Source organism: Neolamprologus multifasciatus, chromosome 15, assembly GCF_963576455.1.
Source record: "Neolamprologus multifasciatus chromosome 15, fNeoMul1.2, whole genome shotgun sequence".
Classification (NCBI taxonomy): Eukaryota; Metazoa; Chordata; class Actinopteri; order Cichliformes; family Cichlidae; genus Neolamprologus; species Neolamprologus multifasciatus.
In genome coordinates this window covers 18,747,037-18,987,036 of record NC_140453.1, presented here as the reverse complement: position 1 = coordinate 18,987,036, position 240,000 = coordinate 18,747,037, and the positions used below count along the sequence as shown (strand labels likewise).

The 240,000-nt window shown below is 39.5% G+C and overlaps 7 protein-coding genes and 1 long non-coding RNA gene across 13 annotated transcripts in view; 5 read left to right on the top strand and 3 right to left on the bottom strand.

Annotated features, from left to right (window-relative positions):
- Nucleotides 1–21,591, bottom strand: part of LOC146501934 (exostosin-1) — a 331,006-nt gene extending 309,415 nt beyond the window's left edge. The window contains exons 1-3 of the mRNA XM_085132477.1: nucleotides 20,842–21,591; nucleotides 19,587–20,189; nucleotides 17,788–18,539 (exon numbers count right to left, since the gene is read on the bottom strand). Of these exons, the coding sequence (XP_084988603.1) occupies nucleotides 17,788–18,539; nucleotides 19,587–19,883 (1,049 nt within the window). The 5' untranslated portion in view covers nucleotides 19,884–20,189; nucleotides 20,842–21,591. The remainder of the gene's footprint in view (nucleotides 1–17,787; nucleotides 18,540–19,586; nucleotides 20,190–20,841) is intronic.
- Nucleotides 21,592–46,893: 25,302 nt separating this feature from the next.
- Nucleotides 46,894–53,209, bottom strand: LOC146501933 (sterile alpha motif domain-containing protein 12-like). Of its 2 annotated transcripts, XM_085131798.1 has the most exons (5): nucleotides 53,096–53,157; nucleotides 49,036–49,110; nucleotides 48,378–48,504; nucleotides 48,101–48,241; nucleotides 46,894–47,835 (listed from the first exon to the last, which is right to left on the bottom strand). In XM_085131798.1, exons 3-5 carry the CDS (start codon nucleotides 48,496–48,498, stop codon nucleotides 47,819–47,821), a joined length of 279 nt encoding a protein of 92 aa, XP_084987924.1. In that variant the 5' UTR covers nucleotides 48,499–48,504; nucleotides 49,036–49,110; nucleotides 53,096–53,157; the 3' UTR covers nucleotides 46,894–47,818. The 2 variants fall into 2 exon arrangements, with proteins under 2 accessions (XP_084987924.1, XP_084987923.1); XM_085131797.1 differs by lacking the exon at nucleotides 49,036–49,110 and having other exon boundaries at nucleotides 53,096–53,209.
- A 5,676-nt stretch (nucleotides 53,210–58,885) lies between these two features.
- On the top strand, nucleotides 58,886–61,138 carry LOC146501932 (uncharacterized). The gene is made up of 4 exons (XR_014869298.1): nucleotides 58,886–58,937; nucleotides 59,983–60,157; nucleotides 60,279–60,431; nucleotides 60,509–61,138. It is a non-coding gene; the product is annotated as an uncharacterized LOC146501932 (long non-coding RNA).
- A 5,637-nt stretch (nucleotides 61,139–66,775) lies between these two features.
- On the top strand, nucleotides 66,776–196,710 carry scara5 (scavenger receptor class A, member 5 (putative)). Of its 2 annotated transcripts, none has more exons than XM_085132553.1 (12): nucleotides 66,776–67,033; nucleotides 72,277–72,394; nucleotides 83,367–83,495; nucleotides 113,421–113,620; nucleotides 114,331–114,509; nucleotides 114,592–114,718; nucleotides 114,806–114,974; nucleotides 136,930–137,010; nucleotides 144,343–144,450; nucleotides 153,269–153,334; nucleotides 162,420–162,608; nucleotides 191,316–196,710. In XM_085132553.1, exons 2-12 carry the CDS (start codon nucleotides 72,283–72,285, stop codon nucleotides 191,447–191,449), a joined length of 1,494 nt encoding a protein of 497 aa, XP_084988679.1. In that variant the 5' UTR covers nucleotides 66,776–67,033; nucleotides 72,277–72,282; the 3' UTR covers nucleotides 191,450–196,710. The 2 variants fall into 2 exon arrangements, with proteins under 2 accessions (XP_084988679.1, XP_084988680.1); XM_085132554.1 differs by lacking the exon at nucleotides 66,776–67,033 and adding an exon at nucleotides 67,040–68,109.
- A 13,213-nt stretch (nucleotides 196,711–209,923) lies between these two features.
- Nucleotides 209,924–218,372, top strand: LOC146501930 (uncharacterized). Its single transcript, XM_085133171.1, has 4 exons — nucleotides 209,924–210,852; nucleotides 212,536–213,782; nucleotides 213,872–214,038; nucleotides 214,248–218,372. Exons 1-2 carry the CDS (start codon nucleotides 210,810–210,812, stop codon nucleotides 213,387–213,389), a joined length of 897 nt encoding a protein of 298 aa, XP_084989297.1. The 5' UTR covers nucleotides 209,924–210,809; the 3' UTR covers nucleotides 213,390–213,782; nucleotides 213,872–214,038; nucleotides 214,248–218,372.
- A 116-nt stretch (nucleotides 218,373–218,488) lies between these two features.
- On the top strand, nucleotides 218,489–226,400 carry pbk (PDZ binding kinase). The gene is made up of 7 exons (XM_085133170.1): nucleotides 218,489–218,600; nucleotides 219,732–219,899; nucleotides 220,848–220,987; nucleotides 221,373–221,542; nucleotides 222,384–222,513; nucleotides 223,568–223,744; nucleotides 225,378–226,400. The coding sequence occupies exons 2-7, from the start codon at nucleotides 219,733–219,735 to the stop codon at nucleotides 225,614–225,616; spliced, it is 1,023 nt and encodes a 340-aa protein (XP_084989296.1). The 5' UTR covers nucleotides 218,489–218,600; nucleotide 219,732; the 3' UTR covers nucleotides 225,617–226,400.
- Nucleotides 226,401–227,289: 889 nt separating this feature from the next.
- esco2 (establishment of sister chromatid cohesion N-acetyltransferase 2) lies at nucleotides 227,290–236,261 on the bottom strand. Of its 4 annotated transcripts, none has more exons than XM_085133168.1 (15): nucleotides 236,177–236,261; nucleotides 235,086–235,138; nucleotides 234,376–234,518; nucleotides 233,893–234,214; nucleotides 233,501–233,795; nucleotides 232,948–233,069; nucleotides 232,635–232,749; nucleotides 231,813–231,900; nucleotides 231,641–231,683; nucleotides 231,356–231,500; nucleotides 230,977–231,108; nucleotides 229,190–229,279; nucleotides 228,865–229,008; nucleotides 228,441–228,625; nucleotides 227,290–228,101 (listed from the first exon to the last, which is right to left on the bottom strand). In XM_085133168.1, the coding sequence occupies exons 2-15, from the start codon at nucleotides 235,136–235,138 to the stop codon at nucleotides 227,969–227,971; spliced, it is 2,010 nt and encodes a 669-aa protein (XP_084989294.1). In that variant the 5' UTR covers nucleotides 236,177–236,261; the 3' UTR covers nucleotides 227,290–227,968. The 4 variants fall into 4 exon arrangements, with proteins under 4 accessions (XP_084989294.1, XP_084989295.1, XP_084989291.1 ...); XM_085133169.1 differs by lacking the exon at nucleotides 236,177–236,261 and adding an exon at nucleotides 236,090–236,126; XM_085133165.1 differs by lacking the exon at nucleotides 236,177–236,261 and having other exon boundaries at nucleotides 235,086–235,144.
- Nucleotides 236,262–236,525: 264 nt separating this feature from the next.
- Nucleotides 236,526–240,000, top strand: part of ccdc25 (coiled-coil domain containing 25) — a 5,781-nt gene continuing 2,306 nt past the window's right edge. Inside the window, exons 1-6 of the mRNA XM_085133172.1 lie at nucleotides 236,526–236,721; nucleotides 236,858–236,905; nucleotides 237,069–237,108; nucleotides 239,312–239,363; nucleotides 239,599–239,674; nucleotides 239,816–239,919. Of these exons, the coding sequence (XP_084989298.1) occupies nucleotides 236,697–236,721; nucleotides 236,858–236,905; nucleotides 237,069–237,108; nucleotides 239,312–239,363; nucleotides 239,599–239,674; nucleotides 239,816–239,919 (345 nt within the window). The 5' untranslated portion in view covers nucleotides 236,526–236,696. The remainder of the gene's footprint in view (nucleotides 236,722–236,857; nucleotides 236,906–237,068; nucleotides 237,109–239,311; nucleotides 239,364–239,598; nucleotides 239,675–239,815; nucleotides 239,920–240,000) is intronic.

Below are 240,000 nucleotides of genomic sequence, written 5' to 3'. Positions count from 1 at the left end.
AAGGCCGGCAACAATCCCATCCAAGGCCTTCTCGCTGTGTGGCACTGAACCAGCATCCTTTCTGTAATCTTTAAAAACAATTAAAAATACGTAACATGTGTAAGAACTTAAAAGATGAAAATATGAAACTGTGCAGGTACATTGTTTTGCCAAAAATACAGTACATTACTGTTATGGTTAGGTTATTATTCATTTAAATCTAAAAGATCTTCTTTATTATCTGGCAATAGAATTTTTTTTTTTTTTATGTATTGGATTTTTAAGAGCTCTTATTAAAGAAGAAAATAGAGAGACAGAAGGAGAATGAGAAGGCCGGTGTTGAAGGGCATCTGCTTAAAGATGTTCCACAAAGCAGCAGTCGTTTTTGTTTGACCTCCTTCCATGTATTTTCGATAATTTTTTCCTGCTACCTCATACTAGTTCATAAAATAAAAATTGACACTGAAAACAAAAGCTGTGGAAGTAAATTTGTGAGAAGTCAAAATAATGGTTATTAATCGATCCTTGAATTCACCACAGTGCTGACAGAGATCAAAAGCTTTTTATTCAAGGACACTCCAACTTTTGCTCTGGGAAAAATATTTTTTCTCTATGTTGTCTTGCCTGCAGAAGAGTGTAAATGTAAATAAATGCAAATGCTTAAAACAAATTAATTGCAAAGTTTTTGCTGGTTACGCCTACAGTAGGATGTACTGTTGTGTCTGGCTCCCTCATGCTTATGAGAACTGGCAGAGTGTAGTGTATGTGCTGGAAGGCACTCGTGCTTGTTTTTACAAATACTCAATTTTTCTTTTTACATCTCTTTTTTCATATCTCAAACAAATAAGCAAACCCTTCTGACACTGGATCAAGACAGCATTTGCTGTGGCATGGGTCATTATCCTGTTGGAGGTAGCCATTAGAAGATTGGGGCATAAAGGGGGGCATATGGTCAGTAACAACATTCAGAACTGATTGGTACCGAGTAGTGATGGGATTTACGGCTCTTTTTAGAGATTCGGCTCCGAACCGGCTCTTCAGGTTGTTTTGTTGCTTTAATTATTTAATCATTAACAATAATATAAAATTATGCAGAAAAGGAATTACTAACGTAAAAAAAGTGGTTTTATTTATATATGTTTATATATGGCCCCTAGAGACAAAGCACGTACAAACTCTAAAGCATATACAAACTCCAAAAAGCACGCACAAACTCCAAAACACATTTCTAGCGTTTACCGAACTTCCAAAACAGAGCTACCCCAGATCACTTAAATTACACAATTGAAAGCATATGTGTATTGTTTGTGTATTTATAGACAAGCACTCATATTTATTCAAATAATTAAAAAAAAAAATTTCATTTATATGTTACTACCACACACCAAATCCGGTTGTTGATACTTCCTGGCTTGTGTAGCCACTAGGTAACAAAAGCTCAACACTGCGCCCTAGCATCCTGGAGCACTTCTGTTGTCTTTTGTACGTGATTCTGAGTTTTTACGTGTTTTGGAGTTTGTACATGCTTTGTTTCTAAGGGCCACCATAAGTATACTTTATTTATTCACTCCACATAAAATGTAACAAATAAATCATATAATACAAAAAACAACTATTTACATTTTAAACTTTTAACTATTTAAATTTTCATCTTTTTCCTTTTAAACAAATTTAACGTGAAACAACACAAAACACTGCAAACCACAACACAATTAAATATAAATTAAAATATTAAAACAAAAAGAAGATGCACATTCTCTGTCATATGGGCCTGCATGATTTCTGAATCCTTTATCATCTGCAACTGAAAATAGTGGATGATTACTATACCTTTCTAATGTGACGTTGTTGTCCCTCGCTCTCTTTCTCTCTGGCTCTGTTCTTGTGCTACTGCGAGTGTAACTAACGCCCCTCCCCCCTCTGCCCAGCGCAAAGTACAGGCCGCGCATGCGGAGTTTAGCAGAAAAAAGGGCGAGAGAGAGGGTGAGAGAAAGAAAGAAAAAAAAACCTCACGGCTCCCAATAAGGAACCGGCTTGCGTCGTTCACTTCAAAGAGCCGGCTCTAAGAGCCATTTCGTTCGCAAACGACCCATCACTAGTACTGAGGGCCCAAAGTGTGCCAAGAAACCATTACACCACCAGCAGCAGTCTGCACTACAAACCAGTATAAAGGGCATGCTGATAGCAACAAATTCTAGACTGAGAGAAGACAAAAATCCAGATTCTATGTGCTGGGACAAATTTTTCCAGTGTTCAACCATGTCTGCTGCTACCAAACATGCTGATATCTGATACAAACTTAAGTAAAACTCCTGGCCTTAATATGTAGGATGATTAGCTGATTATTGCAGAAATAATCAAGGTGCATCTATTCGATGTGTAGTAACAGCAAAATCAAACTCCAAAAGATACAACTGGAGCAAAAGCAAGGATGTGCATGTGCCCATGTTCCATGCAAGACAACTCATATTCCTGTTTAGTATCCACGTCTCACTTTGTAATAAATCATAAAGGCTGCTGATATGAATTGTTAATAAAGAGATTTTCATCCAGTTTGCCTGCAGAGTATCCAGTTGCGAAGTATCCAGTCCAATCTTCCCCTCATGTAAGAAATCGGAGCAGTTTTCACTGAGCTGGAGAATCAACAATACAGCAGAAAATGCTTTAGGGAGTCATAATACAAAAAATACTTGATACTAAATCAACAACAGCTAAAATTGTCCCACAGTATATGGATTTCGGGAAGTAGAAAAGAGAAAAAGATGGACACTTCTGCTGTAATATGTGTGTGTTCAGGGATCTGTGGCTGCAAATGTTTGTGAAACCAAGCAGTAGAGAAACCTGTTCGGCTTTTTGGACCATTTGTTTCCGCTCAGAAAAAACAAATACACAGGGTGACATGCAGCAAATGAAAAATCATACAAGAGCAACACTTTCTTGTTTCCTCTCTGATAAAGTTTCCTCTCTTTCCTGTTGCTGTGCACGTGTGTGTGTTTGAAACGTGATGGATTCACACTGCAATCCATCCTGCCAGGCAGTGTTTCCACTATTTTACCACCTCTCTAATTCCGTCCTCCTGGTCTTTCTCGGAGAGGATGGATGGCAAACATCCTGTTAAGCTCCCACACACCTTTACTTCAACTCAACTGATTGTCACTGCTCACCACACTAATGCACAGAGAGAAAGAGAAGACGAAATAAAGACAGCAAACTTTGGCAAAGAAATCAGAGTTAGGAAGAAAGGTCAAATGGAGATGGGGAAAAAAAAATACTGTGATTGAGTCGAATTGTGTTCCTGGCTCATTTTCTGGGTACACAAGGAAAGAAAGTGATGTGCAGTCGAGTGAGAGGGCTGGCAACATTTCATGCTGCTGAAAATGACACCCTTTCTGCAGACAGACAGCATAGCATCACATATACCCAGACAAAGACGTTTTTTCAGCATGTGTTGTTACTGTCAAACTGACGTGACGAAGAGTGCGCACTCACCGTTTGTTCGAGAAAAGCGAGACATAAAATGAGTTTTATTCTGGTATAAAGTGTAAAGTTCAAGCATATTTACAGAAAACCTGCGTTCCGAAGGTTTACCGTTTTCCAAGTTTACTTTTGAGGAAACTTAGGAGACGTCCTGACAATTCCGAGTGCAGCCATCAAACCGGTCTCCTTAAAAGTTTAAGGTAGAAATTTCTTTACCCAACTACATCCTAAAGAAGAACAAAACTGCCTTGCTCATGAGCAGCTGCAATGTTTATACCATAAAAGTTGTAGCAGCAGAGAAGTTGATGCACATTGTGAGTCATAGTACATTAAGGCAAAAGCACAGTTGTTGCTACAGTTAGTTGGAGAATGTGATTTCATTTACGTTAATGGAGTGCATGCTGTCAAGTGTTTTCCAGGCACAAAGGGAAAAGTATGTTATTTTCCAGAGTTGTTGTGTTTGAAAACAATAGATAAATAAATAAAATCAATTTTAAGAATTTATAATAGACAGTTTAGTAGCATAACATTTTGTTATTTTAATTTATTGTATGTTTCCTGTTTTAAATGATCAAAATATACAGTTATTATATTTTACCATTTTATTCATTTTAAACTATATTATATTAGGCAGTAGAAATTAAGGCACTGCTGATTTCACACCTAACTCGTTTGGTCCAGTAAACAATGGGAAATGCAAATAGGTGAAGCCAACAAAGCACATGTGAGTTATTTTATGTTATTTCTTACAGCGAACACTAGTAAATTTGTAAGTTTACTCACTTCCAAAGAAATGAACAGCCTCTTATTTTCATGGTAGTTTCCTAGAAAGAATATTAACCGAAAAATCCAGAAACACACACACACACACACACACACACGTTACATAATTATTTGCATGTAGCATGTTTGTCAGTAGGTTAGGAAGTGCAGTCACAAGTTGGAGAATCGATGGGAGGCACCGATTCGTCTTCTCTCAACTTTCTTACACTTTACACAAGTAATAATGTCTTTTTTCGTGATTGTGGCTCAAGAGTTGGGAGTGTGCCTTGTAATCGGAAGGTTGCTGGTTCCATTCCCGGCTTGGACAGTCTCGGTCGTTGTGTCCTTGGGCAAGACACTTCACCTACCACCTACTGGTGTTGGCCAGAAGGGCCGATGGCGCGATATGGCAGCCTCGCTTCTGTCAGTCTGCCCCAGGGCAGCTGTGGCTACAACTGTAGCTTGCCTCCACCAGTGTGTGAATGTGTGTGTGAATGGGTGGATGACTGGGTGTGTAAAGCGCTTTGGGGTCCCTAGGGGGGACTAGTAAAAGCGCTATACAAATACAGGCCATTTACCATTTTTGCTTTGGAAGGAATTCCAGGAGGCGGAGACATTAATTCTCAAGTCATTCACTTTAGATTTTTTTTTTTTATCCGAGACGAGACATTGAAAAAACAGCTAACAGCCATTCAGCGTGACAAAGTTTGCCAGGAAAGGTCAGGTGCAAATTTAATGCTGATTGCAGTTTACTTTAAACTTGCAAATTCAGTGCTATTTCAAGAGCTCAGACAAAAACTTAAGTCAATCAATTAGACAAATGTTTAAACTCACACAGTTTGCTGGCTTGTGTTCCTCACAGTGACCATTTGGCCTCTGATACTTGTTCTTCCCAATAAGACTGACAGTGGGTCAAGTAAAATAAATGCCGAGGCCCCGTTGCACTAAATGCCAATCTATATTTGGATTTCACACAGCAAGAACCTCTATTCGTCTTCTGATTGGCTGCAGTAGTGAAGTCAAAGCTGATCAATAGAGTTTCCTTTTACCCTCCAACCAGCCTTGGCAGAAGCCTTCAATGCATTGACAAGTTCAGCTGTTCTTGTCTGCTGGCTGAGAAATCTGCAGCCATTTAATGGCCCCGAGAAACTCTCAAAGAGCCTGTAAAGAATCGTGTCTCCACAACTTTTATTAGTCTGAGTTAGGAGGAAATAAGAAGAGGATATTGTTTGTCAAAATGAATTATTTTTCATCTGTATTTACGGTTTGTTATGATTGTTTTTCAGAAGTTCTAATAAGATTTTATATTGATTTCTTATTACTGTATTCATCGGCCAGCTGTGGCCAAAGGAGGTCATTATTTACGCAACACATTTGCAGCCAATTTTCTTTCCTCTATCGGAAGAGAAGAAACGTACAGAAAGAAAAACACCTGTTTAGAAATAATAAATAAACTACCTAAGGCGTCACCAAAAAAGGAAACTGTCAGTTATCCATCAGACTCTGAATAAACAAGATGAAATCATTTATTTCACTATATACTTTCACACGCCTGTTGCCAAAAAGTGTAAAAAAGTCAGAATTTATATATTGAACATATCAAAATTCACACAATCCATCAGACAGGCTGGATGACAGAGGCGTTATCAAAAAGATTAGGGACCTTTTGAGTTTATATTTAGTGTGACTTGAAGGTTTTATTTGATTCTTTGGACACATTTAAGAGAGAAAACAGTTGTGGTTTGAGTTAAAATAGACCGTTTAAAGACACCAACCACATTAGAAACTCTTAGTCCCATGGCTTGTTGCATGGATGTTGATGTTGAACTGCAAATCAAAATGCAATTTAGTTGAACAGGGATGCGATTTTCAAGAGACAGGGCTCAGATTGTGTTGCTCAGGATCACCAGGTTTCTTTGACTTTATTCTAACAGTTTTAATCTTTTCTGTCATTCTTGTTGGGTAACTGTACCTCATTTTGATAGATATTAAAGATTTATTTGGTTTATTTTCATGTACTTTACTGCAGCGACTGTTATTGAAAGAGTTTATTTTCTGAATGTTTGCAAGTGCATTGTTACAAACGGGCCGGTTTAGCCACCTTTTTGTTGCTTTAATTAGGTTTCTAATGTGGTCACACATGAAGTGTCTTAGAAGTCCTTAACTTGTCTCTCTCCTTCACTGAAACTGACAGAGTTTGTTGTTATTCTTCACAGAGCTCTTCATCATGACTTGAATCAAAGATGCACTAAGACAGCAGTAAAACCTTTTCCATGGGTTACTTTAGCTCAGCAGTCGAAACAGGAAGATGTGAGGAAAAGAGCAAGAGGCAGAGGAGTGAGGAAGAGTACAGATAAGGGGAATAAAAGAGAGAACAGGAGAGGAATGGAAAATGGAGAAGATGAGAAGAATGAAAGGGATGACGGTGAAGAGACAGGATGGTGAGGAGTAAGGAAGATAAGCAGCAACAAGGAAAGAGGGCTTTACCTTTTGATGTGTTTTAACAGAACAACTCACAACTAAAAAAAAAACGCAGTGACAGCAGGCCACCCACATGACCACTGCTGACATTTCAATTAATACAGTCAGACACTTTTCTCCCATCATACATATTGGATTCTGCAGCTGCCAGAGATTCACAGATGTGACAGCAGCTGTGTTTCCATCTGAATATATTTATGCATACTTGGACGCATCAAATTAAAAACACTGAACAGTGAGAGCCCATTATAACTAATTCATTTAGAATCTTTACTTTCTTTTGATGAAATAATTAGTGATGAAAGCACATTTGGTGAATGATGACAGAGTAGCATGCAAACGCTTGGGGTCAAATATTTGTCCATTACCAGCTTTTAGAGATGCTGCTTGTGTGTCTTTATCAGCTTGTCAGGATATGTCATTTCACTTCTTTAGTACATGCAAATTCTGCAGAAAAGGGACATTTTCATGACATGTGATCTCTTCAGACCTTGACTACTACCTACTGTGCAAAAGTCTCATTTCTCAATAGTTTCCCAGCAAATTAGGAAGAACTTACAGCAATTTATTGAAATAAACATGCAAACATGAATGGAAATCAATGCATACTTGTATACAAGTTTGCATTTATTAAGGTCAAAAGCAGAGTTTGTACATTTAAGTTTTAAAGTCAGCAATTTCTATGACCGCCTTTGTTCTTCAACATAGCTCTCTTAGGCAAGGTTTATTGGGAATTCTTTAAGTACTTTTCAGGACTTGTCCTTCAGGCTTCTTGAAGGACATTTAAAGCTCTTCCTCTTCTTTTGCCCCCTTTTCTCTGTCAAGATGATCCTTCTCTGCTTCAAATATTATTGAAGTCCTGAAAAATAAAGCTATTGCCAGTCAGACTTTCCAAATGGCATTGCATTGTGGAAAAAAATCTGATGGCTTTTCTTCGTTCATAAATTCATCAGTTTTGACAAGATCCCCAAGCTGAAAGCCCCAAACCATGACAGAGGTTCCACTATGTCTTACAGATTCAATTCAAATCAACTCAATTTATATAGTGCCAAATCACAATGGCAGTTGCCTCAAGATACTACATTTTGTAAGGTAAAGGTAAAAATCTCCTGACCCCCTTGGTTTAAATTTGGATTCATCGCTTCATAAGACCTGCTCCCACTGATTTTCAGTCCAGTTATTGTGTAATTTGGCTTACCACGTAGATATACCTGACACTTCTTTTTTTGTCGTCCTGTTCCAGTTTCCTGAAATATTTTAAGTACACTGCACACCATAAGAAGACAAGCCAGGTTTTTGGCTAATAGCTGTTTGAGAATCACCTCGTTGGTACAAAAATACTATTTCATGCCTGTCAAACTGTCTTAATTAGAACAAACAGTGTTTTTGCAACAGGCTGCCAGTACCACAGTGCGTAAAGACACCATTTAAAATTGTTCAATTAAATTAAATAAAATTGCTAAATTGTCTCGTATGTGTAGAAACAAAACTGGTTTATCCCTCGAGTTAAGTGCCTTCTTTATGCTTGAATGATTTATAGATCTGTGTGAAGTAGATTAACAAACACCTTTCCTCTTAAAATGATTAGGTACATGGACTGGACTGAAAACGTGAAAAAAAATTATGTGATGTATTAAAAATACAAGGGTGTTACACCAAACTTAGCCAATCAATTCACATCAGCGCATGCCTGGTTGGTGGTTTAACTTTTCTTTGCTGAATCTTTTGTGAGAGTTCATGCCAAAGCTCTTACATTTCTCCTCCATTCAGACTACACATTATCAGCACAATAATAGCTTGATTCAAACAACCTAAGGGGGTCAGAACTAAAAGTGATGCTGCACTTTGGACACTTTGTGACATCTAGACCATAGCCTGTCAGAGTGGCCTGCTCTGGCAAATATGGAAATGTGTGGTATAAGCACTATGAGCTTAGAAAAGGAAAAACGAGGCTAATGGATGACAACACACTCTTTTCTTTGTGAGACCAACAAATTAATCAGCTGTCAGTTATTATTTTTTAATTTTCCATGTTTTTGTGAATACAAAACAGAGTCGCTCACACCACTTTGGTCAGTACATCTGTTTATACAACAAAGTGTACAACACAGGTCATGAAAAATGTCAAACTATGACAACAACAGGTCTCCCAGGTCTGTTGGCTAAATTTCTTTAATAACACATGACTCTACATTCACTCATAATCTGGTGCAACCATAAAGAATTCCTTCAGTCTTAACATGGCATTACACATTTTATTCTAGATAGTGTAAATAAAATATTTAGTCTGTTAAAAAACATTGTTGAATGGAACTTATGTGTTTTCTACCCTCACCACAAGTGTAGGTGTACAGCTATAAAGCAAGCAGAGGATATCTCCAAAAAAGCTAAAGACCTGAGTTGGCCTATGAAATCTTTACTGAAAGATTTACTGAAGCTGTAAAATGATGCATTTGGTGAAACCTTCAGGAGGGTAATTACAGTTCAATTCCAAAGAGAGACGAAGCATGGTGACAAAAACCTGAATTCACAAGCATGCAGGCTACTAGCTAAACCAATTACATTGTGCAAAAAGTGGAAAACTTGTATATCCAATTCATTTATGGCACATTTAGCTCAGAGCTGCGTGCCAGCTGCTGTTTCACGTTATTGCCAGTTTAGCACCATGAAACAGGTCTTAACTAGCTTCACACCTTTTCTGTTGTTGCCTCACTTATTATGACTTGATCAATCTTTGCTATTAGCTGAAAATGAAGGATACTGACAGCTTACAACATGCTGGTAAAAACTCACGTTGCCTGCTTAAGCTGCGCTAATTTACTGTCTTTATATCCAATTCAAATTCTAATTATACTGTTCTGACCAAATTTATTAGAACACCTGTCATTAAAACAAGAAGAAATATTTTAAAGATCTGTCAAAAAGTTATTTATAACTAGAATTTATATTGGCATTTAACAGAAAAAAAAACTATTTGGCATCAATTTTTATACACAAATTATTTTTCTGTTTAGGACTAGCAAATAATTGTAAATTGGCATCTTAATTTTAAAAAAAAAAGATTTTTTTTAAAAAACTGTAAATTTGTGCATAACAACAATTAGATTTTTATTTTAGCAATAAAAACATAATTTTGATAAAATAACTTATTGGTGGATTAAACATTATGGAAACATTAATCATTTAGGGCAGCTGTGGCATAAACCTTGACCTGAGTGGTTTATGAGTCTAATAAATTTGTTAAGCACTGTAAATACACTCTCCTATAAATAATCTCTTTATTTACAGCAAAGATGGGATATTTTATGTGTGTGTGTGTGTGTGCGTGTGTGTGTGTGTGTGTGTGTGTGTGTGTGTGTGTGTGTGTGTGTGTGTGTGTGTAAAAATGCATCCGTTGGCATTTAAAGGCCATCGATAACTGAACTGCCACAGAAAGCTGAGATGGGGCCAGAAAGAAAAACGGAGCTTATCCTTGTCAATGTGTTGTCAGTCTAAAATGCATTGACAGCACATACTGTGATTTAAAACAGATCCTGGTTAGTTATACAAAAACACAATTGCTGGCAAGTTATGCAAATATTTAAAAGTGCAGAAGTAAATGATAAAGAAAAAACTATTCAGGTAGGGGGGAAAACAATTAACTTAATTTAGAAGAAAAAAAGTTTCATTGGCCTCATTTTTTATATTTTCTTGTAAAATAACTCTCCAATTCCTTTAGAGAAACATGGGATCCCACAGTTTCAGCACTTTTAATTAATGAGAAAATAAAACGTAACTGGCAGTTTAACACTTCAGCATATACTGTGTATTTTTTTGTGTGCTCCAGCCCGGCATTTGTCTCGGCCAGTGCAATCCTCATACTCAACAAATCATACAAAAATGCCAGCCCACAGTCTCTCCCCCAAACTCAACATTTTCCAAATCTCATCCATTCTTCACTGTGTTAATCTGCACAGATGATAAATTTGTGGCTGCAGTAGGCCAATTCTCACCAAACACACACACTTACACACACACACAACCTGTTTAATGTGCAGCTTGGCCACTGATTTAGCTAGGTGTATTTGAGAGTTTAAAAATATGTTACCACAATGTCTGATTTCTTCATTCAAAGATGAAAAATGACGGAGTAGACAGAAGCAGAGGAAATGTGATAATTCTGTTCACAAACTGAAACGCAGACTTGAAGAAATTCAACAAACTGTGAATTTGTACGTGATATTTTTGACAGTAAGTTAACCATTTATGATTTTTTTAAGCTTGTGTGAGATTACTAGACAGTTAAAACATGTGCACGTTGCATAGTTTGCAGTGTTGTGATAAAATTTGGAATAATGGACTAATGTAGCCTGATGGAGAGAGCCTATGCTGTCCTTGTTCACTGAAAGGTTAAAGTATCACTTATCAATTTGAATTAAAGATAAAATATTCCCAAGTGTCTCTTAGCAAGTTCCACTTTCATGCTATAGGTAGGCATAGAAAAAACACCCATGCTAGCATGGTAGATGTAACAGTTAAATGTGCAAGAGCAGTAAACCAGCATTTGAACAGGTCATGTGATAACTTAGTCTGTCCTCAATGAAAACAAGCCCACTGGAGCTCACAATACAATCAATTTTGGAGTTACTTTTAAGGTGAGTCATTCTTTCTTTTTTCAGCACTACGCTGGATTTCAAGGTTTCCCAAACTGCCAATTTCAACTTTTACCACCGCCAATCGAGACAAAACAAGAGAGGAGGTTAATGAGCAGGAAAAAATATGAAACAACATATTTATGGCTTGAACAGGACACCTCGCATCACATCTGGCTAGCCTCCACACTACTCTTTCTTCTTTCCTTTCCTGTTTTGATCCTGTAAGCTATCATCAAAGATGTGACAGTGATCTGGATTAAACATTTAATCTGCTTTTCTGTAAATTAAGCCCTGAGCCTATGATATCAAATTGTCTTTGGGGAGACTCTTCTGTATAGCAAAGCTCTAATTGGTTCAGCTGGCTGTTATCTATGTACAGTAAAACAGCGTGAGTTCAATCTGGTGCCGCTCAGAGGGAGGTGAGATTTCTATCTATCCCCTTCATTCACAGCTTAATTCAATTGGAGGACAATTATCGACCACCCCAAGGCTTCAAGATCCTCATTGGTTTCTGTTCCCATCAGGGAGTCTCGCAGTGTAGGATCCCCCCTGACTGCACTGGGTGATGTCTGTATCGATGTGCTGTGTGTAAGACACCAGAGGAAGCAGCAGCAAACAGGCAGGAACGCGCTCTCAGTCACAACCTCGAGAATCAAAAGATTCTTAAGCTGGATTCATCTGACTTGTTTAACAGCATGAAGCTTTTAACAGCAAACTTTTATCCTTTTAGAATAAGAATCGTCAAACTTACCACATGACAGATTTTGCCACAGACACCCAGAAAATAAAAACAAGCCAACTACTGGCTCAAAAATTCATTAAAAAAATCTAAATATCAACAAAACCAACTAGCCTACAGTTAATTTTTTCGTTCCCATTTTGTTTTCTTCAGTGAGCCAGAAATCGGAGCCATGTTTTTAGTTAACATGATCTGGAATGACACCTGTAACAATGAAAAGTGATTTAATTTGGCCCATCTACCCTCTGAGTTCATGTTTTTGTGCATCCCTGGACTAGTTTCAGCACTGCTGCTGTTGACTCATTGCTCAAGACCACAAACAACCACAAACATAAACATCTGTGTCAAACTGACCTGCCTTATCAAATTAGTCCCCTGGGTCAGACTGTCACTAAATGCAGAGTTCAACATCCTCTCAAAAATAAAACTGAGCAAAAACATTGAAGTGGCACTGGTGATTTACTTTTTGGACAAAATATTCTTAATGCAAACTTTGCACACCTTAGGTCTGACTCGGACAGGCACAGAGACCTGCTGCAAACCCCATGGAAACCTATGGTTCCAAGGGACAAATGTTGGCGAGTACTTTGAGAAGAATTGGGAAATAAAACCTAATTCCAAACCTGCATATTGATTGCAATAGAAGGTCCCAGCTTCTGTAAAAATCTGCTAGTTAACTATGAAAATTTAAAAAGTGTGATGCAAACTACAAACCAAGGGCTCTTTTCTTTTTTTCCTTTACTTTTTTGGAGTTTCTCAAGTGATTTGTAAGTAGTCCTGCAGTTTGTATTAATGAGACAGTACAGCAAGCCCTCACCAACGAGTCAGGCAATTCACATTTTTACCAAGGAACCAGTAGTTACCACCGGTCCAGAAGTCCAAAAGACGACCACATTGAAGGGTGGATTTTCCAAATTTTAGTCAGACATATTTATTCTTATGGGTGTAGTCCTACACTCTTTGATCACACCTTGCATTTTTTAATATTTTGGCTAACTGGATCCATTTAAAAAGAGAACCATGTGAATATGGTCATTTTCATATACAAGAGAAATTGTGTTATTAACACAGAATCTAATGTTCACATTAGGGCTGTGCTATATGACCAAAATCTCATATGGTAAATGGCCTGCATTTGTATAGCGCTTTTCTAGTCCTTAAGGACCCCAAAGCGCTTTACACTACATTCAGTCATTCACCCATTCACACTCACATTCACACACTGGCGATGGCAAGCTACATTGTAGCCACAGCTGCCCTGGGGCGCACTGACAGAGGCGAGGCTGCCGGACACAGGCGCCACCGGGCCCTCTGACCACCACCAGTATCTTTTTTTCTATCGTCTATCATCTATCGTCCGATAACGATATAAATCACAAAAATTTAACATTTTCTGTAAATTCTGTGAATCTCGTGCAGCTCGACTTGCGTGAAGTGTTTCCAGTTGCGCGTCATGTAGCTGGAGTCGAGTGTTTTAACCCATGCATGAAACGATACATTTTTAGACATAAGTTGTAACAGCCGCCGTTTTCTTTGTGAGTATTTATTACACAGAGTGCTGCGGGCAAAAAGCCTGTTCTAACGACTGAGTCTAAGGTTTATTTTTTTAGCACCTGGCGGCTCTTTTTTGTTTTCATCCGTAAATACTTTGCATCTTTCACGTGATTCTGTTTATTTTGAAAAGTCTCAACAAGATCTTGAGCTTTATTGTGAAAGGTTTATGTGGAAAATAAACAAGCGGACAAGCCATGGTTTTACCGTTGTTGTTGCTAACGACAACGCATAAAAATAAGCGCTTGTCCGTCCGTAGTGTGGTTATATAAAATATAAGAGAAAGAGAGAACTTTAAGAAATTAATATAGCCACTACAGTGACCATCAAAACGATGAAAAAATATTGCCGTTAACAGTTTATTTTGCGACACCACGAAACAAACGATAGCGTAAAAGGAAACGATAGACGTTTTTATATCATCAACCCATATATATCGTTATATCGAACAGCCCTGGTTCACATCCTTGTATTCAGATCTCAGTCTACAAAGAGTATGGACACATTTCTTTACTAAAGTTTGAGTTTCTCCAGCTTTAAATAAAAATCGAAGTATTTAGAATTTTTGCATGATCAAAATAATTATCAGTTCTGTAATATTTGCTGGATTAAGCCAATTTAGGCTACGTAACACACCTTTATTCAAACCCTTTGTTTGTTGTATTTATTGTATTTAAGTCTGTGCTCCATATGTTTTTCACTAATGAGACAAAAGTCTCTAAATGCCTTGTTGTCAATTATTAGTCCAAGTGCTCAGTCTGGATAGTCTTAAATAATTTCTGCACAGAAAAAAAACAAAAAACAACGGTGACTAAACAGACTGTACAAGCTGCATACTTGTAGTTTTCCCACAGCGTGCTAGAATATACCATCAACCATCAATTTCTTAGTATACATGAAGCAGAGCTCTACAAACCATCTCATGTGTCTCATCTGACAAAGTTAGTTCCCCTTCACACTTAATCACTTTTATTATTAGTAAGACAGACACCAAGCTTTAAAGTTCCTTAAAATGTCTTGTTAAGTCAAATTACGAGAAAGAAGAACAAAAGAGCACCTTAGAGCAGAACATTTGGTATTTAATAACAGCCTGATATCACACTGAGACTGAGAAAATGATTAATGTACTATTTAATTAGTGAGGCAGGCTTATAAGCACTTTCTGTTCAGGAGCATATGGATTATTGCCTTATGTGCTTTATTCAGCATTGAGTACATGGTGGATTTCTTTTCGAGTACCTTTAACATGCATTATGTGGTTTGTTTTTCTTCCCTAAAAGCTGCTCATAAAGCCACTAGTTTTACCAGCCAGCTTCATTAAATCAACACATTTTCATGAACAAGTTCAAGTTAAATAAAAGTCTTAATGTACTCTTGTATTGTATTGTCTAGATTCCTCTGAAGCAACAATCCTCCTACCACACAACACACCTACAGGAAAATGTTCCAATACATAATAAATGAAGTGACTATTAAAGACAAACGGGGCTTTCAGCTAACACAGTGGTCACGTATACCATTTCCAATTTGTTATTCTTATTTTCTGAGATAGTTTTATATTTTGTCTGCATTCTAGAGACATGTGTTCTCAGCATGCCGTCAGCTGCTGATAAAGTATTGGTACAGGCCTGTGAAGCAACAAGAAATGTGATCCTGTACCACTGATTACAGTCATTGCACCTTCAGAAACACACCGCAGTCCATTAGCAGTGGGACACTGACAGATTTTTCTTTTGCTGTGCTGGCTTTGTACTGCAGCACATTCGATTTGAAATGAAAGAGAAACCGAGGGGTTCATCTATTGACTTTTCATATACAACCTCCAACTTCAGATAGTGAAATGTTTCCAGTAAATAAAATATACCAAGCGATGTCAACAGTGAATGTTTTAGAGGATTTTTATGCTGGATCAGAGGACCACACACACACTCCATGGAGAAAAGGACTGAGCCACCTAAACATTACATCTGCAGGAGCTGCTCAGCAATAGAAACTCATGACATGAAGGTCCCAGCTTTTTTATTATATGTTATATGATATATGTTAATGGCAGTTAATCTGAAGTTTATTCTATTGCGGCACCTTGCTTGTATTCAGTGAGCTCTTTCGACTCACTCTTTCACAAATGTTTGTGAAAGCAGACTGCATGGAGAGATGCTTGGTTTTATATATCTGTAGCAACGGGATTAAGAACACCTGAGTTCAGAGATTAAGAGGTGTGGCCTAATAATTTTGCCCAATATAATATATATAGGGTCAGTGGTGGTGACAAAGACACATCAAATTATTGCCCTCTTTCTCCATTTGTGTTTTAGCATCTTTCACCGTGTTGTTTTGATTTTAAACAGCAAACAGCTTAACAGGTTTGCTACAGAAGATGTCCATTTTCCAGCAAAGTTAGTAGTCACCTTTGTAGCATTAAACTCCAATTAGATGTTTGAAAGTAGCTCCTGAACATAGGAGAGCATGTCGCTGCTAAAGACACTTATTATTTTGAGAGTCCCAGCAGCAAACCCCTCTAAATTAACCTGTGTTACAACCTGATTGGCACCTGTCTGGAAATGTAACTTGTGATTGGCCTGTTCAATACCTCTGATTGCTCCTGTGCATTTCCCGATAATGTTTCGGTGTCGTTTTGGAAGATCAGTGAGAAAACAACAATCATTGCTTCAATATAAGGACTCACTGATGTCAGCATTTTATTCGTTTCCCTCTTAGCTGGGACTGCATAAAAAGCACCAAGAGACAATTACAAGTTAATTAACACATAAAACACCATGCATGAATGCTGGCAAGCGTGTCAGCCACTTACGTCGATTACAGAGTAGGCTCTGCGAACACTCACAACAGAAGTCTAAATCAGCCGTTAGGCCACAGTGAAACCACATCTAAAAACAATTCAGTTGTTAGACTTCTCGCTGTGACTGTGAAACTTGTTTCTGTTCTCACTAAGTGGCCAAAACATATCAGCAATGTATTGATGGTCTTACAAGCGAAGTATTAGCAGATTTCCCAGAAGTGGATTCAGAGTAGTCCTAATGAAGGCCGCTGAATAAAGTTTATAATCTGCAAGAAACCCTGAATTCACTATGAGTGAAATCAGATTTTCAGACCAAGTTTCAACATTAAACCCATTACAACCTTAACTGTATGTTAGGGACCATTGGAACATTTTATTTAAGAAAAGAAAAAGTCCAAACTACTGTTCTTGATTTAACAATGTCTCAGATGCAATATTTGCTGACTCCTCTGTATGCAGATTCTTACTGTAAAATTTAAGCTGCTGTTTGACAGCACTGAGCTTTCCTTCGGACCTCGACAATTTCTAAACCTAAAATATGCAACAGATGACTCGGACTAACAAAATGAGACGAGTCAAGAATGGTGCCTCTGTTTCACTCTAAGTGCAATGGAGTCTCTTCTTTCAGCTGTCAGCTCAAGCTAAAACTTTCAAAAGGTGAACTTCTCAGCTCAGATCACTTTTCTCTCGACCAACTGCTGAGCTGACAAAAACTTTCCATCTTTCAGCCGATGCTTCTCTGCTCTCCTGCTCCTCTCTCTCTCCTTCACAAACGCACATTACACAAACCTGCACAAATACCCTCACTTTTCTGTATCATTTTGTCTCATGAGCACAGCGACACTGAAGCTCAACTCCCATGGCAATTGTGCAAGTATGTACATGAAAGCATCCAACCTGTTTAATTTAAATAAAGAAGAAGTGCTTCAGGCACAGCAGCCCCCAATGCTCAACATTGTGAAGAAGGAGAGTTGGCAGCCAGTAAACCAAATTTGTAAAGATTGACAGTACTAACATGCAAACTCCAACACAACAAGCACTTGTGAGGAGTTGTAATGATCCACAAACTCGCTGCATTTGAAATAACCAGCAGCAAGAAGCAGCTGATAATGAGATAGCATCACAACTTACTTCTTCTAAAGTGTGTGCTAGCTGATCTGTTTCAAAACACAATAAGCACTGCATTAACAGATGAAAATATCCAAGTCTGCAAGGACATTACAGTTTAAAGGTGAGAACCTCTTTGCGTGGAATGCTAATGCATGGAGCACGAAAAGCATTCAGACCAAGAAATTGACTTTTAAAGATTTCAAAGCCACTTAAAACTACAAAAAGGTTAAAGAAAAGTCACAAATCAATCTTACTTTGAGTAGTCTTCATTATCTCTGTCACAGCGTGAGTCCTTATGTTTCTCCCAGTCTTTGCCATGTTTACATGTCGTCAGCAGAATAATATCTTCCCCATTGTGGATGTGATACAAAGCATTCCTGGTCTCCGAACCTATACCAGTTAAGTACCTTTTCCCTTTGAAAACCAGCTGGTACTTCCTGGGAGGTGGTGCATCGTTAAGTGTCAGATAACCTATGCCCCCTCCTTTTAGCAGATGATCCTTTGAGAATAGAGGGATGGAAATATCATAGTTAGGTCGGAAGTTGACAACATCTGCACTGGCCTTGGCCAGCATGGCCTGTCCCACCTCAAAGCCCAACTCCTCAGTGTAGTCCGGCCAAGTTCCAGAGTAAAGGTTGAATATGAGGTGATTCCTGCCATCGTTCCACGTGGGCAGGTTCTGGATACGCAATCTAATGTTTTGGACGTACTGCACTGAGAGCTGGTCCCTGTCCAATGTGTCCACAGCTAAAATAAAGAGACAGGCCCTCAAAGGGTCTGTGGTGTGGAACCGGGACTCTTCGATGGAGGTCAAGATTTTCTTGTAGGTCTCTGAGATCTCACTGCCTCTCTGTTGAGGGTAGATGTAAACCTTGAATCCCGACTGGCAGCGAGCAAAGTCAAAGCAGGTTTCCATGCGGCAGCGCTTGTTCTTGTAGATGTTGTCACGGATCGCCCGTCGTTCACGAGGGGAGGTGTGCTGATGATGGAGCTGAGGGGTGTCCTCCTGTATCCACAGAAACAAATGTATCTGTTAACATCACACCAATGTTTGTGCAGTACAGTCAACTCTCCATTAAAACAAACTCAAAAAAAAAAACAGAAACAAATAAATAGTTTGCACTCAAAACTGCATCTCTGACCTGATGGGATTTCTAGGTAGTGACGCTTTTAAAAGTTGTCTCCTGCTGAAAACTGTTTTGAAAATTCATGGCTGCAAACTGCTCCCTCATCAGTACTGACTGGCCTGTTGCATTACTTGCAATCCTGAATTCTTCAGCTGGTAATTTGTGCTTGATTTCCCCAAAGCAATGGTGCTTAGCCATCTATGCTTGTAATCCCTTAAAGCAAACTAATGTCTATGCACAAGAACTTGCATATCTGCTTAGACAGCAGTGTGTGAAAAGAAACAAAGTAAAGCAGTGTAGGTGGAAATGCAGAAAAGCCACAACGTGACACGCTGCATTGATACCATGAATTGGTACTCACTTTGCAATATCCACAGCATTTTCCCCTTAATTCTGAATATCGCTGTAACTTCCTTGAATTTAAAATTCTTTTTAAAGTGTTTTTGCCTTCCTAAAAGTTTCCTCTCTCTTCACTTCTTTCTATAACACCTACCACCGCCAACGCTTAACACTAGGCTATTTTCAGCATGAATGCCTGGTAAGAGCTCAGCCAAAAAGAGATGTTTCGTTTTCAGATATTTTGATTTGAATGAAATAATCTTTTTTCATTGGTAGAGAAAATACTGAAAAAAAAAGAACATAATCTGTGTTATCATCATCATCATTACATGATACCCCAAAGGGATCAATAAAGTATTGTGATTCTGATCTTGTGACCCCCCCCCCCCCCCCCCCCCCCCCCCCCTTACAGCTTAAAATCACAAAAGCTTTGAAACCATCCTCCTTAACTCAGTTTTACTGTTCTGTCCTGTTGTTGGACTTTCATTTTGATCACTAAATGCTTATAAATTGGACTTTTTCACTTCTTTTTGTTTTTACTTAAAGAGCTTTCATTGTTTCTTTTCTTATAAATCGTTCCAGTCTACCTCCTGCTCTCCTCCCTCCAAATACGGCTCCAGCAGCTTGGTCGACTCCGGCCAGTGTCTGGGTGGTCTGGATGGATTTCTCTGGGGCAATGGCTGGGGCTGGTAGTACACTTCCTTACTTTGGCGGTAGTACTGGTATTCTTGTTGGTGGTACTGATGATACATTGGGTACTGGGGAAACTGATGATACTGGTATGGCTGCTGTTGGAACTCCCCAATTTGCAGACCCCACAGATATATGAGGAAGAGAAGACCGGCCCCCACAGACACGAGCAGGTACCTCTTCTTGGCCTGCATGTGTGCTGTAGGGGGAGGAAAAGGAGGAGGTGGTGGGTCTGGGGAGGGAAGAGAGGAGAATAGGGTGGAGGTTCACAATAAAACGAGGTGGGCAGCGGGTGTGAGAATAGTGATGGAGCTGAAAAAGGATCAACTTAGAGATTAAAATAAAATAAGTATTAATAAAAGGGAGTAAAAGCGTTGACAAAAGGATGCCAAAAGAAAGCAGGGAAACGGGGACGAGGAAATGACGAGGAAAGGGGTTGCAGGGAGGTAGATGAAGGTCAGCTCTCTACCCACAACTCGGCATTTTGGGTTTTGGCGTCACTAAAAGAAAACATAAATAGAAAATTATCAATGAAATAAGATATCGGAGTTTCTGAGACAAATAAACATTTTTTTTAATAAATAATTGATACAATATTGCACGGAAAAAAATCAGAATAACAGCATAGAAGCTCTGTGAAAAATGTTAAATCATATCTGAGCACCTTTACTCAACACAATATATGTCATAAATACACAAAATCTGCCTAAAGACGTGGCATTAAAATAATAAAAGCCCTAGCTGATTTGTACACGTTAAGTTTGACGATCTGTTTTGATATTTAACTTTTTCAAAAAGTTTTTGTTTTTTGCTAAATGTTACATGGACGGCTCAGTAGCGCTTCTGACTTTCTTAAACAGTATGCAGAGCCCGGTGTTCGCTTAAAAACTGAATTGACTGATAACGGTGGCTGTTTCGACATCATCGTCACAGCGCAGTGTCTCGTTAGGGGCGAAAGAGTGCCGCTTGATGACAGGTTCGCTACTAAAATGCAGCATTTCTGAAGGGAGTTTGCAGCGAGCTACGCGTTCAACACATGGGCTGTTTTTGCCAGGAAAACCACCTCTATTACTAACTCTTTAGGAATTTCGACCTTACAAATTATATTTCATAACTCTTTAGTAAGCGTAATTCCTAATTGAGTCCTCTCACCTGTTTCTATAGAACACCTGTGGTTCCAGGAAGAGTCCGCTGCTCTCCCCTCCAGCCCGTGGAGGAATATCCACTTCGGAAACACATTCTTCATGAACCCTCGAACTGTAAATCCATTAGCAAATGACACGCTATGTTGAAACCACGTGCGGAAGGAAATTCACAGAGCTCACAGAGATCCACGGTGCGCTGCCTTCATGTTCCGCCGCGTCCCAGTCACAAACTTTCCGCGAGACAGGACCACAGTCCCGGCGGAAAACACAACACAGCGAGCTGTGAACGCGATAGGTTCCCACGGTGAGAATTCAAATGCACACTCATCTGCCAGAAGAGCCGCGATCACAGCGACAGCATCCATCCAGAATTAAGTCGGTTAAACAAGGCGCGTGCATCTCCAATCAGCATAAGCCATGCCCCCCTCTCTCAGAAACCCACAGCCAGAGAAGACCCAAACTTTGAAATTGAAATCCACATCCCCCCCTCTGTGCGCTGCCGCTCACAGTCAGAAATGAGCAGAAATCATCATCATCCCAGGTAAGTTAAGGAGACGTCGGCGCACCTGATCTGGAGAGATGGTTATCAATAAAATCCTTTCAGGAGCGTCTTCGACCGGCGGGAGCGTTTCTCTATGGAGTAAAGCAAATGGATCAAATAAGCATCACAAGAGAACACTGATGTTCTTCTGGGCTATAAAACGAGAATACGGGGTTCCAGTAGCATTTCCATCCTCATGTTTCCATCCTGAAATCCTCAACTGGATCCGAGCTGCGGCACCGTACAGCATCCAGCAGCAGCAGCAGCAGCGCTGATAAGCCAGACAGTAGCAGGCTGGCAGACTTGGGGGGGATCGGAGTATGCACGGGGAGTCTGTTTGCTCCGATAAGGTGCAGGAGCCCGCCATAATTCAGGATCTCCCAGTTTGCATTTGTAAATGTGTTTGTATCTGGTTAATAGAGCGTGCAACAAAAACACAACACGTCCCAAGAAATTACTGAAATCACAGATCACGGGGAAGTCCCAGAGGTGCACTCACAGGACCTCTGGGTCATTCCTGCTTTCATTTTACAAATCAAACTCCATTCAGAAAACTGCAAATGTTGGACTTTAAAAGGTTGTAAAACACGACTTGTTGCAATAGTACAGTTTAACCATGTGGGATGCATGTCTTTTACATCTTGTAGTTGTTTCAGTCAACGTCACTGAGTTCTGTTTAGCGCTCATTTATTATATTTTGAGGACACGCTGAAATTGCAGGCAGTAATTTGAGGAGTCTGTGCGAGTTTACGCTATACCTGTGCATCCTAAGGTTAAGATAGCGTATAAAAATCGTGCAGGGATTAGTTACGTCTCGGTGTTTTGCAAACCTGAGAACTTTTAATTAACTCGTGGAATCGCTCAGTGAGTCCAATATTGGGCCCAATTATTCAACTTTGACCATCTGGACCACTAATCTATGTGTCTGGCGCTTAATTCATGTTGCTGCTTAAATTTGTATTGATGCAGCTGATGGAATAAAATTAATTTGCAAAGGATCTAAATAGATGTCATTATCTCATAAATTAGGGTTATACAGATGTTGTGAGGCCGCAACGCCACAAATGGTTGGTGCAGCAAACAGCGCCATCTTGTGGCAATTCTTTTCAGCCTACATTTTTAAAAGCAGGTCCAGGTCTGTGTTATTCATATAAATCTGGCACAAATGTAGAACTTTGTAATGATAAAAACCAAATAACTGGATCTTCTCGGGACCAAACAGTACTGGAAGGGAAGTGAGCATTTTACAGTGAGGCATGTCAAACAGGTTTTTCAAAATAATAGCTCAAACTATTGCCGTTTTGGAACATAAATGGACCGTGTTGAAAGGAGCATCCACACGCTACAGAGGCTCTGCATACCGATTTTCAAAGCTGTGCCAGACTCCTTCAGGCAGGAAGAGGCACATGTCTGACAAATAATTTAGCTATAACTGCATATGGCACTTTAATATTAATCCACACTCCCTCTGATGCTGAGCAGTGATAGAGACATTTATGTAGAAGTCGTGGAAGAACAGAGAGAGCATAATGCAGTAAACATCTCTCTCTTGCATCTTCTGCTGTGCATGCTGCAATATGCATCAGGTATTCAGACTTTTTTCTTTTCATTTCTTTGGTAAATTTATATTTCTTAGCTCTTTCATTTTCTTAAAGTCCTCAAAGTTTAGTGGTCAGAGTGGTTTGCGGATTTTACTCTTAGATTTGATAAGTTCTTTTTTTTCCCCCTTCTTCATTTACCCCATTAATTGAAGTTTATAGAAAAATTCAGATGAGCCCCTCTTTTCTCTCAACAGCCTCTAAAGCCGTCACTAAACGCCTTGTCATTGATGCACCTTTATGGGATTTTCTTGCTCTGTGGACCCTTCCCATGACTTGTGAGCTGTATGAATCCTGGATCTCAAATGTGCAGAGAATGGGAAACCCTTTCAGGTGGAAACTTATTTGAGAACTTGAAAAATAATACGAAAGAATTTCTAACCTCTAATATGCAAACTGTAAATCTTTGGATGTTCGTGTAAAACACCGCCAGATGCACCAGCCTCTTTCTGAATGACAGAGTTTGCCTCTAATTTACTGGAAATGCGATAACTCTGAAGCAGTCGCTGGTGCTGATGGCTTCACGGTCCATTAGGGGATGATAAATCTGAAGAGGTCCTGCTGGTGTTCGCAGAGAGAGCCAACTTTGATTTCTTTCCAGTCTCAGTCCATCGCTTCACTTCCTTCACTTCTTCATTTTTAGTATTAATCCTGGGATGGTTCAGCTGTACTGAAGTCTCTTTACTCACCTGTGCCAACAGTTGGAGAAGAGACTGTGATCCAGCTTTTGAATAAATCTGTTTTGGTTATTTACATGAAGCTTCTCTTTGGCTACCACGCACACAGCATGTCTTCTCTAAATATTCCGTTTTTGCACAGTTTTGATGAAGTAAATCTGACTTTTTCTGTCTGTATTTGTATTTTGGTTCATCTGTTTCATGTGGATTTTCTCACACATATACAGAGGCTTTGTTCTTATTGTATTGTATTATCATATACACACCATATTGCCAGTAAGTATTCACTTGTCTGACTTCACATGCGTATACATTTGAGTGATGTCCCATTCTTAATCCATAGGTTTTAAGATTGTTATTCCTACCTTTGCAGCTATATTAGCTTCAACTCTTCTGCGAAGGCTTTCCACAAAGTTTAGGAGAATGTTTATGGGAATTTCTGAACATTGTTCCAGAAGTACATTTGTGAGGTGAGACACTGATATTGGTTGAGGTCTGGTGTGCAGTCTCCAGTCTAATTCATCCCAAAGTTCTTCTATCAGGTCAGGATTCTGCAGACCAGTCAAGTTCTTCCACACCAAACTAACACATCCATGTCTCTGTTATTTACATTAAAAGATCTTCATACTGTTCTTCTGTGTCTATGATATTAAATTGCAACACTTTTAAATAAGAGATTCAGCTTCAGAAAAGACCAAAAAATCTAAATGAAATTTGCAGCAGTAACATTTATAATATTTTTAATCTTGGCATATTAAAATGGCAGCAGAAGGAAGATGTCGTTCCAGCTTTGTCTGATGTTTCTGACCGATATTCAGCTTTGAAAATGGTAGTAATAGGTTTACCCCAGAATGTTTTTTTAGATCCCTTTCTGATGAACTCGTATCTGCATGACAAAGAGGTCCAGCAATGTGGTCAATGTGTGTTTCTGCTTCATTTTACATTTCTGATGGGAGGAATCCTTTTTATTTCCTTTGACTGTGATAGTTTACTAAATATGTTTTTTAAGTGTTTTATTGTATTATTTACTTTTTGGTCTTTTATATTGTCCTATAAATTACTTTCAATTGAAAGTTTGTAAAAAAGATGATGTACAAAAGTATTAATAAAATACGTTAATGATGACGGTTCAGCATGTTAAGCAGACTTCTTTCATTCGTTCTTAGGTGTTTTATGTTTGGTTTCATTGTCTTAATGGACTTTCTCTTTGTTACTATTGTCCTTACTGCTTTTCTTTATCCTTTCTGTGCTTGTTTGTATTCCAGTAAAAAAAAAAAATTGTGTGGTTTTTTTTTTTCTACTTTTAGTGAATATATTTAGCTTTGAGTTTCTGTTGCAGTATTTCGAATTTGAATTTCTGCTTTGTATTCCTGTTATTGTGACCAGAGATGACCAGAGTAATCTGATTACCTTTTTCAAGTAACGAGTAAAGTAAAGGATTACTATTGCAAAAACGGTAATTAGATTACCGTTACTTTCCCGTAGGAACGCTGCGTTACTAAAACCATGATTTTCTTGCGAGAGTGTCTCATGACAGTGACGTAAGCGAGTGTGACGTTTGTGGCAACAGCTGTGTGCAGATCAACAATGGATCATATATCGAGTGGGGAGAGAGTATGAGCATGCCGCGTTTAAAGCGTGGAAGTACTGACCTTACTTTGACTTTGATTCCATAAAAAGTGACAAAAACATTACTGTCCGCTGTGCGTCGGAAGAAAACTTCTTTTTACAGCAAAAAAAAACCCTAAACAAGCACCGAGTGCGCAACAATGTAATGGGAAATTCACAGAGAAACTCACGGATTCTTCCACTGACCTCTGCGGCACACCTGCACCAGGGCACACCTCCGCCACTCCTGCTTTACAGGTGAAAATAGAGCAACAGGACCGCTAGTCTTTGATTTTATTTATTTTCTGTGTTTTACTTGCATCTATTTGAAAGACTGAGTGTAAACAGAAAAAATATTTTATTTTATGTGCTGGAATGTGCAGAAAATAGGTTTAAATGTTAAACTAATTTCTTCAAGTCAGAGAATGTTGCATATAATTTAATGTTTGCTTGATGCATAAAGTTAAAAGATTAAAACTGATAAAACAAGTTTTAAAAAGAGACTTTTCCATTTGATTACATTTTGTATGATGGATTATGCAGAAAAAGCAGAATTGGGCTGAAAGATCTATCGCTTTATCACCTATTCAGGTTGTAAATCGTGTTTTTAAAAAGTAACTAAGTAACTAAGTAATTAATTACTTTTGAAATTAAGTAATCAGTAAAGTAACGGGATTGCTTTTTTGGGGAAGTAATCAGTAATTAGCTACTGATTACTTTTTTCAAGTAACTTGACCAACACTGATTGTGACCTTGTTTTGTTATTGTTTATTTAATGTTTAGCTGGAGATTTGGTTAGTTCGTTGTGCTTTCCGGTGTTTAGTATTTGTAGCTTTGCTGTGATCCTCCTCCCACTGCCTCGCTTCTTTTGTGTTTCCTTGTATGTCATGCATTTATATCGAGGCCCATCTTAAATCCTTTGCTTGTTTCCTGTTTTACTTTGTGTTTTGTTTTCTGCATGTCCTGTTTCAGGGTTACTTCCCATCTTCCCTTGATTCCCTGAGTGTGTTAACCTGCTCTTTACTGAGTTCAGTCGCGTCTTCTTTCTGCATTCAGTCCCCTATCAGTATGTGTTTGTATAAACATTCCTGTCATCTCTTTGTTCAGTGGCTGTGTAGTCCCTGTGTTCCTGGTTTCATGCTTGGATTTTAAGATTTCCAGGCTTTTAAATACTCATCTTTGTGTGGATTCAAAGATTTTGGACGGAGTTTTTTTTTTCTCAGACAATGAGGAATAAACACTCACTTTATGATTATGTGTCTCTGTATCACTTGGCTCCTCAAAAACACAGAGGTTTGCAATATACTGAATGTTATTGAATAAAAGCATAAAAATTGATTTCTTACTTTCTACTCACATTAATTCCAGGAAGATAAACTTAGCAGTTGTATGTATTTTAGGTACCTTATCAATGATCTGTCTAGGTTTTCAATCATCCAGCTCATGGAGGTCTTGCATACTTAAAGAGAAGGCAACTGGACTTCTTTAGGTTCTAAGGAAGTCCAGTTGCCTTCTGTTTAGGAAATCCAGAATTTGTGTGCAGATTAATATTGAGTTTAGATTAATTATTTTATGCAGCCTGCCTGCCACTGAGAGACAAGAAGCTGTTTAAAGTTTTAAATCTCACTGCGGTGGCTCTACTGGAAATCCAGAAGTTTGTTCCTGAAGACCCAAGAGAAGTCATTCCTGAGTGTGTGCAAAAATGCTTTAAGAATGTAGACTGAGTCACACCATCGTCTGAGAGCACATGTAGACCATCCCCACGCACAAAATTTTAAAATCCAGTGGGTCTGTCCTGCCACGTGAGTGTTTTTTTTTTTATTTAATGGCTAAAGCGAACTCATAATGTAACAAACAAACACACACACACAAAGCCAGCTGTGCTGCTTCAACGTAGTCCCGTTCTGTTCACTTGACACTTGAGCTCATGATTTGAAGCTGCAACGCAATTTACAAACAATCCACATTTTCAGACCATCTGGTGCCACACAAAACACAAAGCGAGGCTGAGCTGCTGTAATTATTCTCCATATGAGAATCATAACAAACCAACAGAACAACTGGAGCTTTCTACACCCAGAGAAGTGGGTGAAAAAACACTGCTGCCTTCCTGTCGTGAAACCAAACATAGTGCTTTCAACTCAATTACATTTTGATGGGAGTTATTTTGGAGTGACAGACTGCTTCATGTTTAAGAAGTTTTAATACTGAAATTAGAGTGAAACATTTTTTTTATTTTAATTAATATCAATAACATGACGAGGGCAAGAACATAAAGCATATCAGTGTCTGAAATCAGAAGTTTATTTTAGTTGTTTTTCTTGGAGTAAATAGAAACAACAATGTTTCGTTTGTTTTTTAACTGCAACTTGTATTATTTTTGTGACAGTAAATCAAGGCTGCTTCTTGAGCTGTCAAAGTGAGCAACTCCGGCCAACTTTGAATTGGAATTTGTGATTCATCACAAAGCCAGAACGTTTCTGTCAACATTTGTTGGAGATTCCTGTGTTGAAAAAAAATCAATGAGTTGTTACTTTATTCCTTGTAGTGCAAAATGTCAGAATAACTTACATGAAATAAACTTTTCTTTTATTATTGAATCAATTGAAATATATGGTGGTGGTTAGGGAAAGAGGGGCGTCTGGGCATCTCTGCCTCAAATGCTGCCCTTGCAACATCAAACAAGTGGATGGACAGACAGATGGACACATGGATGGACGGATGGGATATCTTAATTTTAAATACATAAATGTCAAGCCATATTTTATATACATAAATGGCTGACTGGGAGTTGGCATTTGCTCACATTCAATGTCATTAATAACGGCCAGTTCATCGTGAAGCTGTTAAAAAAAAAAAGAGGGTTACGCTTTTAGCCATGTAATGGAATTTGGGTGTAAACCTCTTGTCAGGGTCATCGCCCTCCATCTCTGTCTATCGCTCTCACACACATGGCTGAGACACATCCACACACAATAGCCTCTAATCCCATTAAAAGAGGAAATAAAGTCTTATTTTGTGGTGTAGATGATAAACTACCATACATCCATCTGTGTTTACTAAAAAACTGAAACAAAATAGTCAAAATAGAAATTCTATCCACTCAACAAAGAAAGAACAAATGACAGAAACCAAGTAAAAGACATATAAAACGTAATGTGGAAGAAAAAAGCAGAGTTATATACACATGCAGCTCTGATACTCATTCCTGAAGAAATATCCGACAGCTATTCCTGCACTTTTTTTTTTTCTAGGGAAAGCAACAGACTTGCTGTTATCAGTGGTATGACATATATCCCATCTCCACAGTGCACCGTCTAAAAAAGGAAAGACATAGAGCAGTGGGTGAGGGAATAAATCCCCACAGGGGCAACTCCTCAGTCTGTTACATGTCATATTATCCCAGTGGTCAAATAGGATTTCCGTTATGTGAAGGAACATATTAAGAACTTCAATTTGAGATAAGCTACAGAAGCTTTGTCGAAGGAGCAGTGCCATGAACATTTCCTAACAATGATACTTAATCATGTCAGTCAGGATTACAGCTCAAATCTCACACAATCAAAGCAAAGTTCTTGACAAGGTTTTTATTATTTATTTAACACAGAGGTTCCTAACCCTTTAAATTACATCTTTTTATAGGGTTTTCTTGTAACATAGACATCAATCAATCAATTTATTTATAAGCACATTTTAAAAAACGCAGGTTGACCAAAGTGCTGTACAAAGTAAAAAGTAAAATGTGTTTTTGCCATAACACAGTGACACATTATGCATTGTTTCTTGTTTTTCATTTAGACCAAAAGCTCTAGATATTGTGGAAGTGGTTAAAGTCTAAAAAACACTCTTTCCAGCACTCTCTTCGGTCACAACTGCAACTTGGGGAAGGTTAAATAAAATAAACTGTTGTAGCCCAGGAAATGTGTAGCCTGACAGGACACAATTATTGGGGCTCTTAATCTGCAGTCTTTTATTGTCAGTGAAGACAGAATAAACAAAAATGTCTTTTTTCTCTTTACTTTTGTCCAACAACAGGAATATGGACTTGTACCTGACTTTGGCAACAAGAGAAAACATGTTGCAAATGAACAGAATAAAAAATCAATTAAACAAAAAATGCACCAGAGGAATACAAAAGATAAAAGAAATATGGCAATTTACTTTGGATTCCCCAACAATATTTTATCAACTTACAACTTATCCTCTACACGCAGGAAAGGGCCACCATGTGCTGCACATGCAGGTCTTCAATTTCTTGCCAAAAATATCACCTCGTGATAACGTTTCACATCCAAGTATCCAAGCATAGACAACAGGAAGATGCATTTGTGCGAAGTGTCGTGAAACTGCAGTCAAACAACGCAATGAACATATTGACATGCACAAAACACGCAGATAACAAACAAAACAGCACAAACAATCAGATGAAAATTACTCAATAACTTGCAGTAACATACACAGTAATCAACATTTTAAGAACTCTTTTTAGAAATTAAAGTGATATTTATTTCACTAAAGTGGAAAATGTCATTATAAATTTACCACTCGGCTACACTATGATGGTCAGTGTTTCTCACTCAGCTAGAAAATTCTCACCAAACCTGTGAGCGTGATGCAGTCTCTATAACAACAGCCTGTTCTTTCCTGATGAGCTGACATTATTAGTATCCTCTGACATTTTGCTGTTCGGGCAAAAGGTCATGAGTCCCGGACTAGAGAAGAAAACAAAGAAGTGCAGAAGGAGAAGAAACAGATGGACAAGGAGGTACAGTAAGAGAGTCTGGAAGTCTTGGAAGTCATTCTGAGTCCGGGTGACTCTGCGTTTTATTGATTGACCCTAATATGTTTGCTAGTTCTTCTACATACACTGTCACTGCACACACAAACCTACAGAGTAACACACACACACACACACACTGACAGTGAGCAGCAGTGACATGAAAAATCAATTTGCACTGCAGATGCACGGAGGCAGAGCACAGAGTTCACCTCGCAGCTTTCTGTGACACTAAAACTGACTGATCCAAGAATACACCATAAAGACAGTAAAGACATCATAAGTCAAGACTCATTTGGGATAGCTAGTAAAACCTGTATTGACGGCTATATTATTAGGAAACACGCTGGGATTTAAAATAGCAGCCAAGTATGACAAATTTATAATGAAATAATACTGAAACTCTTACATGAATAGGAAAAATGGCTAAAAAATGGACACCGACCACTTTCAACAAAAACAGAACTTTATACACCAGCCACTTCTTTAGGTACACCTGTTCAACTGCTCAAGCTAGTAAAATGGTCAAGATCACCTGAAGTTCAAACCAAACATTAGAATGAGAAATAAGGTGATTTAACTGACGGAATATGGCATGGTTGCTCAATATTTCAGAAACTGCTGATCTACTGAGATTTACCCCACAACCATCGCTATGGTTTACAGAAAACAGTTTGAAAAACTATGACTATAAAAGAAATCTGCGAGCTACAAACTGCCATATACTGATGCACTGACAACGAGCAGAAAAAATGATTTTGTTGTTGGTGAAGAGACTCTTTAATTCGTCATGGCTGATAGTTTTGCATAATTCAGAAGAATGAAATTCTTCCCACAGCTGTGTTATTGTCTTTGCGAGAAGTACGGTTCACGTCATGTGACATTTTGTTCCTTTTTTGTTGTTTTTGTGACAAAGCTCAGTGCTAGAATGAAGTGTTGATTTGCTGCTGTCTTCTGAGTGTTAGACTATTTGACAAGATGTAATTATTCTGTCTCTCTGCCAGTTTTTGTCTGATATGGCCATTGTAACCCAAATGCAGCTTTAACCTTGTGCACATGCCACTATTGTCAGTGAAGATTTTGCGTCTGAAACATGTTTTACTGCCACGCAGCAGCTTACAAAATTAATGTAACCACAGGCTCAGCAGAGCGGCTGACATCTGACATGGGTGACTCTGGTTCCAGACAAAGGATTTTCTAATTTGTTAAGAAACATTTCAGCAGAGTCCTACATAAAGCCTTTTCACCCTGAACTGCAGTAACTAGCAACAGATATATAATAATAGAAAAAAAATGCTAGGATAAAAATGTGAGAAATTAACACTAGGTTTACTAACCTGCGCAAATTTGCGTAACTTTCCTAAACCCAACACCCCCTAGAATTACTGGCTTTTTTATTTTCTGGTGCAAGTCCCGAGGTGTTAATCAACCCTGCTGAGATTTTCACAGGTCGTCAGCTTGTTTCTCCTCCAGCTTTTGTTGTGCAAACCACCCATTATCCTTGAGGCCTGGCACATTTGCATTTGCTCACTCCAAGTCAGGCCAAACCTCTGTGTTACAACTTTCAGAAATGCCTGCCGTATCTATACAAAATATCCCACACATTGACTGACCTGCAAATATAAAAGACACACATTCACACCTCATGATATTTATATAAACCCATTTAGAGTGAGGTTCATGTAAATTTACCATTCTCTATTTGTTTATCTTCTGACAACGTAAGATTACAAGTGTGCTCCAAAGCTTCCTTTGCCTGTTAGACCTGGGAATGCTGCACACCATCAGAGAGTGCACGGTACATCAAGCCCGCAGAACAGAGCCGGACTGGAATTTGTCAGTTCATGAACTGATGGCATTCATTTCAATCCTGTTTGTAAGAGCAATCATGTGTCCTGTTGGTGCCATTGTGGATTGCTGGTCAGAAGGATTTCTGGTGCCAGTAATCAAAGAGACAATGCCCCGAGATAGATTCATTTCAATTATGCAACACCTTCGATTTGATGACAAGGACACGCGGGCAGAACGGGTGAAAACAGACAAATTTGCGGCGATCTCCAACATCTGGACATGCTTCAACAAGAACTGTGCTAAGAGTTTCACTCCAGGAGAACACATGACCATAGATCAACAGCTGTTCCCTACCAAGGTTTGTTGTCCATTCACACAGTATATTGCAACCAAGCCAGACAAATTTGGGATCAAGTTCTGGATGGCCACGGATTTGGACACCAAATATGTCTGCAGTGCATCTCCTTACTTGGGAAAGGACCCCAGTCGTCAGAAGGGAGAGAGGCTGGCAGAGAACGTGGTCATGAAACTGATGGAGCCGTTTTTGGATGATGGGAGAAACGTCACACGGACAATTTCTTTACTTCACTGTCACTGTCGCACAGACTGCTGCAGCGCAAAACAACGTTACTGGGCACGGTGAATAAAGTCCGGCGTGAACTTCCTCAACTTGCAAAAGATACTGCAAAGCGAGAGGTATTCTCCACTTCAGTGCTTAGAAGTGGCAGTGTCTCCTTGACAATTTATGCACCTAAAAAAAACAAGACTGTGTGTGTTCTAAGTTCCATGCACCAAGACGTGATGATCGGTGATGACAGAAAGAGGAAACCCAACACAATAACAGACTATAACCACATGAAGGTATGTGAATGTGTGTACAATTTCATACCAGTGCTACAATGTTTTCTGATGTGTGCTATACAGGCCTATAGAAAAAACATATACTTATGACTCTCTCTCTCTCTCTGCTTTTACAGTGTGTAGACATGTTGGACCAAATGGCGCGGATGTATTCCGTAAGAGCAGCAACATGCAGGTGGCCAGTAGCGGTTTTCTACAATATGCTGGACCTGGCGGCGGTGAATGCCTCCATTTTGTACAAGGCATGTACAGGGTGGACAGGCAAAAGAAGATTGTTTCTGAGTCTTCTAGCTCAGCAACTTTGTTGCCGATTCATGCAGCTCAAGGAAATATTAGCACAGAGGCAGGCTGCTGAAGCTGCTGAAGCTGCTGTGCCAGGGACTGTAAAGACAACGCAGTGCCAGGTGCAAGAGAGCTGCAACAGGAATCGCAGCAGGTTTACCTGTGCAACATGTCAGAAATTCACCTGTGCCAAATGCAGCGATGATGGACACTGGGTCTGCAAACACTGTAAAGTCTGAAACACTTTGAAATAAAACAGACTTGTGTACCCATATATTGTGAATGTGTGTCTTTTGTATGTAGGTTGTAACACAGAGATTTGGCCTGCCTTGGATCTGAGTAAACAAATGCCAATGTTGCGCACGCACACACACACACACACACACACACACACACACACACACACACACACACACACACAGCAAATCTGTATTTATTTGTCCCACAAGTGGAAAATCTGCATTGTCATTGCAAAAAAGTGGACAGTGCAAAACAAAAGCAGCTAAATAAAAACTGTACAAAGAGCACGGTATAGAAAGTGCACTATACAAACAATCTGGAAACATAAATATGGACACGTGTATTCAAAAATATTGGTGTGTGCATACACACACATACATCTATATCTATCTATCTATCTATCTATCTATCTATATACACACACACACACACACACACACACATATATATATATATATATATATATATATAGATATATATAGATATAGATTTGTGTGTGTGTATAACTAGACTTTATGCATATTATGTAAGGTGTGGCTATATAAATATATGTACAACTCTGTGTATATGTGTTTATGGACAGGCATGCAATGTAGTGACAAGGATTGACAAGAACTACCATGGTGTATTGTACGCTGCAGGTAAGGAAGGAAAGTAGCCTTGCAGGGAAGGAAAGACCTGAATCTCTCATGGTTGGGGGTTGGGGAAGGGTGTCTTTGCACAACAAAAGCAGGAGAACAATGGAGCTGAAGACCTGTGAAAATCTCAGCGGGGTGCCAAGAGGTGTTAGGGTCGGGGGGGAATTTACGCAAATCTGCGCAGGCTAGTAAATCTAGTAGTAGGGACTTGCACCAGGGAAAAAAGGCTCAGTAATTCTAGTGTTAACCCATGACATCTGGAAAAGTTCATTCTGACTGAAACTTTTGGATCTTCATCATGATTTTTCTGTGCCTGCAGTGAACTGTGCTGTCTTTTTAAATGGACTCTTAGGAAAGTCTAGGTAGGAAAAAAAACTTTAATACGTGTGTCTTTATACTAACCTTGAACAGTATTTCCCGTGTGTATTGCAGTAAAAAAAAACAGTACGAGAAACTATTAATTTTCTTGCTCTTAGTTCCTGTGAAAACTGAAGCTATAGGTGTACATCAATCTGATACTAAGATGGCAGCAGCAAAAAACAGTTTTTTTTTCTTACAGAGGTTGACGCAAACAGGGGACTGAAGAAGCTCACAAAATGCACCTAGCGGCACATCTATACCTACACTGATATGTCATGCCCTATTTGTTGAAGTGTAAAACTCTACTGTTTTTTTGAGTCCAAGCTGACTGACCTCGGAAGATGTCATTGATCTTCCTCGCTTGTTCTAGACCTTGCCAACTAGAGTGTCTTCAGCTACATTATAGTCAACATCAGCAGATACTTTTTAAAGGCAAAATGTTTGTGACTATTGTGACTATCCAGAGTTGGGACAGGAAGCATAGTTGTAATCTTACATGCCTTACTGCAGCTTTTCTCCTCCTGTTCTCCTCCCCAAACCCCATCCCCCTTAGAGACCGTGTCAGCTCCCAAACAGACAAAAAAACAAAGTGAAAATCAACAAAAAATGACTTTGACATAAAAATAACAAAGAAGGAACAATACAGCATCCACATCTGCACCAAAGAGTAAAACAGTGAAATGCAGATTATAAAACTTTAGGTCTCTCTTTTCCAAGTCTCTGTTAGTTCATTACTTAAAAATTGACTAACAAATTGATTTACTCTGCCTTACAGAAACCTGGTTACAGCAGGATGATTATGTTAGTTTGAATGAATCAACACCCCCGAGTCATACTATCAGAATCCTCGAAGCACAGGCCGAGGGGGCGCTGTTGCAACAATTTTCCACATCACCAGTTTTAATTCATTTGAAAGCCTGATGCTTAACCTTTAATGAATTACACAACAGTGGAGAGTATATTTCATCACAGTAGATGTTTTTCTGAAATTGCTGTAACTAAGTTTAACAACATTATTCACCTATTGTTATCATCTCCAATGTCTCATACTCACAACTACCTGAACACTATTCCAACAGAGGTTGACTATCTTATTGTCTTACTGTAGCTCCTGTACAAAAGAGAGCCTCAAATCAGAGGTACTTGACTTCCTGGTATAACTTTGAAATGCACACCTTAAAGCAGATGACTCGTAAACTGGAAAGGAAATGGCATGTCAAAAAATTTAGAAGATCATCATTTAAGAAGAAGAAGAAGAAGAAGAAGAAGAATCCTTTAATTGTCCCACAAGGGGAAATTTGGGTGTAACAGCAGCAAGAAAGACACATATACAAACAAACAGTACACAAGACAGAACAGAAACATACACAATTTTTACATATTTACATCAAGGAAAATTTAGCCTAGAAAAATAGTTTGCTGCAGTGGTTTGTATAATATCTGTCTAATAGACTCCAAATTATTCATGTAAATGGACAGTCCTCTTCAAATACTACTGTTAATTATGGAGTTCCACCTGGTTCAGTATTAGGGCCAATTCTGTTTACATTATACATGCTTCTCTTAGGTAATATCATCAATATATTGATGAGGGATTTTTTTGAGACTTGTTAACACCATAATCTTATTTAGATTTTAGGATGTACTAAAATTGTCTAATTGTGGAAGTTTGGCTGCTTTAGTTACATTTCTTGCAGTCTTTTGTGTCTTGCCACACATCTTACGCTTTGAATTCGTGTGGCTTTAGTCCCATTGCCACAGGCATGTTTGTGAAAGAAACTTTAGAATGACACATTCTTTAGAATCTAAAGCATTTAGGAACCACAGCAACTCAGCCATAAAGCTGAAAACCAGGTAAAGTTACATAGCAGTGTCGCAGAGGGTAATAGTGAGTAAACGTTGCCAACACACTGACTCAACTGAAGAGTTCCAACTCTGCCAATAAAATCAGCACAAACACTTCGCAAGAGCAGCCCAAATGTTATGTAAAAGCTTATTCAGCTTTATTTATGAACCACCAAAACACCAAAACATGGCAGATCAACAGGATCAACTACTCTCTTCAGCTCTTTTGAAAGTGAAAGCAGGGAACTAACATTAAGCCAGTAAATGTATAAACATGACCAGTGTCACTCTCATGCTTATGAACTCCATTTTATAATTATTCCTTCATAAACAACTATTTAAACTATTCAATTTAGTTCAAGGATCATAAGAATATATGCATATCCAATTAACATTTTGAAGTATACATCATGCTGATGTCTGCTAAATAATGCTCCCACTGCTTTGCCTATGTCATATTTATGTGGTAACTGCAGGTGATGTTGTATCTCTATTGTATAGACTCATGGGAAATTAGGCAAGTTGCGCAAGAACATACCATATTCTGAAATTTATCTTAGATGACTCTGTAACATAAAATGGACACTGACACCAGACTTCAGGGATTTACTTCAGTTAATGCATGTGGTAAGATAGGAACTAGGGGGATGTGTCACACCTTTTTAGGCATGAAAAGGCAATTAAGCCCTTACCCCATCCATATACTCTAGCTACTCTTACACTATAGGAGTTGTCAAGACCATGTTCTGCTTTTAGAGAAAATCTTTGTTTAAACAGAGCTACGGGTACAAGTGACACAGATCCTCAGCCTTTTTCTGCCATGTCTGAGTGAATGCACTGAGACCTCGTTTCTTTCGACTTTGAGGTGACTGTTAAGTTGAATATTTTCTCAGATAAATGAATCCCCTCACTGCTTCCTCATAAAATATTTTCAACATTAATGGCTTGTGATGGAAGTTGTAAATTCAAGTTAAAATGAAGCAGCCATCTTGAGGTTTTGGCATTTCAATTATCCACAACACCCTGCGCAGTACACTCTGTCATTCTGTCAACTTTAATGTTTTAATATTCTGTTTTAAAGCCTGCTCACAAACACGCACACAAGCACCAATGCAATACATACATATAGTGCACGTACTGCACCAACACAAATATTGATTTATACTCACAGCTATGCCTCAGCGACTAACCAGACTAAAATATTTATGTGAAGTCAAATGAGTGACGGTCTCATACATTTTCAAGTGAGTCTGAGAAGAGGGATAATTTAGTAGGTAATCCATTTGAGGAGCAAGCAGGCATTTGGAAGCCATGCATCACAATACTGATGTTAACTATAATGTTGGATCAGCTTGATCAACACAAGAGCTACAATTACACTACTTTCATTTCACACTATTATTAGTTATTGTTTTTTTGTTTTTTTTTACATTTTCTTTATCCAAACTATGACAAAAAAAAGAGTATTAACAGTAACCAGAGCATTTGGCTTCCACATGATGATTAAAAGCATAAGCATTAAGTTTAGACAGCTGGATAGTGTAGTGGTAACACTAGCACCTTTAGGCTTAATAGGCTGGGGGTTCAAATCCTAAACTTAAATTTATGTAGCGGTTACTTATGCCTTCACTCATGATATTTGAACCATTTCAAGTATCATTGGTTAAGTGATACAGTGAACACTCTTGAAGTCGTGGTTCAGAGTTCGGATTTTTAATTCTAGCACTGCTTGACACATAGCATTTCAGTACAGTACATATATGTTTTTACCTTTACATTTTTTAATATATTTTTTGAGCTGACTGAAATGAAATTAAAGTGTTTGGGGGCATATTTAGGGTTTAAACTATATAAATAGACATTTAAAGACATTTTTTAACCACATTCGAAAATCAAGGTTTTTCGCAATTTGCAGGTGCTCTAGGAAACTTTTGGGGCAGTACTGGGGGACCCTAGTCCTTTCTGAAATTAATATAAACTACATAATAAAAAAACCTAACTGCTTCTGTGTTCGTCACATAGGAAGAAAATATGCAATTATGCGAGAGAATCCATCACATATGATGGCATTCATTCCTGAAATCTAATTCAAATAAGAAAAGCAAAAAAAGTATCGACCAGTGAGCAAAACATAATAACTGGAGCCACAGGAGGTAACCAGAAATAAATGAGCATAAACACAATACATCTCCACTCTCAGCCCCCTCCAACCATAAATTAGTCTTAAAAACAAATGAGCATCGGTTCCAGCCAAGAAACACTTATTTAACTTCCACTCACCATAATTAGCTTACTCCTCATGTTCTCTTTCATTTCCTTTCTCAGTGTTTTCTCAGTTTTCTCACCAGCATCAAACTTTGCAGTATGTTGTTTGAAAGCTAAGGGCTGATTGATTGCTAGCCAAAGCTATCACTTTAGCTACTATACAGTCAGGCAACTTTAACAAAAACACTGATCACAAGTGAAAAGACTATAAGATACTGTTACCTGACAACAGGCAGGTAACAGTATCTGTGGTGGGTGTGGAAACCTTTTTGTGTGGAGTCTGCATGCTCATCCTGTGCCCAGTCCACAGTATAAAACCATGCAGGGATTGATTTGTGAATATAAATTGTAAATTTGAGCTTAACTTGTTGTAGGTATCTTTGAGATGGTCTTGTGATAGACTGATCACCTGATCATTCTCGCACTGTGACAGATGGGATAGACTTTCTCAACCCTTAATGAAGAAATTGGCTTGATGCTTTATATTCATTACTGTTTTTGTCAGCCTTCTCTCCTTAATAACTGTCTTCACCGCTCTCATCACTATAACCTTTGTTTAATCTGCTACACCTCTACATAATCAGTTATTTGCCTACCCCAGTGTGTGTCACCAGCTGCCAACCTCCCACTTGCCTGAATGTGTCGTGCTTTTTGCAGTCAAGCAACTAGCAATTGTAAACTGCACAGTAGTTTCTTACTCTCCCATTGTTCTTGTTTTTCCCCTTGTGATTTAATTTGATTGGTTTGTGGACTTGCACTTCACCTGGTGTGTTTGCCAATATCAAAATAAAACAGGATGCAATTACACAGAGAATCACTAACAGGGACACAGACATGGCAGAAGTACAAAATGTGCGAGGAAAGAATGAACTAAACACAAGTAATCAAATATTAATGACCCCAAGAACATGAAGTTCAAAATGTCAGAAACCACAGGCCAAGACATTAAGTTTCTAGCTCAAACTTATGGAAATTTGAAATTTTGAGATAATAATCCCAAATTTTGACTCATGGATAGCAAAAATTTTGTTTTTCCGGGGCAGAAACAAGCATCCCTACTGAACTTAATGTACTTGTTTTTAAATCAGAAATTATGCTGTTGGTAGCATAGCTGTTGGAATAATTTTGGTTTTAGATTCCTGTTAAAAAACACCCAGGACAGGCCCCTTCAGAGGATGAAAAGATAAATGTTTGTACTAAAACGCACCCCAGATGATGGAGAGCCACCATCTGCCATTCTGAGAACAGATTTTTGCATTTACTGTTTGATTTTTTTTTTTTCTGATCAGAATCGTCCCTATGTAAGGTTCATTTGGTGAAACATTTAAGCTCTTTCTGTGGTTATTCGCACAAAACATAAAGGCAGCAGGAGTCCATCCTCCCCACTTTCATTGCCCTCCCTCCCTTTTTCACTCCATTGCTTCCAATACAGAGAAGATAAATCAAATGCCACGAGTCCATTGATGTGAGGGGAAATAGATGGGCCATTTGTTGACAAAACTCATTTTCCCACTTCCAGGTAATAAAGTACACTGTGTTACTTTTTTTTCTGGCTCTAGCTGGAGGTTTGCCACCCCATCCGCCTTTCTTCCTGTGTCACTCGTTTGTCTTGACAAATGAGTGTGTTCGGTAGCAAGCGGTCATGCTGACTGAACTAGTGCACACACACAAACACACACACACACATCCAAACATTTATGTTCTGTCTGGCCATGTCTGAGGCACCTGGTGTAGCTGGTGAACAGGTGCGCTCTGCTAATAAACTCCAACACACCAGTGAATCTGCTTTTATTTTGCTGTCTCTATTATCCTACTACCTATTTCTCTCCCTCTTTGTTTATTCTTAACCAGAGGCATTCAAACTCTAAGCCAAAGATTTGATTCCCATTCCTCCATAATTAACTCCGGAGTTTCCAAAATCACATCTGAATCACAACATGATGAGCACATTTAGCTATTACAAATACCAGTGTAATTAGAACAAACATTAGCATCCATCAGTGTCAGTACATTTCAACAGTGTATACGAGGCATACATAGGAAATGTCATCCTCCTCCTCCTGCCTTAACACTATTCTTTGTTTTGTTGTTGTTGTTTGTTTGTTTTTTGTCCATGCATATCCATTGTCACCTGGAGGGGTGGTTTGAATGAATGTGTAGACAGTGTTCTGGTTACAAGCCATTGATCACTGCTGAAATACAAAAAGTCTCAGGAGGGGGAAGCTTGGAGGGGGATTTCTCTCTTTCTGCTGTAATTCGATTGCTAAGAACACAAGTTTGAATCCAGAGGAAAACAAATCACTGTGAGGGCCACAGCAGAATAAAATTAAAGTTGTTTATGTATGTGCATGCGTATCAATAATAAACATCAAGCGCTACGAGAGTGCAAACCTCCACCAAGGCAGCTCTCTCTCTGGGCAGTAGTTCTATATTAATTCATATATTAACTATATATGTTAATTTTTAAAGTACTTTAGAAAATTTGCAGTAAAAATCAAATAAAGGTAGGATGACAGATGTTTACTCTAATTATATAAACATTATGTAGGAGTAGGAAATGGATAATAGGTACCGATTTGTAAATATCGACATGAATAACTTGAGCTTATTATATAAAATTATACTGTAGTATATTTCTAACTAGCTAGAAAGCTCATTCTGTTTAACCTGACAATACTTTAACAGTGTAACACATTCTTGGGTTAACTTGTAAAATGTAAACATGAAGTCAGAGCTCAAATATTACATCATATTTGGATGCCATCGATAATGTGATATCCCATATACATGATTTCCTAAATGTTGTTAATACAAATAAAGACAGCAAAATTTTATGCATAGTTTAACAAATAAAAGACATTTTATGAATGTTTGACCTCATTTGAACATGAAGATGAGGTCAGAGGTCCAAAGCAACGTGACATTTAACATTCCCATATATCATTCCCCACATGCCTGCATGTTGTCAGTGCAAACAATGGCAGTACGAAACATATAGCCTAATAGCCTATAGCCTAATTATAATTTGACCTTCAGATCAATATAATGACCTGAAGAAGAAGAGGTCAGAGGTCAAATGTGACATGATCTTTTAAATCTTTATAATGATGCAATCATATCAATTTTGGACCAACAAATCATGAAGTTAAGACCTCAGTGGATGTAAGCCAGGTTTTAATAGACTATTAATATGACCCCGCTCTACACCCCTGTAAAGTTTTATCAGAATTAATTCAAAATATTTTAGTTATTTTCTTTACTAACAGAATGATGACATACAAGCAACTACTACCAAAAACATAACTTCCTTGGTGGAGGTAAAAAGGGTAGAGGTACAGGGTCAAATGTTTCTAATCCAATCTCTGATGAGAGTGTATACTTATTAGAAATGTTCTTTTGCTTTGATATCTGGGGAACCACACTGGGCTTTCAAGTCCACAGTTTGCTGAGAAGATTGATACCAGTTCCATGTCTGTGTTCTAAATATGAAGCTGGAGCCAGAAGGGGATTAACTGGAGACTGGAATCAAGGGGAAGGAGGTTACCAGCCATAGTTTTGGCAGTGCAGCACCAACCAAGGGGATTGTCCAGATACGGTTTGCATTGAATAGCTCCAGTTTTTGTGCTATAGTTCAGTTTGAATAAACAATTAAGAAAGATGTAAAAATCTCGGCTTCAATAGTGCAACTTTAGTAATTATAATGTTACAATTCAGGCAGAAAATAGGCTAATAGGTTAATTCCTTGTTTTTTTAAGCAGATAGGCTGAGCTGACCTTCATATGGCTCTGGCTCCATTTCTCTCCTAAAGGAAAATCAAATCAAATGCATAATCAAAATTCCCTAAATGTCAAACTGTTGCTTTAACAAAAATAACTTTTGGGTCTTCCTAATGTTATTATCTTCTCCAGGGTAGGGTCAGCTCTGCTGCAACCTCCCCCTTATAGCTGGTAGAAATAGTTGTGCTTAACAACTTTGTATCAGGATTTGACACCTCTGGGAGCTAAAGCCTCACTTTCCAAAGTTACTCCACCACCTACGCATTCTGCACTCTCACTGGAGAGAGGCAACAAATAAATGTATATTTGAAAGCAGATATTTGTCAGGCATCATGTTTCACTTTTTGTAGCTCTACGGTTGTTTTCCTGGAGGCTGTTGTGGCCAAGTAGTAACCTTATAGGCAAATACAAACTGAGGGAATATTTAACAAATGTGATGTGGTGTTTTGTTGCTGTCAAATGATAGTTTCACTTTTATTGTAGAAAAAAGCTGCATGAGCATGAAGCAGTCCTACACACACCAGGCAAGATGTTTGGATATATGCACACTTACTGCTCAGATGCATATTTTCATTTACATATGCCAGAGTGTGTAAACAGAAAGCAAAAGGTGGTGTTTTTGTGCAAAATTTCAGAAGAGCAGCCGTTCTGGTTTTTACTCTCAGGTAACCATGCAGTCCTTTATGTTCTTGATCATTCAGAAAGTTTTTTTTTCATATGAGAGTACAGTTTCTCCACAATATTTGTACAATATTATTCACAGTCAAGCATAACTAATAACACTAGCCAGATAGTATGGAAATGATGTCTTAATTTGCACAAGTTAAAAGCAAAATTCAGAAAAGCAAAGTCAGTATTTTACACAGGGAATATATAACGTATGTTCCCAAAGTCCTGCACTGATCAAACCACCCATACATGTACCCTGCATATACACAATGTGACAGGGTTTGGTGGCTGCAATGACAGCTTGAGCGTTTGTCAAAGCCAGAGTTTTAACCCACAGTTGGTTTACCCTGGAAGGATAACAAACATCATTCTAGGCCAACACTGCCTATGCCACTGAGGGGTTGTAGGTTCATGAGTGGGAGTGGCAACATGTAGGTTGGCAACAATGTTGAGATGAGTCAAACATTCACATAAATATCAGAGAATTCCCATCAGAACTTTGCAACTGCATATAAAATAACCGTAAACTGACACAGTTATAATCTGCATAGATTGCAGCGGGAGTTACCTCTAGGAATAAATGAGTTAAAGCTGATCATAACACCATTGTTTTATGACTTTTCTACTGAGCAAACATGTTGTATATTGTCTCTTTGAATTGTATGAGTTTAATGTCAATTATGTTAGCTTTTGCTAGTAGCTAACAGCTCCATTCCACTACCGTTGACTGTTTTGGCTGATAGCTAAAATGAAAGAATAAATAACTCTATTATCCATACATTTTTCACAAAAAAGTAGGCTGATGTTTAAAGATATGTTGAATGCCAGTTTTCATAGTATAAGACAAACATAATATGACAAATCACTTATCTCAGGGCGTCATACTTAGAGCTGGTAATGCTAGCTTCTGAATTATTGCTGTTTGTATCTCAGCACTGCTTTGAAGTGAGCAGCAGATTTCTGTCATGACCCTCTGAACTTACAGTGAACTTCTCTCTTTTTCTTCCTGTCCGAGTGGCCTGCTGCTAACTCATTTTTCTCTCACAAAGTATTGATCTTTCTCTAGCTGCAGCTATGAATAAATCACACAAACGTGACAAAGGGACTGCTGCGGCTGGCAGACGCTGAAGGACTGAAGAGTAGGAGGAGGCTCTCAGCTATAGTAAGTTTAAACTGGGCTGTTTGAAGCAAGAGACACCCGGTCGCCATAACAGCTGCAGTGTTGGCTTGGTTAGATGGAACAATTGGGGAAAAAATGAGACATTTTTTAATATAACAGCTGTGCTTGAATGAGGGTTAATTTCTTGTGGTGCTTCTCTGTAAAAGAAACTATCACCAAGTGCTAGTAAATCAATTCAAGCAGGCGTTTTCACAGTTTTACTTTTCTCAGCATGTTTCATGGGAATAAAATCCAATTCGAACTGGATTTATCTATAGATGAGGTGGGATGACTTTGACATCAGTGACTTTATTCCTGCCTGAAACACATAGAAGGGTAATCTTTCGTGCATATTATTACAGCTGCAACTTCTCTACTTTTTCTCTATGATTATTTTATATTTTGACACCATAACTCATTTTCAAAAGCAAATGTCTAAGTAATAAAATAGGGGGGGGGGGGGGGGGGGGGAAGCCACCCGGACAGCAAGATCTCATAGTTTTTATGCCATAGGCCTGGGAGCTTGACAGCAGTATCTTTGCTGTTCCTAGAGCTTCTGGGCAGACACCTTGGATATCATTCCGGAATTCCTCTTCTTTTTTCTCGGGTTTCTGCTGTCTGAGATATTCACTAAGCGCATAATCAGTGGTGCCCATCTTCCTGATATACTAATGGATCTTTGCCATTTCATCCTGAACAGTGGTTCTGACACTCACTAGTCCTTGACCTCCTTCTTTCTGCCCAGCATACAGTCTCACGGTGCTGGACTTAGGGTGAAACCCTCCGTGTATGGTGAGGAGCTGTCTCATTTTGATGATGATTTCTTGATTGCCCAGATCTTGTTCTTCCCATTCAGCTGACTCCTCGGGACTTGTCTTACTCTCTGCAGGTATTTGATGGTTGCGGCTTTCCTAGCGTCCTCTTCATGGTTCCTATTTGCCTGTGGGATTCCCAGGTGCTTGGAGCTGTCTGCAATGTCTGCAATGTTGCGTTCTGGTAGTTCAATCCCTTCAGTTCTGACTACCTTCCTTCCACTTATCATCAATATCTGGAGCATCATCTGAAGCTTCAACAAGACTGGCTATGGGTACTGATATATATCAGTATCCATATGTTCTATTACCCACAACAAAAAAACATGATGATAAATACGTGTAAACACGAACATTGCAATTTAATTTGAAAAAGGTATACAAATCAGATTATTTTACCTGCTTTATCAAACATATATAAGAATATAAGTAGATTCTTTAAAAAAAAAAGAAAAGATTTTGCATTTTGATATTTTCCACCAGACTTCTCATTTTGGTGGCCCTGTCACCAGGGTCAGCTGTGTTGTTTATCATTTGCTTCAGTCTAGCAGAGAGGTGGATTTATGTTTGTGCTGAGTAAGCACTTCCACAGCCACGCCCTGCCAAATCAAATGTCACACCATCTCCTGGGGTATTAATCACACTCCGACACACAAACACACACTGTCGGGCCCAGAAACATAAAGAAAGAGAGAGGAAAGGTCACACGAGCCCTCAAGTTTTCATAAGCATTTCATGCCTTTAAGAGTAGTATTCAGTCTTTGCATTCCAGTGTATGAGTGTATCATACATGCTGTGATGCTGAAGTCTATACAATGCTATCATCTTTTTGACTTTTAACTGATTTTTTTTATTTTTACTTTTTTTAACTAAGATTTTTACTTTCAGTTAATTAAAAAAAATGCATAATTGTGTTTAAAACAAGTGTGTGCTTTGCCTTACTGCTCTTTCAAGTCCAGCATATACAATTTCAAAGCCTATATTATATCTTTCTTCAGGTGAGAAACAATCCTACCTCCAAAATGATGTTTTTATTCTGGAATTTTGATTGACATTTTTTTCTTTCCATTAAAATTAAACTACCATAAAAATGTTAGACTGTTCATTTCTTTGTAGCTCCCCTTCCTGGCAGTGTGGTATCTGCTTTAATCAACTCAGTAGGTTATAATATTATATAATAATAATAATATAATGCATAATATTAGCATCTAGGATTTGAGCTTAGATCAGGTCATAGTTTCGTTAAAACACACAGCTGCTGAAGGAATCATAAGATATTAAACAGGACTGATTTAAAGTCTTGGCTGCCTTCATCCCCTCCATTTCTATGTGAAAAACTATATATAGCCTAGCTGCAAGCAGTAGCCTATTACTATCAATGCACTTTCAGATGCTCAAGGAAAATGCGCAACTGCCAAGCAGTGAGAGGTACAACCACACTGCTGCGATATGTAGAGAGGAGCCTGCTTGCAACAATTATTTTCAAATGTGTTAATGCGTGACTGCAATTACAGATCAATAGATTCCAGCTAATCATAATATATCCAGGTTATACCCATGAAGGTGACACACCTATGATTATAGCCTTTAGTTTTAACAGTCCTGGGTCTTTCACAGCGATCTGTCAGAGGGATTTTCCACACAGTAAAAAGAAGATTTTTAGCTGCAGCTGTAAAAACAGAAATATGACAGAGAAATTCCTTACTATGTTTACATCATAGTAGTCTTTACCAAAAAGAGAAATGATTAACAAAAACACTTTAAATTCAGTGCACCAAACACTGAGATGGTCAGAAGTAGGAAACTTGTGCAGTCTTAGCGATACGGGCGATCGTGGCTCAAGAGTTGGGAGTTCGCCTTGTAATCGGAAGGTTGCTGGTTCGAGCCCCAGCTTGGACAGTCTCGGTCGTTGTGTCCTTGGGCAAGACACTTCACCCATTGCCTACTGGTGGTGGTCAGAGGGCCCGGTGGCACCAGTGTCCAGCAGCCTCAGCCTCTGTCAGTGTGCCCCAGGGTGGCTGTGGCTACAATGTAGCTTGCATCACAGTGTGTGAATGGGTGGATGACTGGATGCTTTGGGGTCCTTAGGGACTAGTAAAGTGCTATACAAATACAGGCCATTTACAATACACATTTAAAGGAGGCAATCTCAAAGTGGCAGTCGCTTGAAACAAATTTAATGAAACTGCATCATCACAATCAAATCCAGACAAACTGACAGTTCACTTCAAAAAACAATGTTTTTTTTCTCACACGAGTTAAAAGCAGGAACTTGAAAGGGAACAGCAGCACACCAACATCTGGTTTGTGAAAAGCAATTTTAGTCAGAGAGAAAAGCAAACAACATGACAAAGTTTTACAGCTTTGACTCAGCTCTTCTGATCAGACGTGTGAAATGTTTAACCTTTCCACCCTGGAAATACTGAGGATAAGCAGTTGTTAAAATACAATCTGTTCCTATTTTGAGAGCAAGCTACCTATTACAATACTAGTAGGATGAAAATGTGTGTAGGATTTGATATTTGTCGTGGGGTCAAGAAGGTAAGTAAAAAAAATCTCTCCTAAATCCACTTAAATTTCCTGAAAAACTGCAGTCATAAACACAAATTTAAACCAACAAACTCAGCAGAATGCATCCCCTGGGAAAATCGGTGAGCAGATTATTTCATTTTGGCTTTAAATGATCTGCTGATTGGCCTATATCCTAAACCTCTACACATAGTGCGACTGCATATTTGGTCCATAAAAACTTTTGTTCGTATCTTTTATAATGCCATGGTTGACAAACCCAGTGCAGAGACAGAAAAAACACAGAGATTAATGGACAGTAGGATCAGAAAAAGCCACTCAGACAGAAACTAATCTCATCCATCTGCACAGGTCAGATTTCACACCGGAAATGGGTTTCCTTCTCTCTTCATTCCTCATCGATCCTTCTTTCTATTCACTTCTTGTTATTTCCATCAATTCCACCTTTCTGTCTCCTTCACGTGGATGAATGGATGGTTGGGAAATTCAAAAAAATAACAAAAAGTCAGCCATGGTTCTGTTTTTTCTTTGGCTTTCTGAAGATTTTCACTGTGATTCATGGAGAAAGAAACTCTGGAGAGTATATAAGAAAGCAAATAAAACAAAAATTAGGAACTACTTTCAGGAATTAAAATGGTAATACTCTGAATTCTTTTTTTTTCTTTGAACAAACTTAAATTTATGACTTAGTTTTAATTAAAATGAAACCTGCACCATTGTTTCTATGCATAATTGTTGCATTCCAACAAATATGCCCTTATCAAAGCAACTTTATGACTTTTTTATTACATAAATAGTTCAGCCGTGAACTGAAGATCAAGTCATTTGGCAGGCTCACCAGAGCAGATGTCACTAAGTTCACTGATTTCTTCCTGAACTTTGAGAAGAAGGAGGTCCTGCAAAATTTCCTGCTGCTGCTTCTCATCTTCCACCCCAAGAAGCTTCAGCTGATAGTCCTTTAGTCTCAGCAACACACGGCCTGCAGATTTAAACAGGATCCCAGTGATTTGTTCCAGTATATAAAAAGAGATTAAAAATAATGCGAGGAAAGCTAATAATGACTTAGCCTGTAAAATTCCTGCCACTGAAGCAGGAATTCCATGCATGTGTTGTACCTGTTATGTCATGTTTGATTACGGCTTTGTGGAGTAGGGTCATCTTAGTCGGATACTGTTCCTGAATCCACTCCAGCACTTCTTCCACTGACCATGATGATGGCCCCTTTGATAGTCCCATCGCCCTCTGATCAATAAAACATAAGAAGAGAAATTAAGAGAAGTGCAGAAAAAGTAGATGTTTAGCTTTTTGTCTTACAGTACAAAATAATTCACTGTACCAAATGCAGTTAAATTCAGGCTTCACACTGAAGAAAGAGACAAATACATGCTCGATATTATAGCAACATCTCTGTCTGGCACTAACCTTTACCAATTTGTGAGGCAACATTTGGGCTCCATTACATTACAGATTGGATTTTATATTTGTATTTTATATTTATTTACATTTATATACACTACCCAGTTCTCAAGTTATCTTGTTCTCAAGATTTTCAGAAAACTGGACACCTGACCTTGTGATCCAGATCACTGACATTCAGCTTGTCCAGAATTTTAGTAGATGCACTTGTGGTATCAATTTGAAAATCTTACATCACCTCATTCTCGAGTTCACAAACTTGGGTGTCCACACCGCCCACCTGCTTGGCAGGGCAATGACAATACCCTATCAACCTTTTATGGCTGAGTGGCAAAAAATCTTAAAAACAGAGTTTACCTTAAAATATGATGTGGTGAGGGCTCGTGTACGTGGATTTGTTTGTCACAACAGGCTGCAAATGTTCACACACGACTGAGAATGAAAAGAAATGAGGGGATTTTCTTAAAATTGTGTGGGCCCCTAGACACACTGGTGACACATAATTACTCTAAAAAAATGAAAATGGATTTGACATGTCTCCTTTAAAAGCAGAAAATAAGCTCAGCAAGTCAGCTGCCATCACTGAGGACATGCAGACAACCCTTAACAACAGCTCAATGAAGTTTTGCTCCTGGCACATTAGCTGAGGACATTTTTGTCTGCAGTAGACCTTCAAATGTGAGAAAATGTTATTTTCTCTTGATATTTGACGCTCTGGATCACCTACTGGCTTCACATAAGCCTATTTTCCGGTGATTAATTCAACAACCCCCTGAACATGATGACAAATAGTTTTGAATGGCCGTTGGATTCTTGTACTGCAAGGTGAAATCAACAGAGTATGACACTCGGAGGTCAAAAAAAGTTGTGCACTTTTCAAAAAGCTGCCTTCTGTTCATTTGGCTTTTTTCCTAGCCATATCCTCCTGGGCTGCAATGTAATAGGGCAAAAATTGCTAAACAGTTGATGTGACCTTTTCAGCAGGCCAGTCTAGTTATTAGGTTGTAAATATAGGAATGTAATTTCCTGAGTTAATTAAGGGGGATGCGTGATTGGCTGAGGCGGTAACGAGATCCCAGTGGAGTAATTGACATACAGAGAGTGACCGAGGTAAAAAGACAGCAAAGTTCCCTTCAGCGCCAGAGTGAGCTGAGAGTAAAGAAATCTAACTGAGGACAATAATGTGGGTTTTATGCCTGAAGACAGCAGTTCTTAAGCCACACAGCTCCTGAATTGGGCCCCAGTGGTTAGATTTTATAGTGGCATAAAATGACTGTATATACAGCTTGTCTTATTTGCTCTGAACCATTTCATTTAGTTTCATACCGCCAAGTTACAGCTAAACCAGGACCTGTAAACAAAAGCAATATACAGTGACAAGCAAGGTGGAAAATTGGATTTTTGTAAATTACTGATTGTGTGCAAGACTTTTTTTCTCTCTCTCTAGCTGACCAGATATTTTTTATTATTCAGCTCCCGGGTTTTGCATCTAGTATCACCATTTCATTGAGCTTCAGTTTAACATTGTTAAACAATGTGGACCGTATGGCTCGATCCAAGGTCCAGATCAACATCTCATGCGCTGTGTCAGGTGTTTGCTGTTTTAAGAATATAAGGTTCATATACGGATTATCTACTATAAATACTTTATAGACCTGTCATGTCTTCTTTTGTCCTGTACTTGTTCAGTTTTCACAAGGTTTTTGCAAGATTTTTTAAGGATTGCACACCATGCTGAGACATGCCAAGTTTTTGGAAATTACATAATGATGAGGGAGACTTTTTATACGGACTCACTGTTCATCCTTTGATTTAGGTGTCTGAATTATTCATAGGTCAGAGTTCAGCGGCTTAACAAAGGGTACAAAAGCAGCCAATGTCCAAAGAAAACTTTGAAAGACTTGAGAACTGTATCCTGGAGAACTGCTGCACAATATTACAAGAATGTCTGGCTCCTTTAAAAAAAAACTGTAAAAAAATGAGCGACAAGTCAGGACTTTTGCACAATCGTGTATAGCCAGAATTTAAAGGCGCACTTGTATTTATATCAACAAACAACAGCCTCTATGCCATCTGACATATTATCAGTCAAGTGTCACCTTATCAAACACTTTCACACAAGCTAACATATACTCCTGCTGCCTCTGGTTCAGACTTTTTAAAAGTATGTCAAGCTTCTCTCCAAAGGATTTGTTTGATTTCCAAGTGCCTCTTTAGCTCACTATGCCCCATATTAGCAATACCCAACTTCTCCCAACAGACAGTTTACTCAGACGCAGCGCTGATGGTAGGTCATGTGCACTGGTAGTTAATTATAGTTTGCTCCAGACAAAAAAACTGAATCATTTTCACCCTTATTAACCTTCTCGGTTTCATTTGAGGCCTTTGATGTGTCATTCTGTCATAATTCCCATTGTTGAGGAACTTCACAGATGGACTGAAGTTTCCTTTGACCATCTGAGGTTTTTTAGTATTTCTTAGGGGAAATGAGTGTGTATGAAATACGGAACGACTAAATATTAGATTAAAAATTACAAATTGCAATCATAATGTAACATCACTGGACTCACAGATTTACCTGTTTAACTAACACCCATGAAAATCCTAAACTCTGTAAAACTCCCATTAGTACCCTGCTATGTGACAGCTTAGCTTTGAGCAGTGCAAGTGAGGTTTGCTCTCTAGCTGTATGCCCTCACTGATCTGCGAACACAAGCCCGTGTGCCGAACTCAGCTCAGGTGAAGCCAGTTCTCATGTAGCCTCAGTTTGTTACTGTTTGTACTGTTTCAGACAGTACTGAATAGTCTTGTTACTCAGTAAGTTGGTCAGCACTTTGGTCAACCTGTGTTGTTTTGAAATGTCCTTATAAATAAATAGATTGAATTGATTGATAGATCATTGCCTATTTGATGTCCATAGTCCATATTAGTGTTAATAGTTGTTTTACATTTTGTTATGGTGTAACATGTACAGGAGTCCTAGACATTTTGTTTGTTTTATACTGTAATAGTCATACTGCAATAATTACACTGACATTATTAAAGCGAAACAATTTTAATTGCATGAGTTTACAGCTAATGTAGTCTACAGCATAACATGTGGGGAGAATAATCAAGCATATTGTTTTGTGTTGTACTATTTCACGTGTATCATGTTAACTGAGTCCTTGGCTCTTATTCCCAAATAGGTGTGCATCACACAAAACTTAAACTCAGCGTACACTTATAAATCCTCCAAAGAAAATATTTTTCCAGCCTAATTCTATAGCTTTAACTCATTGCAATTAGTGCATGTTTAATTTCCTCACTCTGTCTTGAGTGTTGATATCTTCCCAACCCACAATGGCATGCAGGAGATCTTGAACTATAAATTGATGGACGACTATTTTCTATATCTTTAGTTATTTTTTGGTGTCTGGAAATTGGTATAATATATAACAGGATTTCATAATATATCAGAGTTGATCTTAAATTTTAGACAGACAATCAAAACCACTTTACATTCAACATACGAATGGTCAGAAAACGATTGCCTATTAGTATCTATATGCATACATTATGTTTCTCTGTATTTCTTCTTGGAAAGAGAGCCTGCAGATTTATGCCAGACCTATGATATTATGATCAAATACAGCAAGGAATAAAGAAAACGTCAATGGTCAAACACACATACACAAGCTGCAGGCTGCAGCATCCTTCATGCATTGTAAATATAATCCTACCACCTTGTGGTGTCTAGCAGAAGTACATCTTCTCCTGAACAAGCTTTAAAGTTTGTTTTAGGAAGAAATAAGTGGTCCAACTTTTCCATAACCTAGTTCACAGAGATTTCAGCTCTCTAATCCGCAGCTTTGCTCCATTTAAATTATGCAATGCAGCCGTTTCGGTTCTTTATTCAAACAGTTGGCGCTTTATTGTGTGTTTTCTTTCAGCAAATGGTAAAGCATGCCCTAAAAACGCACTGAGAGTTTTGTACAGCATTGCAGAGATTCATCATGCACCAACTTGCCAAAAAATATTTACCGCTGCAGTTTTTCTCAGCTGTGTTAAAGCTAATCAGAATAAGCAGACTGGTTACAGTGGTTAAATTTTTTTTTACTTGTTTTAGGCGCCTTTTCTTGTTGACAGACTGATGCCGAATTAAAGCAGTGTATCTAAAGGTTATCTGCTACTTTGTACCAGCTGTGTATGTATGTCTGAAATTAAGAGACCCTAGCGTATATGAATATTTTGAGTAGAATTTGGGCTGCTGTCCTATGTACAGGACTGAGCCCAACCCAGTTGTTGTTGAAAGACAACAACTGTCTTTAGACAACGTCAAATAGCTACAACAATACTGTAGGTAAGCAGCCAAAATACTTGGATATCTACACATATTTTATGTAGGTGTTTAGTTCAGTAGGAAGTTGATATTTACCTTCTGTCCGCTCCCGTTCGTAACGTTTAAATGGCGGCCCTATTCGTACCTTTACTGAAGCGTTACAGTAGGTAAGTTCATTTCAGAGGCCCCGCCCATTACCCCTGCCACGTGATGCATTCAGGTGCCGTGGTAACATGTGTTTGGTACATAATGCTACATACTATTAATGAATTCTGTAGTATTTCTAGGTACACTGGTATCTGTGTATTAAAAAGGAAACATGTATACCTAGCATTTATTTATATTATGTACCGGCATGGAGTTAATATGGTTCACAGACAATTAGCTGTGAGGCCACCTGTCCTGCAAATCCATATTTGTTGACTTAATCCATTGCACAGAAGTGTATTCATCTATTTGCAGAATATAATTTAATAGTGATAGTATTAAAACTACATTGCGGTGGAGGAAAGGACAAAAGAGGGCCTCATAAGCAGTCAGGTGAGATCTGAGATCCAGGTTTTACATTTTTGAGTGTACAAGGTGCTCCAAATTTTCGCAAATTACCGCACAGTAACTGTCATTAAAATTCATCTTAATCTAGAAATAAAGATGTATACAGCTGCAGTTTGTGGTTGCACATTTTGGTATGTAAAATGTGCTTAACGTGACATTCTTTACCTAACTTCCCCCGACCTTCCCCTATTTGTCCAAATACTCCTTTTTTATTTATAGAACTATTATTATTATTTTTTTGTTTTTTATACATAATTAAGCTTGTTATATTATACTCTAAGAAATTACAAAAAATAATTATGTTTTATTACCTGCTTCCAACAGATGGCGCTCGTCTACAGGAGGTGGGAGTCATTTTCAGCTCGGAGCTTCTGTCCCAACTTTAGGTGGAGCAGCCTGGTGGCCACGTGACGTTGTTACGGGTATATTACTCATTTGAGTGTATGTTATTTTATTAGTTTTCTCTCCACTACATATCTGCTAACTCTTTTCATATCACTGGCAGAGGCTGGGCAATTTCGCCATTTTTTGTAGTTTTAATGATACTCTAAATGAGAGAAGAAAATTTCACTTGTATCTGCATCTGGCTCATTTGTCATTCCCTTGAAAAGGGACGTTATGTAACATGTATATACGGAGGATCCCTAGTATGACGCACATGATTGTATAATTAGTGTAATAATAAGTTAATGCCATTTCTCCCTTACCTGTAGAACTAACTAACTATGACTTTTCGACGTTGCATGTGTTTAATCTTATTGCTATTAGGTTGAATGACAGTTTAATTGCTGCATACAATTGATTAGAGTGCAGTGCCACAAAGGAACTCATCCATCAGAAAATCGTTGCTTTGTGTTTCTGCTGTTATGGAAGTATCTCTGCTTTTAATTTGCCCACAAAAATTGGCAAATTAGTTGGCTGAACAATGGCATGGGATGTTTGCCTACTATAATGCTTTCAAGGGCTCCAAGTTCAGACTTTATCAAATAAAATGAGCTGTGAGCTTTTATTTCCATTAATAAATACCACTGGGGATGTTTCTGTTCATAGTGTTTTGTGTTTAATTGTAAAATGAGTGGAAGGATATGAAAAATAAATTATGTTTCAGTCAAAAACTTCGGGAGAGCTTTTGTATTTAAGTAACAAACAAAGTATTTCTTTGTTGCACAACTTGCATATGTACTCACTGTACTCTCTCTCCAGTCACTTGGCTATAGATTCTTATCTCCTGGATTTGAACAGGTGTACATAGTGAGGTGGTCACTGCACGCACAATACATTGCATCTTGATGATGAAATCTATTGCTGATTGCACCAACAAACCTGGATTCACTTGATGAGTTTTTTAATCATAAGAGGATTTTTATTGGGATGTTAGGTTTACTATATATCACTGACTGGTGACATTTTTTTTAAATAAATTATGAATTATTATAATTCAAGGTTTTTTCTGAACAAACCACAAGATTTCTGGAAGAAAGTCGCTTTGACAGATAAGAACAAAGTAAAGATGTTTGGCCATAATCCACAGCGCCATGTTTTGGTGAAAACCAAACACAGCATATCAGCATAACTCAAGCACAGTGATGGAGGGACGATGTTTAGGCTTGTTTTGCAACAACAGCACCTTGGTACCTTTCAGACATTGAGTTAACCATGAACTCAAAGCTTGGCTGAAAATGGTTCATGCAACAGGAGAATGACTTATTATTTTAGCATCTTCTGATAATGCTTGGAATTCGGAATTCTATGTCAATGAAAAAAAAAAAAATCCAAGAATTGCAGTCAAACATTTGGAGAGTAACCCCACCAAAACAGCTTTGGGAAATATATGAATAATCCTAAGACCAAAACTGTCATTCATTGAGCTTCTTTCTTTATTGAAAGCACCACTGAGTTGTTAGTGATGTACATTGCACCCCTTACAGGACTGCTGTATAAGAATTTAAACAATATAATTTGTGCTGCATGTTATAGCACCATAGCCAGCCAACCGAACATCTGAAAATACTGTTGAGCAATCAACACGCATAACAGGAAATCTCCTGAGCCCTATCCTATATATAGAGAGAAACTATGCCTCCCTATTTTTCCATACAAAAACATTCTGAACTCATTACTAATTGTGTCAAACTTTTTTTGCATGACAGCATTATCATTTTTTGTTTTTATAAAAGTCATGCTCACAAACAACCAAAGAAAATGTGAGTTACAAAGATGTTATTGCACTTGTGTAATATCCAACATCATCATTGCTAAACATAAAAAAAGTCCCATATTTGGATACTCATGTTTGTACAGAGCAGAGTTTTGCAACTCAGTCAACATCAAAGGTTACAGTACCACAACACAACAGGTTGCACTCCACTAAATAGTACGAAGTAAACACAACACCCCATGTTATTACTTCAGTAAATGAGACATCCCATGATTATTCTGAAAATAAATAAATATGGATATTAGTTTGCACTTAGTCTTGGGATATGGTATCAGACTTTTTAATGACGTCCCAAATCCCAATAAAATGTATTGACCTTTTTAATGCATTACGGGATTCCAGTATTGCATTTTCCAACATGACTCAATTTTGGGAGGAGAATGCTGAAGAGGATGAGGAGGGAAGTATTATAATATTGTCCAGCTCCTAGTTGGCTCAGAGACTCCTCACAGGGCAGTTTGTAAATTATTTGTAGAGATACCTGGCTGTCTCAAGCAAACATCTCAGTCACTGTGTGGAAAGATTTTACAGGGAAGCTGGTATCTGCAATTGTAAATGCATGTAATGCATCAGTAAATCTTGACATACATGGTGGAGACAACCCACATGAATTTTTCAGCTTTGCAAGTTTAAAGAGTAAGAACCAGCTGTCGGGTCCGTGGCTGTCTTTTTTTCCCTTTTCTCCCCGTGTCACTCTAATTAGTCAGAGGCATGTGAAATTTAGGAATCAATTAGGAATTGCTTCCTAAATATATGCCTGTTTTTTACGTTATGGATGAAGGTGAGAATTTGCTCTTTAGTACACATCCACATGTAATTAATCAATAATTGAATAATGTCGTAATGGTGGCAACAGTCTGTTGGAGCTCTTTACAAAACATTTACAGGGAAGGGGCATTAGACCAACATTCAACATAATGTTTAAATAATCTGACAACAGTAAAAAAAAAAAAAGAAAGATGTAAAATGCAAACATAACCTAGGTCAATTTCAAATTCAGATTTTATTTGTCACATATACCATCATACACAGTATGACATGCAGTAAAATTGATTTTTAACTTAAGGAGTAAGTTGTAGCCACACTAAAATTTAATTCCTTGAACTGAATAGAACCTCATATATTAATAAATGTATTTGTTTATTCAAACAATGTGAAACATTATTACAGCCTACTTTGTATCAAACAACCAGTCTCACTCTTACCAAAAAGAATATTTAAGTATAAGTATACTTTAAAAACTAGAAAACAAGCAAGTATACCTTTAGTTTACTTTGTATGTATTTTCTTCCTTTTTTTTAGACCAAATTACATTTAAACATACTTTACGTACAGTTAGAAGTATACAGAAAAGTATAAGTACATTTAGTCTATACTTGTAGTATAGTAGTGCTTGTAGCATACTATGTAGTATGTAATTTATTTGAAGTATACCTGAGGTTTACTAAGAAGTAAAAAGAAATACCCAGCATGCATTGCAGTGCTTTAACTGTGAAATTAAAACAACTATGAAACAAATGATTGATGTTTTAAAACAAGAATCTGTCAAAAATTCTTGTGCAATGTCATTTACCTTTTGAACAGAGTAAGTGGGGTAAATTATTAATTTATAAAATGAAATTGTTCAAACCGTGAGTGAAAAGGGTCAATAGTTAATAAACCTCAACTCTCAAAACCTTTTCTCACCTGTTCACAATATAATTCTGGTACTTGAACTATGGGTGCAGTTCTCTACAAATGAAGCCTTTGGTAGTTAGATATGATATCTGGGGAATGAAGAGATTTGTTACATGTGAAAAATATGTTTCAATTGCATTTTAATTACTGTTTTTCAATCAGAAGTAACTCAAATATAAACTAAAAAGTAAATTAATAGTATACTTGTAAGGTTAGTATTGTGATAGTTGAGTATATTTTAATTATACTCTTGTAGATATTATGACATTATGCTAGTACATTTATAGTGAACAAAAAGTACATCTAAAAGTTAATTTCAAGAATACTCTTATGTACTAAAACAGGGGCCAATATAGTCCCAAGAAGCATTATTAGTATATGTACTAGGTAAGGTATACTTGGGAAATATAATTGAAGTATACTTATTTTTTGTATGGCCAGCAACAAAAACTAATGGCTACATTTAGAGTAATGTTTAAAAATGACTTCATTTAGCAGGGTGTTCCTTTTTTCTCTTCTTATTCTTTCTTATACTGGACCTTCATTTGTTTTGTATAAGGTGGTACTTTTTAAGACACCTCTGCCTAACTACAGTGAACTAACCTAATAATATGCTCTGGTCGTCATTTTACACAAGTTAAGGTGTGACATCCATGAAACCTACACCACTAACCAGCATCAGTCCTACTACTTCACTCTCAAAATTAATAAATTCTGGGACAAGCAGAAACTGTATTTTTAGCAGTGCATTATGTTGCAGGCCAGACTGCTATTAAATGCACTCTCCTAAAGAAATAATTCCTTTGTAGCAACACTTCGTCTTGGTTCAGAAGAGATGTCCTGGATATACGTAATAATGTAACACGGGTGTTTATGTTTGTTCATGTTTAGCACGTTGGGTTGTGTTTTTAAAGCGATTGTTACGTTTTTAAAGCTTTTTAATGCGACAGGTGCGATAGCCGACACCACACCTTCACCTGACGTACAACGTGACGTATGACGCACACGTCGGGTATTCACTTTCAAAACAACAATGGGGATAGAAAATATTGCTCGAGGTGGTTAATGCTCCTTTCGCTGGTTGCCAACCACCATTAAATAACAACAAGAAGAAAATATTGATCTGCTTTTCTTAGTTTTGCACGTTTAAGACGCAATTCAGACTCAAACAAAGCTGCAAAGCAGGAGAACAACATGACCATCAACTATTCTGTGCCACAGATCCAGTTCGCTGCAGCACAGAGTGATGATGAGACCGTTAACATGTGCAACTTAGAAGTAGTCAGAGGTAACTGGATGTTCAGTCGGGTTAAATGCAAGGTTGATTGGATTATATCTGAAGATCGTATGCTATTCGTGATAACTCTGCTAGACTCCAAATTGCTCGTCCATGCGGGAGTATTTCAAAATTAAATGAAACCACTTAACATGGTTTAACTGACATGGGACACATTAAAGTTGGATTGACACCAGTTAATCAGTCTCAAGGTAAGTGTTTTTTTCACTTATTCGAGAGAAGTCCGAAATGCGTTCTTATTACTGTTTGTTTTGACTTTTAAGCTACCCTACCAGGATATTTTCATTCAAATGCTAAGATAAAATGTAAATATCTATGAATGTGGAGACTCAAAAGACTAGTTAGGTAATAGTTGCCGATGGATTTATGAGACTTGATAGAAACTTGGACGTTTGCAACAGGTGAATCGGTGAACTACCGAGGTTGCGCCCAAATGCTTAAAGCTGTTAGCTGGTCAGTGTTTTCAGGTGTGCTTGTACTACCTGTACGGTGCGGAGTGCTGACTAACTCATGTTAAACCCATTAAAGCGTCGAGCTCAAATATCTTGTCATTTTTGTGCACTGCTCTCTTGTCGGCACACATTTTCTGTTTATTGAAGCCTTTTGTGAATAATTTTGATCATGTAAAAACTGGGAATTGGTCCCTATTGACAATACTCTTATTTTTTGCATTGCATATGTCATTTAGGAAAGGTAATTGGTCACTGAACTTTTTGCAACTATGTGTATTGTAATTTCTGTTTGGCACAGGAGCTTTTTGTGGACACAGGTATCCAGTCTCTGTTTTGTTATCTCAAATTTCTGTAATTTCCTTTATAAACCAAGGTTGTTGGACATGTGTCTCAGTGAATCCAGCAAAGTAACAATATCAAATTTCACATTACATATTACTGATCAACATGGTAGCCTAGCTACACCAACAGCAGAAATACTGAAGTCAATACTGTAAAGTTTAACAGCAGCACAAACTATAAACTCCAAAATAACCATACAGTTGATTCATCTCCGGTAATTTAATTGGGCTGACTCTTTGTTAAGTGTGTTTAATGTGCAGAATAATTCCCAATTATGTACAATTATAATATGTTAAGACGGACTTATGTACATAAGGCCATTAATAATTAACTGTACGTAGCTATTTGCTTTATGACTATCTAGACAGTGTGAAGAAGTGAAGTATTGAAATTATTTTATGTTGTATAATGACAATGACAATGTTGCCCCTATATATTTAAGGACAAAGTTCAATGACCGCCACCTGCTGGATGGTGAGTACAGAGGGGCATGTAATTGTTGAGCTGGACAAAGAGAACACCTTTGATGATGCGATGTCAGTCTTCTTTGGTTCATTCTATGTATTGAACCTGGAATACCAGGAGTCAGCGTGTGCAACATTGGAACTAATTCAGAGGTATGTTTGAACAGTTAGATAATAGTGATAGATGATGAATAAATTATAACTAAATAACTCATTATTTCAAATCACAACTCAATGTTACTGTATGTTACTATTTATTATGGCATGTTTTAAGGTTCTTTGTAAGGATAAAACCTGAAGAGGGAACAAAATGTACATCCAAGGTTGGGACAAGCAGAAAGACTGGGACTGCTGTGAAGTGATTAACCCTCATGTCACAACTTTCCTCCAGCGGCTTACTGAATTTGAGTGGAGAACTTCAAAATAGGTAACTGTTTTTGCCATTTTTAGTGAATTTCTTGTATAATTTAAGTGACCAATGTGTTGTTACCTGTGTCTCCACAGATGATCCATGGCCCATGTTTCTGGACATTTACACAAGATGAACAACAATGAAGACAAGTTCTCTTGCCATCTTGCAAGACACTGTCTCTGTCCAATAGGTTTTTTTGAGTGCAACAGTTTTGATTTTTTTTCCCTTCTTTTACCCGTTTGTTAAAAATTATTTCAGCTACTTACACTTTAATTGTTACATGTATTGGCTCACCCTACAAATCAATGAACTCAGTCCACAAAGCAAGATCAGGGTTCAGTGCAGGTCAGTCAAGTCAGGTCAGGTCACACGCTCATCCATGTCCTTGTGGGCCCTGTTTTGTGCATTGACTTGGTGGTGTGAGCCAGTATTTTGGACAAAGTGTATATAAAGGCAGACGTGTGGGGCTTGATATTATATTCATTACAATTCAGTTTATTTGTATGGTGCCAACAAAATGAATGCCAAGGCACTTCACATTGTAGGTTTAAGACCCTACAAAATATAACTAAGAAAACCCAACACTTGAGCATATGTTGTCTGCCATGATATGGATATGACATATTATTGTTATTGTTTGTACAACCATCTGAGAAAATAATGGATTACATAGTTTAGTAAAAACAAGTGCTTCCTGGCGTCACTGTCGCCAGTGAGATACTGTAAAAAAGGCTACGGTGCGTTACCATAATTTGTCCAAGAGTATTATACCACACCAGCAAAAAACGGTATCATCCTGCAGAACGGTAAGCTACCGTAACACGGCGTCATGGTATGACGCTGGCAACATTGACGCCAGTATGTTACCGTTAAGTGGCGATGAAAAGTCTAACAGTGTGGAAATGCGTAGCTTGTGTCCCAAGATGGATATATATTGTGTATGGTCATATTCGACTGATGCAGACGTTATTGTTTTGTCTGAAACACAATAAAATTTTATCTGGTGATAGTACTGGCTTTCTTGGCTCTTGGCGAAGGCGGTCGCACTTTTTCTCCTCTCCTCCTTCCCCTTATCTTCCCTGCTTAGCCTCTTGTGTCCTTGTCTTGTCTCGTGTGTATTACTTTCCCTCGAACAGTCTCTCACTGTCGTTCTCTAAAACCTAAAAGAGAATTATGGATTTGATCAACTGGTCTCTGAATGCTATTGACACCCTCTTCTCAACGAGAAGTCTGGGCTTGGGTGAGCCAGAGTGCCCTGAAGGGACTTTCCCTGCCGGATACACGATGGATGGGTGGCAGAACTGGAGGGTCATGTGCCTGGTGAGACTGTCGATCGAGGACGATGAAGATATCTACCTATTCGGAACCATGATAGCAGGGTTCTTGCTGATCGGAGCTGGCTTGGCCCTGGCTTATCGGAGAAATAAGAGAGCGGAACCAGCTGTTCAAACCCCCCCAAGGCTGCCCGCTGGAATCGAAGCGATGGGACGAGGCGCGACCTCTCACAACGAACGCAGCATGGTTAACACCTTGGAGACGCTTACAGCTGCCGTGAAGGCTCAAAACAACACCATTGAGCGTATGGTGGGATACATGAGAGAGAGGCCTGCTCAAAATGAGACCCTTGAGTGAAAGTTGGATCACATCGCAGAACGGCTCACTGCAGTTGTGGGGTCTCAGAATCAAAAGAATGATAACACCACGGAACAGAAGTTTGATACCATCATGGGGAGGCTCGCGGCTCTCCAACGGGAGATTGAGAGACCAGTGTCAGAGTGTTAAAGAACAGCTTTAAATTCTCCTGAGCTGCTCGCATAAAAGAAAAATCAACAAATTCAACATGCGGAAACCACGGCGCCAGCTGCGGGCCCAAGGCTGGTGCCAAACAACAACAACTCCCTGATAACGACTGTGTGATGACTATTCTTCCCATCCCATGCAAGGCCACCTGGGATGGCTAGCAGCTTGTTTACTTAGCCTGATAGGGCGAAGGACACTGTCTCAGCTGAACTCTGGACACGCACACACATACACTTACACTGATAAGCACGCACTCATCCCCCTCCCTTTCCAAACGCCTTCGATGCTTGTTTCCTGTGGGGGAAGATGGCGGGTCTGGGTGCCGCGCTGGAATGGTAGCGCTGTGCAGGATGACAGCTGTGTTTGCTTCAGATTACTCCTCACCCCCTACCCAACCCTGTGGCTTGTCACATGCTCCAATGTTGTAATGTGGACATTTATGTGCTGTCTGTGCAGAGGAGTTTTTTTTGTTTCCTGTTCTCATGCTGTCCTCCCATAGGTGCCCAGCATGAGTAGAGGTCTCTTTTTTTCCTCTTGTACTTTTCCCATTGTTGTGTATTTTTTCAGTGTTTCCTCTGTAACGCTGCCGATCTCCGACTGTATTCCCATGTGATGTCTTTGTTGTGTGTGTAAGTCGGGGGGGGGGGGGGGGGGGGGGGGGGGGGGCAACCTGCATATGGCCAATAAAGCATTCATTCAATTCAGTTCAATGGTTCCCCCACGAAATGACAAGGCTGACTTGCTCAGTTGCTTTACTGAGCATTTTATAATGTCTGGTACACAAATTGAAAGTCTTTCTTATGAGCACTCCTGAGCTGCATTCTCTGATAATTTTATGGCCAGCCACTCCTTTAATTTTAACCCAAGCCCTAAAACATTTAGAAAACCAACAGGCCCTGACAATTTGGAGATTTCCTTTTTAAAGCTAGCTGCTGATTTTATTGCCCACCAGTTACTTATCTTTTTAATCTTTCTTTGGATACAAATAAAATTCCAACCATATGAATATATGTATCATCCACAAATAAAAATGAACTTCGATATATCTGCTGCTCTGCATATATCATTTGCATATAAGATGAAGAGTCTGAATGTTGAGGAGTCCCTGCTCTCTAAATACTTTTCACCCAGTCTAGTGCCACGAGGTCTTTCCATTGTGTCACTTAACATCTTGTCATCAAATGTGTCAGAGGTTGTTTTCAAGTTAAAAACTCCTGCTGCTTTGTTTTATTGACACAATTTGTAACTTCTTTAAATAATTCAGTTAATGCCATGGATGTTGATCTGTTTGATCTAAATCCACAAATCCTGGTAATATTTTGTTTAGTTATAAATGTATACAGTCTATTAAGTATTTTTGAATAATTGTGGGAGTAGAGAAATGGGTCTGTAATTTGTGAACAACAACATATATGTGCTGTTACTGAATATTTACTTATTACCTAAAATGACTTATGAAAGTTTTGACTCTCACAGGCTGCCAGAGATTCCTGCAGGCTTCCGTGCCCTTCCCTTAACCACCAGTATGGCCTTGAGAGGTGCAGGTGCTATTAGTCTTCCACCATCCTCACGCCAAAAATAAGAAAAATCTCAGTCATATCTCAGTGAACAGAACATACATAGACTGAAACATACACAGATTGAAAGCCAGAATGTGTGTCTCTGGCATTGGAGCTGAATGCTTTTTATGTCCAGCATCCACACCAACTAGCTGACTCTGATGCAGTTCATCAATACAAGATTTAATTCATTTCAAAGGTTTAATTAATATTGCAAAAACAATTTAGCTACACAGAAATGTAACTTATGTAAAAGAAAAACAATATTATGGACAATGGAAAATCCTATAATCTATGATTATATACTTCACATATATTAGAAAACAAGAGAGAAAGAAAATACATTGTTTTAGTCCTCCGAGTGTTAGCAAGGGATACAAATTGTGTTTATTGGAGAATTGTTCAATATTAACATTTCTCAGAAAACTATGCATGTCTTTATAAAACTATTTAAACTAATTCAGCACTTACAGACCCTCTAACTCTTAAACAGAAACTGAATTTGGTTTGGATTCCAAAATTGACCGACATAGATGGAAGTGAGGCAGAAAATAAAATACCAAACTGGAGAAACTTTAAAAAAGCTTGTTCTCACCTAAAATTACACAGTTTTTTGTTTTGTCTATATCATGTTAGTATAAATGCAGTCACTTTTTAATATCTATAACACTTTAAGACACAAACTCAAATGGTAATTGTGTGTATAACACTGTTGTTCATCTGTTAAAAACTGAGAAAGACCTAACAATGTAACAATGTAATGTATGAATAATATTCTTAAGTTCAGCTAAGGAAACTCTATGTTGCAATTTAAAAAATTTTAATGCATGTGAGTCAAACCCCAGAGAAGAATCCAATATTACTCTGATTTTGAATGCTTGATGTAGCAGTTGAAGAAAAAGAAGCCAGTCCCTGACAGATTTTAGGATATAGTTCAGTCTTATCGGCATTTAAAACAAGGAGTCTCAAATGCAGTTTTCTCTGTCCTTTCTTAAAGTTCTCTTCCATTATATGACCAGTTCAGCTTATGGTTAAAAGAACCCCCAGGCACTTCTCAGAATTCATCTCAGTGTCTCTTCATTGGATGTTCACTGGTAAAAGAGAAGGTTTGTACCTGCAGCAGTCGTCCAATTTTTCCCAGCACTGATCTGGAGATGGTACTTCTGGCACCAGTTCACAAACTCAGTTTCAGTACTGAAAGCAAAGAGAATACAGGTAAACACAATGCAGTTTCTAAAAAAAGTGAGTGTCCCCTAAACTTAGTAACTGGTTGGACCACCTTTAGCAATAACAACTGCAATCAGGCATTTGTGATGACTGGCAATGAGTCTTTTACAGTGCTGTGGAAGAATTTTGGCCCACTCATGCAACCATATTCAAGGGTTTTCGAGCATGAATCAGCTTTTTAAGGTCATGCCACAGCATCTCAATCTGATTCAGGTCAGGAGTTTTACTAGACTTCAAAGTCTTCATTTTGTTTTTCTTAAGTCATTGTGAGGTGTACTTTCTGGTGTTTTTTGGATCAGTTGGATCAGAGGCCAAGTGCGCTTCAGCTTGAGGTCACAAGCAGATGGCTGGACATTCTCCTTCAGGATGTTTTGGTAGACAGAAGACTGTTGTTACCCTTATGCCAGATGTAATGACACACACGCCTTCCAAAAAGCTCAACTTTGTCTCGTCAGTCAGCTTTTTCCCAAAATCTTAAGGAACATCAAGATTTTTTCAGCAAACCTAAGATTAACCTTTCTGTTTCTTTTACTCAGCAATGGTTTTTGTATTGCAACTCTGCCACGCAGGCCATTTTTCCCCCAGTCTCTTTCTTATGGTGGAGTCATGAACAATAACCTTAACTGAGGCAAGTGACGCCTGCAGTTCTTTGGATGTTATTTGGAGGTCTTTGTGACTTCTTTGGTTAATTTTGGTCTGCCAGCCAATCCTGGGAAGGTTCACCACTGTTCCATGTTTTTGCCATTTATGAATAATGACTCTTGCTGTGGTTCGCTGGAGTCCCGCAACTTTAGAAATAGCTTTATAACCTTTTTCAAACTCAGAGATGTCACTTACTTTGGTTCTCATTTCTTCCTAAATTTCCTTGGATTGCAGCATGATGTCTGACTTGCAGGTTCTATTTAAGTGATTTCTTGATTGACAGCAGGTGTGCCAGTAATCAGGCCTGGGTGTTGCTAGAGAAATTGAATTCAGATTTCCAAAGATGGGATACGCCATAGTTAATTTATGCTAAATTTATGGGTGTTGGGGTGGGGGGTCACTTTTCCACACAGGGCCATGTAGGTTTGGATTTTTTTCCCCTACTACTACTTTTAGAAACTGCATTTTATGTTTACTTGTGTTATATTTCTTTAATATTTAAATTGTTTTGATGATCTGAAACATTTAAGTGTGACAAACGTACAAAAAATGGGAAGTCAGGAAGTGAGCAAACACTTTTATTATCACTTCATTTGTTCATTCAGACATAAAATGTTTTATGTATTTAGTGTTGAAACAAGGCAACTCATCCATGGTGCTAACTTCTGTCTCCAAACCACTCAACATGAGTGGCTTGAGTTGTTTACAAAGTTATAGGGGCATGACAGCAATGGTTTGGACATGTACAGAGGAGGTATAGTGAATAGCAGCTCCATATTCAGCATACAAAAAATGCTGAATATGGAGCTGCTAGTCAGGAGAAAAAGAGGTAGACTGCAGATATGAACGATTATGTAGTGAAGGGGGACATACAGAAGGCTGGTGTGCCAGATGAGGATGCAGGAGATGGAAGACAGAGGAGATGAAAGCAGGTGATTTGCTGTGGCGACCCCTAAAGGAAGCAATCAAAAGTGGAAGAAGATGGGACACAACTCACTTTGTTTTATTACCTCCATCCAACAGAGGGCGCTCGTGTACAACAGGTGAGTGTCATCATCTTCACCTCGCAGCCTCTGTCCCAGCTGCTCGGCAACTTCAGCTGGAGTTTAGTGATGGTCACATGACGTTGTTATGGGTATATTACCCCAAAATGTCACAGTTTGCGCTCCACTACAGAGCTGCTGCCTGTCTCCGCAGCACTGACAGAGGCTGTGCATTTTCAGTACTATTAGAAACTTTACCGATTACTTTTTGTTTTGTAGTTTTTATTATTTTTTGAGAGCTGAGCCACTGAAAAAAAGGAAGCGAGAGCGTCAGGACGCAGAATTTTGAGGGCAATTATGAAAAACGCGGAGCAGTGAAATCTATTTCCCGTTGACAGCTGAAAAGGTGAGACAGGAGGACTCATGCTGCTTCTCTCCTTCAGGATGTCGCACAGGCTTAGCATTATCTGAGAAAATATGTAACGAATTTTGACTTAAATATGCATCTGTCTGGTCTGTCATTCATTTGAAAAAGGGTATCATGCAATGTGTACATGCAGAGGATCCCTACTATAAATCACTTAAGTAGGCTCTCGGGAAATCTGCGTAAGAGTAACAGATTTACCAAGGCTTGGTAAGTTATATGTGCGTTCATAGGTTAATGACGTTTGTCCCTCATCTGTAAAACCACCAACTGGGCTGTTTCGACCTTTGTAGAGTTGCTGATTTATTGACATGTGTTCCACTTTTATTGCTATTAGACTATTAGGCTGAATTGCTGCATACAATTTATTGGAGCTCAGCGCTACACAAGGACAGGAAACCCACACTTAATGGAACTCATCCTCAGAAAATTGTTGCTTTGTGTTTCCGCGGTCATGGATGAAGTATCTCTGCTAATTAACCGAGAAAAATGGGTTAATATTGCACACGGATGACTGCACAATGGCGTGGTGTGTTTGCCTTACTGTGACGCTTTCAAGGGATCCTCAGATTTTATGGAACAAACTGAGCTGTGAGCTTTTGTTTTGATCACAGGGAATGTTTTTGATTGTAGTGATTTTTTTTTATTGCGTATTGAAAAGCAGTTTGACATTGGGTGTTATGTAATGTTTTGAAAATATATATTTATTCCAATTACACATGCACTCATTTATCTCTGTCGATGTACTTAGATTGTCAGGAGAGACCACACGCGTTGTGTCCCTCTGACCTTGCAGATGATCAGATTCTCTGCTGAGGGCAAATCTCACAGAGCAACAGTGCATGACAAGATAATTGCTTCCTCTTATGCTACTAGAATTGAGAGCGGTCCGCCTGCTGTGTTGAGTGAATTTCCATTCACTCTTTGTGTATTCATCTTCTGTGAAGTTGACCAGAGCAGAGATTTTATAAGAGACACACAGAGAATCCTGTATTGAAATCTATGGAAAATCAGCAAAAATAAAGATGGTGGAAGAAATATAACTTCCACGGGTTCAAGTAAGTAAATGCTTTAAGTGGTGCTTATCATGTTATTTCAATGGTGATTCAATACAAATCACAAAACACTTGAAAAAAAGGTAATTAATTAAACAGTAAAGGTAATTTATGTGTTGTTTCAAAATAAATGTCCAAATAAATCCCCTGGCTGTTGCGGAGACAGTCATGATGGTAACTAGATTTGTTTCTATTACTTTTATCAGACCCAACAATTTGCTATTAACAGCAAAGCTTCTCTTTTTCTTTTCATTCAAACTGTGGCCAGTAGGCATGTAATTAGTGGTCTCTTTACATTTTGTTGCCAGGTGCATTATAGACCAAGAGCCAAAATATTAGACATACTATAGTGATTATGACAAACCAAATGTGCTTTGGAATCTGCCCTGCAACCAATCACTTAAGCAGGTACTGGTCACTGTTATGACACTACAAAGACAGTTTTTTTGTATTGGTTGAAAGAACTTGCTGGATTTGAGATTTTTTTTTAATGCAAAAGTGCTTGTCTAAAGTGGATTTACAAGGTCTTTGTAGTTCAAAATGAAAAGCAGTATGATTATCCTGTGGGAGCTAACATCTTTTTCCCCAATATATATCTACTTAAATGTAAGATGACTCCCAAAACAAGTTAGCCTTTTCACTCATAATTGTGGATGGTGTTAGGAGGATCAAGTCTGTGTATTGACTAGATGTGCCCCTGATCCCAATCTCATGGAGCAACAACATGGTTACTACTTGAATTTTCTCCTTTTGGGTTAGATCTGTGCCCTGCCTCAGCAGAATGTGCAACAGGAAGTAGACAGGACACCAATGTGCTTTGCTACTGTATTAATTCGCCAACAAGTACCCGCACTGTTCTCACATGGACTAAGTCAGACATCAAACAGACTTTGCAATTTGGAGCTAACAACAGGAGGGCCGCGACAATGGCCATTTTTGACGTTAGGAAATTCTCACATAAATCTCTATTTGGGATTCTTTGATTGCTGTTTCTCTGCTCTAATTTCTCTGTAATTACCTTGTTTGTGTACCACAGAACTCTGAAAAATTTGTCTTTTATATTACTATAATACACAAAATCTTTGTTGGTTTGTCTATACAAGAATGTCAGGAATCAACCAATCAAAACTGGCAAACAAGCATGTTTTAGGCCATTGAAGGTTCTCATCTATATCAGATATGATGTCATCACACTGTCTAGCAACCACCTATAAATGAACACCTTATGAAAGCATTGTAGCCTTTTAATTTCACAACACTAACATCTAATTTGTATACACTGCAATGTGCATGTTTATATTATAGCATCATTTTGTTGCCTAGCAACCACATAATCGGCGATTAAAACACACACAGTAAACAAAACTGTAGTATGGGCATGTGTGTAGCTATCTCATTCATTTCATGCTTAAAATTCTCTAATATTCATGTGGTGTTTATTTTAATTTATTTTTTATGATCAAGTCCAGAAAAAACAACGGTCCGTAGTTGCAGAGCTGGAGAGGTAAAACACTAACTGCTTGGCTTTCCCACCATCCTCTGTTGGCACTGAGCGATTAAAAGTGTTATATCCCACCAGACGCAGTGTAATTAGAAGATAACTCTCCCCACACGCACAAACACATGTATAGGAGTGTGGAGTTTTTAGTGGAGTCACCTAGCAACCCTAATGGCTTCTGCCTAGTCTTAGTCTAAATGTCAACCTGACCCCCTATCCTATCTTTAATGAGAGACTTGACTGAACACTTTTTAATGACTTTCTCAAACACTCACAGATCTGCCACTAGGGTTTGTGGAAGTTTAAAACCCACAACTCCTTACTATAGCAGATTTCATTTTATCCCTCCGAGGTGTCTGACATAACCTCTCTATCCCTGTCTTATTTGTCCTGTGTTTCCTTTTATATTATTCATATTTGGTTTGCATTATGTATACTGTGGGAAACCCTGCCCAAGCTAGAAAAGTAAACATGCTCGACGTAAAGTAAACAGTCTGGTGAACGAGTTCATGCTATTAGAACTTAAACGTGCATGCTAATAAGTTCCTCGTTTTATTTAAGTCCTTAAGACTTAAATAAAATGTAAACCTCTGTGTGCTTTTATTAAAACTGAGTTACACAAGAGGTCATGTAACTCAGCTGCTTGATGACACTGTCAACCTGGTGCTCAAGGTGGGATTACTACTTCCAAGAGAAGGATCTACTGGAATCCATAAATAAATCTGTTAAAATGCTCTGCATTCCTCACCTTGGGTATTTGAGAGAAAATATAAAGTCAAACAAAATGCGGTGATGAATTTTGCTAATATAATTTTTTACATTTCACAGTGTTAGAATTTTTTTCTTTGCATTTTCTTCTTTTTTTCCACCAATATGTTTGGAAATATTGAGCAGTCTGTCAGATTCTAGTTGTTCATTAGCTCAAAGATACACTTGAGCTAATGATTAATTAAATCATTTATTTTTAATGTTATCATAAGTTATTACTCTTCAAATTATGACTGGAATTTCAAATTAGAAATGGTACTGTTCATATGATGTTAAACTGGCTGTAATCCCCAGCTTAGTTACTGGTAATTAAGTCGTGTTTTTAATCAAGGGTTAAGTTGGAATTACAACATGGATCCTTCTCATTCCAAGTACTTGTGTTTACCTAGGTGTGTCTGGAAAAAATGCGTAATTAAACAGTGATTATTTACTGGTTACAGTATTAACATGTAAGTAAAAACTTAATTGTCTAATACAATCAAACACAGTACATTCCCATGTTTAAAACTTGCGTTATCACATGTTTAAAGATATGAAAACTGCATATGTGTAAACTGGAAATCTCTCAACAGTAGTATCCCATCTAACCAAAAATCCAACATCCAGAAAGTACAGAGCAAAAACTGCTTTTTATTTTTGTGGGCAAAATTTCTTATTCTGCTGCCACTGCAGACTCAATATATTTCAGAAAGTGGTTGTTAATTAGATACACTGTTCATCAGATAATTTATAAAACTGAGTATGGCTACCAGCTCTATATTTGCTCACTTACCATTTCCACTTGGGCTGACATTCAAATACTCCACCATGTTTTGGAAAACTGGCACAGAAGTTAAACCAAATTGCTTGAGGAGCAGAAGCCACTTCCACACACTGCTCACTGCCAGTTGGTATGAAAGGTGAATAACTCCTTTTCTCATGGCCTATGACTGACCTTTCATAATGTTTTATGTGTTTTCATTCATACCTTTTCTAAATGAAACAAATCACATAACACTGGCTTAAAGACTGCCATATCATAAGCATTTCCGTCTGTTTAGCTTGGAAATGTGTGTTTATTGTTGTTTAAAGCCGATCAGCGCTCCCACAGCTGCTCTACCTCATTTGCAGTAATAGAAGGCAGTAGATCACACTTACTTTTTAAGGACCACCTGTACTTGTGAGACGCTGACAGTGTGGACTGTGTAGAAAGAAAGATGTAGCTTGAGGAAGAAAGATGGAAGTTGAAGTCAGATTGTGGAAGTCTATGGGGGAAAAAAACATCGACTCCTTTGATTCATGCCCTCAGTAGACAGTTTGCTGTTTACTTGTAGTCAAAAGGTATGATAAAGAATGGTCTGGTTTTGTGATTGCCTACCTTGTGATTGACAAGTCAATCCTGTATGAGCATGACTCTTTTAGTTTTCTACTAGCAGAAATGCACTCTGGTTTCAACACACAAAGGTGGCAACAGAAAAAGCTTCCCACTGGGACTTCATTAACCAAAATGTGACTCTAAGGTGGCTGTGCCCATATTTTGCATATAGACAGTGGTTGACAGTCACTGAAAAAGTACATTCAATAACTGCAACCATTGCAGTCACAATGTAACTAGTGAAAACTGTACATTTAATCTTCAGTTAACATCGCACACTGGTTTTAGGATGAAGAAGAAGCTGTGTCTCTGTTTGAACATTGTATAACAGCATGGTTTCTGAGCAGATCATTTTAAATATTAGCATTTGAGGCTAACCAAAATAAAATACTGAAATGTAGCTAATATACAGGAAGCGGACTGATCCAGATTTTGGTTTCCATGTGCGTGTAAACTCACTCAACATTAGATTAAACTTTCAAATATTTATTTTTGTTTTAGAGAGATTACAATCCTAAAATAAGCATATGTATTTTCTCTGTTCTCTCAGGAGGAGATGGAGAACAAGGCCATGTATCTGAGCACAAATGAAGAGAGAGAGAACGTCTCGATTTATGAAGAGGCCTATGATGGACACAACTTGTCCAAACTCAACCTGTGTGATGAAGGTAGGAGGAATAACTGAGCTGTGAAAGTGCTGAGTTGAACACAAGGCTTGCTGCTTTAGTTCTTTTAACTAAAATGCAGGCTTTTTCCAAAGGAACAACCTCGATTTAACCTCCCAGCGCACCCACTGCATGTCCTGCTGCAATAAGTAGGTGATCACAGATGTTTGTAGTGAAGGTTGTTCTCTAATGACAAGGACAGCTCTGAAAACTTACCGGAATAACCAGGAAACAAAATTGAAAAATAACTGATTTTCAGGATCTTTTATTCATATATACAAAAACCACCCACACGCTGATAACAAAGACAGGATCTGTCAAGTGCGTGTCAAATATCCAGGAGCAACATCTGTATATGTGTGTAAATGCAGGTGCAGCTGAATGAATCCGCAGTTGACCCTGTGGTGGTCTCAGGTTTCAGTGCAGGAACGGCCAGTTTGTTGGGAAAGACTTATTAAATGTTAACTTAAGAATTTGTTGACATTTTAATGGAAAGTGGACAATGGCCGTACAGATCAGAAACTGTCCTCGTCCACTTTTACTAATCCAAGAACACTTTCACACCTCATTCAATTAAAGAGAGCATTTCTACCAAACAGTTTTAAAGCACAAGACTCTGACAGAATTTTAAAAACAGAGGTTAAATTAACCAGGCGGATTGCCCAAAACTCTAGTTTCTCAAATGACAGCTTGAGACTAACTGCTACACACTTACATGTTAAGATGCCAACCTTTTACTGAAACATGCTCTTTGGCTGCTACTCTTGATCTTTGTTACAACTGAACAGGGGGTGATTAGTTTATAACACACCTATTTAAGTTTCAAGTTTGGCTTACAGTTAACATTAGTAAGGTGTTGTTACTTTTGTAGTGAAAACCAAAACGGGCAGTTGTAGTTGTTAGCTGTGTGGTAAGCTTCACCTCAGCTTATTTATTTAAGTCACACAGACCTAGAGATGGTTTGGTGACTCCTGGCAACCACCAGTGACTAGGGGAAAATGTCTATTTCCTAACTGGCTAGCGAGTGGTTGCTTTAGGTTGCTGGCTGACTCCAGATAAAATTAGTCACAAAAGCTATACAGTCTTTTGGCTTCTCTCTTTAGGGGTCACCACAGCAGATCTGCCTCCATCTCACATTATTTAAAATATCCTCCTCTGTCACAATAAACATTTTCCTTTTCTGTTAAAACTACATTCATGAACTCTGTGGTCTTCCTCTTTTTCTCCTCCCCTCCCATGACATATTTTGTTTGGGATAACCACCATCCCTGCTCTGTACATGTCCAAATCATCACAGCATTGTGTCTCTCTCTCTCTTGATCTGAGCTAATCTCGTCCCTCATGCTCACTCCCAATTAGCAGATTGCTGCAATCACCCATAGTTAGACACTGACTGGTCTGCAAACACTTGCCAACTGCTCACTAAGTGCTAACAAAACTGTGAAGAGTGTGAAGCCACTCAGAAACAGGGAATGTTCACTTGCAGTTAACATATATCAAAAGTTACATCCTCTTTGTGACCAATTTCACCCACTGACAACAACCTCCAGCAGCCATGGAAATGCAAGTGGTTGCTGGAGGTTGGTGATTGCCAGAGATACACTAACCGGTCTCTATCCCTGTGTGACTGAAGCCTTACAAAGCTGGATAGAATGTACTCATGTTTATTGCGACAGAGGAGGATATTTTAGATAGTGTGAGGTGGAGGCAGATGATCTGCTGTGGTGACCCCTAAAGAGAGAAGGCAAAAGAAGAAAACAAACGTAAAGCTTTTGTGACTGATTTTATCTGGATTCAGCCAGTAACCTACAGCAACCACTCGCCAACCACTCAGGAAATACACATTTTTCCCAATTTTTCTCTGTGGAAGGCATTTGAAACATTTGTTAATGTAGTTATGTGATAAATAATATATCTTGTTCTATCATTAATTCCACTAACAGCAGAGCTGATTCTATCCTGTCCTCCAACCCCTGGGTCAAAGTGTTCCTGGGTTATCAATATCTGTGATAATTATCTGGGCACAGAATGCCAGAGCGTCCTCAAACATAACTTATTTATTTCCTATCAATTGTTTAATTTCTATTACTTACCTTGGTCATATCACACTGTGTTGGTTTTTTTTAATTATTGTGGTTTAACAGTGATGCACATAGACAAATAGTCACTTGTAGCACATAAACTATTGGTTTTAAAGGGACCATAATGATAACGCTGTGGAGATAACGCTGTGGGTTATCGCCACAGGCTAAAGATGGAAAAGTCATCAGCATCACTAATGGAGCAAATTTTGCTGACTGACTGGCCAGGTTACATCCACAGATGACTGGTGTACTGGACAAGAATTTGAGGCTAAATTATGCTCGGGTTATTTGCTGTTTATGTATCAGAATAACTATTTACTACATTTTAATACTTTTGAGAGATATTCCCAGATCACAAAGGTAAGATAACAGAGGCTGCAAGTATTGGAAAGTCTGAGTGCTCTTAATTATGTCATAGTTTGGCTGTTTTTGTGCACAGCTGGGATTCTAGGTTTTTGTCTTTGGCTGGCCTTATCTGTGGTTCGTCATATATAAGAGAAGCCAGTGTGTCACTGCTTCCCCAGTTAATCAACAAAATCATCATCAGAAAGCTGAGATGCTGGGGTAAAGTGAAGATTACTAGGGCTTTAATCACTAAGAGCACCGTAAGCACAAGCCAGCAGGGCAGTGAGGAGGGGACACATCAGGCTCGAGACCAGAATAAGGAGGCAACTGAGCCTAGTGCGAGTACACCCTAAAACTCTCTACAAATTCTCTACAAAAAATACATAATGCAAATATGATTTACAGAGAAGGGTCAAAGTTAACACAGTTTACCCAAGCAAATGGAAAATGCTCATTTTAAATGATGTTGTCATTCATTGAGGGAAAAGGTTATCCAAAGCTACCTGGCTCTTTGTGAAAAAAGTGTTCGCCTAGAGGGAAATAGCAAAGACCCAGCAAGAACCGCAGTCAAGCAGGAATAACTGGAAACGCATCTTTTCACATCACTGTTTTGGCCCACTCTTATATGCAGAATTGTTTTAATGAGTCCAGCGTTATTGGAAGGTTTTCAAGGATGAACGACCTGTTTAAGGTTACACCAAAAAGCATCTCAACCTGGACTTTGACTAAGCCACTCCAGAACTGTCATTTTGTTTTTTGGAGCCATTTGTTTTATTATTGTTGAATCATGAACCTTAACTGAGGCAAGTGAGGCCTGCGATTCTTTAGATGTCATTCTGCTTTTTTTGGGACCTCCTAGATGGGTTGTCGATGTGGTCTTGGGGTAATTTTGGCAGGCCCGTCACTCCTTGGAAGATTTGACACTGTTAGAAGTTTTCTCCCTGTGTATAATGGCTCTCACCAATGTTTCACTGAAGTCCCAAAGCCTTAGAAATGGCTTTGCAATCATTTCCAGACCGATAAATGTCAGTGACTTTGTTTCTCAGCTGCTTCTTTAGATGTTTCTTTAGATGATGTGATGCTTTTTGAGGTCTTTTAGCCTGCCTCATTTCATCAGACAGGATCTAGTTCACTGATGTTTTGATTCAACAGCTCTGCCAGTAATCAGGCCTGGGTGCAGCCAGTGAAATTGAGCTTAGCTTTCCAAAATTGTGGTTAATTATTTAATTCATGATTCAACAATGAGGACAAACCCTTTTTCACAGCACTGTAGCTGCATTTTCTTTTCAAAATTTGCTCATAATCTATAAGCACAACCTAATCTACTTTTATCCAGTCATAGAACAGTTATAACACCTCCACCAGATCGACTCAGGAGACATTATGTATTTGTGTTGGAGAGTCTCTTTTATTTTGGAAGAAAAATCCTTGCTTGGTGGTCTTGTAATTTAAAGTGTCATTAAGTCCCCCCCCCCCCCCCCCCCCCCCCACACACACACAGTCTCATGGATGATTAGGAATTATAATAGCACGCTATAATTAATTTGACGTTCACATGTTAATGGTTAAACGTGCAAGCTTAGAATGGGGTCTTTAAAAAAATCACCTGTCAATTACAGAGACCTACAGAGTGCCAAATGTTTATGGAATCTGTTATACTTGCCAGACAGCATGTGTATTTGATCTGGAAAGTTACATTTAAAAGAACAGGAAAATTCAGCCATTTTACCCAAGCGCATGTACATACCCAGACTCACACTGACTCAGCTGGAAACAAACAGATTCTGTAGATTTGTCAAAATCAGTAGGATTTTTTTTTTTGTTGCTTCTCCAAGTTTACTAATAAAGGAAAGCTCAAAGTTTGCTAATTCCAGTCTAATCTGTTTATTAAACAGTGCTGTGTGCTGACAGCATATCGCATAAAACAGCCAGTGCAATGTTATCATGCTGAAGAAAATCCTAAATGTAGGAGTTTTTGAAAGACAGTGTGGTAAATAAGCTTAGCTGTCTTTTTTTCGTCTCCACTACCTGTGCTTACAGTAGCCTGTGAAGCTTGTGAAAGGGGGCAACTAGTCTAGCTTAGTATAAAGACTGCGGAAAGAAAATCTGGCTGTCCAGTTTAATTATATGCCTCCTACTATCTCTAAACTGTTTATTTAAGTCATACAAGCCCAGTTAAAGGAGTTACAACTCATTTCTTGCGGGGAAGAAAATGTCACATATTCAATTTCCAGTGTTTATGCTAAGTTAATCACCTCTCTCGCTCCATACTTGCATAATATGCACACATACACACATGTATGACATGGAAATGATTTTCTCATCTCGTATACATCCCAAACTGTTAAAGGTCCAGTAACGCATGTCTCACAGTCACGCTGAAATGTTTGATAATGTTTCCCTTGTGATACATGTTGTTATGAAAATGTTTGCTGAGATTAAAGAGTGTTACGTGTCATTGTTTTCAGTTTAGTATTCCAACATCACTTAAAGAGGCAGACTGGCTTAGAGGACCATTTTGGTTTCTATACATTCCAACTATGTGACACGTACATACATCTAAGCCAGCTGTGTTTGTCTAATCCTGGAGGTGTGTGTGTTCTTCATCATAAAGCGTGTGTGTGTGCATGTGTGTGTGCATGTGTGTGTGCGTGTGCGTGATGGATTGTCACGGTCCAAATGAAACCCTGCTGCTGGGAGGCTGCAGAATCAGTGTTTTTATTTAAAAGTCAAATTCAAGCCAACATCATGACTGTTAACAGGAAGATGGACTCTCATTATAAACTCGTGTGAGATTTTTATCACAGCATTCATGTTTTCCCTCAGATACCTACGGCCTTTTCCCAAGACATTTCGGATCAAGCAAGATCGGTGGAAAGCATGCCTCTGTACCCTTTGGAGACTGACTGATCCATGTATTTGGTACAGTTATGTGGTCAAATGTATTTAGGTAATCAGATTCTGAGAAATGAAAGCAAATTAATCCCATTAAAGAGATCAAGATAATGTTAACATTTCACATTTTCCATGTGGTTTATCTTAATAAGAATGTTTAATATTTAGCTGTAGTTTTCCACTTTCCTCTTGATATGTAAAACAGCTTTCCACAAATAGCTTTTCCCTCTTGATAAGAGTTGGAAACTTAAGTGCATTTGTAAAATGAAAGATAGGCTTTATTATACTAGGCTTAACTATTTTTTTTTTACTAATGGAAATTGCTTATGTTTTAAATAAGGCAATGTAAGCATTGTATTGTTTATTTGTCCATACTAGTTGTATTTTAGAACCTTTCTAATTTACCAAACAACTTTGTGTAATATTAAAATTAATTATTCAGACAGTGAACAGAAATTAAGAGTAGCTGGCTAGTTTAATTTAATCAGTTCAGTGCTGGCCCTCAGTGGCTTTAATTCTTCTTTAGGAAATCAAGAACTTCTTTTCCAACAAAAAACAAAAACCTTACATTTCAAATCAGAAATCTTGCTTCTGTATTCTGTTCAGAAAGCTACTTACAATCATAGCCACTTCACTGGTTGCATCTTTCTAGTACTGTGTTGGACAATCTATTGCATAAATGCGTGCTAACATCACACAGTAGCTGCAGATTTGTCAGATGCACATCATGATATGAATCAGCTGCTCCAAAACCTCCCAAAGGTTCTCTAATAGACTGAGAATTGTTGACTGTGAAGGAGTGTGCATGATAGCCTCCTGGAAACTACTATTAGAAGTAGTGCTCATAAGCATTAGCAACAAAAAGTCACGTATGCTGTGACATTTAAACAATGCTAAATTGGTACTAAGGGACCCAAAGTATGGGACAATATCACCCAAATTACTAAATCACCATCAGCCTATAATGTCAGATGTTGCTATAAGGCAGGATGAATCAGTGTGTTTCCACTTTTCTGACCCCACTATCTGAATGTTGCAGCACAAATTAAGATACACAAACCAGGGAATGTTTTTTCCAATCTTCAGGTGTTCAACATTGGTGATTCTTTGTGAACTGTAGCCCCAGTTTCAAGTTAGTTAACAGGGGTCACTTTAACCCTGTGTACATGTTTAAATACAGTGAGTTACTGCCAAGCATTCGCTGAACAGATATTCACATTAACAAGCAGTTAAAATTAGTGGTGCAACGGATCACGGTTGATCCGAAATCCGAACCAATCCCACTCCACGGTTCGTATGTATGTGTATGGTGCGCGTGGTGGGTCTGTCAAGTGATAGTTATGGCCAGCGCTAGCGGTCCAAGTGGCGGAGCAGAGGAGTTTGCGGCATTTAAGTAGCCCTTTGCTGCCCAATCCGACCGGGCTAAAGCTATTACAAAAGCCATTGGGGTGTTTAGTTGCAGACAGGAGGCCGTATTCCGTTGTGCAAAACAAGGGGTTTAAACTGTGATGAACGTGCTTGAGCCACGCTATGATATCTCGTTGCGCGTCCACTTCAGTGTGACAAGATCATTCCAAGCACGTATGAGCAGGAGAAGTATAGGCCCTGTCTCAATATGCGTACTTGTGCGTACTTGCGTTCTCGCGTACTCGTGATACATCATCAGTCGGAGACCAAGTACTGTTCCAATTCAAAGTACGCATCAAGCCGAGAACGCGAAAAAGTTCTGGATGTGTTCTCGCTCCGCCTGTTTTATCGAGCATGCATTGGTGGTGACTTGTGTGGACTTGGTACAGCTAAATATCCCAGAATGCATTTCGTCCAAAACTCAAACGTGGCAATGGCGGACGAGCAGGGCTGAAAACTTTTAAATATTACTCTTTCTGGGTCACAAAATAAACTTTTAAGTTATTTTCAAGCGAGAATGTAGCTGTGTAAACTTCAAATATCTGCTCGATTTATCAAGATGTCATATATTTCCAAACGCGCTCCGACGTTTTCGGAGACGTCTGTGACCCGCCAGCTCCATAGCAGACAGCGAGGTCGAGGATCACTAGAGCCAGCGAGAACAGCGGACTCCCGGTACATCGTTTTCAACCCCCCCACGGTCTTTTCACTACTCAGGTTAAACAAACTCCAAACCCCAGCAGCTGTTTTATTGTACTAAAATAAAAATAAAGGCGTTCTAACATCTCATCTGCTTGTTTTTAAAAGTTATGGCTGAACTGTCCCAGGCATCTTCTGTTGCCCTAACTACAAATGGGTGGACCTCCAGGGCAACGGAAAGCCATGTGACCGTGACCGCTCATTATATCACAGCGGAGTGGTAGATACAAAGCCCTGCACTGCCCTATAGATTACATTAGATTAGATGAAACTTTATTTAACCCTTGGGTGGGTTCCTCCAGGAAATTCAGTTTCCAGTAGCACAGCACCGACAGAAGTTGCAGAATGTGAGCAGAAATATACCATATATACACATATATAAATACAGAGTATACAAAAGGGATAAATAGAATAAATAGGAATAAGAATACAAGGGAATGGCACATTTCAAGTATTGTCAGTCTATTACACCGTTGGATATTAACAAAAACTATTGCACAGTGAAAAGGCACTACAGCTTACTTGTTCCCCCCTCCTTTGTCCCCGTTTCCCCTCCCTCTCCCCTCCAGCGAGGAGTTAAACAGTTTGATGGCATGTGGGACAAAGGACTTTTTAAGTCTGCTGGCCCTTGACTTTGGGAGAAGCAACCTGTCACTGAACAGACTCCTCTGGTTGTTTATGGCCGTGTGCAGAGGATGCCCAGCATGGTCCATAATGTCCATATTGCACCTTAATTTGTTTTTATATAAGTGTGTGGAATGAGTCTTCAGTTGAATGTTTTTAATAGGCAAAAAATACTTAAATAAGTAAATGGCGAGTCGAATTATTGTCTTTTTTTCTATTTTTGCTGATCTGAAAATTGATCCGATCCGTGACTTAAAACCGTGATCCGATCCGAACCGTGAGATTTTTGATCCGTTGCACCACTAGTTAAAATGGTGTAGGGGAGACCGGGGATAGTTGTAACATTTTTGACATTTCTAGTAGTGGATTCAAAATGTAATGCAAAGTATTTACATGTCTCGGCTATTAAATAGTGCAGCTATTTTCTCTGCAGCACAATTACCCATTGCATGGTATGGTCTCAAACACAAAGAGTGAAATGTTACAATTAACCCCATAGTCTGGGTTAGTTGTAACATATCCTGGGGTGAAATGTAACACAATGAAATAAGGGTACTGACAAAACATTAACATGTAATCTTTGTTTATTCAACACATGAATGCACTTAGAGCCATTTATGTAACTATGTGTGTGTGTGACAGAATGCAGAAATCTAGCTTTTGAACATATTCCAACCCCCCAAAAAAGACAAATTATGGAATTTTTTGCAACTGAATATTTCATTAATTTTGGTTGGTCTTCCTTGAGTTTGGCCTCATTGGCTCAGTGGGCATTATAACCTACAACTCTAGCACCAATTTTGAACATAACAATGAAACTGAAAAAATGTAGTTGTGCACCAGCATCGCAATTCCATTACTTTTTATTATGGCTTACCTTGGTGTGGCAAAGTGCTTCAGAAAGATGAGGAAATCTGTTTCTTGCACCCATCCTGATTTATTTTCACTACCAATACTTCCTACTGGTCCATCTCTTACACAGTGGTCTGCATAATGTATGTGTGGGAACACAAACAGTGGAGGAATTGTGTTGCCAATGGCATTCACCACATATACAAATGTGACCAGTGAACCTTTCTTTGCTGATGTCATATCCCCAACTTGTTTAATATAAGTTAAAGTAATAGTGTGGTAAGTTTTAACATCTGCATTATTGTTACAACTAACCCAGACTGTTGCTGTTACAACTGATCCAGACTCCTATAGCCATGAACTAGCTAACATTACAGCCAACGGCTAAAACATTAGCACTAAAGACCTACACAGAATATATCCCCATAGACATACAAATAACATAATTTAAGTTTGATGAGTTTAACTGCAAAGCAGATAATGCTATTAGAAATTGAAATAAAGTAGAAAAACTTACTTTTTGGCATACAAATTACTTTTTTTGTGTGTTAAATTGTCTGTGTTTGACAAAATGTGCTGATTTTTCACATGTGATAGCAGAACTGAATTGGGCATACACAGGATGAGTCACATCCTTTGAAACTTAGCCCTGATTGGAGAAATTGGAAGTGTTACAACTGACCCACGTTACAACCACGTTACCCTACTTAATTAAAGTGCCCAGTGAGTGTATATTAATATCAGCTGTGCTTCAAATCTCATAATTACGTCTTGTTGTTTCCTTGAGACAAAAATGACTTTATCTGTGTGTAACACAATAATCTTTGAATTATACGTTTAATGTCTGAAGAAAACACATAATTCTCTTTTCTATTCCAATATGTGATGAAGAATGTGACTCCTTAGAAAATCTCTTCCCATCCTCTTGACCTAAAAGGAATGTTCCCATCAGCAACATCAACTGCCTCATTGCTGCCTCCTGCCAAGCTGTCTGACACACACACAGATGTAGAAGGGGGAAAAAAGTTCATTACTCATAAACGGTGCTATGTCAGTTTTATTAAGACTAATTCTCAAACATCTGTTTGACCTTGAGAGCAGTGCTAAGTGCTGACATGCATTACAGCAAGAGCTCCTTAGTGAGACCATTTGTGCAGTTCATGCTGTGTAACATAGTCCACTCAGATGAATTCCCTTATAGGAAACTTTGTGATGTATGTGTGTTATGATGTACTATAAGTTTAAATTTATTAACTCTTTCCTTTGTAATAACCCTGTTTCCAGATATGATATGAGGAATATACAAGTAATTTCCATCAGCGTAACTTTGTGCTGAACATTGGGGTGGGGGGTGGGGGCAAGATCTCTGTCTAAATAAATAAGAAAATCTGGATAAATTCCCAGATGATTAAACATGCAACTATTTTGCTGGTAATAACTGAGATGAGTAAAGAAAATCAACTGCCTATTTATGCAAGATAATTCATAATTTTATGGGGGGGTATATTGGTTGGGTCTGATTATTGGGGGGGGTCGTAACCCCCCTAACCCCCCTGAAAATTACACCCCTGGTAATTTCCAACCAAACTTAAACTTGTCATCATACAATTAAATTGTTTTGTAACCAACTTTTTTTAATTGTTACTTAATACTACTAAATATCACTATTTTCACAATTTTTTTGGCAACTTTTTGCTTGGTTGAACCTTGAATGAAATAGAGAGCAGCTTTGTTTTTCTGTTTTTGCACAGGCAATATTATTATGGAATATTATGCAAACGTGATCAAATACCTCTTGGGTTCAAAATGAACTTTCAGTTAGCGTGCTTGCTGAGTTTTGGGCGTCATTCAGAAGTTCAAAGAGGGAAAATATGGATGTTGGATTTTCTTTTACAATTATTATTCAGCAATAAATCTGATTTCCATTATGTTCGCTGACTTTTACCTCTGTTCTTTCACAACGTAAGAGACATTTAGCCGAATTGTTGTTCTTACTAGGAACAACTCATGATTAATGATTTCGTTCAGAATGCCATTTGCTGGTATTTATAGTAAATCCTTCTTTTCAGTTTCTACAAAGCGTCGCAGGAAGCAGGACCAGTGTTGCAGCCATCTGAACTCCCTCTCATCTATCAAGTACGCCATTGTTTTCCTCTACATCCTGGTTCTTCTCACCATATTTGGACTTTGCCTTGCAGGTAAGGTGTGTGTGTCAGTGGATGACTTTGACAACCATAAAATGTTTTTGATTTCCACTGGAGATTTAGGTGGTTTTGGAGGAATGAATGTTATCTTAGAGCTTAGTCATAAATTGTAATTTATGATGTTTAAGAAGCTCTTAGGAGCCTCAAAACAGACACTGAACAGTGATCTAAGAGAAATCTTTAAGTCAAAGGTTCAACTTTATCTCTTATGAAATCAGTTCAAAGCTATTAACTTCAGTTCAAGCCACTAACACTACATATTTTGATAATCTCCTTATATTTTTGATGAAAAATATAACAAAAAGAATGACATAACGTGAGAAGAAGAGCATCATAAAAAGGAGCTATGTCCATATTTCACACATTCTTCTGCCTCCGTCTCACCCTACCCTTTATATCCTGTTCCTTCACAGCAATCCTCTGAATGTCCTCTCTAACAACATCCAAACATCTTCTCTGGTGTATGTAGTTTTCCTCTTCTCCTCGAGCCTGGCAACCCCACATTCATTATTCTTTGCCCAATTTATCCAATATCCCTCCTCTGCATGTGGTGCCCTATTCTACAGATACTCAAGATATTGTGTTTATTTGGAAACTCTGTTCAGTTGGAAAAACTGAGAGTTTTTCCTGTGGAAGTTGAGCAAATCTGCACTCCTATAACTCCTGCTGTGCTTTTGTTCTTCTGTTTTGCTTGTGTGCATGAAACGAGGTGTTTATTTAAAGTGAAAACCGTTTAAATAACACAGAGAAGGCAGTTTTGTTTGTTCAGCTCGCATGAACAAGGTTTGTGACTGACTGGATATCAAATGATCTTTCAGCTGTTCTGGATCAGTTTTTCCAAATGCCTTTGCCAGCTGAATTCAACTACACTTTTGCACCAACCATTATGTTTCAAATGCAATACATCCTCATAAATGGCAAAACAGTTTGTTTGTTTGTTTGATTGCCTTCACATTTGCAAAAACAGGATCTCTGCTCTGTATAAAAACCTGCAAAAGTCAGTTTTGATAAGTTTTTACATGTAAAAAAAACTTGCTTTCTTTAGTCACCGAGTAATTTGTTAATTTGGGTAAAAATAGGCCATCTTATAACTTTGATGACTTAAGAAGACCAACCTTTACTATGTTTAGCTGTTCTTCTGTTTTCTTTGTCACGTGGAGTACACATCTGCTTCAGAACTTTCTGTAAAGTCAGATTTTCTTTGCATATTTTCATTATCATTATCATCATGCAGCATCAAAGTCATAGTAATACTGGGCTTTTAATCATTTCTTGAACAGTTATTTTTCCAAGAGACATAGAATGACTGTACACCATACATCTTTATATATTTAAAAAAAACACGGATTGGGTGCACAGGAATTTATTTTGGAAATCCACAGAGGTTTAAAAGTAAACATACAGGGTCAAGCATATATTGCCTACTAACTTTTTGTTAAATTTGCCTTAGAAAACTGCTCGACCGGATGTTTTGCTAGTCATCAGTACACTTCTGGCATTATTTTTGGGGGATATTCTGACCACTCTTCTTGGCAAAATTGTTAGTTAATTAAAATTAGTCTGTGTGCTAGTAGACCTGGCTTTTGCATAGTCTACAAAATCTTCAACAGCTGTGAGGATTTGGGAAGCCCATTCCAGAAGCTTAATGGGCTATTTATTAAAAGGAAAAAAAAAAAAGGAAATTCAAGCATCATCACCACTTTGCCAGGGTCATAAAAAGACCCAATCAGTTACACTCAGATCAAAGAAAATTTCTTAGGATGCTCAGAAACAATGCAAGAACCATCAAGGCTAAACCTGCCATGAACTGTAAACTGCTGGAACACCAAACTAACTAGAATGAGTCTTTTATCACCGTAGCCGACCACGAAAGAAGCCCCTGCCGTAAAATCAACATCTTAAAGCTTGACTGAAACACAATTGGCTGCTCCAACAGGACAATGAACTGACAGGACACCTATTAACAATGGTTTTGGAAACAAATAGCTTGTAAAAGTTGGGTCCATGCCAACAAAGATCAAGTATTCAGTCAGAATTATGCCAGAAGCTTGGTGATAGCTCACAAAAGCATTTGGTCAAGTTGTAACTGGTTAAATCACATTTAAATAAATATGAATATAGAAGTTTTTGTATTTAAAATGTTAGTACCAATGGCAAGGTTGCATTGGTGTTTACTTGGTGTAGCAGAGGTGGACATTTCAACAGATATGCTGTTTGCATTGAATTTTTTGCTTATAGATAATCATTTACCCATTAAATTTGAACACTAAACACACTAAACACACTAAATTGGTATTACATAGTGAGTCACTATTTCCATTGCTTTGTTTGCTTGTTTTGTTTTTTCATATTAGATGAGCCACTCCACAATCTTCCCTTTGTCATCTGGTAACTGAAAAAGTCCTGCAGGTTGGGAACGGCTGCTGTAGATGAGACACATTTATCCTCAGTTTGTAGAAAATCTGACAGAGAGGAAGAGAAAAGTCGAGCGTAACAAAATGTGGCTGTAATGTCTTGGACACATGAAGGAAGTGATTTTATTGTCCGTCATTTACTCTCTGTCATGTAGATTTAAGGTTGAATTATAATGTAGGACACACACACACACTTACATTATAGAAACCCATTTAGTTAGCTTTAAGTAACACTTCGGGATGCAGTCTGAAACTACTCCCTCTTAAACTGTCTGATCTCGTTAAGAACTGATAACATGCATGCACAATATGAATGAGCAGTCATTTGAAGTACAGTCAATGTCCAACAAAGTCATGATGCTGATTTTATTGCCTTAGTTCATTTGACAAAATTAGATTTTTATTTCACTGTTGCCAAGTTTGTACAAATGTTTTTCTGCCAAATATAGTACCAGTTTCTATAACATTAATGCAACTTTTTCTGTCATCTTCTAACCAGAGTTGTGAAGTAATCTTTTCAAATGCAATATAAAGTTGACCTTTTGCCCTCTCTGTCATCTCTGTTCCTACTGCAGAACTCGACATATGTGCGACAGGTTTAAACCTAATTCCCACATGTGACAGCTCTTCTAAAGAGATAAAGCAAGACAGTGATTTCCTTTGACCTGTGCGTTTGCACAGGACTCCACTATATATATATTCTGGGTGATGATAAACAGCACCACCTTTGAACTGGAGTTTCAGCTTTTCTGAGAGAACAAGAGTTTGTTGTTTTATTTATGACATTGTATCCTGTTCTTAGCTGGCAACTGATGTGGTCTTCTGTGGTAAAATGTAATCTTACAGCAAACAAGGGAAGTTTAATTTTACCTCAGATGTTGCTGGATCTCATTTTCTTGAAACTGTAGGTTATTGTGCTTTTCATGGAAAAGGAACTCATGCACAAGCTCGGTGCTGTTCTGTAGCACACCGATTATCAAATTTACTTAAAACGAAGAAGTTGAAACTCTGTGTAGTCACTTCCCAAACGTTTCTCTGGCAAAAGGCTCTTTCATGTTTCTTCTGATGAACAGCCAGTGACCATCATTGGTACAACATGTAGCGATGAGGAGAGATTAGTCATTCCCTTACTCACCAAAACATCCTCCAAGCTTACAAAGCTAGAATTGTCTTAAAAGCATAACATGTTTTGATGATCGGCACAACATAAGCGAAACAGAACAGTGGGAATTTGAACGTGTGAATTATGGGGGAAATTAGCATGAGCTGTTGTGACTTCATATCAGGCAGTCCTGTAATAAATTCCAGTATCTTCTGAGCTGTAGTTCCGCCTCCTCCTGGTTAATTTGCAGGTGGAAAAAAAAACCCACTGGCATTGTGCCACAGCGGTCACATGGCCAATTCATTTGTATGTGTCCGTGAATGAGACAGCCTTTAGAGGTGTGTCTAACTTTATGACTGTTACCTTCTGTGAACCCTGCTGTGGCCTCCTTGTAAATGTCAGCTCAGCCATAACCGGAGAGGAAGATACAGACAAACAGAGACTGAAAGAAGTTGTGAGTGCAGAGAAATAAGGGGAGATAAAGTAGATAAAGAAGAAGAAGCAACAGATCAAGAAGCTTGCTGGCGGATCCTGGATTCCGCCAGGATCCAAGTCAGCAGGATCCTGGCGGAATCGAATTGCTCACACTAATCCTAATTTCATTTCAAGGCACTGCTCTCTCTGAGCCCACCCACTCATGCCGTAACCACACAACTGATGCCATTTAATGGATGTGGCTCTGTGTGTATTCCCAGGCACAGAGATGTAGTTAAGAGTTTGGAACTGCTTTGCTGTTGTCACTGAGGTATTTAGTTATTTAAAGCTTTTAGATGAAGTTGTTGTAGAAAAGCAATCAAACCAGGCTTTTCAGACGACCTCTCCTAAATTAAATGCCGCCATCCAAAAGCTAAGTGGCTCCAGCTAAGTGTACGGGAGGCCCCTTTGCAGCACACATACGCCAAGTGCACGTACAGACACATTCAAAAATGCTGCCAGTTTTCTGTGCAGTCCACATTCTCTTGTTGCTTGAATTCTCACTTGACTTTGGCTTCTCTTTTTTTTCCAGCTCTTATGTTGCCTTCTTGGCCTTTTCCCTCTGAAACAAAAAGCCTCCACTGTCTCCTGTGTATTCAGACACATTTATATTTGACTTTCTTCCGGACTCATTATGCATTATGCCTTGTCATTGAAAACATCTGCATTAATGTCATAAGTATAATGTAGTGTCTTCTGTGTCAGCGCTTCTAATTCTAAATCTTAGATTTGGACAAGTGAATGATGGAAGGGTCGTAAACAGAAACAGAGTCGAGTAAAAGCCAAATGAAAGAGGATAAAAGAGCCAGATGAATCCTGCTCCATTTATCATGTGGTGAAGAGCTGCCTCGTCAGTCTTTTACTCCTACAAGGTTATCTCCATGCAGATAGCAGAGACCTCTGTCCCCGCAGCAGGAGAGAGATGGGTCTGCCAAAATGTCCAAAGTTTTAGCAGATCAGAGAAGTATGTTGGAGAAACCTTTGTCTCTGTGTAGTCACTTATTTTGACTGACATGCTTCAAGAGCAGGGTAGATTCTTGAAAGACATGCTTGCCTTATACACTTGAGCTGAACTTGGCTACTGTGAATGTATGTCACTCTAAATGGTGCCAAGATGGGAATTGATTTTTAAGACTTTTGTTCCAAAAAGTCCAAAGAAGAGAGGGTTGTGGAGAAGTGGTTCTCAACTTGGGTGATGTGACCCTTGGCCAGATAAATTAGAGTGCTTTCCACATCATTAGCAGGATACTAAGGAGAAACTTTATCTTTCATGCATATTGCAACATTTAATTTATTTTGACTTATTTCCTGTCTTTCTTTTTAGGTTCTCGTCTGTAAAATAAAAAGTGTTAGAAAGTGTCCAGGTGAAAATCTCCCACCTTAAATCCCACACATACAGTAAAGCTTCGTTAACAGTTTAAGAATGCTTAGGAAACACAGTTACTCTTAAAAGACTTAGTCCTTGGTAGGAATTGAAGGACCAAAGCAAACAGTACCGTGGTAGTATCTTAGAAATAGACCCATTAATGATCCTTACTTGACTTTGAGAAGCACTGATTACATTTGTAAGTTTTCAAAAGATAAAAAGAATGAGAATGAACATAAAGCCATCTTGCATTCTTGCAAGTTTTTAATTGTCTGACATGTAAGACATAGGCAGCATATATCCTCAGAAGAACCCCTCTTTCCTCTGTGTGAAGGACTGGAATGTTTTTGGTTGCATTTTGGCCAGACAGTGCAGCAAATACTTTGCTCTACATCTGGAGTCAGTTCTTGGCTGACTTCAAATGCACCTAACAAACACATTTAATAGCTAGAGATTGGCCCATATATGGACTTGTAGACAGAACCTAAGTTGATAACTGTCAGGGTGTTTGAGACAAGAGTGTTATGCTTGTTATGCATAATCTCTGTTTATGAGCTTGATACGACCATGAAACATTGTAGAACTGCTATAATAAATATAACTGCTATATGGCATATTTCTGGGTCATTTGATTAAGGTCAGTTTATAATTTTATTGCATGCACTAGTTCACTATTGCAATATATACAACAGTTCCTACAGCTGTAGCATTTAGCATGCACTATATGATGGAGAATTGGCATAGATCATGAAAACTGAGTCATGTTTTCCAGTTGGTAAAAAACATGGAGCTCATAGGTTTCGCTCCAGTGGTCCCGTTTTCCTTTGCTAGTTAACTGCTGGAAAACATGATGTTATGTTTGTTGTTTTTTCTTTTAAGCCATGAAATCTTGCAACAAGAGTTTGAGTTTTTTCGCTGATACTGTTGGTACTACAACAAGCATGTTCTTGGCAAGTGGAAATGGGCAATAGGCCTCATGTCCTGAAACAGCTGTGGTTTATTTTGGTTTTTCGCCTTCATATTAATTGGGTTTGGTCATGGTTATGTTATCATAATTTTGTGTTTTGCATCAGTTTTCCCTGCAGCAGCTAAATTGTGCTTGGCCTTAAAGAAAGTAGATTATTGATGGAAAAATATCAGCTGACAGCTATGACCTGCAAGCATAGGTTTGCCTTGGAATGAACATTGGAAAACTGGACAGAATTTATCATGATCATAAATCAACAATGTTAAGAAATTTTGTATTTTCATAAAGTTGCTTTTCACGACAGAGTGACTATCCTGTATAATCATAAATCATTTCATTTAAGTTTCATGTTAAAAGTAATGTTTTGTTTCTGTGTTATCCATGGCTGTGTGAGATCACAGATACAAACAGTGGAAGTGAGCCTCCTTCAGAGAGTAGCTCGGCAGTCCCTTTAATGATAGGGTGAGGAGCTCAGTCATTTGAGAGGGACTTGGAGTAGAGCTGCCAATCATCTACATCAAAAGGAGCCAGTTGAGGTGGTTTGGGCATCTGGCTAGGATTCCACCTCAAGTCCTCCCAATGAACTAGTGGAGGTGGCCAGGGAGAGGGAGGTCTGGGCACCTCTGCTTAGACTGCTGCTCTCTGTAACCTAAACCCAGATAAATGGCAGAAAATAAACTGACTACTTTACCTGCCTCCTTGCCTGTCTGGGACACCTGACAGTGGTTACCAAGCTGGAGTACAGAAACTAATACCAAAATGAAAAAGTCTTTGACATTACCTCGTTTCATTGTTTTAGTGTAATATATGATATGTTAAGTTAATATATGATATAGATGTCATAATCATACTGCTTGTGAAGATAACTCAATTTTGATCAAAGTCACTGTGTGGAAATATTTTTTTTCTATTCTACTAGCTAGCATAGTTTAACAATACGGTTTTTGGAATACTCACAACCTCCAATATGTTAATTCATGTTTACAGGCATTAATTTAAATTGTAAATTACATTTTTATTGATTTTTCATATTCATGAAAACTTTTTTAATCCACCCAGTGTTTTATGTAATAATTCATTTTTGTGTTCACACCTTTATGTTGAGCTTAATTATTTTATCACCACACCTGAGACCACAGTTCAAGTTACAGCAGTTAAGACTTCTTTTCAAGCTCTGTTTTAGTCGTTGCCCCATTAACCCATCCCGTCTGGGCAAAATATTTGCTACAGACAAGTCATATTGTCATGGACTTGCTGTGTGCTAGGCAGGATGTAGGACCCAAACGCAGGACTCATAAACGAAAGGGCGAACTAAAAGAGGCAGCTCTATTTTGTCTGTAAATAACCCACTTCAAATACAAAAAACTAAACTAGAAAACAAACCAGGAACAGTAAGTAGGAAATGGCTGGAAACACAGAGGGAAATGCACAGCACTGTGAGGGTTAACAACACGACGACAAGCAGGGGAAGACTAAGGACTAAAATACGCAGGCAGGATAACGAGAGGATGGGGAACAGGTGGAAACACAGCTGGAACTAATCAGAAATAATGAGACAAGGGGAAAGCAAAACTAGACCCACTGCACACAGGACAGGGACTATCAAAATAAAACAGGAAACACATGGCAGGAACAGAGGCACGGACTTGACACTGAAACGTCAGGAACAGAGGGAACACGTTCACAGGGACAGGAGTCACAAAGTGCGACATGAGACACGAAGACTGAGGAACAAGAAAATAAACATGAAGACAGAACTAAACCTACACTAAACATGAGGGGCACACGAACAAAACTCAAGGGTCATTGACCCAGGACCATGACACATATACATCCTGTTAAAATACTTTATTTACAAAGTAGTGCTAACACAAAAAAATACATGGCAATTTCTATCCATGAACCACAAACGTATACAAATGTGCCTTCTCATGACTCTATTTGATGTTACAAATATTTTAATAACATTCAAGCTGCTGTGATAGTTGCTGAAAGTACTAGAATGAGTTTAACTGTGATTAAGGATTTCTTGTGTGCTTTATCCAACTCACATTTTTCTGTGTTGAAGGTCCCTTTCTATTCTGTTTATAGCCACATGTTTTTAAGTCCTCCATATGAAGATATTTTTGCCCGACTTTTTCTCCTGCACTAACATAAATTGTGATCTGTGTGACACAACTGAGGCACAGGATGCCAAAAACCTGACCGTTAAAAAAAAGAGAAAAAAAACAAACAATGACCGGCTCTTTGTAGCCCAACCACAAGCTTTAGATTACTTTACTTTCTTCTGAGGATATTTAAAAGACACACACGCAATCTTTATTATTCAAGATTTTAAAAAAACTGCCTTTAATCTAGACCATATGTGTCAGACTAAGTTGGTCAGTATAAAAACTCTGAGGGTAAATCTGACACCACAAACTGCCACTCCTAGCAACTTTAAAGACAAACTTTAAAGGTCTTAAATCCCTTTCTTGTGGAAACAATAAGCATTCTGGCTGTGGAAGATGAGGTGTTTCTGACCTCAGTCTGTTTATGTTTTACACGCGTAAGACACACTGTTCCCAAGTAAAGAGTAAAACCTCCATCACATTGTACATAGTGTAGTTATGACCGCAAATAACTACATGAGTAGAAACATAGTAAATTTAAATATGTAATAAACTTTATCATAGTCATAATATAAAAAATGCATAATCTTTCCAAATAATACCACAAACACATTGGGATATAGAGTACTATACACTTACAAAAATGTATGCAGCAACTAGTGTGTGTGAAAAAGTGTTTGCCCTCTTCCTGGTTTCCTAGGTTTTTGCATATTTGCCACAATTCCATGTTTCAGATCATCAAACAAATGTTAATAGCGGACAGAGATAACCCGAATAAATGCAAAATGCAGTTTTTGGAGGATGATTTCATTGTTTAGGGTGAATAGTTATCCAAACCTACCTGTTCCCGTGTGAAAAAGTAACTGCCCCTCTTGTTAAATCATGAATTAAATGTGATTAACCAGAGTTCAGTTTCACTAAACACACTCAGACCTGTTAAATCAAGAAACCACTTAAATAGAAGGAGATGAACCTTCCCAGGAGTGACCTGAAATTACTCCAAGAGCACAAATGACGACTCATCAAGGAGGTCGCAAAAAACTCCAGAACAACATTAAAGAACAGCAGGCTTCACAAGTCTCAGTTAAGGTCTGATTTCATGATTTAACAATAAGAAGGAGACTGAGCAAAATTGGCATCCATGGGAGAGTTCAAGGAGAAAACCACTGAAGAGCAAAAGGAACAGAAAGGCTCAATTTACATTTACCAAAGAACATTGTTATGATCCCCAAGGGTTTTGGGAAAATACTCTGTGGATTGACGAGACAGAAGTTGAACTTTTTAGTAGGTTTTACATCTGGTGTAAAAGTAGTATTTCAGAAAAGGAACATCATACCAACAGTATAATATGGTGATGGTAGTGTGATGTCTGGGTTTGTTTTGCTGCCTCAGGACGTGGAGGACTTGTTGTTGTAAATGGAACCATGAATTCTGCAGTCTACCAAAACATCCTGTAGGAGAATATCCGTCCATCTGTTGGTGACCTCAAGCTGAAGCACACTTGGGTTCTGCAGCAGGGCAATGATACAGAACACACCAGCAACTCCACCTCTAAATGACTTAAGAAAAACTGAAAAGTTGTGGCATGACCTTAAAAAAGCAGTTTGTGTCTGAAAATCCTTCGATGTATCCGAATTACAACAATTCTGCAAAGATGAATGGGCCAAATATCCTCAACAGCACTGTAAAAGACTCATTGCCAGTTACTGGAAACACTTGATTGCAGTTGATGCTGCTAAGGGTGACCCAACCAGTTATTAGGTTTAGGGGGCAATCACTTTTACACTTAAAAATAAACACATTCATTTAGAAACTGCATTTTGTGTTTTCTTATGTTATCTTTGTATGATATTTAAATTTGTTTGATGATCTGAAACTTTAAGTGTGACAAACATACAAAAAAAATAGGAAATCAGGAAGGGGGCAAACACTTTTTCACACCACCGTACGCATGTATCTGGGATTTACACACACTCTGGGTGCCCTTAAATTGACTCTAAGAACATAAAGCCTTGTTCTAATGAGTTGCTGTTCTCTAGCCATGGCCCTTTCTGAAGAAAAGAGTCTGGATATGTTCCAGCATTCTCAGTAGGAGTCCATTATTGAAGGAGCACGCACACCCGCACTTGTTCAAACCAAAGAAGAAGAAAAGTCAGTCAAGACAAGAGGAGTCCAAAAAGTCAGCAGATGACCTTATTCAGAGAGTCAGACACAGGCCATTAACATGTCAGGGCTAATTGGACCAGATGTCTTTCTATTCTGTGTCCTTTCTGAATACTGCAAAGAACTTTTTTTTAGTTTATTTTGAGGCAAATACAGCCAAGAAATCCAGCAGTAATGATTACTTGCATAGTTGCATCGATATTAATTGGTGGGGTGTAAAATTACTAAACAAATTATATTTATTGCACTTTAGCTCATTTGTTTGCAAGTTTTGATTTCATTTTTATCATGAAACATGGCAAACATTACTGACAACAAAGATAAATCTGCCAGCTGCAAGTGAGTGTCTGTGATATGCTCTTCTGCTGAAAAATTAAGGAAACATCATCACAGTATAACAAAAGGTCAGTAAAATCTGTTCAGTTAGGAAACATAAACCACTGTGATTTGATTTTGCCTGCTTTGGTGCAAATGAAAATGGCAACACTGGAAGTGTACTTTTATACTGAATAGTTTTTCAGGCGATGATCATATCGAGATTTTCTTTTTGCCTAGTTTAGCTTTTGGCTAGTATCCTTGTCATCCTTGTCAAATGGTACCTGCAGCCTATTCAGATTGCACAGGTAGTCCAGATCCTGCTCTGAGTGTCTCCACACTCTTTCATGTCTATCACATGTACTCACAAATAATTGTGCTGCACCAGTGAGCTCTGACAGAATAGCAGTAAATGACTGGGATAAGAATATATTAGCATTTCTGTGGCATCTTAGACTTACTATATAGACACACATGTTATATAATATTTATATTGTGTAAACTTACCTTCTCACAGCATCAGTCTTGTTTCATTTTTTGTTTATTGTGTGAAGCTGCAACTCTGTTCATGTTAATTTTAAACAGATCTTCTATGAAGTATAAGGTTTTCATGGTGGCCCTGGAAATGCAAATGCACTGCAACTTCAGAAAATGAGTAAATACAAAAGTACTTCAAAAGCACAGAAAACAAAGTAGAAGTTGAATAAAATACAAAGGAAATAGAAAAAAACTGCTACAATCACAAAACAAAAAGGGAAGTGTTTTGGGGAAGGATAATGTGATCAAAATGAGCTATATTTTTCTTAAATTATACTTTTTTTTATTTAACATTTGATTTATTTTCTATGTTCTCTTGTATGTAAAATATGGGTTTGATATTTGCAAATCATTGTATTCGGTTTCGTTTAACATTTCCATTAACTACACAGAAAATCTTTAAAAATCATCTTTTTTAATGATTAGTTGTTCAGGCCTTACTGGTTTTATCTTTTAGAAATCCCCAGATGTCATGTCCAGATGACAATCTCTCCTTGTAAACAGGTAGAACTTTACATGTTTACAGTTCAGATAAACAAGGTCGAGAGATGCAATAAAATGAAACACCGCAGTGTGTAAGTGACTCCAACACAAATAAAAACACCATGCCTCACTCCTGCTTGTCTCCATAAACAGCTATAGGGATTTTATAAATCTGCTGCAGTGGGAGGGGGGGGGGGGGATAAAGCTTCAGGGATTTCAGAGTACAATAGCAGGCGTCCAAATTAGTCTTCTACATGTCTTTTTTCTGTTTTACTGGCAGACTAATTAAGCAGCAACAGATTCCAAATAGTTTTATGCTCATAAACAAACACACTGCATGGGTTTGATCTGTCTAACTGCGTGCTGGAGCTGATGTCCAAAGAGGCACACTTTGTACAGTTATGAGAGCTGGCACCCAAAAACTGAGTAGTTATTAGTTTCCACTGTGTTTGGTTGGGCGATAGCTTGGAACTAAAGTTTTAAACAAAGGATGGAAAAGTGAGCAAAAGCAAGTAGATAGCAATGTCTTTAAAGTTGCAATCCACAAAATTTGATGTTAGTTTGTTATAACCAGAGACTGTATGGAAAAGGTGGATTTAGCCACCATGATGTAAACCAATGGGGCTTCACTGGAGCTGGAACTGACTATATTATGATTAGGGGGTTAAGAGCTAAGTGCTAAGTTACAAGCTAATGCAAGAGGGAAAAAATAACTATACACTTGTTCCAAGTTGTTTGCCCAGCACTCTGGTCTTCTATCAGTCACATGTCAAAGAGCAGAGGTCTATCACAATGTGCGTGAACAACCAGAAAACCAAAAAAGAATAGTAACCTCTCAGTTTGAGAAACCTGAGTTATTGTTAACTGGATATACATCCTCCTAAAACATAGGCCCTGTACAGATTCCAGTGAAGCAAAATTAATCCTGCTTCCTGAGGCAATAGCCAACTGGGGCCACAATATGGCAGTAAGCTATAAGCTTTATGACAATGCTGTGTGAGATCAAAAGAGAGAGATCACTTTCTTTGGCATGTTTTATGATTTCTTTTTTTTAGATTTCACTAGGCAAGCACTGCCTGCCTTGCTTGCTCTGATCGGATGCTATCCGTCTTACCTAGTTTGCATGCTGTTAGGACTTTTCTTCATTCATGTAACACCATGTTGATCTGAAAAATAACACTGATCTGTTGGCAAGAGTATGTTGATAAACTGCACTCAAAGCACACTCAAACCTGTCTCTCTAACAAACAACTCTAATGTTGACCACAGAAATGCTTGAAATGTGCTTGTTGTTTGGTTATCATACAGTGGGGCAAAAAAGTATTTAGTCAGCCACCGATTGTGCAAGTTCCCCCACTTAAAATGATGACAGAGGTCAGTAATTTGCACCAGAGGTACACTTCAACTGTGAGAGACAGAATGTGAAAAAAAAATCCATGAATTCACATGGTAGGATTTGTAAAGAATTTATTTGTAAATCAGGGTGGAAAATAAGTATTTGGTCACCTCAAACAAGGAAAATCCCTGGCTCTCACAGACCTGTAACGTCTTCTGTAAGAAGCTTTTCTGTCCCCCACTCGTTACCTGTATGAATGGCACCTGTTTGACCTCATCATCTGTATAAAAGACACCTGTCCACAGCCTCAACCAGTCAGACTCCAAACTCCGCCATGGCCAAGACCAAAGAGCTTTCGAAGGACACCAGGAAAAGAATTGTAGACCTGCACCAGACTGGGAAGAGTGAATCTACAATAGGCAAGCAGCTTGGTGTGAAAAAATCAACTGTGGGAGCAATCATCAGAAAATGGAAGACATACAAGACCACTGATAATCTCCCTTGATCTGGGGCTCCACGCAAGATCTCATCCCGTGGGGTCAAAATGATCATGAGAACGGTGAGCAAAGATCCCAGAACCACACGGGGGGACCTGGTGAATGACCTGCAGAGAGCTGGGACCAAAGTAACAAAGGTCACCATCAGTAACACACTACAACGGCAGGGAATCAAATCCCGCAGTGCCAGACGTGTTCCGCTGCTGAAGCCAGTGCATGTCCAGGCCCGTCTGAAGTTTGCCAGAGAGCACATGGATGATACAGCAGAGGATTGGGAGAATGTCATGTGGTCAGATGAAACCAAAGTAGAACTTTTTGGTATAAACTCAACTCGTCGTGTTTGGAGGAAGAAGAATACTGAGTTGCATCCCAAGAACACCATACCTACTGTGAAGCATGGGGGTGGAAACATCATGCTATGGGGCTGTTTTTCTGCCAAGGGGACAGGACGACTGATCCGTGTTAAGGACAGAATGAATGGGGCCAAATATCGTGAGATTTTGAGCCAAAACCTCCTTCCATCAGTGAGAACTTTGAAGATGAAACGAGGCTGGGTCTTCCAACATGACAATGATCCAAAACACACCGCCCGGGCAACAAAGGAGTGGCTCCGTAAGAAGCATTTGAAAGTCCTGGAGTGGCCTAGCCAGTCTCCAGACCTCAACCCCATAGAAAATCTGTGGCGGGAGTTGAAAGTCCGTGTTGCTCGGCGACAGCCCCAAAACATCACTGCTCTTGAGAAGATCTGCATGGAGGAATGGGCCAAAATACCAGCTACTGTGTGTGCAAACCTGGTAAAGACCTATAGTAAACTTTGACCTCTGTTATTGCCAACAAAGGTTATGTTACAAAGTATTGAGTTGTATTTTTGTTATTGACCAAATACTTATTTTCCACCCTGATTTACGAATAAATTCTTTACAAATCCTACCATGTGAATTCATGGATTTTTTTTTCACATTCTGTCTCTCACAGTTGAAGTGTACCTCTGGTGCAAATTACTGACCTCTGCCATCATTTTAAGTGGGGGAACTTGCACAATCGGTGGCTGACTAAATACTTTTTTGCCCCACTGTACCTCCCACTTTCTGTTTCAGTGTGTCTTACGTTTCCTTTGTTCTAAACTGTTTACTGCCAAACATTTAGTATTTAGACATTAAATCTGTTTGTGCAGCTTTCTGGAAAAAAGCATTAAGCTTTTTTTCACATTAGTATGTAGAATCAAAGCAATTGCCCATGAAATGAAGTATTTTTACTGCTTTGTTTGCATATATGCTTCAGTTACATACATTTTTTGGCAGATGTAAACCAGAAGAACTGAGATGAGGAAACAGTTCTTGCAGCACAAACCACAGTCAACTTAGTGGTAAACTACTCAGAAAGGAAGAACACCAATAAAATATCAATAATCCCTGTCAGCTGTGCGACTAATGGGGATTAGTGATTAGTGGCAAAGCTGATTTCAGAACTTGGTTTGTCATTTTTAAGAAATAGCACTTGAAATGTGTCAGACCTTCAAAGCATTGTGAAAAAAATTTTGGATACTAAACTGAGAAAAAGTTACTATAATTAATTAAGCCACTTAATATAATTACAAATTCACAAGAAATGCATGGTGGAGCAGTGAACTCACAATGTCAACATGGCATGTGGATTTACTGGAAGGATAACAGCACAATTTTAATAAACAATTTTTTGGATAAAAACGTGTATACAGTATGGTTTAGATGGCACCACGCTGATGAAGGCCTATCCACCAACAGCCCTGGATTTATCTGTACTGTTCATCATTGGACATTTTATGTAGACTCAAAAAAAGCGGTGTGGTTTTCAGCTTTCAATCCACTTTGTTAGGTACGCCTGTTCAATTGCTCATCAATGTAACTGTATAATTAGCCAATCATATGGCAGCAACCCAGTGCGATTAGGCTTGCAGAGTGGGGAAGACAGGTAATTTAAGTACATTTAAATACTGCACCAGGCAGGCTGTTCTGATTATTTCAGTATGCAATGATTTATTGGGACAACTGTCTCTTAGGTTTACAGACAAGGACTGGAAAAAGGGAAAATATCCCGTGATGCCTTGTTAATGGCAGAGGTCAGAAGAAAATCTCCAGACTTCTTTAAGCTGATAGGAAACCAATAGTAGCTCAAATAACCACTTATAACCAATGTACACAGAAGAGCATTTCTGAGCATACAAAATGTTGAACTTTAAAGCAGTCTGGTTACAGCAGAAGAAGGCCACAGTGTTGCATTGTATTATTAATCAAAAGGTTTTTAAGATTTCTTTCTTTTTTTAATAATAACTCATTTAATCCATTCAGGAGGCAAAAACAGGTACTTCCTTTGTACGCGCACTCACAGACACACATCCATTAAGTAATTTGGCCTTTCACAGCAAGAGCTTCACTTTGATGTTTGCCACATCAGACAGGGCCCACGCTTAGAAATCAAACAAACTCCACTGCTGTCACTTCATTTGGACATTCCTGCAGCTGAGTTACAGCTGGCTGATTTCCACACAATGTCCCCCAGAGAGACACTTCAACACAACTGCAGAGACCAGAGACAATGTTGGTGCATATCAAAATAAATAACAGAAATCCCACAAAATTAGACATTCATTGGACACATCTCCCACTTTTAAGCTCTTGTTTAAAGATTTGTCAGATTTAATAAACAAAGTTAAAAGGCATGTGTTAAGCATATATATTTTTATTGCATCTATTGTAAACCTGTGATTTTACAATACGGTTTACTTATCAGCAGTATGGCAGAACTGGGTCCTACCTATAAAAGCTGCAGGCATGAAAGGATCTATGGATCTAATATCATGACTTTGCCCCTAATTATATAATTTCAACCATAATAACTTTTTGTAACTTTATCTATTTCAAAATTAAACGTGACACTTGTTAATTGAAAATTAGATGACAAGAAATCACTGACAGCCTGTATGACATAAGTGGTTTTCTAAAATAAGCAAAACAGTTCCCATAAAACTTGCCTTCTTTGTCTGCCATGTTTAATTCCTCTGCTGTTTCTGTCAAAGAAGATTACTTTGTTGATAGTTATTTTCTTTTTTTTATCAGTCTATGGTACCAGTAAGCCAAACTTTTAAAGCTTTATTTCCATTTGCTCTCATAGACCAGTGTCCCTTGCAGCAGGTTTTCCACCAAACCGATCTTAGCGATTACACAGTGTTGAAATAATCAATAAATAAATGAGAGCAAAAGCTGTTTGTGTACCTTTAAAAGAAAAACAAGGACAATAACAAAAACTTGCAGTTATGTTAACTCTGTGGTCTGTTTTGGTTTTGTTTTTTGACCAATGGTCAGAAAATCAGTTGCTCTTTGTTTTCTCCTTTAAGGAGCTTTTGAGCTAAAGAATTGTCTGCTGCTGAAAACAAGGTTAGTAATATACCATAAAGTGCGTTTGTGCATTTCTGGTCCTAAAACCAAAACAATGGCCAAAGAGATGTTAAGTATGGCCTCATTTCTGCAGTTAATATATTCATTTGATTTACGATAACTTGGCTTTAAACTCTGTTTAAACTCAGATATGCTGTATGCTGAAAAAGAACAACATAGTGCCCAGTAAACAATCAAAGCCCATTTCTTCCCTGCAGCTGAACTCTTTGGACCTGTTGATGTTGTGTCTGGTGTGGGATGTGGTTTGTGTATTGTGGTGTCCAGTATGTGGTGGAATTATTTATTCGTGGCGACCGACCGTGGCTGACTGAAAATCTGATTCAGATTCAACCCTGTGATAAAGGTTTGAGCAAGAAACATAAACACAGTGAAACATGATGAATTTACTGTGACGTTCCCACATATTTTATATTTTAATGTGTCATTCCAACGTTTCAGTGTAATCTTTGGCACTATTGTATATCACCTCATTGGAACTCAAGCTGCTTTTACCTACATTTTTATTCAAATTGTTTTAATGCTTTTCTTTTACTTTTTGTTTGTTTCATCTGCACCATTTCCAGCAGCAGTAATTTTCTGTGTTTATTGTAGCTGATGTATTGATGCACATTTGAGGCTGAACTCATTTTAACTTCTTTAATAATTATTTACATAGTAAGAAATTGCCATTACAAGTACCCAGCGCCTAAAAAAACACCTTCAGTGTTTTGTTAAATCACCAGTCCAAACCTCAAAATTATGAACCATAAGTTAAAACTTCATTTAAAAAAAATAAAGGCAGCAAATCTTCACATTGAGAAACATGAATAATGAAATCTGGGACATTTTGCTGTATAATAAATTCTGTGAATAAATAAATCAATGTAGCAATGTTTCACTTCTATAGACATTTGGTTTATTTGTAAACTGATGTATTTTGTATGCTGTGACAGATGAAGCCTAATATCTCCTTCTGGGAATGATGGAAGGAAGAAAGGACAAAAAGCATTGTTCCAGAGTGTCTTTTGTCCCGTCTTCCACCCCTAACCGGTCACGACAGATCGCTGCCCCTCCCACTGGTTCTGGCTGAGTCTCTCCTTCCCAGTGTTGCCAAATGCTTACTCAAGGGGTCAGTTGATAGTTGGGGTTTTGTCTGTATTATTTTAAGGTATTGTCCCGAATTCAAAAATGTGGCACAAAAACAAACCAATGGAGGCCCAGTAGAGTGCAATCAGATGAAGAGTTTATTAAGAACACACGCGTGGGAAGAAGCACACAGCATCACATCAGCGGACTTCTTCGCCCAAAATACACAGACAATGGCTTTTTATAATGTCAGGGTTAACGCCCCTTCACGTGTTATAAGAACATTATTTGCATCTTGAGAACATTATTTGCATCGTTTACAGACAATGATCAATTTTTAGAGCTAAAGGCAGACACAGAAGTTCCTCTTTCTAGCATCTTTTCCAAATATGGCGATGACTTCAGGCCCTGAAGGCTCCCGTGGACTTGTCCTCCTCTCTGACACCATGACACCGTCATCTTCTGTCACCTGTTACTAAGCAAACTCAAATGCAACAGGTTGCTGAATACATTCAGGTCTTTGCTCAGGCCTGTTTCTAGATTGTATGTATTATATGTGTTTTGTAGGCGTGTATGCAGTTTTAACCTTCTGTAGCTCCAAGTCACTTACACAATAGATCGTCCGGACATCGCGCCGAACGAGGCTTATGACCTTTCCTTAATTGACTGAACTTCAACTCTTTAATAAGCACAAAATGCAATGTGTGTGTACAATTATTATGGCTGCACCTGTAATAAAAGGTTAATGTGAGCCCGGCAGGTTTTAATGAACATCTTAATGCAGTATCAATGCTATAGATTATATTATTAATGATGCAGGATATATTGTAGCAATAAAATAATTTCCTTAATCCCACAGTATTTACCTTACAATATAAATCTCCTTGAGGTGGCCACTGTAGTAATATAAATAATTGAATTCTCAACTGTGATGCTAAGGTATAAAATTGATATGAAGTACTTACTAGATGTAAATGTAGGTTTGAGTTTCTTTACAGATTCTGTTCATAATTTTTATGGACAGAACTTTTAGGAACAGCTAAGGGGCAGAGGGGGAGGGGGGGTTCTGTTGGCGACTTCCAGCTTGGCCTTGAGCAGTTTGCAGGAGAGTGACGTAGCTAAGAAATCAATTAGCACTTACAAATCTGTGGCTTTGGTTCTCATATAGTTAAGGGTGGAGTCCTCATTCCACCCTCAACTATATGAAGTTCAAGTATCTCAGGTCATGAGTGAAGCAGGAGACTGGCAGATGAATACAGTTTTGCAGATTTTGTGGTGAAGAGAGCTGAGCGTGAAATTGACTTTATTTTTTGATCAATCTATGCTACCTTGATCTATGGCCATTATCTGTGAATAGTGACTATAAGAATGAAACTTAAGAAACAAAAAAGCTTCCTCCAAAGGGTGACTTTGACCACCTTCAAAGACAGGTTGAGGATCTCAGGCATTTGGGAGAGTCTGACTAAAACCACTAACCCACTGAGCTTTTTTTGGAAACTTAACATGATGCCTCCTGGATGTCTCCTCGGTGAGATCTTTTGGGCATATAAGAAACTTCCAGGCAGACCTAAAACACACTGGAGAGATTATGTCTCTTAATCAGAGAGATGGCTGGGTAGAAAGAAGGCTTGAGATTTGCTACGCCCATGAACCAAACTCATGTATACTGTTAAAAACGAATGGGTGGAGTTTCCTTCTGTCACTACTGCAGCACCAAACTACACACAGATATAGTTAGACCTACACTACTTGGACAAAAGTATTGACCACACCTTTTTGAAGCCGGGTGTTTTAAGTTTCATAGTAACAGAGTGTTTAAAATCTAGCCATGCAGTCTGCCTTTAAAAACATTTTTAAAAGAGTGGGTGGTTCTAAAGGCCTCACTGAGTTTGAGCACAGTAAACAAGTCAGTTTGTGAAAAAGAAATGCCTCGAAAGAATTTCTTGAAGGGGTTTCTGGTTTAGCTGGGCTGTGAATTTAACAATCGCGTTTTTAATCATGCATCAAGAATTTAGACAAAACTATGTCACAAATTCAGGATAGTGATAAGATTTTATATAAAGACTCAAAGATCAACTGATTTTACTCAATTTTTGCCAGTAGATGATATATGTAGTGATAGTAATTTTAGTTTCCTTGTTTCTTTCTGTTTATTTTATTCTGATTCTCTGCAATTGTTTAAAAAAAAAGAGCTGTCTATTTTAATCTTTATCACACTCCAGTTTCATCAAAGCAGTAACTAAGCTTTACTCCGGATATTAATCCAACCTTTTGTTTTTCTTCCTCTTCAAATAAAGTAATGTCTGTCTTTTTGATGTCAGCTTAAAGAAGGCAGGTTGTTCACTTTCGGATTTTAAGGTCCTGTAATTTCATTCTCATTCACTGCTGGAAGGCTTTCAGGTCTGCAGGTCAGTAAAAGACTCTTTCTTCTTTATTTCCTTCCCTCTTTCCTGCGTTGGCATCCCTTCAAAGTCAAGAAGGATGTTGGTCAGTTCTTGTCTGACTACTGGCCGGTCTTTTTTAGTTTTTAACACATGCGAAAAACAGTGTTATACAATAACGTCTGAGTTTGTGTTTTAGACACACTAAAAATCGCCTATTTTTAGGTGAGAAACAGCTGTTTTAATGGTTCTCCAGTTTGCTATTTTTCATCTGTCTCACAGGTCAGATCACTTTCATTGCTGGTTGGTCAATTATGAAATCTGCACCAAATTCAATTTCTGTTTTAGAGCTACATTATATGGTCTGTGAATGTTGAATTAGTTTAAGTTGTCTACTGAAAAATTGTGTCAATATTTGGTTAATCTTTTTTAAAGAAAATTTGCATCTCTGCCAGCTTAAATGTCTCAATAGCTAAAATGTTTTCTCAGTTCTGTTTTGATTTTTTTGAATGAATAAACCAGTTCCAGCCTCAACCTGCTGGGACTGGTTGTTCTGGCCCTTCAGTGTTGCTGTATTTGGGTTGGATAACTGGTGAGCCCGGATATGATTCAAACACAGTGCTCTGGTTAATGTCAAGACAACACCTTCTCCACATCGGTGACTGATCAGATGTCTTTCCTTAAAATGAAAGTCTGTATGGAGATGGAAAGGTCACCATCACAGAAGGAGCAGACAAGTGGAGGCTCAGAAGTTTTGTCACAACTCTATCTGCCATGTCTGACTCCTTCATGGAGGTCCACTGATGAAAACCTTGTGAGCTTCAAACTTTTGCTTTGAGGGGTTATACCATAAATTGCAGTGTAGGAGTTTATTTATAGTGAAGCATAGGTCTGCATAATGAATAGGTGGACGGGTATCATCATAGAGATTATATTTACATTCCTACTTTTATTCTGTGGGCAACAAAAATCACACTTGTGATGAGAAGTTTGAACAGAAAACTCAGAACCTGCGCATTCAATGCCACACACATGATCCCAGACTGACCAATGTAGTGTATACAGAGACCACACTAACTAGGAACAGTCGAAGTTGGTGTGGTCTTTGTATACTTAGCTTCATATGCACTGCAACTACAACTACCTTTGTATATCAAACAGCCTCCAGAAAGCAACTCAAACTGATTCTGGGACTATAAAATAATTGACATGACATATTGCAGCTGCAAAGAAAGATAAACAGTACAGAAAGAACAATGAACTCTGCTATAAGAAAAAAATTATTGCTTGTCTGACAACTTCATTTACTTTGTTTACTCGTGTGTGTGTGTGTGTATGCATTTGTGCATGTGTGTGTTTGCATGTCTGTGTGCTGGCATTCATTACCAAACTGCATCCAAACATTTGAGTATGTTTATTTTTATGGATGATTGTTGCTGGATTTTCCAAGCCAGAAAGAAGCTGGAATATAGGATCAAGGGCAAAATAGTACACAATGTATACGCACTGGCTACTTCATTAGATATACCTGTTCAACTGCTCATTAATGTAAATATATAAATCAGCCAATCAGGTGGCAGCAAGTAAATACATTTAGGCATGTATGGTCAAGAATACCTTCCAAAGTTCAAACGAGACCATCAGAATGTGGAAGAAGTGAGAGAAAGTAAGTTTTACTAGAATATATATTATTTAGCTCAAAAAGTTAAGAACAAATATACAGATTTAATATTTTGGAAAATTTAAATTTTTTGGAAGCAAAAAAATTGTAAATAACATTTGTAGACAAACCTTTTAGACAATAAAGGCGCAGTATTTTGAGAATAATGTGGTAAAAACTGTGCGCTGTGTACAACTGAAACAAAAAAAGCACTATTGAAACTCAGTTGTTTGACTATTTGGAAATAGGAATCATTGCTAATGTTGTTCTCCAAAGCACCCTGAAATATATCACCATGTTATACAAATTTGTACAAAAAACTGGATAATTGAAGTCATTCACTGAATCTGTTAGTAATGGTCCTTAAAAGAAGCTGCTTTCATTTCTTTGAAACACACCCACACGGAGTGAGAGAGACTTCCTGTGTATTAAGCAACTTTATTAAAAAGCCTGTGAGAAAGCTAAACAGGGAGATTAGTAACCATGGGTGCAGGCCAGAAGACAGAGCACTGCAGGACATTTGACTTGTACACAACAGAGCAATGGATGATGAAAGACCTGCAGCTCAGAGGGGCTGTTTAATGAGAAACTGTTTGCCTTTCACATTAATGTGCAAGAACATACAGGAACGGATATAAAATTAAACACGCAGACCTCCTGCAAGTTCATACCGATGTTGCGCAAAACTAATTCAATTACACTAAATTCAATTTAACTGTCAGGAAATTAGATTTTAACTGAAGTAAATAACAAAATATATGATAATCAAAGAAAGGCGCTTATGAAACATGATGTGAACAAAATTATAAGTTTCAAAATATAAACACCAAGTATTATGACATGACAGAAAAAGACAGCAGCAGAAAAACTTGTTTGACACAAACGTGAAATGGGGACTGTTAGCCTTCAGAGTAAAAGTTACAAAAGGATGGCTTGCTGTGATAACACAAAACTTTTACTTCAAAGGTGAACAGTCTCCGTTTCCAGTTTGGGTTGTACTTTTTCTAGTTTCACTAGCTGGTGAACAGTATGAACAACTTCTTTCACCATGTAGCAACTGCCAACAATCACTCACCAGTCAGTGAGGAAATACACATTTTTCTCAAGTGACTGAAAGTTGTTGATGGGCCGCTGATTTGTCTCTAAGCCTATGTGATGAGGCCTAAAATAGACCAAAAATAGACCACCATATTAGGAGGGCATGTAGTTACGTTAAGATAGTGATGCACGCCAACTTTAGTTGCCTGCTGGAAGTAGCTTGGAGGCTTCACTTCATTCACTGGCTCTGTTGTCCAGTGGCGCACACCCATATAAAAGAAAAACAGCAGAAATTAACAGTGCAAATGCTTTATTAGATCCAAAGTAACTTTTGGTTCTTTTGTAGCAACACATTTTGTGGATGAAGTTTGACACCAGAAATACTGAAGCATGTTTCACAAGATACAACGTCTGTAATTTTAGCACATTCCACACAGAAAACCCTGAACTGTAACTTCAAAGATGGCTTTGCAGGTCTGTCTCAACATCCCAGAATATCTTCACTATCCAAATAATGCCTTCCCAGTTTGAAACCTCACTGTTCAGTTTAGATTTCAAAGCGGAATTGGAAATGATCAGAGATCAAAATACCTTTGGAGGCCACAGGACAGACCTATAAGCAATCAGAGCATTGAAACACTGATGAGGACTGAGAGATGGAAACTGTAAATGGAATACAGAGATGTCAGCCATCAAATCAAATACAAACCATATCAGATAAACAGTTGTGATTGGCTCGGCAAAAATGAGGCCAGGTCGAACTATGTTTCAACAGGAGAAGAGCCAGATGGATTCTGCCAGAGCAAAGGAAACATGAGCTCTCAGATTTGCCTGATTCTCAGGCTACCAAGGTCGAAAACTCAGATCGATCACTTCACAGGACATTGCACTGACTTAAGTTCATTTCCTGCAGAGTTATCTTGACCGTAATCACCACTGGCCAAAACCTAACTATTACGTTGATGTTGGATTTTGTATCCAAAAGGAGGGTGAGTAACCATATATATGTTATAAAAGTATGCACACACACACAGAGGGTGCAGATAAAGAGATAAATGAAGGCAACATGTTGGCTCTGGCTTTGCTCACACAGGAGTGCAACTCTGATAGACCTCACTCTGTCTCCCCTCGCTGTCAAACAATGTCAAACGATTTTCTTTGTGTGTGTGTGTGTGTGTACATAGGGAAATACTTTAGGTTTTTCACATACATGTACAAACATTTAGAACTTACCACTAGGTCTCCAAGGTATCTACGTGTAATATGACACATAAGTTACAGGCAATAACAAAGTTGCCAGATATTCACAAAATCAACACAACCTCTTATTTCTAAAAGTACAATACTTTTTTTTATAGGACAAACACAACATCTTACACCCATCATCGTCCATACCATCACTGTAAGTGGTACGCAGCAAATGTTGTGATGCAGTATTGTCTTCACCTTTAAGTTTCTAGTCTTCTCTGATCACCCTGCTTTTGTATTTATAGATATAACTAACATGAAAGTGCTACTGTAGACTTGCATGAATCATAACTGCATTGCACACAGTCTTTCCACTTCAAATGATTGTTTTTTTCACTTCCATTTTTGACCAATTTGTTAAAATCTGAACACCCCTAAATCTGTTTGGTTTTGATATTTTAGAGCCCATAAACGCTCAGTATAGTCTTATATCTTATCTTATGCCTATTTTCAAATCATCTGTTGCACCTATAAGCACATTAAATGGGATGTCATAGTGCGCCTGTACATCACTGGATCAGGGCTAATGACATTTTTAGGGATTTTGAAACCTAGTTTATGGTTACCACATTGATTGTGTTGTGCACCAATGTTACCAAAATCCTGTCATCACTTATACTGGTGCTTGAGGTGTCCCAAACTCAAAGCCTCTGGTATAGTAAATTTATGTACAAGGCCTCTTTTAGCTGTGGACCTGGATGCATCAGGTCATGGCATTAATAAGGCAGTTCTATAATTCCCAGTTTGTGACATTTTAATCCAGGCCATGATCTTTTCCTAAAAAAAAAAAAGCCAGGAGGGGAATGTGTACACTGTACTAAATTCACATATGTATAACTTGGGACAAGTTAAAACCAAGAGTTTAAAACCAATTCACCTGCACAGCCTTACTCTACTGGTGACAGTTACATCTGTAACCTCACGCTGGTTGTTTCTTTTTAACGAACCATCTAAACAGGTTTTGCTCAGAACAGGGTGGTTTGCTTGGTAAATGTTCTTCCCGACCTCACTGAATGCAGATGATACCTCAGATCATCTGCACATTCATATGTACTGACAAAGTGGGACTCTTCCACATTACACAGAGAAGCCCAGCTGTTGAGCTGGCCTGTGCTCCCAGCATTTGATACATGAATGGATCAAGTGTGTGCCTCCTCTGTGTCTCGACAGAAGAACTCAAAGACCATGAAGCTGTCAATATGGGGCTAATCTGTTTTGAATATTTCTGCCATGCCACTGTGTGTGTGTATGTGTGCTTGTGCTCTTGTGTGAAATACACAGCAAAGAATAGAAGGGGGTTGGAAAAGAGACAAGATGACTTTCCCATCCTACAGAGCTGAGCTTTAAGAGCTTTGAAATGGATTTGTCAGGCGTATGTCTCAACTTTCAAGCCATTTCTCATCAGCTTTGCCTGAAGTCACACCTTAAAAACTGAGAGGACCTTAATGATTGGGGTTAATGACTGAAAGAGATGTACAAATACAAAAGTCTTGAAACACCCTTCATTTCTTTCTATTTTACTTCCAAGGAGCCAGACTTTATTGTAATTTTTCAAGCGGTATTGAGCACTAGTTCTCCAGGTTTTCTTAATGTCTTTCTTTTTTTCTTGTTTTTTTGGACATTTACTGCTTAATTTTGAGAGAATTTGTTTCTGAAGTCAAACAAAGAAAAGTCTTTGAATGAATAAAGCAAAAAACAAAAAAAATAAGCAGAAGAACTTTGGCACTGTGTTTCTCGCACCCTGTAACAAAAACCCCTCATTTGTATCTATGAAAAATATCAATGATAACATCGTTTGACAGATAGAAACTTTTAGACCAACAAGTTCATTCCTAAAGAGCTATTAGCTGAGAACTTGGTATATCTCAGCATGGTGTGCAGTGTGTTCCAACAAAATTGAGAAAACTGGACAAGTGGAGGATAAAAAGGAAATATCAATCCTAGAAAACTGAGCAATATTTAAAAGTCACATGCTTAATAAGGGTAGACAGAAAAGACCTGACAAAGGACCTGAGACATGCATCTGGACCTTTAGCTAATCCATTTACTGCTCACTGAAGCCTCATCAGCAATGGTCTCAGTGGAAGGATGGCTCTCTAAAAGCCATTCTTCATAAAGGGAAATAGGGAGAAAGCGCTGAGGTATACTAAATTACAAACTGGACTGAAAATCCATGACAACAAGTCTGAGGGACCAGTGAATCCAAATATACGCAGACATGTGTAAATCACTGTGAAAACTCTGTTTGGGTCTGCATCTCAACCAGTGGTGTTGATGAAATCTTCATGCCATATTTTTCATAGCTCATTAATGGAAGGATCCATTTCCTCAACACAGGGCCACAGGTCAGACAGATACCCATCCAACTGCCATAAAACACTGTGGCATTATCTGGACAGGTCACCAGTCTTTTATAGGGTCAGTACACAGAGACAGACACCCATTTGTGCTCATATCACAGACCAAACCACCAGTTAGCTTAACATGCATGTCTTTGGATCATATGAGCACTGTAGAGAGAACCCACATACGCACAGGGAGAACATGCAAGCTCAAACCCTGGACCTTCTTTGTGTGACATCATAATGCCTGAAACCATAAGACAACATCCAAGATCCTGCAAAACATGTGTTGGCAGATCATGTTAAATTGCAATAATAATATTTATTTATAGAGCACTTTCTAAACTCGCATGTACACAAGCAGCATAGAATAAAGTAAACAGTGACTGACAGACTGTAGCGCCGCATTCTCTGAAAGCTGCCCAGTGGAGCAGAAACATTTGGTCTCAACATGCAACTGTTGCTATGTCAGAAGAAATATTTATGCACCCTACATTTAGTTAGCTGACAGCTAATGATAACTATGTACAAGCTACCAAGGCCCTTGTCAATATGTTAAGTTTATGCCACATCCTTCTATAGGCTTCATACTGTTGAAATGATTTTGCATAATTTATAGAAACACAGCAGCCTGAAACTGGCATTTATATATTTGTTTCATCAGTGTCAACGTACTTGTTGCAGATGTAGTTATAATGAGTTTCGCCCTTCTTCTTTCACGCACACATCTTTTTTTTCTTTTGACTATATTCAAGTTTCTGTCTGTCCATTTCAATGCTCAGTGTTTCAGTTAGAAGTATGTAAAAACCTCCAGTTATCCTGCTGTCGTTAATCCCGCTTTACTACAGCTTTTAAGCAATTTTAAGTTGTTTTACCAGTAGATGTCAAGGAGACACCTTCATGCAAACCAAAGTCAGTGGAGAAACATAAATTGTTTCCTCCTTCCTTTTCCCTCTGGTCCTTTAAGCAAATATGACAAAGCCAAACACAGTTTAAAGTAACATAACAAGAAATAAAAGTAAGTCAAAAATCCAGTAAAGTGATGCAAGGTTCTCAGATAGCTTGTAAAGAAAAGGTTTAAAAACACCAGTGACTCTGTTGACCTGACCTATTAACACGGGTTATTTCCCAGCTTCCCAGCTGTGACCGGAGAAGCTGTGTTACCTCAAGCTTTTAGCTTCACCTCAAGAGTAGATAACATATAAATATCAGGCTTAGTACAGACTTGTATAAGATTAAGATGTGTATATAACATTAAGAGAGAAACTCTTCACAGTCTGAAGCAGTTTTTTAGTTTAGGCAAGTGAAGAAGAGTGGAGATGACCGATGTCTAAAATAGTCTTTGAAAGATAATAACGATTACATTTTCAAAATAGTTTTAAGACGATACAAACAGTAACTTTGTAGTGTATACACCAACATTTTTTTCTTCTAACATTCTCAGTGTTTTCAAATGGGGAACTGTAACAGGCTGACATCTACAGCTTTCATCATTCAAGCATTTTTCTGATCATGAGAACCAAACTGTGTAACTTGAGCTTTGCATTTCTACTCATGGTACCTGTCCCAAACAATAAGCACAACTGCAAACAAGATTTGTCTGTGCGATTATCCTTCTCCTTCTTCCTTTGCTCTATTTTTCATCACTTTCTTTCTTACCTCCTCTTCTTTTTCTTATCCTACAGCTTCTTGTTCATGTTTTCTTTCTTTCTTTGTTTTCATGTAGAAGTACTCCTGATACACTCCATAGTGTCAGGTTCTGCTGCTGCTGACAGACCATCATTTAGCAATTAAGCACCCTGTGTAGTGGACAGATTGCCGCTTATTTAGTTTTTCAGGTCATTAGGAATAAACCTAACACACATAATGAGATGAAATTCAGATGGTTTGTTTGCAGTGCTGCGGCTTTGCAGCACTTTTCTTTCCCTGAAGTCATGCTGCTGATTCCTGGCCACAATGCAGGAACATGAAGCCACACATGCAGAAACACACTGCTGTCTTAGATTCGTGGTAACGGGAATATTCAGAGTGTGTGATATCGAGCTGTTAGGGGCATTAGCGTGTCGAGGAACATGTGTGAAGGGAATAATCTGCTTCCTCCCATTTCCTCAGTTCGTCCTTTTTCTCCTTTTGAAGGTTTTTCACACACTGGTCCTGCAGAGAAGAGGTTGCCATCGTGGCACAGCGCTGAGGATCTGGTTTCAAAATATCTGCCAGGCTATCGAGCTGTTACAATGCAGCATGCTTTCAACATAACATAAAACCATGTTGGTTTTTCCTCATTAGATACGGTACAGAAGAGAGCGAAGGCTAGAGAAGGGACCTTTATGCAACAGGAAAATGCAAGACGAGAAATTTTCCTCTTCGCTTTAACCATCATCAAATGTGATGTTACAGCTAAACAGCCACTACTTAGATTTAACCATGTCTCCAGAATTGAAATGCATTAATAGAAAGGATTCACTGTGGTTTTATGTTTAATGTAGAATGACAAAAAAAGTCCTCTCGTCCTCAATTTTGTACTATATAACCCTTGTAGGTGTTGATGTCAGAACACTAGGTAGACGGTTGAGAAGGAGGGAAGTATGTTTGAAATGGATTTTTTATCATAGGAAGTCAATGCATCATACCTGTGAAACAAAATTCCAAGCATTGGATAAATACCGGCATGCAGAAGCCAACTTCAGCATTACTCAAAATGAAGGCAGAATTTCCACAATGTCATGTTATATATGCACTCCAAGTAAAGAAACTCGTAAAACTATTTAGGTCTTGACTTAACCAAACAATACATTCAGCATAAATAGACAACCAGAATCACAGCAGGCGCCTGACTCAACATCTGCTCTACATTACAGTGCTGGCGAGCTCCGTGATTGATAGTAAATGAAACTCAATTTTGGGGACTTTTGCTTTAGCTGAGGGATTGTTGCTTCAACACTTAGAACAAATCTCTGACTCTCTTCCTCACTCTTTCCCTCCCCAGTCTCTCGCTCCCAGGTGTCTTCTCAGCGGCAGGAGGTGCTGACGGAGAATGCGACCCGGATGTCAGAGCGCTCCCAGCTGCTCCAGCAGACCCTGGGAGAGGAGTCCAAACAGGCTGACCTGCTGGAGAACATCTGGAAACTGGAAAACCTCTTCCAGAACCACAGCAACTGGCTGCAGAGGCTGGAGATCTTCATCAAGGTACAACACAAGATATCTGGATGCCCCATTTTATTGTATCTTAAATGTTTATAGAGGAAAGTGTGATCAATGAAGGTGGCCCAATTTAAACAGGAATACTCAGAAATGGTTCACCCCAGGCATCATTGAGTGTTTTGGTGCTTTGATCGTTAGAGACAAGCTCGTCTCCCCCATTTGACCAAAGAACAGATGCCCAGCCACCCTGTAGTGTTTTCAAGAATACTCTTTGGGGCTCTTCTATTCCACACCTCTGCTGTTAGCAGGAGCCTAACGGACTGGCCTGGGATCTGTAGCTCACTTGATTGGGTTCACAGTAGGCACAACAGTTGGTGGTACTTGACCTTTTTTTGCTTATGGATCTCCTCTGTCTGATCTATCTGGGAGACAGTGATTTAGCAAAAACATTTCTTTTTTTATGCCTCTGATGTTGACACCAGATGTGTTGCAGAGTTCTTTTAAGAATCTCTACTACAACCCTTTCTCAACCTTCAGCTGCCAGTGGTGTTGCATTGGTACGGCCACTGTTCTGAGGCCATGGCTCAGTCAGGGGCTTCTGCAAACTGGCTAGCTGGTGAAAAGAGAAGTGCCAAAGGGGGAGCATTGTAGGGCAACAAACCAACAATCCATGCTTAATGAATTTAAGTTTAAGGTTGAAAAATAAAGGCTGATGATAGAAATACTACCATTAGTCCGAGTCCTTTTCCTTGCAGGGCTTGGAGGTGGAGCTGAGGAGCATGCAGGCTCACTCTCTACAGTCAGAAGGCTACCTGGTGCAGTTGGATGACAGGTTGTCCTCACTAAGCAGCTCCGCGGGTCGGAACCTGACGAGCTTGAGTTCGGAGGTGGCCCGAGCATCCACGTGGCTTCGTGATCATGACGTTCTGCTGAGGTACACGTTTAATACAGTTTTTGTAGTCTACTGCATTTAATAACATTCAAATGGACTTCTGTGGGATTCTGATTTACTTTAGGGAAACCTCGAGTCATGTGAGTGAACTGAGGGAAAAATTAGACGAGGTCAACTGGACAGTGGGAGCTGTCAACCACACCTTCAGCAACGATGTCAGTATTCACCATTTGAAGATACGTGACTTACAGGTTAGATGTTCATAATAGCTTGCACAAAAGTTACCTCTACATCAGACCTACTTTTCATAAACGGAGTCATAAACGTCCCACATTCAGGTCCAGATCAGCAACATAACAGAGGACACCAGCAGTTTATGGGTGACCCACGTCCACACGGAGGCCCAGTTGAGGAATGAGATGGAGATCCTGAACACAATCACAGAGGACCTCCGTCTGAAGGACTGGGAGCACTCCATGGCTCTGAAGAACCTCACAATATTAGAAGGTGAGCAAAAAGATGTTGATGTTTGTTCTCATCAGCAAAATATGAATAGGAATGAAGAAGAACAGTTGGAGTATAGCATTAATAGAGAATAGAGAAAACATTAATACTTTATTAAAAACTTGAAAGAAGACCTCTAAACTGACACGCAACACTCAAACAGGTCATTTGGTTTAAATTCTTCAGAAATATGTGCTGATAGATTCAGTTAGTAAGTAACTAAGTAAGTAAAATGCATTTTATAGTACATTTCACAGATAAAAATCACAAAGTGCTGAAATTAAAATATGACACATCATAATAATGTAAAAACATAGAACATAAAAGCATTAGCGAGAATGGCTTACATGGTACACGTACTGAATTTGCTGAACTTGCTAAACATCTTACTAAAGCTCTTCTGTAGAATTATTCTGCTACATTGTCTTCTGTGATCACGTAATAGCCCATGACTTCATGATATTGAGACTGTGGCTCTATAGAAGCTGCACCATCTGTTGCAAAACTCCTTGTTCTTCATGTAACTGCAGCTTGCTTTTCATTATTATCATTATGGCTGTATGGCTGAACAGTCAGATCCCTCTGAGAACCTAGAGCTTTTGCATTGCACTGTACAGCCAGTGTGACCTTTACAAAATAAAATGTACCTTATATATCAAGAGAATACATTAAAAACATGCAAGAACATGAGAACTTTACATCATAGTATAATTAATCCCTTTGGGTGGACCTTAATGCCCCAAAAGATCTTTAACAACAGCACATCTGAGCCAGTGGATGCTTGTAGTGTGATTAAGTACAAGTGACCCTAGCATGCAAACATGATTTTACATTGTGGGAATATTGCCCAGGGCTTTTAAGCAGCTCTGAATGTTCTTCCTCCAATTTGTGCAGAACTGATTAGTCCCGACGTGGTATGACTCTCGCTGCCAGTGCACCAAATGACTTCTCTGGCTTGTTAAAATCAAAATAGGTATGCCATGATGTAATGCTGGCAGGGGACACAGCCCAAGCTGATTGATGACAACTGAAACTGAATGAGACCCCTGATCTCGTGTCTGTTTCACGTGTGGGTGGGATGCCATTTCTCCTGAGCCTGGAAACAATTGTGGGTTAAATTTAGACTCTACATACAGAATGAAAACTCAATCACTCTGCTCTGTCATTGGTTTTAGCTCTTTAGCCCCATTTGTTTGTTGTTAGCTCTCAGTCACCTCGGCCAAAAAAGGTTTTACATCTCTATCCATGTTTACCCTCCTTTTTGCTCTCATCTCTTTCCTCTTCTCTTCTTATTCAGTTCATTTGTCTTTAATTTCTCTGACTCGCTGTGATCTTTGTGCCACACATGGTACTTGTTGCATTAATAACAATAACATGAGAAGTTGTTTAAAATATTGCTCCAAGACTTTTTTTGATGACTGATGCAAAAACTGTATAACCTACGGTAACATCTGCCTGCTAAGGGTAAATACACCAGATGATTTTAATTACGGCTTCCATATGTTAGTTCAGCCAGACAAGTCACATCTGAAATGATTCTTTTGTTACAGCAGAAGACTACAGCTAGAGTTCGGTGTCCAGGCACCAGAGCTCATCACTCCACTCAAATACGATATACAAATTGAGAATTGACAAGTAAATATCCCATCAAAGCCTACAAATGGATGGTTTGGTTCATCCATCAGGGTCAAAACAGCATGGTCAAAATAGCTTGCCAAACTGGGAGGTTGTGTTTGGTAAATGACGTGAGGCATGTTATTGTGTCTGATGCAATGCAGCTCGAGTTGCTTAGTGAACTGTTTTGCAATCTTCCATCCATCCATCCATACATACATGCATAAATACATATATGCATAAGTACATTTTCTTAACTGCTTGTCTAGTTGAGGGTCATGGGGTTCCCATGAGTATCCCATGTAAAGTGAATCATGGGATACACTAGACAGGTCATCTGCTACTGAATACAGGTAACCATTCACAACCACATTTCATATGATGTAGTGTCCTACAACCCTAACCCAATCTTTGCTGCAGGGGTCTTGCTTCACAACATGTTCTCACTCCCAAAAACTAATATTTTATGCTAGGTGACAATTCGTCAACATATTACGCTTCCGGGCACCCAACACATCCCTAAATGATGAGATCGGAAAAACGAGGAAACATGAAAACCGTTTGGAATCAATCTACACGTGTTCGTTCATTTTACTTAAATCCTTTGGAAAACACTGTTTAACGTCATTATAGTGCTGGTTAAGGCTAGGGATAAGGTTATGGTTAGCACTAGGGACAAGGTTGGGGTCAGGGCTAGAATACATGGCTGGAACGTGTATTACCGCAGGACTGTGATTGTACTGGATTTCACCCATAACTCGGCACGTAGCATAAGAACGCGGAAGGTCACCTTTCGCATTCCTCAGGAACGCCGCAGGACTTGACAAATCGTCGGGATGTTACGCCTTGGGAGTGAGAACGGGCTGTGCTTCAGGGTATGGGTTGCCAGCCAAAGAGAAAGCTCAGGCCCCTCATTCCAAAGGTATCCCAATGGTAGAAATTTGGATTTTAATGTGATAATGGCAAAATTATTCAAACTAAATTCATGTCTTTACTGATAACTGCAAAATTCTCCTGTAAGAATGTCTGATCTAATGTAAGGAAGATCTAGCTGTAGCCACACAGTCTTTAAGGCTGATTTGATAACCAACAAACCCCAGCAAACGTCACTACAATGAAGCGAATTCTACAATTTGAATAATATAAGTTAAGAATTTTTGTTAGGCTGTCAGTGTGTGGTAAATCTACAGCTCATTCTTATTCAATAATCTGATCTAATGTGATCTTTAAGATTGATCTGACTGAGCTAACCCAAGATTTGCCACACGATACAAAAGGAACTAAAGACGAAGATGCTTTTTTTGTTAAACGGTATTTTCAAGTTCAATAATGAACTTTCAGTATTTACTTCAAGGTCAACGTGGATTCAAGTACGAAGGATATGGAAATGTGGAATCTATATTCTTGTGTTAATTCTCTTTTGATTTCAATCATACGAAACAACAGAACATTTGTAACATTTCAAAACATCGACCAGTGGAGCTTCTGATTATTGTTCCTTCAAACTAGGTGTAATGTGTGGAGTTCAGTGAAGCTGAACCTGATGGAAGAGAAAGTTATGGGAAATATGATCAGAATTTCTGGTTTTATTTTTGCCATCTTAATTGATTTTGTAAGAAAAAGAGGTCAGTGCAACATCAGTACACAGACATTTTCCAGACATTAAATCCAACAGTTAAGTCAGAGATTTTTTTCTTTTGTTTTTGCCAAACAAAGCAGCAAAAATCAGGCTGGGAAGTTCTTTATTTTTTCTTCTCATATTCATTCGTCGGGCTTAAAAATATTGAATCCTTCAGTTTGCATCATGTAACTTTTTCATTAGTAAAGTGTGTGTAATTGTGTTAAGTGCATAATTCTTTGATACTCCACAATCTCAGCTTAAAAAAACGCTTTTCTGTGAACACGTTTCAGTATTTAAACCTGATCTGATAAGAATAATTGTAAAAAATGTCACTGGGACTTATCACCACATGACTTTCAATCAAACAACATACTGACATTTAAATGAGTTACATTTCTCTCACAGATAATTCATTTATGGTTATACAAAGACTCCTTGATCACAGCTATCTGTGTTTAATTACAGTTTTAGGATTTAAAAAAGAAAAACTAAAATTTCTTAAAGGTCACATTAAAACCTGTCTGACTTTTTTTTCACTGTTGTGTGTTAAATATCTTTTTATAATCTGTATGAGCTCATAGGTCTGTGGAGTCTCCACCTTAAGAGATCTAAACAACAAAAATGTAAACATATGTCTCAGGATTATAAAGAAAATATTCTAAGATTTGTGCAATGACATAACTTTATAACAGCCTGTCTGTGCCCTTCAACAGCGGCACTTTCCTCTCTTTTTTGTTTTTTCATGTGTTTTTTCATGTTTTTTTCCATGTTTTCGTTCCTAATCCCTCCTCTCTTGCTGTGTCATTACAACTTTTCTCCACTCTCGGTTTCTGTGTATGTTACCATGTATTCCAGCCATGCCAGTGTTTAATTGGCATGAAGCAAGCGTTGTCTACTCGGGTTTCATAACTATCTTTCACTGTGACAGCAGTGTGCATGTATCTTTGTGTGTTTTCACATGTTACCTATTTGACTTCACTCTGTTAATGTGTGTGTGGATTGTTGCTGCTATTCATGAGCAGCCCCACATTTCACTGTTTAAATGAGAGGTCATTTGTAAAAGCCACAATAATGTGACTCACTGTTTTCTGAGGTGCTGGTACTCTAGGCCACATAGCGTCTGTAGTTTTTTTTTATTATTATTAATATTTACTTACATTTAGCTAGCAATAGATCACCAAAAGACTCAGCATGCCAATAGATGTTGTCCAGCATTGGATAAACATACTCAGGATCTGAATGGTTAGTTGTTGTTGGGGGTCTTTTTGTTTGGGTTTTTTTTTAAATCTATATAAATACATAAGCTTTGTGGCAAGGTGCCAAAATAGCAGTCCAACAAAAAATGTCAGCCAAATCTGTTTGTGTTTGTTTTTTCCTGTGTTTTGGATTAAGATCTTGTTTCCTTTTCAAATTTTTTCACTCTCACTTTGTCCTTCAAGGCCCGTGTACTAAACATATGTTCCAGATAAAGTAGGAATGATAAAATTTATGAAGCTCCATATTCTTTTTTTTTTTCTTTTTTTTTTCTTCGCCTGTCCCATTTGGTTCTTTAGCCGTCAGAATTGTTGTCTGAAGACCAACAAGGATACCCAATGGATTTATTTTGCCAAATGGATCATCATGGCATTGCCGTATTGGTCCATTTGATCGACCTTTGTTTTTATTATTTATTTTATTTTCAGTTGTTACAGACGGGACAGACATGAGTGAGGGATAGGAAAGGGAGAAAGAAAGAGGAAGGAAAAGAAAAACAGAAGGGGAGAGGGACAGTGAGAAAGGGGGGAAGAAAAAATATCTCCGGGATCACCTGTTGAGAGAAAAAGAATAGAAAACAAGCAAAAAAAACAAAACAAAGCAACATACTATACACAACACCATCGCATTAATCTAGCTAAGTGTAAACAGCAGTAAATACTAAATATTGAATGTTGTTGTGCAGCACGCAGGACAGACAGCGCACAATGTGCTTTGAAGTAGCAGCCAAGAAAGGTGTGATTTAAGTCTACGAACAGTGAACACCCGTGTGCACACCTGTGTGGATCGGCGCGCTTGTATTCAAATGGTTTCCCCATGTAATGGTCTGCTAGAGGATGTAGAGAGCCATAGCCCTGTCCCCCAGGGCATGAAGCAGGCATGGAGGAGATCCAGGCCCCCAGACATCCAGAGGCCCCAGAGTGCAAGAGCCCAAGGAGGACCACCGGAGGGGCATCCGTGCCACCTTCATGGGAAGGGCTGAGGATCCCCAGACGAGGGGTCACCCAGTAGCCACCGGGCAGAAGCTAGAGGGGGCTGCACCGGCGTGCCCGCCGGCTCTGCCGGCAGCCAGCTGTGCCAGAGTGAACCGAGCCGCAGGCACAGAGGCCGGAGGCCCGAGGGCCCCCCGCGCCCCGGAAGAGGCCTGACCGAGCAGCAGGCGCCAGGCCCCGCCAAGTAGCCACCGGGAGTGAGCTGGCACATGACCTGAGCGCCCAGCCCCGGACACCAAGAACCAACAATGCACCGACCCCTGAGGGCATCAGTCACCGGCAGGGAGTGTGGTGAGGGGAGATAGGCCTCCACACTTGGAGGGCCTGGGAGTTCCCAGAGAGGTGGAGTCTAAGACCCGACCTGACATATAGACACAGACAAACAGGCACACACAGACACAGACATGCATTCCCACCCTCATGCACACATATACAAACACTCAGCACTCACCCAACGTAGGAATAAACGTAAATGGACATGTACACACAATCACACTCCCCAAACATACTCTATACCCCGGGTCCAGGTATCCTCGCCCCCAGAGGTGGAAACAGTACCCAGACCCAAGAGATGTTACCCTTCCCTCCGGGGTGGAGGCAAGCAGACCGCCCCAGGCTCCGCAGCAGCAGGGAGGCCAATCGGACAGCCAGCATCTCTTCCCAGTCCCCCCGCCCCGATGGCTAGCAGAGAACGGGGGTGTGTTAAGACCCCATACCTCCCTCCTCCCGCTCAAGTGTAGTGTTGCTGCGTGTTGCTCTAAAGTGTATTTAAAACAAGGGAGAGCATGGTGCTGCTGCCAGAGAGCAGCAGGTGTTAGCACGGCCCCTCCCGAGAACCCTCAATGTCTACATGGATTTAAAATTGAGAGGTGGGCACCGGCGCCAGAGGTAGGTTTGAATACACAGACCGTCTACTGGACGCCGTTAACGTGCCCACCCTCAAGGCCCTATATATATATATATATATATATATATATATATATATATATATATATATATATATATATATATATATATATATATATATATGTATGTGTGTGTGTGTGTGTTATGAGAGTGTAAGTAATGTGGATGTCTAAGTTGTGAGATAAAATTGAGGCACAGGTGGCCAGGAGAGGACAGAGGGGGGGGGGGGGGGGGGGGAATGTCTCCCCTGCACCCTGGTGACACACCCGCACCCCGAAGCCCTACCTGTGTGGGTGGGTGTGGTGGAGCGGGAAGAGGGAGGCAGCCGGGGATGGGGAGGAAAATAAGGGAGGGGAGGGTGTCCCTCCCTAGGGCCAGCTCCCCCGCTGACCCCAATAGGCACCCCCGTCCTCTGGTATCCACCAAGGCAAGGGAGCCCAGGCCCATCCAGACCGGGGCCTACGGCAGCAGCACCGCCAAGCCCCACAGGACCCGGGGCAGCCCACCCTACCCCACCGCAGAGGAAACTGTACCCACCCCAACATTCAATCATCTCCCAGACTACACAAGACACAGACACCCAGGTTAAGTTTATTCTCCACCTCTCCTATGTCTCTCCCCCACCTGCAGAGTGGACTCCTGCAAAGATGGAACAACCTCCCTGCCAGTTCAAGAGCGCCCCCGTTAGGCCGATGCACAAGAGGCCCCCTGCGCCAGGGCTGAGCCCCCGTGCACCCACCCACCCACAACCTCGGCGACACACCGATGAGGACCGAAGCCCCCAAGGCCCAGCCAGAGCCCCAGCACGGAGGCGAAGCACCCCCGAACCCCAAACCCCCATGCCCGCCCCGGATCCACTCAGGGGCAGCCAGGCCACCAGGCCAGTAACTTACGTCCGCCAGCACAGACCATCCTCCAGCCCCGCTGCACGCGGCCACGAGGAGAACAACCTCTGAGAGCGACCAGAGCCACTAACCAGGTTATGAACACAACCCCCGGGTTAAGCCCTCCAGGGATAACGTCTCTAGGGGTCCTCCAGGTGCCCTAAGCCCATCCCAACCTCCACATCAACCACAATAGCCAAGGCGGGACCAAACCACGACCCCCTACCCCCGCTAGGTGATAGAGCCGATCAAAGGAGCCCAGAGGGATTGATCTAATGTGGTGGCAGAGGCTATATCGAGACTAATGTGATCTATTAGATAGTTTCTATATTGGCTAGAATTAAGATTATTTTTATTTTTCCAGTTCATGTGGACCATTTTCTTGGCGATGCATAGGGCAGTAAAAACCATGTGGACTGTATTAATTTCTGTAGTGACATCCAAATTTCCCAACAAGCATACTAAAGGGGAGGTTGGAATTTTACATTTCAGACACTTTGATAAGTCCTCACATATCTCGTGCCAAAACTTCTGCACTGGTGGACAGAACCAAAGAGCGTGGATGTAACTGTCTGGTGTATTGCCTTGACAGTGTGAGCAGTTGTTGGCGGATGTAAAGCCCATCTTGAACATTCGATGACCTGTATAGTGCACTCTATGCAGTATTTTGTATTGTATTAATTGCAGATTGTGATTTTTAATCAATTTAAAGGTTTTTAAGCAAATCTGAGACCAGACGTTTTGGTCTAAGCTGACTGATAAATCTGCTTCCCACTTTGCAATAGGAAGGGATATTGATTCATCTATTTTAGAAAGTGTTCTGTATATTTTAGATAATAGTTTGGGGGATTTAAGAGTAAGAAATTGAACCACACTTGGTGGTGTTTGTAATTCAACTTGACTGAGGTTAAATTTCTTTTTTACTATGGATTTAATCTCTTTCTAAAAATCTTTTCTTGTTGATCCCATATTGTGTAACTAGTCTGTCAAATGGAATAAATTCTGTTCCCTCTAATATATGTTCTAAGTATTTAATTCCTTTACAACTCCATTCTGGGAAATTAATCATATTATTGTTTTGTAATATGTCAGGGTTATTCCAGATAGGTGTACGTTTGCATGGGATTAATGAAGACTCCGTTATTTTTAGAAACTCCCACCATGCTGTCAGAGAAAAGCTGATGTTGATGCTTTTAAAGCATTCATGTCTTTTGATGTTTGAGCTAATAAATGGTAGGTCTGAAATCTCTAGATCATTGCATAGTGCCTGTTCAACATCTAGCCAGGGCTCATCTAAGAGGGTACATTTTAACCATTCTGAGATGAACTGAAGCCTGTTGGCTAAGAAGTATTGGTGAAAATTAGGCAGATCTAATCCTCCTCTATCCTTGGTTCTTTGTAGCGTTTTTAAGCTGATACGCGGGGGTTTATCTTTCCAAAGGAATTTAGAAATATGTGAATCCAGAGATCTGAACCAATCTTGTGATGGTTTGTTAGGGATCATTAAAAATAAGTAATTTATTTTTGGCAAGATCATCATTTTTATAGTGGCGACCCTTCCCATGAGTGATATGGGTAGAGATTTCCATCTAGTCAGATCGCCTTCTACTTTCTTTAGAAGTGGGATGTGGTTTAATTTAATTAAGTCTGAAAGCTTAGGAGAAACATTAATACCTAAATATTTAATATTTCCAGATTGTAGTGGGGCAGAAGATGAATTATGGAAGGAGCAGTTAATGGGAAGAACTGTAGGTTTTGGCCAGTTAATTGAATAATCTGAAACTCTTGAAAACCAGTTTATTAGAGTAATTACCTCAGAGAGGTTGATTTGTGAGTTTTGCAGAAAAAGCAACACATCATCCGCATAGAGACTGATTTTATGTTCTACGTTCTTACATTTTATGCCCTTAATTGTTGTAGCCTGTCTAAGTGCTGCTGCTAGAGGTTCGATAAAAATTGCAAAAAGTGAAGGGGAGAGTGGGCATCCCTGTCTGGTGCCCCTCAGGAGACAAAAGCTGGAGGATGTCTGGTCATTTGTTCTGATACGAGCTGTTGGGGAATTGTATAATATTCTTATCCAATTTATGAAAGAGTTTCCAAAACCAAATTTGTGTAAAGTTGCAAATAAAAATTTCCAGTTAACTCTGTCAAATGCTTTTTCTGCATCTAGAGATAATATTATGGTTTCAGTGTTTTTATTGTATGAGTAGTCTATTAAATTAAGTAATCTACGAGTGTTTGTTGAGGAGTGCCGACCTTTTATGAAACCAGTTTGGTCAGGATGAATTAAGAGGGGGGTTATTTTCTCTAATCTCTTTGAGAGAGCTTTGCAGATTATTTTAAGGTCTACATTTATAAGGGATATTGGACGATAACTTGAGGGAAATAAAGGGTCTTTTCCTGGTTTTAGCAGGAGACTAATGTTAGCAGAATTCATATTTGGTGGTAGTCTGCCATTTTTCTTGATTTCCTGCAACATTCCATGGAATACTGGTGCCAAAATTGTCCAGAATTCTTTGTAGAATTCTGCAGGAAAGCCGTCTGGACCTGGAGCCTTATTATTGGGCATACTTATCAGGGCTTCCTGGAGTTCACCTGGCGTCAGTGGCGAATCCAGTGCCATTGCTTGACTGTCTAGTAATTTTGGAAGAGTTACGTTGTCAAGAAACAAATCAATTTCATTTTTAGACGGGTTTATTTGTGGTGAATATAAAGTTTCATAGAAATCTCTAAAAATGTTGTTTATTCTTCCAGGGTCATATATTGTGTTCCCCGATAAATCTTTAGTAGCACATATAGTTGTTTTTTCTTTATTTATTTTTAACTGGTTTGCTAGAAATCGACCTGATTTGTTACTGTGTTCAAAATTCTGCAAGCGAAGTCTATGTACAAGGAATTGTGTTTTTCTATTAATAATTTCATTTAATTCTAGTTTTGTTTTGCATATTTTGTTCATTATTTCTTGATCTTGGTGGAACGCGTAGGCTTCTTCTAAGGATTTGATGGTTTTTTCTAATTCCTGAATATTTTTGTTTTCTTCTTTCTTTTTGTGTGATGAGAAAGAAATTATTTTACCTCTCATCACAGCTTTTCTTGCTTCCCATAGAACAGAAGCAGATGTTCCGGGAGTGTCATTAAAGTCTAAATATGAAATCCATTCCTTTTTAAAATATTTAATAAAGTCTTCATCTTTAATTAGTGATGTGTTAAATCTCCAGTTTTTACTTGGCGTAGTATTATTCTTGTGCATTAGTGTTAAAGATTATTCTTGTGCATTAGTGTTAAAGAAGCTCCATATTCTTGATGAAAAGTGTGATGAAAGAAATTCCCAAATCAAATTCCTTGTTTCCTTCAATTAATGTTCAACATAAAGCAAGCATGGGAACAAATAGAGAAGGCTCATTATTCATACTTGTATTAAATTCATATATATTTTGTACTATATCAGTGTAGTATCACTGTGCAATAGCCTAGACACTGTATAGAAACACTTTGGCTCTAAAGCCTCCATCATGACTCACTTCTTATAAAATAATCCCATCTACTTACATCCATACAGCCACTTTCTGCAAACATATCTGTCTGTTCTTTGCTACAACATTCTGTAAGGCAAGGCCAGTTTATTTACATAGCACAATTCAACAACAAGGTGATTCAAAGTGCTTTACAGAGACATTAAAAAACAAAAATAAGTAAAAAGCATGATTTAAAATTGATTAAAAAAACAGTAGATAGAATCAGTAGTTAAAATGTAAGTTTTGAAATTTAAGCTTAAAAGTGTGGATTTGGTGTTTTATTCAAATGCAGCTGAGAACAGGTGAATTTTCAACCTGGATTTAAATAAACTGAGTGTTTCAGCTGATCTGAGGCTTTCTGGGAGTTTGTTCAGATATATGGAGCATAAAAGCTGAATGCAGCTTCTCCGTGTCTGGTTCTGACTCTGGGAACTGATAAAAAAAAATGGATCCAGATGACCTGAGGGATCTGGAAGGTTCATACTGGGTCAGGAGGTCACTGATGTATTTTGGTCCTAAACCATTCAGAGCTTTATAGACCAGCATCAGAACTTTAAATTCTATCCTCTGACAGACAGGCAGCCAGTGTAAAGACCTCAGAGCTGGACTGATGTGGTCCACTTTTTGGGTCTTAGTGAGGACTCGAGCAGCAGTATCTGAATGAGCTGTAGTTGTCTGACTGATTTTTTAGGTAGACCTGTAAAGATGCTGTTACAGTAATCAAGCCTACTAAAGATAAATGCATGGACTAGTTTTTCCAGGTCCTGTTGAGACATCAGATCTTTTATCCTTGAAATATTCTTGAGGTGATAGTAAGCTGATTTTGTTATTGTCTTAATGTGTTTTTCTAAGTTTAGGTCTGCATCCATCACGACACCCAAATTTGTCGCCTGGTTTGTGGTTTTTAGGTGTATAGATTGAAGTTCTCTGGTGACCTGTAATCGTTTTTCTTTGGCTATACAATTAATTCGGCGGGGCGTGATTGCGGTTGCCGTGCAGGTGCATCCGCCTCCTCTGCACGGCACCGCAGGCCACACCCCGCCACATAGTAATGTGTTGTGGTCAACAGTATCAAATGCTGCACTGAGATCCAGTAAAACTTACTTAGAAATGGGAGATTTGAGATCGACCTGTAGTTGTTCATTGGTGTCTTGTCAAGATTGTCCTTTTTCAGTATAGGTTTAATTACAGCAGTTTTTAGTGGTTCTGGAAACACACCTGACATTAAAGAAAAGTTGACGATCTGTCTTTGAGACCTTTTTGAAAAAACTTGTTGGCAGGACATCTAAACAGCAAGAGGAGGAGTTCAGTTGACCTAAGATGTCCTCCAGGTCTTTGCTGTTAATAGGGTGAAACTGTTTGATGGTGTTTAAACAGTTTTTCGGTGGACACAGTACATATCCTGAATCTGCTGTTGATGTACCAATTGCTTGTCTAATCTTTTGGATTTAGTCTGTGAAGAATTTGGCAAAGTCATTGCAGGCCATGGTCGAATGAAGTTCAGCTGCCACTGACACAGGAGGGTTTGTTAGCCTGTCAACTGTAGCAAATAAGACCCGAGCATTATGACTGTTTTTGGTGATGATGTCAGAGAAGTAGGACCTCCTTGCACTCCTCAGTTGTAAATTATAATTGTGAAGTTTCTCTTTATAGATGTCATAATGAACCTGGAGGTTTGTTTTTCTCCATCTGCGCTCAGCTTTCCTACACTCTCTTTTTTCATTTTTCACCAGTGTGGAGTTTCTCCATGGAGACTTCTTCCTTTCAGAGATAACCTTCACCTTAGCAATAGTGTCCATAACATTTAACATTTTAGCACTGAAGCTATTGACAAGCTCATTGACTGAACCTCTGGACAGGTCAGGTGTTAATGGGAAGATCTGGTTAAAGATCTCACTACTGTTTTCAGTTATACACCGTTTTGTGATCACTGCTGTTGATATATTTGTGTGGGCTGAGATTTTACTTTCAAAGAAAACACAGTAATGATCAGACAGGCCCACATCAGACACAGTAACCTTTGAAATGCTCAGGCCCTTGGAGATCAGTAGGTCAAGAGTGTGTCCTCTATTATGTGTGGCCTCTGTTACATGCTGAGTCAGCCCAACATTGCCCAGACTCAGTGTTACTCAGGTCTTTAGACCCTTTGTCCTGAGGGTTGTCCACATGGATGTTAAAATCCCCAACAATAATTACACAGTCGAAATCAACACAGATCACAGACAGCAGTTCACTGAGATCATTAAAAAAGTCTGTGCAGTATTTGGGAGGCCTGTAAACATTAAGAAACACAACTTTGGATGGGGCCTTCAGCTGTAAAGTCACATATTCAAAAGACTGAAAACTTCCAGGAGATAGCTGCTTACATTGAAATGATTCATTAAATAAGACAGCAACCCCTCCTCCTCTCCTGCTCACCCTGGCCTCACTGATAAAACTGTAGTTAGGAGGGGTCGTCTCGATGAGAACAGCTCCACTGTTACTTTGGTCCAACCAAGTTTCAGTTAAAAACATAAAATCAAGGCGGTGCTCAGTGATTAAATCATTAATTAAAAATGTTTTCCCAACATTAAGCCAACTTAAGTGTTTTAGAGGTATTATTTGTCCCCTCGTGTTTGGGAGCAGTCTGTGGCACACAAGGTATGTTTACTATATTTAAAGATCTTTTAGAGTGCAGCTCTCTGTGTTTTGACCAGGCCACATGTCTCCTTCTGTCACCTAAAAGTACAGAAATTTTAAAACCTTCTAGTAAACAGGGTCCCAGCTTCTCCTGGGAAAAGTCACCACTGCCATAATCCTCGTAGCCCGGACCCTCCACACATCACACATCAGACTGCGGAGACAGGGCATGAAGGTGGTAAGGAGTAACTAAGGGGGGCAAGGCTGGGCAATGTAACTTCGATTGCTCTGTTGAGGGTGGGGCTCGATGGCGAACCTTTGGCTGCTCTGGTGGGGGGTTTATGGGGGAAAAAAAGGGATCGGGCCGGGGGGTAGATCTGAGCCCAGCATTGACCCGCTCCATCATCTCCTCAGTTAATTTCAGGTGTGGGGAGGAGGGAGAAAGGGAGGGGGAGGAGGGTGATGGAGTGTCAGGGGTTTGGGGGACTGGGGAAGGTCGTGGTCCCTGGTCCTGGTCGTTGGTGTTGTTGAGAGAGTTGGAGGCAAATACGGACCCCTCTTCTTGCCTCTGATGTCTCTCCTTTCTGAAGCTCTTCTGGGGTGGGGGCAGATGAGGCACCTCCTCAAGGTTTCTGCTGGGCTTTGTCTGTTCTTGGAGTACTGTTTGTTCCTCTTTATGAGAACTCCTCGTTTATCTCAGTCTTGGCACCAAGCACAGATGCATGACGTATGGAATAAAATAAGTTGGAGGTGACCAGTTTCATCCCTGACTTGTTAAAATTAAATCCATTTGCTTTAAACAGATGCCTGTGTTCCCAAAAATATTAAAACTTCTTGATAAAATGCACTGAGTGGTCAGTACATGCTGATATGGGTGGGTTCAAATGTAAAAGAACCCACCCACCACTTTAATCACACTCTAGATCTTGTTTTAACATATGGCATAGAAACTGAACATTTAACAGTGTTTCCTGAAAACCCTCTCCTGTCTGATCATTTCTTGATAACATTTACATTTACAATAATTGATTACGCAGCAGTGGAGAGTGGACTTTATCAAAGTAGATGTCTTTCTGAAAGCGCTGTAACTAAGTTTAAGAATATAATCCAGCCACTGTTATCATCGTCAATGCCCTGTACCAACACAGAGCAGAGCAGCTATCTGAACGCTACCCCAACAGAGGTCGATTATCTTGTTAATAATTTCACCTCCTCACTACGTACGACTCTGGATACTGTAGCTCCAGTGAAAACTAAGGTCTCTAATCAGAAGTACCTGACCCCGTGGTATAATTCTCAAACACGTACCCTAAAGCAGATGACTCGTAATCTGGAGAGGAAATGGCGTGTCACAAATTTAGAGGATCATCATTTAGCCTGGAGAAATAGTTTGTTGCTTTATAAGAAAGCCCTCCGCAAAGCCAGAACAGCTTACTACTCATCACTGATTGAAGAAAATAAGAACAACCCCAGGTTTCTCTTCAGCACTGTAGCCAGGCTGACAAAAAGTCAGAGCTCTGTTGAGCCAACCATCCCTTTAACGTTAACTAGTGATGACTTCATGAACTTCTTCACAAATAAAATTTTTATCATTAGAGAAAAAATTACCAATAATCATCCCACAGATGTAATATTATCTACAGCTACTCTTAGTTCCATTGATGTTAAGTTAGACTCTTTTTTTCCAATCGATCTTTCTGAGTTAACTTCAATAATTACTTCCTCCAAACCATCAACGTGTCTTTTAGACCCCATTCCTACAAAACTGCTCAAAGAAGTCCTGCCATTGATTAATTCTTCGATCTTATATATGATCAACCTATCTCTAATAATCGGCTATGTACCACAGGCCTTCAAGGTGGCTGCAGTTAAACCTTTACTCAAAAAGCCATCTCTAGACCCAGCAGTCTTAGCTAATTATAGGCCAATCTCCAACCTTCCTTTCATATCAAAAATCCTTGAAAGAGTAGTTGTCAAACAGCTAACAGATCATCTGCAGAGGAATGGTTTATTTGAAGAGTTTCAGTCAGGTTTCAGAATTCATCACAGCACAGAAACAGCTTTATTGAAGGTTACAAATGATCTTCTTATGGCCTCTGACAGTGGACTCATCTCTGTGCTTGTCCTTCTTGACCTTAGTGCAGCATTCGATGCTGTTGACCATAATATTCTATTAGAGCGATTAGAACATGCTGTAGGTATTACAGGTATTGCACTGCAGTGGTTTGTATCATATCTATCTAATAGACTCCAATTTGTGCATGTAAATGGAGAGTCCTCTTCACACACTGAGGTTAATTATGGAATTCCACAGGGTTCGGTGCTAGGACCAATTCTGTTTACATTATACATGCTTCCCCTAGGCAGCATCATTAGAAGACATAGCATACATTTTCACTGCTATGCAGATGACACCCAGCTCTATCTGTCCATGAAGCCAGATAACACACACCAATTAGTTAAACTGCAGGAATGTCTTAAAGACATAAAGACTTGGATGGCCACTAACTTTCTGCTTCTTAACTCAGATAAAACTGAGGTCATTGTACTCGGCGCTGAAAAGCTTAGAAATATGGTATCTAACCAGATTCTTACTCTGGATGGCATTACCTTGGCCTCCAGTAACACTGTGAGGAACCTTGGAGTCATTTTTGACCAGGATATGTCCTTCAACGCACATATTAAACAAATATGTAAGACTGCGTTCTTCCATTTGTGCAACATCTCTAAAATTAGAAATATCCTGTCTCAGAGTGACGCTGAAAAACTAGTTCATGCATTTATTACTTCCAGGCTAGACTACTGCAATTCATTATTATCAGGATGTCCAAAAAACTCACTGAAAAGCCTTCAGTTAATCCAAAATGCTGCAGCAAGAGTACTGACAGGGACTAGAAGGAGAGAGCATATTTCTCCTGTTTTGGCTTCCCTTCATTGGCTTCCTGTTAAATCCAGAATTGAATTCAAAATCCTGCTCCTCACATACAAGGTCTTAAATAATCAGGCCCCATCTTATCTTAATGACCTTGTAGTACCATATCACCCTATTAGAGCACTTCGCTCCCGCTCTGCAGGCCTACTTGTTGTTCCTAGAGTATTTAAAAGTAGAATGGGAGGGAGAGCCTTCAGTTTTCAGGCCCCTCTTCTGTGGAACCAGCTTCCAGTTTGGATTCAGGAGACAGACACTATCTCTACTTTTAAGATTAGGCTTAAAACCTTCCTTTTTGCTAAAGCATATAGTTAGGGCTGGACCAGGTGACCCTGAATCCTCCCTTAGTTATGCTGCAATAGATGTAGGCTGCCGGGGGATTCCCATGATGCATTGAGTTTTTTCCTTTCCAGTCACCTTTCTCACTCACTATGTATTAACAGACCTCTCTGTATTGAATCGTATCTGTTATTAATCTCTGTCTCTCTTCCACAGCATGTCTTTATCCTGTCTTCCTTCTCTCACCCCAACCGGTCGCAGCAGATGGCCGCCCCTCCCTGAGCCTGGTTCTGCCGGAGGTTTCTTCCTGTTAAAAGGGAGTTTTTCCTTCCCACTGTCGCCAAAGTGCTTGCTCATAGGGGGTCATATGATTGTTGGGCTTTTCTCTGTATCTATGAAGCGCCTTGAGGCGACATTTGTTGTGATTTGGCGCTATATAAATAAAATTGAATTGAATTGAATTGATATAAAGGTGACTGTGGCTCAGGGGGTTGGAAAGCGCATCTGTAACCGGAAGGTCGCGGGTTCGATCCCCGAGCTCTCTGTCCTGGTCGTTGTGTCCTTGGGCAAGACACTTTACCCTACCGCCTACTGGTGTTGGCCAGAGGGGCCGATGGCGCGATATGGCAGCCTCGCTTCTGTCAGTCTGCCCCAGGGCAGCTGTAGTTACAACTGTAGCTTGCCTCCACCAGTGTGTTAATGTGAGAGTGAATGAATAGTGGTATTGTAAAGCGCTTTGGGTGCCTTGAAAAGCGCTATATAAATCCAATCCATTATTATTATTATTATTATTTATTCAGTGCAAACAACCTGGTGAATCTCTCGTCCCCTCCTCTGACGGGCGGTACAGGTCCACTGATGAATACAGCTGCATTCAGAGAGTTTACAGTACTTAATAATCCAGTAAAGTCCCATTTCAGAACCTCCGACTGTTGTTTGGACACATTGTTTGACCCTGTATGCAGAACAATGTTTGTCACAGTTGGATATTCATCTACAATTTGAAGAATTCTCTCCTTCAGGTTGTTGACCATATCCTTAGGAAAGCAGAGGACTTTAGTGTTCTTACCACACATCCTTTGTACATCCTTTATGGCAGAGTCACACACAATCAGAGTTTCAGGCCTAGCCTTTAGCTTTTCCTGTGGCCTTTCACTTTTCAACAGATTTTCAGACCTTACTTCGCTACTTTTAGATGGATGGTTGTCCGATATAGATCCAGGGTCCTTTGATAGTGGAGCAAATCTGTTCTGCAGTTTGACATTCAGTTGTTTTGGAGGTTTGTTGTTAACCTTCCTATTCACGGTTGTCCAGTCCTGTTTCCTCCCGTATACAGAGGTAGAAGAGCTTCTCTGTGTCATAGGAAGTGAAGGCCAGTCGGTTTCAGAGATTTCAGCTCGCTGTGCCCTGCCTGTGATACGTCCTCCCCCTTCCAGGAGACATGATTTATGTCTTGGTTTTGCACCAAGACAGTCCAAGGGGGGGTTTATCGCTTGAGGATTTATTATAATGCACAGAGTGGATGAGGTCATCTTATCTGTGCTCCTTAGCTGTGTACTAGCTTGCTCATCGCCATTGTTTTGAATCAAAGGCAAGGTTGTTTCATTTCCACACAGTCCATTTACCTCCACGTTTATTTATAAGCTATGAATTTTTGTCTCCAGTACTGCAATCTTCTGCAGGAGGCTGTGGTAGTCACCTGTGGAGAGGGAAGGCATCTTGTTGCTAGTTAGCCTAGCGGTTAGCACCTTTCCAGGCTATTGAGGCTGTTCGGTGCCCAGACGCTGTAATCAGGCTTCAGCTGTGTGTGGGCCACAGACACACGGAGCGCTGAAGATAAGGTAACTATAAAAATGTTGCTGTTTCTGTTAAGAACACTTTAGTCCTAATGATCTATAAGTGTCCAGTGTCCAGAAGCTATCGCAGTAGGCTCATACGGAAAAAAAGGGGAAAAAATCAGCATAAAAATAAATATCAATAAAAGAAGGAAAGCAAATCAATAAAAGAAGCAAAGCATTCTCAACTAACATCAACACAGGTGATGCCTTGTGTCATTTGTTATTGTGGTAAATTAGATGATCTTTTTTCTGGACTGCACATGTGTAGACAAAACAGAACGAGCTGTTGCGCCACACTTCAGATTTGTAACAAGACTGGATATTGGATGGAGGCGCCTGAACTCTTCACTGGAATTGCATTCTTGGACAGAGCTGTTAGATGTTTTCAGGCTGATCCAGGAGGGGCCACTGGGCTTGTTATTGTTGAAACCCTGTCAGCTGACTAGTGTCTCCGAGAGCCAGAAGATTATTAATGTGAAGCTCTGCTTAAACAAACTTTTACAGACCACCAGAGTAAAATGTCTTCTCAAAAGATTAGGCTTAAAAGCCAAAAGCCTTTTGGCTGGTGTCAGTGCATTTTTGTTACTATGAGTGGATGTGATGGGGATTCAGACATGAGCAGCATGTCCTGCTTGGATGTACTTCCTTTCAAATGCATTGATTTATTGCTTACTAGCCGCAAATCTTTCTATCCCTATGAGGTCTGGGCCATCATATGTAATAAACCTAAACTTAACCCAACCTAGAAAGGCAAAACTGTACTTAATGTGTCTCAGTCATGTGAAAAACAAAGTTTTCACAAGACTATACAGTGAAATAATCATTTATAACATCTTTTTAACATTGCTTTAGTTCATTGCCATTGCAGCATCAGTTTATGCAAAGCTCTCTGAAGGTCCTGCTATCCCTGTTTTCAGAGTGGAGATCTGGACTGTGGGCCATTGCAACACCTTGATCCTTTTTATCTTTTAGTCATTTTGTTGGCGATTTCTTGGGATCATTGTCCTGTTGCTGGTGTCGGACAGTTGGCCTCACATTTGACTCTGGAATTCTTTGGCATGTAGAGGAGTTCAAGATTGACTCAATGACTGTATCCAGGTCCTGGTCATGTGGTTGCACAACAAGCCCAAAACTTCCCCTGTCCACAGATCAGTTAGCTGATTTTTCATCATTCCAATTCATCATTTGGTCATCTGCCTGTCATGACTTTAAAATGCCTGATGTGTTTTTATCAACTGTAATCAAGCCAATTTAATTTATGTCAGTTTTACGACTAATTTAATGGTGTCAAACTCATTTTGGTTCAGAGGCTGCACACAGTCCAGTTCGATCTAAAGTGCACACGTCCAATTAAACTATTCCCTAATAACCTATTAAGAGGTTTAAGTACTTTTTAAAAACATTTACATTTCACATGCAGAAGGAAATTCAGACTCTCTTGAGATGGAAGTTCAAAATACATGTCCTTCTTGGCAATTTTCACAATTTAAAAAGCCATAAAGTCGACTCTTTTGGCCACGTTTGACTTTGCTGCTTTTGGCACAGCTGATAATGATATTCTAATTAAGAGACTTAAGCTCTTAATATATTCGAATATATCAAGAGCTTTTCAGTTGTTTCTTCTAATTTTGTTTCCACTCTTGTAACTTTACTTTGCGGTGTGCCCCAAGGTACGGTTCTGGGGTCTGTCTTGTTTGCTTTGTATATGCATCCACTTGGACACATCCTGAATACCTCTGAAGGCATCTCATTGTTACACAGATAATATCCAGTTGTACATTTAATTTAAACCCCAGAATGTAGCCAAATTTTCTGTCCTCTGGACTGCATCCATGTTATAAAGAACAGGATGGAAGCCAAACATCTGTCTTTAAATACTAACATAAGAACGGAGGTTCTTATCTGTGCCCCTGACAACTTCATTTCCACACTTATTGAGAATTTTGGACGCATTTCATGTTCAGTTCTCCTGACTGTGAGAAATTTGGGTGTTACTTTTGATCAGGCATTGAGTTTTGATAAGAATGTTGGCTGTATTGTATAAATGTGTTTTTATCATCTGCAGAACATTGGCAGTATTAAGTATATTCTGATTACACATACTTTTATTTCATCATGCCCTAATTATTGTGATTCATTATTCCTATGCCTGCGAAAATCATCCCTGGATCACTTACAAATGGTACAGAATGCTGCTGCAAGTCTTCTCACCAGGTGCACCAAAAGCTTCCATGTGACACTGATTCTGACCTCTTTATGTTAAAGTTTAGGATTCAGTTTAAGATTTCGAGGATCACATTCAGATCTGTCCCTATATTAGTGAACTACTACATCTATAAGTAACTACTAGGTTATTCAGTGCTTGTTGCTTGTACAAAGGTCCAGGTTAAGGACAAAAAACAGAATGCAGGTTTGTGATTGTGACTCCCTAGTTGTGGAACTCGCTCACATTGGACGTAAACTTCTTTTTAAAGGTATCGACTGTGTCCACAGATCCTAAGACTAACTTCTGAAGGCTTGCTTTTATTTAGTTTTATCCATTTATACTGTTTTAATTGTTGTATTTTATTTTATTTTGTGTAGCAATTTGTCATAATTGGGAGACAAAAATATAAAATACAAAAATACAAAATCCTCAACCCACTAGTTGAGGATTTTTTTACCATGTTTTTGCAGTTTATACCTAATCTTTAAATCAGAAATCTGCAAATTAGAGTCATAAAGGATCAGAACCACAGGACACTAACAGGTCCTCAGATTTCTCAGCTTTCCCACAAGCCAAGTTCTGGTCCACCTTGTTTAACATGTGGTTTTCATTGTAGCCAGATCTCTCCTCTCGCTCTCCTTCTCTCTTTATTTGATTTTTCTCACTCAGTCTCTGGAGTCGTCCAAGTATAACAAATGCTTGGACCGAAGCCCTAGCCCAGTTGTAAGACCCACTTTGGCCTTTATTTGCCAGATATGTCCCTTTTTGTGTGTGATAGGCTCTGTAATAAATATAAATATAGTTTTGTGACATGAATAAAGTTATTGTCTGCCTGCATTAAAGGTCTGGTTCCATGTATTAACTTTTCAGGGGATAATCTACATGTTCCTCATCCAACATGCTAGATAATAATAATGAAGGCACCATAAAACATACTTTTAATGTATAATTAACCCTAATGCACTTTCTATGAATCAAAAAGCTCTTATTTAATCTCCAAGAAAAGATATTTCCTCACCAGGTCATCAATAAAAAAGTTATTTGTAGCCTTTTCCAGACCTCAAGATAACAGGTGACTTATTTTCATTTAAAGTTCTGTTATATCTTTTAGTAAAACTACAGAAACATCACATATAGACACAACATGAAAAGCATTATTTATATTACTTAAATCTATGTTTCTGACTCAACATCATTACAAAATAGTTCTGTTTAAAGAAGTGTGTCTCCTATTGAAGACAAGTTGTCTTGCAGCATTCAAGTTATTTATTACAAAAAAAAATTTTTTCTTCTTTATACAGGACCTCCAGGGCCTAAGGGAGAGAAAGGGGACACTGGAGAATTGGGTCCCCCTGGGGTTCCTGGTTTGACTGGCTTGAGAGGTGAGTACGACCAGTCATTTATTGAGAAACATTTCATAGTGAAGTTTTCAATTGCAGCTCCAATAGAAAATTTGTCCCTAAAAGGTGTCACAAATCCCATGACGATTAAATAACTTGATTCCGTAATTCCAGAAAGTTGATTCTGTTTATTTGGACGTAGTGTTTTCAGTGGGAAAAAAGTTTGACTTCTTCAGGACACTGAAGTCAAACTGAAAAAGTAAATTGAAAACACATCCAGATGAACAGAATCCACTTTTTTGGGATTTCCTTACCTGGATGATTGAGCAGGCATCCAAACAACTTGATTCTAATGTTTTATTTCTCTGGCCGTTTGGTGATTTTCCTACATTTTTTTATATCCTTTATATCCTTTTGTCTTGACCAGCTTTTCTCCACATAAGAAGTTTCTAACCTGAGTCAGATTGATAAACTCTCTCTAAAAGCACATACTGTATATTCATTTTGAACTGTTTAAGCATTTAAAATAGCAACTCAGAATGTGGTGATTTCAGGATGCTGAAAAACATTTAAACATGTCTGTGAACAAAAGCAGATAAAAAAAATGTTCCCTCATGAAGATATGTTGAAGTTTATTTTTTATCTAGTTAAAATAAACTTATCTAGTCCTTATCTGTATTTTATCTAGATTAATCTTCCTTCAAGTAGAAGGTATAGAAATGTAAAAAAAAAATAGATGGATTTAAATGCTACAATACTCCAAACCTTCATCCTGATCTGCTTAACTTGTGGGAGTTGATGTAGTTTCCCAGCTTTGGAAGACACGTGCAAATTATCTGAACACAAAAAAGAAAGGAGGGTAAGGAAGGGTCTTGGCGTGAAGGTTCCACAAAAAAAGGTTCCATATGAGTTATAAAATATAGCTAAACTATATATGTGAATATCTCAAATTTAAGAGATACAAGACTTTTTTGGGATACCAGGATTTATGTTTGAGTGACACAAAAGATGAAAAATTAGACACTTTCTGTTTTTAAGCTCCCTATGGTTATGTTACATGCAGTTTCATTAATAACACTATGAGTGGAAAGAATTAAAGGTCATATAAAGCTGCTTAAGAAAACAAAGTGCAGACTTTGGGTGGGGATTTATTTTTACACAGGGCCAGTGAGACGTGTCATCTGTCTTAGTCTTGCAGGTAATTCCCCCAAAAATACAGCTTAAACCTTCATGCATTCACAGTGAGCAGCTCCGAAACATGACATGGCTATTTTTCATTGATACAGTGTGATACAAACAACAACAGCATGATTCCAGATGTTCTGGGTCCCCCTTTCAGCTTGGTACCTCTTGAATCATCACCCCTCAGGTTGTCTCCTGTCATCATCCATCCACATTCCCTGGCTGAAAATGAATATTTCCAAGAAGCATTATCTTCCTGTTGAAAGGGGACCCCTCCCATCTCAGCCCATAGTTCCAGGAAAAAGTGAAAAAAAAAAAAAAAAGAAGAATTGCTAACGTGAGTGTTTACAAAGGCCTAACTTTTGTAAAAATCTAGCAAAGGGAATGGAACCAAACCCTCTGCAAGACCAAAACAAAGACAGAAAAATTAAACCCTTAATGTTAACTTCAGTGAAAAAGGGCTTTTTAGAGGGGAGATGGTTTTTAATCAAAACAGTTAATGGCAGTAAGTCTGTTTGGGTTCAGCTGTTTTTGTTTGACTCAATTAAAGCTATTTTCCTTAAATTCTTAACATTTCTAACAACCAAGAATTCCTGCAGGCAGTGTTGGGACTAACGTGTTATTAAGTAACGCGTTACAGTAACTACGTTATTATTGTGGTAACGAGCACGGTAACTAGTTATTATGCCAAAACCGGGAACGCGTTACTCGTTACTGGGATTTAGATAGGCGCGTTATTCGTTACTTCGTGTGGTGGCTATCGCGGAGCTTCCACAGATTTAATAACATTAGCAAGTGGTGGAGGCAGCAGGTGGATGAAGGAAAAGGGAGGCAAGAGGAGAGGCCCGAAGCGGCCGCTGCTCCGAGAGTGTCAGGTGAACTGAACTTCAGGTAAGAAGTTATAACCTGCAGTCCATCTGGGTCAGATATGAACCAAGTTTAGGTGGAGTTTATTTTCGTTATGCTGACTTTTTCGTACTGCGTACTAGCTAGCATGACGGAGTTTCTATACAGCTGGGTGGGTGCTATGTTATTGATGTTGAACTTTATTTTGTTCATAAGGTTAATTATTAGAGTTGCCAACCGTCCTGTAAAAAACAGAGTCCTCTCGTATTCAGAGAAAATATTACGCGTTTCGTATTGAGGTGAAAAGGAACACAGTTTGTCCCGGACTTCAGCTACAATGAAAAAGACACAAAGGTGGATTTATTCTGTGTCTTTACGCTGTCAGCTGCCTCTTCTTCTCTCATTCTCTCCCCCTCCCTCTCCTGTTTCTACTTCAATCATGAAACTGATCAATGATCAGCTGATTGGCTTTTCTCTCTTGTTTATTTATCGCCCACTTTGCGCCAGAAAGAGAAAACCAGCGGATGTCGCGGTAAACAACAGTAGCACTTTTGAACCTTGATCAGCTGTTTATTTAATTTATTTAATATTAATTTCTACTATCAGCTGATGTTTGCTGGAGCCACAGCTGTATACCTGCTGGTCATGATATCGGTTTGGTTATCTGGTGAGAGGGAAACATGAAGATGAAACCAGGAGATGTCCTTACTGAATCCTCAGAGCTGTGATGGAGAAACAGGTTTACCTTTTAGTTAACATGAATGAGTTGAAGGGAAGTTATGAACTGTTTCTGAGAGACAAATAACACCAGGATCCTTTTCTAAGTAGCTGACAGCTGGTAACTGTGCAGGGGCGGATCTAGCAAAGTGTTGCCAGGGGTCCATGTAGGGCATTAAAAGGGAAAGGGGGGCACAAGGAAATACTTTCTTATTCTCATTTAAAATGTCTCACTTTTAAAAAAATAATTATCTGAGTCTTACAACAAACAATTGATAGATTGATACATATATACCATCAGAACAGTGTACATCACTGTCACAACAGCGTTTGTTTTCATTCAAAGGCTTTATGATTTTTCCTATAATGGTGGGCCGGGACGATGTTTTTTGTCCCAGTCCAGCTCTGTATGCAGCTCATCTGCAGTCTGGTGTTACCTACATCTTCCTATTCAGAAGGCAGAATTTCCGAGTTCTGAGTACAATCGAAAGCACCACGACTGCAGTTTTTGTGTTGGATGTAAAAAGCAGGCTAGGATAGAATCAGACGTGGGATTTCTCTCGTGGAAATGTGCACATTATTTTTTCCTTTCTATTGGTAGGTGGCACAGTGCACTTGTGGCAAGTAAGCAAGCTAGAAGACTGGCAATCTTGCTGGGTATCCAGTTACGGAAGCAACACATTAACAAGAGAATTCTGAGTAAAACCAAAGTTACTTTCCCTAGTAACTAGTTACTCTGAAAGTAACGAGTAACTTGAAGTAACTGAGTTACTTTTGATAGAAGTAACTAGTAATGTAACTAAGTTACTAATTTAAAGTAACTTACCCAACACTGCCTGCAGGTCATACCAGATGACACTAAATTAGTCTAAGCAATCATAATACAATGTACAGCATAAAATGGAAAAACACATTAATTCAAATTTAATTGTCCAAAGACATAAAGACAGGATGAGAGCTTAGCAATACAGTCTGCAGGTGGTTTTGACTGAATATGGAAACTGGTCAACTGAGAAAATATACTACGCTACTACTATCCTGCTACATACAATGATTTTACACAATTTTAATCTGTTATAGGAGTATGTGTTTTTGTCTTTTATTTATGTTCACATGCTTCTCAATGTTTGGTTTTGTTGATTAATCTAATATTGTATCAACCTGTCAGACTATAGATGAAAATTAGCTTGTGTGGCTAAATCTGACATACTGTATGTGCATGATGACTCTAAATGCTTGTTAACATGCATATCCTTTTTTTTAAATAAATACAAACCTAAAGAAACTTACAAAAGACTATGAAAATCCAACCTGAACAGACCAAAACAGTGTGGGAACATCTTCACCAATTAAAAGAGGACAGTTAACTTAACATGCAGTGTTTCTTACCGAAGCAGGCTCTTTGCATCCCTGAGGTCTAACAAATCTACTGAATACATTTTCTGCCTCCCGCTGTGTGACTTTGCTGACACGTTACTTCCTTCCTTCATGCGTTGCACCCAATGACTACTTGGACTACCAATTAGACAAGATGACTGTCAATCAGCCTTTATTAATGTTAGCAGTAATACAGCACAAAACAAAAACTACAGTTTAATTGTCATGAATGACAGTTTTATATTTCAACAGATGGAGTGGTATATGAATTATTCTAGTTCCCAAAAAGAATGGTTTGCAAGTGACATAAACCTATATGTTATTAACAACAGAACACAGAAAACAAATCAAATGTTTAAGCTGAGAAAATGTGCTATATTTTTTTATACCACTTCCTTACATGTTTTGGCATGGCTTTTTTTTTCTTAAAATTTTAGATTTACTCAAGCGAAACATTTGATGTGTTATCTGTGTGAGATAAATACTTTCTGTACATCCTAAACCTGCCATTTACTCAAATTAGTTTTAAGAATAAAAATGAATAGCGGGAGTTTTATTCACAAACATTATTATCAAAAACAAAATATATACAGTAAACTTAAGTCAACTTACAGCTTAAAATTTATTTTGAACAATTTCTAATTCATACTTTATGATTACTACTGTAGCACACAGTCTACTGTAGCACACAGTCTACTGTAGCACACAGTCTACTGTAGCACACACAATCCTGAAAAACTAGAGATCATCTTGAGAAAATAGACAAACCAGTGGCCTATACATAAAATCATTGCTGTGTAGCACTTCTGGTGGTGAAAACGGGGTATTTAATCATCTATTTCACCAAATACTCCTAAAACACACATTTTCTCCCTCCATACTATGAAAATAAATATTTTTTATGCATGTGACACAATCTGATGTCAAGTCTTTATGAATCCCATTACACACATTAGCTCTTTACAGGAACTTGGTGTCTTGTAAACTGAAGCTTCCCATAACCTTGAATCTTGGTTCAGTTCTGCTTTTCTTGTTTTGGGCATAAAGGACAAACTGCATTTGCCATTACATTCATTGTGTTGAAATGTTAAAACACATTGAGGACTCCATATACAACACAACGTGAAATGCTTTTACTTGTATGTTGGTGCGTCTCTTATAAATCAAAGTTGTATATCTTTTTACTGTGTTTACCAAGAAGAAAGTCAACCACACAACCTTACAGGTCCAATTCTGAGGCGGTTCTTCCATTAGGAGAATGTTAATTCTGATAAATACTTTCGCTTCTTCAGTCAGATGCAGTACTTTCTAACTGTAAATGTATTAAAAATACGTGACAAAAATATTTTTAAAAATTATTCACAAAGATTATTTAATATGAAGGCAGTAGGCAGAGTGTTACAGGTATAGCCCTAAAGAATGTAGCCTCATGGGCTGTGTAGTCCGTGCTGCAGGGAGAATGGACTGCCATACCCGCTATGTGTCTGTGAGCGCGAGGAGGGAGAAAAGGGAGAGTCAAAAAGTACGAGCTGTCATCGAGCAGAAACAGGAGATGGAAGCATGTAAATATAATAATAACCACTGCAGCCAAAAAGAGTGCCTGACGAGCCCAGTTGTAAGTAAGCTATTAAGACTCGACTGTACACCGTGTTCGTGTTTTCCTCCGAAACAATAAGTTCCGTTGGAGCAGCCTTTCAACGCCTCTCTCTGTCTCTCACTAGCAAAGTTGACCCAGACAACAAAGTAAAGCTAATTTTCGGCTACGAGCCTGACACGAGCCCGACTTATTAGCCAGAGGTCCCTTTACTACGGTTCGGAGCCCCAGACCTGTTTTATATTTGCGCGAAATAGTTTTCTATAGGAGATTGCTGCAAAACGTGCAGCCTTAACTAATGTCCACCCTACTGTTACTCATTTTATATTAAGATTTAAAAATCTATTTGGTATTGGTATGGCGAATATCATTCAGTAATAGTAATAAATCACACAGCAATAGTACATTCATGTGGTTGTAAAAAGCTTGATAATATATTAAGTAATCCATCTCAACTCTCATTGAGTAACGTAACCTTCCCAACACTGCCTATTCTTCAATTTTTTTTTTTGCCTATTGTTCAAATTAATGACCTTAGCAATGTTAGTTTATGTTATCTGTTTATTTTATGTTGACTGTTGTTTCCAGTTCTAAAAAGAATAATCAATTCTAATAACCTAGATCTACACATTGTGTTTATATTGCACTACATGGAGTTCTGTTGCTCCACTCGCACTGAAGCCAGAGGAATCTGTCATCACATCCAGCAGGACGCTTGACATGTGGAGCAGTCCAGTTGGACTCGCCTGCAGAACAAAAAGAACATTTCTGCCCTGGATCCCAATTATGACAGATAGCATTTTCCCAGTGGGTATTTTGAGTTGAACTGAGTTATATGGCCTCATCCACCATTGGTTTATTTTGCGTTTCTGGCTCTAATGCCTAATTATTTTATTCTTATTTCTGAACAGTCACAACAGTGTAATCAGAGCGTGTCAGAACACAGCGACATTTTAAAAAGATTTCTCTCACCTCAGCGGTGTAATCAATAACTCATTACCACACTAATTTTGAGACATTTCACTGTGCTTACTCTAAACAAATGTTCTCATTGTATGCCACGGGGTATGGAGTGGATATGTTTTAGGAGCAAAACAAAAGATGTTTTTCGTGTATTCCAGATGGTGGAACATGAGCAGTACTAATATTAACAGGACTTCCAAAACCTTAATACACTTTAAAGAATAATATAGAGTTTGTTTGCTGTGTTGGAATGACATAGATAGGACTGGGAGACCTGATGACTGGACCCTAACAGAAATTCAGTAATTGTTTATTTACACCACGGATCCGCATTACAGCTAATGAAAACCATGATTAGATCAAGTATGTTCCAGTCTAGTTCAGTTAGTGTTGATACTCAGGCGATAAAATCTTCACTCCCCTCTAGAGTTTACAATTCTTTTCATCCTCATCCATTCTTCCACATCTTTTCTTTTTCCACATGAATTGCAGTACACATCTGCAAGCTGAAGAATCAGTATGTCATCAAGTTTGCCTGTCTGTTGACTCAGTAGCTCCATTCTGGCTGCCAGTAACAGAAGAAAGTGTACAAAATAGTCCATATGAGTGGGGTCTCTGGCCTTTTTAGGCAGTTGCAAAATACAGGCAGGTTTTGTTTTTGTTTTTTTTTTCATGATTGTCTGTTTGTGTTTCAGGATTTACCGGAGAAAAAGGCAACCAGGGCCCTCGGGGAATGAAAGGATCTGGTGGGGTCGATGGCATGCCAGGAGAAAGAGGAGACGTTGGACCTGCCGGGCCTAAAGGTACATTTGTGGTGTGAGTCGTGATACTAATAGTTTGGAGTTTAATACTAATTAACTTGGCCTGGTCTTATGAGCTCACTGATATTTATGCATGCAAATATGAGAAAGCCAAGTACTGGAAAAGCAAGAGCATACAATACAGAGCTGCTAGAAGGTTGCCATCCCTTCGCAGGTAACTGTGAGGGTCATATACCAGTCAGAAGGTCAATAGATTGATATCACTGACTATTTCAATCTACGTATCAAAGTATCGAGTAACCCCTGATCTTGATGCCCCCATGTATATGTTTAAGTACAGCAAAAAGGTGAATGTGTGGAAAAAGGTCATTCCAAGCATGACACAGAAAGAAAACATAGGCAATTATCAACAAATCAGAGAGAGAGATTCAAATCAAACAATTAGATGGTGACATTCAAATCCACCATACCTCATCACTTTTCATTGTTGTGTGTGAAGCAGCACTTACAAAAAGCATAAGTTACCACTTTCTTTGTCACTTTGAAACAGGCTTGGCACTCCTCTCTCAAAACAGCTTTTAAAATCTGAATCATAACTCATATCAACCTGGTTTAAAAACCCTGAGCATCCTGAAAATCTTCTCTGCAGATCTGTGTTTATTTTTGTTCCTACTTTTTTTTTTTTTTTTTTTTAAGTGAGTCAAAAGAAGTAGTTAATGCAAGAACAGCTAAATGGCACTCTTAGTCAAATGTGTACAGATCAACCAGCATAAGGTGTCTGCTTTTAAAAAGACATTGTTTGGAAGAAGATACATTTTCCTTCAATTTTATTGTCAATTATTCCTGTACAGTAAAAATCGTGGGCTTAGCAGGTTGTTTCTGCTTCTGGTTAATCTGTTCGCTCTTGTCCAGAGAGAAAGAATTTTTTTTCCATTACAACAACATAGATTGCAATCTTTGCTTTAAAACAATGTAGGCAGTTGTGTGTTTGTGGAGCAACAGCAGTAGCCTCATTAAAATAAGTTAGTCATTCTCTCACACAGCAGCTCATCAGTACTGATGTCCTTTTTCTCCCTGTAGTCTTGTGTAAATCACAAATTAACCTTAACAACACTTGCCTACTGAAAGACTCAGTCCTCAGATGACTCCATGACTTGTTGACCTTTATGTCACTGAAAAAGTTCCTTACCAGGATTTATCAGGAACACAACACTTCTTACATCACCAACAGGTGCTACTGTTTGCTTTTTGTCTTTAGCCATGGGAGCTATATTTGCTTATCCTCTCCCATTTATTCAAGCAAAACACCTGTCTCTACTTATCTAATAGGTTTTCCATTCAATGAAATGCAAGAAATTATTGGATGTTACCAGAAACCATGATTATCAACTAAACAGCTGGAAAGCAACATTATTTCTATATTATTAGCTCCAATGGAACAACTGTCAGAAAACGAGAGGAAAACTTGTTGATGCGTGTGTACGTACTCATTTTCCAGTATGCACTAATCCAGCCAGTTTTTCTTACTGCCCCCATCCATCATGTTGTCATGACACAACCCCTCCAAATCTACCATGGAAATTAAGATCCAAGAAGCATGTACTTAAACAAATTTCAACCACATTCTGACACAGAAACCTGAATAACATATTTAAAGGTACTTTTGAATAGAACCCACACACCTTTATCATTATAATAGGATCATATTTTATATGTGGCAAAATCCATAATGAAGAACTAATACTGTCTGACAACTCAGTATATCACTATATACAGTCAAAGGAGCTTGCAAAGAAAAGCGTCTGGACTTCTTTAAGTTGCAACTTCAAGCAACTTAAAGAAGTCCAGACACTTTTCTTTGCAAGCTCCTTTGACTACGATGACCTGGATGACTGAGAACCTTCACAGACATCACTATATACAGTGTGGGGAATTTACCAGTAGTTTTCCATTCCACTCTGTAAATGTTTTTACATGTTTTCCACAATGTGAGAACAATGATAAATGCCATCTTTAAGCTTGGATAGTGTCCATTATGTCGTTATTTCTTATTTGCTGTCTTTATACTCTCTCATCATCTCTCTAAATCTACATAAACCCCATCGGGGGGGTGGACAGCGCCAATGATAACAAACACACACTGAGATAAACACAGCTCTGAATTAATCATAGCCGTGACTAATATGATAAGGCACTGCAGTCTATGCGTTTCTTGTGTGGACATGTCACTGTGTATGTATGCGTGTAATGTGTCTTTAGCCGACAGCTGTTGCCAATCAGATCGGGGTTTGGCTGAATTGTCCAGTGTTAAGTCCCACAGTCATTATGTTGGCCGGTAGCTCTTCAAGTCTTAGACCTGTTGTCTCCTGCACTTAGCTGTTATGACTCAACTCTCCCTTTTTTTTTAGGCATTTATGTAAAATAATGTGCCTTTTCATGCTCATTTTATACAAATGTAAAAGACTGTTTTTATTGTGTTTACTAGAAGAAAGATGCTAAAGCACTAGGAGAATAAGAGAAAATGAGACAAAAACCAAATATCTGGTGGCAGAAGGGTCATAGTGTGGGGTCTCCTAATAGATCCCATTGTTAGGACTAATTCCTGGTAGAAAATTTGAGTTTGAAAGCACCGGACACTTCATCACCTTGAATTATACCACAATGCAACACAATAGTGATACGGATAATGGATATGCTCGATGGCAATCGAGGAGATCTACCTTCAGTTCTTTAAATCAAATTTATAATGAAGGAGGCCATATGAAGAGGATGCTAGGGAAAGGGCACATAATGCTGTTGTTACTCCTTAAGGCAGGAGTGGGGGAACTCCAGGCCTCAAGGGCCAGCGTCCTGTGTTTAGATATCACCCTGGGTCATCACACCTGAATCAAATGATTAGTTCATTGCCAGGCATCTGGAGAACTTCAACACATGTTGAGGAGGTAATTTAGCCATTTAAAACAGCTGTGTTGGATCAAGGACACATCTAAAACCTGCAGGACACTGGCCCTCGAGGCCTGGAGTTCCCCCACTCCTGCCTTAAGTGCACACCAAAAGTATTAGCAGAAGAAAATGTAAAGATGTAAATCAGGGGTAGGCAACTCCAGGCCTCGAGTGCCGGTGTCCTGCAGGATTTAGATGTGTCCATGATCCATCACAGCTGATTTAAAGGGCTAAATGACTCCTCAGCATTTCTTGAAGTTCTCCAGAGGTCTGGTAATGAACTAATCATTTGATTCAGGTGTGTTAACCCAGGGTGGGATCTAAAGCCTGTAGGACACCGGCACTCGAGGCCTGGAGTTGCCTACCCCTGATGTAAATAATCTCACGGGCGATCGTGGCTGAAGAGTTCGGAGCTTGCCTTGTAATTGGAAGATTGCCGGTTCGAGCCCCGGCTTGGACAGTCTCGGTCATTGTGTCCTTGGGCAAGACACTTCACCCGTCGCCTACTGGTGGTGGTCAGAGGGCCTGGTGGTGCCAGTGTCCGGCAGCCTCGCCTCTGTCAGTGCCCCCCAGTGCAGCTGTCGGCTACAATGTAGCTTGCCATCACCAGTGTGTGAATGGGTGGATGACTGGATGTGTAAAGCGCTTTGGGGTCCTTAGGGACTAGTAAAAGCGCTATACAAATACAGGCCATTTACCATTTAATCTTTGGTCAGAGGATGAAATCAGCAGTCATATCAGATTAGAACCATTATTTGTTTTTCCATAGATTTCAGGAGTGCCACATCTCCTCATTATGTGATGTCTCTTTAATATAATGTATCTGTAGTGATAGCAGACATGTTCCACTACTGTTTTACTGTAAAAAGTGACTCTATGAAGAGTCCTTAAACATGGGTTTCACAAAAGCTGTTCTTATACAGATAGCGCGTCATATTCTACCACTGCCTGTCACTCATGTCTTGAAAGTAGAGGGAATTATAATTTATTGCTAAACATGTCCTGTATTTTAATAGTATGACATAAGCCTGATTGAAGCCATTAGAAGAAAACTCACTTTACACCCATTATGACCAAGCAGGCGTGAAAAGATTGTCACCTACAAAAACTCTGGCATTGTCTGCATCATTTGATTGACAACTTAGTTATGTAGCGAGCAATACAAAACATCACACCAATAATCATTTTACACAGAAAAAACAAAAATTAAGGTAAAGTGAAGGACACAGGAAACTTCACATCTAGATCCCGGTAGTTTGTAGCAGTGTGTATTTCTGCTTTACGCGTCTGTGGTGGAGTTTCAGGTTTAACGGACCAGTGAAGGAGGAAGGCTTTGGAGAGACTCGGCTATGAATGGGGCCTCAGTTTAAGACAGTAATCCAGGAGGGAGGAGGGAAAACAAAAAACTTGTAAAAACAGCACTGTGAAGTCTCATGGTTTTTTATAGATGAACGGTGGGAAGAATATATAGGGACTGCAGAAGGTGTATGCTGTTCCTTTGGTTGTCAGATCAGTTGTGGTTGCTGACAGTGTTTTATGGTATTTCTGGGTGCGTAAAGCTGGACTTTTTTTAGCCACTGGGGGACAGTAAAAAACTGACAATTCTGAAGTGCTGTGACATTGTGAAGTGTTTACTGCTAACGTGTTAGCAAACCGTTTAACACATAAAGCAGACACAAAGCAATTTTAGCAATTTGGCCCCTGGAGAGCAACTTCTTTCAACTCTACTTTGGTTTCTACCAACACTTACGGAAAACCGCTTGGGTCTTTAGTCTTATGTTTTTTCATATGCTAGATGTTATTTTTGTCTCTCTGTGGCTCTCATGCTGTCATACCTTTTCAGATTTACAGCTGGCCAAAATTAGTAAAGAGCTGTTGTTAGCTGATCATACAATTAAATAAATAGAAACCTTGCATTAAGAGCAGTTTGAAGCCTGACCTTTACAGATTTATCTCAGAACTTTAAACCTTTTGGCCTTGTTTCAGGCTTATATGTAAGTAACCTAATGATTCTTATTAGTCTATAGTTCCCAAAAATGTTTCATATCAAAAGATGATTTAAAAAAATTATATTAACCCTCTCGGGGCAGGCGTTGCCGATTTGCAACAGTTAAAAACGAACAACCTGATTACCCCACATACATATTTTATGAGGTTTTTTTTTAACTCAGAAGTACCACTGCAGGACTTGGTTGTGCATTAGCAACAAAAAGTTTAATTTGAGCCTGAGAGGGTTAATGCATAACAATATTTTCCCTGTCTAGCTGATATTTGTCTTTGCTGTATGTGCTAACAGTGAGGTGATTTTTTATTTTTTTTTATTTTTTTGCTGATATACCATACATTTCTTTCCTTTCATGCTGGTGGAAAGAGGAAAAAATGTATACCACAAGGTAAAATTAAAATTACTCAGTGAGGGTTTAAACTCGCATCCTGTTGCTCCCTTATGCTACGTTGCTAACTGTGCAACACATGGTTTATAAGGCTGACATAAGGGGGCAGTCAGACATAATGCTTTTAACAGTCCGACATGTTACTGTAAGTTCACCGTACAACAAATGAGACTTTAGTCATACAAATGAAAAGAGTTTAAAGGTGCTTATATAAGACCTTTCTCCTCAGTTGACTATTTAAAGTACTTTTTAGTAAAAGTCAACCACCTGAGCCACAGCCAACCCTGCACAACATTATGTCAGGGTCTCTTTAAGCCATGTTTGCTGGGATTATGGCATCTGTGCCTCTATGAATTAACCTTATGGGAATACCCATATTATTTAAATGCATCATTGACTTGCACCTTAATCCACTGGCCAGTTGTCACTAGGCTTGAGAATTTTTCTGACGTGAACAGCTAACATTTTAACATTTTGACAAAAAAATGAAAACCACAATGGGTCACATTGAACATAAACATTATTAAAAGTCTAGAGCCATTACTTAATGGAATGCAGTGATAATGAATATACCGATCTTTAGTAGGTGTTGTGTACCTGTGACAGTGGACCATATTGGTTTAGCACACTGGAATGCTTGAATTTGCTCATTACCACAAAATAGTAAATACAACTGAGGCTCATTTGTTTTTTATTAAAGGTATTTGTTCATAAGCCAAAAATATAAATTAAGAATTTACTTGCTGTTGGCACTAGATGAAAAGTGTGATGCTAATCAAAGTTATGACAGTTTATCCTGAGGGTTACCATAAATATTGGTACTAAGGCTTCAAATTACCTTACAAAATTCCCCTCATCTTACCCTTTGCTGCCTTTCAGGACCACCAGTATGCAAAAATACTCAGTGAGGGTTTAAATCAGATGCATCTGTTGTCTCTTGTGGCTCAGCAGTAGCCCACCACTGTGTTTAGGTTTTCCCTGCAGTGTTATTTAGTTGTTAAGGATGTGGTCAGGATAGAAGTGACAATGACAGCTGAGGACGTCACGTGGAAGGTGTGTATAAAGCGTTAGCTGCCCTGCTTAGACACACACACAGGCTGTAACACATGTGGCTGAGGACCACCACAGCTTGCACCTACACTGTGGTCAAATTAAAGGTGGGATAAGTGCCCATTCAAAGCCGATCCTCTCGTTGCTTCATGACAAAAACAGACTTGTGGTTTTTAAACCTCATGGCTGAGAGTTAGCAACTGGCACTGAAACTGAAATGCTCTCCAGCTTTGGATGGCTAATTCATGGGAATTTGTAATAACATTATATTTTGAAATGAAAACAAATGAGACATAGTCGTATCCAAGCTTCTGATTGGGGAGAGGTGTCGTGCGTAAATGTACTGTAATTTTACACAAACCACAAATGCAAGGATTTTTACTTGCAGTAATGTCGCTGTTTTGTGTCCCATTAACTTTTCCATCCATGTTGTAATAGCCTAAGCAATTACCTTAAAAAGATTTTTGTCAGCGCATTTTCATTTTGTTTTTCAGCTCTTCTCTGCATTAATATTCACATATACACCACAATGTTTAGAATTTATTTAAGAAGAGGATTCAGGGCATAGCCACGTGTATGAGAAGTCAATTACAGGCCTCATGATTTAAGAGACATTAGCTAAAAATACACAAATGAGAGGAAATGATTGCGAAGTGAAGAAAAGGTTCAGATGTTTTAAGACTTCTCAGTGGTTGAGCTGCTCTCATCTCTGAGGGGTATGGCTCTTGGTCCTGCTTGTTTTTTCACCTCATTTCTGCCCCATTTTGTGCTACATTGCAGTTGGCACTGTGTGTAATTCAGTCTTGGTTGTGTTCAGTTTATGCATAGCTTGCTTCCCTTTTAACTTTAACCAGGATTTCACTGGATATTATGATACAGACAACTCTCCTTCCCTTTTCACAAAACCAAAAGTTGACAGAAAACACTGAAAGTGATTTGATTTGTTGTTTCAGTTATTCAGGGATACGAGTTTCCCTAAACTCATATCCCTGGTTTCTGTTATTTTGTGTAAAGGAGGATGAAAATATGACAAATATCACTCAGTCTAACTGAACAAAAAAAACTCATTTACCATCATTTCTATTCGTAATGACAAATTTACTAACATATTGGTTCTCTAAGAGATCAGTACAATGACTGAATTTATACGCTCAGTACTAAAGTGTGTAAAATTTAAGAAAATACCTCATGTTAGAATGTGATGATAGTAACACATCCCCTCTGCATTTAACAACAGTCTGTAAACATCTGGGAACTGAGGAGAACAGCTGCTGAACTTTTGGGGGAGGAATGTTGTCCCATACTTGTCTGATATCTGGTTTCTAGCTGCACAACAATCTTAGGCCTTCTTTGTCATGTTTTTAGTTTCATGATGTGCCAAATGTTTTTAGTTGTCCTGGACTGCAGGGAGGCCACTTTATCACCAGGATTCTTCTGCTATGAAGCCATGCTGTTGTAGCTGCAGTATGAATTTAGCACTGTCTTGTTTAAATACGCAAGGCCTGTTGTCCGAATTGGAGCACATATTGCCCTAACATCTGTATATACCTTTCAGCATTGCTGATGCTTTTCCAGGTGTTCAAGCTGCTAATTCCATAGACACTAATGCACAGCCATACTATCAAAGATGCAGGCTTTTGAACTGAGTGCACATAACAAGCCAGCTGGTCCTTTTCCTCTTTAGTCTGGAGGTTGCAGTCTCCATGTTTTCCAAACAATTTCAGATCTTGATTCACTGACAGAAGAACAGTTTTCCACTTTGCCTCTGACCATTTTAAATGAGCTTTGGCCCAGAGAAGCCAGAGGCATCTGGATGATTTACACATATGGCTTCTTCTTCGCATGAAGGAGCTTTAACCTGCATTTGTGGATGGCACAATGAGCTGTAATCACAATGATTTCTGGAAGTGTTCCTGAGACCACGCAGTGCTTTTCACTACAGATTCATGCCTGTTTTTAATGCAGTGCTGTTTGAGGACTCAGAGATTACAGGCATCCAATAACTGATTTTTAGCCTATTCCCTTATGTACAGAAATTTCTTCAGATTCTCAGAATCATTTGATGATATCATGTAAAGTAGATCCTGAGATAGTCAAAGTTGCAATTTTATATCATTCTTGTTCCACAATTTGTAGATGCTGGGGTGTTTTGTTTTTTTTTTCAGATTTTTGAACTTCTGCCCACTTTTACTTCTGAGAAACTCTGAGAACTCTACTCTGAGATGCAATTTTATACCCAATCATGTTACTGACCTGTTACCAGTTAACCTTTTTTGTCGTAAAATGTTCCTCCAGCTGTTTCCTTTTAGTACCTCTTACTGTTCCAGCCTCATTTTTTCCTTGATTTCATATTTTATCTAAATGTTCTATACTACATCATGCTTAATCATCATGTACTGTGACCTAAAACTCTTTAAAGTAATCATTATCAACATTGTCAGTAAATCAGTTGTCTTGTGCTGTTTTGTCCTCAGGTAACCGAGGAGAAAGGGGTTTCAAGGGAGAGAAGGGTGAACGGGGTGAGCGAGGAGACAGACCAGGTGAGAAAATGATGGCCAAGTCCAATCCACAGTGTGCAAGGGACAATGTATTACTTAGCTGTTTGTAGCTAATATTAAATACCCTAAAATGTTATATGTGATATCATTCTGCCTGTTTGTACCAACTCAAGTAGTATGGCTGCAAAGAACTGATCCATACAGGTTTATTTTATCCTGATTTGTATAGTTTTTAAATGCATTTATAATATTTTTTTCACACTATCATACCGGTTTTACAAAAACATATTATACTCCTTCTGTTCTTCTACTCTCCTTGTTGATGAACAACTATGAGAATAACAAAAGTTGCAGACCTGCAACCGTTTTATTTGGCCCCAAAATAATAACTTCCTTTAAGTGATTCCAAGTCCCAAGTTTCGTTAATGTCTTATTGGCAGCAGTAACTGCAGCTTCAAAGTTATTAGATGACCACACATGCATGCAGGCAAACTACTACAGAAACAGTAAAAAAGGGAACATGGTCTGCTAAAAGATTCAACAGGCAAATTAAGTGTTTTATAGACATCACTGTGGACAGAATATTAGATGTACAGTAATCTATCCACTAATTAGTAGCATAACAAATTGCAGATTATTCCAATAAGACTTTTTTTCCACCATCTAATCCAGCAAAGTGTTTTTGGTTGCTTTGTTTTTAAATTAAGCACTTTACTTTCTTTGAATTACATTCCTGTTGTTATGTTGATTACTTGTAATGTAACCAAACTTTCAGACACAGAAATCAACAAGGTCAGTATGAAGCTGTAAGCCTTGACCAAGATCGATTCCCTCACCATGCATGCTGAAGAATATCTGTATGGAGATTAGTGTAGCAGTACCCAACTGAGCTGATTCTATCCATATTTAACCTTTAAATGGTAAAATGCTAAATGGCCTGCATTTGTATAGCGCTTGACTTAGTCCCTAAGGACCCCAAAGCGCTTTACACTACGTTCAGTCATTTACCCATTCACACACTGGTGATGGCAAGCTACATTGTAGCCCACAGCTGCCCTGGGGTGCACTAACAGAGGCGAGGCTGCCGGACACTGGCGCCACCGGGCCCTCTGACCACCACCAGTAGTGGGAAAACATGGTGTTAGGATATTTGGATATTTGGCCTGGAGCAGCCTGGGATTGAACCACCGACCTTCTGGTTAGTGGCTGACCTGAAGATAAACAGACAGAGTTGTTCTATAATAATAATAATAATATAATTTTATTACAAATAATATAGTTTTATTACAAATGACGTTAACTTAAAGAGCTGGCAACGCCGTTTTACCAATAATGCCAAAGAAACAAAGGAAACACTCGCAGCAACAAAAGAAAAAGCTACCAAACAAATAAGGGAGACACTTCCCACTTCATATTTTACTTCTCGCCACGGGGAGACACTTCCAGGGCCCACAAGCCCATCTACTCACTACTCGCAAGGATGCTGTCTGTCCAAAACCTAGCAGAAAAATGCGTAGCGCCACAGAGGGGAAGAACTCACCTTGCTCACAGCGCATCCCCAGCTTAAATAGCCTCAGAGGTGATTGCTGACTGGATTCAGGTGGCAAACGAGGCTTATCAAAAACAGCTGTCCTGGGGAGAGAGAGGAGAGTGAGAGAGACAGAGAGGGTAGGAGTGGCAAGAGAGGAGGAGGCGGAGAGAGTGGGCAAACACCCCACCCACACACTCTCACAGCCTCACGGGATGTAACAGCTACATATGGAGATCATTAGGTGATTCCAACCAAAGTATGTTGGTTCAAGAAGTGATCACAAATAGAAGGCCTAAGCAAGTTTTGCATTTACAGAAATGTTTAGCAAACTTCTGAATTATTTCATTTTTGTAAGAATGTACTTTGAATATTGTAATGTATCATTTCAAATTTTGTACATGTTTCACAGTCACAGGAATGAAAGTCTTAGTTTAGTACCTCACATCTATCGGTGCGTGTGATCCAAAATCAACCATAAATTATGACGTGATAACTTTATGGCTTTCAGTCATCTTTGGTTCATGTGATATCAATCACATAGAGCTGAACATGGTTTCAAAGGCTGGTAGGTGTGCATTTGTTTTTAATGTAATCTCACAGTGTACATCAAAAGGATTTCAAAATAAGTATAAGTCCTGTGGTGGTAACCTGAACTCGAATGCAAAACCACAAGGTAGAAAGAAAAAGGTCATTACATCTTTTTTCCATGCTTGTATTTTTCTTTCTTTTTTGCATCATCATGACTGTTCTGCATGTGCTGAGTGATGGGGTGGTGTTCATGTCAAATAATCCTGATCCCTTGACCACATGAATGCAATTTCTGCCCATTACAGAGCCGTCAAAGATCAGTTCTTTCCTCACATCATTTACGCGACGCGGATGTTTGATGTTTCAGAGAAGAAAAGACAGACTGAGCCCACCTGCTGTTGGCTGTTAGAAATTTCAAATCATAACGTCGTTTGTATTTCTGTCACAAACCTCATGCAGCCGACTTATTGTTGGACGCGTGACTTGGATTGTTTTACACTTTAAAGCAAACAGTTCATACCTGTGTAATCGCTTTCCAGAACAAGCAAAAGTTTGTGAGGAATTAGTGGGAAAACGGAGCGTTAGTCCACATGTGTTGGGTATTACCATAAAATGAACCTGCTGAAGAGGATGTCACTGACAGAATCAAATGCTTAGATTCCTCGAAGCATGAGTGATTGTCTCTGAGTGAAAAAGAACAAATGGAGTCCAGATTGTATGTTTTTCCAGCAAAATCTTATGTCCAAGAAGACAGATGAGATTTTTTTTTTCTACTGTATCAGAACAAAACAAATAAAAAGAGTAATGAGGCATACCAGAAAGAAAAAAGGTAAAGAAAAGAAACAATTGCTAGAAAAATAATAAACACATTAATTTAGTTTTGCACTGATGTTATATGAACAACATTCTCATGTATCTTGCTATTTATATAATGCACTGCACCAGTCTTCCTGGTTTTTGTAGTTAATTTTTTGTTTCTACTATATTTGTGAATGCAATGCTAATTTATCCAAATCCTGCATACTGCTGGGTGTTGACTGTATTGTTTACTCTTCATGCCAGCACCGTTGAACGCATGCTGTCTTGTAATTGTTGTTTTGCCCATTAGGCTTTAAATTTTTTTCTTTCTTGGTTGATTGACTACATTTAATTAGCATTATTTACATAAAGACATTGCATAAAGATCTCTTAGATTTACTGGGTTAATTAGGCTACATGCATAGATCCCAAACTTGGAACACATGGAACTCACTGTGTACCATCCATTTTTCGCAAGACGATTCATCTTTCCATCTCACATGTAGTGATTCATGGCCATGTGCACAAAATTGTGGAGCAATTAATGTTGCTGCTGACACTAAATGTTTTTCATACTTGATTAATTTTTTTTTTTTTTTTTTTTTAATTTTGATCATTTTTAATTTAACATTTTATTCATTAGAAATGCATGGTTTCATTAGTTGGTAAATAGTAGATGGACTGATTCTTATACAGCACTTTTCTGTTGTACTGGAGTCCTCAAAGTGCTTTAGGATAGATACATTAGGTTTGAGCAATAAAAACAACTTGATTATGGTAAGGGTGGAAAGGTTTAGACATTAAATCTACTGTTATGTTTACAAAAAGATCTTTAGGTTAAAATATGTCAGCTTTTTTTTTTCCATAACTTTTAACCAACTTTTTCTTAGTTAGTTAGCTGCCTGTTGACTGGCAATGACAGTCACTCTATGAGCTGGCTGAAAATACGCCCCCAATGTAACATGAAAGAAAATGACTATTTTAAAAGGTACAGCACATTTTAAAAGCAAGGATATAAAGGAGTCTGGAGTCTTTAGTGTAAAGCTACTTATTTTTAGATGTACTAAAGAAAATGTAAAATCTTGGTCTCTGTTTGATTGCTTGGTTTACTCACTGTAAACTAGTGTTGAAAACAAACATTTTCAGTACTGTGTTTTCTGTGAATCTAAATTCTACTGAAACTGATTATCATAAATAGAAATTTCTCACTTGTTTTGATTTTCAGTATTGAGGCGGTGAAAATGTCAAACATTTGCCTGTTATAAATCCTTTGAGATATTTTCCTATGGGCATGTAACATGTAACAAAATGTTCTTTTCATGTAGAGGTCATTGCCAACATTGATGTAATGTTTTTTTCTTGACCTCACATATTACAACAGCCATAAAATCTGGCAGTTTGACAGCTGATCTCAGGACTCCAGCATTAAGTGTAGTTGTTTTATTGTTTGTTTTTTCCTGTGCACATCAGCAGGTACAGAGATCCAAACATTAACAAGTTCAGATTTCTGACTCAGAAACGAGAAATTTGTGTTTGTCCTGAGACTTGAGCTCATGAGAAACCATGTAGTTGAATGTGAAAATCAACATGAAGGAAAGTTTTCATTTCTCGTCAGTGTGGCCTTCCAGTGTCAAAAAATGAGATAATCCAATATCAGAATGTACTTCTCCATCTAAAGCAATGGAAAGTGCATAAGAGAGGCGAAGAAGAGAGTGCAGGAAGGATGGAGCGGGTGAGGAAACGATCAGCAAGAGTGAAAGGGATGTTTTACAAAAAAGATAAAGTTAGAGAGGCAAAGTTGAGAGGGTTTGAGTGATATTGGACATACTGGACAGAGGATGTTGAATATGAAGCTGGCAGGAAGCAGGAAACCAGTAAGGTCACAAAGAAGCATCAAGGAATTATTGAAGGAGGACGTGCAGAGGGTTGGTGTGACAGGATGCAAGTAACAGGGTGAGCTAGAGGCAAATGATTAGCTGTGGTGACCCCTGAAGGGAGAAGCTGAAAGAAGATGTTATGAACAGATGGATCTAGTTAGCTGCTGTCTTGGAGCCATGTAGTTCGATCCAGTACAGATTCTTCCTGCCTGCCAGAAAAACATTAGTAATACTCTATCACTCCATGTTCTGGCCTTCATGTTGTGGTTGCTGCAGCTTCTCTGGCCTCAGAGGCTTGAACCACTTGGAAGGCCCCCAGCAGTTGAAGCTCATTTGACTAGTATTCACTGAACAGAAACAGTCATTATATCTCTCAAAGCTCATTTTAATTTCCTTACTTTTACAGAAGCAGTACACAATTTATGTCCAGATTAGATTGCCTCTGTTTTATGATGAATCACTTTGCTGGCTGTCAAAAGTGAATGTAAGACAGAAGCTGTTAGGCTGTACCAATGGCATAAGTTAGAAACCAGGATATTGACCTTTGGTTTAATTACTTTAAGGAATTTGAGAAGTGACTTTTTTCTCTGTGAGCATGTGTCACTAGAAAAAGTCATTAGTTATATAAAGCTGAGGGCTTAGTGGGAAACACATTTCAGAGGACTTTTGTCCACCAATAGCTACCTGTTTCCACATATTCTGATCCAAAATGTAATTAGTGGTTATGCTGACATGTTATTATATCTAGACTACCCCACTTTTTATTTCACCAAATAATGTATTGCCCCTAGTTACTTTGGCTAAACCTGTCAACCTTTCTGTCCTTGTATTGCTCAAAATTCCTAATGACTTAACAACATGTCCTCAGTGTCAGGCAAATATTTGCTTCTTATTTCTAGTCTACAACCATTAACTTTACAATTTCAACAACTATCTGTGGCATTTTTTACAGCCAACTAGCTATTTGAGCTAACACTCAAAATGCTAGCATAGCATCTGGCTGACTCATTTTAAAACAAACTTGTGAAAGGTTGCAAAGCTGTCTACATGAGTCATAAAAACAAAATGATATAGACCAAAGCATACAAGTAACAGATGTTATCTCTTATCCTATTCAAAGTGTTTGAATATTTAACTTAGTACTGAGTCCCGTGAACAGGACACACACTAAGCTAAATTGTTAGCATGTTTGTTTGGATGATTCAAACAAACTAGTGAAAGTCAGATTAATCACATTTCTCAAAGTTTAGTCTCAGAGCTGCCTTTTGACATTTGTGTATTCAATTTTGGTTTTGGATTCAAAAAGACAATCCCTAACTCCTAGGCTCTTACATACTTCAAATCCTCTGAACACAGCTCTTATTAAAGTACAAAATATGAGCACATGTTAATGACCAGTTTTAGCTGAAAGGATACTATTACCAGTTGATAAACAATGAGTGTGATTACAAATGATTAGGTGATCATTTTTGAGGGAAGTGGTTAATGTGCAGTCAGGTCTTGTTTTTGTTTGAAAGCATGTCCAACTCTTGCCATTTCAGAGGCTGCAGTGTTGTTCACTGAATGTTATTCATGCATTGCCTAAATTCTATCAATTTTTTTGTAACCCAAAGCACACACATGACGTTGTTCAACTGAGTTCAGCTGTCCAGCTCTCCATAGACTGAGATATAAATCCCTGTGAAGCTTTGTTGTATGGCTCAGATTAGTCTACATGTGGTACCTCCGGAGCGTTTCCTTTCCTTTATCTTCTCCCCAGTCTCTCGTTTTCTCCATGGGGATTCTCAAGCTCTTCGAAAGAAACTAATAAAGAGCTGAAACAGATGAACATTAGTTATACTCTATCACCCCATAGAGTATAGTAAGAGAAGGATATAAGAAGATGGTTTTTCATGTCTCGGGTTTTTTCATGCATGCATGCAAAGCTAAAAATGTTGCAGCATTTACTTAACATGTTGACCTTGCTTCATTAACATGCAGTTATTAAAGGAAATGACACATTCCACAAATGTCATTGGCTGTCCTTGGTATCAAGACACTCTCATACTGTCAAGTGAGCTGGAAAAGTTCCTGTAAATTGTGGATGATGTTGTATTATGTCATATAGTAAGAAAAGATCTACTTTCCATTAGCATGTGATTTAAGTTTTCATTTCCAAAATAGGCATAGAAATGTAATATTTATCAGACTGCATGCTGGGTCTCTATTTGGCTGAGAAGAGCTTTAGGATATATAGTAAACTGTCTGTTTAGAGAAGTACTAAACAATCACAAGGGCTATTAATCAATATGATCATTTTTATATGCATGGCAATGGCAAAAATTATTTTGTGTTATTGTTTGATGAGTGAACATAACTGTTTCAAGTAATTCAAATGCTTGACCCTAGCTGAAAACGAAACATGTGGTGCTCTACTCTTAACAGTTTGTGGGGTAGAGTTGCCTGAAAAAACCTCCTGCAGTACAAAAGTACAACATAAGGTTGAAATAATATTTAATTTCTGGTTTGAATTTGCTGGTTCTCAGGAGAGAATATCATATCAGTTATGACAATATAATAATACAGCAGATATTAAATTATGATGGGCTAGTGAGTGCAAAATACTTGACTGTAATGAGAGTTAAATGGTACACAGTTAAAATGTATGATGGTCTGATGAGACTAATATCCTGTCTATATGTCTTTAATGTGTCTGGCTTTACTCTGCGGCACTTTGTCTTAACAGTGATGAGCAGTCCAGAAAAGTGTAGCTGCGAGTGTGTGTTTACCTCTTCTTCTTATTTCCTCTCTGCCCTCTGAAAGGTGATAAATCAAATCAATTACATGAGAACAGCTGCTGCATACTTTGAGGAATACCAGATGAACTGCAGAGCCATGAAGCTTCTGCTAAAACAAACACACTCATTTACACACACACTTGTTCTGTAAGGTCTTACATGCAAGTTTGTGGACATGGCACCCCTGAGCAAGGCCTTCCAAGCCTAAATCCATGAAAATGGGGCATCTCTAGTACTTTTATTTACATGCATTCCTAGAGGTTTACAACTTTAAAAACTAACCAGCTTCCAAGATGATCCTAAAATTCCGCCCTGTGATAGCTTACACTCCAGGGCCCTGCGACCTTATTTCAACCTTTTGATTTTTATTATATTACAGGAGCCAAAATACTCTGTCAAACCAGAACAACAACAATAATACAGAGATGGTTGTTGTGTCCACCTCTATTACAGAGACTGTGTATAAAAGAATGTCATAAAGTGTAGTCGCAGTGTTAGGTTACATTTTGAAGCTTTAACATGAATGTTTTGCCTAATTCTCTGTTAGGTTTTTTTGGGGAGCCAGAAGTTACCATGTTTGGACCAGAGCATTGCTGTATCCATTGACCTTATGGGTGCAAGCATATCTGCTAAGTAGTGTAAAGAAAGGACTAATAAAATGCTAAAAGTTTTTGCATCAAAACCGAAGTACAAACATGATCGACATTTGAAAGATAAACAAATTAAAATACTTCAAAAGCAACAAATAGCAGAAACAAAGTGGAGCCATCTCAATCAGTAACTTAAAGCTCACAGTGTTGCCTTAATCCTCAGTCAAATTTACCACACCCCTACCTTTACAGTTTTTTTTAACAATGTTATAAAAATGTTTTGACTATGCAAAACTCTTAGCCTGTTAGCAGTCTACTTTAATTCATCCCTTTGTCTCCTTTTTTACTTCTCATCTTTGATGTCCACTTACAGTTTCTATCTCTCCTTTTATTTATTCACTCACTTTCCCTCCTTTCCTCAGTATTTTTAAGCAGCTGGTAGTCTTTAGTGCTCAAATAAGCTAAACTGGATAAATGCTTGCAGATGCATACTGTGAAGTTCCAAAGTAGGAAGTTATGAATTTCAAAACCCTTCAATGGATTCGCTTCACATCCGTGAGATTGTTGCCATATTATAGGCTTTACAATCACAGAAAACAGTATATTCAGAAAGAAACTTACGTCAAATGTTTTTAAAGAGGGTTCACAAAAGAACACAAAACGTTTCCAGGGTATTTTTATTTATTGTTCTTGTTAAATCAGAGTGTTTTTCTGTGGTTTATGGAATTTTTATTTTTCAGCATGTCAAAAAAAATCCCATTCATCTCAGTTTGTTTTCATATTGATGTGATTCACAGAGCTTCATTAAACTTTTAAACACAATGAATGAGTCCAAAGCAATGCCAGCATTGCCAGATAAAAATGAGCGAGGGCCTTTATTGTTGTCTTTTTGGCATAAATAACAATGGAATGCTTATAAACACTCTGCAAACACACTAAATAGTTGCAGCAAAATGTAGGAATCCCTCTGCCAATGCATTTGTGTATCTGGATACAAAGCTTCTGTTTTGTGTGTTTGGTTTTCAGTGGAAGAGACCTTGGTACGGTTGGTGAATGGGTCAGGTCCTCACGAAGGCCGTGTGGAAGTTTTCCATGAACATCGCTGGGGAACCGTGTGCGATGATGTCTGGGATAAAAAGGATGGAGATGTAGTCTGCAGGATGCTGGGATACCAAGGAGCAACTGAGGTTCATAAGACTGGACGATTCGGGCAGGGTGCGTAACACTCTTATTTCATTGGTGTGTTTAACTTAAATCTGTTGCAAATCTTGTTGTCATTCAGTTCATGTAACACTTACGTGCGTTTATTCAACCTCATATTGTGCCAAAGGATGTAATAGGTCGACTTGGTCCACCATGTCAGTGTTGACAGAAACACCAAATAGGTGGCCATATTTTTTGGCTGTGGCTTGTGTGGTAGGTTAGGCCATGCATTAATTAGTAAACAGTATGCCAGTTGAAACTAAAATTTCCAATTTTACATCTTCCAGTCTTATATGTATTTATGACATTGTGACACCAAAATGTCAAATCTGAATGGTGAAAGATATGTTCCAGAATAATCTGTAAAAGCAGGCTCAGACCACCCCTGGTAAAAACTTTGAATCTATTCATAAACTTCCAAGTGATCCTTTAAATGAAAAAAACAACAACAAGGATATAACCTCCTTCGCAGAGGTAACATAAACAAGATCCTCTTCCTTTTAGCCTTGAATTTCCCAGGAGATTTTGTATTCAGATCAGTATAGTAGGCCTTATAGAAAACCAAACAGAACTGCAAAGGATTTATTAATTTGTACTCACTACATTGCTCAATCAGCATTTACTGTATAATGATTTAAAAGGAGTAGTTTACTGTTGCATGTTGACCATCCTTTACATCAATGGTGTGATGTGACAAGACGCACTGGTGGGCCTTGAGAAAAGCCAAGATTTGCTTTGGCTATATGCTATTATTGCAATCAATGAATTCATTCGTTTAATGCAGCTACACTTGCAAGGTGGGAATTATGAGACTGCAACTCATCAAAGGCCCTTTTTTTTTTAAACAATGTCTTTTTTATTAAGAGGTTTCCTTTTATACACATAATCATCAACATATATATTATACATATAAACAGAAAGAAAAGAGAAGGATTACAGATGATCTGTACATTAAGGTTAAGTAGTACATTTAAGCTGTAAAATGAGTTCAGAAATGTATCTTCGGCTGTGAAATAAAAGGGAAAAAAAAAAGGGGGGGGGGAAGATAAAAAAGAGAGAAAAATATAAACAAATGTATAATATCCCAAAGTAACATAATCCCTGCAAAAGAAACCCATTCATTCCCACCCAGGTCACTGCCTGCACCTGCACACTGTAATTCCACACCAGACTTAAGAGAGTTTGCTGAAAAATTCTTATAGATTTTGAAAAGCATCAAGGAAGGGTCCCCACATGTTTTGAAATTTCCCAGTGGAGTTCTGAAGTGAGTGTCTTATCTTTTCCAGTTTTAGACAGGCCATGAGGTCATATAACCACTGTTTGTGAGTGGGGGGGGCAGCGTCCCGCCACCTCAGTAGGATTGCCCTACTGGCCAACAGGGAACAGAATGATAATGCCTGTTTTTTAAAGGCCGGTAAAAGCACCTCATTCCCACTGATGTCAAACAGAGCAAGAAGGGGGCCGGGGGCCAGCGTCACATTGAGAATCCTGGACAGGGTATGAAAAACATCTGTCCAGAACTGAACGAGACTGGGACAAGACCAGTACATGTGGATCAGTGAGGCTTCAGCCGTTTTGCATCTGTCACAATATGGAGTGATTTCAGGGTAGATACGGGATCATCTGGATTTTGAGAAATGGGCTCTATGCACCACTTTGAACTGGATTAAACAGTGGCGGGCACATAATGATGTTGTGTTGACATGTTTGAGTATAGAGGCCCATGTTTCGTCAGAGATTGTCATGTTTAAGTCTTCTTCCCACAGTGTCTTGAGCTTGGATGAAGAGGTATGTGTCAAATTTAACATTTTATTGTAAAGCAAGGAAATCAGCCCTCTATTGGTTGGATTGACTTGTGGGATAGTTTCTAGTAGTGTAGGCTCTGGTGGAGGGCTTGAGCCTGAAGTCTGGGAACAAATAAAGTGCCTGACTTGCAAGTATCTGAAAAAGTGTGATGGTGGAAGAATATATTTATTAGCAAGTTGTTCAAATGATGCTAGTTTGTTGGCTATGAATAGGTCCTTAAAGCAAGTTATTCCACTTCTGTGCCACTCCGCAAACCCACCATCCTGGGTAGAAGGTTTAAAGAGATGGTTAGATGCAATGGGGCTGAGAAGGGAGAAGTCACAAAGTTTAAAATATTTCCTAAACTGGCCCCATATTTTTAATGAGTGCACCACTACAGGGTTGGGAATGAAGTTGAATGAAGAGGATGAGAGTGGAGAACAAAGTGCAGCTGGTAAGGATATACGGTTGTCACTATGCAATTCCATAGTGACCCAGTCAGGACAACCACTCTGATTATGGTAAAAATACCAAAACACCAAACATCGTATGTTAGCAGCCCGATAATAAAAATGAAAGTTGGGAAGTGCAAACCCACCCTCAATTTTAGATTTTTGAAGATGCATCTTATTAAGCCTTGGGCGTTTACCCTGCCATAGATAAGATGAGATGACAGAGTCCAGCTTATTGAAAAAAGTGTTGGGAATGAAAATGGGTATGGCCTGGAAAAGGTATAAAAATTTGGGTAGAATGGTCATTTTAATTTAATTGATACGTCCTACCAGAGACATAGAGAGTGGTGTCCAGTGGGTAAGGGACCGCTTCACTTGGTTCAGCAATGCACTCACATTTTCTGTGAAAAGGTTCTTATGTTTTTTTGTCACTGTGATTCCCAAATATGTAATTTTTTCCCTTTCAACTCTGAAGGGCAAGCAGATGAAGTCTAACATACTTGCTTTGCTACTTAGTGGGAAGAGCTCACTTTTATTAAGGTTCAGTTTATACCCTGAAATCTGACCAAATTGACTAAGCAGATTCAATGCAGATGGTAGTGAGGCTAAGGGCTTAGAAATAAAGAGCAGGAGATCATCTGCATAGAGCGGGACCTTATGTTCTGTATTGTTTCTCCAAATGCCGTGTACCTCTTTGCAACTGCGGAACGCAATGGCAAGGGGTTCTATGGCCAGATCAAAAAGCAGGGGGCTGAGAGGACATCCCTGGCGTGTGCCTCTGTGAAGTTTGAAAGGTTTTGACAGTTGGAGGTTAGTTCGTATTGTAGCAGATGGTTGAGAATAGAGTAATTTAATCCATGAAGTAAATTTCGCTCCAAAGCCAAATCTATCAAGGACTGCAAAGAGATAATCGAACTCAACTCGATCAAAGGTCTTTTCAGCGTCAAGCGAGACTACACATTCATCAGAGTCTGTAGAGCTGGAGTAGACTATGTTAAATAGCCTCCTTATGTTAAAATATGAATGACGACCTTTAATGAAGCCTGTCTGGTCTTTCGAAATAATTTTTGGAAGAACTATTTCTAGTCTACGGGCAAGTATCTTGGCTAATATTTTAGCGTCTGTGTTCAGTAGAGAAATGGGTCTATAGGAGGCGCATTCTAACGGATCTTTTCCTTTCTTTGTAATAAGTGTAATACAGGCTTCATAGAATGATCGAGGAAGAGATCCTTGTTCCTTGCAGTCCGTGAGGGTTGCACTAAGCTGCGTGGACAGTAATGAAGAGAAGTGTTTGAAAAATTCTGACGGAAAGCCATCCGGGCCTGGACACTTACCAGAGTGCATTGAAGCTATAGCCAAGGAAACTTCTAACTGGGAGATGGGTTCATCCAGCCTTGTTTTAAGTTCTGGTGGAATTTCAGGAATGTCAAGTTTAGCTAAGAACTCATTAATTGCAATACAGTCAGTTTGGGACTCCGAGGTGTAAAGCTGTGAATAAAAATCCCTGAACACTTAATTGATTTTTTCGTGATCTGTGACTATGTTGCCGTCTTGTTGTCGAATTTTAAGAATACTTTGCCTTGCCCTAGAACCTTTTAGAAGGCTCGCCAGTAATTTATCAGGTTTGTCACCATCAGTGTTGGGACTAACGCGTTATTAAGTAACGCGTTACAGTAACTACGTTATTATTGTGGTAACGAGCACGGTAACTAGTTATTATGCCAAAACCGGGAACGCGTTACTCGTTACTGGGATTTAGATAGGCGCGTTATTCGTTACTTCGTATGGTGGCTATCGCAGAGCTTCCACAGATTCAATAACATTAGCAAGTGGTGGAGGCAGCAGGTGGATGAAGGAAAAGGGAGGCAAGAGGAGAGACCCGAAGCGGCCGCTGCTCCGAGAGTGTCAGGTGAACTGAACTTCAGGTAAGAAGTTATAACCTGCAGTCCATCTGGGTCAGATATGAACCAAGTTTAGGTGGAGTTTATTTTCGTTATGCTGACTTTTTCGTACTGCGTACTAGCTAGCATGACGGAGTTTCTATACAGCTGGGTGGGTGCTATGTTACTGATGTTGAACTTTATTTTGTTCATAAGGTTAATTATTAGAGTTGCCAACCGTCCTGTAAAAAACGGAGTCCTCTCGTATTCAGAGAAAATATTACGCGTTTCGTATTGAGGTGAAAAGGATCACAGTTTGTCCCGGACTTCAGCTACAATGAAAAAGACACAAAGGTGGATTTATTCTGTGTCTTTACGCTGTCAGCTGCCTCTTCTCCTCTCATTCTCTCCCCCTCCCTCTCCTGTTTCTACTTCAATCATGAAACTGATCAATGATCAGCTGATTGGCTTTTCTCTCTTGTTTATTTATCGCCCACTTTGCGCCAGAAAGAGGAAACCAGCGGATGTCGCGGTAAACAACAGTAGCACTTTTAAGCTTGATCAGCTGTTGTTAGAATTTATTTAATATTAATTTCTACTATCAGCTGATGTCTGCTGGAGCCACAGCTGTAAACCTGCTGGTCATGATATCGGTTTGGTTATCTGGTGAGAGGGAAACATGAAGATGAAACCAGGAGATGTCCTTACTGAATCCTCAGAGCTGTGATGGAGAAACAGGTTTACCTTTTAGTTAACATGAATGAGTTGAAGGGAAGTTATGAACTGTTTCTGAGAGACAAATAACACCAGGATCCTTTTCTAAGTAGCTGACAGCTGGTAACTGTGCAGGGGCAGATCTAGCAAAGTGTTGCCAGGGGTCCATGTAGGGCATTAAAAGGGAAAGGGGGGCACAAGGAAATACTTTCTTATTCTCATTTAAAATGTCTCACTTTTAAAAAAATAATTATCTGAGTCTTACAACAAACAATTGATAGATTGATACATATATACCATCAGAACAGTGTACATCACTGTCACAACAGCGTTTGTTTTCATTCAAAGGCTTTATGATTTTTCCTATAATGGTGGGCCGCGACAATTTTTTTTGTCCCAGTCCAGCTCTGTATGCAGCTCATCTGCAGTCTGGTGTTACCTACATCTTCCTATTCAGAAGGCAGAATTTCCGAGTTCTGAGTACAATCGAAAGCACCACGACTGCAGTTTTTGTGTTGGATGTAAAAAGCAGGCTAGGATAGAATCAGGCGTGGGATTTCTCTCGTGGAAATGTGCACATTATTTTTTCCTTTCTATTGGTAGGTGGCACAGTGCACTTGTGGCAAGTAAGCAAGCTAGAAGACTGGCAATCCTGCTGGGTATCCAGTTACGGAAGCAACACATTAACAAGAGAATTCTGAGTAAAACCAAAGTTACTTTCCCTAGTAACTAGTTACTCTGAAAGTAACGAGTAACTTGAAGTAACTGAGTTACTTTTGATAGAAGTAACTAGTAATGTAACTAAGTTACTAATTTAAAGTAACTTACCCAACACTGGTCACCATGCATATAAAATTTGGATTTGTCATGTAAGAGTAAACGTTCAGTCGAGTACGTTGTGAGTAGGTCAAGTCTTGTTTTAAGTTCTACACGCTTTTTAAATATTTCATGACTCTGTTTGAGAGCATACTGTTTGTCAGTCTCCTTAATTTGTTGCATTAACTTATTCCTTTCATGAATGGACTGTTTTTTAATTCTTGCCGAATAAGCAATAATCTGGCCTCTGATATACACCTTAAAGGCATCCCATACGATAAGGCTGGAAGTCTCTGGGGAAGAGTTGGTTGTAAAGTAAAAGCGTATCTCATCCTGGATAAACTTTACAAAATTTTCATTCGACAGGAGGGTCGAGTTGAAACGCCATTGCGCAGCTTTAACAGGAGAATATGGAAGAGACAGAGACAGAGTAAGAGGGGCGTGATCTGAAATAACTATGCTATGGTAGGCACAGGAGTGGACCTGCTGTAGACAATTAATGTCAATGATAAAGTAATCAATTCTTGAATATGTATGGTGCACATGTGAAAAATAGGAGTAATCTCTTTTATGAGGATTTAGGGTACGCCAAACATCACACATTCCATATTCTGATAGAAAGGCATGAATGACAGATGCAGATTTGCTTAAAACATTACTCTTAGTGGATGAGCGATCCAGGGCTGGGTCTAACCAGCAGTTAAAATCACCCCCCAGAAAAAAAGAGTAGACATTTAAGTCGGGTAAAGAGGAGAATAGTTGTTTAAAGAAATTCTCATCATCTGTATTAGGAGCATACACATTTACTAGGGCAACAAGACTGTTATACAGTTTCCCACTGACTATGATATTCTATGAATATCTACCATATTTGTCTGCTATGACATTGTGGGCCTCAAAGGGAATGTTCTGCCTGACCAATATAGAGACCCCACGTGCCCTAGCCTGGAAAAGAGAGTGAAAACACTGGCCCCTCCAACGGGAGAAAAGACGGACATTATCAGAGGCCCTGACGTGGGTCTCCTGCAGGAAAGCCACGTCAGTGTTATGGTGTTTAACATGTGACAAAACCCTCCTTCTCTTGACTGGATGATTTAGACCTTTAACATTCCAGCTTAGAAAGTTCAATTGCAGACTCATCTGATTTATAAAGCAAAGAAAATATGCACACTGGCCTTAGATGATAAGAACAGAATAACTTTACAGTGGGTGGAAATTAGTTCAGAACAGGTTAAAAAAAAGAACAGTGTCTGAGGTTCATAGCAGTGACCCTTACCCTCCCCAAACCCTCCCCACAACAGAAAATGGCTGCCAAAAAAAAGAACAAGAACAAGCAGCGAGCTCTTCAAACTTAACATATTTAGAGTGTTACTCCTCCTGTCTATGATAGCAATAACCTAGGTGTTGAAGCAGTCGAACCACTGCTCCGGTGGCCATAGCATAGTAAGCTGAAACCCCTTATAATACTGTTAAGTTTTGAAACTGTATCAGCCACCAAGTCCAAATGTAATTGCTGGAGTGTTTCAAAGCAGAGTCTAAGTATGTAAACAAACAACCAAACACAAAAAAGATGATGTACTTCAATAAGTACTACTGGTATAACTGAATTATTGAATAAGAACAGACAGAAGGCTACGAGTAGGTAACAAAACTCCCCGTCTCCGTGCAACAGGTATTACATCATTAGCCAACGGGTAGAGGTCAATGAGGTTGTCTCCTTATTTATCAAAGAAAGAAAAATAATAAGATTATCGAGTTAAATTAAAGTAATAATCAGCATTTCAGTACTATAGCATTCAGACTATATCGCTACACTCGAAGGGGAAAAGCAACGTCTTCGTGGATGCCGACTGCGCCTCTATACCTGTATGGAATGTTTGGTACCTGCATTTGGTGCCATTGTTTTATTAGTAATAATTCTTCATGGGGCTTCCGGAGCCTTTGGGAGCCTCTCAATGTACTGTTGAGCCTCGTCCACGGAGCTGAAAAACTTTCTGGCGCCGCTGGCCAGCATTATGCGAAGCCGTGCTGGGAAGAGGAGAGCCGGCCTCAGGCCTCGCCCGTAGAGCTCCGACATAATGTCCTTGTACTGCGCCCGCTGATTGAGGACCTCGGGACTGTAGTCCTCCACAATTCGGATAGGCACGCCTCGGTAGTCGAATTTCCCTCTCCTCCTAGCTTCTCGGATGATGAGGTCCTTGATCTCGTATCGGTGCAGGCGGATGATCACCGGGCGAGGTGGGCGTCCCACGGGCGGCTTCGCTGCGAGGGAGCGATGCGCTCTATCGAGCTCCGGTGGAGACTGAAGTATTTCTTTGCCCAATAACTCACAGAGAAGGTTGGAAAAGAAGTGAGTGGGGCGCCCACTTTCAGTGTCTTCAGGCAGTCCAAGGACGCGGATGTTCTGACGCCTGCTACGGCTCTCCAGGTCGGTGACTTTATTCTTTAGCTGGTTGTTGTCTTCGCGAAGAGCGGCACACGTGTTTTCAAGGTCAGCGACACGTTGGTTCAGGTCTTCAGTTGCAAGCTCCAAGGACGAAACTCTCTCAGCCTGTTCCTCTTGGGCCTGTCGTACCTGGTCCAGTTTTGAATCGAGGGCATTAAATGAGGTCTTAAATTCAGATGCCAACTCATCTCGGTGCTGCTGGAGCAGCGTGGTGATAGCCTCCAGTGTTAAGCTAGTGTCCTCCTTTTTGTTCGCTTTTGCACTCTTAGAAGCCATTGGAAAGGGTCAAAAGTGTTCAAAACACTAGAAAAGTAGTTACGAGTGTAAGCGACTTAAAGGTGGCAGTTGAAGGGGTGAAACTGGTCAAAGCGGAGTTAAGTTCACCGGAGCAGTTTGTTCCTGCGTCTACTCGGGTCGCATGCTGACCGGAAGCCAAAGGCCCTTTTTGACAGAAATATGGTTAACAAAGGAGGAAACACATTACTTTCTTACATGTATGAGTCAAAGAGTCAGGAAAAGGTGGCTAATGCTATAATGGTGCCAAGCCAGCTGAGGAGGTCTTGAAAACCAAACATCCCTTTGGAGAGAAACTTGGTTCATTTCAAAATAGTGTTTGGATCTGAACCAGAGGCAGCAAAACTGCTGGACCGAGTTTAAGTCCTTTAAGAAGATGGGGGTGGGATATGTGTTAGTGCATTCACCGTTGAATACAAATTTAAAAAAAAGAATTGAGAGTGATTTGAATACAGGTGGGTTTTTTATATCAGATTAAATCAAATCATAACGTTGACACAGTATCCTGCAGTGGACCAGCGAACACATTCAAAGTCTTAAGGCAACAGAATAAACTGGAAATGTAGCTTTATTTAAATAGATGGAAAATTAAAATATAAGTCAATAGAGGAATCCAATAATTCAGGCAGAGAAGACACAAGAACCAAAAACAGACACTGTGACGATGACTCAGGGGAAGACACTGCTATATACACACAAGAAAGCATTTAGGGGAAGTGAACACTGCTGCTGTGCTACTGCTGCAGCAATGAGGGTGAACAGCATTGCCAAAATCAACACTTCCTTTCAGAGGACTTAGACTTAGGGGTAGCAGGATCTGGCAAGCAGGTGGCTGTCATTGTAGCAGGTGGGTGACTAGCAGGTTGCACAAATGCACACTCTTATGCCAGTCTTATTTTAAACTGGTGGAAAAAACTCTATATAGAATATAGAGGGCAATTAAAAGAACTGAACACAAGGGGGCAAATGAGGCACAGGTAAACAGAATCTAGGTAACTAGACAAGGTAAAAAAACAAACAAAACAAAACTATATACAAACCACAAAAGACAAAGAAGTACCAAAATGAAGCAGGACAAAACAGAAATGAAGACTTAATGAGAAACAAAGAGACACTGAGGGTGGCCATACTCAACTGAGTCACAGAGAAGTGCATACAAATCAATAATTAAGATGTAAAGAGAACCCACATTACACATGTAACCAGAACTTAAAAACTAAAGCCCTAAATGATAACCAAAAATACAAAACTCAATGAACCATAAATTTTGCAAAAGTCAAAACATTGGCTCAGAGACTCGGGACCATGACACTATTAACCACTGGAATTTTAGTATAAGGGAATCACATTGTTGTTGTTTTTTTCTTGTCTTTTAATCACAGCTTTATTGTGGTCATGTGGTAAAGCAGTGCTCATGTTTCAGGAAATGTTAGAATTTCCTGAAACATGAGCTGTTTGGTTTCAGCTCTTCTGCCAAATTGTCTTTAATGGGTTTTGGTTTGCCACCATCAGCATGTAAGTGTGAGTGAGTGCTGGGGTGAATTAGAAGCACATTATAAACCATTTTGTGTCAAAACACCCATATATCAATGGGCCAAAACCTTATGGCATTATGTTTGTTGGTTACTTGCATGCTACTGCCAAAACAGCTCAGATTCACCAAGGCATGGACTCAGCAAGACCTCTGAAGGCAAACTGTGGGATCTGGCACCAAGTCAGGCTGTTCCCATTTGAACCAGTTGACTAAGTGAATAAACCTTTCACTTGTTGAGTCTGATGTAATAGCAATGTAATCGTCTTTTCTGAGTTTTTAAGCTCACTCTTTATAGGTCAGCGCTCATGATCTGCAATGAGGAACATGGCAATCATTGTTTTTATCTACAATACATATCCATGGTGAAACTTAATGATGGAAGTCGCTCTGATTTTTACTAACTCTGCTTTTTGGATTTGAGTGGCACAACAGTACCCTAAAATGCTGCAGGGATTAATATTAAACTTTTATGGTGAAAGTCGTGCTAGCCAGATGTCGTCAAGAAAGACTCTCAGGGGTCATATCCATCTGTTTCTTTCCCCATTTTATTTCATTCAGCAGTCAGCCTGACATCATTCAGAGCCTCTGTCCAGGCTGAGTTGTTACCAATGAGTCTGGAAAATTGAGGGAAATCATGCTTTTGTTCCAGGGGACAACCTCAAGAAAACAGCACAGGCTAACATCATGGCTGGATTCAATTTTAAACTATCTGGAATTCACATACATTTTCAGATGACTCACTAACCTTTCTGATTTTGTTTTAGCCTTTGTCTTACTCATAGCATCTGTGAAAGGACAGAACAAAATAAAATGACTTGATGAGAAAGCCACTCATTTGCCTCCTGACTCCCAAAATGACATAAAGTATGTGAGTGTTTGCAGAAACGACAGGTGAGTTTTTCCAGATCTACACAAAATCAGGCACAACTGTAAAAAATACATTCAATTAGCAGTCCAAAGACAAGTCAGGTTACCTTTCATGCTTCATCCCTGCTCCAATAAACAGACCAGTAGTTTTCAGTTACAATTTTCCATCTTTGATTTTAAACAAATTTGAACTGGAGACTTTCTGTGTAATCTCTAAATACCCTGCTTAAACTCTGTACACCCTTTTAACCTCCCAGCTTTCTGTTTTAACGTTTGTCCAAACTAAAAATAACCAAACTTTTTCCAAACTTTTATATTAATTTCGGACATTACAAACCCTGAATTTCTTTAGGAAATACAAAACTGTAACGATGAGTCCACTTATAGATTGGACGTGGAGCAGCTTGAAGTGTGGTGTAGATCCCATGATTTCACCATCAATGTGGACAAAACAAAAGAGATGGTGGTCGATTTCAGGAAGTCTGGCAGAGATCACCACACAGACCTTACCATAGATGGATCTGCTGTGGAAAGGCTCAGCAGTGTTCCTGGGTGTACACCTAGCTGATGACCTGTCCTTCTCCATTAATACCACAGCAGTTATCAAAAAAGCACAAAAGCGAAACTTGAAACACTATTTTTCAAACTTGTAAAACAAACTATGGACATTTCTCAACTCCTAAAATCCTCAGTTCATTCAGTACATCCCCTAAACATATTCAAAGAAACATCATATTGATTGCTAATAATAACACACAGGAGTGTTTGTGCTTAGAAAACAGTAATAAAGTTTATATTAAAGTTTATATTATGTATGATGGCCCAGAGAAACCTGAACTCCAGCCAGGAAACTGGGGTTTATGTCATTATAATTGCAGTAAAAATAAACCCGTCCACAGCAGTGTGAAAAAGTCTTGAGCAACTCCTCATTTCATTATGTTTTGTTTATAAGGAGGCAGACTACTTTTTCAGGCTATCTTAAGGTCTTTTAAAGTTTCTCTTTGGGCACTGGCTGCTTTTTCACTTATTTTTACTTCAATCCTTGTACCGGACCATTTTCAGAAAAAGAAAGGGTTTTTTCGTTTTGTTATCCACTGACCTTTGAGTAATTAAAAAAAATAGGCATCTAACTCAAGGGATGAACCAGTGTTTTTTCTACATGTTTTTTTTGTTTTGGTTTTTTGTTTTGGTTTTTTTTGCCTGTCCCGTTTGGCTCTTTTGCCATCAGAATTATTGTCTAAAGGCGAAGAAAGATGCCCAACGGATTTTCTTTACCAAATTGACCATCCCAGCTTTGCCGTAATGGTCCATTTGATTCACCTTTTATTATTTATTTTATTTTCACTTGCTGAATACGGGACAGACTTGACTGGGGGAAAGAAAAGGGAGAAAGAAAGAGGGAAAGAAAAACAGTTGAGAACAGGGACGGGGGAGAAGGGCAAAAAACAAAAACCAACAGAATAAGCATAAAAAAAATACATATATCAATCACCTGGATCACCTGTTGAGAAAGAAAAAAGAAAACAAGCAGAAGAAAACGAGAGAAATAGAATAAACAACATCACAATAATATATGGGAATATGACAGTAAATACTAAATATTAAACATTATTGTGCAGCACAGATCGACAGCACAGTGTGCTTTGAGGTAGGAGCCAAAAAGGGTGTAGTTTGTGTGTGTGATCACCCGTGTGTACACCTGTGAGCATGGACGCGTTTGTTTTTAAAAGGTTCCTTCATGTAATGATCTGCTAGATGGTGTGGGGAGCCACTGCCCCGTCCTCCAGGGCATGAAGCAGGTATGGAGGAGATCAAAACTCCAGACATCCAGAGGCCCCCAGAACACAAGAGACCAAGGAAGACCAACAGAGGGGCAGCCGTGCCACTGTCCCAGAAAGAGCTGAGGAGAGTCCAGGGCTCACAAAATCGCTAGCCCGACGTCCCGGGGCTAGCGATTTTTCCAGTCGGGCTACCAAAATCTATCTCTGCCCTGCCTGTCGGGCTATCATAGGAAAGGAAAAATATATATGTCGATGCTTTTGCATTCTTTCGCCAATGTATGTCATTGGCAACGGTGAGCCACTGTCAATATGTGACATATTGAAATCGCTTTTGAATTGGCGCTTGTTTTTTGCTTTCACTTTGCAATCGCGCAAACTGTGTATAGAGAGCGACAGCACTGATTGGTGAGTGACGATAATTTGCGCACCAATTCCTCTGACATCGTCTTATCAATCGTTAGCTTACTATGCAAACATGACAAGTGAAATCTCCCGCAGCTTAAACATGTGAGAGGTTGATCGCGCAGAGAGTCGCTGAGCGTTATGTGAGTGCGTGTGTAAAAGCAGCAGGATATATATTTTAGTTCTGCTGAGCCAAATAAGACAGGTCAGGGTGAAGAAGTGACAGCCAAAGAAAAGAAAACAGAAAAGTTATGACAAATCAGACTATAAGGCAAAAAGAAAGCGCAGCTTTATGGTTTCATGGACAAAAGAATTTCTGTGGCTGCAATATGACGAGCTAAATAACCAGGGCTGCACATAAGTGGTCCGCAGGTGCGCATTCACTGTCAAAATAAAACGTGCACAAGATAAGAAGTTGCAACGCGTGTTTGCGTACATAAGATTTTCAGGAGGAGGACAGACATTTGTTTAGAACTCTTAAAGATGTTGAAGAAGCTCATTTAAGCAATTACTTTGATGTTCCTCCACCTCCAAAGAAATGTCAGAAGGAGTCCGAACCACAAAAGAAGCACGTATTCTCGGAAAAGTGGTTGCAGGAGGTAAGCTGGCTTCAAACAAATGATGAACGCACAGAGATTTGGTGCAGAATGTGCTGTGAAAATCCCACTCTACCGGACAAAAACAGTGCCTTTTATATGGACGCGAACGCACGTTGCAACTTCTTATCTGGTGCGCGTCTTTTATTTTGACAGCGAATGCGCACATGCGGACCACTTATGTGCACCCGTGTAAATAACATAATGTTCTGCCAGGTGTGTTGTTGGTTTTCCCTCGATTTCTGAGTCGACAAGGGCCTTTGTTACTGGGACCAGTAATTTTAAGAAAGGCCCCCATTAGAAACAAAACATCAATCAAAAAATTGCTCTCTTTCTTATTTGGGCAACTTAAATGTATTTTGGGCTACCAAAAACTGAAGAGTCCCTGCCCGAAGGGCTACCTGGGATTTTGAAATTTTGCGAGCCCTGGAGTCCCAGATGAGGGGTCAGTCAGCAGCCATGGAGCAGAAGCCAGGGGGGGTTGCAGTGACGTGCCCGTGAGCTCCGCCGGCAGCCAGCTGTGCCTGAGTGACCGAGCCCCAGGCCGAGAGGCCGGGGGCACCCCACCTCCGAAGTGGCCCGAGCGAGCCCCAGGCTCCAGGCCCCGATAAGCAGCCGCCAAGGAGTGAGCCGGTGTGTACCTGGACGCCCATCCCCGGACACAAAGAACCACCAACGCACCAATGTCTGAGGGAGTCCGCCCCCGGCAGGGGAAGTGGTGGGAGGAGATAGGCCTCCAAACCTTGGAGGGCCTGAGATGTCCTCAGAGAGGTGGCGTCTGATACCCAACCTGACATATAGACACAGACATACAGGCACACACAGATACAAACATCCATTCCCACCCTCATGCTCTCATATGCACTTACTCCACACTCAACCAACGTGGAGACAGACATAAAGAGACGCTGTACACACAATCACACTCCCCAAGCGTACTCTACGAACCGGGTCTAGGTACCCTTGCCCCTGGAGGGGGGAACTGCACCCAGACCCAGGTGGTGCTACCCTTTTCCCTGCGGTGGGGAGAAGCAGACCGCCCCGACTCCGCAGCAGCAGGGAGGCCCCACATTCCGGATCCCAGTCGGACGGCCAACTCCTCCTCCTAGCCCCCCCGCTCCAGCAGGCCGCAGAGAACGAGGGTGAGAGAAGACTCCTAACCTCCCTCCACCCGCTCATTGTAGTGTTGATGTATGTGTGTTCTAAGGTGCATTTAAAACCCAGGAGGGCATGGAGCTACCTGCCAGAGAGCAGCAGGTAAGCACATAGTCCCTCCTGCTAGCCCTCAATGTATACATGTATTTAAAATTGAGAGGTGGGCAACGACGCCAGGGGTGAGGTGTACACCCTGATGGTAATTGGGATTCCGTGTAGCGTGCCCACCCCCAAGATCCTATATGTATGTGTAATGAGAGTGTGAGTGATGTGAATGTCTAAGTTGTGGGATAAAATTGAGGCAGAGGCAGCCAGAAGGGGACGGGGGGGGGGGGGGTTACCTCCTCTGCACCCTGGTGACACACCCCTACTCCAAGGCCCTGCATGTGTGGGTGGTTGTGGTGGAGCGGGAAGAGGGAGGCAACTGGAGATGGGGAGGGAAGGAAGGGAGGGGCAAGTGACCCCTCCCTGGGGCCAGCTCCCCCGCTGACCCCAGTAGGCACCCTCATACTCCGCAACCCGCCAGGGAAGGGGGGCCCAGGCCCATCCGAACCGGGGACCAGTGCAGCGGCGCCGCCCGGCCCCACAGAGCCCGGGACAGTCCACCCAACCACACCACAGAGAAAACTGCACCCACCCCATCATCCACTCATCTTCAAGACTACATAAGACAATAGACGCCCAGGCTGAGATCTTCCTCCACCTCTCCTTTATCTCCCCCTCTTGCAGAGAGAGTTCCTGAGAGAGGAAAGCTCCTGCAAGATGTGACAAACCCCCCCCCCCCCCCCCCCCCCACCACCACCAGTTGAAGAGCCCCCCAGGTGGCTCGACGCACCGGCGGCACCCTGCGCCAGGGCTGGGCCCCCATACACCCACCCGCCCACAACCCCGGCAACACACCAACCAGGACCCAGGCCCCCGAGGCCCGGCCAGGGCCCCAGGCCAGAGCCGGAGCGCCCCCAGAACCTCACGCCCGTCCCGGACCCACCCAGGGGCAGCCAGGCTACCAGGTCAGTAACCCCCGTCCGTCAGCACAGACCCTCCCCTAGCCCTGCTGCACGCAGCCACGAGGAAACCGTCACCTAAGAGCCAACAGAGCCCCTAATTGGCCATGACCGCTACCCCGGGTTGAGCCCCCCAAGGAAGATGCTCCCGGGGAACCCCCTGATGCCCTGACGTTTTTTCTACATGTAACGGATACCTCTGAAAAGAACCAGTTTAATATTCTGACTTTAGGCACTGATTACCAGCCTTATAAAAAAAAGAAATATATAAATTTGTTCCAATTTCTTTCTTTCAATCAATGAAAAATACCAAAGATAACACAGTTTGGTAGAGATATCAACACCAACATCATGAATCCCCTTTTAGCCAAAAAGATGCAAAACAGCTGATGAGCAAGATCTGAAAGTCATGTTCTTAAGAAACAGGAGAAAATCCAGCAAAGGCCCGACACATGAACTGAAAGATGTATCTGCACCTTCAGTTGATCCATCTACTGTTCACTGAAACCTCATCAGAAATGGTCTTCATGAAAGGGTTGCTGTCATGAAGCCACTCTTTAGGAAGGGAAACAGGGAGAAAAGATTGTGAAGAAGTCTTATGGTACAACAGAGAGTGCCTACACTAGGGCTGTTCGATATAACGATATACATCGGACGACGATATAAAAATGTCTATTGTTTCATTTTACGCTATCGTTTGTTTCGTGGTGTCGCAAAATAAACTATTTTAATAAAATAAAATATTTTTTCATCGTTTAATTTCTTAAAGTTCTCTCTTTCTCTTATATTTAATATAACCACACTACGAACAGACAAGTGACTGCTTTTATGCGTTGTCGTTAGCAACAACAACGGTAAAACCATCGCGTGGCTCCACTGTCCGCTTGTTTATTTTCCACATAAACCTTTCACAATAAAGCTCAAGATCCTGTTGAGACGTTTCAAAATAAACTGAATCACGTGAAAGAGTATGCAGAGCGTTTACGGATGAGAAGTAAAAAAAAGCATCGTTAGGTGCTAAAAAATAAACCTTAGACTCAAACGTTAGAACAGGCTTTTCCCCGGGGCACGCCGTGTAATAAATACTCACAAAGAAAACGGCAGCTGTTACAACTTATGTCTAAAAATGTATCGTTTCATGCATCAGTTAAAATACTGGACTCCAGGTACACGACGCCCAGCTGGAAACACTTCCTGCAAGTCGAGCTGCCCGAGATTCATAGAATTTACAGAAAATGCTAAATTTTTGTGATTTACATCGTTGCTGGGACGATAGATGTCTTATATCGGGATATGAGACTTTGGTCATATCGCATAGCCCTAGTCTACACCCCATCTGTAATACACTTTGGGGGCTCTGTCATGGTGTAAGGCTTCATCACAGCCAGTGGTGTCAATATTGATGGAATTATGAGTGCAGAAAAGTATTCTCAGATCTGGATCCAGCATGCAATACCAACTGGGAAGCTTGAAAAGTGGACTCTTCCAGTCCACTTTTCAAGCTTCCCAGTTGGTATTGCATGCTGGATCCAGATGTATTAATTTTTCAGCATGACAGTCACCCTCAACACAATGCAGAAAAAGCACACTTGGATTTAAATAAATAAATAAAAGACCAAATGGAGCACTACTTGACAGAGAATTAAACAAAATGCAGCCAACATCTATAGAAGCTTTGAATGTCCTTCAAGAAGCCTGGAGAACTATTCCTGAGGACTATTTTAAGAAATTAGAGAGTGAAATAAGAGAGTTCAGGCTGTGTTGAAGAATAAAGGTGGCCATATTAAGTTTCAAGCTTGTTAGAATTGTACAACTCTGAAACATGTTTAAACATAAACAATGTACCTTTGTTATTTACATAGCAAAATATAAAGAAATGAGAAGTGTATAAAATATTTGCAGAGTACTGTAGTAGATTTTAAAAAGATTAAGGGTGTTGACTTCAACTTTAACCAAAAGTAAGTCACCAGTTTTTACTTGCACTTCTTCATACAGCTGCATTATGCATTATGCAAACTTATGAAAACAGTTTGCACAAATGACCTATCAGGTCACGTTCTAGATATGGGAGAGGTGGGGTGCAGGATTGTAAATAAGTACTGGCTTGTATCTGGCTCCAGCTTTAACAAGTGGAGCCAGAGTAAAGTACTCTGTACTCTGTCAGGTTCACTAATGGGAAAATTAACCTGGCCTGTTTTTGATTAATTCAGATGAAACCCATGCAAGTAAAAGAGAGAAACTCCTAAATCTATGCAGAAGTGCTCTGATCCAGATTCAAACCTAGAAGCCACTGACTGTGATGCAACAGGGCTACATCAAATATGAATCATAAGCTAAATAATTATTATGGTGTGATGAAAAACATCTGTACAAAAAAACACTGAACTTTCTATTAAACTCTGAAAACAGAATTGAAGGGGAATAATTTTTTTCATTTAAAGCCTTTTTTAATATTTATTTTTAATTTTGAATTAGCTACAAGAAAAACTGTTTTGTGTTGTTTTTATTCATAGTTAATCTTTATTCATCTTAGACTGGTCCTGTGTACAGTCGCTAAGTTTGAGTCTGAAATTAGATGTTTTAGCTCTTCTCTTTTTAAGTTAACTTTCTTCTGGAAGAATACCCTTTGAAAACAGTCCTGAGTCCTGAACAGCAACCAAAAATGATATGTCAAAAAATGGCCATATTTTGAGTGTCTGCTCTTATTGACATCAGTGGCGTCACACTGTAGTTGTTTACACATTTGCCTAGCAAGCAAGGATTCACAGATTTTTTCTGACATCCAGAGCTACCTGCTGTGGTCATCTTTAGCTTTGCTTGTAGCTTTGCTCTTACTGACATCATGAAATATTTAGAGATGAAAAATAAATATGAAAACATTTAGAGCACTCTGAAGCCTGAGCTTTTGGGTCACAGAGATTACTTGTACATGTGCTGACCTTATTATTAAGGTCATAAGGTAGTATATTATTAAACTTTGGCCATATTTAATATCCACCACTGTGCATATACATATATGGCAGAAAAATAACATAAGTATTATTTTTATATAGGCTGTGTGGCTAGCAGAATTGGACCCAAAAACAGGACTTGGAAACACGGGGAAATAAACTAAGGGAACACTATGGGCTCAAAATGTGGTCATAAATATTTTGTACTTGTAAATCGGTTTTGTACTTGTAAATCAGGATTTGTATGTGTAAAAAAAATTTGTGTGCGTAAAAAAGATTTGTATGTGTAAAAACGATTTGTGCGTGTGTAAAAAAGATTTGTGTGTGGACTTAGCCAAAAAAAACCTGCAAGTTACAAGTACGAATTTTGACCCTATTTTTCTTCCTTTCATCTGATTGGTCAATGTCATGTCAATCACAAATGTAACAATCCAACCAGAGAACAGATGGGTTTGGCTGTCGGAGGGGTGCTTTTTTGAACTGCAGGTCCTTGAAGGGTAATACAGGTTGAAGCTGGAGGATCTCTATATAAATATCCGATAGCAGCTAGGTCCCCTAACTTTCAGTTGCTGTTGAAAGGATAAAGTTGTGGTATATCAGTGGTTAGAAATACCATTATTACTTTAGGATTAGTTTAACACAAAGTCAGGGCTGACTCGGGACCATTGCTGTGAGTCACAGTGCGCAGCATAAAAACAACAGGTGATGAGATGTACCACAATGTAAGGAGTGCTCTGACACGTTGATAAATATGTTTTTTTCCTTTCTCGCAGTCGATTAGATGAGATGATAAGGCAGTATGAAAAAATGTTCCTATTAAGTTTTGAACTGGACTGTCAGTAGCTTTTGGTATACAATTCAAACACTGCAGATGTATTTGCTAAAAACAAACAGTCCACACACAAATCTTTTTTACTCACGCACAAATCTTTTTTACACATACAAATCTTTTTTACGCACGCACAAATCTTTTTTACATATACAAATCTTTTTTACGCACACACAAAATTTTTTTACACATACAAATCTTTTTTACGCACACACAAATTTTTTTTACACATACAAATCTTTTTTACACACAGACAATTTTTTTTTACACATACAAATCTTTTTTACACACACAAAATTTTTTTACACATACAAATCCTGATATACAAGTACAAAACCGATTTACAAGTACAAAATATTTACGACCACATTTTGAGCCCATACAAAGTCCTTTCACATCGGATGCAGGATGTGCTGCTAATGCTAACTGCTAACTAAAAGCAAAGGATCCAGAATTTGTTGCTGGCTGCTGAGCTCTGTGGGTTTTTGCAGCAGCTCTACCTGTACTAGATGCACCTGCTCCTTGTCTTTTCTATCTCTGACTTTATGTCCTCTACAAGAGTTTCTGTTTTTTTTGCTAGTTCTTCATATGTTCAATAAAAACATCTATGCTAATTCATAACGAAGAAAGCTTTGTAATGAAGACTGTCATTTCCAAAACACTGCCCACCCCCACCCCGCGGTCCGCAGCGCTGTTGAAAAGGCTGTGGAAGTCCCTATATTAAACACGTAGACCTGTGACACAAAAATCACCAAACTCGGACGACCACAGACTGTTTTCCTTCGTGGAAAACGCTGGGTTGGCATGTAAAAGGGCATTTATTCCCTTCAAAGACCTGCAGTTCAAAAAAAGCGCCCCTCCGACAGCCAAACCCATCTGTTCTCTGATTGGATTGTTACATTTGTGATTGACATGACATTGACCAATCAGATGAAAGGAAGAAAAATAGGGTCAAAATTCGTACTTGTAACTTGCAGCGGTTTTTTTGGCTAAGTCCACACACAAATCTTTTTTACTCACGCACAAATCTTTTTTTACACATACAAATCTTTTTTACGCACACACAAATCTTTTTTACGCACACACAAATTTTTTTACACATACAAATATTTTTTACACACACAAATTTTTTTTACACATCCACAAATTTTTTTTACACATACAAATATTTTTTACACACACACAAATTTTTTTTACACATACAAATCCTGATTTACAAGTACAAAACAGATTTACAAGTACAAAATATTTATGACTACATTTTGAGCCCATAGAACACAGCTAAATGGAATCAGAGTAACAAGAAGAGGGGACGCAAAATTAAACATAGCACACAACAGACAAGGCACTATCAAAATAAAACAGGAAGTAACAAACACTGAGACCGGGACTAAGACATGTGGTCTAATTTACTAAAAAGTGCTTGTTGAATAGAAACATCAGAAGTCTCTGTCTGAAACACAGCTATTATCAGTAATTTGGACAAACTGCATTCCACAGAAATAAAATTTGGCTTGATTCATTTCTGCAGACAGCAGTGCTGTTTTTTGCCTGATTACACAAAACGTCTACTTTTCCGTCTTCTAAATCCCTCTCTTGGGTGTTTCCCTCAACTCTCACGCAGTGGTTTGGTGATTCAACTCTTGTTTGTGTGAAGTGTCACAAATTTGGCGTAAACGGACAAAACATCGGCGCGCAAACAGTGTTGCAAATCTGTGTTGAGATCCAGAGTAAACGGCTTAAAGGCTCATGTCCGTTAAAGTAAACCCTCAGAAGGCTCAACCGCAGAACAGCTGGAGTATGTACAACCACAATGGACCAACTACCTCTGAAGCCTCATGTGTTCTTTCCCCTCTACATACCTTATTTCCACCTTGTGCATGCCTGCATGGAGACACATGTGGTAATGGGGTCATCCTGCTTTCAGGATGTCAATGCTGCAGCAAGTTTATCTTTAGAGCAAGAATGTAGGAGGCATGCAGATTGAATCAGATAGATGTTTAGCCTTATTATCCATTATTATTCAGTAATGAGCCTTTAAATTAAACATTTGACATAAAAGAAATCTTTATCATCCTGTGTGGATGCGCACATTAACCTCCTAAGACCTGAAGTCTTCCACGGCATGGATTTTTAATTTCTCTTCGATATTTGGGCTTATTGGGGCCCGATGAATGTAAAAACAAAGAATTACCAGATTGTTTTTTTTTTACTTATTTTTGTTTTTAAGAAAAATGAGAGACACATATGAGGATATTCGTTTAAAATTTTGATAGAACAGTGGCAGTATAATGTCCTCGTAAGTGGATATCAGGCCCTTGTAGAGCAAAATTTAGTATTTTGGTCTAAATAACCCAAAATGTGATGTCCACATATGTGGACGCCAGGTCCCAGGAGGTTAAGGTGCAAAGTGTGAGTCGTGGAAGCCTGGCACACATAATACACTCATTTCCAAACAAATATATTTTACAGGCATTTCATTTTTAATTTTTGTGATTTATTTGAAAATTGTCAATGAAGATAGAAGATAGTGGGTTGAAATATCATATTTTATAAATGTGCAACACCAGTTAGCTTTTGAGTCTAAGACGCTACCAAGGCGAAAATTTTCTCCTTGTGTTTTTTTGCCTGAATACAGTCGCATTAGAGCACCACTGAAAAATTATGTTGAAGTTGAAATATTTTAACTCAGTGCTTAACTTTGATTTTAACTCTCTGTTTGGATCACCAGGTTCATCTCAGTTCACTTCATTGCAAAAGTTACAACATTGAGATGTTTTTATATATAATTAGTGCTGAGAGATGAGCCATACTAATCAGCAATTCTTTGATTAGAAAAATTAATAGTTTTTTGTACCCTGTATGTAAACTGACTGGCGCAGTGTGTAACAACATTCAGCACAAGCATTTGGATGTTAATCTGGCTGTTGGTGCCAGCAGTGCTATCATTATCCACACTTGTGAAACTGATCTGGCCCTGTGTGTTTGTTATCCACAGTTCAAAGAGCTCCAAAATTTGAAATACGATTTAATTACTGAAGAATGTGATTAACTCTTCCAAATGGCTCTTACATACACACATAATATTTGTATAAACAATGTTTAGCCTTTTCCATAGAACTGTAAACAGTTTTGAATTTTATTACTCATACATTAGTCAATTTTTTCCCCTCCTGTCTTATCCTGTTTATTAAACTAGTCATCAAGAACATAGCTTCAAGTGAATATTTAAATCTTTCAGAACTGGATAGAAACCAGTTCCCACAACCAGTCAGGGAACTGATTATATATAATACATCTTTCAGGCATAAAACATATACAGTTGTGATTAGACGTTTGAATACACTTATTATTGGCATAAATTTCATGGTAATTTGGGGGTTTTAATGATTTCTTTGACCTGTTCTGATGATTGACCACAACTGGCAGTTTCTCTTTTGCCAACATAAAAAGAATTTGTTTGACAGCACTCAATGGATTGATCAATACCCAGAACAACGGGAAGGTCTAGGGGACAAAGTGAAGATCTAGGAAGGAGAATTGTAGATGTACACAAGCTGGGAGGGTCTCTCGGAGCTATTTCTAAACAACTCCAGATTCCAAGATAATCAGTTCAAACAACTGTACAGCAGCAGAAATACAAATTATTCAAATGAGTCACCACTTTTCCAAGAAGACTTCAACTCTTCTTTGTTAGGATGTTCAAAAACAACCCAGGACGCACCAAGGCAATGTCAAGCCGGGTATGACCTTAGAACTGCTGCATCACTGTCCACAGTGAAACAAGTTTGGACTGAGAGGGTGTCATTCAAGAAAAAAGCCCCTGCTCTAAAATCAACACCTTCAAGCTTAACTGAAATTTGCAGCTGCCCACTTTGAGAAGCCAAATGTCTTCTGGAGAAAGATTTTATGGCCAGAAAAGAAAAAGATCGATGTCACTGCTGGGGCAGCAGTCGCATGCTGTTGTGAAGGAAGACCCAAGTTGCAGACAACGGTGGTGATGCGAGTGAGTTTATTTACAGTGAGTGACAATAAACAGAAGTGAGGACAAAACTAAGTCATAACCTAAACTGGGGAAAACTTGGGAACAAACCTGAAATCATACAAACACGGGAAAACGGCACGGAGAATGTAGGGCAGAGAGACACTGAGATACACAGACGAAGCAACGATGAGCACAGGTATACACACACTATGAATACACACGGAAGAGAATGAGGAATGGCCAAAACAGGAGGGAGACACAGCTGATTCTAATTGACATCACGAGACACAGATTTTCAAAGTAAAACAGGAAAATTACACAGACCGGGAACAGAGGAAACACACGGGCAGGAATGACCCGACACTAAACAGGGGGGAGCGCAAAACCTAACTAGGAAAAGCTTAACAGAAAACAACCAGAACACAAGATAATATTCATTAATACAAAAACCCTGAGTCACAGACTCAGGACTATGACAATCGAGGTGTTTGGCTAAATTGACAGGAAGTATGTTTGGATAAGTAAAGGTGAAGCTTTCAAATGTAAGAGCAATGTACCAGCTGTCAAGCATGGTGGTGGTAGCATTATGCTCTGGGGCTGTTTACAGTGATACTGGTACATTGCCGAAAGTGGATAAAATAATTACGAAAGAGGATTACTTGCAAATTCTTCAAATTCACCTCAAATCAGCAGCTAAATGGTTGAAACTTGGACACAACTTGGACAATGATTCCAGTCATACATGAAAACCGGTTTTGGAACAGATAAAGCAGGCTAACATTAAGTTTCTGGAATGGCCATCCCAAAACCCCAACCTGATGTTGAAAATTTGTGTGCTAGGCTTAAAACTCTGGTCATGCCATAAAACCAACCAATTTAAATTAACTCTACTAATCCTGTTAGGAAGAGTGGTCAACTTGTGGCTTGTTGATGGCTAACAAAAGCATCTGGTCGAGGTGCAACTAGCGAAATCACATTTAACCAAATATTAGTGGGAGTCTATGTGTATATTTGAGCTTGTATGTATATTTTTGACCCTGTGCAAACATCAAAATGAACCTATGTGAATTACAGAAAATCCAAAATAAACTGAAATTTACGCACTCTGTTCTTTTTAAAGCCATATAAGATACTGGGGGTTTTTCCATCCTGAAAAAAGCAATTGTTCAAAGAAACCAATAAAAATAATAAAAGTTTTTAAAAAAAGTGCTGTGACCCCTATGACCATGATAAACACAACTGTATGCCCAGATCTCAGTGTCATTTCCATTAGCCTGATATTCCATTGATCCTGTAGTTTATCTTTCTCCTGAAGTCTGGGTGTGTTTCTGTGAAAGCCTCCTGCTTCTCAGCACAACTTTAATCAGGCAGCAAAACATAAAAAATGTCAGAGGAAGAGGAAACTGGCAAACGCTTTCTCTGCATGGACCTCTTTCATTTATGCACGGTCCATCTGATAAATCTGTGTCCATGCATCGAAAGTGTTCCAGATGAAAAGTGGGAAACAGGCAGTTTGACAGTGTTGTGAAAACATCGGGTTTGCAGACTGAACTGTTATTTTCATTGATCATATTGAAGGTCATGTAAAACAAAAGATAAAAGCAGAATGTGGTATTATGACAGCGCTTATAAATTCAATTTAAAAGCATAATTTAACAAATACACTGGTCCACAATGGAACACTTAAACCTCATGCTGTCATGTTAGTCCTACCGGCATGAAGATTTTTTTAAAAGAAATCACGTACAGCATATAAAACGAATGCTTCAAAGGCTGTAATGTTTTAAAATGAATGAGCCCCTTTTGTTTTTGATCCTTAGTTTGCTCACTTTGAATATCCTATTCAGCGAAATCATCTTGAGACTTGGCATTATTATTTCAGTATATTTAGCATTATAGATAATTAATGTAGAGCGCAGCTCCCATACTGGTTTGAAGACTGTGACCCACATTTTCCTTTGAATTGTAACTGAGAGATGACTTTTTCACCTAAAATATAGGGCAGGAATCGGACATACATTGGGGTAACAGCAGATATCATCATAACATCATAGTGCTATAAAATCTTCTTGATCTTAACAAGCCTTGAACTACTTGGCAGGTTTGAAAATTGACCAAGTGGGATTATTAATGACCAAGTTATATATATATATATATGTTATGAGCCTTTGTGATAGTTTTAATCATAAACAATAAATTTGTCGTGTAACTTCTCCAAAAACCTTTCACAGTTTTGGCCAGGTTAAACGGAAAGTTGTGTGGTCTAATTTCTGAAATTATAGCCTTTGAGTTTATTATAATTTTCCACTTTTAATCACTGCATTGTGATGTTTTCTGTGACGATTCACAGATGTCCATTCCTCCTGTACATGCAGTTTAACAGCCAAATAATCTAAACAGACAGGCAAACCATGGACCAATATGCTGCTTTCAGGGACATTTGGACAGTGTTTACAGCCCAGTTACCCAAATACTGGCTCTATTGTCATGATCTGTGTGGGGATGAACAGCTGGTAGATTTCAGATGCAGGGGCAGTTTGGGGCAACACATCTCCGTTTCTAAACAAGCAAATGTGGCATAAACACCTTTTTGCATGACTGAAAATCATAAATCCATTTGATCATTATAGAATATCTGTCACAGATAAAGGAACCAATGGAGCCATTAAGAAAAAAATCTTCTAAAAACATAAAATGACTTTCAGGGTTTAATATGCTGTTCAGTTAAACTGCCCAGAGACTTGTCATTATTATTTCAGCATATTGAACATTATAGATTATTAATGCAGCTCCCATATTGGTGTGACAGGACTGACCCATATTTCTAATTATGTTATGACTTAGTGATGATGTTATCACATTCACTACAGGGCAGGAGTTTACAGTCAGTTTCATATAGTTTTCACACTCTGATTAGTCCATAAGGTGAGAAATAAATTAGGGTAATCACAGTTTTATTATCCTGTTCCCTTAATTTATTCATGCATATTTTAAAATTTAATCTCCAGCTGTCTTTGTCTTGTCACTGTCTTGACCTATTTTCCTGCTGTAAAAAAGAAAGGGAAAGTTGGAAGTGTGAAGGTTGCCTTAAACTTGTTTATTTATTTAACTTTGGTGTTGCGAGCGAGCCGTCCTGAACTTAATTATGTTTCTGTTTTATATGAATTCTGTGCTTGTTTCAGTGCACAGATGCAAAGTAGAGGTGCACATATTTATAACAGAAAATAATTAGAAGATTTATGCCTCTTGTTTTTGGTTCTTATGGTTAAATTGCATCCCCATATAGTTGCTTTGTGTGATTCTTGTTTATGTTTTTTTTTTTTTTACAGTTTTGTGTATGTTTGCAGTTATTTTGTAATCTTTGAAATCATTATTTAAATTTATTTGGGGTCACTTTCATCTTCAGTCATCTCCATAGTTGTTAGTGCGAACCCAGCGAGGGTCGCCAGTGAGATATTAAGGAGGCTGCTGACTGATTAACAGCTGTTATTTGGAGCAGAGTATCAGTGATGACAGCCATTTCCCCATCCCTGGATCACGCATTAACAGTGATGATGAGTGAACCGTTCAGATGCCTTAAACCTTTTGCCAAATCTTCTCTCATGAACCTTGGGATGACTTTTGGTTCAATTCTGACCGTGGATGCTCACATTAAATCTCTGGTTCACTCTTGCTTTTATCAAATAGGACTTATTGCAAAGTCCAAGTCCACTGTGTCATGCTCTGAATTGTAGATTGCTATTCATGCCTTTAGTTCATCACCTTTGGATTTTTAATTTTTTTTATAAATGTGTTTAAATCTCTTTCAACTTTTTAAAACATTTTATCTGTATGTTTTTAGCATTTTAGTTTTTAAATTTAGCTTGAAAGATGCCCTATAAGTAAATTGTTTAGTTACCTTTAAGTTTAAAGCATAATCTGCATCATAGTGCAATCAAATGTTCACTAACCCACACTTGAAGCCGAGAACCTCCAATCGTCTACAATTGTTGCAAAACTAAAGCATCTGGGACTTCCTGAAAGCTCCAGCGATTCCAGTTTTGCAAACAGGAACCAAAGATTATAATGTAAAACAATACTGCCAAATGGTCTGCTTACCAGCTGGAAATGTCTATTCTATTACCGGATACAAACAATCTCATCCACAGTTCTGCAAGGAAGCAGTGTCAGTACTTTGTGTTTCACAAGACACGAATACAAACCTCTTTGGATTTGAGTGATTCTTTGGAGATGACAAGAATTTGATTAATCCCACTTGTCTCTGAAACTTTTGACCTTCTAAACTTTCTAGAATTTGAAGCACAAACAGATACACAAAGCTGATTTGCAGCATTCACAAACTTCAGCTGGTGATTTAAACTCAGAAGCACAATTTGTTCAGAATTTGTTTCTACTCTTTGGCTCCAGTTGTATCACTTCTAACACGTGCACATAGACAACAGGGAAAGTGGTGGATAAATGAACCAATCGGAGGTGCTCTGTTGGTATTTGAGTCCAGATGTTATTTTTCCTTCTTCCAAATATATGATTACGTTCAATCATAAAACCCATTAAATTCCAGGACATGTTTTCATGTTTTCTTCAACTGATTGCACATCTTGACCATTTTTTATCTTAAAATTTCTTCAAATCTATTATTTTAATTCTTCTTACAGCAGTATGAGGAAAACAGAACGGCTTTATAAAAGCAGGTCAGGAAAAAAGACAACAGGAGAGAAGAAAACCGCAGAGACACTAGGTTCTGTGTAGTTCAGAAATTATTAATCAAGCATAGCATTAGTTCAGGCAGTTCATGAAGTTACGCTCAGCTGCAGTCCCAGCAGATCAGGTCATCCCAGTGCCAGCCTACATTAGGTGATGGTTTGGCTCATAAAATTCTACATATCCATTTGTGAAGTCTTATTTAGAGCACCGTATTTGAGTTGCTTTACATTGCCTGTAGTTGCTTTGCTTTGCAAACCGCCTCTGCCACAGTTCCTCCTTTTCATGTAGCGTCTGCATTAATTTATTTCATCTCTGATGTCACTGATGTTCTGTTCTGTGCTGGCAGTTTTGTTTCTGCTCTGCCCTTCAGTTTTCCCCACAGGCTTACAGAAGGTCAGGAAGGTCTCACAGCAGATCCCTGCTAGCAAATGTTACTTACATCAGATAAAAACATCAGTCTCCTTTCTGGATAATTTTTGAAAACATGTCTTTTTTTGTAATGCTTCCTCTTCTTTTCTGTGCAGGTACTGGTCTGATCTGGATGGATGATGTTGCATGCGCAGGGACAGAAGACAGTATTCACCAGTGTAAGTTTTCCGGTTGGGGCAAAACCAACTGTGGCCACGTCGAGGACGCTGGTGTGACCTGCACCGTCTGAACTTTCAGGATCCCAACACTGCTGCAGCTGCCAAGTATCACCCAAACGCTGCCTTAAACTTCAAGTGCTGAAAGCCCTGCCGTGTGCAGCAAGAGTGTCATATTAGTAGTATGCTGCCTACTTACCTATGAAAAAAGTGCCAACTCACCTGATGCATGAACTTAACCTGCAGCTTGGTTATAAGTTCATGACTAAACATATCTATATGAGCCACGGGATTGAATCACAGTGCAGCTTTTGCCAACATAAAAGTTATGTTTTCATTAACTCTACAGTATGAGCTGAAGGATGATCACATGACAGGATGCTTCATGAGGCTGAACTAAAGGGCAAAGGTCAGCATTAACAGGAATGGAGGCTCACCACAGACCAAGTTTGCTGCTTTGACATCCACGAGAGGATTGTCGGATCTGACAACTTCATCTACATTTCCACTTACTAAAGAGCTGAAAAGGCATGCAATGGAACTGACAGGACAGTCTCTGGAGAACTGGTTTTCATATGCAGGCAGCTGCTCTTCACAGTATTATTTAGCAATGGCTTTTGCTCAGTATACCACAGTGTTGCCTTATTACATGTTACAGCAATGCCCAAGTAGGTAACTGTTTGGTGGTTTGCAAACCAGGCGATGCCACAAAATCAAACTAATTGAACTTTTTCGTTGTTTTTTTTTTTCTTTTATTTGAATGCAAACTAAAGTACTGTTTATATTCACCATTTCTCAACAAAGCATGCTTTTCTTTCAGATCTGTTTATACCATTCCATTTGTTGAATTATTCTAAATTAAGTTTTGTTTACAGCATCCTGTAGATACCCCTCTTTCTGTACTTAGGGTCCAGTAAACTATCAGAAGTGCTCGTCACATAGTCAAAAAGTCTCTCCACTTTCACGCTTTTCCAGTGTATAGTTATTGAGGGCTGCGTCTGATGATTTCAGATCCAACAGTGTGACATTTACACTTGCTTGTGGCCATGACTGACTATCTGTGAGGAGATTTAAGTGGAGTTTAAGGCTTAAACTTTTTTTATTTCTGTCACTTTTTATAGTCCTTATTGATTAAAGCTCCATCAGGTACTAATAGTGTTTTGTTTTTGTTTTTTTTAAGCTTAAGCATTCTATCAAATCTGCATTCTGGCAAAGATTTTTAGCTGATTCTTTGAGCTTAAGTATTCTTTTTAGCATCAGCATCATTTCCAGTTGAATGTTGGTAGCTATTTTTATCCAAAAAGCCCAACAAATGTTAAACCTAACAACAAAGAGTAAAACATAAATCAAATAAAACATTTCACAGCTACAAAGTCCTAAAATATTTCCTTCAGGAGTTTGTGAATACCAAAAAAAAAGCTAAAATCAACACACAATTTGGATGCTGGACATTTACTCATCAGCTGAATGTTGCTCAGTAGTGGTTTGTGTAGCAAACAAATAAGCAATTTTGAAAGGCAATAATATACAAGCAGGGTCTGTTTTTGAAATGCACAAAGTGCCAAAAAATGTGTTTGTTTCTTTCATGTGTGCATCCTTTAAACTGCAAATCACCAACCTGTGCTTACCATGGGCTTCTATATTTATGCAAAAATTATAATAATGTCATTAAATAACAACTTCTGGAAAGAGTTAACAGTCACTCCTGTTGACAGATGAAGTGATGATGAAGAAGAACAGATGAGTATAAACAGATGGATGCATGGAGGCCTGCCCTGTATGATTTATAACTGTGGGTCTGTCAGTGTTTACTGCCAAAAAATTGGCTTGTTTCAGCAATAACATGCATACACACAACCTCACTCACATCAAAACATCAGACCAACCACAATGGACCTTTCTCCCACATTTTACCTCACTCTCAGTGGAATTTCAGCTTCACGGCTGCTTTCAAATCCAAAAACTTTGTACCTCCCAGGTTTCCTCGTCATTGCTTCGGAGCCAGCAGAAGACATGGAGCGGCAAGCTGGAAAAGAATACACGCAGAAACCTGAACACACCCATGTTTTATATTTGAAGTTTGGAAAGTTTTTTTTATGCACCTTAAAAATCTGGCAATCTCACAAATCTCAAAAGACTGAAGTTAAATTCTCTCCGGCCTTAAAATCTGTGAGCTGTCTTAGATTTGTCCCACTTACTTTTTATGAAAATCAATCTGCAAACTTGGTGTCTCGATCCAAGAGAGCAGAGGAAAAAATATTTTGGAGATGAACTTGACTTTGTTCTGCTGCGGCCAAAAATGGTTTTCTCTGCCCCATGTCTAAGTGCCTTGGTGTTTGTCGAGGTTTGCTTTAAACCGCAATCCTGCCACAGCAAAAAAGAAATGACGAACAAAAAGAGGGGGTCTGGGGAAAGAGAAAATGAGGTGATAAACCAGATTCAGCAAACTGATGTAAGTGAGAATGGTTGATGTGTTTTCTTGTACATTTTTCTGCAAGTATTGACAGGGATAATCAGGTTATATCAGTGTCCTTTGGCTAGCTGATCACATTAAATCATCACATGTGACATCTGCATTACATTACATACCTCCATCGTGTCTGCATAATAGTGAAAGGCAATGAAAACTCTGGGCTGCTGGGCTTTTTTTTTCATAATCACTTTAATATATGCAACAAGGATTAAACATCTGTATTGTTGCTCATTCTATTTAATGATATAAAACATATTAGAGGTCAAATAGTTTGTCAGCTAATCAGTACATTAACAAAAACTCTTCACATTATCTTCTTAAACTTTCTGTGTGACAGGATTTTGTATTTTTTTTAATATTTTATAGAAGAAACAACAAAATAATCATTAGATAAATCACTAATGCCAATAAATGTTTCAACAATACAGTGTTCAGACCAAAGTGTTGCCTTTTGTATCTTTCACAAATACAGTTACAACCAATAACTGACATCTTCTTTTGTTGTTGTTGTTGTTTTTCTACATTAAAGCAAAGGTAAATCTTTCAGCTGCAGGTGTGTACACAAGCTTTTACTGCCAAGCATGATGGTTTGTTTTTTTTACCTGTTCTTAAAATATTTGAAATATTATATTTGCATCACTTTGCATCTTTGACTTTCTATTTACTCTGCATAAAATCAAAATTTGCATAAATTTAATCTGGAAAGTAGACCATTAGATTATATATAAAAGTGAGCATTGTGGCCAGTGGCATTACTGTTTTGGTCTTTTTGAAACTAGTCATGAAAAGCATAGGAGGATCTGTCTGAGAAACTCAATGCTGAATAAAGAAGCAAGCCAACTAAAGGCAAGCCCTGCTTTACTATTTTATTATCAATGAAACTACAATTTAGAAATTAAAGATTGTGCTATATTTAAAATATTCCTGGTAAAAAGTGTTCACTGAAGATCTGCAAATAGGCTTGTAGGCTCATATTTCCTCCCCCTGCTGGCCATTAAAAAGAATGCAGGTTTAAGACTTTCACTTTTTGAGGCTATGTCACTGAATCCAGTCTGTGATTGCAGCCCTAAGCCACACCCACACAAACACTGCCTGCATCGATATCATATAATGGAGATTTTTTTTTTTTTTATTGTAGAAATCTCCATAAATAGTTGTGTGTTAAAGAGTAAACCCCTGGCTGAATTTTACAGCAGATTATTTCATTCTCATTCAAATTCTTCTTAGACATCAGGCAGAAGGATATGTGGAAATTCTTTTTGGAGCACAGAAAGCGATAAAGCAAAATGTGACTGTGTGGCGGCCAGGCCTCTGAGTTTGGTCCTGATGTCTCTCATTTATCTTCTAGAGGCGTCAGATTCAGCACTTTAGGTTGCAGAGTTATTACTTCCTTTGTAAAACAACAGCCAGAAATAACACCCTTGACTCCTTCCATATTTTTTCTATCTGTTTGTTTGTCATCTCCTTTTAAAAAACCGATATGTTAAGTTAACCATAAAAACAAGCAAAAGCAGGTTGAATTTTTTTTGTAAATCATTTTGTACTGGCATTAGTTTTTTAGAAAATAAATGGCGGTTTGTAGCATACTACAGTATTTATACATGTTTTGTTATTTGTAATTTTAACATGTTTCTTTAATTAAAGTTACAGTATATCATAGCATCCAAGTGGCAGTTTCTTCAGCTTTTGTTTCCAGCTCAAATCTTGTGCCATTTAATTTCCAACTTATCAAATAGGAAGGTAAGGGACAAAAAATTGCGATTCTTTTTAAAACTCAGTGAATGTAAGACTGAATTGGGGAAAAAAGCATGTTGATTTGTTCAGATCATATTGTCTGTATTTTTCAGCAGATTTAATTTCTTTGGACATTTCTAAATAAAAAGAGCTGCAGATTGGTGACAAGATAAATAAAAAAAACACTGAACCCCATATAGTGAAAGGATCTGATTGTTCTATTATGCATTAGGGGCCATTGTGCTGCTTTTTCTTTGGTTCAAAAAGCTTGAAAATCACAAATGTAGGTATGTTGTGAGAGGAAGGCAGGACACCCAGACATGCCAGAGAAAACTTGGAGGAGTGGCAAAGGTGAAAGGAGACCCATGCTTTCTTTGTACACGAAAAACTGAACATACTGGTGAACAACAGCATCATATACTTTAGTTCAAGGGAATCAAACCGTGGGTGTTTATATAAGTCCTACAAATGATGAGAGTATTTGAGAGCACTTTTTAAAAACAGGTTGAGGCCTTCCAAAAACAGCAACTGCAGAGAAGAGCTTAAATTTACCTCAGATGAATCTAATCTGCTGGTGAATACATTGCAGGCTAATCATATACTACCACCTTATGGGTACAATTTATCAGGCAGAAAATGTAAACCAGTGTCTTCTACTGTGGGCTTTCTTTTCTTGGTTATGTTTATTTTGACTCAGTTCAAGGTAACTGGCTGAGCTGCAGTGTGTTAGACATCAGCAGAGCAAAACTGTTGTGCTGTGATTAACTGGCTAGTTAGCAACTCCTCTGATCTCAGATAATAGTTTGAGTACAAAAACACCCTCATGTCATTACTCAGAAATACCCTTGGAAGTGACCACATATTGCAACCATCTTGTAATGTTTTCTCATTTTCATTCAATTACATTTAACAGCAAAAAAAACTGTCCTTGTGGACTGTAATGTCTTGGCTGTGTTCTGTGTATCTTTTATAACACTGTGCTGCTCATAACAGATAGAAGAGCTTAGGAATTAAAAAAAGGATTTCACCTGAAAACTCACAGAGCTTTTTACTTTGTGTACTGTTTATATGTGCCACTAAAATGCTGCATATGTACTGCTGAAATAATAAAATGTAGATTTGTTTAAACAGGTGAACTTCATTATTTCTGCAGATTTGTGGAGGGGAATTGGAAGCAGGAAATCTCTGCACGTCAGCAGGTGAAAAGAAAAGAGAGGGAGGAAGTTAAGTTGGACGTGCGTGCGTGCGTGCGTGTGTGTGTGTGTGTGTGTGTGTGTGTGTGTGTGTGTGTCACAGAAATCACACAGCTGAGGCATGTGGAGGTGTACAGCACATGGGTGTTTTGTCTGACAGCTTCTAGCAGTAATCACGTGTATGATTGTTTCCAAATGCGAAACTGATGTAAAAATGATTGGATGAAAAATCAGCCCGTGGCCGGCAGTCTGAATAAAGGCTGTGAAGTCGTGTAAACATGGTTTCAGTTATCTTGCAGGAAAATAAGACTAACTTTTTATTTGATACATCAAAGCATGAAGGTATGCAAGAGGGACTACTTTCACACACATGTAGACTATTGTACTGATGTTTCAAGTATATTTTTTGTCTCTAACCACAAGATCAGATGTTTTCTGATAGTGAGTGAGGGTTTTTTTTCCAGAGAGAGCAAATGTTTTTAATATATTCATCATTTTTGAGCCATTTTAGTTCACAATGGAGAGATTTGATGAAACTAAAATAGTAATTCTAGTCAATTTTAGTCCATAGAATAGGCTGGAAAATCATGGGAATGCCTTTGCCTGTTCACATCTCTGTCTGGTGTAATATCACACCCCGATTGTGCCAATGAGTTTAATCAAAGGATGAAAACTAACATTTTGTACCCAAAAAACTATTGAGTATGGATGCAGTCATTTTGTAAATGATTTTGGAAAAAAAAAAACTTTAAAAATACAAGATAAATTATTGGTTCTCTTATTTATTTTATTTTTTTAGTTTTTACATACAGAATAATTACCTAGTTCAATTACAGAGCCAATGCACAACACCACCCACCTCAAAGTGCTTTATATAATCAGCTAGGCCATACAATGCCAGAGAGAGAAGTCCAAAAATCACTCCTGTTTAATAGGAAGAAACATTCAGCAGAACCAAGCTCTTAGGTTAAAGAAAAAACATAAAAGAAGAAGAAGGATCAACAAAACACAGACCACAGGAGAGAGAGGGCATTGTAACTGACGTGCAGCGGTGGCACACGTGGAGAGTGGAGCAGAAATGCTGCGCCTATCATGGGAAGGCCTCCAACAGTCTGATGTAAGATGCACAACTAAGTGATGCTTCAAAAAGGAAGACTTTAAGGCTAACCTTAAAAATACAAGGGTTGTCTGTCTCCTATATCCAAAGTGTAAATGGTTCTACAAGAAAGGAACCTGAGACTTGAAGGCTCTGCCTCTCATTCTACTTTTAGAGGCTCTAGGAACGACAAGCAAGCCTGCAGTCTTTGATCAAAGTGCTCTACTGGGATAATATGGCACAGTGAGATCTGTAAGTTATCATGTCACCTGATAATTCAAAACTTTGTATCTCAGGAGAAAGATTTTAACATTAGAACCACCTGGGTATGTAGCTGAACTACCATATGGACACAAGACTTTGACAGTTCTTTCAGGAGGTTGGAGCGTTCATGGATTGCTGTAAGCAGTTTGTGCCGTTAACACAAGGGACACTTCCCAGTCACAGTAACAATCCATGCCAGAACCATAGACTGTATATAAAACATGAATGTAGCTTTGGCGTTTGGAAAGTGAAGCCAATAATTCAGCTTTTATTATTCCTGATGGCCATGAGGAGGGGACTCATTTGGTTTCAAAAATAATTCTTCTTCTATGGAAGTCTGGAAAACAAAGACTTTGATCCACAACCTCAGGAAACACTTTCCTGATGAATTTGTGGCCAGAGTCATGTCTTGTTTAATACAATATGACTTTCATTGTATAAATTATGTTCTCCTTTGTGTAACTGACAGCTTGCAAGCCTTTCAGTGTGTGCCTCAATTTAGCAGTGAAACCCACACTCACTTGTTACATGCCAGATTCAACATGTCAAGACTGTGACGGCAAAACTGCACAGCTTGAGGCTTCATAACAAGTTTTTGCAAACTAATGGATGGACTCACAACAGTGACAGTCTATGGCATAATGTTGCTTTCTAAAGATATGACCAGTGTTTTGTTTTGTTTTTATTTATATATATATATATATTTTTTCTCATTGTTTTTTCTCAATTACAATACATGAGATTATTTTCTTGTTCATCCCATAAGAGCACTCAGTTTCATGTCTGGTTCAGACATGAAATTAACCAAAACATTGGTCCAACTCATGCATTTGCCACAACAGAGAAGGCAGATGTTGTAAATTCTCCTCAGCATCAACTCCACATGCTATCATCCCTATTCTTCATCTCATTACTTGGCATATATAATCTCTGGTTATACTGTGGCTTTTTTGGGCAGGGAGACAGAGTGAACTATAAAGTGTTTTATACAAGCTGAGGAGTGGAGTTAAACTGGAAGGCAGTCTCTGCATGTTTGCAGTATGGAAACAATTCTTTCATGAGTTGCAATTCTGTTTGATTCGAGATGAAAAAAGCCACAGGGAGAGAAAGACGCATATGAGTCTGACACATAAATCCTGGATGATGCTGCACTTGAAGTGCCATCCTAACCTAACCAAAAACACTACATTTAGCAAAAATATATTCTGTGCATTTCTTTTTCTAAGCAATAATGATTCTGAACAAGCAGGATAGAAATTCTTCTAGTTATATTCAAGGATCCACATACTTTTTTATGATCTTGTGCATGAAAGTCCTGAATCCTTTCAGACTTCATCTAATCACATGGCAGCCACTTGATGCATTTTAAACATTTGGTCAAAACGACCTGCTGAGGTTCAAATTTAGCATCGGAGTTGGGAAGAAAACTGAGTTAAGTAACTTTAAACTTTGCATAGTGTCAGGCGTTGTGTGGAGGCGAGGAAGAAGGAACCCAAACGCAGGACTCACAGGTAGATGAAGACTGGTGGATGTTTATTATAAGGAGTGGAGGAACAGAGGGTGAACGGACACTGACTGGCTGGAACACTGAATGGCTGGCTGACTGACTGAGAGAACACGGGGAGGACAACATCACACGAACATCATCAATGACACGACAAAGAACGAGTGGAAACAGAAGACTTAAATACACAGACTGATGAGGATGATAATGAGAGACCGGTGAGTACACAGCTGAACATAATCTGGCTAATGGCACGAGACGAGGTGACACAGGAACAAACAGGAAATGAAACAGGAAGTGGCAAAATAAACTGAACATGAACAAAACGGAAAGCACTGGGTCACCGACCCAGGAACCCTGACAGTACCCCCCCCTCCAAAGGCCGGCACCCGACGGCCAAAAGAAAGAAAAACCAGAACAGGGCGGGCGGAGGGGGCCCAGGACGGAGGGACGGAGTCCACAGAGAGACAAACAGTTCAGGCGGGCGGCCGCGTGGCCGGCGGCCGAGACGAAACAGTTCAGGCGGGCGGCCGCGTGGCCGGCGGCCGAGACGAGACAGTTCAGGCGGGCGGCCGCGTGGCCGGCGGCCGAGACGAGACAGTTCAGGCGGGCGGCCGCGTGGCCGGCGGCCGAGACGAGACAGTTCAGGCGGGCGGCCGCGTGGCCGGCGGCCGAGACGAGACAGTTCAGGCGGGCGGCCGCGTGGCCGGCGGCCGAGACGAGACAGTTCAGGCGGGCGGCCGCGAGGAAGACGGCGGCGGCCGCTGAGCAGGTCCGGTGGGCGGCCGCGAGGAAGGCGGCGACGGCCGCTGAGCAGGTCCGGTGGGCGGCCGCGAGGAAGGCGGCGGCGGCGGCCGCGAGGAAGGCGGCGGCGGCGGCCGCTGAGCAGGTCCGGTGGGCGGCCGCGCCGGCGATGATGTCCAGAATGTGGCTGGGGCGACGGTGCGGCAGCCGCAGGACCAGGCGAAGCAGAGGCTGGCGACGCGGCAGCCGCTGGACCAGGCGAAGCAGAGGCTGGCGACGAGGCTGAGGCCGGACCAGGCGAAGCTGACGCTGAAGCTGAAGCTGAGTCCGAGGCCGGACCAGGCGAAGCAGACGCCGAAGCTGAGTCCGAGGCCGGCCCAGGCGAAGCAGACGCCGAAGCTGAGTCCGAGGCCGGCCCAGGCGAAGCAGACGCCGAAGCTGAAGCTGAGTCTGAGGCCGGCCCAGGCGAAGCAGACGCTGAAGCTGAGTCTGAGGCCGGCCCAGGCGAAGCAGACGCTGAAGCTGAGTCTGAGGCTGGCCCAGGCGAAGCAGACGCTGAAGCTGAGTCTGAGGCTGGCCCAGGCGAAGCAGACGCTGAAGCTGAGTCTGAGGCTGGCCCAGGCGAAGCAGAAGCTGAAGCTGAGTCCGGACCAGGCGAAGCTGAAGCTGAGTCCGAGGCTGGCCCAGGCGACGATGATGAAGCCGGAGCTGGGCCAGGCGACGGCGTGGGTGAAGCTGAGGCCGCAGCTGGCGAGGGCGAAGACACGGAGGCCGCAGCTGGCGAGGGCGAAGACACGGAGGCCGCAGCTGGCGAGGGCGAAGACACGGAGGCCGCAGCTGGCGAGGACGAAGACACGGAGGCCGCAGCTGGCGAGGACGAAGACACGGAGGCCGCAGCTGGCGAGGACGAAGACACGGAGGCCGCAGCTGGCGGCTGGACGGGCTCCTCGGGCCCTCCAGCTGACGAGGCAGGAGACTGGACGGGCTCCTCGGGCCCTCCAGCTGACGAGGCGGAAGACTGGACGGGCTCCTCGGGCCCTCCAGCTGACGAGGCAGGAAGCTGGCTGGGTTCTCCTGAATCTCCAGCTGACGAGTCGTGGGGCTGGACGGGCTCCTCGGGCCCTCCAGCGGACGGGACAGGAGGCTGGACGGGCTCCTCGGGCCCTCCAGCAGACGGGACAGGAGGCTGGACGGGCTCCTCGGGCCCTCCAGCGGACGAGACAGGCGGCTGGACGGGCTCCTCGGGCCCTCCAGCAGACGAGACAGGCGGCTGGACGGGCTCCTCGGGCCCTCCAGCAGACGAGACAGGCGGCTGGACGGGCTCCTCGGGCCCTCCAGCGAGAACAGTCTCGGGACCAGCGGGCACAGGGGCCCCTGGCAGGCGCAGAACAGAACCAGCAGGCGCGAAGACCTCTGGCGGGCGCAGAACAGAACCAGCGGGCGCACGGGCCTCTGGCAGGAACAGAACAGAACCAGCGGGCGCGGAGGCCCCTGGCTGGAGACAGGCAGGGCCAGCGGGCGCGGAGGCCCCTGGCTGGAGACAGGCAGGGCCAGCGGGCGCGGAGGCCCCTGGCTGGAGACAGGCAGGGCCAGCGGGCGCGGAGGCCCCTGGCTGGAGACAGGCAGGGCCAGCGGGCGCGGAGGCCCCTGGCTGGAGACAGGCAGGGCCAGCGGGCGCGGAGGCCCCTGGCTGGAGACCGGCAGGGCCAGCGGGCGCGGAGGCCCCTGGCTGGAGACCGGCAGGGCCAGCGGGCGCGGAGGCCCCTGGCTGGAGACCGGCAGGGCCAGCGGGCGCGGAGGCCCCTGGCGGGAGAGCGGCCGGGCCAGCGGGCGCGGAGGCCCCTGGCGGGAGAGCGGCCGGGCCAGCGGGCGCGGAGGCCCCTGGCGGGAGAGCAGGAGGGCTCACAGCTGGCTCTGGGTGCTGTGGCTGCAGGTCCGGGGACTGAATCGACTGGATGGGAGGCGACTGGACTGACTGGACTACAGGGGACTGGAGGACGGGAGGAGACTGGACTACAGGGGACTGGAGGACGGGAGGAGACTGGACTACAGGGGACTGGAGGACGGGAGGAGACTGGACTACAGGGGACTGGAGTGAAGGCTGAAGAGCAGGTGAGTGAACTGACTGGAGTGGAAGCAGAACAGCAGGTGAGTGAACTGACTGGAGTGGAAGCTGAACAGCAGGTGAGTGAACTGACTGGAGTGGGGAAGCTAAGGGATGAACAGAGGTTGGCGATGCTAATGGCTGAGCTAATGACAGAGTTACCGAGGGGGATAAGATGGCGGCCTGGGCTAATAAGGCTGGTGCCTGAGCAGGGGATACTTCAGCTAGCCTAACCAGGGACAGTGCGAGGGCGTGAAAGGTAGGATCAGGAGGTGGATGAAGAGGTGAAGTAGTAGGTGGGCCGGTTAGCTCTTCCAAGCCTCCAGGGAGGTCAGGCTGGGTTGAGGCTGCCCTCAGCCTGGGCGCTGGGACAGGCACGGGAGGTGGCTGGACACCAGTCACCCCCACCCGGGAAACAAGAGTGGATGTGGAGGTAGACTGCGTCGCAGCTGCCTTCCTCCTGGGAGCTGGCACCGGTGTGGGTGTAGGTCGGGCCCTAGACATCTGAGGAGGTGAAATGGCTGAAGAAGAAGGCCAAATCTGGGCTGCCGTGCTGGTGGGGAATGGCTGAGTGACGGGTGTGGAAATGGTGACCGGGTGTGTGCTACTGGCAGGTTTATCAGAGTTCAGTCTGTTTTTTCTGCCACCACGATTTACAGTCTTTGCGGGAGCACAGCAGAAAAACTCTTCCCAGTCTACATCATCCAGGAGGAAATCCCCCCATGGATCGGTGGTGGATCTGTTATGTGTTTTATGTGAATAATCAGACGATGAATGTGGAAAACAGTTAGTGGAACTCACCACCGGGAGTGGTTGAAAATAGTCCATATTATGGCGGCGTGTGCGCCGCTTTCTTCGGGAAGAGGAAGCGGCCGGGGTAAACAGCTGAGCCCCTGGCGAGGTAGCCTCCATTGAGTCGAGGTGGGAGGCGTAGCCGCGGTGCCGTGGCGAAGGTGGAGGTCCGGCGAATGAGGCGGCGGGTGTGCGAACGAGGAGCGGAGCGGCGAGAGAGGGAGCGGCCGAAACGCGGCACGAAACGTCCGCTCTCCGCGGCAAATGCTCCGAGGCAGGTGTGGCAGCAGGTGTGGCAGCAGGTGGGGGAACGCGGCGTCTCCGAGGCCCGCCCAGAGCCAGGCGAGTCCCCTCGAAGACGTGCTCTCGCTCCGCGAAGAGCCGCTGTTCTCCCCTGACCAACTCTGCCCAACGGTAAAGCGCTGCCACCTGCCGCTCGTTGAGGTCCGAGTCCGCTGGGTCCCAATCGTGTCTTCGTGGCACGGGTCGTGTCATTCTGTCAGGCGTTGTGTGGAGGCGAGGAAGAAGGAACCCAAACGCAGGACTCACAGGTAGATGAAGACTGGTGGATGTTTATTATAAGGAGTGGAGGAACAGAGGGTGAACGGACACTGACTGGCTGGAACACTGAATGGCTGGCTGACTGACTGAGAGAACACGGGGAGGACAACATCACACGAACATCATCAATGACACGACAAAGAACGAGTGGAAACAGAAGACTTAAATACACAGACTGATGAGGATGATAATGAGAGACCGGTGAGTACACAGCTGAACATAATCTGGCTAATGGCACGAGACGAGGTGACACAGGAACAAACAGGAAATGAAACAGGAAGTGGCAAAATAAACTGAACATGAACAAAACGGAAAGCACTGGGTCACCGACCCAGGAACCCTGACACATAGTTGTTGGTGTAAGACAGGCTGGTCTGAGTATTTCAGAAACTGTTGATCTGCTAGGATTTTCTCACACAACCATCTCTGGGGATTAAAAAGAGGAACATATGCAGTGAGCAGCAGTCAAATAAAAAAAATAAAATACCTTGTTGATGTCAGAGGTCAGAGGAGAATGGCGAGACTGCTTCAAGATAATAGGAAGGTAGCAATAACTCAAATAACCACACATATCAACCAAGGTGTGTAGAAAGGCATCTCTGAATGAATAACACGTTGAATCCTGAAGCAGATGGTCTACAACAGCAGAAGACTACATAAGGTCCCAAGCACAGGCTCACCAAAAATGGAAATTAGAAGACTGGAAAAACAATGTGAGCAACATTCAGAAGGTAGGGTCAGAATTTTGCATAAAAAACACAAAAGTGTGTCTCCGTCATGCCTTCTTCAGGCAGTTTTGTTATACTATTGGATGTAAATTACTTCAGGTGAATGGAATGTCTCTAAATGTTCATCTCAGCCGAATTTTTAAAAACTGTGAATCATGCAAAACCGCTCTGGTAGAATCCAGGAATTTTTTTTTTTTTTTTAAGGGAAATGTGCATAATAAGTTCCCTTTGACAATATTTTTTTAAATCACAACTTATTATCATCCTGCTTTAAGTCTAATCTCTGTACTCAAATAATTACACTAAGTCATGCAACTGTTTTGTGTATGTTTTTGACAGTGAAGCATGTTTTCTTTCTGGCTGCTTCTCTGTGGTATGACCAGAAACTAACTCATCCTTATTCTAGAAAGTGAACCACAACATGTGGCAACAGAGCCCACGAACATGAGCTCATTCCTCTTAAGGGGAATTAGCAAATGAAAAAAAAACAGAGATAGAAAGAGAGAAAGTCCCAGTGTTCCTCTCCACATCCATTTGTCTTTGGACTACATTCCTGCTCCTCTTCCTCATAATGAAATGGTTATCCCTGCAAACAATGAGAAGACTGAGCTGCAGGAGCATCTGCAGCATATGAAGTGGGAGATGAAACAAAAATTGGCTCACAAGGTCGAGGTCAACTTCAGCATCACCACTGAGGGCATTCTTTGAGCCAAGGTGTTGGAGAGAAAGCAGGCGCGAACTGAAAATGGCCCTAGTCTCTTCCTAACATGCTTTTATGTTCCACATACTTCGTGATCACCAGGCCTCAGTATGTTTTCGGGTAATACTGAGACAAACAGCTGCCTACGTGCTGAAATGTGGATGTATTATTTGAGTAAAGCATTAAAAATGAATCAGAAGCACAATACATTTGGACCAATAGGCTAACAATTTAAGTAAACTCATCAGTATTTAAAATACAGCTGGAAAGGTGAACTGTTCCTACTTTAAGAACTAGTGGAGGCTTTCATAAATCAAGAGGATGAAAGGATCTGAGGGGAAACTAAAACCCTTCATTTTCATTAATTAAAGCAAAAGAAAATGTTTTGATGGAGTTAGTAAATATGAAGGCAAATATGTTGCAAAATGTATTTACCATCATAGTTAAATACAAAAAGAAAGAATGTGCAGAAAAAATCTGAACTCTAAACTCACATCTATGATATGAATTTAAAAATCATATTGTACCTTCTTTTTGAGTTGTTGTAACCAAAAAAAGGGGGGAAAAAAAGAAAGTCTTTTCTGTGGATTTCCTGTGAAAACCTCAATTTTCCCTTATTCCTTGTAATGTTGTCAGTCTCTATATGAGTCACGTTGACCACGTGCTGTGTGCTTCATGCTTTGCTCTGGAATGTCAGGTTTCAAATTGCATGTACCTGACTATTGCCTTGCCATGCCAGAGATCTAAGATTGTGTGTAAATGTAAAATAAAATGACTATTATTTATTTGCAATGAAATAACATAAAACACACACCAAAGTACACACAGGACTCTTTATTAGTAGTTACAATGTGGACACATGCACTGCCAAGGACATTTAAAAAAAATAATACTATGGCATTTCATCATTTTTCAGTTAAACAAGTTAAGAATCAACCAGTTAAGTAAGGAAAGATTTGTTCTGTTTATAACAATTAGAACATATGATGAACAATTAGAACGTATGATTGAACACAGAAGAAACATGCACTTTACTGCACTGCAACATAGAAAATGACCCTAAGTGTAGAAAAACATATCATTTGACAAACACTTGATGATACAAATGTGTTTGTTAGTGACTGACTCAGACGAGTTTCTTCCAGAAGCCACAGGTTAACAGGTTAAAGGATATTTATCGTGTCACACAGCATGTTCTTTGGAAACTTGTTCAGCGCAGCAGTTTGAGAAAATATCACAGGCTGTCTGAGTGAGCGGGGTTTCCTTGATGTCACACCCCTCCAGAGGCAAGTGCGGTGTTGGTGGTGCATCAAGGTGTAGTGTGATGTACCAGGTTGTCAAAACCGGCTGCTGATATGACAGAACACTACCCTCCTGCACCAGCCCAAAGGCACTTTCCACAACGGGCTTGTCAGGTCTTGTCAGGTTCATTGTGGTCACAAGCGGCCTGTCCTCAATATTAAATTTTGCATATGCCTCCGTTATTCTGAACAAGCAAGGATCTGGTAATGGACCCACAATGCCTCTGTAGAATCCACTCCTAAAGAAAACATCAATGTCAATAATGTAAGGAAGAAGGTTATTATACTGAACAACAAACAGTGGTGCATAAGTTAGAGACTGGGATGTATCTTTCTGAAGTTAGCCGTCTTCAGAAGGTGTAATGTTGTATGTAAATTAATACCTATTCTGACACATGCAAAAATGAACAAATAGAACATGCATGTAACACAGAAAACCAAATTTTACTAATCTAATTGCCATACTGGTAATCTGGGCCAGTCTGAGCCATCCTATTTGGTGCTGGCTTAGTGAAGATCATAGAGTTGGTAGGTCCTGGCTTCACACCCTAACCTAATTGTGTATATTTGCAGTATTAACTTGGTGTAAATTTGTTTCTGATCACCCAAACACATCTGACTAGTCAAATTAGGTGTGATAAAGCAGGGAGACAAGGAAAACATTCAAGTTGATGGGCCTTCAGGAATGAACTCCTCCCCTGACAACCTGTGTTTTTTGGACACTGAATAAAGATACAAGTGCCATTAGCATTATTTCTGTACTACTCATATCAGCACGTCTTAAACATATTATGGCGAGCTCAGACAAGGAGGAGACAGAGGTATCGTTTGGTCTTGCTTCCCGCAGAGTAGACCTGGTTTAATTTTGGTATAGTTGAATATTTGGATATAATCCCTGCAGCTGTCAGACTCTATAACAGGGGTCACCAGCCTTTCTCAAAACTGAGAGCTAGATAAAACTGTGAACAGTTTGGTTCATCTTTAGTTATATGGTTCTATCTAGCATATTCTATCTTGATAAGCTGTCTTATCACAGGTTAATTTGTCAAAAATATTAACAATTATTTAAGCAAGGACAGGGTTACATGTCAACATACAACTCTTTATTTCTATTAATGTCTTACTTCATTCCTACCTGATTGACATGTTTAGGAATTATGAGTGATTGGCTCACTGTAGGGGTAAAAGTTGCTACCAATCAAATTATGATGTGTTAAAGTTAAAACAAAACACTGACTGTTTAATATTATATCTAATATATATTATGTAATTATCCTTATAATTACAAAATGTTTTGTGTAAGATTTTATAATTTTAATCTGACATCACAAAAGTATTTTGGAATTTGAATAATGTATTTTGTAACTGCAGTACACATAATACTAATTTTGAACAATTTTGTCCAGGTTCCTTGCCACCGGGGACTCCTTCAGGACCATCGCGGTCAGTTTCAGAGTCGGTGTGTCCACGGTGTGCCAGATCACTCCGCAGGTAGCGACGGCCATCTGGGACTGTCGAGTGGACGACTTCATGGCTGTGCCTTCACCTGGAGACTGGCGGTCCATCACAGAAGGATTCCAGGAGCGTTGGAACTTCCCTCCCTGCTGTGCAGCTCTGGATGGGAAGCACGTCCAAAGGCACCCCATATATCATATAGGAGACACACACATTGATATACACTAAATATTTATTCCATTTCTTTTTTTGTGGTGCCCAAATTTATGCACCTGCTTGATTTTGTTTAAACAATTATTGCACACTTTCTGTAAATCCAGTAAACTTCTTTTCACTTCTCAAGTATCACTGGGTGTGTCTCCTGCATGCTATATTTAACTGACATTTTTTATTGTAACAACCAACGATTTATACAGGAAAATAATGGCTATTAACAATGTTGCCCAAACCTTTGCATCCCACTGTATTAGTATATTTTGTCATTAGTATAATATGAAATAAATTCTACATGTGTCAAGTCGTGTGCCAACATTTGCTGTGTAGTAGAACTGAGACATTAGTCATTATAAAAATTTATTTGAAGTAATATTAAAATTCTCAAACAGAAAAACATTAAACATAAATATATAAAATATAAGTATTTACAGAAAGACAGGAATAAGAAGGACCCAGCTGCTCTCCAGAGCAGGAACAAGGCTGAGGAGGAAATGCTCCATTGGAGACTGGTGTGGCCTCTTCAGGGACTCCAGAATGGCCAGCTCCACCACCGATGGACCATCCTGGGACCCGTCCCTCATCTGCCTCGGAGCTGTCCTCCTCTGTGGGCCTGTAAAACACAAAGAAATGAGAAGGCTGCTACTAGATTTTCATTTTCAACATTGAAAACAAAAACAAAAAAAAAAGGATATAATCAGATTGGTTGTAGATATTTAGTAAAGCTGATCACAAAGGAATCCCACCGAGTAAAAAGTTATCAGTGCTTGCTGTACATCTGATGCTACAATTGCATATCTGTGGGTGCAGCAGGAGGAGCTGAGGGACTGGGGAGCCAGAAGAAGTAACAGGGGATGCTCTGCTGCAGAATCAGTTGGTTCTATCAAGACAATATTAAATGTTAACAGGTTGAAAACAATAATCATAGAGAAAGTATATACAGTGGTCCCTCTTTTATTGCAGCAGGGGTTCTCAGAATAACTAGCCCCTGACCACTCACTTTATACACTTTTTTCCCCCACACACATGAACATTACTCACAGTTCTCACAAGTTAATTCTCAAAGTGCAAACCTTTGTAGATTGCAAAACGTAAAAGTATTATTATGCCATGTTTTGTCTTCATCTGCCTGCAACCTTCGTGTGCCTTTTCCCCTTGCGGGGCAGGTGTCTATTTCTGAACGAGGGTCATAGTTATGGGTGTTTTTGTGCTGTTTTTCCAATTGGACGCAAACATGATAAATTTGGCAAGCGCAGGAGACACTACACGGAGATTTGTCAATCAGGCTGCAGAATGCAATGCTGTATGGTGCAATAAAAATCAGCGAAAAAGCGAAGCAGTGACGGATGAGCGGGACCACTGTGTGCTGTTTATTAATAAACAATATATTCCTATATGACAACATGCATAAAACCAGAAAGGTATTTGTAGATCAGTGGGAAAATAGTAGGCGGGCTTGCTAGCTTTTGCTCGGCTTCATCGGGTCAGTCTGAAAATTAAAAAGAAGAATGAATGAACTTACCAGGTTGCCCGATCTCCTCACTTATGTGTCTCCAAGCTCGGTCCTTTTTATTCCTGTCTCGGTAGAAGTAGCAGCTAGTATCATATAGCTCTGGATGATTAGCCACGGCACTGAATGAAGAATGAAGGGCTTGGGCTGGATCTGCCCCTTTGACCTAGGTCAGAGCCACGTCACCAGGCTCCTGATTGGTTGTCGCGGCGCGATTTGACGGTGGAGTTCAGATTTTTCCAATTCAAGCAGTAGACGCGAAACGCGCGTATGCACAAAATGCAACACAAAAACTCACGCGCGTGGTTTTTTTCGCGAGTCAAACGCGGCAGACGCGCTACACTGACGCCCGTTTCACGCGTTTTGGCGTTTTCACGACGCAAATCTGCTTCCGAATTTTCATGGGACCCACAATCGCGCTTTTCAATTGACTTTACATGTAAAACTGATGCTCTGTTGTGTCTATTGCGTTTGGTGTGAACATAATCAGCACAGCTAAAAACATTTGTTAAATGTTGTCATTGCTAACATATACCTGTTTCACAGCATGACGAGTAGCAATAGCGTTAAGTTATTGCTAGCTTTGAAAAGAAAAATGTGAAGATGTAATATTAGCATGAGCTATATGCTAATGTTAGTCATTCAAGCAAACATCTTAGTTACTGATTTGCTGCTTTCTAATATCTGTGTTTATTTCTGGATATACCTATACCTACGTGGTTAGTATACATGCTACATAAAGGCTGACAGAGGCAGTAAGTGTAAATTGTCATAAATTAACTGTAAATTAGATTGGTGAGCTTCATTTATATAGTTATATCACGTGCACATGCATGTTGGCAACCGTAACCATGGCCTGCTGAGGGTATATAAATGCTGCACAAGGTTCCATTCATCCCTTTACACTTGCTATTGGACTTGTTTTGACCTGCTCCAACCTCAGCCTGTGGAAAGTTAAGTTTTGGAAAAAAAATTTATGAAAGCGGATTTTACTTGAAAGCGACAACAAGTACTTCATCTTTGGATTGTTTGTACTTGTTTTTCATACAGCAAAGCCTGAAGATGGCTCGTCGTGGACTCGACAGTCCCCTGGACTTTGCTGCAGGTACTTTTAACATTTCTCCAGTTATTTTAAGTGTCACTAAATGGCTGTAATAATTTAATAAGTTCCAGTGTGAATATCACGCTTTAATGTTATCAAAATATGCGTATTCCAATATTTTCCCCCATAAATCGTTTGTATGCTTTAAATTTTCTGGGAGAGGTGTAGAAATTATTAACGACTGGTGTATGAATTTGAAAAAAAGGTGTTACTTTGATTTGAAGGCTTCAAATTTGACACTTTTTAATGAAATAGTTAAAAATAGCTTAATGGACTAAAATTTGTAAAATGCCCCAAAATCAGTCTCTGTGGTAACAGCATCTTCAGCATGTCATGACGTCAGAACACACAGGTGTAAACACATCAGATCCCGGTCCCCTCCTAACATCCTGTTCTTCTTGGATCAAAGGCTTTATTGAAATAAACTATGACTTTTCCCCTGCTACAAAACGTGATGATAAAAAGTAATAAAAATAAGATAATATAAAAAAGAATATGAAAACAGTAATCATAGTATAGTAGTAATAATGGTATTAAGACCTACCTTATGTTATGGTAATACTTTATAATATATCTTATTATATAGCTGACAGATATATTGTATTACACAGGGATAGCATGTGGTAAAAAGATTTCATGTATCTGTCCCTATGGCAGATACAGTCCTTGTGCACATTCCTAATGCAGATTTTGAGTTAAGAATTTTTATTTGTTTGTTTGTTTTTTGCTTGACCATGGTTTTCAGACATACCTGCAGAGCTTGTTTGGAATTTTTACTTCTGCCAAGGAGGTTATGTTTTTGGTAACTTTTGCATGACTGTTATTTTTTTGTAAACATCATAGCTGAAAAGAAAATGAATTAATCCTGATCAAACTTTGTAGGGGTGTAGAGTGGGGTTATGTAAATTTAGCTTACATCCACTTCAAGGTTAACTTTGTGATTGGTCAAAAATGAACAAAAATCTTTATAATTTAGAAGCTATGATTCTTAAAAGTGTGAAGTCTGCGGTCAATATATAATAGTACTTAAAATATCATGTTACATCTGACCTCTGACCCCTCCTTCAAGGTCAAATGAAGTCAAACTTTATTAAAATGTTTTTATTTTTAAAACTGTGCTTAGAGTTGTACTGCCTTTGTTTGTATTGGCAAAAATTTGGGATATGAATTTGGTACATGGGGAGTCTAAATGTTTCATTATAGTTTCCACATATTGAACCTCTGATCCGGTTTCAAAATGTGTTACATCGTTAATGAAAGAATTAGTTAGTTAGAAATTTACTGCACGATATTTATACAATAAGCTATTTATGTCCAGTTATTTACAAATCAATACATATTATCCAGTACGTTCTCCAGGGTAGCACTGGGTGTTTATTACATTTCTTTCTTTTCTTTTTTTTCTTTTTCGCCTGTCCCGTTTGGTTCTTTTGCCATCTGAATTATTGTCTAAAGGCAAAGAAAGATGCCCAACAGATTTACTTTACCAAATGGACCAACCCAGCCTTGCTGTATTGATCTATTTGATTCACCTTTGCTTTTATTGTTTATTTTATTTTATTTTCACTTGCTAAACACGGGACAGACTTGACTGGGGAAAAGAAAAGGGAGAAATAAGGAGGGAAAGAAAAAGATTGTTGATGTTTATTAAATTCCTAATGTTATTTTAAACTTGTTTCCTCACAGGTCGTCTTGACTACGTGGTTGAGCGTCCCGCAGAAGAAGGCCTTCCTGAAGTCATCAGGATCCTGGATGACACTGATACCCAGCGTGTCAGTGAAGGTGAGTATGGTGAGTATATCCTGCTCTCATCCTCACCCTCTTCTCATGAAGCACAGGATCCTGATGACAGCGAAGAGGAAGGTGAGTACCCTCCCTACCTACCTGAGGACGTTGAAGAGGTGAGTGAAGACACTGACAATTCATCTGACTGGAACAACTCAGAAGAGTGGGCCGATTGGCCTAGTGACGACTCAGGGTATGACACCATGGATGAGAGAGATGATTCCCCTCTCATCCAGGAGCTCCCTCCAGAGCCGTTTTGGCACAATTGGCAACATCCTATTGCTCTAGGTGCTGCCCCATTCGTCATACCACCTTTCGGCCAGGCCAATGCCCCACTCTTCCCTCGAGTCATTGGCCCAGTCGGTGATCCGTCAGCTTCTCCTCCTTCCTCTGCCCCTCCCTCAGCTGCTTCCTCTCCTGCTCCCTCAGCTCCTGCTCCCTCAGCTCCTTCCTCTGTCCCTCCCTCAGCTGCTTCCTCTCCTGCTCCCTCAGCTCCTTCCTCTCCTGCTCTCTCAGCTCCTTCCTCTGCTACTCCTTCTTCTGCTACTCTCTCAACTTCTCCTTCAACCTCAGCTCTTACCTCCTCAGCAAAGAGAAGCAGAGAAGACATCTGCACTGAAGAGGTAAGTGCAAAGAGGTGCAAGGTAAGTGATCACATGTTCTATGGCCCTTCAACATCATCGGGTTCTTTTGGAGTCAGACGCTTCTGGGAAAGGCCTTTTAACCTTTCACTTGATGACAGCGACTCTGACTAGATTATGTTAGAACTTGTTTTTAAACTTTAAACGTTTAAGTTGGCCTTTGTGTTTTGTGATGTTTGTAAAACAGCTAACTAAGAATATCTGACTTGTAAAGAATATTAACTAACACATGTAAAATGTTTTGTTTTTTTCTTAATATGTGACATTGCTTGTGTGACTGAAAGGTAGTGTTTTAGGTATTGTTACTTCTATTTTTCTTAATATCACAGGTAACTATTTAAATGACTTACATATTTTTTCTCAAGCTCTAGCTCACCATGCAGGACAAAGGTAAGTCCGTACTTAATGTCAACACAAATAAGTAGAAAAGGTTTAAAAATGATGTCGTGAACTGACTGTAGTCTCTTGTTTTTACGTAAGGTATAGCCTGTGGCTAAGGGATCAGAGGTGAGGTAAAAACACAACAGAAGAAAAGTAAATTGAACAACTCTGTGATCTGTGAATTCATCCTTTTTTCTTTGTCTTTTTGTCTTCAGGTGCTTTACACTTGTTCTCTCCCAGCATTCAGCACTTCAGACACTCAACGTCCAAGACGGAGCTAACACAGAGAGACACTCCACCCAGAAGACAGCCTTACCCCAACCTGATGAGAAGGATGGATGACCAAATGGCAAACTGGAGAGTGGTGCTGTGTTCCAGCTATGTAAGTTATCACCTCACATTGGCTACAAACTGTCTTGAAAACTAAATCATTCCAATAGTTGGTATAAATCATCGTACTACAGATCTGTAGGTTTAAGTTTATTTATATGTTGAGTTTAAAATAGCATTTTAACAACATGCTGCAGCTACCTACAATGGAAATGCTGTTTTGTGTTAAAATGACGTCTTTCTTGTGTTGTTGCTTTGCAGGGCAGCTGAGAGTGGACAGAGCTGCACAGAGGACCAAAGATCCACTCTCAGCACTTCATACCTGACTGGCCACAGCACCACCCCTCCTCACCCAGGGTGAGGAGGGTCCTGACCCCGCCTGCACAGAGGGAGTTGTGAACATGCACTTCTGTGTCGGTGGGTTTAGGAGCCTCCTCACACACACACGGATGAAGACTGTCACTGGAAGATGTCTCCATTGCATCAGCAGGACAGGACGTAAGCATTTGTATAATATTACAGTTTGTGATGTTTTATACGTGTTTTTATTGCTTCATTTCAAACTAGGAGATATAAAATAAACCAGTTTTCATAATAGTTTCTGTCTATTTAGTTGTTTTCTTGATAAGTTATTTGGAACATCATTGCAACCTGTCAGCTTTTTATTGAGGATATAGAAAGTTGCTGTGGTACAGTGGGGTGTTATTTTTGTCACATGGTGAAAGTGACCTCATGGGGAGCAAAAAGAACAACTGAACAATTTAGGGATTCACAGACTTTGGTAATCGTTAAAAACAATTAAGAAAATTTGTTCTGTGTGAACAAGAACCTCAAATATAAATCTTACTGACACAAATGATCTGCTATCTGTAAGCAGGAAAATGTTTTCATGAGCCTGGGTGAAGCTAATCTGTATGAGTTTAACCTCCTGGTCAAAAACTTGTAGAAGATTAATACGTTCACCAGCTGATTCTTACTTGGCCTGAATGTTTGCAGTTTCAGGTCCTACTGATCAGTTTTAAGTACTGTAGAAAGTGAGCAGCCATTTAATCAAGTCCTGGGATGAAATGGGACAAAAGGGTAATGTGACAGCCACATTAGTTCCCTTCCCTCGTTTAACAATGTGTAAGCAGACTGCTTTAACCTGCAATTTACTGCATGTTATGAGGCTGCATGGTACAACCACAGTCTGCTAAACACCCGTGGTGAGCGAAGGTTTTGAGGTGTTGCTCGAGCTACCGAGGAAGCTTTATCAATGCTTGTTAAGTTTCCCAACCACATTTCATCCCGATGGTCCAAGGCTTACATCTTTATGCTCATAAACGTACTTCTGTAATTAATCAGTATTACTTTAAGATACAGTGTGAGGGGCATTAATGAACATAAATTAGATTTAACTGGATTATGTGTTATAAGGTCAAGAGACACAGACCTTCATCTGTAAGAGGCTTTTCTTAAATGTCACGATAATCACGATGTTTGTGTTTGTCTGCAGCATCACTGCAGCAGAGAGGGTATAACACAAGGCCACAGTCATGTGGTATTCTGTCCTGCTATTAAGTGAATAAAATACTGAAAAAAACATCTAGACACTAAATACAGTCACTGGCCACTTCATTAGTTACACCTTGCCAGTACTGTTTTGGGCCTTCTTTCACCTTCAGAACTGCCTTAATTCTTTGTGGCGCAGATTCAACAAAGACCTGGAAATATTCCTCACAGATTTAGTTTCATATTGACATGATAGCATCACACAGTTGCTTCCGATTTGTCAGCTGTGCATCCATGTTGCAAATCTCCTGATCCACCACATGCCAAGGATGCTGGATTGACATCCGTTATAAGATGAGTATACTGTGGTCATAAAATGATGGGCATGGTCAGCAGCACAGCTCAGGGAGGTTGTACCTCTGGAGAGGCCTCTTCCTACACCTGAAGTTTTTACCTGTGAAAAGAACGGAGGTTTTCTCACACAGGGTTTCCTAGTGTTTCATCAACAAAGGAGAATTTATTCCTCAGACTGTGCAAAAATTGCTTTCATGGTTATCCTGCTGCGAGGGTGAGCTCTGAGGTGGGCCCAAGCCATGCTTGCTCCTCAGCAGTCTTTATTTAACCTGATATGTGGAAGACTGCTCCGACTCTGGAGAAGGAGTTATGCTTTCTGTTTTTTTAAATGAGCAGTAATGATACTTGTAATAAATGTAGCCTTTATGCAGCCCTGGAGGCCTGGTTCACTAAATTGGACACTCGAAATCCCACCCTTGAAAACCCCGTAGCTGGTCAGGCCCCTGTAGCCAGAGCAGTGGAAGGTGGCGTAGGCCCTGCTAACTGTCTCCCAGCAGGTTATCCTGAGCAGACGGGAAAACATGATGGCTGGGTGACAGTGAGGAGGAAGCATAGTCTTAAACAGAAGCTCTGGTACATGACAAACCTGTTCATGTGTCTAACTGTTTCCCCCACTCGGCGACACACCCGCCAGGGATCAAACTCTGGTAATTGGTGATTCTGTTCTGAGACATGTGAAGACAGCAGCAACCATAGTCAATTGTCTTCCAGGGGCCAGAGCAGGCGACACTGAGTGAAATTTAAAACTGCTGGCTGAGGGTAAACCTGAATTCAGTAAAAGTATAATTCACATCAGCAATAATGACACCCGGTTACATCAATCAGAGGTCATTAAAATCAATATTGAATCAGTGTGTAACTTTGCCAACACAATGTCAGACTCTGTAGTCCCCTCCCCAATCAGACCAGGAGTGTCATGTTTAGCCGCATGTTCTCCTTAAATTGCTGGCTGTCTGAGTGGTGCCCAATAAATGATGTGGGCTTTATAGATAATTGGGAAACTTTCTGGAGGAAACCTGGTCTGGTTGTGAGACAATCCCACTTTGAATGAAGCAGCTCTTATTTCTAGAAATCTGGCAAATTTATGAAATCCCCTGAAACATGACTATCTAGTGTTGGGACCAGGAAGCATAGTTGCAGTCTCACACACCTCTGCAGCTTCTCTCCTACTGTTATCCCCCTAAACCCCATCTCCATTGAGACTGTGTCAGCTCCCAAACAGACAAAAACAAACTAAAAACCAGCAAAAAAAAAGGACTTAAATGTAAAAAAAATAAAAGAAAGAAAGAAAGAACAATACAGTATCCTCAACAGCACCAAAGAGTTAGTACATGACTTAACAATTGATCAACAAATCGATTTACTCTGCCTTACTGAAACCTGGTTACAGCAGGATGATTATGTAAGTTTAAATGAATTAACACCCTGAGTCATACTAACTATCAGAGCCTTTGAAGCACAGGCTGAGGAGGCGGTGTGGCAGCAATCTTCTACACCACATTAGCACTGTGATTAAAGAGGAAATCAACACAGACACAGAAATCCCTTATTCCTCATTAGGAGCAGCAGGAAATCAGAGTAAACAATCATTTATTGGCTATCATAAATATACTGATCAGTGTGATATTATCGTTAGCTCAAATATTTGACACACTCACTCCACATCCCAGCAGTGTCTTCTCACTCAGTTTGTCTCAGTGTTTGCAGTAAAAGAGAACTGTTAGTTCACCTCTAAGCTCTCTCTCTGAACCACATGAATGACACTCAAGGACATCACTACATCACACTGTATATGACACTAAACCAGTTTACAAGGAGTTGGTGTCATGCAGCAAATAGGTTTGATTGCTAATGGGCAATTGTATTAAAAATCCCCCAGAATATGTTTATGTTAGGTAGCTAGTAAGCCAGCACAGGCACCGACAGCCAAAATTGTTGTTCACTCTGGTTTTAGCTGATGCTCTTAATGAAGGATGGGGGACTTCTGTAGCTGCCTTGATTTTCTCATTAAAATCACTGCTAATAATTTTTTTAAAAGCTTTAAAGGAAACTTAGTGGCTCCCTGTGCTCCGTGGTTGGGAACCCAGCATGGCAGAGAGAGAACAGCAGAGTAAGCTCTTCTGCTTTCTAATCGGCTGACTTCTACTCCCATTCCCCCTGCTGCTTGAATTTTTTTCTACAAATTTTCACTTTTTATTCTACAAATTCTTACATATTGCAGCAAATTTATCTTTATAAGTAGCATGCTCTAAATTAAAGAACAGTGTCAGCTACTTGAAATGTGACCAATCATGATCTCACAGTCCCTGTTTCATTTTGGTACTAGGGTTTTCTAACTATTCATAAGTAAGTGATGACTACAATCTGTGGTGTAGCTCATAGTAAGTGGTGAAAATATATTTTGTTATCTAATTTGTAACCAACTCTCTGCTATTACATCATCATCTGTCATAAACAAACACACATACTGCTAGTATTTTGCAACGTGACTGCCCTCAGCTGGTGAAAAGCAGAATTACAATTTTTAATTATTGGAAAAATCAAGAATATTGTAAAACGTGTAAAGAGTAAAAAATGTAATTCTGCTTTTCATCAGCTGAGGCCAGTCACGTTGAAAAGTAAATGAAATATGCACGTTTCACTCCCTTATTTAAAAAAGCAAACGCCCTCTGCTCGGTTTGTACCTCTGCGGTCTCCGTCCTGTATGCCCAGCCTTCAGTTTGAATCTTCGGGCGGTTTTTAGCTACAGCAGCGAAAGGAAACTTTTAGGTAATCCTACTTTTCCTTAAAATAAATTACAAATATTTGATCAAATTAACGACATTTTTGATACATTAATTCAAATAACTTACCAAATGATTCGCAGTCACAGTTAAAGGATGCCAGTTGACAATTTAAACAGTTGGCGAATTTTGTTTTATATTGTTGATAACCGATATCTAAAAAACTACTCTAAAATAATCATCACTTATTTCGAAGCTAAGTCTTGTATTAATTACTCAGTTTAAAGTAAAATTTTGAATTGAGTCTTGAAGCTTCTCTCTGAACGCTATTGTCAATAGCAGTTGCGCCAGGTCCCGTTTAAAATATATCTTTTTCTTTAAGTTTTATATAAGCGTAGACAAGGATAACCGTGTATATGGTTAAAAACATAGTAGGCACCTCAGATTTTAGTTCGGCTTATACATACATGAAATACCACCTATTAGTGGTATTAGAATGGGAGGGAGAGCCTTCAGTTTTCAGGCCCCTCTTCTGTGGAACCAGCTTCCAGTTTGGATTCGGGAGACAGACACTATCTCTACTTTTAAGATTAGGCTTAAAACTTTCCTTTTTGCTAAAGCATATAGTTAGGGCTGGACCAGGTGACCCTGAATCCTCCCTTAGTTATGCTGCAATAGATGTAGGCTGCCGGGGGATTCCCATGATGCATTGAGTTTTTCCTTTCCAGTCACCTTTCTCACTCACTATGTGTTAACAGACCTCTCTGTATTGAATCGTATCTGTTATTAATCTCTGTCTCTCTTCCACAGCATGTCTTTTATCCTGTCTTCCTTCTCTCACCCCAACCGGTCGCAGCAGATGGCCGCCCCTCCCTGAGCCTGGTTCTGCCGGAGGTTTCTTCCTGTTAAAAGGGAGTTTTTCCTTCCCACTGTCGCCAAAGTGCTTGCTCATAGGGGGTCATATGATTGTTGGGCTTTTCTCTGTATCTATGAAGCGCCTTGAGGCGACATTTGTTGTGATTTGGCGCTATATAAATAAAATTGAATTGAATTGAATTGAATAGTGCAGTACGTTAAACTCAAATCCACATCATTGTTAATGCCCGTACGTCCACTTCTATCTTGTTGTGAGTTTGTTTTGCCACTTTGCTTTCACGTGTTTACTGAAACTTTACAGAATGGCCACCCCTGCCACCAGCCCCGACCAGGGCGCATTTAAAACCCCTAAAATTGTCCGAGTGAGGAGCACCGGAAGCACCAGCGGAACCCCCATCACCATCCCTGCCTCTCCTTTCATGAAGAAGTTGGGTTGTGGGACTGGAGTCAACGTCTATCTCATGAACAGGTGTTACTGTGCTCTGTGAATTGATGGATCACAATGTATCTTCTATCAAATGTAACCACCCTTTTGAAATTAAATCAGAAATTATTTAGTCAAGCTTGGTACATAACTTTGTTTAGGAAATCCCTAGAGATAGCAAGGACTTTAACATCTGTGTCAAAACACAGAATCATTAAGCTGATTGTCATGTCTACCCCTCAAAGATCCAAGGAAGTACCTGAATCAGTCTGTTTACAGCAAAATTAACTCAAAGGCTAAACACAAAAAATTCTTCAAATAACCAGATTTCCTGATTTCCAAGTCATTGGAAGTTGGATAGTGTTCAGCCTCCGATTTAGAAAAAAAATTAGCTTGGATGTCACTTTGGGTTTCAATGAACTTTTTGTTTGTTTGTTTTTGCTTTTCATTAACCTGCAAATTTAAAAAATGTTAGCTGAAGATAACGTGACAAGATCCCAACAGACTGTGTGAACAATAGTGTTTTTTGTGCGACAGTGTGGCACACATTATGATGAGAACTTGTTTAAAATATCTAACTCAAAAATTTTATATAGTTCACAGGTTTGACATGAAGCATGTGAAGGACAATTAAATGTTTTTTTTTTAATTTAGATGCCACTTTCATCTCTCCTAGTAACTAAAAACTGCTGTGATTTCAGCTCATGTTCTGTCTGCTAATCGTCTGTGGGTGTTAGTAGGGATGCATGCAGGTGGGACATCTAGCCAATCTAGTTGGAGCTGTATATTGCAAACTTAACATGAATGAGCAGTGTGTTTTTAAAGGCCATATTATATTGCCATTACGAGTATCGTGTCTCTTTCAGTATCTCATGACCAAGTAAACAAATACATCTACAAGATATTTTTATCGCATTTGCAATTCCTGTCTGTGTACATAAACATAAAAAAACAAATGCGCTCTGACTGTGTGTTTTTGATGATTAATCGTAGAGTGGGCAACCTAAATGCATCACCTTGGGCTGTGAAGAAGATCAACAGTAAATGTGCAGCCAAACAGGTGACTGTTTACCAGGAACGCCTCAACGAGGAGGCAAAGGTCCTGAAAGGAATCAATCACCCAAACATCGTTGGTAAGAGCGGGCACTGTTGTGATGGCGATCTGTCTCAGTTAGCAGTGACACAAAAAAACTGAGAGAGATTCATTGTTCAGCTCCCTGAGGTCACATTATATGTCCTCTTACATGTGCAAGTCAGTAACTTATATTTTCCATTGACACTGTAAATTTTTGACATTGTTTCTAAGAAAAGATAAGAAAATAACAAAAAACACTGAATCCCACAGTTCAACATCATTTAATTTTTAAAAAAAAAAAAAATTATTAATGTTTGTGTTGGTCACTTGGTAAAAATCTTGTGCAAAGTAGTTTTTTGGTTATCTTATTTTCAGATCATGCCGTCTGTGATACTGTTATATTTGCTCTTTTAAATCTTGTGCGTCTTTGTGCAAACATCAAGGTTTCCGTGCCTTCACCACTGCCAAAGATGGCTCCAAGTGTCTGGCCATGGAGTACGGAGGAGAGCAGTCCCTCAATGACCTGATAGAGAAGCGGAGGGAGGACGGCCTGAAAGCTTTTCCTGCCGTTATTATAGAGAAAGTGGCACTGCATGTGGCTCGTGGCCTGCAGGTAAATCGCTTACATGGTCCTCCTTTCTACCTGGCATAAAACACCTGTGTCATAGCTGGAAATACATACATATATAGTCACAGGTGGGATCAATTCCCACATCTGACCATGTGTAGCTATTACACATGATCTTTTACGACATGGTACAAATTATTTTATATGTCTGCTTGAGCTGCATGTTTTTAGATACGGATATTTGGTGATTTAAAAATCCAATAATGGCTGATACTTTTTTCTGTTGGAAACACTGCAAACAGTTTTCGCTAACATCTGCGATGTTGAGTTATTTGTGAGCCCTTGCTAAGCAAATATGTCAATGCAGTTTAAAAGTTTTATTTGTTATTGTTTGTGCCATAACAAACATGTTGCCAGCAGAGCAGGTACAGAGTGCCCTCTGGAGGATAAACTATGCAACATAACATGGCTGAAGAGTCTTTCTCCCATCTGTCAAATATTCATCTGTCTGCCAATATATCAACTGACAATATCTTTTAGGCTGTAATATATTTATTATTTAGGTGAAAACAAATTAAATACATTTTTAAAAAATTACACATAACACACACCAAGAAATAAATATTTAAAAATACTAACCACTTAATAGATAAAAAGTGGTGTTTTTATCTGAAACGTATTGGTCACCTTTATTTTCTTCCAGGATGTGCTGATGCTAAATAATATCCCTGGTTAAAAGTAAAACATTTGTGAGGCAATGATAAATTTTCATAATATTTACTGTTTAATAATCCTCCAGCTCACTTAATTCAAAGGTTTCTTTCATTCCTAAATATTTGTCTGTTTAACATCAGCCATGAGCTTCAGGAATACTTTGTCTTTGCAGTATCTACACAATGAGAAGAAGCTGCTGCACGGGGACATGAAATCATGTAACGTGGTCATCAAGGGTGACTTTGAAACAGTGAAAATCTGCGATGTTGGCGTGTCTCTGCAGCTGGATGAAAACATGAAAGGTAAATTCTGTTTTTGTTCATGAGATATAGCTCTCTGGGTTTTTCCGTCATATTAAAGATTTTTGACCAGTTTTATATATGAGAGTTTGAGATTTGGAATGTTAATCTACTGAAACAAGGTCCCAGCAGCAGCATTATAGTGCAGTAAGGGCGACACAGCATAAGGAAAATGTCACAATAATCACAATAATAAACTTCCTTTATTCTTCCTTGTCTTTGACCTCAGTGGAAAATGTCATGAATTTGGGGAAGGATGTAAAGGAGACTTTATGTAAAGAATTGTGTTTCTGCTCAATAATGTGTTGGCTGAGGATGTTGGCATTAAAATTAATCATCACAGAGAACAACACCAAAGGCCTTCCTACTTTAGCCCATATCTTAGGTGCCTTTTTCTCAATGGTCATGAAAACAGATGTCTGACCTGGTGAAAATTGTCATAAGCAGCATGTAATAAAAGGAATATGGCTTCGTGGTCACAAAAGTGAAAAAATTTGATTTTATTCAGAAATGTTCACCCAGCTCTTACGTTTCTCTCCTTGCTGAACAGATGAGCCATGTTCATTTTTCCCCCTTACTAAAGCAACTCAGTGAGCTCCTTTTATGACTGCCATGCAGGTCATTTCATTCATAAAGCAGCAAAACTGAGTACTCACCCACAGCGCATCGTTAAATGGTGCAGTTAACTGAAGTGGTACAGAGCGTACGCAGGCACACAAATGGGATTAATCATGGATTAAAGCAGAGAATTGGCAGACACATTTGTGTGGTAACCACTGTTTACAGCAGTTGATTTACTTTGTTTTTCTGCCCGGATAGAAACATAAATTATCCTCATACATCATGTCATCAGTCTGTGGGGGTCTCCAACAATTTGGGTTCAATTTGAACTAATTAGAAACTTCTGGAGCCTCAAAGATGCGCTTTGTTTTTAAAAGTAATGTAATTTTGGGTGACGCCATTGTGGCAACCTGGACAAATTAAATTTGTTTGTTTTGCAGTTAAATTGTTTCTCAGTCCAAAAGGAGTTTCATGAAAAACAACTCTGTGTCTTCAGTGTCTGACCCAAAAGCGGAGTACATCGGCACAGAGCCGTGGAAGCCCAAGGAATGTTTGGAGGAAGGAGGACAGATCACAGACAAGGCAGACATCTACGCCTATGGTCTCACTCTGTGGGAGATGATGACGCTGGCCATGCCTCATCTGGAGATGCTGGAGGATGATGAGGGTGAAGGTGAGATGTCACTTTGATTTACTCAGACATGTTAACTTTTCTTTCATGTGTCTTCGTGACACTTTCACAGTTTTTCAGTTTGCATTATTTGGTTTCCAGTGCCTCTTAAGCTTGCTTGGTTCTAAGTTAGCAGTAGAAAGTAGCAAAATATTATCCTCCTCAGTAGGGATGCACCGATACCGATACTGGTATCGAGTCCGATACTGTAAAATGTGTGTGTACTCATACTCGTAAAAGTTAACCGATACCATGAACCGATACCAACTTATTTCATTAATCAGAGGGTGGCTTGTCATTTTTGTTGTAGTTTTTTAGATTGGCCACTAGGGGGACATCCCGCGCTAAACAGGCACAGGGTTAGACGAGTCAGACTGGCAGCTCCAGATAAAAAAAGAGAAACTGGAGGCTGCTGTAGCTAGGCTAAACAAAATGTCAGCAGTGTGGACCGGAATAGCCAACTTTAACTCAGGTTTTGGCAAAGTGGTGAAAAATGTCAAGAGAAAATCCACAGGCAGTTAAAATAACAGAGGCTCTGACTCATTTTATCGCTCTGGATGACCAGCTAATGCCAGTCGTGGAAAACATAGGATTCTTCTCAGCATACTGCAATATGAAATTCCCAGCCGCCCACACATCAGGGAGATAATGGTGCCAAAACTTTCTAAAGAGGTAAAGACAAGCAGTGTGTGCGATGTCAGTCCTTGGTTTAACGGCACAGTGGAGTGATGATCCACGGGCAGATGGGGAGTTTGTTCGTCAATGCCAAATACTTTCGTTATTTTGTTTGTTTGTTTACAATATGGACACTCTGCAACAATTTAAAAGCTTATTTTATTCTCAAACCTAATTTGTATTTATTTTATTCCAAACAGAAGTGTTTATTTATTATTCCGAAAGCTCAAGACAGTGCCAATAGTTCAGTGATATTTTGTTAAATTACAATGTGGAGACTGCAATAATTTAACAGAAGTGCTTATTTTTCACTTGAAATTTTTTTGTGGTCATTTTTATTAAGATATTATTTATTATCGGCAGAGAATAAAATAAAACCTGTCTTCCAATTCATTGCATTTGTGTGTGTGTGTGTGTGTGTGATAGAAGTATCGGTTTTTGTACTCTGTATCGGCAAGTACTCAGATCCAAGTATCGGTATCGTATCGGTTTGAAAAAATTGGTATCGTTGCATCCCTACTCCTCAGTGTAAACTAGAGCCTTAGCTGGGTACTAAGAGGATACATTTAAATTTCATTTATTACTTTCTGTGCAGCTACAGTTATGTTTGGCTGACACAAAATCCTAATCCACATCAACTGACACTGACGCTTCCAGTTCTCCTTTTAATTCTACAAACAGTGACTATAATAAGAATGTATCTTCTTTCATTTTTAAATATTCATTCTTAATGTTCATTTCCTGCAAACGTGTAATTGTTCAGTTTGATTGTGCCCACATAGTTACATCTTGACTGTACTTTCTGATAGTAGTTTAAAAGGTGAGACTCTGACAAAGAAGCATGTTGCTCCATCAGATTATCAGTCCTGAAGTGTGTGTAGAAGAAGCATAACTCCATACAGTGAAGACTAAAAGAAAAACCTAATTGTGGAACAGTATACTGACTGTTTATGCGCTTTAGTTTTAGAGGACTCTATGGAGCTGAGTTTTGATGAGGACGCCTACTATGAGCGGCTGGGGACGCGGCCGGCACTGGACACCGAGGCTCTGGGCAGCTCGTACTGGAGAATGGTGGAGCTCTTCTACCTCTGCACGGAGGAGGACCCAGAGAAAAGACCAACAGCCGCCCAGATCGTCCAGGCTTTAGAGAGCAACGCCTCCCTGGACAAAACACCCTCTCAGGTGATCGTTATCGACTGAGTTATTCTGCTCGCTGTGTCAGAGGTGCAGCTTAGAAATGTTTAATGAAACGTCATAAATGTCGGGCTAATAGATTTTTTTTTTAAGGGGTTAATGATTATAGAACAGATGGACATAACGAGTCCTCTGATACATATCTATTTTTTCTGCACGGGTTAATAAACAAACTAACACTGAGCATAAACATAGTTGATGGTCAAAGTGGATTTAAATATAAACATACTACAGACTCACTTGCTCAAATGCCTTTCCAGTTTGTGCTGACCTCTTTATTTCGCTATTTGTCTGTTATCTTTCCTATTGTGTTACAGTCCTCTTTTATATTGTAAATGTTTTTACTTTCATCCACTGTTTATATGTATTTGTCATTTTAATCTCATTCAACTTGTAACCTGTAAAATGTTTGTTTATAGTTTTGGTTTTTTTTTAATATCAATAAATTGGACAATGATCCCAGACCCCTTTCCCACATTCACGCACTTTCTCAAGCTAGAAATACTTTTGTTATGTATCAGTGGTAAAAGCCTATCAGTAAAACACAGTAGGACTTAAATAATTCTGTTTAACTTTAAAAATCTGATCAGCTACTTATGACTGAAATTATTTGAGACTAAGCTGAAACTTACAGCTTTTAGCTACATCTTTGCCAGCAGGTAAAGTTCACCTTCCTTGTACAGTACTCAGTGTACAAGCAACTTAAGGGACATTTAAGAAGAATTGCTTTCGACTGCTGCTTCCAACAGACAAATATAGATTTTTAAATATCTTAAAAAAAACAAACAAAGGATGGTTTATTGTTATGAATACATGGTGCATTTATAAATTGTGCCAGTACTTGCAGTTCTGCTCTTACACTGATGTAGATCTCATGCTCCCTGAAAGCCTGGAGAGAAGACAGCACAGATTCAACAATAAATTCAACATCAATCACAGGTTATTTCCACAAATGACTCGCAAATATGAAATTTATACTTGGGTCCATCGTAATTGCAATTCACTAGTTTTTGAAACAGAACACGTGGCAGCAAACTCCTGAACTAACTAAATGGATGTGAGGGAACGTTCAAAGGACAAATGTTTCTTTTCCTCCAGAAAGAGAGGGAAAAACCCAGAAAGCCACCGCATTTTATTCATTCCTGTAGCTTGACACAAACATGAAACAGCAGGGAATGACCACAGATTAATTAAATAATACCATTAACAAGCATGAATGTGGCAATGGCATCGGGCGCATTCATGCTGATTTGATAAGTCAAATCAGCTGTAAGAAGTTAGTCTTTTTCTGAGTTTTGGGGGAAGAAAAATAATGTTTTACAGAAAAGCGATTGCTGGTTAGTTTGACTTCGCATCAAAAACTGCTGAACTATTTTACTTGAGTTTGTGTCTGGGTTGCTTTGTCTTCATTTCCAGTCCCCAGTTTCAAATGTAAAGAAAAACCTGTCAAGTTTCAGTATCATATGGTTTGGAAAAACCAGACAATGACAGACAAATGCTACTACAGTTATTTACCAAAAACAGTATTAAAATTGAAATTTGCTTTTAGAAAAAAAAAGAAGGTAATTTTACATACAGCCTGCCGTGCTCCTTTACAGTTCAAGCTGCACTGGCACTGCTGCACTCTATTTCCTCTATTGCAGAAGAACATTTTGACAAAAAGACCAAGACTCAAAAAACAAACTTAACATGTTTATTAGATGCATTTACAAAGCCTCAAAACAAAAGGATCCACCTTTAAACAGGTTGGTTTCTATAAACATCTCCAGAAAATGTCGAGCCCAGAGCACAAAGACATTCTGCTCAGATGAGCATGTAGCAAAGAGGCTTCTAGTTTTCTGTCCTTAATTTGAACATGAAGACAAATACTTCAAACTGAAAGCAAACTGAGAAACGTCTTCAGTCAGGATTCAAGCTCCTTATAAAGAAAAAAAAAAAAAATAGACACATGAAAGCACTGCCATTAAACAAAAACATTCAACAGTGAAGAAAGCAGTCCTGAATATAAATACTGATTCATGAGCTTTTAAAACCATATTCGGGAACACAACAGGGAGGTTCAGTGTTCTGATTCGACCTCCAAACTCCTCAAACCGCAGTCTGAGCAACTGTGTGATAAAACAAGCCTGATCAACAAAGGCTACCCACAGGACCAAAAGGATCAATGCCAGCATCGAGGCTGGTTTTAATGCTGTGGCTGATCACTGTATACAGCCAAGATTTAAATGGAGAAAAAACTCAGCCTGGCCTAATCAGCATGGAAAAACCTGAACACTTGTTGCTTTGCATATGAAGAGACAATTTTAAACCAACTGCCATTTCAGAGGAACAGGGACAAATTTTGAATTCCTTCCAAATTCATGCAACAAAGTTGTAAACAAGGAAGGTTGGTGTGTTGCAGTACTTGGTGGCAAACAGTTTGCCGTCAGGTGTCGGATCAGAGAAGGCGATTTCTTCCTTGGTTAGGGGACTGCCGTACATGAACGTACTCCTAAGACAAAAAGGGAAAAGAAACTGAAGCCATCAGCCATTTTAGATTTGTGGAAAACAAATGTGCTGACACCTATACTGACATGGAATGGATAATGTGTTAGGAACAAAAAAGATGCCATATTGATACAGAGGGCTGAATTCAAAGACACCCTAAAAATAAATCAAAGTAATAAAAATGATTTTGTAGTTCTTGCTTATACTGGGGTCATACTGACAGTCATCACAGCCGTGTTAATATAAACAACTTTTATATGACTACAATGAAAACAAAATTCTTAAATTCTATGAGGAAACAAGTAAGGAGACTGCGAGATTCATGTTGTGTGCATCATCCTACCTCACTGTGTCCAGCATGCGGGTGGCAATGCCCTGTCGCCTGGCCAGGCTGAAGACCCAGATCCGACTGATTCCACACAGAGCTTGTTCTGGGACAGTGGAGCAACACCAGGCTCTGTGTCTCTCCATGAAGTCGTCCTTTGTCATGTCCTTGTGTCGATCTGGCTGTTCAAGGACTCTGTAAGCCTGAAGAGAATCTATGCATAAGTTACGGCACCTATAAGATCCATGTGGCATCAACTGAAACCTCAAAACGAAACCATCGTTTTGAAGACCAAGAGAATAATTAAAGGCTAATCTCCAAAGCAAATCTGATGTTTAAAAGCTTTACATGTTAGCTGCAGCGTTACTATGTTTCAACAAACAGATTTCCTGAACAAACATTTATATTTTCAGATATGCTAGAGACACTAACACAGCCGTACCTGTCGTATGGGCTCAGCGACGAGGCATCCTACCACCAGTCGCTCTGTGTTGATGAACAGGTAGGTTTTAGCCTGAGTTGGTCTGCTCAGAGCCACCTGCTGGAACCCCAGCTCATTGTCCGCTACACGCCGCACATCCTCAGCCTGAAAGCAAATACACAAAAATGATTACAAATTAAATGCAACACTTTTAAGTAAACGCTAACTTGTGTACGAGGCTGTCTGTCTATACTTTTGTCTGTTTAAAAGTGAAAGCACTTCACAACAAATAAGCATGGAGAAAAATCAGAAATAAACAGAAGTGCTTCAGTGTGCTGGCTCAAACCTTTTTGATGGCGTACTTGGGATCATCTGGCATGACCAGGAGGATTTTTCCATCCCAGAACTCAGCCACCACCCGTTCCTTCTTCCAGCCCTGAGAAAACACAACAGAGGAAAGGAGCTGCAGTTACAAGCCAACAATTACAACAACCTCATCCCACGAAGTAAACTCCTGCCAGCAGCTTTAACAGCTTCCCTGATCCCCACCCCCCCACATGGACTATACTTGGGTGGGCTGCTCAGGTACACTAAAGTCCACCCAACTATGTTTGGCAGCTAATGCTGCATAATTTTTTCATTATGTTTTTAAAGCACTAGTCACACTTCAGTACTTCATAAACTCATGTCTTCTGTCCAGAGAGACTGAATGGTAAATGGCCTGTATTTGTATAGCGCAGGGGTCGGCAACCTGCAGCTCTTTAGTCCTTATAGTGCGGCTCCGCGTGGTTTGGGGAAATAAATTAGAAGTATTTAGCTAAAGTGTATGTTATTTATGTTAGTTCTTTTTTTTTTTTTTTTAAATGGAACTTCTAAATTGGAAGATTATTGTGATATCGAAATATAAAAATAAAATTATATTTCATTATTTTTTCATCGCTCAAAATAGGCGTCACACTCACAGAAGCCGGTGTACCCGCAGAAACGCCGTGCATTTATTGAGACTTTCAACCCCAGGTAGGCCAGTTATGGATCTTCGGATCCACATTATGTCAGCAGCTGTTCTCCACCGTGAACTATGTTAAAAACAAACACCGCTCACGCCTCACAGATGACAGCTTACAGTCCTGCGTAAAGATGAAAGTGACTTTGTACAGCCCCGATTTGCAGACGGTGTGCACAGAGGTTCAGGAGCAGAAGTCCCACTGTAAACATACCACGGCAGACCGGACGATGTTTGCATGAATACGCATTTCAGCATCTCTTTATTGACCAGTTTTTACACACGGTTGCTGTACGCATACAGCTGGCTGTAGCTTTTCAGCTCACAGCCCGACACAACAGCATAGATAGCACAGACGTTAAGGCAGTGAGGCGTGATTGCGGGTGCCGCTCAGGTGCGTCCGCTCCCCTGCAGTGGCGCTGCAGACCACGCCCCGCCACAAACATTAACCAGGTAAAATACATATTTAGGCAGAATTTTGCAAATATCTATTTTTCATTTTTAGCAGCATAGTGCTTTTTTTTCAAATTATTTTTTAAAAGTCAGGTCAAGGCTCCAAAAGCCCAAAGGCGATATAAGGGTGGCGGCTCACAACAGTTTTTGTTTGCTCCATGGATCATTTTAGTTCAGCTGAGTGTCTTTCCTTTTGTTATATTTCGTTAAGAGTTCAAAATGTGTTAATTACATAAATAAAATGTAATTTTCTCTGTAGCACTTCATGGATTTCATAAGCAACACACCTTAGTTGTTCACACAAAGCATAAAGGTAAAAAACAATATATACAGTGTTATCTTCATTTTAAATGTCAAAAAGTATTTGCAGCTCCCAGAGGGTTTTTTTGCGTGGAAACTAGGTCCAAATGGCTCTTTGGGTCTTAAAGGTTGCTGACCCCTGGTATAGTGCTTTACTTAGTCCCTAAGGACCCCAAAGCGCTTTACACTACATTCAGTCATTCACACATTGGTGGTGGCAAGCTACATTGTAGCCACAGCTGCCCCCCTGGGGTGCACTGACAGAGGCGAGGCTGCCGGACACTGACGCCACCGGGCCCTCTGACCACCACCAGTAGGCAACGGGTGAAGTGTCTTGCCCAAGGACACAACGACTGAAGGGAGAGAAGGATGTTTACCACAAATTTGATGGAATCAAGGAAGCGCTGGTGGAACTGGGTGTGCTGGAAATTGTCCTCTGGGTTGTCTGCGCTGTACACCATTCCACATGAGCTGCAGGTCGTTGCACCAAACTGTTTCTGACCAGCATCCTGATGTGAGAGTAAAAAAAAATAAATACAAAGATTCATTCAGTAAAGAAACAAAAGCAATGAAATCAAATAAAATGTATCGCAAAAAAACAAACCCCCAAAGCAAGATTTTTGTGGGTTGAATATTTGAACAAGTTTCAATCAAAGATATCTGCATCAGGCTGGGTGAGTATGGGGTGAGGATCAGAATAGAAAAAAATTAATAAATATATCAAAGCATACATGCAAACAGATAAATTTAACTTACAATGATGAGCTGGTCATCATCCTGCTTCTCTTTCTTCCTGCGAATGCTTCGCTCTTTAACGGCTAAAGCTGGAGTCTGTAGCGATACTGTTGGACCAGAAGGGGTGCTGCAGGACACAGGAGGTCGCAGAGCTGCACTCTTTGACCTGCAGATGTTTCAAAAGAATGCTTCAGGGTTGTTTCAGTTACTGAAATTCAGTAATTGTTCTTCTAAAAACTAAACACACTGCATTTATTGTACAGAAATGCCATGTTTAAGTGTTGAACTCTAAACAAACCATCTTACCTTTTAGAGGCAGAACCAAATATGGGATAGACTGCTGCGGGCTCTGAAGGAGAAAAAAAAAAAACGTCAACATTAACAAATGGAAGGACGACTGTGTAAAACTGAACATCTCCAGGATTTATTTAGGCCACTCTATGCCTGAGTTGAGGGATCTAATAAAGTATTTGCTCACCTTTGGGAGAGCTGGAGTTAGTGCTGGTGGGGCTTATGTAACTCAGCTCAAAGGCTGGCTCAGAGCCACTTTCTGTTGTAGGAGTATCCTGAAAACATCAATTCAAGTTAACAGAGTCATTAAAAACATTAAAGTGATCATGAGTCAACTACAAAAGCAAAACAAAACAACAACAAAATTTTGCCACGGTGAAGGTGCAGGATCATCTCTGGGGTGGAAATAATATCTACTCTGGGATAAGTACCTCTGAGCCACCCTGGGAAATTCCTAGTTGGTTAAACTCAGAAGACAAACCTGACAACCCAGCAGAAACCACATAAACAGTAGCAGAACAAATGGAAAAAGAGCTAAAACATCAAAGGCAGAAATGTAACCATCACAAGCAGGTTTTTTTGGCCTTATTACCCCATCGATTAAGTCCTGACAGATTTTGCATCACATAGAGAATGAGAAAGGAAGGGATCGGTGTTTGCATAAACAAAAGGGAGAAATCAGAGAAAATTTCTGATTGTTTTACAATTACGTTATAAAAACGGCCAGAAACAGATGCCATTCATAACTAAAGAGGAGTTTCATCCTCTTTATCTCGGTAAAGGCATGTTACAGTTTCAGCGTCTGCTGGAGTCTTGACATTTTGAGTGACACTACACAGCAACACACCGGCCCTCAGGCAAGCCTCATATAAGGATAATAGGAGCGACTACTCATTTTAGTGTCTGCAAGCAGGTGTAATACTCTCACAGCACTTTTAATGCTCAGTAGTAGTAGAAAAACTAAGTACCATTTACATTATAAACAACAGCCATTTGGACACCCATGTACCTGACTGGTGGAGGAGGAGGCTGGTGATGTGGAGCTGTGTTGTGTTGGAGATCTCAACAACGTAACCATGAGCTCGTGAGTAATCCCGTGTTTGTCCAGCCCAATTTTAGAGGAGCTGAGGAAGGAAGACGATTAACAGTTTATCACTGAACATCAGTCTTGGGGCATTGATAAGTGCAAATATTAGAGATCTGTGTTGGAAATTCAGATTGTTAAATATGCCATGAATAAAAAAAAAAAAAAATAAATAGTAAGGGAAGTTTCATTTCTAAAACGTAAAATGAAGTCAATGGCACGTTTAATACATCAGTACCTTGATGGCTGTGGAGTTGCAGGCTCTTCATTAACGGAGTCCGTCCAGTCTGTTGGATCAAACTTCATTCTCTGTTTTGTGCTTGGTTTGTTCTCATACGTCCTCAGCGGCTTGACAGCAGTCTGCAGGAAACAACCAGGATTAAATATTACCATTAACATGACAATATTTGCCATGGAGGGGAAAAACATAATTAATTTATTTAACATATCAAATGGCAGACACCATTGCATGGAAAAACCTTTAAAATCATCATTATCTTATTATCAGATGTAAAAAATGGACCCGTTTCCCATCACACTCCAACATCTACAAGATTTCTGTTTCATTTCACTGTACACCAAACTAGGCTGTAAGTATCTCTCTGAAACCTCAACATTCTCCACGACATCAAGCGACACTTTATTAATTGAAATTGTGCGCAAGAGCCTGAAGAAAGGTAAAAATTACTCCAGTGTAGTTTGTTTCTGGAATATAGAAATCTTTTCACGATTTTAAGAAAAGCGAATCTCAAGAGATGAGATATTCCAGTAATACTTAAATGTACACAAACCTTTTCAGGTTCTTTCTGCTGTTGGCTTTCTGCCAGAGCACCCTGCGGCTGCTTTGATTCTTTGCCCTTTGTCTGTGGTAGGACGGCTGCAGACGGCCTGGTTGAAGACTTTGGCGCAGTTTTCTTGTACATGGATGTAGGTTTCTTCCCTGTACCGAAGAAAGCAGCTCCAACAAATATCTTCGGCTTAGGCTTCAGGTTGCTGAAAGTGATGGTGATTGCTTTCTTGGACTCTGTGGGTTTGTTGCTGGTAGGTGCAACGGTAGGAGGATGAGTCGGTTTAGCTGCGACACTGCTGAATTAAATAGGGAGAATTAGAACAACCTTAAAAGACCAACTAAAACAACAGCTGTTTGAAGAAGGCTTCAGAAGTATCAACAGCTATGACAAACCTGCTGCTGGGTTTTGGTTGGGACAGCTTGATCCTCTTTATCGATGTTGAGTAGCTTTTGGTACCCATCTTCCCCCCTTTACTAGATCCTGCTACTTTTCTTGGCTTACTGCCTCCCTTAATGTTCTTTGTTGTCTTCTTTTCTGGTTTTTGGGTCATCGTAGGAGAGGGTGGAGCAGCTGGAGCAGCTGGACAAGGCAGAGAGTCCTTCAGTGCTTTCCTCTCAAGTGGAGTGAGATAGACTGGATTCTTTTTGCCATAGAAGGAGCTTGTGACCAAGGAAGGTTTGAATGGAGATTTTCGGGGTGATCCAGCTGGAGAACCTTTAAAAATAAATAAATTAAAAATAAAATATCATATAAATAGATAATAGATAAATAAATCCAAATTATTGTAAATGTACGAGGAAAAACAATTGTTGTTTGAACAAATAAAAATTACAAAAGCATTTCTATTGCAACAAAACATGTTTAGTCCATCCCACCTGCTGGTCTGCAATGAGATTTCTGTGGCGAGGTGTCCAGACAGCCAGCTGGCTTCTTCCTGGTAGGAGGCTGCTGAGGCTTTCTTGGAGACCTCCTCTTCACAGGTGACAACTCCCGCCTCACCCCCTTCTTGGCTGGGTGCCTGATGTTTGAGAAACAAAACAGATGAGACAAGCGATGGGTGAATTTGCCAATAACTTGTAACTGGCAAGTTTGAACCCATAAACTTGTCAGGAAATTGTTTACTGAGGTTACAGAGCAGATGATACTACTGCCTGAAAACAGGCAGCTTCTAGGTTTGAACCTTGTGGTGAAATCAGGTTTTTCTGCATGTAGTTTTCATATTCTCCAGTTTCCTCCCACAATCCAAAGATGTGCATGTTCGGCTAACTGGTCATTCTAAACTGGCCGTAAATGCAGGACTATGTGGGGTTGTTATGAATCACCGTTAGCCCTATGGCAACCTGTTGCAAGGTTACCCCCACTTCTCACTCAAGCCTGAGTTGTAAAGGCAGTTTTGCCCCATTAGTGTCAGTCTCATTATAGCAGGAATCCAATTCTAAATTTGTCGTAGTATTAAACACGAGCTTCCATAATCTCTCGACTGTAGCACAACTGAGACTATTCTCTTACATCTGAGAGTATAAGTCCAACACAGAGTACATTTCAAGAGTAAATCAGCAAGCCAAACAGCATATACACAGCTTACCTATCAGAGTCCAGGGAGGACTGCTTTCTCTTTCTGGTTGTGGTGGGCATCATCTTCATACAAAGGTAATGAAAGAAAATGAAAGAAAATGAAAAAGAAAGTTTAAGAATTTCAGCTTTGAAAAAAAGACCATCGATCTGAAAAGTCACTCCTAATACAAAAAATAATAATAAAAGGATTTTTTTTTAAATTCATAATCAACCTGGATGTAAAAGAAAATAAAGAGATGCTTTAATCTACATTAATTACTCAAAAATGAAGAGGAATCAAAAGTAACACTGCATCTTATTTCAGAAAGAACCAAACGAGATCTGTTGCCTAGTAGAACACCAGCTGCAAATCAGCTGTACCATATTATTCATGCAGACATCTTTTGCAAATCGTAGGATATCTGGGTCACAAATCCGCCGTTGAAAGCAATACTCACTGCAGAAGGGTCACTGACACAAATGCAGCTTCAATATATATTTCATGTCCATGGCGTTAAATCAGGAGATTTTCTGCAAGGGTCTGGTGTGACTGTGGCAGGTAAACAACAGTCCACGACCTATGAGTTTAATGGTCGATTAGGATGCTGATTATGAATCTCGATATGAGACAGCGCCTAAAGGTCCCCTGACTGTCATTTCGTCAGTGAGGAAAAACGAATAATCTCACGGGCAGCTTTAGCTCGACGGTACACGTTAGCTAACGACGCGGTCATTTAAGGGCACCAGACGGAGGCGAAGAGATAATTGGCGGGACTATTGGCTTATGCAAAGGCAGCACGGTCTCCATTACAAAACAACGGGCATTTTTCATATCGATCAGGAGTTGTGCACACTTCAACTGGATACGTGCATTTGTTTGTGATTTAAAATGTGAATAAATTAAGCATTAAACATAAGCTAGTTCTGACTACCGGGGAAACATTTATTACAGTCACGGTACTTAAAACTAATGTACCCCAATATGAGATACAACACACAAAAATACAACTCTATAGGTCGCTTCGTTTTCCTTACCAACTATGTTTCTTTTCAGCTACATAAACCAATAAATGTTTGTATATCTGTATATATATATATTTGCGTCGCTGGCGGGTCTCCTACCTCTACGGCTCGCGCGCGTTTCTTCTCCGTGTTTTGAACAGCGCGCGCCAGTGTCGGAAAAAAACCCTACACTGTAACAGGAAACGGAAACAGCTACCACACGGGAAACGTAGTAAAAGCAGAGAGAAACTTCTAGTTCTAGCCTTCAAAATAAAACATCTTCATGTAAAAAAAAGCCACTCTTAAAAATTATGAGATACAATTCAATTTACTAATGGAAACAATTTGACGAGGATTATATAAAAACATAAATTAACTTAAAACGAGTCAGCATTTACTAATTCTATCTATCGATGTAGACCATCGGCTTTTGTTTTGAAGGTAAATTTCGCTGTTTCCTTTGCGCTACACGCTACTTTCCCTCAGTTAGGTAACAGCTTCCCAGGTCATTTTGTACACGCGAACGGCAGCAGGTCTTACTGCAGATGAAATTTGTCTTTCTTCACAGTCAGCGGTTTAGTGTCCAAAGTTAAAACACACATTGTTCATCTTTTTAGTGGCGATTTTTAATCCACGTAAAATGGTGTTTTACTTCTCAAGCGCCGGTAAGTTGAGCTGCCATTAGCTGTTAGCCTGGTTAGCTTCGCACTCCTTACAGCTGTTTTGTGTCTTTCACGAGTTTCGTGCCAGGTGATTTTGCAGTTTCACTCAGTAACGGCCCACTTCCTGTCTAATTTTCAGTGGTGAGCCCTTCCTTCACGATCTACATGGGAAAAGACAAATATGAAAGTAAGAGAGCTGTCCTTTGATCGCGCACTCACGCCCTTCTCTACCTTCCTCCGATGTGTGCTATATCTGTTCATTCCTGTGTTACTTTGTTGCTTAAACACCGGTAATAAATCTCTTATTGAATCTCATCACCTTTTAACTCGAGGCTGTTTCATGCCTACAGATGAGGATCTTATCAAGTATGGATGGCCCGAAGATATCTGGTGAGATTCTATTTCTGAACTCTGAAATAACCTGAAATTTTCTGCAGCTGGAATTTTTAAAGAAACTGAGATGAGCAATAAAAATACGTGGTTCCTAGACTCAGAGATAAATGTGTCTTAACACTAAGACACTTTTATGATTAGGGAATTAACTTTAAGCACCATTTGTAAGAATGTATTGAACGGTCGATGTAAACATTGAGTGAGTTTATAACAGTAGAAACATTAAAGTGCAGTCCGTTAATGTAGGCATGACAAATTCATGTTAGTTTACTTTTGTAATTTAGGGTTGAAATTAGAATAAAATGTTTTCCATGCCAAATATTCACATCCCAGAAAGTTGATTCTGGTCAAGTGGATGCAGCAATTTCAGTCAGTTTAGAGATGGTCCTTTTCACATAAATAGCAGATGAACAAGAACAAGATTTCCATACTGTTGACCCGTGGGATGCTGGTGAAAATAATACTTCTGCCAAAAACAGAGAAAGAGAGGATGAAGGCCTGATTGGCGATAGGGAGAGAGAATGTAGGAGTTTAGAGAGTAGAGGCTTTAAATGGAGGGACTAGACCGCGAGTGCGAGAGCTTGATGGTTTGGACACGTACAGCAGGGGAAAGTGGAAATACTGAAATACCAGAAGAGAGGAAGACCACACAGAAGGTTTATGGAGGCAGAGCATGCAATAGAGGCAGATGATCCACTGCGATGACCCCTGAAGTGAGAGCCAAACGATGAAGGGTTGAATTAAAATTTTTTTTAAAAATGCACCAAGATTTCTTTGCAATTATTCAGCATTTAAACAAGTGCTTTGGATTTTCTGTATTACTAATTTCCAGTGTTGGGCAAGCTACTTTGAAAAAGTAATTAATTATAGATACTAGTTACTTCTTCAAAAAAGTAACGGAGTTAGTAACTGAGTTACAATATTCTAAAAGTAATTAATTACTTGAAAAGTAACTATTGCGTTACTTTAAAAAAAACGTTTAACCCTCTGGGGTCCAGGGTATAATTGGCCATTTTTAACTACTTTTGATTTTTCCCTCCACATTTTCCCTTTACAAACTATTTACTTTGCTTGTTTGGTCTCATCCTTTTCAGCACAACCTCACGTGTCTGAATTTACAGTCATGTTTTCATTTTGACATACTGTATTAACACAACTGATCTAAAATCAGACAAAAAGCATAAAATCAGAGTAGAAAAAGTTATATTTTTTACTGTAACAACCACAAACATGTTTAATGAATCATATTTCATAACTTTAAATGCAAATATAAATTGTCAATTTTAAAATCCCATGCACAAGTTTTGCAAACAACAAAGTTATTTGCATCCATTTACCTTTTACCCCTTTTTTAAATAACCATTTCAAACTATTTTCAGAACAATCAGCTGTTCTTCAATAAGATGCCACACAAATTATTTGTGTCACTCCAAAAAAATAATTTCTGTCCACTATAAAGGAGAACATCACAGCCTGATACCTGCAGGTCTGACAGCAGCAGGTGTATCACTCCTTTTTCTACCTGGAGACAGCAGTCACCTCATTGTTCTGACACACAACACAAAACTATCTACAACACTACACACTAACTACACAAGACAACACATTAACTACACACTCCAAACACGCTAAACGTCACAAATCTCTCACATCTCAAAACTCGCTCTCCCTCTTTCTGCTGTCTTTCTCTCTCTCTCTCTCTCGCCGTCACTCCTAAGACTTCCCGTCTGCGGGAGCGCGCGCAGCTGCTTAAAGCTGTAGCGTCCAGATTACTTACAGCTACTTCCGTGCAACTGATATAAGATGCGGTAAGCTGAACACAGCTTCAACCGTCTGTTTGTTGAAAAATAGTAACGCGACCGCATTTTCTTCTTAGTAACTGTAACGGCGTTGTAACGATAGGAATAGTAATTAGTTAGATTACTCGTTACTGAAAAAAGTAACGCCGTTATTCCCATCACTGCTAATGTCTCTCTTTAAAACCGATTTGTAGTTAAAAATAGATGACTTTCATTTTTGTTTATTAATATTTTTATTTCCATTTAACTATAATTGTAGATTCTTTTTAGAATTATTTGTTCCTTGCCTTTGAAATTAATAACTTTTTTTCTTCTGTGTATAATTTGTTACAGTTTTTCTTGTTAAAATGATACTTTATGGCGTCCTGTCATTTAAACCTTCTCCTTTTCCCTACATCCAGGTTTCACGTGGACAAACTGTCCTCAGCTCATGTATATCTGAGAATGCCAAAGGTAAGCATAAGCTCGCCCAACAAGAATGACCCTGAAAAACAGACTTTTAAATAAGAGTTAACGCTCCTCAGTTTTTTCTCGGAACTGGCAATTTATTAAGAATCTAATTCTCAGAATAACTCTCATTAAATATAACAGTCGGTTCTCTGTTTTTGGTTGTGTCAGCGACACTCCACATAAAAATTTTATGGAAAATATTTGACAGTGATATAACTATTATGTGATTAATTTCTAGGGTCAAACCATTGATGATATCCCACCAGAGGTGCTGATAGACTGCGCACAACTGGTGAAAAACAACAGCATCCAAGGTAAAGAGAAAATACTTTCACCCTTAAGCCTGCAGGCTGGCCTGAGAGATCCTCTTGTACAAGTTTCTGTCTGCTGTTATTTTTACTGGGAGGAATTTTGTATGCAGATGTGGTTAAACTTGACGTGTTACATGTTTTCAGGCTGTAAGATGAACAACATCAATGTGGTTTACACACCGTGGGCCAACCTGAAGAAAACAGGCGACATGGATGTTGGACAGATCGGCTTTTATCGACAGAAAGAGGTCAGCAGACCTGGCTTCATGTACGCTGATGGATTATTATGCAGCAATCAGTGTAATACTCTAACATTACATAGTATTTTT

Coding starts and splice junctions, on each gene's coding strand:
- LOC146501933 (XM_085131797.1), bottom strand. CDS start 48,498: ATGGGACTATCAAAGGGGCCATCATCATGGTCAGTGGAAGAAGTGCTG. Junction 48,242..48,377: donor AATCAAACATGACATAACAG/GTACAACACATG, acceptor TTAAATCTGCAG/GCCGTGTGTTGCTGAGACTA.
- scara5 (XM_085132553.1), top strand. CDS start 72,283: ATGGAGAACAAGGCCATGTATCTGAGCACAAATGAAGAGAGAGAGAAC. Junction 114,510..114,591: donor GATCATGACGTTCTGCTGAG/GTACACGTTTAA, acceptor GATTTACTTTAG/GGAAACCTCGAGTCATGTGA. Junction 114,975..136,929: donor GAACCTCACAATATTAGAAG/GTGAGCAAAAAG, acceptor TTCTTTATACAG/GACCTCCAGGGCCTAAGGGA.
- LOC146501930 (XM_085133171.1), top strand. CDS start 210,810: ATGGCTCGTCGTGGACTCGACAGTCCCCTGGACTTTGCTGCAG. Junction 210,853..212,535: donor TCCCCTGGACTTTGCTGCAG/GTACTTTTAACA, acceptor GTTTCCTCACAG/GTCGTCTTGACTACGTGGTT.
- pbk (XM_085133170.1), top strand. CDS start 219,733: ATGGCCACCCCTGCCACCAGCCCCGACCAGGGCGCATTTAAAACCCCT. Junction 219,900..220,847: donor AACGTCTATCTCATGAACAG/GTGTTACTGTGC, acceptor GATTAATCGTAG/AGTGGGCAACCTAAATGCAT. Junction 221,543..222,383: donor ATGTGGCTCGTGGCCTGCAG/GTAAATCGCTTA, acceptor TTGTCTTTGCAG/TATCTACACAATGAGAAGAA.
- esco2 (XM_085133165.1), bottom strand. CDS start 235,144: ATGAAGATGATGCCCACCACAACCAGAAAGAGAAAGCAGTCCTCCCTG. Junction 231,501..231,640: donor TTTGGTTCTGCCTCTAAAAG/GTAAGATGGTTT, acceptor AAACATCTGCAG/GTCAAAGAGTGCAGCTCTGC. Junction 231,109..231,355: donor ATGATGACCAGCTCATCATT/GTAAGTTAAATT, acceptor CTCTCACATCAG/GATGCTGGTCAGAAACAGTT.